This window comes from Lampetra planeri, chromosome 13 (genome assembly GCF_965212315.1).
Source record: "Lampetra planeri chromosome 13, kcLamPlan1.2.h2, whole genome shotgun sequence".
NCBI lineage: Eukaryota > Metazoa > Chordata > Hyperoartia > Petromyzontiformes > Petromyzontidae > Lampetra > Lampetra planeri.
Window position 1 is genome coordinate 11678332 of NC_136119.1, and position 218920 is coordinate 11897251.

Here is a 218920-nt window from a genome sequence, read left to right on the forward strand (position 1 = left end):
ACGCGCTGTGGCGCTAAAAGCACCGCGCACAATACAAAAGAAAAGTCACGTGGTGGTGGTGGTCATCGCGCACGCCACGGTGACGAGCGAGCGCTTCAGAAGGTGAACACCACGAGGGTGCCGTCCACGCTGGTACAGAGGGCTTTTCCGGCTCCCCAGCGTTCGAAGAAGACGTGCACATCACCGACATGTGTGTGGTACGCGTGCTCCAGCCGGAGCCGCGCCTTAAGCAGGCCTCTGAGAGAGAGAGACAGAGCGATGAGATTAACTCCCGTCCTAGAGTCAAATGGATTGTGACCCATCCCTTCAACTGTAAAATCCCCCTTGAATTCGCGTCGCGCTTTTCTATTGTCCAGCGATACCTTTGTATTTTTGTTCAAAGTAAAACTAAAATATATTGCAATATAGTGCAATATGTATTACAATATTTATAGGTACCACTGAATCTGTCTTTGATATTTATCTATCGACGATATTGAATACCTAATCATTAAAAAACCCACATCTATCAAGTTACCACTTGCAGACATTGTACAATGTTGTAATTTGACAGCCAGTATGTACATGTGTACATAGGGAGTTGGTAAAGGATTATATTTCCTTGCTTAAATAAATGAAGCGGCATAATGTTGTTTGTGTTTTTCTTAGTATTGACACAATCCCTTAAGGAGGTACAATCTCTATTTAGCAGTATCTGATGTTCATCTCAGCTAATCTGTATTAAAAACCTTTTTTTTTACTGCTGGTTTGCCTTGCACAGCCTTTTTCCCCACAGCCCTTTAACAATCAATTGAAACCTGCATAATGTCCCAGCAAATGAATACCTCTGAGATCCTAGATGCTCTGCCGCATGTAACATAAGCAGCTGAAACTAACATGGGCAGTGAGCGAGGTGGGAATTGCGCACACGTTCACGTGAAATTTGTCGCCCGTGTCATTCGCAAATTCTTTGATCACCTCTTGTGAATGCACTTTGTTTTTAAAGAGATATATATATAAGTAAGGAACAAAAACCTCCACTGGAGAAAATATTACAAAAATAAATTAGCAATAAAGTGGCTCTGTGACTTGGAGGGGGGTACTCATGTTCGTATCGGGTCACCGAGCCAACAGCACCGCTGATGTGACGGATTCAAACTCCGAGGTCTCCGCATTGAGCGATTCTATAAGTAAGGAAGGAAACGGGAGGACTACTCCACAAATCCGGCTGTCGCCTGATGAAGCTAGTTGTAATTAGTGGCGAAACGTCGTACGTACTCAGTTTGTAAATGTTGTGGCTTTGCTTTCCAACACACCAATTGGCACGTTCTGTTTACGTGACAACCCTTACTCGTTGGCTGTGTCGGGTGGTGGTGGGTTTAACGACACAATTATATTTATGCCATCTAACCCATAAAAAACATATATGGATGATCTTGGTCGCGAAAGCCTTCGTGTTAAATTGAGCGATTCTGTTTGCTGAGTGGGGTTGTGTCGATTTGTTCTGCCAGGTAGAATGTTGTTAGAGAGGAGGGGGGGGGGGAATCTCGCCATCGGAAGGTTGCAAAGTTCTAATTGCAGTCGATGATTGACTCGAAATTTTATTCCTGGGGGCCAAAAAAATTAACACCGCTTTGTGGGAAGTCATCACTGGTTGTCTCTTGTTTGAACTTCCCCCTGCCGTGGAAATGTGGAATGTTCACGCCTGGTTGCGGGTGACGTGAGCCATGCTCAGGGAATTGAACTCAGATGACCAGATTCATAGGGCAACATTTAAACCCAGTGGTTCTTGAACTCTACTACAGCATTGCACTCCCTTTGGTTCTCAATTGGAAATGTTTTTTATAATGCTAATACATAGATAGGTTTGATGAAACAAAGTAGTTGTCCTTCGGTGCCTGTGCTTAATTTGGGTTTCGATGATTTACCTTGTGAAAAAATCTGGCCGTGTCTGGCACCCCCAGAAAGGGCATCTCGCACCCCCAGATAACGACGAACCACTGATCTGACCACTCAACTGCCACTTTCCTTCTTTCCTTATCTCAAAAACTGAAAAGCGAATTTTGGGTGCTGAAAAAAATGCGTACAAATGTTATTCGTATCCACAACCCAGTATATATACATTTCAGCTATTTGCAAATAACGGCCATCACCGGTGAAGCAATGAAAGACACACGAATGACGCGACTCGCACTGTGTGCACACAATATACTCACTGATCCTAGGTTTTACTGGTAGGAACCTCCTGGTTACACCAGCCCACAGGGGATTATTGTGTCCGTCCGTCCGTCCGTCGTGAATCCAAAAATGGGAGGGGTGGGGCTGGGTGGAGAGGGGAGGGTGGGGAGGGGCTGGGTGGGGAAGGAGGGGCTGGGTGGGGAGGGGCTGGGTGGAGAGGGTGGGGCTGGGTGGGGAGTGGAGGGTGGGGAGGGGCTGGGTGGGGCTGGGTGCGGGGTGGGAGGGGTGTGGGGCTGGGTGGGGATGGGCTGGTCACCCCGTTGTGCCCTTATAAAACTCAACGTTTAACCTACTCACGCCGGCTTGTGCCCTCCCTCACAGTCGGGCATATTTGCGGAATACACCACGCCGCCGTTGACCCTGGCCATTGACCGAGCAACACAACGTTCCTACCAGCTCCCTCCGCAGGAATGTTTTCTTGTTCAGTAAAAAAAAAGTTTGGAGAGAGTCGAATTATACACACCAGTCCAAAAGCTCATGCAAAACAAAATCTTAGTGACAATATCAACATCGTAAAAAAAAATGCCACACTATCACCACACTGTCCTTCTCCATCTTTTCAACATTGTGTCTTCTGTGATAGTCCAGGCTGGAGTTTTTTTTAACGAGACACCATGTCTTATACGCGCCCACCTGCAGAGCTGGGTGGCCATTGTAAGTGAGTACTGTACAGAAGTCAAGTTCCACAGATAACTTTGTGTACGTGCACGTCGTCCGGTTAAAGTGGGGGGCGGTGGTGTAGCGGTTAGCGCGCTGCGCTAACGATTGTCTGAACCGGTCTTGGGCCTCCCCTAGGTCGACTCGGCCTCAAATTAGTATCTGGTGCGATGTGTAAACATCGCCACTAGGGAGACAAAAGCGGCTCAGAGGTATTGGCCACCTACCCCCTCGTGTGTCGTGCCGGCCTTAATAGGTGTTTGCTAACAGCACTTGCCCCTATAGTCTGTTAAGGCTATATGGGGAATCTTTATATTTGTAGTTATGTTATACCCTCCTCGTGTGTGGATTTTCTCCACGGGTGGATTTATTTCTTAACTGCGAAAAAAAAAACGAATGTCGTAAGCAATTGGGTCAAACGTTTCCAATTTTTCGTATCCATCATCATGACAATTAAATCTTGAGACCGTGTGATACTTTCCTGCAATAATAAAAGGACATTTATATTACTCTGTTGGGTCGAGCACCACTTGGCTCGCAAACAGAAGTCTAAGAGGTCAAATAGTTTGGTCAATGCTCAAACTCAGTCCATCATCCCTCCGGGTTTGAACAAAGAAAACAACAACTGCCACTTTAGGATGACAACATCGCTAGTGTATCCATAATAGAGGCTGTTTTTGGGTTAGATCGCATAAATATAAATATACAATTCTGGCTGTTGCCTGATGAGGCTGGTTGCAATTACCGGCGAAACATCGTACTCAAATTGTAAATGTTGTGAGTTTACTCTCCAACACAACCGGTGTGCTGAAGTAGTAACGAATTGACACGTTTTGTTTACGTGAGAAACTCTTACGAATTGGCTGTGTCGGGTGGTGGCAGGGTTTAACGACACATTTATATTTACTCGCTCTAACCCAATAAACCTCTATGATGGACGATATTGGTCGCGAAAACCTACTACTACTGCTACGTGTTAAATTGCTCATTTAGCTCTCCCGTGCGTTTTCGGGTTGTACCGCGTGCTGTCGGGCACGATGTCCGACGTTTCTCTCCACGTGCTAGGTAGGAGCATCTTCGTGAAAACCATTCTTGGATTGTTAAAGTGTGGAGCGAGACGTCAGACGTGTATATTGGGCATCGTGCCCCAGCAGCACGACTCGTCAGCTCCTCAAGAAGCTCCCAAGCAAGCGGAGTGAACCGTCGGACATCGTACCAAGGAACAAATGGTACAACGCGAAAATGCATGTGAGAAACGTACGGCAAAATTGTGAAGACATAAGTAGCAGAATGCCTGTATGCATGTTGGACTTGTTTCGCCAGCGTACGTAGCCAACCGCGCTAATCGGAGGTGTGGGGGAAGGACAACGAACTCAACACAAAAAGCAATTCTAAAGAAACGAGTTTTCAATCTAGATGATGATATAGAAGTGCATAACTCCAGTTGCTTCCTAATATCGGAAAGGAAAAGCGTTCCAGATGGTGGAGGAAGCGCATTCGAAAGCGCTTGCGATTCCGGTGACCGTCTTTTATTCGATGGCGAGCCAGAAGCCGCCACTGCTGCGAGGATGAGTTCAAGAATGACATTGGTTGCCTTGCAAAAGAGACTGTCCCCAATCGTTGGAAAGAAGATGAACGCGGCCCAATGCCCGCTTGAGTGTGAGCGATCTAACATTTGTTTACACCTGACGAGAATTCAAAGACAAAGCAAAAGGTGGACTAAATTCATCGAACACTATGACCAGAATGTCCAGGAAATGTACGCTATAGACTCTGTTGTCAGCTATTTAACGACAACAACAAAATGGAGGCTACTTCAGAGAGATTATCGGAGAGGAAATATTGCCATGGAAACGTCCATTGGTTCATAGTGAGCATCAATTATATCGTGTATACGATGTGAGTGCTTATAATCCGGCGCGGCGTATGGACCGGGAACGTGGCCTCTGAGAAGGAACACAAAGAGGAGAAAGTGCGCCAAGAGAGGATGGATACTGAGATGCACGCTGGGATTTCCACTCGGAGACAGAGAGAGAGAAACACGCACGAGTGCAAGAGAACAAACGTGATTACGAGACACCACGTGAACTATCATCCTCAATTCACCAGCCCTCGCTCGCCAGCGTGGCGAGGTATGGTCAAATAACTCCCATGGCCAACATATGGCATTGGGAGGACATCATCCAGCAGTTGGGATGACAAAAGCTCTTTGAATAATTGTTATTAGAGCCGTGAGTTATGACTCACGAGTACAGCTGAGTTTTTAGTTGTACCAGTTATATTATTTGTTCATTTATAGAGATACCAATGAGCGAATGCAATCAATTAGTTGACGCGACAAAGTAACTTTTGGGGAATTGTGCAGAGAAAATAGGAAGGAAATTGCGTAAATTTACTTGATGTGTACATTTCGGCTATATTTCTGTGGGGTGTACAGCGCATTTAAGTAAGTAAACTATCACTGCGTAGACTGAGGGAGCAGTGATTTGAGCAGCAAAAGCAGCAAGCAGCAAAGCCTTCACTGAGCCACCTTTGTCTCCCCGGTGCGGATGCATACACACCGTTTTATGGCTGAGTCAACCTTAGGGAAGGCCAAGCCCAAAGGAGAACTTCCGACAACAACTGACCACTTGATGTGGTGCATGCCCAGGATTGTGGTGTGGTTTGTTATTACCCTTCGCACCACTGCTCCCGATAAAGACAAAGATCCCCCGTACAGCCTGACCAGACTGTAGGGGCAAGTGCTGTTAGCGAGCACCAATGAAGGCCAGCACGGCACACGAGGGGGTGGGTGGCCAGCACCACGCCCGACCGCCTTTGTCTCCCAAGTGGCGATATTTACACACCACACCCGCTACTCATTTGAGACTGAGTCGACCTCGGGGAGGCCGGTTCAGACAATCGTCACTGGCTGTTGGTGACCGTAAGCAGGAATAAACCCGATGCACCACCGCCCCTTGTCCACATGCAGACACTCACGCACACAGACACGCGCAGCTGTATGCTCAGCGTCAATATTACAATAACACGTGTAACTTTTAAAAGTTGAACTTTTCCAACGAGGGACTAGACTGATTGTGTTTCTAGCTGTGCGCCGCAATCCTGCCAATGTCTCTCCTCGTTGTTTGGGGGTGGTTAGAGGGGGGGGGCCCAGAATAAGATTTATTGTAACAAATACAATGATTTACGATGGATTATGTTGAACCGTAAAGAGCCCGGCACTAAGCTAAAGTAAATCACTCCGCATGCTGCACTGAGGACGTTTCCCTCCCCCCCTTTGCTTGTGTTCTCAGCTGCTCCGAGCGACCCTTCCATAATAGTTGGGTTTTATTTTCTTAACTTTTAAAGAGGCTACAGTTTCCTGGGGTGTGTGACTCACAACATCACCCCCCGCCCGTCCGGCTCCTTCCACCACCCCCCGCATGAGTCTTCAAGCTCCTCCTCTTATGTCTTTGAGTGAAATTCTCTCTCTCCACAACGCGACTCTGCGAAGACTTTAAAAAAAATTGTATCAGCTTCTTGGCTCTTCCGGAAAACTGGAAGGAAATGCCTCAATCTCCGAAAGATGGTTTTAAAACACACATGCTCTGGCTGGGTGCCTCTATTTGTTATATATTTTTTCTCACTTTTGTGATTTTTTTTTCTCTCTCTCCTCCCAACCCCTCCCCACATTGGCTCCATCATTCCGAGCGTTGTTGGCCGATGAAGTCTGGGATTTGTTCTCATTTCTACAACAGAGCTATGGCAGGAGGTGGCCTCGGCCAGTCCAATACAAGTCAGAGCTGCAAGCTTTTTTTGAGAATCCGGTGGTAATGTGTGCGTGTGTGTGAACGTGTGAACGTGTGTCTGTGTGTGTGGGGAGCGGTGGTGCATCGGTTAGCACGCTGCTCTACGAACTCGGCTACCCGAGTTCGATTCCCGCTCATGGCCAACACCAGTAACAATTATTTTAACCAGTCCTGGGCCTCCCCTAGGTCGACTCAGCCTCAAATGAGTACCTGGTGTGGTGTGTACACATCGCCAACGAGGGAGACAAAGGCGGCCGGGCGTGGTGTTGGCCACCCACCCCCTCGTGTGTTGTGCCGGTCTTGCTCGCTAACAGCATTTTCCACATCAGTCTATTAAAGGCTATACGGGTGATCTTTATATGTAGCTTTATGTGTGTGTGTGTACAGGTGTACAGGTGTGCGGGCTGGGCGCAGTTTATTGGGTAGCGTCAGACCTTGAGCTTGAGTTTACCTTGGGTGTGACGTCACGAAACCTGATCACGTGAATCAGCTGCAATCAACACACACTGGGAACTCTAAACAATGCGGCCGATATCCCCAATCTCTCTCACAATCATTTCTCGACTGCGTGTGTGCAAAACCCCAAGATCACAGTGACGGTAATGTAACTAACACAGCTGCATACCTGCTAATACTGCCAACTCATTGTGTATGTATGTTGAACTTATTTCGCACCTGTCTTTTCTTGGATTTTCTGTTTGCACTTAGTCACATATTCACTTTAAGATGTTTTTTGTTCATGTTTTTGTTTTTTGTTTGTTGCGGTTGCACCCGATTCAAGAGCTGAATGGCTCACAGGGCTATACCTAATAAATGAACTTGAACTTGAACCTATCAGGTAGGTAAGTGTGGAGATGGGCCACAGTGGGTTTCGCACGGGCCAAGCTACCTGCTCCTTAAAAAAATACTTGATAAGCCACAAAATAACATTGTTTAGAAAATAAGGTCTCGTTGAGAGGGTGGATTAAGTAATCCGAGTGAGTGAATTATTAAGTCCATTGTGTCGCCATCTGTGGACAGACAATACGAAATCTAGGTGGGTTATTAAGTGTGTCCTGGACACCACAATTGCAGATGAAGCAGTGCTATTTTGGGCCAAGTGTGCTCTAATCCTACCAACAGATAACAGATAGCACAGGTTTTTTTTATCTATTTCGCAATCTAAAACGTCTCATGCAGCAGATGTGCAGCCTGGTGATGAATATCCATCCCTGTGCATTATGTTAGCTGCTCACTCGCTCCCTTTAGCTGAAAATCACCAGCACCTTTCAATAAAAAAAATAGGTCACATGCTGTACTGGAATGTAGATGAATTGGTAGTGGCAAGCCCTCGATCATAAGTTCATACTTGACATCCCAGCCATGTTTTTTTAACTTAAATTTTACTTTTTTTACCAAGTAAAACCCACTGAGCTAAATATCTCTTTTTCATAAGCGACCTGGCCATAAATGATAGCTCAACGAAGTGGCTTATCACGTGGCGAGGTAGTTAACATCTCGTCACCGCGGCGCCCACACAGCCCCTATCAGCAATGCCAAGCTGTCATCATTCATCTCTTATTGATAAAGTTAACAAAATCTGGTGTGTGTTGAACCGACTTCTTTGCGATTAAATATTGTCCAAGAGTAGGAAACCCCAACAAAGTTCAGCAAAAATTAAGAGAAGTAACAAATATTTGCTTGTTATATTATGAGAACTATTTTTTTTCTACAAACTTCAAAGCACTTGTCACGTGACAATGGAGCCTATCAAAGTGTATTTTGGTTTCAATGGAAAACGTCATCTCTTAGCAAACACGGAACATTTTAAAAACAAATTGCGGCATCAGACGATGGCACTTCAAAGTGATGGAAATGTATCGGTTTTAAAAAAATGTACCAAAAGCGCGTTGATTACAATATTTGTTTTTACCCTTTTTCGTCTTGGAAAAAATGTCTTACTCCTTACTTTACTTAACGTTTAAATGTTCGTTTTTTCCCTATCATACAATTGTGCACATTTGATTTTCGAATGTTCACCGTGTATAACTTTACAGCCATCTATTTAATATCTTTTTTCCACGTGTTTTTTTATCACCTTGACTGTAGCGTTGCTCTTGATGCGAGCATACAAAGCGGTGACTTTGCACCACTGGGTTGCAACATCTTGAGGCTAACAAGCCGGGCGTATGAAGATCAACCTCGCTCCTCGAATAGAATTGCCTGAAATTTCACCGGCCAGACTGATCGTATGGCCATTGCGCGTCATCTCTATCAGCAGTGCCCAGCCATAACAACGTGAGCTCAATTTGCCGTGACATTTCCATTGTTTATGAACTGCAAAAGTGTCCCGTCGTGACGGGTTAATTGAAGTGGCCACGTTATTTTTGCCAAGATTAATGCTGCACGCATCTCTCTCTCTCTACCACGGAGAAAAGGGCATCGGGAATGTGCACATCACAAGCAGACAGTACAGTCTAGCATAATTGTACAAATGAAGGCGGTGACTTCACTTAATACTGATGGAATATCCCGTAGACGTGCCCCCGATTGAATCGATGTTCGCACGTAACATTCGGTATCGAGAATGCAAACCCTTGGCAGTTATCAGGAGCTAGTTGTCTACAGATAATTAGCAGATGGTAAATGGGGGTGGGGGTTCGTTTATTCACAATGTAATGCTATACCTGCAGTGGAGTGTAAGGATAAGCGTCTTTAATTTGTGTTGTGGCCATACGCGCGCGTGTATATATCTCGAGAGAGAGATGTCAGTGTGCACTTCAAACAGCTCTCCATTCGTGCTACACGATTCTTTGATGCTGCTGTCACCGTTGAGAACGTGGAGTTTTTTTTTGTTCATGATTATTATTTAGACGCTGCGATGTGTCATTTATGCCGCAGAACCTATTTGACGCATGGCTTCACGTTGCGTTATTATTTGGATCCAAGGAAAAGGCCACAGCGCAAAATGTAATAACCTATACAAAACGCGGGCTCCGCTGTTGTCATTGCTCACACCTGTGAGCCATGTCCTGGCTTTTATAGAATCATTCATAGAGCCGGAGTAGGTGTTCCAGCACATTTTAATTAATACTCTATTCCCCAGCATCTGGAAAAACAATTCTGGGTATTGGTGCAACATTAGAGACTTGCCACGACATCGGTTACAACATAATTTTCATGCACTGCCGTACTTTGTTTCTTTTTTTGGCTGATCGTGTCATCCGCTATTGACATTGTGATCATTTATGACCATGAACATTTTTGGTATTTTGAAGAGGCCCTGGTTTAGCTGTTATAGGCGGAGCTCTTTAGTTAAATTCCAGTGAGCGCAAATTTAAATGAGCGCGTTTGTAATCACGAATGTAAAAAAATAACCGGGACGCATCATGGATACAATTTGAATTTCTCACAATACCAGTAAAGGAGACGGCTACGTGGCAATGTATTTATCTTGAGCGGTTTATCATCATCATCATTATTATTAATTAAGAAACAAATTGTGACTTTAATGTTCTCCGAATGCTTAACAGATTTTGCCGAGACAGACGCTACTTCAGAAAGGAGGCATGCTGGAACAACCAGGATAGGTGGCAACCCTAGACGAGCAATATAAGAGGAGGAGAGAAGGTTGTCACTTTTGGGGTCCTGAATTTGTTCTGTCAAAAAGACGTTCTTTGTATGATCATTGTACTTGATACGCTACGTTGGATTCGTTATAGAATGCTAAACTTGAAAGGATCAAAAGTTGATCGTGCTTATGTTTCATCTCTGCTGTGTACAGTATTTAAATTTCTATTGACTTAATAAATGCATACGTACAATTACCCAGAAAAAAGTATAAGAATATGTACCTTGTAGTTTGCCATAATAATGGTACAGGCTTGGAAGCAGGCCTGAGCATACAGTTTGTGTTATTGTGCTGCTCGAGTGTAAGTGATCTGTTTGTGTTATGATTAAGCTGTTAGCTCAGTATGTTCATCGTTGTTTTTGCAGTTTATTAATTTAAGCAGTTCAACGTGTTCATAGTTTAATTCTGGCTTTAAACCAACATAACTGAGACATTTTACACGTGCAAAATATATACTACGAACCCAGTCAATTTGAGCAAGTACATACAGACGTCAAAAGGCGAACAGTACACATTCCAACGGAGGGAGCTGGTAGGAACGTTGGGTTGCTCGGTCAATGGCAGTGTCAACGGCGGCGTGGTGTATTCCGCAAATATGCCCAACTGTGAGGGCGGGCACAAACCGGCGTGGCTAGGTTAAACGTTGAGTTTTATAAGGGCACCACGGAGTGACCAGCCCCTCCACACCCAGCCCCACCCCTTCCACCCCCCACCCAGCCCCAACCTCCCCACCCTCCCCACCCAGCCCCTCCCTGCACGACGGACGGACACAATAATCCCCTGTGGGCTGGTGGAACCAGTCGGTTTCTCCCAGTAAAACTGGTCCCATGATGTAGCTGCTCAACCCGAGCTCTCAATGTCCTGAGAGTGGCATTGTTTTTGTGCTGTTCGCCTTTTGGCGTCCTCTGGTCTAACAGCGTTTGAGAATGGGCTCTGAAGAAAGCTGTCTCTGGTGTGGACCAATCCGTTTCAAATACAATGCATCATATACTGTCAGAGCCTGTATTTTTTGTTTGCATGTTCACCACAAATATACGTGGTTAATGCAGACATGGTTCCTTGCAAAAGGTTTCAGTTTGGTGTTTTAACATCTTAACACCTGTTTTATTGCCAAAAAGGGTAAAACCTATTTTATAAGTACATACTTAATTAGAAATCATTACTGCACTTTTCTACATCACGTCTCCGGGCATTTTGCATACTTAAACCGGTATATGATTTTAAATTGGACATTGCAATTTGAAAAATGAAGATCATACTGAACGCGATACACCCGAGTTGGTGTGCACGCATTCATTTCTGAATTTCACCAGCAGAGTTCGATGTCCTTTCCGCGTCGGATGCAAGAGAAGCACGGGACATCATGGGGCTCGGCGACTCCCCCGGGGATCCGCCAAGCGTGAAGATACAGCTGCGGGCAATTAGGACGTGCGTCTTCAAAGAACCGCCTTGTGTGCAAACACTTTACTCTTTGATTACTGTGTTTGGGACGATGCTACCGTCCACTTTTTGATTACTTACAGATTACTAATTGGCGCATTCTTTTTGGCAGTTGTTTGGCTGGGTTCGCCTTTTTGCGCCGTTTATTGTGTAAACAATTAGGCACAGCGAGGGCGGCGTGGCTGCACGTGTCTTGATTTGGGAACGAGGCCTTTTTGAAATGCGGTATGTGGGAGAGATTCAAAACTCAGCGAAAGTTGGCGGTGGTAGATAGCAGAGGTGGGACAAAGTCATTGTTATGCAAGTCCAAGTCGAGTCGCAAGTCATCAAATTCATGACTCGAGTCTGACTCGAGTCCAAGTCACATGACTCGAGTCCACACCTCTGGTAGCTAGCGCGTGGCGCGGCGTTTGTGCAAGACGCCTCCGTGTAGGATAACGATCACAACGAGGTGACCGCCGTGAGAGTCGGTGCGACAAATCGGAGGGCCACGACCTATTCATGAGTTTAAGTGTTTTCTTCATTAGTGACTCTGCCGCAGGAGGGTGGTGGCGCAGTGGTGAACGCACTCCGTTGTACAGGATGATCTGAATGTCTTGTGACCCCCAATTAATTGACCACAAACATGTTTTTTGTTCCTTCGCACATATATTTACGTATTAAATAAACCTTACTTACAAAATATTAAGCTTTAGAGAATTAGACGGGGGTGGGTCACAAGACATCTGAACCACCCTGTATAAATCCTAACAATCAGTGGCAAGTGATATCCTAACCGAACCTGATTCCCAAGTCCTTCACGAACCCCCACTGACCCGCAGTGCCGGATTGTCCTATTAGCAAAAGTAGCTACATATGCTACGGGCCTCGTACTTTCAAAGGCCCATCGCGAAACGCTTTCAAGCTATCAATTCCGGTTCAGTGATTCTGCACTTGCTCTATTACTATAGTACTATACTGCCATCAACTTTTATGAACGACTAGGTGTTTAAGATTAGCGATTGGTCGTACTATCTGGCTGTATAGCAAATGAAAAAATACAATTACTTTACTATGCAAGTTAAACATTTGTGTTTTAATATTTACGTGTTTTTTTATATTAGGGCCCCTTTAGAACATATGCTACAGGCCCCGCACTAGCTGAATCCGGCACTGCTGACCAGCATGGTGAAGTATGGTGAAACAACCCCCAACGATTGCCATGGGGTGCGGAAGCCTTTCATCCAAAAGTGGACTGACAAAGCGCTCTAAATCATTGCCAAGAGAGATGTAAACATTATCCACAAGATTGCGTCTGGAATCGAAATGTTTCATTTTTACCGCTTAATTGCAAGTTGTTGCAATAATATGTGCGTGTGTGTGTTTCTTTATTAGATTGGTATAATTATTTTTTTCATCCCTCCAACATGGTGAATCATATATTTACCCATTAATATTTAAACATATAAGTAGCTCTTCTGTATCTAGATTGTATTATATTCTTGTAACTTAATGGTACACAAACCGTCTTAATCGTTGGATGATCTTTTTACAAAATGTCTTTCACGTTCATACACGAACCTTTTAGGTACAATAGCAACAGATTCCTTGAAAAAAACATTCATCCTGTATTTAAAATAGGCTACATATTTGCTTTTTTTTAATACGTAATGTCCTATCGGTATGTTGCGTGATCACTGCCAAACGCGCAGATGCCATGAATTGACGGGGAAATCTCCTCGTGCCATCAGGAAAGACAATGACTGGGAAAGGGTCTCTTAGCACTTCTCAACCCACTAGCCAAAAACATCATGAGACTAATGCCAATACAACCTTCTCAAAGTTATCCAGAATAGAAGGTTTTTCTTTTGGGTTAGATTGCATAAATATGTCGTTAAATCCACCACCTGACACAGCCAATTATTAAGGTTAGTCACGTAAACAGCACTCCAGTGTGTTGGAGAGTAAACCTACAATATAGACTCCAAATATAATGAGCCAAGAATGTCTGTGTGTCCCGCGCGTGACGTCACTCCACATGGGGCAACCCCCCTCATTAATAATCATGAGCTGAACAATTTTTCTATTTAATATTTCAGATTTACTGCAATATACACCCGTCCTTGGACGGACAAACAAGCTCGTTTACAATAAAATTGAAATTGTAAATGTAGTGGGTATACTCTCCTTATGTTTACATGATAAACCTTACTAATTGGCTGTGTCGGGAGGTGACAGGTTTAACGACACATTCATATTTACGCGATGGAACCGACAAAAAAATGCTTGTGGATAATATTGGGAGCGAAAACTTTCTACGTGTTAAACTTTCTCAAGTCATGCCCCCCCAAATGTTTGCAGACTACAGCTAGAAATAAGCCACGTTTCTGACATTTTCCACGTTCTTCATTGACAAAGGCACGGGACTCCTGCTGAGCACGTGGAATTCACTCGGAGGAACATCGCAGCAGCAGCCGCCTTGCTGTTACACCTTTGGTGATAAGGGCTCTTTGTAAGGATTACCACGTTTGATAAAGTGTTGAGAACAGATCCAGACCCAGACTGCTACCAAGAGGTCAAGCGCTTAGGCCATCTGGCTTGATTGACACTGAAATGTTGCAAAGGTTAGGCAAACATGGTTTGGGCATTGCGCGTGCCGCTGGGAATGCACTGTGGGGAGCGGTGGTGTAGCGGTTAGCGCGCTGCGCTACGAACCCGGTGACCCGAGTTCGATTCCTGCTCACGGCTAACACCAGTGACGATTATCTGAATTGGTCCTGGGCCTCCTCTAGGTCGACTCAGTCTCGAATGAGTACCTGGTGCAGTGTGTAGTAAACATCGCCACGAGGGAGACAAAGGCGGCCGGGCGTGGTGCTGGCCACCCACCCCCTCGTGTACCACAGTGCCAGCCTTCATGGGTGCTCGCCAACAGCACTTGCCCCAACAGTCTGTTTAGGCTATACGGGGGACAACCCATCAATGGGTACACATAAAAAATATTCTAGAGCCTTGTAATAATGATCGATGGTTTCCTTTGATAGAGCGGGTTTGCGTGTGCCTTTTGGAACATGACCCTTAACAAATTAACGCCAACTGCTTACGAGCGAGGGCAAAGCATCGTAATGCCACATGCAGTAGATAAACTTGTGCTCAAAATGTTATTCACCCGAAAAAAAATCGCCACGCGCTTTTTCACCATCAGTGCCAATTGCGTGACTGTGGAATGGAGCCATTCTTGCGAAGCATTCGGGGTTTTTTTTTCTTAAAGAAAGTGTTCTTTCTAGAGCTCATCGGATATCTCATCGGATTCATGCAGTATAAATACAGATTTTAATTTTTTATTCTGATTAACTCAAGGAAGCACTCTGCCTTACCATAATTACTTGTTAGTGGCTTAATGAATGCCAGTCGCATTGGGTTGCGTATCAGCAATTGAGTTTCACAGGTCATCAAGTCGGGACGCTAACAGCAGGTGAGTGAATGCCTCCGCGTTGCCTGCTGCACTTGCGGCGTGCATAACAACAACAACAAACAAACAACACCGCCGCGCCTTCAATTCACACCGCTCGTGATGCACTCGGAGAGACCTCGTCTCGTGCGCGCGCTCCGACAATTTGGTGACAATTAGACCTTGTGGGTTCAGTGTTTGCTCATCCGTGGTTTAAGTTATCTTTTACTCAATGTATAAGGGGGTGGGGGTGGGGGTGGGGGCATCCTGTGGTGAATTAAGTGTGTTGGGTTTTGTTGTTGTTGTTGTTGTGGTGCCCATGATGCAATGCCTACTCAGTGTCTTGACTTGGCAGCTGTTCAACACAGAAACTGCTTCATCCCTAACGAGATAGCCGCTCACACTCGACAATCATCTGAGTCTGCAACTGCGGCACTTCTTCTCAAAACACGTGGTTTTTGTGTGTGTGTGTGTTCCACCCGTTGTACACGCCCTGTGCATACATTAACACGACTCGTTAAATGCCCCTTGAGAATTAACATCTTACGTAAGGATTGCTTTGTTAAAACTAAAAAATAAAAGTTGTGAAAACGCAGTTGCGTGGAGACGAACTGAATGTGTCGATTCGTCCGTTCGTTTCTCAGCCCGCTGGTGTCCTAGCGAGGATCTCTGCGGCAGCAGCAGCAGCAGCGTGTGGAGTAGTAGCGGTTCACAACCTCGCTGGCCACTGACACTTTTGCTCTTCCTGGGGAATTCCCGGCCGTTCCCAGGCCAGACGAGCGACGTGGTCCTGGGGCCGGCCCCGATGTCTTTGCCCAGTGGCACGTTGCTATCCCCAGGGGGAGTCTACCGTGGGGGGCATCCTTATCAGGTGCTCGATACCACCTCGACTGGCTCTTCTCGAATGCGTATATAAGATCGTTTAAAATACAAAAATAAGCATAATTTACAAATTCGTCTGATGAACTTCAACGTGTAAACAAACTATGCACGTGATGCTTAATCGCTACAGAGTCAGAGCGTCTCCTTGTTAGAGAGCATCTGCGGGTTGGTGTTCATGACTTCTGCCAGTCTCGAACCAGTAATGCAACACCCACGCGCTTATGGTACGTCGGGTAACATGGAACAAACTGGGAGGTTACCACCTGCCCTGGTTTTCCCAGGACGTCCTCTTGGTGAGGTGGCTGCTGTCCTGTGTTCCTGCCCTACTCTTAGGTTTTTTTCGGTAAAGTCACGTAGGTAAAAATAAATAATAAAAATAGTATTCTTTTATTTATATTATTATTTATATTATTTTTATTTTATTTTTATTTATTTTTTACCTACGTGACTTTACCGAAAAAACCCAAGAGTATGAATCCTTGCAGTCACGAAAGCTTCAAATCTAGAATTCCTGCCCCTACTTGGACATCTGTGGTGAAGAAAAAAAAAGCTTTATAGCTCATCAAAATCCTCCAGCAAAAATACATATTCCGATTGAAAGTCCCGTTTGGTTTGTCAGTTTCAAAAATGACAACAACAGCGAGAACAACGCACCACTCGAGCCGATGATGGATCGTCGCCACGTGGAGCATCGCACTTCTTCGTCCGCTCCCGTGAGATATTATTATTCTGCGCGTTGTGCATCTCAGAGGTGGGAGCCCGAACGATTGGCCGGCGTCTCTCCCCCGTCGGACGCTCCACCGCGGACGGCTTTTGGGTTTCCCTGAAGCTGCCACGGTCCCCACGGGGCTGAGCTCACGATGGCTGAGATTGTGCGGATGCGTACGTACAAAAAAAAATGCATCTTCTTGGTTCTTTCGGTAAAGTCAAGTAGAAGGGAAATAATAAAATATTTAAAATAAAGCATAATAAAATACAATTCTCACGACGTTTCGGCCACAACGCAAGCATCCGTCCTCAGGTGAAGGACAGGGCTGTTTTTCCGACAGCCCTGTTATTATTTCCCTTCTACGTGACTTTACCGAAGGAACCAGGAAGATGAATCCCTGCAGTCACGAAAGCTTTAAATCGAAAAAAAAATACATGTTCGATGAATGGCTGAGCCTTACAAAACTATATATATATTTGTTGTTGCTCAAAGCCACGCACACACACACGTATTTTCTTTCTTGGCATCGGATCGTAGATTATTCGTAACATTCTTCAATGGATATTTATTCCGATACGCAAAAGTCGCACGCGTCCAAGTATGAAAATGTACACGTGCACACACACACCTCTGTGTGTATGGGAGCTTGCATGTGCTTCTGTTAACGTCTGTGTGTACGTGCGTTTCTGTGTGTGTAGGTGCGTTTGTGTGTGTGTCGACATGTGTACGTGCGTTTGTGTATGTGCGTGTGTATTGCGTTTCTATGTGTGTGTGTATGTGCGTTTCTGTGTGTGTGTAGGTGCGTTTGTGTGTGTGTCGACATGTGTACGTGCGTTTGTGTATGTGCGTGTGTATTGCGTTTCTATGTGTGTGTGTATGTGCGTTTCTGTGTGTGTGTGTAGGTGCGTTTCTGTGTGTCTACATGTGTACGTGCGTTTCTGTGTGTGCGTGTGTACTGCATTGTATGTGTGTGCGTGTGTACGTGCGTTTGTGTGTGTACATGTGTACGTGTGTGTGTGCGTGTGTGTACGTGTGTGTGTGTACGTGAGTTTGTGTGTGTGTGTACATGTGTGTGTGTATGTGTGTACGTGAGTTTGTGCGTACGTGTGTGTGTACGTGAGTTTGTGTGTGTGTCTACGTGAGTTTGTGTGTGTGTGTATGTGTGTGCGTTTGTGTGTGTGTACGTGTGTGTGTGTACATGTGTGTACGTGCGTTTGCGTGTGTGCCGTCACGAAGTTCCATGCACTGTGTGTGCGTCGACGCATCGAGTTCGATTCCCGCTCACGGCCAACACCAGTGACAATTATCTTGAACCGGGCCTTGGCCCTCCTCTACATCGACTTAGCCTAAAATGAGTACCCGGTGCGATGCGTTAACATTGCCACCAGGGAGACAAAGGCGGCCGGGCGTGGTTCTGGTCACCCACCGCCTTGTGCGCCGTTGCCGGCCTTTATAGGTGCTCGCAAACAGTAGTTGCCATTGATGATCTGTGGGAGGGTTTCAATGCGTGTGCGCCACAATGTAAAGATGTTAACTACCTCCTGGTATACAGGAGGTCGTGGGTTCGATCCCGACCTCGAATCCCCCTGGTCGCGTGTTTTTTCTTTCTCTCAGGGCTCCTCCGGTTTGTCCCTCCACTTTTAGAATGAACATGCGATTTGAGAATTTGGCCGCTATAAATGTCCACACTACATTGACCTATGATAAGCCACTTCCATGATAAGCCACTTTCGTTGAGACATCGTTTGTGATAGCAAGGTCGCTCCTGAAAAAGATCTGTATAGCTCAGTGGTTCTTTACCTGCCCAAAAAAGACAAATATATAATATATATAATAATATATAATATAATAAAGAGATTTGACTTACCTGTGATCTCAATCACCTCGTTCTGCCTCCCGGCCGCGTCAATCCGCTAGGCGGCGCTGTCAGAATCGAGGCATTTTTGGTCCACGGAGTCAAAAGTCTCATTTTGTGCAACCCCCAAGCCTCGTGGCTTGAGAATAACTAGAGCGTCTACTCACTAACTAGTGAGTCTACTCACTAGTTAGAGAGTCACTAACTAGTGGAGGGAGGGGGGGTTGGAGGGGGGGGTTGGAGGGGGGGATTGGAGGAGGGGGTGGGAGGGGGGGGGTTGGAGGGGGGGGGTTGGAGGGGGGGTTTGGAGGGGGGGGGGGTTGGAGGGAGGGGTTTGGGGGGGTGAGGCTGTGATGGCGCCAAAATAATAAATAACAACAACGCATAAATTTCGATTTAAAGCTTTCGTGACTGCAGGGATTTATATTCTTGGTTCTTTCGGTAAAGTCACGTAGAAGGGAAATAATAAAATAATAAGAATATCAAACGTCGTGAGAATTTTTTTTGTTTAATATTTGTATTATTTCATTATTTCCCTTCTACATGCCTTTACCGAAAGAACCAAGAATGAGTTTGTGTTCATTGTGTTTGGCTTTCGCGACCAATATTGTTCATAATCAACGATTTTTGGGTTTAGATCGCGTTATTTATAAATGTGTCGTAACCCTCCACCACCCGACACGGCCAATCAGTAAAAAAAGGTGTCACGTTGACAAAAGACAAATAGTTCACTGCTTTAGCCCACCGGTGTGTTGAAGCGTGAAACCACAACATTTACAATTTGAGTACGACGTTTCGCTGGTAATTGCATCCAGCATCATCGGGCAATTCGCCAGAATGGTGAGGCTCTGCTGTGTCTCCCGTTCTTATATAGAGCAGCAGCAGGGTGACGTCATCATTAACTCATTAACTCATCAGGTGCAAAGATTTGAGGGGGGGGGGGTTATTGTAATTATATACTTGATTAGTAATAAGGCTATTGTTACGATGCGAGTTGTAGATTAGTAATCATTTGCATTACAATTCCTTATAAGGGAAACAAGCACTAACTGATTATTAATGTAGCATAATCACAATAGTACACATTCCAAATGATTACTAATCTACAACTCGCATCGTAACAATAGCCTTATTACTAATCAAGTATATAATTACAATAACCCCCCCCCTCAAATCTTTGCACCTGATGAGTTAATGAGTTAATGATGACGTCACCCTGCTGCTGCTCTATATAAGAACGGGAGACACAGCAGAGCCTCACCATTCTGGCGAATTGCCCGATGATGCTGGATGCAATTACCAGCGAAACGTCGTACTCAAATTGTAAATGTTGTGGTTTCACGCTTCAACACACCGGTGGGCTAAAGCAGTGAACTATTTGTCTTTTGTCAACGTGACACCTTTTTTTTACTGATTGGCCGTGTCGGGTGGTGGAGGGTTACGACACATTTATAAATAACGCGATCTAAACCCAAAAATCGTTGATTATTTCATTGTGTTTGTCCACCGCTGCTGTACGTGTGTTGATCCTGCTTACGCAGGATCGAAAGGCAATGTCGATCACTGCTGTAAAATCAACGTCTTGTTGACATCATGTGCTGGGGATGAATGTCTTTACATCCGGCGAGGCGTGCAATGAAGACTGTATCTCGTTTGCAAGTGAGACATCAACGACAAGATGGGTGTGATGTGACGTCCATTGTGACTTTTCTACAACATTAATAGTTTCTACTCGTCCATACTTCACCACAATGGTCAGTGCGAATTGGTGAATGGAAGAGAGGGGAGTAGCGGGGCAGGACCAATTGAGATGCCACTCGATGTTGATGATGCAGTGTGCTAACCACTGCGCCACCGCTCCGCCACAATACAATGTGTACACGGCTCTTATCCGGCTGGGGGGCGATATTGGCAAAGGTCGTGAGTTCGCAGCGGTGTCTCTATCGATAAACTTGCACCCCCCGTCATGGTAATGTGGAATTTACACAACGTGAAATGAGCGTCTTCCCAATGGTGGTTGTTTTGAGACCACGAGTTTTGGTTCAATTGACGCAAACACAAATATCCCTAGTCTAGCCTTAACAGACTGTTGGGGCAAGTGCTGTAAGCGAGTAACACCTATGAAGGCCGGCACGGCACACGAGGGGGTGGGTGGCCAACACCACGCCCGGCCGCCTTTGTCTCCCTAGTGGCGATGCTCACACATCGCACCAAGTACTCATTTTAGGCTAAGTCGACCTAGGGGAGGCCCAGGACCGGTTCAGATAATCGTCACCGGTGTTGGCCAGCGCGCTAACCGCTACACCACCGCTCCCCACAATGTATACACAGTTGACGAGACGCATTGAGAGCCACATACATGTTAAAGCGATTGACATTGATATTGACTTACTGGAATCAGCGGCCCCAGTGAACTGAGTGCCATGCCGTGTTCCCATTGGCAGAAACGGATTACGTTTGACGGTGACCTGGGGCTGTTGAAGTTGGGTGGAGGGGGGTGTGGGTTCGGCTTTGTGTCTTACATTCACTGCTTTACCGTCGCCACCCCATGCCCCCGGCCAAACACACACCAAACACACACACGTAAAGATGTTAACCACCTCACCTGTATACAAGTGGTCGTGGGTTCGATCCCGACCTGACTTTGGAGTTTGCGTGCCGTCGGGGTTTTCCCTCCGCGTTTAGAATCAACGTGCGTTTTAGATAATTTGGCTTCTATAAATGTCCACATGATGATAATCCACTTAGTTGAGCATTCATTTGTGGCCTGGTCGCTTCTGAAAAAGAGCCATAGAGCTCAAACGGCCTTGCCTAGTAAAATAAAAAGTTTATAGTTTAGTTTTATTCAACTCGGTTATTTCAGTTCACGACACACATTGCAAAGCTACATCAACATCTTCTTAGGTTTTTTTTCGGTAAAGTCACGTAGAAAGTAAAATAAAATAAAAACAAAAATCACGACGTTTCGGAGGCAACACAAGTCTCCGTCATCAGGTGGGACCGTCACAGCCAGATTAGCTGTATCAATACCCTAACCCTAACCCTTTTTTTTTTCTCGTGTTTATTATTATCAATACAGCTAATCTGGCTGTGACGGTCCCACCTGATGATGGAGACTTGTGTTGCCTCCGAAACGTCGTGATTTTTGTTTTTATTTTATTTTACTTTCTACGTGACTTTACCGAAAAAACCTAAGAAGATGATTCCTTGCAGTCACGAAAGCTTCAAATCTAGAACTACATCAACATTGCAAGAAAACACTATTTTAATCTTTGCATATAACTGGTTAGTAATATGCATACTGATGATATGCATGGAATTACCAAATTGCCTACATGATTTATCACATGATGGCAACAGTACTGTGTAGAATTTCAATCATTATACAGCAGGATATAGACTTTTGTTTGGGGGGAGGGGGGTCAAAATCCGAGACACCATTCGACAACCCCTCCTATATACCTCTGCGTTAAATGTCAACCCTTAACTCTATGGGTGGAAGACATGCGACCATACTTCACCACGCCAGTCAACGCGGCTTTGCGAAAAGATACTCAGCTGATCCGGGCGATGCAACCGATCACTTTGAGGTGACCACCGGCACGCTTGGGAGTTGACCAGACGGACGCTAATAACACAGCCAGGCGCATGCAGCTCAAGCGAATGTGTTGTGAGACGGCTTGGGAAGGTCCTTCATCCAACTGTTGATTGGTCACGGCTGATGTCGATGATGACAGATTCATTGGGTCGGATACTTCACTAACTATCGTAGCACTATACGGTTTTATAATTAATCATGTTTAACCAGGTGTGAACTCGCGATATAAGTATAAGTGCAATTTTCAAGAATGAACCTGGGTCATCTCAACGACAAAAGGAAAACATAGCAAAAGGAAAGTATTGCAATAAAGCAAATATAAATCAGTACAAAAACAACTGTGTCACGCGAGAAATGGAAAATACACGGCAGTGACTCCATACGAATTTGTTTCATCTCAGTATTAACTTTTACTGTAATGAAAGCGTTACCTGCGTTCATACAGTACCTGTATATACATATCCATCATTTTTAGTATAATTACATTTTACAAGTTTTAAAGCGTGCAGTCAGTCACGGTGCCCTGTACGCCGGCATATTACATCTGTCAACGCTGCCATATTCCCGTAACAATAACTCGTTGTTGTGCAAACATTACGGATTACTTTTCTTGTTATTCGTGGATCGTGGTGCGGACACTCCGCGCATTTCGTCTCGCGTCAAACGTTTACATCGTCTCTGTATCATTTGTGAGCGAATTCCATAGAGAATACCCCCCCCCATCCCTTCACCACCACCACAAAAGACAAAGATCCCCCGTGTAACCTAAACAGGCTGATGGGGCAAGTGTGCGGTTGGTGAGCGACAGGGCTCATGTGGGTTGTGTGGCCGGAAAACATGCGCACAGTCGCCTTTGTCTCTCCAGCGCTGACGTTTAATTACACCACCGCACCAGTTACTCATTTGAGGCTGAGGCGACCTAGGGGAGGCCCAGGACCGGTTCAGATAATCGTGACCGCTGTTGTCGGTGGCCGTGGGCGGGAAGTGAACTCGCCTCACCGGGTTCGTAGCGCAGCGCGCGAACCACTGCGCCACCGCTCCCCAGACGACCGCAATACACCAACACACATCAACACACACCAACAAAAAACAAAGACCCCCCGTGTAGCCTTAACAGACTGTGGGGGCAAGTGCTGTTAGCGAGCACCTATGAAAGCCGGAACGGCACACGAGGGGGTGGGTGGCCAGCACCACATCCGACCGCCTTTGTCTCCCGAGTGGTGATGTTTACACAAACGCTGCAGGTACTCATTTGAGGCTGAGTCGACCTAGGGGAGACCCAGGTACCGGTTCAGATAATCGTCACTGGTGTTAGCCGTGAGCGGGAATCGACCTCGGGTACCGGGTTCGTAGCGCAACGCGCTAGCCGATGCACGACCGCTCCCCACAATGCCCATACACACGCGCGCACACACACGCACACCAACACAGGCACACACACACTAACACAGGCACACACACACACTAACACACACACACCAACACAGGCACACACATCAAAACACACACCAACACACACACCAACACAGGCACACACACACACCAACACACACACCAACACACACACACACTAACACACACACACCAACACAGGCACACACACCAACACACACACACTAACACACACACACCAACACACACACACTAACACAGACACACACACACCAACACAGACACACACACATTACCACAGGCACACACACACACCAACACAGGCACACACACCAACACAGGCACACACACACCAACACAGGCACACACACACCAACACAGACACACATACACCAACACAGACACACACACCACATGCAGCGCCTAGAGCCGTGAGTGAGTGCGTACCCATGCACACGCGCACACGCGCACCGCGTTTCAATGCGCGCTAATTCACTCCGCAGGAATTCGCTTGTGGAGGATGCGTGTGACCCCAACGTTAGCGTGCGAGTATTCTTCACACTATCAGGAGGGGGGAGCTGTAGAGGAGGAGGAGGGGGGGGTGTTCACTTTCACATACGCACCTCGCTCGCACGCAAATCCGCTCTTGTGGTTGTTTCCACGTGAATGCGACATTGCACGTAACGACGTCAAAAAAAGCGCATTACATCTTCGTCGCACGCGTAGGGATTAACTCGCCTTATATGTGTACAATATATATATCAATAAAGCCCCCCCCCCACCCCCACTTGCTTTAGCCACTCGCGCACATTGTAAGGCACGCAAAATTACCAAGTACACATTCGCAGACATATCCATCACATCCGCGAACACGTGCAATGTGTTTATCCTCTGCGCGTGTACAGGCGAGTACGGAGATGTGTAAATGACTTATACTGTGTAAGAGGAGAACATATAGACTGCACAGATGGACGTTTATAAAACATGCGTGAGCGTATTCAGGTCATGAGCAATTATTATATCGGCCGGGTTATGAATGTTTTGAATGACGTGTGACGGAACGTTTTGCCTGTCGCGTCTCCCGCGTGTAATTGTAAACTGCTTAACCCGTCTTTAGCATGCACTTGAATATTACCTTGGTGGTGGTGGTGATTTTAAGTCAGAGAGCATAGAGGCCGATAGTTTGTTCAACAGCGCAGGACGACGGCAATGCTGGTGATGGTGGCGCGCTTTCAAATGCGCTTCTGGGGCCGTCTGGAACGCTCTTCCGTCCGCATTGAGGAACCCACTGGGAGCTGTTCGCTTTTACTGGTAGGAACCTCCTGGTTACACCAGCCCACAGGGGATTATTGTGTCAGTCCGTCTGTCCGTCGTGCAGGGAGGGGCTGGGTGGGGAGGGAGGGGCTGGGTGGGGAGGGGAGGGTGGGGGGGGGGGCTGGGTGGGTGGGGAGGGTGGGGAGGGGCTGGGTGGGGAGGGGAGGATGGGGAGGGGCTGGGTGGGGAGGGTGGGGAGGGGCTGGGTGGGGAGGGGAGGGTTGGGAGGGGCTGGGTGGGGAGGGTGGGGAGAGGCTGGGTGGGGAGGGGAGGGTGGGGAGGGTGGGGAGGGGATGGGTGGGGAGGGGATGGTGGGGAGGGGCTGGGTGGGGAGGGTGGGGCTGGGTGGGGGGTGGGAGGGGTGGGGCTGGGTGGGGAGGGGCTGGTCACCCCGTGGTGCCCTTATAAAACTCAACGTTTAACCTACTCACGCCGGCTTGTGCCCGCCCTCACAGTCGGGCATATTTGCGGAATACACCACGCCGCCGTTGAGCCTGGCCATTGACCGAGCAACCCAACGTTCCTACCAGCTCCATCCGCAGGAATGTGTTAAATCATCGAGATTGAAAACTTTTTTTTTGTAGAACTGCCTTTTGTGTTTAGTTCGTTGTCCTTAACCCCGCACCTCCGATTAGCACGGCGGACTACGTACGGTGCGAACAAATGCAACATACGGTACATACGGTACATACACACATAATACACACGTGTGTATAAAAAGGGTGGTTGGCTTTGCCACCTTAGAATCGCACTCGAGCACCGCGGGCCAAGAGACTGAGCCGAGATTTTGGCTGCGGTTGAAAGGCTCTTTTGCCAAAACGTCAATTCAATAAACTAATTTGCATAATAAGACCGCTACAATGTAGTTATCAAGCATGTTTAAAAAATAAAAAAAGCGCCGGTTAGTTTTTATAGCCTGTTCAGTGGCTGCGATGGGATTTAGTCTAATTTTGGAGCAAGTACCATATTCTCTGGATTGTAAGACGCACGGTTTCCCCTTTATTATCAAAGGTTGGGGGTAACGTCTTATAATGCGGTGTGTGTATGTGACCAGATTTGTTTAATTTTCTTGACAACAGGCATTAATCTTACTTTGCGGAGCGCCTTATAATCCGGTTAATAATAATAATTTACTCACAATATAATATACACATACAATTGAAATATACGCTCCAAGCTTGGTGGTGTTTCATTCTTCACCTGAGGACGGCTGCTTGCGTTGTGGCCGAAACGTCGTGAGAATTATTTTATTATGTTTTATTTTTATTATTTATTACTTCCCTTCTACGTGACTTTACCGAAATAACCAAGAAGATGAAATATAGTGCTTTTTTAACATACGGTGTTCCTTTTCCTGCACTGCATTAAACACACCCTTCATACTTAGGCATTTGAAAGCTCATCGATATGCATTCATTATTTTGGCGAGAGAGAGATATGGTCAAGTTTTTAGTTATGCAAGGAATCCAATGCACGTTTGGAACTTTCACCACACCGATGTGTTGTTGACATATCGCATTTACATATACAGAACTGTAAGTATATCTCAAGCCACTCCCGATATGATGATGATAATGATGGTGCGGAGCTATAGACTGCACCAACGAAATAACATCACAAATGTAGACTAAAAGCGAGATACACATTGCTTCCTTTATTAGGCAAAAGTCCGTCACAACAAAACGTTTATTTTGCAATACAGCAATAGGGAAAGGCAATATATATAGCGAGAAACCCACGGGGTTTGCTGCATTCCATTCTAAGTGTAAACAAGCAGTGGATGTACAACATATGTTGGATTATCATTTGTAGGACAGATATACGTCTCTGCAGTACCGGATTATCCTAGTAGCAAAAGTCGCCTATGCCTCCGCACTTTCAAGGGCCTCGCGCTAAATGCTTTCAAGCTATCAATTCCGGTTCAGTGATTCTGCACTTGCGCCATTACTATAGTACTATACTGCCTTCAACTTTTATGAACGACTGGGTGTTTAAGGTTCACGATTTGTCGTATTATCTGGCTGTATAGCAAATGCAAAAATACAATTACTTTACTATGCAAGTAAAACATTGTGTTTTAATATTTACGTGTTTTTTATGGCCCCTTTATAACATATGCTACAGTCCCCGCACTAGCTTAATCCGGCACTGCGTGTCTGTGTAGTATGTACTGTCACACACACACACATCAAGTGATACGTAAATTAATTGATGTTGGCCTTCTGGAGAAAGATAACGCCGTGAGTAAATTTTCACCCTCTAAGGCCAACAACGAACCGGCCATCCCTCGGGCATAATTCTCGTTGGTGGTCTGCCTACCACGTGTGTAGACTTTGACGACCTTTAGATTATAAACATATCTCTCCCTCGCCTTCATCAATATCAAACTCTCGCCAGCAGTGAGATCACCAGCGAGAAGAATGCCAAGTCACGTGTGCTTGAAGCAAGTTTCCGTTCAAAAACACCAGTTAACTAACGATTGAACTAACCATTGTGTGTTTTTTTTATTTTACCAGGTAAGGCCCACTGAGCTATGTAGCTCTTTTTCAGAAGCGACCTGGCCACAAATGATGTCTCAACAAAGTGGCTTATCATGTGGACATTTATAGCAGCGACATACTCTAAACGCATGTTTTTTAAATGTGGAGGGAAAACCCGGAGGACCCGGAGAAAAATCCACGTGACCAGGGGGAGAGAGACATTCAAACTCCAAATATACAGGCGTTAGGGTTGGGGATCGAACCCACTAACTCCTTACATACCAGGAGAGGTAGTTAACATCTCGCCACCGCGGCACCCATACATAACCATGAACACGTGCACATGTGTCCATCCACATAAACGCTTAGTTCCTTCAAGGGTGTTGGTGGTGGTGGTGTTGGTGGCGGTGTTGGTGGTGTTGGTGGTGACGGTGGTGGTGGTGGCGGTATTGGTGGCGGTGGTGCTCTCTCAGCACTTGCACCCCCCCCCCCCAACAGCCTGTTAAAGGCGAGACGGGGTTGCGGTGTGCAGCGGGGAAGAAGGGGAGAGTGCCTGTCGGTGTTGGTGTCGGTGTTCGGGCTGTCGTTGTCTGCCGCGCCGGGGCGACACGTGGAGCCGCGTCCGCCCCGGGGATGAGGACCTGAGGCGGCTCCCACGGGGAGAGCACCCCCAGCCCCTCGGCACGGCCGATATGAGACGATGGGAGGTGAGTGTGTGTGCGTGAGTGAGTGAGTGCGTGTGTGCGTGAGTGTGTGTGTGTCCGTGTGTGAGTGTGTGCGTGTGTGAGTGTATGCGTGTGAGTGTGTGCGTCTGTGTGAGTGTGCGCGTGTGTGAGTGTGCGCGTGTGTGCGAGTGTGTGAGTGTGTGTGTGCGTCTGTGTGAGTGTGTGAGTGTATGAGTGTGTATGAGTGTGTGTGCGAGTGTGTGAGTGTGCGTTTGTGAGTGTGCGTGAGTGTGATGCGGTGTACGACTGCTTACTTCACTGAGAGCTATCGTGGGTAGTTAACTTTGAGCTTCTTTCGCACCGTACTAGCCATCCGTGCTAAGGGAGCGGTGGGGTTGGGGGGGGAGTTTGGGAATGTTGCGTGGAGAGGGATGCGTGAGATCATATTTGCATTAAAATCGGTGGCAGGGGGAGGATGGAAGAGGTACACGACGTGGCTGTTGTTGTTGTTGTTGACACTGATAAGGGTTGCATCTATTTATTTTGTTGGGAGAAGTCTAAATGGTTTTACAAGCAAGGAGAGCAAAACAATACGTGACCTATGCCGCGATTCCGTTGTGCGCGGTCGTCCAGAGCGACTTTGCCGGGGGATGGTTTTGAAATGTGTGGCGCCTAAGGTTGTCCAAGCAGGGAAGCCTTGGAAGCTCTTACGTGAGGGTCCTGCCGGAAACGATTGGCCCAGTGCGTCTTGACTTCTTCCCCGTGGAAGTCGGAGTATCAAGAGAACACCAGGCATACGAGGATTTAACAAACTCGATAGCGTTCAGCTATAGCAACTGAGTTTTTGTTTTTACTTTGTGTGGAAAGGCTTTTACAAACAAACTCGTGTGTGTATCTACGCAAGCGAATGTCCTTAAGTTTGGAACGTTGTCCCTTAATGAGCTTTGTTTATTATTATTATCAGATATGAGAATTCTGTCAACATTCAAATGAATTGAAATTTCCAGTGGCAATTAGGGTGTTATTGACATCAGAACTACTCATAATTATAGTGAGCCCTGCTTTGCAACTTTAAGTTGTTCAATTATTTTTTGGGAGTTAATTTCCTTTGGTTGTTATAATGATTATGTCATCGGCAAAATACTTTTTGAACAAAAGTCACGGAGAACAAGTTCACTACACAACTGAAGATATCTGTTGGAGTCACACAGCTGGAAAATAAAACACATTCCTGCGGAGGGAGCTGGTAGGAACGTTGGGTTGCTCGGTCAATGGCCAGGGTCAACGGCAGCGTGGTGTATTCCGCAAATATGCCCGACTGTGAGGGCGGGCACAAGCCGGCCTGAGTAGGTTAAACGTTGAGTTTTATAAGGGCACCACGGGGTGACCAGCCCCTCCCCACCCAGCCCCACCCCTCCCACCCAGCCCCTCCCCACCCCTCCCCACCCAGCCCCTCCCCACCCTCCAGACCCAGCCCCTCCGCACCCTCCCCTCTCCACCCAGCCCCACCCCTCCCCACCAAGCTCCTCCCTGCACGACGGACACAATAATCCCCTGTGGGCTGGTGTAACCAGGAGGTTCCTACCAGTATCAGATATATGAGCACCTAAGGCAGGATGAACCAGGATGAAAGTGTTGGGATAAGATTCAAACTAGAAAAAGTTGGGGTGTTTTGTAAAAGTTAATTTATTAATGCAAAGCAACATACCGCTGTGGATGAACAATTAAGTATTTCATGAGGGTATATACACTTGACCAGAAACTCAATGACGAAAAAACTGAAATGAAAACTGAAAAGTGTAATGCTTATAATGACACTGAGAGGTGGAAGCTCCAGTGGCGCAATCGGTTAGCACGCGGTCCTTATAGAATTACAGAGAGATAAAAATAGGAACACGTGGTTTAAAGAACATACACAGGTTAAAGTCATTCATTGGCTGTGTAGAAGATCAAGTGGTTTGGGCATGACACGTCGCTGGAAGGAATATTGGATGGTGGTCGAGACAACGATGGAATGGCAGCCAAAGGTGGGAAACGCTTCAGAGGATTGTGGCGGTGAGATAGTTTGTGGCATTGTGAGTCCATGCGCGATAGAGACAGGTAGATCGTGGCTACTGATGATGATGACGGTGATCGGGACGGCAGGAAACAACAAGTGTTCATCATCATTAGTTAACCACAACAAAATAAACCATCACACTACTAAAATGCAGATCACTGTGAAAATGATCTGCTTATTATTATCATCAGATACACGTACATACATCTTACTTATAACCATGTAAGATGCCACTAAGACAAACGTATAATTTGCAAGGGAGACCTGGGATATACTAAAAATTACAAAATGTTCGTGCACGAATAAATCTGCTTCAGAGAGCGGGCAGCATCACATATTTTTTTGCGTAAAGAAAATAACAGTTCGGTTGACATTCCTGCAAGGTCAGAGCATAACAGCCATGGGCCAGCTTTGTGCTTTGAGCACTAAGAAGCAAACAACTAAATTGTCCCTGCCACCCTGGAGGAAAGTAAAACGCCGGAGGAAACATTCAATTTTAGATCTCATACTAGGAATGACGTACATTTTTTTTAAATACATGTTTTTTATTTGAAACATAAAAAACGAATTATCCCCACCCCCCTCTCAGTATTTTTCAATGATCATCACCATTGTTGCCTTCATCCACTGATGGAAAATATAAATCGAAAACTACTATGAGAGGATGACACGCTATGTACAAAAACACAGGCTACATGTAACGTAAAGTTAAATGGCAGCTCTACAGATAATGCTTAAACCGTTTCCATCGTTCACTTTTTTGGGCAAATATTGTACAATTAAATGTTGATTGGCTCAAACGGGCCAAAAGTAATAATAATAAAAATATATTGCATTTTCCTGCAGGAAATTTGTAATTACATGCGATATTATTGTTTCAATTTGCCAACGTGTGTGGTTGCCCACATCGGTGCCATGTAAGTGTGTATCACTTATTGCCTGCTCCAATTCCTACCAGGGCAACTAATTGCCATATTGCTCAGTCATACAGCGAAATAAACATTAGGGTTATGACATTGTTAAAAAAAATCACATAAAACATCTATGCATCGTACTTTAAAAAGTACCGTAGATTAATTTAAGAGTTTAGGGTTGAAAAAATATATATATATACTGTATATCGTGAGAAGTTGCTGCTATGGACAATGTGAGGATTGAATTCCTACTTTTAAAATGTAGAGATTTTCGTTAGTTGGATATAGATGCCAACTACCTAAACTTGGCATTTGGTTTCATCCGCCATGCAACTTTGTGCTACAATTTAAACCACCTTGTAACGTACTTATGACCTATTGGGTGTTGAGATAGGTGTCTCTATTGCAAACAAGATACATAGCAAGCAAGATGATTGCATGAAATGTACATTTTGGCCAGGGTAATGTACCATTGAAAGATCTGAACGGGTTAAAGTGCTATTATGCACTTGATGACATTTTTAAAAACGCGATAAGTCTTGAGATACATCTAAACATTTATTGACTTTCAATAAACACTTTGAACAGTCTTGAAATTACATTGTATTTCTTATTGTAATCACCTTTGCAATTCCTCTTAGTGATATTAAGGATTGTCTGCCTTAATTATATCGAGTAATAATTATTTCATGTAAACGTAACAATAACAATTAATATTTTGGTATGCACGACATAAAACATTTAGTTTCAGGATAATGGATTTTTCTGCAAAACAATAGCGATCTTCTCTGCAGCGTGAAACGCATTTTGGTACGTGTATCATAACATCGTTTGTGGCCGGTACAATGTTGAAATCACCATTGCATTTCCTTTATAATAACTAAAAAGCTAAGAGTGCAAACGTTCAGTTGATACGAAACATTTCCGTGGAATAAGAAAATATTACAAATACATGTGGCAGTATTCTCACTCATGGAACTTTTGCAAGATACAATAACAGCTTTGCAAAATAATTCAACGTTAACGTCTTTATATAAACAGTTAAGGACGTTGGGAAGCCAAACTCGTGTAGATAACACAAAATAATCATGAGTGTAGTTAGTGAATATAAGAGAACAAAACGCATGGCAAACAATAAGGCTCCTTCACATCTGTTCCTCCACATAAAAACACCAGTCTTTTTTTTACACATCCCATCAGTAACGGGGCCTTATACGAGTGTATAACTTTAACAGCATTGGATCAACACAAGCAAACTCTCTAACCCAAAAACCTCAGCGCCCATTTCGACATTCAGTGCCTCATCGGCAGCCAGGCTTGCTTGAACCAACAACCGTGGTGAGCTGCCAGAGATAAGATTGTGCCACTGGTTGGTTTTGTTTAAATACATGTTTGTAGCGTCGTTCGTGAGAGAACGAGGGCTTTATAGCTCTGATAATGCGCTCCATCATATCGCTCTTGACGTCAATGCTACGAGGGCAGAGAGAACGTCGCAAAGGCGCGTGTGACTATCTTTTTGAGTGTTTTTTTTCTTCTCGTCGTCGAAGCTGTAAGTTTCGTTTGTGTGACTTATTGTATTCTTGGGCTGCGTTTCCATTTAAAAGGTCGATTCACAAGAACGCAGAATGCGTTGGGCTTCGTCTCAAACACGGCGTGTGTAGAAACGAGCAGGTATGTCGAACTTTTTCCGCACCATACGTGGCCACGTGGATCACAGCATTGAAATTTACGAGGCCACATTCCCCTTCAACAATCCTGCCACGTGTTTTCAAACGTTATTCTTAATAGACCACGCCATGATAATGCAAGTGCAAGCAATCGCCAACTCTTATCCGCTCCTTCTCATCTGGGTAATTAATCGCCGAATAGCGCGCACGAGTATTTACAAAAAGATGTAAGATTGTCCAATAGCAGTTGTAACACGTGCGGGCTTGGAGCAACATTGTGACAGGTCAGCTGGAGGGGTGGTGGCCATGTTACCTGGGGGTGGGTGGGGGGGTGTAAGGGGCCCGACACCGACGTCATCACCCCTCATCATCAAAAAACCCTACCTAACATGGCGTCGTTTCTTTAATTTCGGTCGCACAATCCGTGACGTCACAACCAAAGAGATGTGGCCGAGGACCAATGGGAGGCGAGCAACGGCGTCGGTGGTGGTAGGGGGACCCGCGTTTAAATTTAATAAAATGGATAAGCGAGGCGACCACCGATTGGTCGAGCTGTCGGCGCACGTGATCTGCCGAGGCTCGGCGAGGGGAGGTTCTCATTGGACGCTGGCGATTCTCAATGCGCGTGCGGGGTACGAAATGTAATTTGGTTCGCGCGGGCTCGGCCCCCCCCCTGCACCCTTCCCCCACATCCCTGCCCCGCCCCCCATCACCCCCCCCTGCACCCTCCCCCACACCTCTGCCCCTCCCCCATCACCCCCCCTGCACCCTCCCCCACTCCTCTGCCCCTCCCCCATCACCCCCCCCTGCACCCTCCCCCATCACCCCCCCTGCACCCTCCCTTCCCCCACACCTCTGCCCCGCCCCCCATCACCCCCCCCTGCACCCTTCCCTCCCCCACATCCCCGCCCCTCCTCCCACCCACCCCTCCCACCCCTCCCCCCACCCAGACAACTCAGTTACAGTCAAAAACACAAAAAGAGAACAAGAAAGAGAGGAGGTAAAAGAAAATAGTGCGCACGAACAAAACACTTTGCGCCCACCTAACAGAGGCAAACGCGACCAACAACAATGGCACATTAACCGGCGACTCGATGTGGAAGCGACTTATTCGCTTTATTATACATTAGTGACGGATTATTATAAGACGCTACGGAAAGTAAGACCCCCCCCCGCCCCCCACAAGGATTGTGCTTTGGTTGGGGTCAATAAAGTTATACAAAGATGTTCTCTCTCACACACACCAACTAGAACTCTGTTAGTGTATCTCCACATGTTGGTGTTGTTGTGTACTCCGTGTTGTAAATCCACACGTGAAAAGAGATATAAAGACGCGCGTGTGTCTGATGGAGTTCAGAATTGAGTCTTGGGACGTCTCATAGGACGCCCCTCCAGGATTAAAATAAATATTTTGACTATTACATTTTGCTGAAGGTATAAGACGCTGCTCTTCCCGGGTGATAAGACGCAACTTTTGCTGTAAAACTGGGGAAAGATGCGTCTTATAATCTGGATATTACCGAATGTTTAAGTTTAACTGGGAGGGGGGGGGGAGTGCTGGCAATGTCAATAAAGTTATAGAAAGACAAAGCTCCCCCGTATAGCCTGCATCAGACTTGAGGGGCAAGGGCGGTTGTCGAACAGCAGCCCCCCCCCCCACCCAGCACGGCAACACGAGGAGGGTGGCCTGCAGCACCACGCCCGGCCGCCTTTGTCTCCCTCGTGATACAAACAAAGATCCCCCCAACCCCGTATAGCCTTAGCAGATTGTTGGGGCAAGTGCTCTTCGGGAGTAGCAGCTAAGAATGCCGGCACGTTCACACTGGGGGGGTGGATGGGTGACCACGCCCGGCCGCCTTTGTCTCCCTCGTGATACAAACAAAGACAAAGATCCCCCCTATAGCCTTAGCAGATTGTAGGGGCAAGTGCTGTTCGCGAGTAGCAGCTAAGAAGGCCGGCACGTTCACACCAGGGGGGTGCATGGGTGACCACGCCCGGCCGCCTTTGTCTCTAAACCTTCAGGGTAGACAAGTCCGTCTTCTGTATGTGTGGGTTTTAACTACGGGCTCCATCACCCACGTGCTGAGAGGAGAATACGAAGATGATGGTGCCACTTTTCTAGATGATGATGATGGCCATCTGTAGAAAAATAACTTAATAGCCCATCGGATTCCTCCAGTCTAAATAAAGATTCGGATTCCTCAAACTGCTTTAAACAAAAACAATATACTACTGTAAAAGGGAGGCAAATTCCCGATAGTAAAGTGACATGTGCGCTTGTGTGTGTGTGTCGTTGCAGCCTCCTCCACCCGACGGCAGACAAATAACGTCACGTAAACAAACGCGAAAATTATTTAAAATTCCAACAATCACCTAACGATGCTGGTTGTAACCACGAGCATAACAACAACAAAAAACCCAAAGTGTTAATTGTTGTTTGTGTGTGTGGGTTGCTCTTCAACGACAACGCGTTTGCGCACGTGGTTGGTGGAGGGTTGCACGACACACAGTGGCATTTTAACTCACGCGATACGAACCAGGAATCAATAACGAATCGTGATGTGTGTGTGTTCTTAAATCCTGGCGGTCAATGGAAAGACGACGACGATGATGCTGATTTCTTCGCATTCATTGATATTTAGCAGAGAGAATACATTCAATGTGTTTGTATTACTGTAGGACCCTATTTAAATCCCTTGACATTTCGTACTTTGGGACCGCCACACAAACCTTACCCCCCACCCCCCTTACCTTGGCAAAGTTTCTACAGCTAACCCATCCAACTTTATAGATTTACATTCGAGGATGGACGATGGGTCGTTGGCGGGAGGGGGACATGCGATTTGGCAGGAATAACTGCGTCTTATAATCCGGCATGCGTTGTAAACGTTGTGAGTTTAACTCCCCAACACTGAAGCAGTAACTAATTGCCAAGTTTTGTTTACGTGAGGACACCCTTACTAATTTGCTGTGTCGGGTGGTGGCGGGGTTTAACGCCACATTTATATTTACGTGATCTAACCCAATTGTTTTACTGCGTTGTAAACTACTGGGACATCTTGTGTAAGAAGAAGCAAGAGCTTCGTAGGTTATCGGATTTCTCCAGGATAAATACATACCTCTCATTTATTTAGCGAATTATTGTTACGCGGGGCTTTTACAAAACACGGTTAGAGCACCAGTACACCAGAAAGCAAGTAATTAAATATCTATATATATAAGTGTGTAATATCGGTGTTGTGTGAGTGAACGTAAATATGCTGATACACTGTGGGGGGGTATGGGGGTGTGTGTGGGGGGGGGGGGTGTGGAGGGTGTGTGGGGGGGTGTGTGGGGTGGTGTGTATGGGGGTGTGTGGGGGGTATGGGGTGTGTGTGGGTGTGTGGGGGGGTGGTGTGGGGTGTATGGGGAGGGTGTGTATAGGGGTGTGTGTGTATATGGCGGGGGGGGGGGGTGTATGGGGGTGTGTGGAGGGGTGTATGGTGGGATTGTGGGGTGATGTGAGTGTGGGGTGTGGGTGTGGGGGTGTGCGTGGGGGAGTGTAGGGTGGTGTCTATAGGGGTGTGTGGGGTGTGGGTATGGGGGTGTTTTCGGGAGTGTATGGGGAGGGTGTGTATGGGGGTGTGTGTGTGGGGGGGTATGGGTATAGGGGTGTGTATGGGGATGTGTGTATGTGCGTGTGTCGGTCTGTGTGTGTGTGACCGCATCACGCCCGTGCTTGAGCGACTATGAGACGACGCCGGGGTGGGAGGGGGAGGGGCTGCTGCTGCTGCTGCGCACGCGCGGAGGGATACCGCGCGGCTGCCAACGGACGCGGCGCGCGCCGCCCCAAACCAAGATGGCGGCCCCGCGTGAGCTGCCGCTGCCGCCGCCGCCGAACGCTTAGCAGCAGCAGCGAAGCCGCCTCAGCACTCCCCGCTTACCGGAGCGTCTCTGTGGAGCTTTTAGTTGTGTTTATTATAGCGGACAGAGTAGGAGAAGGAGGGGGAAAGAGATTTGTAAAGAGTTGTTCGTAAGAGAGTGGTTGCGCGTCGTATTAGTTTAGTTGTTTTTGGTGGTGGTGGTGGTTGGGGGGGGGGTAGAGGTTGTTGGGTTGTTGCGCTTAAAGTTTTTTTTTTAACAAACAAATTTTCTTTTTTTACTGTTGGAAGGGGCATCTCGCAGTCATCGCAGTTTTGTTGATGTTGTTTAAGTAATAGTGGGTAGTAGCGGAAAGTAACAGTCTTATGTGCAGTGTTGGTAACGACGGCGCTGTGTGAACTCGGCGTTGAATCGGCGGCGGCCAAGGGGCCAGGGGCCCCGAACTCGCTCCATCGATTCCTTCATTATTTTTTATTCGATTCGTTTAAAATACTCGGCGGGATTTACATAATCGATAGTTGTTTTTTTCGTTATTATTATTTTTTTTTTCAAAAATTTTTTCAGTTCATGGTCCGTGTTGGGATAGTCAAAGAAACTTAAAAGGTAACAATATGATCGCTACCCCCTCCTCCTCCTCTTCTGTCCCCATCATCATCATCCTCCCTTCTCTCTCTCCCGTCCCCGCTTGTTTTACTTAATGGATACAAAGTTACGAGTTAATCCTCTTAACAATTCTTGTAGCTTGATCTTATTGTTTGTTCTACGATGATAATGTTATTGTGCATAGGCGGCCTTTGGGTGTCGCATGCTTTGTTAAAGTCTTTAACTCATGCGTGGTTGTTGTGGTGGTGTTCTATGCACGTGTTGCCTTTATACAACTAACAGCTCGCATATACATCTTAGTCACGTTTTGGTCTGTTGGATCAATGTATAGTTGGATCAATGTATATGAGAACTCGTTTACTGCATGTTATAGTATTGTGTGTAGCACTATGCAGTAGTTTCAACGTGTATTGTGTACCGTGATATTTCAGAGTAATTAAGTATACAATAACTTATCTTTCCACGTAATGTGTGTTCTGTAGAATCGGCTTAGTGTAATGCACAATAATCGAGTAGTGTAATGCACAATACTACGTTTACAAACTTCCACGTGTGTGTGTGTACAGTGCGTGGAGTAGTACCGCGTGTTCTATTGTGTGCTACGTTTCATAATGTGACGTGTGAATACAGTACTAGTAATACATTACTTATCTCCTACTGCAATGTGTAAAAGCTTTTCAAATACATTCTAATGTTTAACGTGTTTATGCGGTATTGCATAAGCAGTGTTAGAAATGCAAGCGAAAGTGCTTCCGATTGTCTTTGTGCTGCTGCAAAAATTGATGACATTTATAAAGTAGCTAATGTATGCCTCCTTAAGTATCGTATACATCCCGAATCGTTTCCACCTCGTCCTTTTTACACAAGAAGCAAGTACTCCAGTTTCAAAATATGGATCGTGTGTTGTCTTGAGTTGGGGAAGCAGTTCGTGTGCTGTGCACAGCTGTAACCCGTATGGTTGAGTGGCTTTTTAGCTGTCTTGAGCTGTTTGTGTGGTCCAAGTGTTGACACAATTGTGGTATTGTCCTTGACCATGTGTTTATTAATCGGTGTAGATGTCTTAATTGTCACACGACGGCAGTAATACTACTACATGTGTCTGCTCATCACTGCGGGGTCTTTAGTTAACGGGTCTTCATAGACTGGCATCAACATGGTTGGTATTGTCTGGTCGTGTAAAGGGTCCCGTGTTGTGTTTTAGCGTTGTGTGTGCATTGTTTATTTACCTTTCTGTAGAGCCTATTTTTCAGAGTGTGTGAGTACAGCGTGGGTGTTGTTCATACTTTGTGTGTATTCAGCCGTGTTCTGTTGGTTTTGTATGCCCCCAGTACAGTAAATACATGTTCCACCTCGCGAAAATACGACTTCGTCTCGTGAAGCCCCCGTAATTATTTCGTTTTGCTTATATATAATGTTATGTAATTGTGTACGTGTGTGCTTCTATGTATATATGTGTATATAATGCTGTCTGGTTTACATGTATTGCGGGATGAGCCCGGACCGATTAGGATATTACACTTTGTAAAATTTGGTTAAGTCACAAATTGCTCGAATGTCAACGGTGGCTTGTTAATAATAGCGATGTTATTGTGCGGGTGTGGAAAGTTGTTTGTAGCTTTGTCAGTGGAGGATGTGTGGCGAGCGGTACAAATAACTTTTACTACTTTTACCGTGTGAACAAATGTGTAACTTGTGAGTGCTGCTGCTGTGGAGTCTTGCGAGCCCTTTAAAAGCCACAACTTAAGCGTAAAATCAGCTGCTGTGAACGTAACCATACTCACACACACGCACCATTGCGCCTTTCGTGTCGAGTCAAATGTTGTGAATTGTAACGTTTCATGCATGGATTGTGAGCGGACGTGACAACGGGTGGGTATAGTTTTGCGACTGTCGGACCGGGGAGAGGAAAGAATGAGGTGTGACAAAAAAAATCGTCTCTTGCGAATTGAATCGCAGTTTTCCCCGCTGCCATAACTTAACACGGCATCGGCAGCGTGCGTAAAACGCGCCAATGCGAAGTGGCCATCGGCTTCACCGCATGGCTGGAATAGAGCCTATCGTGATGATTACACGAGCGGTCCCCCCATCCCACTAGATTCATTCTTATTTGCTCTGTACGTGGATTTAAAGCAGAACTGGTCTTTCTGTCCGTTATGTCTGTTCTAGGGGGTCGCGTATAATTGTTAAACATGAATCAACCGGCACAGCGAATGGCCGCCATAGGGACGGATAAGGAGCTGAATGACCTGCTGGATTTCAGCGCGGTAAGGAAGGGCGGCTCTCACCCCCCTTTTAAGTCTCGAGAAACAAACAATTGATTTGCTCCGGGCGATGCCTACCACCATTGTGTTAATTTAATTTTAAAATGTAATGAAATTAACGGGTATAATAAGCTCATTGTAGCGCAAACCCGATTGCTCGGATTGTGACGTTATTAAAAGAAAGTCGTTTTTGTTCGTAAACTTGCCACGCCACTGTCGGTCATACTTGTGTGCATAGTGTCAGATGGGAGAGTTTTTATAGCCCTTTTGTCAATCCACTGATAAATAATGAAGGCATCCTGGACCACGCCGTGTCGGTCATGGGGCTTGTTTGACCATACTTCACCATGCTGGTTCGTGTAGACTCATAAACCGGTTCATCCATCGATTTTCACTCGCGTTCCGAAGAGGAGGAATTTACACATTTTTAATGACGGAAGATTGCTTTGTTGTGATTTTTTGCCAAGAAACACTACGGCAGTTAAAAAGTGGGAATGTTAGTTGATACCGCTGGCTCATGGCTTGGGCATGTCGCTTTTTAAGGGAAACTGATAACGAATGAGCGAGCATGCATTGCAAGTAGTCTTCCCGATACCGCCAAAGTTGTTCGTGTCGGAATGGGACGCATAGGCATCGATGCATTTCATTGCAGCAACTCGTTGAAGGCGATATTGTAGCGTGCAACGTGTTGTGAAAAACAAGTAGTTTTTTTTTAAAAGCCAGCATTTTCCTCTGATATTTAGAGACAAAAAAAAATTATCATCTTGTAAAATTCTCGTGGGTCTTGTTTTCAAAGCAGGTTCGTAAAACTGTCGGTGATGCGTGTATCAGTATACATGCATTGTGTAATATGGAACATTGTTAACCGAGGCTTTCTACGAAATAAGCCACCAGCTACGCATACAAACACGTACCGATTTAGATTCGTGTAGGTGAAGGGAGTCTTAGAAATAATCATATGAGCAATCGCTCATTTACTTTAAATAGAAACATGTGTACTCACGGACCCAGTGGTGTTGCATCTGTGCTCCCCGTTTGTAAGAGTGAGCCTTGCGCATGGCAGCATGGTGGCTGAAATGCTCAGAGTAGTTCAGGCGTGTTTGGGACGTGGGCAATGTGATTTGTAAGGAAAGGGGAGGCCAACATGGGATTGCATGTCAGACGTGAGTGCAAGAGTGGCCATCCCGATGTGACTAAACTGCGGTAGGGCATCGGCAGCATCATGGACGCGCCATCAGATCTCTCGGATAAAGTTTTGTCTTTGGAAGTTGGCGAGAGTAGCGCTGAGAAAGCGTTCATTTTTGTCTGATTTAATGTTTAAGTACCATGTGGTGACTGGTCGTCACGTGCAGTGTTTTTTTTTACCTCCACCTATTGCTTTTCTTTCGCATTTCCATGTAAGTTGTCTTAGAGATGTAACGCCAACCAACAGGAATGAATAGCTCTATAATTCATTGCATACAAACATCCGGTATATATTATAATTATGTATACTGTGAATATACACGCACAATACGTGTGGGCACGATACAATATCACGTAATGAATGTGTTGCATATGTGTTAATGTGTTGTATTTGTAGACGATCTTTACACAGTATACGTTGTATATATTTGGTTTGCACGTGGCATACAATGTAAGCTGCATGCAATTCTTCCATATACAGAGTAGGTTTTCAAAAACTTCACATACACTGCATGCAGGGCATTTAAAGATTTGCCGTTGTTAGCATGTGCTGTCAGACCACTTGAGCAGAGGGGGCTTGGCATTGGCCGACTTTTATTTTCATTTGTGCCATTGCATAAAAATGAGGGAACATTTTTTTTCATTGAAATCCTCCAGAGTATTAACTTTAATGCTTTAATTGACGGTTTTCAACCCGAGCCAAATATATGCCGCCATCTTGGAAATACGCATATATGTGCATGTTTATGCTTCATGTACCGTGAGTGGTAAATATTTGTCGGTGTTGTATTTGTAAAATAGACGTGAATGGGGCTATAGCTTTTTGCGCTAGTTTTGTTCGTTAAGAAGGGCCCCGCCGTGGCACATTTGTGTTGGATTTCTCAAGGTGGTGATGCATATACAGTTGTTTCAATATCAGTTGGCAGTGCGCTGTTTTGTATCGACATTTCGATTTCAATGGCTTATGACTGCGGCATTGGCACGGAAGCCCCGATCTCTTCATCTGCACAAGCTTTCATTTGCATATGTAAATTGGGCCCATTTTAATTGACATTTAACAAACAACATCAATAGAGCTGATGAATTGTCTTGATATTTAAAAAACCATTAGAACCACCAGCACTTCTGTTGTGATTTTGAATCATTTGCATATTTAAATGAGATTTTAATTTGCTGATACATATTTTTTATGCAAGACTTGCTTCTAGATTGCTGCATGCTTAATGCTTTCCCACGCTTAATATGAAAGCTGCTCGCAAATATTCTTTTGATTGTTTCTGTAGACAGTGACATCGTTTTCTTTTTTCCAAAGTGACCAATTTGAAATGCATTAAGTGTAAGTGTTGGACAAGTTTTAATAGTTATGCTCTTTTATTAAATGTAAAATACAAAGCCTTTCCTGGTTTGTATAAAATACATCCTTCTAACAGGTGTCCTCTAATTTTAACTTTACGGTAAAATTATATAAAAATATATTGACCGTCAACATTTGTTGGGAAGGAGTTAAATAAAATGAATAAGTATAAATGTAAGAAATTAACATGTGGCGATAAGTCTACAAAAAGTTATTTCATGAATGCCATTTTCTTTGCTATTGCTCAAATTGCCCGTTGTCCGGGTTTTTTGCGCTGTGCCTACAGATGTTCTCTCCTCCGGTGAACAGTGGGAAAAGTGGACCAACCACCCTGGCGAGTAGCCAGTTTGGCGGACCAGGTATGTACATGCGGCCATCACAGGAAAGACACATTCCACCGGTGCTTTTATATCAGTGCAGGCATGTGGATAACACTGCGTGGTCGTGTGGACAAACTGCGTGAGCTGCACACCTGATTTCCACAAGCTACGTTGTGGGTTGTGCCATTTGCGGCCAGATATGAATGCATTATTGCCTGTTAATTTAGATATTTTTGTTGTTGCGTGATTGTGCAGGGATGCATCATTTCTTTATATTATTTGTCCAGCTACGTGTAGGAATGATGGGAATTTAAGTAATTGAAACAGATTCGTAATGCACTATCACTGAATTGCATGGAAAAAAATATCTGGGCATGGGCAAAAGCATCCAATTCTCAGTTGATAATTATGTTAACTTTGTATGTAGGTAACGTCTGCCATGGAGAGTTATAGAAAATCCAAGATTAAATTTTTTTATGAAATTTGTTTTTTTTTGTCGTAAAATTCATAACGGACAAGCCACTCTAAAAGATAACAATACAAAAATGATTTCCTGATTCCTTTGGTGATATACAATAAACATATTTTAACTATTGTAACACATCTTCATAAATAAATATAAAGCCAATTATCTTGTACAGTGGCAATCTTGCAGTTATAATCAAAACAAATTCCAGTCGTTTTTAATGCCAAAGCTAATAATTAGTAGCAAAACGAAATGTCCAAGAAACATTTTCATAGCATAATAGTTGAAATAATTTGTTTCTATTTTATTTTGAATTATAGTGGACAAATTCCACGGATTTTTTGTCCATTCTTTGCTGAAAGTGCAGTTCCGTTGGATGATGCGCAGCATGCACGTCTAAGCTTGAGCAATCATGATCCGAGATCAGTCTCGCACGCACATAGCAGGATTAGCGTAAAAGCGTACACGAAACAAGTGTGGGAGAATATTTTTTAGATGAATTTGTGAATGTAAAAATAGTTATATTACTGTACGAATATATTTTTCTAACATTCAACTCGCACAGATGATTTTGATGGTGTGATGTATGAAAGATTGGTTGCTACCTTTGAGAAATACATGTTTCTTTATGGCAACCAATTTATCTAGCAAATACTGGACAGCAAGAGACGATATAGCAGAATAGTGTGCTCTTTAAGTTTCCGATTTTTATTGTTGGTCAAGCCAATTGGGATCTCAATTTATATTGTATTATCTGCGCCTCCATATTTATATACCTATGTATTTAGGCATATTGCTTTGGAAAAAAAACATGTGCTTTAAAAAATTATGAAATTACCCACGTTGCTTGTCACCAATTTTTGTGTGCCAGACTCGAGCATTTTCAAATTATTTTAAATAAACCTTACAATAGTACATGGTTCAACATTTTTCTGATAATCTCCAAACTTAATTTGTAATATATAGGATGAAGATATAATTACGGTGTGCTTTGAAAATATTACATTGGGAAACTTGCATTGTGCTGGTTTATACATTCTTGAATAATTATGTATATAAATACATTTACTTATATAACAAAGACCTTTTTTAATTTATAAAAGCTAATTATAAATATGTACATTTTTTTTGTAGGAAACTGGGCTGCAGACACGGTTGAAAATTGATAAGCACTGTTTTATTTTGAAAGGCAAAAAACTAAATACAGTGTAGCCTTTAACCCGCTGCCATCACAAAATAATAATAAAAGTATTACATTCTTTGTTGCTGTGTTAGCTTGAAGTTAGGCTGTGTAGTGTGCCAAATCTGGGCGCGCGATAAACAGGCATTAGTCATCCTCGTGGGCTGACCGGCGGACTCCACAATTGTAAATTGGCCTGGAGGCAGAGACGTCTCTTCAAATCTGTTGGCAGCTCCATTGGTCATCTTGTCAGTCCTCGTCGCTGTGCTCGGGCATGACATGAAATTTTCTATATTTGCTCTTACACCCTGTGGGACACTCTAATATGTAGACATGGCCATAGGGGGCGGGGGATTGTAATGAAGAGCCTTGCAGGAAATCATTAAAAGGCACAAAAAATCAGGTGTTTTGTTTTCAGAAAGTGAAGTACGAAAGATAGACTCAGATGTATTTATACTAGAGGAATCCGATTAGCTAAAAAGCTCTTTCACATATGAACCTTATGGCGGTACTCGCATAATGTTCGTGATGCAGTAATTTTTAGTCTGTTGATGGTCGGCGGTGTGGCAATCGACTCATCTCGACGAGCTGTACACGATGCACTACGGTGCATACGAGCATTCAGGGTTTCAGCGCAATCGTCCTCGCTGCGTTTTGACATCGCGGAGTAGCACTGATTTCGGATTGATTGGTTGCCCAGTCGCGGAGTTAAGTACACCCCTGGAAAAAAATAGTGTCCCAGAAATAAATATTTCATTTCCTCAGCCATTTTGTATTATTTGCTACCCCGGGGTACCGCCATAAGGATCATATGTCCAGTAGAAGTCTGAATAGCCACAAGGACTTCATACTAAATAATAACAATCTTTTTATTAAATGCTTTGGTAATGTACGTAAATATCAGTATCCATTGTGGAAGGATTCAAATTGTTTAACATACACAAAACTGCCTTAGAAGTAAGAGCTAATGAGCATGATGTCTGCCGGATGTGGAATGAGTTGTACGTGTGCGTACACGTAAGTCTTGACACCAAAATGCCCCAAAAAATTTCTGTGAAACAAATTGTTACTCCAAAACAAACACATTTCCCTGCACCACTCAATGTTTGATTTGGATGATGATGTATTTCGACTTGAGGGGTGAAAACATCAACTTGTCATCTTTCATATACAACATGAAGTAAAAAAAATAATGTATCATTCAAAAAGTCATACCAGGATGACTGATGTTTACAGGGTAAAGGTCATCTTTTTTTAGTCTCAGGTGGACACTTTGTATATTTAAACCACTATCTATTACAAAAGTCATCTGCACGAATCCCCCCCCCCAATAACCCTCAGCCAGAGGGTATACAACTGCCATATTAAATTACATATCAGCTGCCAAGCTTAGGAGTAAATTACAGATTTAAGAATCGCCACCAATGGATATTTATATCCAGCACCTTTGCTTGCAGATTTACTTGGAAATTGTCTTAGTTCCGTTGAAGTATTTGTTTATTTACAACAATAGTTTTTGTTGACAATTGTCTGCCATCATCGGAGTCCAGATCACACATTTCTATATCGTCAAAAACTACAAAATGTTTTTTTATTTTGGGTAATGATGGTGTTTATTGTACATTTACTCCTATAATGACCAATAATGTCTGTGTCCTGCTCGTGACGTCACTCCACGTCGACCAGCCCCCCTCTTTAATAATCATGAACGGGTTACGTCCTCCACATGTACCCCCCCTCATTAATAATAATTAGCGGGTGACGTCACTCCACATGGGAGGGAGAGGCACCTCCTCCCCCCTACTCAGCATCAACTTACAACCCTCGCTACAAAGGCAGAACCCTCACGTCACGTGATCTCCGTCACGCTATTGAGACATAGAAGTAAAAAGGACGTCATGATGAACAAGGGATTATAACCTTGAAATGAAATAAGTCTGTGTCACCGCGGCCTTACAAATTGCACACGAATGGATGCAATGAATATCACGTCGTGGTCTGCTTTTCGCTTGCAAGTTTCAGATTTACTGCAATACACCCGTCCTTGGACGTGCAAAAGGCTAGTTTAGAATGTTTATACATATGGATGTATACACATAACTCTGCCAAAACCAGATGTTAACAATATAATATTTGTACTTTGTTTTTCATACACTGATGTTCACAAACAAGTAAAATAAATGTATATGTCAATTTTAGTTACCACCTTACCATTCATTCATATTCCACTGATGCATTGGCATGTATGCACGTAAGTGATTGTGAAATAATAAGAAAAGTTATTTGTGTGACTGGTAAGTCTTTATTTGTAGGTGAATGTGTAATTTCATTTTTACCGTTTTAAGTAAAAACACGCTAAATATATGCAGTTTTCTGAAGTATCTTAATTTCCTAGATGAAATTAAAATGTCTGAACATTTCTAAACACCTACCAAAGACTTTCACAGTGTTGTCATAATAAATAGGTTAAAATATTGTAAATGTTTTAATTATTTGTATACTTTATTTATCAACATCTAGCCTGCTAAATGCAGGTAACTCGCCACAATATACGCCCAGCATGATGCAGTTATGACATGTTATGATGGTGATAAAGATGATGTCGTCAATCCCGATGCACCCCGACTGCATGTCTGGCGCCATACGGTCCAGTGCCATTAAACTATATATTTACACTTTAACATTTCCAATTTAGTAATACCGAAACACGCTTGTAAAATTTGATATGAGGCACTATCACCATGAAGTAAAGGTGGAAGGATGGAAAGATTATCTGATGGACTTGAAGAATTTTATTTTTATAATGTAATAATTAAAAGACGCAAGCGAGCGCGCACTGAGAGCATGTGGATGATCAGGTGCATCGAATTGCATTTAACAGATCGGTATGTAGCTTTAAAACAGCTGTGCTGAACTCCACCATTTGTACGTATTTATTACAAGGTTCAGGGATAGCGTACATTATTCCTGAAAGTTTGAGTTTACTGGTTTGTGAATGTTTACATTGGGCAAATTATTATTTTATGTTGTGTTACCACGTGGTAGACTGATGCATGTGAAATGACTGCATGTTGACGTAACCTACTGCTTGCAGCTTAATTAGCGCTCAAACTGTGTTCTGGCTGGAGTTATGTTTTTAACAATGAATTAAGTTGGAAACCGTGCCTTCCTGAATTCCATCATACTCAAGTTTGACTTATTGAGGTTTTACTGTACTTAATATGATTTTATAAGAATTTTTGTTCAATGTAATGGGAAATCATAATCAAAATATGAGCTTAATGTCCTGGCAGAGCTTTTGACAGCTTAAATCTTGACTTAAAGCGTTCGTGACTGCAGGAATTCATATTCTTTGGGTCTTTCGGTAAAGTCACGTAGATAGGTTGAAAGAAAATAAAAAACTACGACGATTCGATCACAACACAAGCGATGGTCATCTCCTCCTGATGACGATCGCTTGTGTTGTGATCGAAACATCGTAGTTTGTTAATTTTTTGTTATTTTCTTTCAACCTATCTACGTGACTTTACCAAAAGACCCAAAGAATATTTTGACAGCTTATTTTAGCTGTGTTAATTTATGCAGAATTAGCTTTTTTTTGTGTTGTCCTTACGTGCGCTGTCAAACAAGAGATCCCATTTCTTGACCATGTGTTTTCACTGGATATTGATGTTTGCACAATGACCCATTCATCTGGTATTCTATTTCATATATTTGGACTTTGCTCACATCATTAATCTTAGCCTGCTTTCCTGCATTTAAAGACGTATCTTTCTAGTCTGTAATGTTACTGATAAACAGTAGTATATAATTTTAATTCATGTAGCATCAAACATAGAAGCATTTCCAGATGTTGTATGACCACTAGCATAACACTAAAATGTAATGAAAATATATAGATGAAAATAAATAAACGTACCAAAAATAATTAAACCTAAATAAGGCAGAATAATCAGTGGTGTGAGACTGCACACACGCCGTCACATACACTGCAACCTCTATTGTAGCGAACATAATGTACTATATCATTTTCGAGTAATGTAACATCTATAAGTTTTGTGTGAAGTGGGATGTATACCAACATTATAGGAAAAGAGGGTGGGTGACTGGATGGATGTGGATGGTTGGAGAGAGGGGATATTATGAGGGTCTTATTAAGTGAGTAACTAGACGACAGAGAAGGAAGGACTTGAGTCAGGATTTGTGGATGACCAAGGGGGAGGGAATTCTAGACATGGAAGGACCACCCTCCACAGCTGAGATTAATATTGGATTTTGCCAAGAGGCCTTGTCTGCTAGAGCAGTGTATGAACAAGTGAGGTAGTGCGTTGTGATAGGTAGGCAGAGATGGGGCAAACCCATTTAGGATGTTAAATCTAGTCGGCGAGATCTTGTGATTGATTCTACACCATATTGGTAGCCAGTGAAGGGATTTTAGAATTAGCTTTTTTCGCTTGCAAATTTGAGTTTGAATACTGGTGGCAGCTTTTTGGATCACGTGGAGTTTTGCGGTCAGGGGTTTGAGGAGGACGTAGGAGTTACAGTAGTTAGTACGAGAAGTGGCGAGCATCTATTAGGTTTTCATCAGCAGATGGCGAAAGGAAATGTGTTAATTTAACACTCAATTTTATTGGTGTCTTCTAGCTCCTTGAAGAATCTAGTGACATTGTTTGATATTAAGCTGTGTGTTTTCTTTTGATATTTGTATATATGTATATTAAAGGCGTGATACGATATTTCTGTATCTTTGTAAAATGATATATGGATCTGCTATTTTTTTAAATCTGCTGTTCAAACTTTATAGAGGGGAAGGTATTGCAAGACAAGACGAACGATAGTGACTTGCCGGTGGTGAATTAGCAAATTAAAAACGTGAACCTTTTCATGAAAGCCCTTAGTGTTGGGGAAGGCAGGGTTGGTGTTTAGGGTGAGCTTTGTTTGGGTTAGAAGAGAAATTCATCATGCTACCCCTTAGCATCATTACCAAAGGAGGCCATGAGATCATACAGGGTCAGACTACTGTGGCTAAACAAAAAAAACGTATTTTGTAGTTGTGCCCAAATGTGTTTATACGATGTGCTTATGCAACAGTTTGCTATATGCCACGTATCAACCGTTACATAAACATCTTCTGGAGATTATCCATCCGGGTAGGTGGAAATTACGCACGTAATTTTTTGTGTACATGTTAATACGGGAATACAAAATTAAACTAATAATTTTCAGCCGTTTGTCAGTCCATTTCTGGATCGAGGCTTCCTTCCCCATGCCTGGTCAGTCATAGGGATTGTTTGACCGTATCTCACCATGCTGGTCAGTGCGAGTTGGTGAAGTGAGATGGCCCAGGATTGGTTCAAGTGTCTGCTGATGGTAGCCTTTGGCTGTCGTCAAGCAGTGCACTTAGACACTATCCACCCCACCCATTCATACAATATTAAATATACAATCACACAGGTTATGAATCATTCACTATGTGAAAGATCTTAGATATGCAATAGTTTTTCTTAAATGTGCCATTACTTGTAGCTCATCACATATATATCCAGCTTTAAAAAAACGTATTTCCATGTATTGCTTGTACTTTCCCAAACATATTTGTCCAGCAACATAGTTAATTATCTAAAATGTCAGCGCTTGGGAGAGGGAAAGTATGGTGCAGTGAGCTCAGCAGATGGTCACAACTGTGGTATGTGAGGTGTCGGATATCCACTGGCCAAGCAGCCTCTGGGCTGCGATGGGGAGTGGAATGGGAACTGAGTCGGGGGTGGTTCGGGCGGCCTGGGGAGGTGGTGGTGGTGGGGGGGGGAGGAGGCTGTTTTTGTGGAGGAAGAGAAGAGGGACAGGCGATCTCTGCTCTCGTAATCCATGCCTTTGTGCAGTCTGTTGAGGGTTTTTGTTTCTTGCCGAGGTGACTTCCTATCCCAGCCGTTCTCCATCCCCTTGCCACACCCTCCCTGGGGCCAAGGGAAAGGGGGAATGTGTCTAGAAGGTGTGACTTCCCCACAGTTGCAGCTGCTCTGCAGGTCTTTTATGTATCTTCCAGCTTCCAATGTGGTCTCTCCTCCCACCTTCGCACTTTGAAATTGCACATGCAGTTACCCAAATCGCGAATGCGCATACGGGTTAGTTGACGGTTGGAAGGAGATGCAAGGTGAATCCCATTGCTTGGGAAATTGTTTTGCGTTTGCGTGTGTACGTGTGTACGTGTGCGAAATAGTTTTGAGAAGTAGAACTGTCAGTGTTTTTCTTTGAAGATGTTCCAAAGAGCAACACTGTGCACATGAATGAGTGGCCTATGTACATATTTAAAATATTTTTTGTCGGCTTGCAACGTTTCGTATTTTGGCTGCAACGGGAAAGGAATTCTCTAATGGCAATCGTCATTAGTCACCATTCATCATCGTCGGGTATAAAGTATCCATCCAAAGCCCCTTTGAAGTATATGTTAACTTGATGGTAATTTCTTTACTATGTATATGTATATTGTAGCATCAGAGATGAAACAACTTTCTGCAGTTTGAGAGGTGTAGGTTGAAACGCTAAAAACAAGACGTGAGTTGTCTTTTGTTTTTTTATATTTACTCAAACACAATCTTTATTCTCATGCCAGGTTTGTGATATCTCATTAAATAGGTTTTAAACAGGTCGCCCATGAGGCTGGACAGCCCTTTGGCTTGCATTTTTAACATTGGTATTGATATCAAATCGGTGTTTAAGATCTTGTGATAACAATCATGAGTCTACCAATATGATCTTACATCCCATTTGCAACATTATTCAAACACGTCAAAAAATCATGATTATGGTTCTCTTCGTGTATAGTGGCCGAATTGCAGATATTTTTTCGTCTAAAAATGAAAAAAGCCAAGCCCAGCTGGATTTCTCAGAGTAATTCAGATGCAACTTTGTTTTATCTCGTCACTGAATGTCCAAAACAATTCCAATTTTCTTTTATAACTTCATTTCGTGACTTAAGCTGTTGAAGGTACATTTTCTTTTGAAAATGAAATAGCAAAATGAAAATGTTACAAGCATTTTAAATATTTTAGTACCAAAGTCGTGCAATAGGTAGGTTGCCAAGTTTCCACAAGGTCAAGTCTAGTCTCCAAAGGCCATTTAAAAATGTAATTGGTACAATCTGTACTGAGCTTTGTGTAGATGTTTATGCAACGACTGTCATATTTAGGACATTGATTGCTATCTTATTCATTGTATTGGATTGACTGACGCATGTTGGGGGGCTGCTTTTGAAATGTTTAGAAGAAAATGGCAGATAATTACATTTCCTGTACTGAAAAACGCCTCCTGATGGGGCATCAGCGTGGGAATGAATAAAGCTCTTTGTGCACGGTCAGGAAAAGGCCGGGTTGTGTTAATTACGTGCGCTTTCTTCTTCCCGTGCACATTTAAGTAAGATGATCTCTCAAAAGAATTCTGAAGGAAGGGATTCCTGATGGAGTATACAGGGATACAATAGCTCGGAGTATTATATATGTTTTCTATAGCTGTATAATGCATCATGGGTGCTTTCATTTTACATCATGTGGTATACCAGTATCTTCTGCGACACATTGTTACATTTCGGCATTCCCGTAAATGCGCCTCTCGCTTCATAATGATTGCCATGAATAGAAAATAAAAACAGTCCCTCTGATGAAACATTGCACAAAATGTGGAATTATACACAGTGAGCACTATATCTTAACATGTAATTAGTATATCGACATGCATCATATTAATCTTGCTATATTTGAGAGAGGGTGGGATGAAGGCATTCAGCCACCATTCCCTTTACACAGGCATTTGGTAAGATGCCATATTTAATCAATCAGGAAGGGGATTACAATCTGGATTGGGCAAGTAGTGAGAGAGAATGGCTTGCTGAAGCAGGCGACCGAGGGACGATGTTTTGGGGAAAATGCCAAGGGGAAGGAAAAGAATGGCAATTCTAGACAATGTTTAAAAATGAAAGATGTACGGACAGATGAAGAGATCGGTGGAATGACAGCAACATGGAGGAGATAATTGTGCCTTTGACCCATCTTCCCACACCTCCGTTGAGCAACGGTTGGCTACGTACGGTGCGAAATAAGTTCAACACACAAGTCTACGAATGGAACACTTTATAATGATGGGCAGGATGTGGAAGCAGTATTTCATTCAGAGATGCTTTTACATCGATATCCACAATGCATAGATATAGTATTGCTATCCCAGTGATCTCACGAGGAGACCGTGATGCAGAGGTTGGCTCTCGGCTTTGCACCCGGTAAAAAGAAATATATCCCATTGGAAAAATTAGTCTGCGTAATCTTAACAATGTCCTAATCAACGTAATAATCTAGCTGCATCCTGTGTTACCAGGATTCAGGGTAATTCCATATGGGATACATTTTACGATCCTAGCCCAGTGTTCTGAAACCTGATGTGCATGCCATTATTACATTTATGACTTCTTTGCTTTTGCGTTGGGAAAGCAACAGAGAAACAGGCCTTGCCCTCAGTTTTTATTGGTACGGCTTACAAAACCATGGGTGAAGTACTTGCTTTGGACAGAGTGGTGCAGAAACATGCACACTTGGTCGATTGACAAGAATGCAAATGGCCCATTTAAAAGTAGTTCCCACGGAACATTTGTTCCCGATATCCATAACACGTTCCTTCGGAGTGGGCAGATAGGAACTTGGTTGGACAGCGCATTCCTGCACGACAGAAAGCTCGCGGTCACGTGACGCATTTCAACAAATCCGGGAGCGTACATTTTTGGGAGGGGCTATGCACGACAGACAAATAATCCCTGGTGGGCAGTGTGGAAATGTTGTTCCTACCTGTATAATTTTTGTGGGAATACTCACTGGGCACAGGCAGAGATATTGAAAATTGAGGTTAGGCATTTGAGCACATTGCTGTGGTGCAAGCGGAGAAACTTGGCTCGGTATAGTTATACCAACCATGCTTCTTGCCAAAATTCACCCCATAATCTCGGCAGTGTCTTTTCAAGACTCTGATTGACATTGAAATGTTGAATACTGCATCTATAGCAGTATTTTGTGTGCTGCTTGCATTTTATTATTTAGAGCACTGGTGTTTTATATGCTTTTAAAAATAAGCAGTTCATGAAACAGGTGTTGAATAATGTAAGAATGGGGCATAAAGTAATTGCTGTACTTTACAAATGAATACGGCAAAGAATGCAGTTGTTCCATCATATGTTGCCTTTTGACCACTTGCAACCGTCAGGAGAAATATGCGACAGATAGGGTGTGCAATGATGTATGAGTGTTTGCCCTGTGCGGTTAACATACTGAACTGAGTCATTCTATTGTTTGTGGCTGTTGTCCAGTTGTGCAATCGGGGGGAGGCAAAGGCAAGTATTGTCTTAGATTTGTTTTCACAGCTCTGGACAAATGTTGGGTATTGTAGTGCGGCACCCTAAGCTATGGATCGAAGCTGTCTGTAATATTGATAATGCTGAAGAAGTATTGACTCTAATTTGAAACACATCAATGTTGTAGTGTGTCACAATTGATCAGCTTGACAGCAATTTACATCTGTTCTTTTTACATACAGCCTGTCGTGTTGTGAAGGAGAGTGTCAGTTCTCAGTTGGGTGGGTTTTTATATTACTGTACCATTCGGTATGGTGGTAATCATATGTATAAGATACTAAATATTGTTTTTGCGATTGCAGTGACGTCGTTTTGTGGCCCCCCTACTTTAAGAAGTTGAATTTTAAGCCATTTTACGTCGTGTTTTGGAGTTCATAGTCATATTGCAGTGGGAGAAGTGACATGGCTCCTGCAAGCACTGCAATGCGGTCTGGCAGTGCTGTGGTGAGGGTAGATGCTATCTTATCAAAACTGTTAATGAGCACTTAGTGACCACACTCGGGGTCAAATTCAGAATCGTGGCTCCCCCAGCCTCGTGGTTCTTCCTACTGTGCCCGCTTCAAATATCCACACTGGAATGATTACATTTGTATAAATGTGAAAGTAATCTGCATACACCAGTCTGTAAAAGAATGCGTTAACGTTATCTCCATTTTCTGTCTTCTGTTTGTCTGACTGCTAAAAGTATTATGATAGGGGTTTCCCCTTTCTGGCAATAAAACAGGTGTTAAGATGTTAAAACACCAAACTGAAACCTTTGCAAGGAATCATGTCTGCATTCACCACATATACTTGTGGTGAACATGCAAAAAAAAACATGCTCTGACAGTATGTGCATTCTCTTTGGTTCTTTCGGTAAAGTCACATAGGTAGAAAAATACAATCTAAAATAATATATCACGATGTTTCGATGGCAACACAAGCGGTCGTCCTCAGGTGGAAAAAATAATCCAGCAGTGGAACTGCTGAACCAGGAGGAACACAGCGAGAGAGCTGTTACAACAAGAGGTTATATATGTTGGAGGAGAAGTGACAGCAGCAGATGCGAGTGTAAATGCGATCGGTATTACCTTGTTGTCGCGACATCTCTTGAGAAAGGTGAGCGACTCAATCAGGTGAGCCTTCTTGTCTCGCAGTTTGTTACGTGCACTGTCTTGGAAACTGATTGGTCCACACCAGAGACATCTTTCTTTAGAGCCTAGTCTCAAACAGTGTTAGACCAGAGGACGCCAAAAGTATCTTTCATGGGATACCTGTGCCATGAAAGGCAAGAGTACAGATTGATACAAAAAAAAATCGGTAAAAACATCATGCGTGCTGGAAAGTATTGCACATTACAGCAAATGTACAATAATCTCTTTTGTTTACATTTAATACAAGCATTCCTTGAACTACTAAATGAAAAGTATGCAATAGACATAAACTTTTTAGCAGAATTTTTGAATAGTTTTTGTTACATCAAATGTATGAAATGTTGCAGTAGGTTTTCAATGAACTGATGAATGAATGTATGGAACTTTGCCTTGAATATGTGGCATTCAGGGCAGGTTTAGTTTGGTAAAAGCTATGCAATGGGTTATGACGCAGAGGATGAGAAATATAGCACGGAAACTAAATTTAGCTGTAAAGAATGTTTTCTGCATCTCTGTGCTGGGGCCTAATAAGATTCATGAATTATGGCTGCATGAAAATTTGTCTCGTTTTAAATAACCATTCTTATCGCCAGTCATGTACAAATTCAGGGTTTTTTAGAGGTCCAGCGAAGGGATTAGGTTACATGAAAATTGCATGCCTCTTTCTGTAGAAATGCTTTTGTGTGTACCAATCGCGTAATAATATTATTAATCTTTGGAAGCCAAGCATACCTGGACCTGCTATAAACATGTAACATTTTTTTTTCTTATCCCAATTGCAAAATAACAAGCCTTTTTTAGTGTTTCATTTGAGCGATTTTTAATGACGTTTTTTCAGGTTTACTTTGTTGGCTGAAATGTAACCCCTGCAGTTATCTTGAATTTGCAGATCGCATTATTTATATATTTCACAATTTAACATTGCGGGGTTAGCATGTTTATGTGACCACCGGGTATCATGCGGCAGGGTCAGACATGGTAACAGCCTCTGGTTGCTCAGGCGCTGGGATTGGTGGGTTGCTTAAAGGTGGATGCTCTTTTCCAATCCTGACTTGGAGCTACAGTACGTGTATGCCTCAACAACTGCGCATTGAGTGAACAAGCTTCGTTATAAGACTGGCCAACTCCAAGTCCTTTGGATGAGTGAATCCAATGCTTTTTCTTTGCCTGTGCATACATACATACATAGCTTTAGAACTATGGAGATGCGGTTAACGATTTTAAAAATGAAATTTTTATTTGCCATATGACCATGTATACGTTCATCTGCAGCCTTTTTACATGCATATAAAGATGAGCAGTTGGCTGGTTGCCAATGATGTCACCGCCTGTAAGAAGTGAATCTTACACTAGCACCTACTTGTATGCGGTCATCTAAGGATGTTCATGCGTTTGTGTGCTTTGTATATTTGTGAGGGGAGTGAAAGTTGAATGCTTGCAAGGTGCTTTAGTATGATCCAAAAGACATACATTTCTAGCCAAGCACAATAGCAATTATTACGTGAATTTGGTCTGGACTTCCCTTCGGTTGATTCATCTTTTTTATATTGGTGTCAATGTTTGGGCTGTCCAGATTTATTACTGTTCACATATTCGCCCCCAGCACCAACTCCTGCTGCAGAGTAGAATCCTCTGAAACGGAAAGATCTCTTTTGGAATATGTAAACCTGTCACGTGATCATCCAGCAACCTCACTTTTCACCACGAGCCGTGAAGCAGAAGAGCATTTCTTCGTAGCTAGATTATTTTTATGTCCAGTTATTATGTTAGAAATCTTGAAATGTATCTTTTTCTCAATTTGCACCGTTTAATGGTTGATACACTACCTACTGCCTTGCATGCTGTACTGTTCTTGACAGCTGTTCACTCAGTACTCCAAGTAAAGTGGTGGTACAACGGTATAATGCGCACTACTATGAACTCGGTGATCTGAATTTGATTCTTACCCATGGCTAACATCAGTGGCGAGTGATATGTGTAGGCCCTCCTATCATCATCCTGAACTGACCAGCTTGGTAAAACATTATCAAAATCTCATTACCGACACTCTGGTGATGTCTTCCTCTCATTTAAAAAGAAAATGCTTGTTTGCGAGGGATTCTGCATGCATTAATCGCAACGCATATGTGGAACAATTGCATATTCCCCCCCCACTTATCAGCAGAGAGAATGTAAAGAAAAATGTGCCATGGCTTGGCTTTAAATTTCATCACCTACAATCTCGCCAAAGATACAGCATTGTTTTGGAGAATACAAATCATGCTTGCCGCACACAAGCAGTTTTTGGCAATGCTTTGAATTTCATTTTTTTTACAATGCAACTCTTCATCTGTTTCATACACATTCCATGCACTTTTATGCTGGAAGTACATTTATGTGTTCCAGAGAGATGGCAAAGGTATTTCATTGAACTTCTATATAGGCTGGTCTGATGTACAATTGGATTTGTTATGTTCCAATTATTAAATTGAGCACTCAAATAAATATTTTACCAGTTTTGTGGACTAGAGGTTTTAATCCGTTGCCAGAAGCTATGCAGGGTATTATATAAACACAGTATAGCAAAATTGAGACTCATCTGAAGCCGCAGATGGTTATCCTTTTAGTATAAATCTGTCACTGGGCAAAATTAACTGTAAGTGAATGTCAACCCGATTTTATACCTGAAACTGAAATCTGATGCTGATAACAGCTGATTGTTTGGGCCAATTAATTTGTTGTTGCACGTAAAACTAGGTCCGTCGGCCGGGTTGCTGCTCCCTAAAGATAAAGATTATTACGGTGGTGCTCTTCCTTTCTCACCCCCGTTCAACCCTCCCCTCCGCAATGCCACGCTACCGCAAATGCTTGCGCGCGCGTGTGTGTGCGCTGTTTGACGGATATGGCACGTGTGCGCTCGTGCTGCCTATCTGACAAGGCCGCGATGAGAACAAATAACGTGTCGCGACACCGGTCCCTGTTGCGTGAGCGAAACTACCTGTCAGCAACAGGCCGCAAAGCCTATAAATCCTGTGCGGCTTTGCGTCATGGCACGAAGCGGAGCACTCCAAGTTAGCGGTAAAAATAGTGCAGCTGGGTCAGTGGAAAACCAAACCGTGGCTTGGCACATGTGACCGGCCGTTTTAACGTTGGGCTACATGAGAAATGCATTGCTGCTGCTTTTCCACCTTGATGTGTGCCTGCTTGCTTACTGCCACCGGCTATTCAGCTTAGCTCATTGTTGCTTCAAAGGGGATGGACCTTGGTTCGCAAGATTTCGGAGTAATGATGAAACGCATGCACAAAGGTTGTTTGAGGAGTTTTGGCAGGATGACAAAACATAGAACGTTTCTTCAGGAACAAGAACATTTTCGGTATAGTTCTAGTATCGTTCTAATAATGACAAGTTTTTTCTCACAATAACTGTATCAGTTGATTTGTATACCTTACTATTTGGTTTTATGAAGAAGAAAAAAACGAGATATAACCTCATCTCAAGGAGCTGTACTGAGAAATTCTCAGAAGGTATTTATGTCAGTGATTGCGAAAAATTCATTGACTCAATAAAAACTACTACGGTATGTTAAATGCATCCATTTTCAATGACAGTTTACTTCCTACCATCGTATTTGCCTTGTCCAAATCTCAGCCAAATACATCTGACACAACGAAATGTCTATATAAAACACCCTTATCGGTGCAACTTGGTGGTCTTGCCCTTAACATCTCTTTATTATTCTCTGCGATAAATACATTCGAAAGCATTTTTTTATGCACTATCCTTCGTCATGGGATATATCTTAATTAATAAATGCACACATTTTAAGCGATATTACTATGAGCCTTTTCGCGTCCCATGTAAGGTTGCCTTGAACGGGTTTCATTTATACCTAAATATGTTTAGTAGGAGTCGAGGGATCCGATTGTATAATAGGTCGAGATTTTCTTGGTGGAAAATGTATAAACATTCACGAGTGATATATATATATTTTTAAAATCTTATAAAAACGTGTTTTGGAAATTCTGTCTTTCCTGGTTTAAGATGTGACTTCAATGTTACACATTTTATCTCGGTTATTGCCGCGTTTTTTTACACGAATGTGTGTCTGAAAACATGCCCATACTGCTTGTGGTCGCAAGAATTACAGATATATCCCAAGGCATGCATATATTTGCAGCTAAATGTTAACAATTCCCAGAATAAATTGTTAGAGCTGTTTGCATGTGGAGGCTTATCCCAAGCTTGGAGAATAATTTGACTAAATGTGAAATCAGCGTCTATTTTACATGGTAATTAGATTGTATTCATTTGTGTTTGAAGTTACATCTGATTGTGAGCACTGCACATTAGCTAATTTTCAAGAAGCTCCTAATAAAGTCCTTGAGCAAGGATGTTATGGGAAGCCTACTTTTTTATTTTTTATCTTGATCGCCGTACCACTACTGCAATAATATAGACGTCGATTTTAATGAACCCTGCTGGATTGTAATCAATGAAGATGTCTCCCATGACTGCGGGTTAGCCACGGTTACGGGACCAATGATCATATGCATGCACGTTTCTAAGACTGATGCCCCCACGCTTGCACCTCCATGGCATCCGGATGGCCCAATTGAGCCCTTTTGCAGGGCCATTGCTTTCCTTTCCAGTGGTGCATGTCGGGAGCTGGATATATAACCACGTGGGACATGACCGTAGCATGCGCGCACGCACCTGAGCGCACTGTCCATTAACCACGTGCTCGATAGCCCGATTCATTTTTGGACATTGAAAGAATAACACCTGCAACGCTTCACGGCGTATTAACCAGCTGTCGTCAATATGCCGTGGCTCTGACGGGAGACGAATCGCACCTCGACGACTGGCGCATCGGCCAAATGTACGGCGGCTAATGCCGTTTCCTGAACCACATGAGTGTGCCCCTAAATCAAATCTGTCTTGCACATCACTACGGAATGGTTGTGAGGAATTTTTGTAGTTCATTCTTGGTGTTTATGATACTGGTCGTGCATGAAACAACGACGGTACAAAAACAAATCTGGTGAGGGTAGTAAATATATGGGGGAATATACATTTGCTGAGGAAATTATACCTTCTATGCATTATTTAGGCCTGTGAAATATATACCGAATTTGGCTTCCCCCATCATTGTCATCAGGTTGGCCGGCACATTTTGCAGGTTCAGGTTTAGGCCACCACCTGTGGTTATGAATCCATATTAGAGCGTCAGAAAAAGCAGTGGTTTATCTGTCGGCAGCCTTCCATAAGAAGAGTCTAGACTGATTTTTATCGAGCATGCCACATATATAGCAGACGAGAGATTTGCCTCCGTCACTTTCATGACTTTGAAGGCATATTCTTCATCAGGGGTTGGGAAATTAAATATGGTCCATGACATGCAAATGACAACCCTTGAGTCTGAAAAGTTAAAAGCACAGACGAAATTTAGCTTACGGTAATGTGGAATTAACGAGCCCTTTTGAAATGTGTTTGAAGTAGATATTACAATATTTTTATGGGGTGTCATATAAATAGAAAATGCAAACAAAAGCACTTGGCAGGGTTCCATTTCCTGTTGCATTGTTCCACTTGGGGACTTGCGTTTCACAGGTTTTTTTTTAGGTGTTTAGGGGCTTTTAAAAGTTTAATTATTAAGTTGTGCTTTTTCGGAGTGGTGGTTGGAAGGTTTAGCCACACAAATCCTGTTAACTGGGAAGGCTGGGCTTGCTTCAGCTTGCAGCATTTTATCTAAAAAACGCCCCTACAACTGCCTCTCTTTCCTGTCCTTTTTTATTTTTTTAGGGAGAAGCTTTTAAAAACCTTTGATCAGTTGAGCTGCGTTGGGCCCTTGCTTAGGGCGTGGCTTCAAGGAATGACGTCTGGTGAAGCGGATTCTCCATGGAGTTGGATTTATTATTTCGTAATTCGCAACACGATGGCTTTTCAACACCAACATATAATAACATTCTTAATTCTTAATAGTTTGTGTTATTACTTGTGAATGTGGGCTTATAGCTGTTATGTTTGAAAGCGGTGTATTTTAAAGTTTATTTTAACTATTTAGATGTCTTTGTTTTGTTTGACATGAAAACTATGGATTAGTTAACTTGGAATGTGTGTAGGCATGCAGAGACTTGACAATTATGCCTGAGATACAAGAAAGAAGTAACCACCACCTAATGAAGTCAAACAATAAACCAAAGGGTTTTTGTAATTTATTCAATTGTGTAAGATTGTTCTGTACCATGAAACTCCTTTATACTTTATGGAATATAAACTATAGCTATTTCTACAGCCTTGTATAAAATCTCAAGGAATTAATGATGATAGATTTTGATGGTACATCTGTAAAAATATATTCTGTGACAATGTAATGTGTGATGGGGGGGGGGCTTCTGTTGGCCAGTCTGCCATGTCTGCACATAATCTGGTAATATTGCCCGTTCATACAAATTCCCTTAATCGCCACTTACACACACACACACGGATGCATCTTGGTGTTTGTCCTTTTGCGGGACCTCCTTTCGTCTATTCTGGTGGCATACATTTGTAAATATACAATGTTTAGTGTAAACATATTTTCAACTATTGTGATGCTTGGCCAGGTGGATCCAGTGTGGATTCTATTTTTGATTCACAGACTCCGGTTCGAACATTGTGGACACTTCAAGATAGATCCCTCCATCAGATGGCCCCCTCTCCTTTCACCGCTACACCTCACGATGCCTGTGCTCTCGTATGGGAAACCATTGATCCCAGGTGGAGGAATGTCCTGTACAAAATTTAGTAATGGGAAGCTCCGTTATTGAGAAGTTAAAATAATGACGAAAACACTCCAATTCTTTAAGCCAGTACTGTTTGTTAGCTTTGGTCACTTTGGAAATTCTTTAGGAAATGAAAAATGTAATTAAAGCCACACCAATCTAGTTGAGAAATTCGAGATGTGTTTGCAAGTAACATTTTTTAATGTTCTTTCATAGAAATGCCATTCTTCCAGTGTGGATAAAATGAATATTTAATATAATGTTATTTTTTCTCTGCAATTGTTTTCTTGGTTTGGGTAATTGCTAGAGAATAAAATTCGGGGCTTAAAAATGTTACAAATAAGAGAATGTATTTTTTAATCAGAAGGATCCGTGTGTTTACAGCAGACATAATGCTGAACACCGCCGATGCCACTATTTGCATGTAAATTAACTCCACGGTTATCAATGCAGTAATCCTTGAACAAGTCATAACTGCTGTCCCCCATTGCAATTCTCACTTTGTCGGACTTTGGTGTGGGAAAACTTCCAATGTCTTGGGTCACAGCCCAGTGGTAATGAAAACATTGATCAAATCCCACATTTTGCGAGACCAGTTTGAAGTTACAAACAACGACTCCCATGCCCAGCACATTGAAAGTAAACGGAATGTTTAACTGTAGCTGGCAGTGCACGTCACATGATCCACATGATCCGTAGTTGTACTGGTGATTCTGTTTGTGGTTTCAAGGCGTTGCTGATTACACCAAATACGGGTTGAACATTTTCCAGTCTCTCTCTCCTGTGTCAAACTTTGCTCATCCTGTAGCAACTTCTGTTTTCCATCTTTTTAGTTAGCCAGCAAAAAAGGGGTTCTTTGTATTTTGAGGTTCCTTTATTTTACTCCCCCTGGCGTGGCCATTATGCCACTCAATGAAACTCGTTTCCCCGTTTTGGGGATTGGATAGTATTTACTCATCACGACATTGAGGTTTTGAAGGCAATGGTAAGGCAGCCGTTCGATGTTTCACTTCTGCGGTGTTGTTAATCTCTCTGAAACAGACCGCTTCATGCCATGTGTTTGCATCTTTGTTTATCGATCTTTTTGCATGTTCTATCTCACGGGTTACACAGAAATACACAGCGATGTGTAACGAATTGCAGAAATTTCATGAAACGTATTTAAAGGTCTGTAACAACAGAATGTAGCCAATTGCATTTTGGATCAAGTACATTCAAATTGCGCTAATACAATTTGGTTTCGTATCACTAATTCCATTGGCAACTGTGGGCAATGACTTGAGTTTTTGGAGATTGCTTAGTAACAGGTTGTACATTGTCAATTAAAATGTGTTGATCATGCTTTTAGTTTGGCAGATACCACCGTGTTCAAATGTTTTGCAATATATGAATGAGCCTTTATAAAACAACTGATTCAGAAAATGTGAAGCTCTATGTATTCAAGAAGGAATACGTTCCGTCGTAAAACAAAGATTACCCCACAGTGTGTCGATGCTCTAAATTTTGTGGCAGGATTTTATGAATATGCACGGCCACAAAAATACCAAATTAACAAATTCATCTCCTATGAATGCTCTGACGTCTTATACTTTGACGTTTCATAACACATCAAATACCGTTTAACTGGCTGCAAATTCATGCAGAATTGCATAATGATCCTTGGGCCTCCAGTGTTCCCTCTGTAGTCGCTAAAGATGTAATTACAATACGTAGTGGTACCAAAGTGGACCGCATAATGGCTGACTTGTTTGGAGAAGTAGATTTATTCGCTTATGCAAAGTTGCTTCTCTTATCTGACATGCAGCATTATAGTTTCACAACTACAGTACTTGAGGAAGGAAAACTAAAAATAAAAACATTGAGAGTCCACGTCAATTGGGCATTAAATTAGTTGTTCAATATATTGGCATGCTGTTTGGATTCCAAAAGGTTTTAAGACTGTATGGAACTTTTTCGCTACCACTCGGTGACATTGTAGGGCACAATAAAAACATTTCCCTCTGCAAAGTGAATAGTAAAGACCCTGTATTGTCAAGTGCATTAAAGGATCATTGTCCAGTTGGACCAATGGTAGGCAATGACTCGTAAGTCAAATTGGGCCCCCTCCCATCTTCTCAAACAAGCAGTGGGTCCTCGATGTACGCCACTGGTTGCCCTGAGCCACTGATGTGTGTACACATTCCACATTGCCATTTTAGTAGTCTTTTTTATGACCATGGATGAATATTGGGTTGAGCTGGCATCCAACCGGGATTTGTGCATGCAACATTTAACAAAACATTTTTAGGCGAATTTTTTTAAGTACTAAGTTTGGAGGATCTTTTTAGGCGCATTGGGATCTACGGATGAAATTGGCCTCATAGATTAAAATAATTGTTCATCTTTGACAAGATGGTCTGTTATAAATTGTCGTGCATAACGTTCACGGAAGATGATTCGGAATATTTTCTACATTTTAAGAAGCACTGGGCTTTCATTTGAGCGAAGTGGAATAGATATTGCACACAGCTTTAAAGCGCTGTTTTTCATCATCATCATCATAAGAGGTTGAATCAGCCAGTGCCTGAGACTGCAAGGTTATTTTGGGCAACTGTTTCGGCATCACTAAAGTGTCCTGTTTAATCAATCAATATAACAATGTTTTACTGTTGCTTTGCAAAACTGTAAGCCATTAAAACTTCAGATATGACAAGAGTAATTCTTTTCTTGGGCTTCTGAGATAAAATCGCATTCAGTGTGATGTATCGGCTTTAGCCAGTGTTTCAAATGTCTTGAGTACTTTGCTATGTTAAATGTTAATTTTGCTTATCAGATTTTAAGGAGAAAATGAATGACTTGTAACACCTACTTAAACATACAATTTGTCTTAGCTTCGTTAGGTAATATGGTTGAAACAGTTTAACAGAAACATGTTACATTGGTTGAATTTTATTCATGCCAGTTGGTCGCTGACACTGACTATACAAACGAACACATCTCTGTACCGGGAGCAGAATGGGCCTAGCAACAGGAACAGATGTCCTTTCATGCTGTGAAAACATTACGATGGTCGGAATGGTGAACAAGCAGGAGTCACCATGGTTTAACTTGCTGATGCAGGAATCGGTACCGCCTGTTAACGTGGGTGGAGGAGAATCGGGTGCGCTCTTACTGGCTGGGCATCTTGCGGGGGTAGACGGCCAGCAAGTGGATTGAATGAGCCGTGGGTGATTTGACCCTGGCGAGTAGGCCCATCTGCAAGAAGTGTAAATTGGTTCACCTCAAATGAGAACAGCAAGCTAACGAGCAATTTGAATTTAGACCCATTTGTTCACAAAACGAGCAAAATGTTTGCTTATCGAGCGGGAACCAATAGATATGCGCCCCGTGGCGGCATGGGTCGCACGGTGGCCTGCAGCTGTTTGTTTACCAGCTGTCTTGTGCTCTGCCTGCGTGTTTGGCCATGTGGGGGAAGGGGGCCCTGTGGTTGCATTGTAATGGGTGGGTGTGGGGAGCGACGGGATAACGGTTAGCACGCGGCGCTTCGAACTCGGCGACCCGAGTTCGATTCTAGCTCGTGAAGATACCTTTTATTATTTGTCTATTGCTTGTGAAGTAATTATGCCCGATGTTTTTTGTGCTCTTATCAGTTAGAGAATATTTTGTAATTTGACAGAAGACTAAAAAAACACCCTGATATAGCCAGTAACCTATATATTGTCATGGTCGTTCTGAAAATCCATCCCTTTTTTTTGCACAGACCCCCAGGAACAACAGTTTTTTTTTTTAAATGCTAACCATTGTCGACTGAAATCATATTTTTTAAGGAAGAAGAAAGGGAAAGCACACACACAAAATGTGCATAGACACATGAGGCTTTTTCTTACCTCCCATTCAGAAGGGAATAAAGGCAAAACCCCTGTCCAATTTTCGCTTTTTGTGGGATATGGGTTCCCTGCTGCTCTGTGGGTAGAGGGTGTGACGTATGCATTTTCCTCCTGCAAACTCGTCTTTCTGGACATGAAAAGCGTGGAATGGCTGTAGTGTTGGTGCAGACTCGAAGGTGCAAGTACATGCTGAGCTGTCTCTTGGGAAAGTGATACTGGATATTTTTGAACCTGAAACCATCTCAACGTGCAGGCAATAACCAGTAAAGGAAAATTATTTTCTTTGTACAGTAGTGTTTAGAATATTAGCTTACAATATTATAACATGTTCATGATTCATCTTGGTTCTTTCGGTAAAGTCACGTAGAAGGGAAATAATAAAATAATAACAATAAAACATAATAAAATAATGTTCATGATTATTTTAATTATTACAAGTTGATATAACAAAGCAGCTTGTTTATTGCAAACTCTATCGTTATCAAAGAATACACATTTAATATTCCACTGTTCATCAGAGAGTCAATAAATGGACAATTGCACAAAGAGTTGATAAATAGTTGTGAGTAAAATAAATAAAAAATCTGTCAAATAGTGCATTGACAATAGAGTCATTGACAAAATGTATCATCCTCTCATCAAACTGAATATTTGAAATGGGCCAATGTACACTTCATCAACATGAAAACTGTAATATTATATAGTTTGTGCAGCCATTCTCTTAACAAATGGGACACTGCTCTTTGAGATTTCTGAGTGGATTTTTTGTCTCCTAATGTGATGCCGATAGCACCATTGGAATTATAAAATGCACATACTATTTCAATAAACCCCCAGTAATGTTAATCACCATGTAGTCATTTCACCCTTGGTTTTGTTTTTTTCTCTGAATTGTGCTAAATTAGTTGTACCTCATGAAAGAAACGACACTGTTTCAATCCAAGAGTTGTCTTGGTGGCAGCTTTCTTAAAAATGTATTTGAAAAAGAAATGTCAACTTGGCTCTCGGTTCCTGGTCAAGGATGCGTAAAATGGAGCAAATGTCCATGCTGTTACTGTTGTAACTTGGCTATGCCAAACATGTTTCAATTATTAAAGTTCAAAAACCCACCTGTGTGTATGTACGTACACAGGTATGTGTGCACTTGCCTATGTGGTCATGTATTCGTGCACACCGACTTGTAAAATAAACTATATCTTGTTTGCACAATATTTCAGCTCGCAAAAATATGCACCCTGACACATATCTACATCACGTAGGTATTAAAATAAAAGGGGGAACCTGAAATTGACGGTTACTCGGCATTGGCTATGGATAAAATAATTTTTTGGGACAACCATTTCCACGGCTTGATTATAATTCCGAAAGTGTAGCTGAAATTCCAAATTGAAAAGAATCTTTGCGCTGCGTGAACCGGCGCAGGACACTTAGATGCATGTGCTGTGACTAAAATAGTGTTGTGGTGCGGTTGCAAAATGCAAGCAGTGGGGTGGAGTGCAGCAGGGGTCTGGCTGGTAAGGATTGGTGGTGCTGCGGAGAAGATAAGTGTGTACGGGGCTGGGTGTGTGTGGTGAGAACCTCGTGGGGAGCAATAGTGTAGCGTTTGGCGCGCTGCGCTACGAACCTAGTGACCCGAGTTGGATTCCCGCTGACGGCCAACACCAAGTGAATACCCAGTGCTGTGTGTAAACATTGCCTCTAAGGAGACAAAGGTGGCCAGGTATGGTTGTTGGCCATACACTCCCTTCGTGTGCCGTGCCAGCCTTCTTAGTTGCTCACTAACGGCACTTTCCCCAACAGTCTGTTAAGGCTATACTGGGGATCTTTGTGAGAACCTATCGTTTTCTGTATCCATTCCTGACTGAGTAAAAATTCTGTACAATGATAATTTAAATTTCTAACTTTTATTTCTCTTTATAAATTCATCATGTCCGTGTAGTTTGTTGGATTGGTGAATTGCTTGTGTGTGTATGCGTATTCTAATTGAACATGTGCTTGAATTGTTACCAACTTGGGCTGTTATTTGCATCAATACAAATATGATGTATATGCATGGTTCTTCAGTGTTAGACATGCGAAAAAGGCCTGTTGACCATTTGTTCCATGCCTTCCACCACAGGATAGGAATAGGTTCCTGCCTTTTACCAGATTAAATGATTCTTTGACAGTGAAGATATTCAGTAAGGACAGTTTATCTAAGGAGGATATTGCTCAGCACAAGAAAATTAATATGAAAAGCGAGATGCTCTCCCAGGAAAGTCCATGAAAGTAAAGGATACATTTCTGGAATTTGGTTCTTCTTCAGATGCAAATGAAACATGAGAGATGGAAACCGTGGTTGTATTTTCAGTGTACAGCTACCTGGGAAAGTGATTATGATCTGAAAAGTTTTGCGATGACAGCTGTAGTCTTGACGTGTGAATAAAATACTCGTTAAGGCTTGGAGTAAAAAAAACGGGTAATTTTTTTCTTCCACAATGTAGCCAAATTGAAGCTGTGACTTAACTAAGACCATTAATTGTGTGTTTTTTGTTGATTCGATTTGCTGCCAGTTGTATTGGAATCCTGACCAAAATTACTTGTGAGAAGGTGACATACTAACCGTTTACAAAGAGGATGGTCATACAGGACATTGCATGACATTGCAGAACAGTTTTTCTAAAATTAGTTTTAACGGTCCATGCGATTTGCAGGATTCTGTGGAAATGCTCAGCCCAGCAGTGTTGCTGGATCAAGATGGAATGACGGTATATTACTACGATTCCTGGCGGTGATGACACATTGTGTGATACCAACCAGCAGAAACTATTGATTTGTGTCACTTACGGCCTGAAGTGGCATAATTTTCAGGGTCTGCTAGTAAATAATAAAAAGGAAAACCTCGCTGTACGCAGCTTAATAGAACGCATTTTTCGGCTATACACGGTTTGATTAATGAGGGCTATTTTCCGGAGCACGGAGGGGCGAGTGATGTTTTGGGTATGCGCGGTTTGACGCTGCTGAGATTGTTATCTCCGCATGTGCGCAGTCCTCTTGTACTATACTGTATATGCCGCGAGGTCAGCTTGTACGTTTTAATGTGGATATTTTGTGATATGCCTATATTTTCTAATAGGCATTAATCGACCAAACAGGCTTCCCCATGGGTGCTTTTTTTTTCAGAGCCTCTTAAGTGGAAAATAATGGACTCGGCAATGGCCAGGATATGTGCGTTGGTCCAATGAATTGGCAGCTGTTTCAGGAAGCACGGGCAATGTCCATTGACATGTCGGCACATTGGCGGAGGAAATGCGTGTGTTGGTTAGCATGCAGGCTGCTGGCGGGGAAACGTGATGAAGGGAACACCTCACCTGCGGGATAGCAGCACTGTGTTGATGAAGTATCTTCACTTCCCCAGCTGTTGTTTCAAAAGTGTGACATTTTTTCAGTGGCTGAGAAGGAAAAGGTGTAAGAACCGGCAGCCTTTTTTCCCCTTCCCCCCCCCCCTCGATGTTTTGGGGTGTTGCCAAATTGATTGAAAATAAATAAATTTAAATATAGTTCACCCACAGCGTGATCACAGCATTTAGCGGGAATAAACTTTAATTTGAACATTGAAGCACATTGTTTTTGCATATATTTCATAAATTGTACGAATATTTTTTTCGTAAACAAATTGGCACTTGCTACTCATGTTTCGTTAATTTTGTTTTCAGCGTGCCTTGGAATTTTCTTTTGAACATGGCTTTCCACAGCAGTGTTATCGTCGTAGGTTGCGTTTAAAAAGCATATGTCAGTACAGTGTCAAGTTTTCTCTCTGGAAACTGATGTCACAGCCGAGCATAAGCTTTAGTGTTATTAATCTGGTAATTTTGTCCATTTGTATGCATTGCGAAATGCATGCAATGATATTGTTGCAATAAGAAAGGCTGCATGGAAATTTTTTGCCTGAAAGCCTTCATCATTCCGCTTCAGTGAGCATTGTACATGGTGAAACAATAATTGTAACTTTCTGAAATTGCGTTTTGGGAATTAAGTTTTAAACTGATGCACTTGGACGTGGAAGCGTGGAATCAGATTTGCAAATCCGTATTTACGTGGAGGGGGATAATCGTGCTTTTTTGCCGTAGAACTCTGGCGTTGTGGCTTCAAACGGAACGTGCGGGTAAATTAGTGCACGTGACTTGCTCTTTACTGTATATGCTACATCCTCGGGCAAATGTTTGCAGTAGGAAAAAAAAAATCGGTGTTTAAGACCGGCGTAATGTTTGCGTTAGTGTATGGGTCAGAAAGTAGAAAAGAAGCTTTGAGCCTTTAAAGTACTTGTGGAGCATGCCAGTAATTGCGATCCACAACTTAAGAATAGAATATCACCGTAAGAATGTGCAGATGCTCTCGAAAAAAAGGTTGCAATGGGTGAAACGCATCAATAGGATGTAGGGTATATGTTGAACTTTTTTCACACCGTACGTAGCCAACCGTGCTTATTGGATGGCAGGTTACTGAGACGGGCATTGTCGTGGGCAACTGGAGAGTGATGACCAAGGGAAATAGCTCGCCAGATGGTGGGGAAACTCTTAAAAGTGGACCTTGAAGTTGGATGTCAACTTAACAACTACAGATCTCGCAGAAGTAAGTTATGGTGAGGTGCGGTGGCATTAATGGCATCGGCAATGGTGACCTGTTGACCTTGACGTGGAATAGATGAGATTATTGTGTTAATACTTTAGAAAGACACTGAGAATAAAATAAGCAATATTTTTTTTCTCTCTCAGAGATGAAGTTATGAATGATTGGTTATTTTATGTTTGTTTGTTTTATTCCATGCATAGTGTGGTTTTGTTCCATAAGAAAACGAGGATTTGGCAAATCGTCAATAATTCGGTTGATCCTGTTGCTTGACGAGTTCAGGGCACAGCGTGCACATGTGTACACGTGCTGACAATTGGCAGTGAGAATTACGCGCAACACGAGGCGGGGGGGGGGCAATGTCGGCGCAACTTCCCGCCGTAAAGGTGCCATGAAACTCTTGCTTTTTAATGGCCGTGTCCACTTTGATGTGTGCTGTCATGGGCCGCTCGTGCTGACGTGCCCGTTGGCCGGCGTGAAGCAGCAAGCGCAGCAAGCGCAGCAAGCGCAGCAAGCGCAGCAAGCGCAGCAAGCGCAGCAAGCGCAGCAAGCGCAGCAAGCGCAGCAAGCGCAGCAAGCGCAGCAAGCGCAGCAAGCGCAGCAAGCGCAGCAAGCGCAGCAAGCGCAGCAAGCGCAGCAAGCGCAGCAAGCGCAGCAAGCGCAGCAAGCGCAGCAAGCGCAGCAAGCGCAGCAAGCGCAGCAAGCGCAGCAAGCGCAGCAAGCGCAGCAAGCGCAGCAAGCGCAGCAAGCGCAGCAAGCGCAGCAAGCGCAGCAAGCGCAGCAAGCGCAGCAAGCGCAGCAAGCGCAGCAAGCGGCCTCGGCTGTAAAAACAGCCTTTACAGGGTCATCTTAAAATTTAGCTTCCCCACGGAGTCAAAATATTGCAGCGCTAAAATCAGAACTGCTCCACAGGCCCTTGCGCACTGCCTGCTCCCATGCTGTGCCGCTATTGTCGGCAAGGGGTTACAACTGGAACGAGTAGCTTAGATCATAAGGTGTTTAATATAGCGGTGAATCATGTAAGTGCCAGCATAGCACATGTGCACAGTTTTGATACACAAAGGAATCTTTTATAGGAACACTGTCACTTGGTATCTTGGCACATGAGAGGTCAATGAAATCTCTGGTGTGGTGCAATATGCACTACCGGGTTAATTCTACAGAAAATGTATTGTCTTGTGCTTGCTGGGTTTTTTTTTTGCAAAAAAGACTTGTACACTTGCCTGTGGCAGTTCACAGCATAGCATTCTTTAAAGTATGCACTAAATATTTTGGTCGATACATAGTTGGCCTTTTGTGCTAACTTTGTTTCACGCCAATTAGAGTGGTGGCAAATGGCTGTAACCCAGAGCAGAGATCACCCAGTGAAAAGCGCAGAGATCATCACATGTGGGACACATCCACCTGCACAATACGGTGACTTCTTGACATAACTGCTTCTCATGTTGTCAGTTGTATCCAGATAAAGTTGTGGTATCGCATACACAAGAATTCCCTAAATATTCCAAGCAGTACACTCCTGAAAAAGTATTGCCGCACTAGTTTTCTATGGATAATAAGGATTATTCGATATTCATAATTTAGAGGTATTGTTCTTTGTAATTTGATTTCATAGCAGTATATTATTAGTCAGATGCATTCACATATATTTTAAACATGTTTAACACATTTGAAAAACAAATCAAGCTTCAGGGTTAACACATATATACTAAACGGAAAGGGTTTCCGCTGTGACCCATGTCCAGAACCTTGAATTAATTTAACATCTTACGAATAACAATGGTCTTATTTACAAATGTGAAGTGAGGAAATTGAGTCGGGGTTGAAATGTCCAACAAAAGGCAGATTGTGCATTAGTGTCAGTGTGCGCATGTTTTACTTGGCTTCTGCATCCCAGGCTGGGTGGGCTTTGTTACCCAATTCAGGACGTGACTCAGATGTGGCGCAAGTGTAGGAAAGTTGATGCATTCAGGCATGACAATGATGATGACCAATGTCGTCATTGTATTTTCAGAGCATTCAAATGTACAGACAGACCTTCCTCAAAAGGCTTCTGTCTGAAATCCAGCTAGAGACTGTTCTAGCTCCTTTGTATCATAATGCCCTGGAATGAAAGTAAGATTAGCCTTGTTACAAATGGAACAAAATGCATTTTTGCACAATAACAATAGTGAAAAGTGAAGCTTATAGAAGGAGTGTAATGTCAAATTGTTACGACTTAAAATGTATCATCATGATTGCCATTTTTTCCATTCCAATTATAAAACAGAGATAAAGATTTACCGTCATGTATCGACACCTCTGTCAGTCTTAAAACATGTTGATACAATCAGCACAACACGTTGGCAAAGCGGAGACGTGAAATAAAAAGGAAAGCACCACTGAACCAGAATGTGGTCACAAGCTTAAAATGTATACAATCGGCACATCAGTAACATGTAACGAAGAGAAATAGATCGATGCAGTTGTCTTCCATTCACTATTTTGTGTGTGCCCGTTGGTTTGTGTCCAGTAAAGTGATATCCAAGTGTGAATGTCTGCATGCGGAGACGATGCAAATGCCACATCCCTGTTGCGTCAGAAAATTACTTCATTTCCCCTGCGACTTCCAATGCTTGTTTGGTCCTCAATGCTGAACAAATCAAGGGTCAGCAACCACGGCTACTTATTCATTTGCTTTTTGAACTAAATTTGTGCTGCTGAGCTGATCCCATTACTGCTGTGAATTAAACATTCTCGTGATGTTATATAAATGCAAACTATAGCCTAAGTATCTTAATACAAGTATCATATGCCCCCCCCCCCTTTAATATTACTTTTCTATTTCCAGAGATTAGCAAAAGAGAATTACAGCTCTAAACTGGCCACTTAATTCTTGTATTTCTAACCATGGCCAATTAGGTTTACCACGGGGTTTCTATTGCTGTACCGTTTTTCTTTAGTTAAGTGTTTCATTAAATACACTTGACATACAACAATCGCCTTTCGCCACTAAATGACAGTGACATCACAGCGCTTGTGTCAGGCTAGGTACACTAAGGCCCATTGGCATTGTCGAATATTCACTTGCAAGGAGGTCACGGGACCGACCCAGGCGTTGAGGGGGTTCACTCGGTTGACCGACAGATGCATCACCTCCGTTCCCCACTCTAAACTGTTGGCACTATATACACAAACACGCAGTGCTTTATATTGACAGCATGGAATCGGAAAATAGCCTAAATTAGTGAATCATGATTCGACTATATACATCTATCTTCTTGGTTCTTTCGGTAAAGTCACGTAGAAGGGAAGTAATAAAATAATAAAAATAAAACATAATAAAACAATTCTCACGACGTTTCGGCCACAACGCAAGCAGCCGACCAGGTCTGTCGGGGAGACAGCGTCAGATGCTGTCTCCCCGACAGACCTGGTCTTCACCTGAGGACGGCTGCTTGCGTTGTGGCCGAAACGTCGTGACAATTATTTTATTATGTTTTATTTTTATTATTTTATTACTTCCCTTCTACGTGACTTTACCGAAAGAACCAAGAAGATGAATCCCTGCAGTCACGAAAGCTTTAAATCGAAATTTATAAACATCTACTTTGCAGCAGATGGCATGCTTAGACAACTCGCTGTAGAAATTATCAGTTGTTGGGAGGAGCTGAACCGTCGAATCTGGGAATACTGGCTCTGTGGCAAGTATCTTGATAACTCGGTGCTGATAGAAATGGATCATTATTATCTTTCTATTGCAGTTAATACCACAGCAGTGGTTTCCTTTGTTGATCTTTCTCTTCTGGTCGGGTTGTGAGATGTTGCGATTTGACAGTGGATCCAAGAGTGGGGTGATATGGGGGCAGATGGGAAACCCTACGTCATTGGTGGCTTATAAATTGCAGATGTTGAGCTTTGAATATTCTTTGATGGTGGCTAGGTTTTAGGGGTTACAAATAATGTTTATGACCAGGAGTTATATTGGCTGCCTGAGAATTGCTTTTTCTTCCCCCAAAAATGAAGTCGTTGGCCTTTAGTAGGAGATCTGAGATCATGTAGGTTTCCATGGAAACGGTGTGCTTAGATGAAGGTTTTTTTTCTCCTTTAAATGCTTAAAATATGCTTTAGCTGGCAGGTGGGGGGGGGGGTGTACGTGCTATGGAGGCCGACTGGGGAAGGAAGGCCAAACAGAACCCATTGGGGTGGGAACCGAGTCTGTACCATCAGCTTGGAGGGATGATTGCTTTGGCCATCTCAAACTGTGCTGTGAGTGTATAAACACGTCCTGCAAAACAAACATCAAGCCTGCTGCCTCAGCCTTTGTTGTACTTCATCTATTGTTTTTGTGAAGCCTGCCGCGTACGCTGCAGCAGCAGAGCTTGGACCACCGGACGAGCGAGCAAGGCTTGTTTTGGCCACTGGGAGGGCGCACACACAGCTCAGGCTGCAGGAGAAGCGGCTATGGATTTGCTGGGGAGGCTCTCGCCACTCTTTACCGCCATGCGCGCGTGACTCATTAAACGGTCACCCCACCCACCGAGTACCCCCCCCCCCCTGCTATGACAGTCACGAGTGGTTTTCAGTTGACTGATTTTGCACAACACCTTTTGCTGTTGATTTATTATCGGCTATTTGAAATCGGTTGTCATTTTACATCTCTAGTTACCATACGTTATCAACAGCCCAGGTGTGGTGGTACGGTGATGGTAATCCTTGCAGAGTTGAATCCTGTATGAGAAACACACCTGCAGGGTGTCCTAGGTAGGATACTAACCCGTCCATTTAGAATTTTGTCCACTGGCATTGTTTTTTTTACCAGGCACACTAACACACTTGTATAAATGGCCAAGGATATATTTGTTTGTGGGATTTGCCATATATAGACTCTTAAAGGGGTGCAGGGCTTCACGGATGTTCAGACAAGAGTATAAGGAATAAAACATAATCTTGTGGATGATGACATTGACTCAAAGCAAGTTTTTTCCCAGGTACAAAACCTAATTTAAATATGTTTTAATGGCCATTCTTGTTGATAATGGGTGGGTGGTATAAATCCTAATGCTACTATTGACCCTTATATCCCTATGCCCGCTGATATTTCCAGAATCATCATTTAAAAGTAATTATCATAGCATTGGTCTTTCTAGATTGGTAAAGGGCATGGTCCTTGCCAATTCCAATGCCTGGCCAGGATGAATGGAGCAGAGACTTTTATTGTCTGAATTCTTGCCAAGATGGTGCCAGTGGATTTCAATTGTGATCTTTGCCACTTGAAATTGGCCAAATTGTCATTCTGGCTGTCTGATATTGGCAATATTTTTTTAAACAAGTTTATCTTATTGATATTTAAATAACATATGGTGAAAAACAAAACTATAGAGTACACGTTGTGGCCGAAACGTCGTGAGAATTGTATTATTTTATTATGTTTTATTTTTATTATTTTATTATCTTCCTTCTGCGTGACTTTACCGAAAGAACCAAGAAGAAGATATAGAGTACACTATCCAGAGAACCGGGATAATATATATGAAGCCATAGGTGCCCTGAGCTGTCAAGCCTAGCTAAGCTGCTGAACCAACTGCGTCCACCATGGAGGATATAGCAACCACTTACGAGAAACTGCAGGGAACTGGATTTGTAGCGATGATTGTATTTCTAAATGAGCTGTTTGCATACTGATCCTGTAGATGTCATTGTGGCCGCCACAGTGGCGAGATGATAACTACCTTGCCTGATGTGCAGGATGTCGTGGGTTCGATCCCGATTCTGTAGCCTGTATATTTGGAGTTTGCATGTCTACCCGTGGTCACGTGGATTTTTCTTTACGTCCTCCAGTTTTTCCCTCCACGTGATAAGCCTGCTTTCTTGAGCCATCATTTGTGGTCAGGGCGCTTATGAAAAAGAGCTATATAGCTCGGTGGGCCTAACCTGGTAAAATAAAAAATAATCTATTCAGATGACTATATTATTGTGGTCAGTGTGGTCTCAAGTCCTTGACAGCCATAAACTAAATTAACCACATTTAACATCATTTACTATCGGTAATTTTCCATATTTTTTGCAAGAGTCAATATATCTAAGCTGGTTCTGTATTTGATTAAACTCTTTTAAAAAAACAACAACAACAACAACCCAGAAAGCAGACAAGTGTCGTACATCCTTTACCAGACAGCTATCATGCGTGACGTGTCATTGAAAAAACAATAAAGGTTAGAATTGGATGACCTTGAAATACTGACAAGTTCACGATCATCCTAAACTGTTTGCATTACTGTATTACATCTTACATAACACGAAATATTCAGAGCTGTTATGGAGAATGAATGTCAAAAACAGACAAGCAGACGATTCGTCTATTTTATATACATGCCCTACCACAAAATAATTTATAAAAGTATCTTACACAGCCCGTTGGCGCAGTGTTTTTGTTATAGAGTGCATCATTTTAGCATAATTGATTCAGTACAAGCAAACTGGACAGGTTTAGACATACAGCATCTCATCAGCAGTCAGGCTTTCTTGAATTGTTAGTATAATTATTTTCCTCCATTGATTTCAATGCCATGGTGTCGTCAGCGCATCGAAGTGTAAACCAATATTAACATAATTTTGACTTCTTTGGCCTTTCGGTAAAGTCGCATAGATAGGTTCAAGGAAAATAACAAAAAATAACAAAAAACTACGACGTTTCGATTTCCTGTAGTCACTAAAGCTTTAAGTCATCATTTTGACTGTTTCAAATAGATTCTGCACATGTCAGAAATGTTAGTTACGCAAGTGCTTATAAGCACGTACGCTGCATGGAAGGTGCATTATTTTGTTAACTGCATTTAAACATTTGCCTTCCCAATTAAATGCTTTCATTACAAAGGCAAAAGTAGGAGACGTCAACATTTATTTAAGAACATTGACACTGCTAAAATAATGTAAATCATTAGTGTTTTTCAATGAGTATACTTGTATAACGTAATTGTGGCTTAGCCAAGTTAACTATTCTTTGATTTGTCAAGTATTACAACCATTTCCATAACTACTGTTTATGAAAAAATATGTTTACTCGAAGAAGTTCCACAAATACAAATTCTGCCTGCCTTTTAAATTTAACCACCCGATTTGTTTTCAATTGCACAAATATTTTCCGTTACCATTGTCTCATGCAGTTATTTTAGTGTACTCAATCATTATTTCAGTGTTCAATGCCTTCAAAGGAAGGGAGTGGTGTTGCAATGGATAGCAACTTCCTTATGAATCCAGTGACCAAAGTTATATTCCTGGCCATGGCTAACATAAGTTGAGTGATAGCTTAACTGCTGCTACTGGGCTTCCTCTTTCAAACCCACACTGACTCTTATGAGTGACAGGGTGTGGGGAAGCCTTGAAACAGCAGTGAATTGACAAATGGCAGAAATGATTATCACACTTTACAATCCTAGGTTAAATATTGTTTATGTGAGGAGACAGAAATAGTTGTGTATTCAGACAACGCGATCATTTCTTTGATCGCAAAAACTCCGCCAAGTATTTTTAAAATACCAACAACCTTTATCACTAAAAGTTAGGACATTTGATGACACCTTATTTAGCCTTCCCATATTCTGAGGTTGTAAAGTTAGTATTTTTAGACCTGTTGCTTTTGTCTCTTTGCAGCGTAAGGGAGCACCATCTAGTGGTTGTAGTAAAATGGTTAGTTCAACAGTCATTCAAGGTATCTTATTCATCATCGTCTATGGACGTTCTTGAATGTGATTCAATATTTTCACGTTCTCGTGCATTCCCGGAATCAACTTATCACGTGACTATAAAAATAACTGTTGATACATTTGGAAATGAAAACAGGAATGGACAATTGGAAAAATTAATCTGTGGATAGTTCTATGAACTTTTTCGAAGACATTGTTGAGTAAAAATGCATAATTGTTTTTATAATCCCAACTATAAAGTGGTTAATGTTATACATCTACATCTTGTGTGGTTGAGATGATGCCAACTACATACACTCTTGACAGTCGAAGGGAAATATTATTCTCGTGAATCTAATGTATTGTCTTCTCTTGCGGTTGTCTTTTGCAGGTATGGATGAGAGAACAGCTCCAGGGTCGTGGGCTGCAGGCAGCCAGACAAGCCCTTCCTACGACTCTGCCAGGGTCAGTGGTTACAGCACACCCCAGCACATGGGCTGAGTGTTGTTATATTGTGCACATTAACCAAACAACAGATGCTTCTTTATGAACAAATCCTTTGATGGTGATTTAAAAAATAGGTACTATGGTTTGTTTTATTTGCACCATTTACACCTGTTTTATTTCTGGTCTCCAAAAAGAAAGGTATTACTAGATCTTGTATATCATTAGCGTTCGTTCAAGAATGAACAGATATGATGAATTGATGTAAAGTAAGCATCCAGAACAGTTAAGGAACGTGAGATTTAAAAGTAATGCATAATTAAAAAGTAATGCATATTTTCTTAAAAAATATCACCACAAATGTATGAACAGAATTTAAGCAGATCGAAAGAACCAAAGAGTAAGAAATGCACACTTTAGCTCCCAAATCCTGGCTCCTGTATATCATATGGTGTGCCACCACGATGTTTGTGTCTTGCATTGCCATGTCCCACGTGAGGCTGTCACTTTGTGTCAGTGGAATGGAAAAGAGCGAGTCGAGGGATTTTCTATCATGGGTCTGCGCAAATTCTTAGGTTGCAATGTTGCCTTATAATAATTCTGACTATTGCCTGATGGTGGTTGTAATCACCCGCGAAACGTCATACTGTAATTGTAAATGTTGTGAGTTTACTCTCCAACACACTGGTGTGCTGAACTAGGAACGAATTGGCATGTTTTGTTTTTGACAAACCTTACTAACTGGCTGTGTTGGGTGGTGGCGGGTTTAATGACATTTATATTTTTACACGATGCAACCCAAAAAACCTTTATGGATAATATAGGTCGTAAAAGCCTACGTGTTCAAAGCTTGCCTTTACTTAACAGCTGCGTAGCAGAGACGATTGCAGTAACCGAGCATGTGCGAACGTTTTGACAAAGGCATGGTGTTGCCCGATTCCACGTGGCACGTTCCCTGCCTCATTTGCCGGCTTCACGTAGCAGCTTCACTACCTTTGTGACGTCATGGCAAATTCAACACAGTTGCGCACTTGAACTTTGGGATTAATTTAAATGCACTCTTCAGAGTAATGAAATGTCTATCTCGTGTTGAGCCGAGCAGACCATGCACTATTAACTATGCTTTTATGAAATAACACCCATTATTTTTTTGCACCTTCAGAAAAACATTCGTATGCTTTGTGTGAAGGATAATGGGCCTGGTTTTGTATATTTGGACATCTGTGAAAAAGGGCTTTATAGCTCATTAGATTTCTGCGGTATAAATACATATTCTGATTCTAATATTTTAGGCAGGAACGTTTTTTTAAGACGGCTCTTCAGGAAATGGGCACATTCCATACATCTTTAATATGAAAAGAAATAGCTTTCCACACTTCTACTTAAAAATAGAAAACCAACTGGTGCTTTTAGTATCAGTGGTCAACTCTCGTGCTTCGATATAATATGAATAATTTAAGCTTAGCAACTTTTGAGTTTCTAGTAAACGTCTTGTGCAGCAGCCTGCAGTTAATATGGATTAAGGCACTAAGACTGTCAGAGATGGCAATGACATAGCTTTCATCCAGCAGAGGATATACCACGGCTGATATTAACATATGATTGTACATTTAGTCTGAAGATTGTTGGAGAAAGTGCTGTTTAGTGAACACTATTGTGGTTAGTACAGAGTACCAAGTGGTGGGTAGTTGAGGCCAGCATGAGCTACAGCCATATTAGTCTCGCCAGTGCTACCGTTTATGTCAATGAGAATGTGCACGTACGGCACAATAACATTTCGCCATACAAATGTGTCGTGCTGTCGATGGTGCATAAAAAAAATCTTACACATTTAAGGTCGATTTAACATCATCGATACAATCACACGGTGGACCTTACCTTTCGCGTGATCTAACAAAAAGAACTTGCGCAAACCATATATGCATGCATGCATGCATGTGGCCCAAAGCAGCAAGCATCTCGGGGCACACTTTGAGATATGCCACTAAAGGGCACGCAAAGCGATGAGTTGCCAAGAGGGGAACTTTGGACCCAGCCAAGCGCTCACGCTACCTTTGTCGCTGCATGAAAAGCGGGGCAAGTACACGTCAAACATGAGGATAAGGCTTTCCCTGCTTGGGTCAACAGCATACGTGTGGCACGCAAACACTTGGGCACCTCTATTGGCTTGATTGCTCCATACAAGGACTTATACACCGGCTATGTCAACAGCCATAAAGCAAAGTTTGACATTCCTATTTTTTTTACTTACATCAATTTGCCCGTTATCGTCTACAGTGATGAATAAACAGTCCTTTTTAGTGGTTGCACAAGCATGTTTTTTGAGGTAGTTAAAAGCCACATACAAAGAATACAAATGGGGAAAATAGATTAAGATAGAAATTTATCAACATGAGAGTGCTTAGGGGTACTATGAAAACCTGTAATTGTGGATTTATAATGTCAGTCAATACTAGAAACGGTCTTAGAGTTGAAATAAAATTCAGAGTTTGTACAGTTCATGAACTTAAACATGGCCGTGACTTTTAATATCTTATCGCCCTCTGTAGGTGTCACCTTCTTTGGCTGCCACACTGTCGTTAGTCTCGACCATCCCTTCTAGCGATTTGTCCTTCCCGAAACCACCGATATTCCTTAACAGTCAATGTCAAGTCTCTCATTTGCATGTCTACTCTCATCTTCGTCTGTGTACCTCTTCCTGTCTTTGGTGTAATTCCACGCATCCGTGTATCTCCACGCTTCGTGATATACTTTTCAGCTGTCTATCCGTTTTTCGTATCCGAATGTTGTAGGAATAAACTCTGATTGTAAATATTTATTCAGGCACAGAATGCAGATGTTCGTTATCAAATTCAGTTTTCCAAAAGCATTTCATCCTGCTGTTTTTCTCCTTATTTCATTATTTTAATCCTGATCCGCCTGTAATAATTTCCTGAGGTACACTTATTTACAGCATTATGTTGTGTTGTCTGGCAATATCTACGTGCTGTGATATTATTTGTTTGCATGTACGCTGTTATTATTATCTTTATGTATAAGCATATATACATCTTAAGCAATCCTCACGTTTACCATGCAATTATCCATTCTGGGAAGTGGATATTTTACGGAATGTTTAACTTGTCGATTGAAGGACATTTATTTTGAGTTAAATTACAGTGCCGTTGAAGTTTTCGCTTACAAGCCGTTTTGAATAAGATGAGTGTGTAAGACTGAATATCTGTGTTACTGCTTTAATTTAAATGAACATCTGTTCATTATCATGGTGTGGGGCATGTACTCAATTTTATAACCATATGTTTCCATATCTTATAAAAGTAATTGCAGCCATGTTTTTAGATGTAGTTTTGGAAATAAGTGCAGTAATGTAAGCCTTCAAGCTACATAAAATGTGATGTCTTGTAAGTGGCATTTAAATAAATCCTAGTTAAATATGCCTGACAGCTGATTTAATTTATATTTGTATAGCTATTAAAAATACAAATGTTATAATTATTCCTATTATTGTGCATGGTAAGGATTGTTTACAAATTATTTGTAAAAGTTGCAACACATCACAGAAAATTCGATTTTATGGCTGAGCTTCATATGTATGAGGATTTATTTTTACATAAGCTTAATAAGTATAGATGAGGTCAATCAATGTGTATTTCATTGACCACACAATCGTTTGTTGTGGAAATAATGCCTCAAAGCCCATATTTGCAAAGTAGTGATTTATGTGTTAATTCATTTAAGGTATATAATGCTAATAAGCTCAGGATCATTTGTTTAGTGATGATGAAGCAGAATTGTTATTGGTCCATTGCGTGTGCATTTAGCCATGCTCGCGGCTTGCTGTGTTGTGTCCCATCTGTCTTCTTATCGACTGGTTTACTATCCTGGTGAGCTACTTTCTTTTAGTTTATCGGTATAGCGAAATGGGGGAGCGGAGCAGAAGGACGTCTCTGCAGACAAGGGGTAGTATGACCTTTTTTGGCCTGGTATTCCAACGTAAACGATTTTAGACACCTGTGCAGTTATGTTAATTACCATCGTACCAAGCGTTGCTCGTCCGTCTGATTTCAAGGTGGCACATGATGCAAAACAAATGTATGGAAACCTTACATTTAGACATATGCTACATATAAGAAGCACGCGCAAAATTTGCTAGATTATAATTTTCAAACTGTCACGGTGAATAGAGCAGCATTTACATACAAACAATGTAATTGATTTAAGTGCAAATAAGTGGTATTGCCATTTCAAAATACTAATCATATGCATGTGTATTAAACCAGTCCCTTGTACAATTGGCTGATTGTGACAGTGCAGCCAAGTATAACCCACTCGGGATAAACAAACAGGTTCAGCCCACTATGCATACAACTTGGCAGAAAATGCATTGCACACACGGACACACAACAAACACCGCAAGTGGTTTGATTCACTGCTAAACGGTGATGCCACCACCGTGGTGTTTGTGCCAAGCTAGGTGCACTTTAAGATGGGAGGTGACAACACGGACCCATTTATTATGGGTCGTCAGGGTAGAATGACTGGCAGGCCCAGTGGGTTGCACTCCCCGCTGTGCCGAACACGCATACGCACGCAACATGTGTCGCGAAGCAATGCGGAGATTAAAAGGCCACAGTTAACAGAATGTGTCAGTGCCTATGGATCCAGACCAGATTTTGCGATGGTCCGGTGTGTATTTGGTTGAGACTGAAACATTATTTTTCAAGCCGCAAGATTTTTTTCAGAAGGCCACACCTGATCCTGGGACTGCACAAAATGCAATTTAGGTTGTTGAGCAGGTGAACGCAAAGTTAATTGTGGCCCCTGGGTGTGACCCAATTTCCTTTTTTCTGCATTTCACTGCAATTGTTGTGATTTATTTTAAAATGATTATTGTTTCAATTCAATTTACTGCCGAAATCATTTGTCATGCTGTTGAGGCTGGAGGTGGCTTTTAAGATCAGGATTCTCAGCTTAGACTTTGCCACATTCCAATTCTCCACATCCCTGTTACGCTGCAGTTGCATTGTCGAACCAACTTTGTCAGCTATTCAATGATGTGCTTGTTTCTTGTCTTTATCAACGTCTGTTTAATCTTTCCATAACCATGTTGGTGCTGTTTCCATAGACTGTAGAGTTTGTTGTGCTTTGCAGTTTTTGTGAAGTTGCAACTGTACAACTAGACCTTTGCATAAATGTCTAAAGCACTGCATGTGTTTTTTAAGACGTTAAAGCCAATGTTATACATACCTGCACATTCATAATACAGGTTTTTATGGGTTAGATCACGTAAGTATGTGCTCTAAACCAAAACACCTGTATTATAGATGATATTGGCCGTGAAAGTCTGTGTTAAACTATACCTGGACATTGTTTTATATTTAACAATCCATCTTGTTTTCTGTTGAACAATGCATTTTGGGATTTGGAGTGCACCCCGTAGCTAATAATGATAAAAAAACAAGTTTATTTGTTGCCAGTGCGATGCTTTGATGATGTGTACTGATGGACGTGTGATGGGATCTTGTTGTTTACAGGGATATAACCACAGCCCTCAATACAATGACCACATGGGCGACAGAGGAATGGGCTCTCACGACGGCATGCCTTCAGCGTTTCTCAACTCCAGTTTAATGAGTGGGTATTGTCACATGCTGCATGTACCATTACCTACATGTGATTCCTCGGCTTTGAAGCACGCACACACACTTGTCACATAGCCCAGCTTGTCTTTTGGAAAACAAGTTAATTCTGGTCATCACGCAAAGATTGTGACATTTTTGCATTATTTTGTTTAAAGGTAAGATGCATCATTTTTCTTGTTTATGTTGTGCTTTTTTCTAAACACGTAAATATGTGGCATTACAAATGTGTGTATTGTATAAAGCAGGTTAACCTATTCACAGATTGTTAAATATTCATATAAAGCAAACCTGCAATTTAGATTTTAAACATTCAGTTGTATGAATTTTCTTTTAGGATAATGATGGATGGTTCAAAGATTTTTTTTTAACTGTGCTGGTGTTCTTCATGGTCAAGGTGTCTTCTCTAAAATGACTGCATATATTTCCTAAACAGAATAATACCTCAATTTTAACAAACAAAAACTCTTTAGAAGTAAGTGACCCTTAATTCTCTATGACACAAGACAATTTAACTGAATTTAACAATCACCTTGCCTTCATTTATCCATCACAATTATTTCACAGAAACAATTTGTGTAAGTGAAGAATTGGCCAGGTTCACTGGCTAAATTGGCAGCATTCTTGAGAAATAAAAAGTACTTGTTTTAAAAAAAACATTGTAATGGCTCATGGTACTTTTAATATTATTGGCCCAAGCATATGAGCCTACTTAAACTTGGCACTTAGCCAACCTTATTCAATCCATCTTTACTTTAATCTTTTTTTGTAATTGCCCTGGGTACTCTCCTTGCTGTACATGTAAGACACAACTCTTACCACCGTCCTTGCGGATTTGTTTGAAGCACAAGTAGCATGCTGTGTAATGAGAGGTTACAAGAGAGTGAGCCTGTGATCGCTGCACCACAGCAGTCCTACATACGGTGATTTGCACTGTGCCCTTCTCTCTGTATCCAGTCCCCCGACCATGGCCTGGTAGTAGTACTCACACTGCCCTAAAATCCTCATGACCCAAATCCAGTTGACGACCACATGTGCATTACTGGCCATGTGTATCCGGTCCTTTGGCAGGTCTTTGTCTAGGTTGGCTGCCTAAAGCAATTACCTGGTGTGATCTGGTCGATCACCACACAGACAAGGGAGTCCTCTGTGGCACTGGCATCAGCTTGGTCATATCAACCTGAATATGTATTTGTTAGCAGGACTTGCTCCAATAGCAATAGGTTAACATGGTACTCTAGAAGACCTATATAAGCAGGTAATTTCCAGTGTATGCATAAAGTTAGAAACAATATTGTAATGGTTAGGATGAATGATTTTGGTTGAAAACTAAACACCAATAATGCCCTGCAGTACAACTTTGTAGCATATTGGTAAAATTTGGGGGGGAAAAAAAACAAATCAAAACTACCCCTTTTTTAGTTGTGCTCGCAGTTCAAAATATACAACTTACTGAACCCTGCTTGCAAATTTTGAATTGAGAATCTGGTTCCAAGAGAGTGAATGCAATCTTTTCCATTTTTATTCCATGCCTATCATTGTCCCTTCACTGCACTCAAGGGGCCAAACACGGCATCAAAATACAGCCCCTCTGCTTTTCCGCCACCCCTACGTTATGCAGAAGTGGCCGAGTCGCAATGCATTTTATATTCTTTTCTTTGCCGCACAAGGCGTCCTGTTGCTTTCCCAATATAGAACCGATGCTTGTAAAAATACACGCCTTTCCATATATATCAAAATCGTAGCCTCGGGTTCAATATACAGAAAGTAGTAACTATGAATAAATAATGAAAGAATATATGTTGTAGCCGGCCTGAATGTTGCTCGAATTAGCTTGTTTGCGCCAGTGGATGATTTACGAGCAGATGGGTGGCCTAAAGGTGCGGTGGCCGAGTGCAATAGAACGGTTCGATCCCTGCTTTTTCAGCTCTCATTCCAACATCCCTGAGCACAAATATGAATTTTAAAAATCGCCAAGGAAATTAACAAACCTCTAAATCGGGGTAAAACACGACAACATCGCGTATGTGTGTATATTGAACTTCTTTCGCGCACCATACATAGCCAACCGTGCTAATGGGTGGATTATTGAAAGGTATGTAAAAAGAGCACATGAGAAGATTATTTGGTGTGTTATAGCGAGGTGAGAGAATTTGCAAGCTCGTAGCTAGAATAGGTACGGAGATGATGATCGCCTTAAAAATAGAAAGTATTGGAAATAGACGAGGAATGCAAATTATGACTTAAACATTTGTATTGTAATGGATTCATATTTCCACGCAGAATATTCACACAGGAGAAGCTATCCCAGGGGATGCGAGTTGCACTTCAACATTAGTATACAAAGGGGCCAAGTGGGGGCTAGGGTTGGTCACGTGGTTAGCATCCAGATCCTTCCCGAGGATTCTGTGACGTCACTCCACATGAGGCCCACCCCCCTCATTAATATTCATGAGTGGGTGGATTTTTACACGAACGCAGAGGAAGGTAGAGCCGAATATAAATGATTACGCAAAGTCGCTTAAAATATGACGTTTCTTTACAGGAAGTGACGGTAGAAAATAAAGCTACGCAGCACAGTGCGGCAGCACAGTGCTACATCCGTGCGTGACGTCACTGCAGAAGAGGGCCCCCCCTTTATTAATATTCATACCGTACAAGAAGGTCGCGCACTCCACATGCCGCACCCCTCCCCAATAACCGTTAGCAAGTGACGTCACTCCACACGCAGGCAACCTCCCCCTCAATAATCATGAGCTGAACAATTTTTCTATTGAAAATTTCAGATTTACTGCAATATACACCCGTCCTTGGACAGGCAACAAAGCTAGTTGTTTTTAATCAACATAAGCCAAGGTTATTTTATCCTCCGCGTGTTTTATTCGTAGAGGTACATGTTTAGCCAAAACAACGTTATTTTTTATTCCACCTTAATCATTTGTCTTTTGTCACACGGCGTTAGCTAAGCACCACAAAATGGCACAAACGTTATTTTCCGATTATATAATGGCAGCGATATTTACAGGGTGTCATCACAATTATTAGACCTTTCCGTTTGTTGCTATAAATAATGTACAAATGTATAATGCTGTATTACTATTCAATTGCACTTTACAAGTCAACTTTATTAATAACACATTTTTTGTTATTTGTCTGTTTTGTGATTTGCCATGCATATAATAAGCCTGAAAAAGCCCCCTTAATATTTAATACAACTTTCCTGCCTTAGCTGAAGAGTTGATGTGCATTATTTATGGTGTCAGGTATGTTTATTTTAATCGCTTTCACTACAAGAGTTTTGCATAATTGGTTTTTAAAATGAGAGGGGAGGAAAGACAGAATTGGGTATCACTGCCTCTCAAATACCATTTTTCTGATTTCGAACACTGAAAACTTGATAACATTTCCAAAACATCACTTAAATTATTCCTTAAACTATTCCGGTTCATCATGGTGTATTACATAAAATTACATTCTGAACGGTAATGTCACATTCAAGCAAAGCTCTCCTTAATCACACAGCTACAGCTCTGTTAGTTTTGTTAAATAAATTTTGCACATTTAAAGATTTGTAGTAGTAAATTACCTTCAATATAACCAGTGTTCCCATTATGAATGAAAGCAACTAGCTTTTATACAATAGTTAATTCACAAAATGTAAATTGTCCTAAGTGTTTGTGAAAGTGGGGGAGGGTGGGGTAAATACCTTTGCAGAAAAACACGTTTTTGATATTCAAGTCAAATGTGAAAATTACTCATCTGAAATGAGCATTTGGGACATTGCTTTCCTTCATTGGTGACTCTCAACCAGCTGTGGAAATTCAAAGTTCCCTTAGAGAGAGTCTTCCTATAGGATGACAGATGTTCACTTCTCGGAGTATTGCTCGTGTTATCAACCCTAGAGGGGGGGGGGGGGGGTGACAGGCGATGTAAATCCACAACCGGGATTGGACTTTGGTGACCTTTTGATTGTCAGTTAAGCAATTTAACAATAGAGTATGTATAGGTACTGGATATATGAGATACCATTATTGTTAATCTGATTTAATTTATTGAATGATGGAATTTACAATTCGAGCCAGATATTATGAGAATGGTTTCAAGCACCGAAAATTCAGCTTGACGTTAAAACGAATACAATAGATGTGCACACATAATTGGTGGCCTCATCCTTTCCTATACAATTTCAAAATTATCATGAGCGTCGAGTTAGCATTGTGGCATTTTGCGTTGAACTCGGACGCGTATCGTAAGTAATGTCTTTGCCTGTAAGATCGGCAGTTCGGTGCCATTGCTTCAAGCAAGTCTGACCGCTGATGGGGACACTTGAACCCCTCCAGTTTGCTTAGCTTGAATGAATGTTGCTGAAATTATCCATTGCCAGAAGGCTGTGCGGCTGATGGGTTGTTAATTTTTTTTAATGGGGAGAGATGGATGGATGAAAGAGGCATTTCGATTTAAAGCTTTCGTGACTGCAGGGATTCATATTCTCGGTCCTTTCGGTAAAGTCACGTAGAAGGGAAATAAAAATAAAAAAATAATAGAATTCTCACGACGTTTCGGCCACAACGCAAACAGCCGTCCTCAGGTGAAGAACAGAGCTGTCGGAAAGACAGCTGAGGACTGCTGCTTGCGTTGTGGCCTTAACGTCGTGAGAATTTAATTATGTTTTATTTTTAATTATTTTATTATTTCCCTTCTACGTCACTTTACCGAAAGAACCAATAATATGAAAGAGACATTGTCTGCTTATTTATGGCTGTGTGAATTATTGTATTCATATTGCCATGAAGTCCCTACTTTCTTTGTTTTACTTGTTCTAAGTTTATAATTTCACAGCCAAACCATTTTTCCGGTCTCGAATGAAGCGCAAATCTCATCGTATCCTTAACCTTTCTCCCCTTCTAAAAACGTCATTTGTTTATTTAAAAAAAATCCCTCCCCCTCGTGTGAATCGTATTAGCTCGTGGGTTAATGTTTTCTGAATGTGGCCAAAGTGGAGACACGACTACTGTGCAGGTTTCAACCAACGGCTGTTTTTTTTAAACATTTTTGCTCCGAAGCGCGTCTGACCCCGAGGCTGCCAAGCCCCTTTCATTCAAATCCATGCTGATCCCGCAGGGCGAGTAGAGGCAAGTCCATCACTGGGTCCCCTGTGCCTCGGTGTGTGTGTGTGCGCCAGTCACTTCCCCGTCCGACCTCTGTTCTATCCTCCTCACCCCTTCTTGCGAGCTGACTTCGCGCACACCTGCCGTGCAGCTTGCCGGCCATGTGTGAGAGGGTTGGCTGCGGTGCAGCTGGAGAAAGTTGGGGTAGCGGACCGACGACTCGGGCTTTTCCTTTTGGCCTCCCAAAACCCACGTGAGTGTAACTGTGCACACGTGTGTAGCTGGACTCTTGGGTTAGCTAAAGTATTTCCAGAACTAGGTTTATCCAATTAATGCCAGTAATCCGTTTGAAAGTGCCATAAAACTGGTACAATAATAGTAATGGTGTAAATTTCTTCATCCGCAGCAGCAACTACTACGTCAATATGGCAGTGTTATACTAATGGGGTGCCCAAATAATGCATATTAAAAGCAATGGTTGTTTTAAACGGTAAAGCAGTAGTGTAGTTTCAATTTCCTCTTGGCATCACGGTTGTTTTCACAGGATAGTTTCGGGGTGGGCGGGGGTGGGGTAGTTTGTTTGAATAGCTTTGTTTTGTCTTGTTTGCAACGGTTATCTTTGCAGAGATGTCTGTCAAGTGTGTGGTGTGCATCAGTGGGAGCAGCAAGGGGGTTGCTTGCCATTTTTTAAATTATATTCTCCCAGCTGTTTTGCTAGAGAACAAAGGAACGTGTAAACCAGATGTTTTCACAAGCCAGGCGTTAGGTCCACAACGTAATATCTCAGTTTCAGGTGAAGAAAATGCATCTGAAAATTCACCCCAACGCAAAATCCGAGGATGTAACGTTTAGGTCAGCAGGGTGGTCCTCGTGGGAGTTGCAGACTTTTTTTTGTTTGTAGTAATAATAGCTTGGAAAGCGCAGTGATGAATTTCTCAGGTTGCCGTGTACATGGTAGTGTGTGTAGTGATGCTCGGTAGCGTATGGACATAACATGTCATTGAGATATGAACTAGGAATACACAAACTGGCTTTTCTGTAAACCAAGTGTTAGCTTTGTGTGAAAAAGGAGTTACTGTTAAGCAGGTGTGTGAGGGAGTTTTGGGAAGAAGGCCAGCAGATGGTTTGAAATGTTTGTACTAAGACTGTAAAAATAATTGGGCTAAAAAAATCCCTTAGCCTTGAAAAGAATGCCAATTGCATATTATTTGCCACTGCTAAATTGGATAAAGTAGGCAGAAACAGCAGGTGATGATTGAACTGCAAAAAAAAGTCCACTGTAGTAAACCCTCGTTAACTTTTATTTAGTTAAGAGTGTTTCTGCAAGCATATCTTAGAATTGACGTGCCTACGGTTGTCTGAAATATTCCAGAAAATGTGCTGCGTTACCAAGAAAATCAGGATTTGAGAAAGCGTGGACGGAAATCCGTCACGGTCGATGCAAACCAACTATTGCGAATCTGCATCGAGCCTCCTGCAGATTTCCGCTGAGAAATATCCCGAGGACTTGCACCTGACACCCGCAGCTGGGGAACAATCTGATTAAAATAACAACAACCTAAAAAAATGTAAAAGAAAAAAAGTTGTGTTTGGTTAAAGCTGGATCTGGGTAGTGGCTGCCAGGGGCGTGTGTTTGCCAGCTGAGGCCTGTTCGGTACCCTGAGCGCTGCTGCGAACAAGGCAGCAGCGTTGTCTGTCCGCGAGCTTGTGTTAAGGCCTAGCGGGTGTTGCAAAGGGGGGGGGGGGGGGAAAGTGAGCAGTGAATGAGAGTGGAGCATGGTGCTGCTGGGGTTAGCAGAATCTGACAGTTTAAATGAATTTCTTTATAATTTAATATTCGGGGCAGGTTTTCTCAAAAAGTAATTTGGATAGCGTCTGTTTGGGGAACCTGGCAGAATTAATCCTCTTCCTCCTATAGGACTGCTTTCACCTCCAAGGTGAGGGTCAGCAAATCAAAACGATCGGAAAAAGCTGCCTGCTCTCTAACAACAGGAGGCTTCAGGCGACCAAATTTTGATGGTTATCTGAACAATGATGCACTGGATGAAACTTGGGGTTAACAATACTCGTTTCCAGGATTTTGCCTGCACTGATTTTAATATATAGCCAATGTCATTTTCTGCCAATGTAAAATGCACACTTGTAGCATGTAGTATTTCACTTGGTATTGTCACTCGTTTGAATGTTGTTTACAACTTCGAAACCTGCATCCTATTTTCATGTTTTCTTAATTGTTGGGATCAAATTAGTGGTTATTAAAAGTGGTAGCCACGAATAATGTTCCTCGGGGTGGTAGCATTATGACAACATGCTTAAGTTCAGGAAGCACATGATCACCATTGGGTAAGTTACAAATTAGAATCAGCTTATTGCAGTACTGGTTTCACTGTAATATACTCTTCCGTAGTAGATGGGAAAAAGGTATTGTAGGAAGTCACATACGTTCAAAGCAAAGATCAATTGCATTCATACTGTGTTGAGCCGTAGATATTATGTACTTGTGATGTTACAAGGTTTCGGTTTTTCTGGCTGTCATTTAAAGCTATGTCTCATAGGCAGCATAATAGCTACGGCTTCCTAGGCAAAGATCACTGCTGACACACTCAAAACATTTGAACACAAATGTACGCAGAGTCAGTCCATGGAGATATTCGGTCTCATTTTCAGTGCAGTCCAGCCTCCGTAGTGGATTGTCTTTTTGTAGCATATTTAATTAATGTAAAAGTTTTTAATTGTCTATCCCTGACACTGGCACACATTGGCTTGCTTTAACAATTAATCCAACGGGGTGGTATAAGAAATAATCTTGAAATTTGCCACTTTTATATGTGGGGTTGCATGTTATACACGTAACATGCTATGTAAATATATAAATGTGTCGTTAAACTGCGACAACCTGACACAGCCAATTTTTTTAGGTTTGTCACGTAAACAGAACGTGGCCAATTCGTTACTAGTACAGCACACCGGTGGGTTGGAGAGCAAATCCACAACATTTACAATCTGAGTCCGACGTTTCGCCAGTAAGTACAACTAGCTTCATCAGGCGACAGCCAGATCTAACCCAAAAAAACATGTATTATGGATGATATTGGCCGCGAAAGCCTACGTATTTAAATCTTACACATTGTTTAATGCACTCGGGCGAAGAATAATATTATACTTGTATACATTCACGCCAACTGTGTTGATCTTTAAACCTGATTGGAAGTTGTCGTCCGTGCCAAGGAAAGTACCATGGTGCCAGTTTTCTTCATGGTCAGACCTGCGGGGTTGGGGGGGGGGGCTCGGGGGGGGGGTGTTTTGCGCCACACTCGTCCTTCTGCCCGTTACTTTCCGTTTCTCGTCGGGCGCTCGCTCGCTCGCTTTCCGGGGCGAAAGCTTAGTCCCGAGAGCGAGTGGCGACGGTCAGAACGACCACACAAAGCATTTCGGGTCAAAGAGGCTAACGTGGGGGCGGGGGAGGCACTCCCTCGCCTCTCCCAAGCGATAGTGGGAGGGCAGGCGCACGGGGAAGCTGCTGCTGCGGTGCTCTCGTGGGTTGCTGGTGCTGCTCTCAGAAGGCGGAGCCAAATCTGTGCTTGGCACATTTATTTTCCCAGTGTCACATTAGCTTATGAAAGTCGCTTAATTGTAGTTGATGTACAGTGTTGACATCTACGTCTGTGCGCATTGCTCAATACATTTTTTTCACGCTATTATATTATGGACATGTACTCCCTATATTGAACTACAAACAAAGATCCACCGTATAGCCTTAACAGACTGTTGGGGCAAGTGCTGTTTGCAAGCATCTATGAAGGCCGACACGGCACACGAGGGGGTGAGTGACCAGCACCACGCCTGGCCGCCTTTGTCCCCTAACTGGTGGTATTTACACACCGCACCAGGTATTCATTTGAGGCCAAGTCGATCGAGGGGAAGCCCAGTACTAGGTTCACATAATTAATAGTCACTGGTGTTGGCCGGGAGTGGGAATCGAACCCGGCTCGCCAGGTTCGTAGCGCCCTGCTCGATATGTTTTGGCGCAAACACTTGATTCGTAATTGAAGTTTGTAAATTATAGCTTGAGTCGATGCATCCCATTGATCCTCTGAGCAATAAAATGAGATCCACTTTGGGTGAGAAGTAGACGGTGGTGGGGTCGTCTTATGTGACGTGGCCTCCACCATGGAAATGTGAAATTTCTACCTCTGGCTTGCGGCCAGCAACTCGGACGCCGTGAGCCTCAGACCTCACTTGTGCAGATACACTTTGACCAATGGGGGTTTGACGAATGTGTAAATCTAAAGCTTCAAGAGTTACTCTAATTGGTTGAGACAGCTGTAGTTCAGTTTTTACCTTAGTTTTTGTCTTGCGTTGTGGCGCCAGAAGAACGTGCAGCCGAAGTTCATGACTTTGATAAGCGCGTGGCAATTAGTAGTTACCTTGTACTCTGGTTTTCTTTCATGTGGTTGGTGGACACGCTTATTTTATTCCCAACGAGGGTAGTTACCTCAGACAGAAGTGGAACTTGTTTATGTTGGCTTGTCTATATATGAACTTGTTTATTTTTTATAAAGGCTTTAAATTACAAGTTTAGTCTGCCTGCTCCGCACAGGTATTTTTGCATGTTGTCTCCGTCACAAAATCAGCATCATAAATACCTCGTGGTGTGTGTCTGTGTGTAACACAGGGATGGCTGTCACTAAGGGGATTGTTTAAAGGGATGCGATTTACAATTGTTGCACGCTTGTGCGCCGCTCTCGTCACGTGAACACATGCATTAGTCTTCCACCCCTCTTACTGGCTGCATTGTACACGTCCCAGCGTATAAGCACTTTGGCAATTGGCACGCGGCACACATGCGGTGTGTGTACAGAAGCATACAAATGATGCTTACATGCCATTTAGGCGCTCTGTTTTATATGTAAAGACGCCCACGACCGTAACATTTTCTTCGTTGGAAATGCGAAACGCACGCAACGATCTCATTTGGTTGTACTTTGTGTGACATGTTGGCCTGAAATTTTGTGTGTATACACCTAAATGCGTGGGTATATTCTTTATGCCTTAAAATACTTACCTTGAAGGTGTGGAGGAAAAATTGTTGCAATGTGACCAACCCAAAAAGAGTACAGTTATAGAGTTAAATTGAAAGAAAATGTATAGATGTGAAACCAAAATTGCTATCACCAAGTATGTCACAACCTTAAAAAAATTATAACCTATTTAGATAAAATGTGTGAATACTGTGTAAAGGTGCGAAAGGATATTGCTACATTTCACCATATTGTTTAGTAGTTCAACGGGCTCTGGGGTATTGCAACAATATTTGCTAATGATGCACACCTGCAATGGGCAAGGCTTCAATCGTGGGATAATTACTTCCTAATCAGCACTGGTTGGTTGTTTTTGGATGTCCCACCATCAGCCAACCTTCCAAAGGCTTCCCCAATGCTAGTCGATATGTGCAAGTAAACATGCCTTGCTGACGGACCTTGAGAATTTTGTGTGGGTCAGAATGTTAAAAACAAAAAGCAACCTCGAAGCAGATAAGTTAACCGACTTGGCCAGATATGGCCAATGTGAGCCACACAATTCATTTGAAAAGGGAAAAAAATTCAGCACCCTTAATCCCTTGGGCAATTTCGGATCCATCAAGCACAGCCGCTGAATCTAAAACTCTGCGTTCAATAATAAAACAAATGACGGAACGAATAATGCATTATTTAGGGACTCCTTTTGTCTGATGTAAATGGAGTCTCATGGTTCTATTAACCCGTGAAATGACTGTTATGACTTTTCAGCAGACCTCTTCGCTGAGCAATGCCTTGTGCATCTGTTCCTGTGAAAGCCAATAACCGCGCTCGCATGATTCTTTACATCTCAAAGCCCTGCGGGGCTCGCTCCTGCTTCCTGCCTATTATAGCTTGCATATGTTATCTTCATGTTGCGTGGCTGGGCCTCCCAATTGGGCCTGTTAATGAGAATGACGTGCCCAGGCGCTGGAGCGTATTAGTGTTTTGCGTGTCTCACGTTGTAATGTGCATAATTTAATGGTGAATTAGCAGCTGTATTCCATAAAAAGGCCACCATACCGTTAAATGTTTTGAATGTGTCGGCTACGTAAAAATGTTGTGGCCCTTTTTTTTCTTCACACCGTTAGAAATTGTATTATATTTTTGTGTTAAATTTCTGGAAAGTGACTTAACATAGCTAAAATGAACAGGTATGAATTTTGTGATTTGCACTCCTGCAGCACGAGGATTGGGATATTTTTTTTTACGTATAACACTTGGTTTATATATACACTGAAATGGAAAGCCGCAATTATATCGAGCAGAATGTTTATATTTTACCTTGGATCACATATAGTGTACACTTTGGCTGGGAATTGCACTTGTGGAATGCATTGACTTTCTGTTCTGCATGGCTATGCTTAACACGATTATGTGCATATATCCTTTTTGGGAAATGGTACTTTCATCAAGACACCCTTGTTACCTGTCGAGAGATTGATCTGAACGCAAGCGGGGCGATTCATTGCGCTCGCTACAGGCCCTGGCGCAAATTGGAGGCAACATAGTACCAGACCTTACGGAATTGAGACTCTTACATTATTTGTATTGTAAAATAGCGTGCTATAAGTGGCACATCTTTTTTAAAACAAATGCCTGCTGTAGGGAAAGAAAAAACCCAAGAGAATTCCAAAAAAAGAATCAAAAGTTTAATTCCTATACAAAGCTCCTAATGATGTGAGTTTTGTGTGCGCTTCGTGTGCCATCTGTCTGCACTCATCACAGCAGTGCCTACAAGGCGTTTTCGTTGAAAAACTACGTTTAGCTTTATGGCCATGTGTTGGAAGAGGGACCGGTGACTTTCTACAGGTCCAGACTCCGATGAGTGGTAGTGGGTATGCTTGTCCGTCGAGTTACGTTTGCTCGTGGGTCTACAAGGGAGCCTCGTGGTTTGTTGGTTTAAATGAAACTTTATCTGCATTTCTCAATAATAAATTGAGCAAACATTTGTTATTTCCCGATTTAGGCAAAAGAAAGAATAGGCTTAGGGGACAATTTTAATTATAAAACCAAGGCAGCCTTTGTCGCTTCTCAGTTACTAATATGATACAAACCATGAGTTTGACCAACGTTGGAATAATATGGTTATATTGAGGGTGGATATCCTCAACTTTGCTTGATATTATCAACCTAAAGCAGTTCAGTCGATTGACACTCCTATACATAATACAGTAATTCACTCCAGTCACACTTCGCCTCATTACGGTATTAAAGCTGTTAAGTCCATTGTTCCATTGAACGTCATGCCTCTGCCAATGTCAAGGACTTGTCCTATCAGATTTATAATGTCCTCTCATCCGTACCGTGTTTGGCTACCTTATTGTAAGACCCCACGTGTCATTCTCGTTTCCTCACACTGCTCAAACCTTTGGAACTCCTTCCATTCGTCTGACGGAGCTGATGGAAGCATTGCCTTGTAACCGAGCATGTATGCTTAGTACATTAGAAAACAAACCCGTAATATTAGTGTTAATATGCTATTGAATACTGTGTAACTAACACAAATAGAGTGTATAGAATGTCTGCCACTGAGAGAACAAGTATTATTGGTTTGCTGGTTTGAATGTTGATTTTCCTTGATAATCTAGTGGTCATTACCAAAGCACACAGTTTTAGAGTAGACATTAACTTACTCTTACGTCACGAGTAAAAGTGGAAGTTAGTTTGCCTTTGTCATGACCCAGATTTTATTTTACTGGCCGGATTTAGCAAAATATGAATAGTGGGTCTGAGTGGCTTTCATTAAAGGCTGTTATAGACAATTACAGACAAAACAACAACAACACGTGTAATAAAATATAACAAAATACCAAGTCATTTAGGCAAAAAATAAATCGGCACAATAAATGGTTGCACGTGATCATTTTTGTGAGTCAACCAGTGTGGCTTTTATGCAGTTAGGGCTACATGTATTGATCAATACATTATTTTGAAATATTTTCCTTTTCACGTGCATGCACGCTACTACTAGGATGGAGTCCTAAGCAGGGTCAATGGTGGGTTTTTCTAAAACCTTCGTGGCAGCAAGTCGTGTTTTTTTTATTTGCACGTTTATGTTGTAAAAAAACTGAAAGTACACTGAAAATACCATACCGTTAATTGCATGTGCAGCAAATTGTCAGCCATAAACAATGGAAGTCAATTTGTTTGTATACAAATATTCCGTCTGTCACTTGAGTACTATTTTAGCTCCCTAAGTGGAATAAAATAACATCTTACACTTTTAAGAACAATAAATCAGCATGCTACTCTGCTTTGATTCTGTCAATTTAAATCTGCAAATACGATGGATAATGCTGTGAAAAGTACTCTTTGGTTAATATCTCTGCACCAAATATACAAGCATGAAAATTTTTAAAACTATTTTTTTATAATGGGATTTCCTGAAATTCTACGTGTGCATGCTTCAGTTTTGCATCCATTTGTGGCAGTTGACAAGCTCAATTTGGTCAAATATTGAGACAGGTCACACGCGAGCTGAAATGTAACATCTCATTCCCAGTGTGCTCCTGGATTTGAAGTCAATAATGTTCACAAGACATGGACACATTTCATCAGCTTTGAACACGGGTGCTTAATATAGTATCGACTGCCAAATGTATTGAGTTTTAGTGTGTGTGTGTGCACGCACATAGGGGGAGGAGCGTTGAGAAAGTGATTTGCACACTGACGCTATTCCAGCAACCTGCGTTTGCTTCCATCCCATGAATAAAGTCTGAAAGGCAGCGAAGTATGGTACTGACCACACCTCTACCCCTTCCTGTACCATGCGGCTGGCCTTAATAGGTGTTCGCTAATGACACGTGGGTGTGCGTATGCATGTACACACATCTGTGTTGAATGTTTTAAAGACTCCCTTGCTCACTTCCTTTGGACACTGGTTGTGACAAACTTTCTCCTGTGGCTTTCGGTCATCCACCTTGACCCTGATAGCTGATGTGACATAGCCATCTTGGGGTGCACCTATCTTATATCATGCATTAAACTCTTGCAATACCTAAGTCGCCATGATGCTGCTCAGTTTTTAATGGCGTGTACAAATAAAAGGTAAGCTAGGCTAAAAGAGGCTTGTGAAGGAAGCGAGAGATCTCAACTGCCTATTCTCAGATTTCCAATTCGTTGTTGGAAGAGTCAACATGAGACCAATGTGATTCACGTCGGGAGAGATTTTCTGCCTCTGCAGGACCTATTTTGTGCCAAATAGAAAGCGCTCAGGAGATCACTGTGGAATTTATCCAAGCTCTCCCAAAGGTTCTTTGCAAACCTTGTTTATTATTGTTGTTTGTTATTGGCTGTATGTTGCTCAGTCAGGCTTTGTTATTTAAAATGTTCCCACTTAATACTTAACAGCACATTTCATTAATCATGTAATTTAACACAAAGATGACATTTTCGTTTGATGAAGAGTTTCATGGTCTTTAAATGCAAATTTGATCAACCCTTTGCATCCGACCTTTTTGCAGCATGTTAAATTGTCTTTGGGATGTCAACAAAGCAAGACCACATGGTTCCGTGACATTGGTACAGCCTCATTTTTATATTTTAAGTCAGCCGATAGGCTACTTATTGTGCTGCCCGGGATATATTTCTGTTCGTCCTTCTTTGGACACGTAATGCATTTTCACAAACATAAAATCGCAAAACCAATCTCGAGGAAGCTTTGTGTTTCGCTTAGCAATACCAGTATCCAGATCTGTATAGTTTTGAGAAAAGATTGGGAAAATTTCAAAAAGTGTTTGCTGCACAGGGGAGATCCCACTGCAATAAATAGAGACATGTGCAGTAAGTGTAACAGAGTTCAAGGGCAACTAGCATGCCGACATATGTTTTAGCACACATTCGTGAGCACGCAAGCGTCTGTGTGGAAGTGTTTTATAATGGGTATAGGAAGAGCGGTGGCATAGTGGTCAGCACCTTGCGCTACGAATCCAGCGACCCAAATTCGATTCCTTTTCACGTCCTACACCAGTGACAATTATCTTTACTAGCGCTTCTTCTCCCGAGGTCAACTCAGCCTGAAATGAGTACCTGGTACGATGTGTAAGCATTGCCCCTTGGGAGACATAGGGTATGGTGTTGGCCACGCATCCCCTTGTGTGCCATGCCGGCCTTCGTTAACAGCACTTACCCCAACAGTCTGTTAAAGGCTATACAGGGGGGCTTTGTGTTTGTTATAATATGTGTATTTGTTTGACTGTGCTCTTGCGTGTTTCCACCACGCACATACACATTTCACCGTGCAGTTTAAACTCCGCAAAAAAAATGTAAGCCTTCGTAATGGACTGCTTTGTCAGCCTATTTTGAGGTGGGTTCTGCCGAGAAACACTGCGATGCCTTTATAGTTACAATGCATTTTTGCAAAATCTCAAAACGGCAGAAGTAGCCCCCCCCCCCCCCGCTTTCTATTGCATCCCCAGTTTCCCGCTGTTTTGACTAATGTCACTTACATGAGATGTAATTGCAGCGGACTAGTGGGTAAACAGCTGCTCTTGCCGAGGCCAGCGGAGAGAGGCTGTTTGTGGCGTAACAGTGTGGCGAGCGCTTGCCACACTCGGTGAGAGAGGAACGGGCTGGAGAGATTGGGTTGGTTTCTTTTTTACTTACACGAGTGTGCGCCTCGCCTGCCAGCCCGTGTACTCATTTTCACATGTGACGTTTGCTATTGTCACCGTTTACGTTGTGCACACACACACACACAGGCACACTTTGCGAAAAGTATTTTGATGAAACGCTTAACATTGCAAGTAAATGCCGTTGCAATAAAAGGTTGAATACATCCGTTTAAAAGGAAAATTAAATTTATGCATATTAATGAAACGTATTTGTTTTCATGTTTAATTAAGTTACTCATTCTCTGTTTCATTGTATTTATTCTTGCGGTAATGTTTTTTTTCATGCTGCGGAGACCTTGCAGGGAATTCTTGCCGCTTCTTGAAAGAGGCACAATTAGAACAAACATTTCAGACCAAATTGGATAAAAGCTGACATTAAACCCACCAAAACAAGCACCTCCCAACCCCTCCTTAACCCCCACCCCCCCCCCGTGTGTGTGGTGCTCCACGCTGTCGTGGACATTTCCTATGGGCCATGCCTGCAGGTTCAAGATTATTCATTGCTCAAAAGATGAAAGCTTTATGTCATCGCATTTGAGGCTAAATTAGGAGTTGTCTTAATACCTGATTGTGATGGGGTTTTTTGAGTGGCTCTTCCTGCCTGGAAAAAAAAACCGCTGCTTTTTAGCTCAGAGGGTTATGTACCGCCCACAGTTGGGGCGTGGAAACGCTCATGTACGTCGCATGGCCCGTGCCGTACATGCCAGGCGATGTTCTTTGCTTAAATAGAAAGCTGAGAATTTCGGAGCTTGGATTATCACAAGGGAAAAGTATTCCACCATTGGCCCCGTATCCACTGGTAGGGCATACTGGCAATTTCTGGCCAGCTGGGGTAGCACATACTGAGGCATTTTGGCTGCAGAGCGATATTGCTCGGTGTGCGGATATAGACCTTCAAGGTGCTGAATTGGAGGCCAAGTTGGTCAACTTTTGAGGTTGTGCTGGTTTTCGTGGTAACATAAGTAATCTCGCTTATAGGAGTAATTGAAAAATGTAAATTACTTGATTAGCGGCAGCAACATGAACAGCCACATCAGCGATGGCGTGATCATTGTAGCAGTAGCAGCAGCAGCATCGCCCGATGTGAATTATCGTTGTCAGCATTCTAAATGTTTTTAATGATGGTTCAACGCTGTTGGCGATGACCATAATTTAAACTGCTTGATCTTCCTCTTATCTGTGAGAAAAAACAGATAATGGGATGAAAATAGTGCCAAATATTTTCTTCTTACTTTCTGAATTTCTGTGAGCGAGATAAATATAATGTGCCATAAATACTCCTGCATGACAACCTCCTGTTGTAGCTGCGGGGGCTCACCAACGGGTCAGACAACTATTATTTTCATCCTCATAGATAGGATTCATGTATTGCTCATTGCTACCACTTTCAGAATTCCATTTCCATGTTCTTGGATTGTTTTTTAGTCTCATTTAAACATCTCACATCTTTAAAGCAGACTTTCTCAAACTTAATATCTTACTAAAAACCATGAAAAGTATTAGTGAATGACGATAGGCAGGCTGGAGGAGTTGAAGTATTGTGCCGAATCAAAACATTGCAGTATATTTCTTACCCTTTACTTAATTAACATTTTAACCTTTTACTTTCGTTGACAGTTTTCCCTAGATCAGGTTAGAGCTCGTTTATTCACTATCTTTTTGCAAAAGACACCTGGAAGCTTTTTCATTGGGATAAAAAAAAAGTTCAACTTAAAGCACAGTCAGAGAAGAACCGTACAGGTTCGCTGGATGCCTGAGCACATGGCATGGCGGCATGCTTCCGTTCTGCCTCGCGCACGGAGCCCGTTGCCACTTCCATTGACCGAGTAATGATTTAAGCAGAAATAATCAGTGGGCAAGATTGAACCCAGCGTGCCTCTTGTGTGTGCCGTGTTATTGGACACAGCGTCGCTTTAATTCCTGCAAGTTTTCGCCAACTATTATGGCACCCTTCTCGCCCCCCCCATTGGGAAACTGTGAATGCAGTTGTGCGTTTATTATTGGACACGGCTATTTTACTTTCTGAGTGAAAGTTCTTTAAACCTCCGAAGATGTGTCACTGTAGGTGTGTCACTATTGGAATTTAGTCGTGCAAAATTTCTGATGTAAATGCAAAAGTGTGTGATGAGGCCAAAATAATAACCGGATTTAACCTCTGAAATAACAATATTGCGCATGACATTTTATCGCGATCGTATTTTTGACTTATTTCTGAATTTCTTTTAGAACAAACTTAACCACGTGCTTTGTTTTACTTTAACACATTGACAGGCAAGTGTGTATCCCACATAAAACATTTTGCAAGTGAGTCTAATGATGGCGATTACCTGCCAAAACTGTCTGATGCGGCCTAACTTGCTAAACTAATTACCAGTGAAGCAAGCTGAAGCTTAATTACTTTTTTTGAATAAAATTGTGTAATTTTAATGTAAGTTGCTTGTTATGGTTTGTGTATGCAGCATACACACGTGCAGTGCATTGCATTATATGCAATTTAATGTCTATACTGTACGCTTAAGGGGTTGTTGGATAGCCCAGTACCGTGCAGCCCGTTTGCACAGAATTGTCGGTTTGATTGCTGCAGTGCAATGTCATTGTTAGAGACCTGTGATATTTGTAAAAGGGATACTATTTTATGTTGACATAACTCCACATTAGCTTTTTGTAACCTGGCATTACAACGGATTGTAACCATAGTATTCCACAGTGTTGTGTGTATACCTGTTTGCAGTTACATATGCATCGTATACTTATTGACATGGGTATTGCGTACATTATATTTATAAACTTTGTTTGACAGTAAAAATCTGTTTGACCTTGTAAAAGTATAAGCACTGTAAGCTGTTTAAAATGGGAGCTGAGTAATGGACATCCATTGGAGGCAGAAAAGCGTGGGTATAAATTAGTCAAGCACAAGCATCCGCTGGGGATTGAAGTGGAGGCTAGCCAAGACTTTGTTTTCTGTGTGTAGGTTAGAGATGCGATTTTTGCCTTGCCACTGACATTTAAACAGTAGGCTGCTGTTTAAGCGAAATTACTCTTTTCAAATACCTGCAATCTGCGCATGGGTAGCAATCGGAGCATGGCTTTACAGGCATGGAGAGCCTTGCAAAAATTGCTGCGATTTTATATTTGAAATGAGTTGGAGAGAGCGATAGGGCCCACTCCATTCATCTAAATTCTGTTGTGTGCGTGTGTGTTTATGTCATCAATACGATTTAGTGAGCTTTGACAGTTAGGTAATGTGCTGCAAGATATGGCAACACTGTCATTTGTCTGTATTTTAGTGGCGTAATGAAATTTTGAAAGATGTAAAAAATGGCCACAAAAATGAAATGGATTATTTTTAAAGAAACTTGTACGTTGCATGTACTAATGTGTATATGTTAGCAGATAAATAAGTAAAAAAAGTCAATGTTTAACATAAAAAAATTACACAAGATGACATGTAATACAAAGTAGGTCGTCTCTCGAAGGTGAAATGTAATGAATCATTGGAATAAAGGGGAAAAAAATTGGTTACTATAAAAAATAACGTAATTGAAATGAGTGCTTTCTAAACGCCTTATTAATATTAGAGTAGTTATCTGTTCCTGCCTATTACACTTGAGACTTGCATCTTGTGGGTTTGCCAGTGTCCACAGGCTAACAGATCACGCAATAACAAAATTAGATCTGTCACATGTGGTAATAGCAGCCAAACACATTTCTTCAGTGATTTAGAAATTGGAAAATGTTCATTTATTTAACAATTCATGTCAATGCACTGATGAACTGTGCCAGACTGTGGCTTACAGTGCTCTAGATATTTGCATGGTAATCTCCAGGAAACTTCATTAGCAGGCACATTTCAGCCTTGCCTCTGTCTAGGGTTTTAAACTTGGTTTTTCCCTGCACTTCCTTGCATCTTCCCACCCACCTCCTCCCCTCCAAACTATCCCCATTCGGCCCCATCCCAACCTCCATCCCCCCCTCTTCCCACTCACACCCACAAACACACTCGCAACCCCCGCACCTCCTCCCCATCCTGCCCTCGTATCCTCTTGCGGATTAAATGATGTGTGATTATGAAGTCATCAGGCGTAGACCGGTCAGGCTTGGTGCACGGATGGGGGAAGGAAGGCGGTGATTTTTGGTAGTGGGGTTTGGTGGGGGAGGGGGTGCTGTTGCCGGAAAACAAAGTAAATGCATGTGAAAAAAATTCGTGTAGAACGGGGGGGGGGGGGGTTATTGGATGAGGTGATAAAACACATAGGCGGAAAAGAGTGATGGGGAAAATGGGTCCGGGGAAGGTAGGATGAGGAGAGTTCCACAGGACGCTGGTGGAGGAAGAGTTGTGTGGGCACAAAGTTGTGAACGGGGGGGGGGGGGTAACCCTGCAAAGGGGCCACACAACAAACAATATTCAAGGTGCCAGAAGGAAATGACAAGCGAGCAAAGGGTTCAGGCAGTTATGGATGGCAAGGAAGGCAGGCAACGGTAAGCAAAAAAGAGAATGGCAGAAAGAGGGAAAGAAAGTGAAAAAAAGTACTGTATAAAACCGAATGGGTACAGAGAGGATAGAGGGGGAGTGAGAGGCCCCAGTACAGAGGTCCTCAGGGGGGCCCATTGATTGGCGACCATGTGTTTGTGCCCGATAGACTGTGAAATGGTGTGTTGCTGTGCGGCTGCACTGCACCTGCGGCCCCACCGGCGTGATTGATTGGTTTGGTCATGTGGAATGGTCCCATCTGCTCCCCTAGTAATGTGTGTGATTTTTTTTCAGTCCTTCACCCAACCCCCCTCCTCTCAAGCCCCCCGCCTCTCCTGCCTTTTTCCGCTCCTCTCCCGCTCCCTCCTGCTCCTCCCATAATGCAAAAGCAGCTTCCACGCTGCCCGCTAACAGCTCCTGAGCACGGCGGTGGCAGCGCTGCACTGGATTTTTCAAGCGGCGAGAGATTAAATTACCTGCAATCGTTTTGTTTCTTTGGCCGGGGCTCTTTAAAGTGGGGGGGGGGGGTAGTGTGTGCGAGAATCCGAGTGGCACGGCCTTGCAGTTCATTTGTCGCTGGGATTTTTTTCTCTCTCTCTCTCTCTATGACGTGTCGGCCTGATGCATTTTGGCTGCTAATTGGGCTTTGCGTTAATTGACCTTAAAACTCCGAGGCAACAAATGGAGTGGAATAAGAGATGAGGCCATTTTTTTTAACCAGAGACTGCTGCCAGAGCCCCTTCTGATCCTATTTTCAACCATTATACTACAACAAGAAAGCTGCCATTAGAAATTTAAGTCTTGATACGTTCTGTAATTTTAAACACGTTTAGCCCATCCGCATGTGCACCAGATCCTGTTATTTTAATTTAAAAAAATCTATCGCGTTTCTATTTAAGTGCTTGCAAGGGGGAATCGGAGGGAGGAGGGGAAAAGACGAAAAAAACCCCCCAACAAACTATAATTTCGAGCTTTTAGTTCAGCTGCCTTTTTTGTGTGCGGATTCTGCCACCATTGTGGACTTTCACACTCTGCTTCCAAAATCACTTGGGCTGCCGAGTCCTCCGTCATGACGTTTAATGATCAATGACATTTAAACAAAAGAAAATGTGAATATGCAAATTGTTACTCATTAGCATTTGCATAATTGCTTTTAAACAATAATGTTGCCGACAAGGCTATAATTAAAAGAAATTAATGATTAAAATTCAGTTTCTGGCATTTTCTTTGGCCTCCTTTTCCTAATGAATGGATGCTTGTGAAAATAAAGTGTTTTTTTTTTCCCTGAAAGGAGTGGATTTTAAGCCCAAAATGGAAATGTTGCTATTTTATGGATATTAGCTTGTCGTTGGCGGTGAAAGAGAGAACGCTGATGTGATGTATTCAGGGGAAGCTGATTTATGGCGCCTATAGCAAACTAATGAAACACAAAGTAACGCACATAAGCCTGGCACAGATGGGAACAAATCTGTTTGTGCTGCTAGGGTAATATAAGTTATAGATGGGATCTACAGCTCCTTATATTCATTTAGAATACTGATGTGTACTGCTCATCACAAATAGGTTATCTACACACATTTGCTTTGCTGAGAGTTTGACATTCCTGTAATAAGCCGAGTTCTTAATTTCACGAAGGGCATCCCCCACCCCTACCCCTTCATATTTTGGTCCTCTGAGAGAATAGATTCATGAGTGTTAACTTAACAGCCAAAACGTGTTACCAGTTTATTCTGTTTGTTCTTTAACAATTTTAGCTCCATTATAATGTTGGAAGATGGAGAAGGTCAACATTCACGGAGTTGACTTGCCCTGATGAAAGGTGATTGCTGGCGGAGTACCTGTATGAGCAGACTGCATCGTGAATATGCAGCATCTGCGGCTTTTCGAGCTACAAAATTGCAAATGAGCTTTGCTGACCAAGATATGCCGATTTTAATTGCATTATGTTGAGCATTCGTACACCTGCTATGCATTCCCACAATAGAATCACTATTTTGTGTCCTGTCGCCATGGAAAGAAAAGTTACGTGATGCATGTTTTACTGTGGTGGTCATCTCTTCCATCTGTGCTTTTTGAATCTTGTTTTGTCTGTCTTACCTGTTTGTACTTTAAATTGTGAGACCCATCTCACTTTTCCCAATGATGCCCGTGTGTGTCACAAGTTATGTTTGGAATTTCGATCATGTTTTTTGCATAGTCAATTAATATAAAGCACATTTAGTGCTTGATAGCTCACACACAGAGCAATGTGTGGATGAGGTCAGAACACACAGTGATCATGTTGGTTGTATGATATGGGGGTTTGTGATGGTCAGGACACCACTTGGAGAATTTCTATAACCCTTTCCCATGACAGTTACGCTGGTCAACCCCTATGCCAAACATGCGAATTATTTTTTACCATTAACTAATCCCACAGTGTAAACAATTGCGTGCTTAAGTGTGTAGCATATGAAATAAATGTAGGTGTTTAAATTTTTGATACTGCAAATTGTATAGTGTTTTTTCTCAGCTGTTGAGATATGGGGGAAGGGGGTGAAAGAGACATTCATTTGTTTGAGTAGTTTCCATGACAGGTTATAATAAACAAAGTAAGTAAAAATAAATAGTAACATGTTAAATTTAATGTTTATAGATGAACTTCTCTTCAATTCTGGTGATGCTGTGCATCACCACTTTTTCTCATAACTTTTTTTACGTCAATGCAGTCATGTGGAGTTCCAGATGCGGATAGCCAACATTGGGATAGCAGGTTTCGTGAAGAACGAGGAAATATTGTATTTACCGCTTTTGCAATCAACGTGTCTGCCTTGGTGACCAAGGTATCGGTTACCTGCAGTTTCTCGTAAGCCATTAAGGCCAACCAACCTTCATGAGCACGCAGTCTGTTCAGAGCTCTGTTGCTAAGATTGAGCATATTAAAACAGCAGAGGTGCAATGATGCATTGATTCCTCGATCAGTATCGATTCTTAAACTCCGCAATGCTTGCACCAAATTGCGTGTGACAATCATTTCGCGTGGAGTATGTAGTACTCGGTGGGTGCACGTGACCCCTGAAATCACTGGTGTCCGATGAATTCACGACCGTGTCAAAACATACTCTGTAGTAGTCCTAAATCTAATTGCAAGCCTGAATTTCAACAACTCATCGAATCGCGATGGTAGTGAATTGTTAAACCTTTACCTATTTCTCACCTTGTTCTTCATGCCCCCATCTCCTCTATCCTCATGAATACTTTCCCCTGCAAATTGTAAGATATTTTTTTAATTGCTTGAGGTCCGTGACTCCCTACTTCATGTTACTTTTCGCTGACTTCTTATTAGACTTATCCAGCTTGGCGAATTCATCCAATTCTGTGACACTGTGACACGATACACCGATGTCTAAAACTGGTTATAAAACTTCTGCGCTTAGGAATACTACTGCAGGCCCAAATGTGCTTTCAAAATACCATACTGGCTAAAAGCTTAAGTTGCACAGGTAGAATTGGGAAATGCTTCAGAAGTTTGTCCTGATTGTCTTTCTTCTGCAGTCAATCGTCAGTGGTGTCACTTGGATTGCCCTTCCCGATGTTCTATACACTCCCTCCCTCTGCTCCTCCTCATGTTGTTCTCGTTAACCTCCGAGGCTCATTGTTGCCTTCGACACCGTTGATGTCAGACTTTGATATGATGCTGGTGCCTTTGGTAACCTTATCTTCATAAATCACTTTTCGTGGCAGCATTGTCACCTCATGGTGTAACACAAAACACTTGCTAAATTAATCATTAGCATTGCCTTATATTAGAATGTTTACACTCCTAGGTTGATGTTTTACATGCATTGGCCTTCGGCGGCAGGGAGATAACTTTAAGTTGGAGATAACATTTTACACTTGGGACTTTGAGAAAATTTGGGACATAGGAAAAGTTGACAAACATTTTCAATTTGCCTTGCAGTAGTATTTATTATAAGTAGACATTGAACTTCAAACAAGATGTATTTTAAAAGTGAATGCATTTAAATTGAAAATAAAGGCATTTTAATGTTGAACCTCATTGTGTGAATAATAAGTTACCGTATTATTGCCCATTGCTATTTTGAACGCACTTTTAAATATTGACCTCATGTTTCCCTGCAGATAGTCAGTGTATGCTTGGTCTTACCAGTTTAAGACGTTTGTAAAGGTAGAGGAATTTCAAAAGTTTGTTAACATTTAGCATTATTTTTACATGGCTAATCATTGTACTGTTATATTGTTATGAGAGCAACTGTACTGTGCAACCAATGCATTTCAATGAGCTGCATGCAACGCAAGAAAGAATGGGTTTTGCCTCGTGTTGAATAGCCAATTCATGTGTTTTATATGTAAAAGATTATGCATTCATTTGGCCCTGCTGGAGGAACATTGTGCAATTTGAATATAAGGCGAGTTTCCTTTCATTTTCGAGGTTTAATCCCAACCGGGATTATAATAACAGCATCCTCATTATCAGCTGTGATAAATCCACTACTGGATGAAGACCTCCGCCACCTCGAGGCGTTGCCATGTCTCGGTCCTGCGATGTAACGATCCGTCTTGCACCTGCACACGAGTTTTGGAAGTTGATTGAGGATTATACATTTTTTGGCTAACATTTGACGAGCTGAATGCCAATACAAACTGTGAAACTCTCCCTTGTTATTCTTAAGTTAACCAGTTGACATTGTTGGACATCATCGACTAGCTTTTCAGGATATCTAAAAGCGGGAAAGAAACGTTGTTTTCTTGGCTTTGTTTAAACAAAAATTATATTCTCACTGCACAGGCAGTGGAAACGAAGAAAGTAAGAAAATGTAATTTGTATGCAGGGTGACGTGTAGAGAAAGTATGGGGGTGGGGTGCATCTTGGAAGGCTTGTCAAATCTGATGGCCAAAGAGAAAGGCAGTGTTCTGTTATTTCCTAGCTAAAGTGTATAAATGGATGGGTAGGTATGGGTGTGTTTGAAGGAATCGACCACTTAGAGCAAGAGGCACTACCATCTTGCACATTGTTTTGTCATTCAATGGCTTTTATTGCGGTGCTGTGGTTTGTGCAAAAAAAAAACCTTTTTCTTGCCATCGTTGTGTTTGGTGGTTGGCCTTTTACCACTGATTCGTTCTTAATTCAGCATTGAAAGCCACTTCGATGCTGACTGCTCATCTTTGCTGTCCTTTTGATTCTCCCTTTTTATGACCTCTTGTTGTGTTCATGCTCTTTCTTCCCACAAGCATACACGACCAACTAATGTACAAAGAAACATTTAAATAAATACAACATTATAATAAACATTCGGTATCAATTTGTTTCCTCCATGAATTAATATCTACCTGAGTTTGACGCCTATTACTTGGTAAATCTCACAAGCTGTTTTCGCGTTGCGTACGTTTTGTTTAAACGTTCCTTCTGCAACCTGCAATACCGACGTCGCTTTCTGCGGTCATATATACTGGAAAGTCCATTCCTTTGATTGAAATGCGAGCAGTAGTATTGGCATTATTACTTTAAAAAAACCCTCAAGTAATCAGTCGTTGATTAGATTTTAAATGTAACGCTTGGGTTTGATGTGTAATCTTTGCAGCAGTTTGTAGGGTATAGTTTTGAACAACAATTCATATGGTTTGTTTTTGTACACTGGTAACACAAACTTTGAACATTTGCTAAAGGCATTCAATTTGAGTCAGAAAGCATGGAAAATGCCTGCAGTATAGAGGTTAATGCGCACAAAGATACGGCCCTCACTCAGTTTAAAGGGCCTCTGTGAACATCACGCATGTCAAATTTGCGGCTTTATCATCTTAAGACCGTCATGAGTGAGTGTGAGTTCAAGATTGACCTTTCTTGTCTTAGATGTGATATCTTACTATGTGAACCATACCCTGGCTTATACACATTGAGCTCAACTAAAACTCATTTTTTCCCTTTCAGTAGACTGCACTGATAAGTTATCATTATTCATAATGCTGAATTTGTTCATTATTATATAACCTTATAACCCATGTTACCTTTGGTGGTAATAATTTGAAGGGAAATCTGTGCAAACGTTCTTGCATGTTTTTTCTGCCGACAGGTAAAGGCTTAATATATTGTCTCTCTCGATATACGTTCAGGCAAGAGATGGCACAGTTGTTTGTGCACTGTTCTTTGAACCTGACGCCCGAAGTTACATTTCCAGCCATGGCCAATATAAGTAGTGAGTCATGTGTGGTTAGAGTTCGTTAAAAACAATAGCCATGCTGTGGAGAGGTTTCATCCAGTAGTGGATTCAGAAATGGATGTTAATTAATGCACCGGTATAGGATGGAATTTCACTTGAGCACTCTCTAACACTTGTGCAAGCTGCGCATGGCAATAATGAAACAAAAACAAGCTTTGTTCAATTGTGATTGTTCTTAAAACAGTGTGAATGTATTGACTAACATTGCTATTTTAATTACGGACATCTGGCTCTACCTATAGTACTCGTTGCTGCTGTATATCTCTACCAGAAGCTATGTTACTGATGATGAGTATGCCCAACAAAAATAGGTGCATAATGCTTATTTAAAACAAATTGTGCATAAAAATTAAACTCGGCAGCAGAGGTTGGTAATGAATACACATCTCAGTATCGCGATGCGATTACTAATCGCCATTACGGGTATTGGTTTGATGTCGGGTATCGTCAAGTAAACACTCGCGTAGCCCCCCCCCCCCCCCATATGGCTAAAAAAAAAGAATAAATAATTCCCAAAGTTCTTACGGAATATATTTCAGTGGTGAAATACATTTGCAAGAATAGTTTGTTTCCTGCTCCACCTCGCAGCATGGTTTTTTGCAGAGTTTTTTTTTGGGTGTCACGAGCAGCCTGGAGCCAGTATCACGTTGCAATAATAGTCATTCGCGTATTTGAAAATTATGTTTACGCTGGGCAAACCTTGGTGCACAATGGAAAATACTTGAATAATAGCACTTCCACGATGGCGATTCTGCCCACTGTAGTATCCACAGGTGTCGTATATCTTTCAGTTATCGCGTGTGCACCCCGTTCAGCCAATCGGGTGTGACTGTTGTTTATTGCATTTTGAAAGGCAAATAGTATTGTGTCGCGTAAGACTAAATAATGCATATATTGTTGAGTTTTAGAAAAGAAACCCTTCGTGGTGAAGAATATTGTTGGGAAAGTTGAATGACTGCGAATGGGCCTTGCGGAATTCTGGAGTAAAAGCAACCGTAGTGCACATTTAACTAGATAACAAATAGTCTGCATTCGGGGAATACAAGTGCTTTACATTCACACAAGATGGAATTAGTGGTATTGTTCGCACGAAGTACTCTGCATCAGTATTGTTAATGCATTTTCATTCAGGCAAAAAAAACGAATAATACTTTTCTACAGCAAGACGATCGGCAAAGTACATCTTGGTTTTCTTCACCAGCTAAACGAAAATAACATGAATGTTTTTGTTATCTCAGTAAAGAAAATAGATACTAACATGTAAAAAATCAGCACAAAGCAGGCTAAAATACAGTTTTGTCTTAGCAAAGTGAGAGTGCGTGCGTGTCTGTGTTAGGAATGACATGACATAGATGTTGCTCGTGCGCTCCTGCATGTGAAATGTAAGTTGCCGGTTGAGCAACAGTGCCATATGGCCCAGTACGGCACATTAAACCTGCCAGGGATAATGGATTGCGGGGCCAGGGGCAGAGATTTTGCCCTCCGTCTCACAATCACTCATTGCGGGCGCCTCCTTTGGCGCAGCCCGGGAGAAGAAAAAAACCCCGTTGGGCCAGGCCTTGGTGCTTGGACTGGGGGTGGGGGGCACGTGGAGGGAGTGTCTGGTGTCAAGGGGCAGGGAAGTTGCTTAGTGTCGGCTCATTCTTATTTATTTTTCGTGTAGCTTTCCCCCCCCAGCTTTCAAAAATAAATTATTATTAAATATTGCTGCATATTTAAAATGCCTGTGTTGCTTTTAGAAATCCCCAGTCTACTTTTTGGTAATAGCCATCGTTTTATTTTTCTTCAATTATGCCGGTTCACCAATGGGACTCTTTTTTTTCCCCATTTGCCTTTTTGTTTATTAAATATCTTTTCCTCTTTACAGATTAATTTTTTCGTCAGAGATTTTTGCTCTGTCTTCAGATGAAGTGGGGAAGTAGGTATTTGCTGCATTGCTGCCCATTTTCTTTTTAACTAAGGTTGAAATTATTCCTGCATTAGCTCTTGTTCCAGTCTGTCCATCCGTAAGTATGTATGTAGCAGAGCATCACAGTAATTCTAAAAAGATTATCTATGGTAAATAAAATGTGGTTATAAAGTTGTTGCTATGCGGGACTTACCCTGAAGTCGGGGCAAATGTGAATGAGTTACCCAAAATCCAGCGTGAAAATGAAAATCCTCGCCCAACATTACCATACGACATCTTTACAAGTGTTGCCATCTCACGATATTACGTTCCACGTGTGACATTTTGTGAGCTGCTCGACACCTAACACTTCATCATCGTGAGCCGTGATCAGTCCGCTGCTGGATGAAGGCCCGCCACTGTCTCTCTATGTCCCGCGATGTCACCTTGCACCTGCGCACCAGCTCATTCTCAGCGCCTCCATCTCCATGGATGCCATCTCGGATGTGTTCCCTCCCGTGCTGCCACTTGTCATTGTCTATCGTCGGCCATCATCCTTCCCTGCAACAATGTCCTCCTGCCCTGCCCTGCCCAAGCCCATTTGCGTTTCTTAGCAGTGAAAGCGATTTCTCTAACTGAAGTGTTTTAAAATGATGCTCCTCTTTCCGTCTCTCAGTATAACTCCAAGCACAAACCTAAACATCCTTTATGCACCGTATGGTGTTTGTTTGAATTTATTTATTTTTCCATGCTTACCATCCACGTCATAGCAGGTAGTGTATGCATTAATTTAAACAAATACTTCTGAGGTCAAACATTTTTGGTAAGCATGGATATGTGTGCCTTTTTTCAGTTCATATGTAGATTGACTTACATGTTGCGTTTGCTTTGAAGAGGAATTTTGGTTGTCTGCCCCACAACTCGGTCCCTACTGCCCCCCCCCCCACCAATACTGTCCCTGTCCAACACTACTGTTCATGCAATATTACTGTTCCCCTCCTGCCAATACCGTCCCAACCCACCACTACCGACTATCCCCGCTCACCAATGCCAACTATCCCTGCCCACCGTTATTGTCCCCACCCACCAACTCCTGTCCCTGTTCATCGCTCCCTCCTGTCACCACCCACCATTATTGATCCCGCCCACCACTACAACGACACCTCCCACCACCACCCAAACAAGCCAACCACGGTGGGGAAGGGGTGGGCCCTAAACAAGTGAGAATAGGGCCTTAAATAAGAAGGGGCACAGCCTGAAAAGGAAAATAAGGTGGGGGAGTAGCACTTAGATTAGTACGGGTGTGGGGCCTAAAGAGGAAGGTGTCGGAGCCGAGAGATGTTGAACTTCCCCGTTGATTTAAGGTGATACAGAAGCAATTGGGTGTGCCACGGCAAGATGTTAACAACCTCACCTGGTATACAGGAGGTCGTGGGTTCGATCCCGACCCTGACGCCTCCTGTATATTTGGAGTTTGCTTGTCTCTTTCTCTCTCTCCCTGTGGTTGCGTGGATTTTTCTTTGGGTCTTCCGGTTTTCTCCTCCACGCTTAGAATCAAACAGGCGTTTAGAGTATTTGGCTGCTATAAATGTCCACGTGATAAGCCACTTTGGGCTATCATTTGTGGCCATGTCGCTTCTGAAAAAGAGCTATATAGCTCTGGGCTTTTCCTGGTAAAATTTAAAATAGCTCATTAAATCAAAAGACGTGCAGCAGGCAGAACACCTTTAGTGCTGTAAATGCGGCTGCAGGCCAACTAGCTTTAAGGCATTGTCTTAAAATACGCATACCCTCGCTTGCAATACGTACTTCAACATCGTTTTAAACCCATTGCCAATGTTTCTTTAAAAATAAACTGTTGTCCTTCATAGAAGAGACACTATTTGGTTATTTAATAGTAATATCAATAATTCAATAACAGCACAATTTCAGCTTGCATAGCAAGAAAATATCATATCAAGAAGCCATAGAAAAACGAAATGTACAACTTGTTAAACTCATGCTGGATTAAATGCATTTTAGTCACAGCGGTTGTTTGACCATACTGCCCCATGCTGATCAGTGCAGGTTGGTCAAGAGGATTTTTCAGTATGAAGAACATTGTTTTATAAAATTACTTATGAGATGGTATCTCCGTGGATCAATTCCATGTTGTGGATTTGGGCTCTGCATACCTATCAACCCCTTATCAGTGCCTACCTTATTACAGACCAATTTAGACCTTATTGGTCACCCTGTGCCCTTAAAATTCTCAACTTTCATCCTACAAAGTCCATCACAAGGTAGAAACAAACAAATAGACCAAACATGTTTTTCCCGGTATTGAAACGGCTGTATTCCGTATGGACCTGAACTCAATTTCCCCTGTACACGAATTCGGGTAAACCGTATGGTTTGACAGGTAGGTATGACTGGCATCAGCAATAGCGCAAACTCATGTGCGGGGAGGAGCATTTAAATCAGTCTGCTCATTAAAAATGTGCTGAGCGATGAGAACACTGACCAACCAATTCAATTATAATTAAATGGCTTTCGAGGATAATAGGTATCTAATATACTGGTTTTAATATAAGGCGCAGTCATCATGCATTTAAGCCGCGTGTGTGTCTGACATCTGCCTAGCATGTGGGCACCTGCTGCATGTGTGCATGCGTACCTGCATGCATGTAATAGGCATGTTGAATGTGCTTTTGTGTGTGTAAGCCTTGGGGTTAAAATCGCATGCAAAATAAAACAAGCTTGGCATTTGCCTAGAGACTTGATGGTGGTAACATGGGCTGCTGAAGAGGATATGTGTGGAAATATAATGAGGTACACATGGCGTAAAAATGTCAGTGATAAAATCGTGGTAATTTATTTTAACAAGTCAAAGAGTTTGCCAAAACACTGCTGAGCATGCATACTTTCCAGTGCATGAAAGAAATCTATTCTCCTGTTTTAATTTAACATTTTACCGGTTTGTTTTTCTCTATATTAAATACAACAAGAAAATAATGCAAAAAAATCCAACTTCAGTTTATTAATTACGTTTAAAAAAAACGTTGCCAAGTTTTTTCATGGGCAGTCAAAACATTTTGCAAGTTATATGTATGGAATAAAATGGTAAAACAATATCTCTGGAATGTTCGGATTGTTTCACAGGCTTATTTTTATTTGATAATCATGAGAGAAAATAAGTGCGATCTCGGGGCTCACTATTTTATATAGTTGTGCAGTCACATCGCGGATGTCACTGTAATGCCGGCTCTAGAGAGGCACGGCGTGCGATGGATGTATTGACATCACGTGCACCACGTATATGTGGGTGCAGTACAGGCCCTAGAGGGGTTTGGTGAGCACTGATTAACAGTGCTGGAGGGCACCACGCTCTGCGTGCAGTGCCGACCCCTACAGGATAGGGTGTGAGAGTGCCGGCCATGGAAATGGGGTTGCTCAGGGCCATGGCACTCTGGTTGACCCCGAAGGACACGTGACTAGTAAAGTCGACACAGGGCCCCCAAGTGGGGGCTAGGCGTGGTCACGTGTCAGGGCCCAGATCCTGCTCGAGGGTTCTCGAAGGTGCTCGTGGCTAAGGGTGGAGCCAGCCACTCCACGGAGGATATAAGCCGGGCCCTCGAGAGAGACCGGCTGCTGCTGTTATCCTGAAGAATCTACGTTCGAGAAGAGTCACCAACACGTGGACCTGGACCCAAGCTGGGGGTTCTGTCCGTTGTAGCTACTCCCAGTGTAATTAGTGTCGTTTGCCTGGTGGTCCACCACCACAGGTTGTTATGTGGTGAAGGGGCAGTTACCCCTTTGTGTTGGTATCAATAAATGTGTTGCCTGCAAAGAGTACGTCTGCGACACAGTTGAACTCACTACAGTTGTATACAATGTAAACATGTTTTTGTGTCGTGCAGAGTTATGTACAATTAATATCACTTCTCAAAGCCGCCTTCAATCGCCACATGCGCGTACATTGTTTGTTATGTTGACCACATCCGGCTGTGCTATTAAAGGTCATATTTTGATCTTGGGGAAATGTGTAAAGATACTTTTCCTGGAAAAGTGGACAAGACATCGCTGCATATAATATCTTACGAGCTTATGTTTATATTAGATGTAATAACATACTGCAGAATTGGGGATGAAGAGAATTCAACAATATATTATAAGCTCACAAATAAAAGCCTTGTGCATTGAATTTTGGATGTCTGAGTGCCAGCAATCCGAACGTGTTCACATGTACTTATGTAGCCTACATGTGATTGTGCCAGTGATGATCACAAAGGAACAGCAGGCACGTACCAAATCTAAATTCTTTTGCTCTATATATATGCAAAGTTTTCAAGTGGACCACACCAGACTTGAAACCGGTACACCGCCAAATTTGACAACCTTTATGATTTTCTTTGGTGCATGTCCTGCCTTGTGAATCAAAAATTCGATTTTTTTGTTGTTACACCTTTCCACCTTTACTCAACAAGCATTTTATCGCTACTTGGCGGAGAAAATATAGGAAATGTGGCAAAGCATAACAGGAAGCAGGTGCAATCCTTAGCTGTAGCTCTAGGCTAAAGAAGCTTTTATTTTGGCCGGATGGATTGTATGCAGTCTCAAGGATTTTATGACCCATTCCTTATGTGCACGATAGGTTTGTAAAAAATATAGATTTTTGTTTTGACTTGTAAGAGTTTTGTTCCTGTATATTGTCATAGCATGGAAAGAGTTGCTGTTTTGCTGCTTGGTGTTGTGGAGTTTTTGTTTATAGTGGACAGATGTTTTTGGTTTTCATCACAAACAGTGATGTAGTATTTATTGTCACGTTTGCGATGTGTATGGTACGTAATTTCAGTGAACGTTTTTCTCTCTTGTAACAATGTGCATGCAACGTTATTTTTGAAAGTGGGTTGTAGCTCTCCAAAAATCGGTTAAGGGGTTGCTGGTTAAAAAGAAGAGTCAAATCTCTTGCTTTGTTTTAAATAATGTTAGGTTCTATTCACTTGTATAAGATAAATACGTTTATTAGCATATGTAATTATTGCAGAGTTAAACGGACCTCGAATAAACATTGCTACTCATTAGGCAACATCATTTTCTTTCATTCGAATCTTATTTCTACAGTAACTTATAATTGATCAGTGGCGCTGCCTCCTAAAACGGCATTTTATAGAGCCTAGGCACTTGATGGCAATGACATTTTAAACACATTTGCACACCTCATGAGTAGCATTAGGTTGCATGATCACATTGTTTATATTATGCTAAATATAAATTTACATTACTTTACAAATGTTTGTTGCATAGATTTATTATATTTTCTCCAGAGCAACCATTCTACTATGAAACCCATGCCCGCACACACCACCACGTTTTCAGTTCATAAGGTGTGCTTATTTATTTAGCTGCAGAGGGCAGCGTGAACGAGGAACACGAGATATGTTAGGTGAAGGAATGGCTCATCGTGTGATTCATTTTCCAGGCAGTACCACCGCCTGTAGTTCCCCGTAAATTTTGATGACTGGTTGGAATTAGAATTCTTTAAGTGTGGCTGTTGCCTGGGGGCCGGAAGGTAGCGTTTGGGGCGAAACAGGCTCATATGTTTCCCATTTGCCAAACTGCACTTGTTATTTGACCTATTGCCCATTTTGGCCCCTGTCTGAAATTACCCCTTCTACAGGTGCTTTCGTATTCATCACTCACTTGCAACCGGGAGGCGGGGGGGGATGTTGCTAGCTTGTTTGTTTTAGAATGCAATCCAATGACTTGGGCTTTTGCTTAATTGCTTGTGGGTCAAAATAGGTGCTTTTTAATGACACTTCTCGAACAGTCGAGCCATGCCTCAAAGAGGACGTTTGTTACGATGTATACAGTCGGGCTGCATTTTATTGTGTTTTTTTCAGGGTTGTATTTTTCGTGATCGGACCAGTCTTTGCATAGAATTGGATTTGGTCCGTTGGGGATCAGATCGTATACTCATTGGATGTCGGATTTGTTTGATTAAATAATTGCTGGAATTAAAATACGAGTCAAGGGTGACCTCGGTATATCATTTGTCAGTGGCTGTTAAAATGAGTACCATTGTGGCATCAGCAGTGGTTTTCTATGCATAAACTCCGCCTGCATTGGGAATCGGCAATGTCCACCACAGAGCTCCGTGTAGATAAATGTGGCCGTATATTTTTTTGAACATGGAAACTATTTTCCTTCTATCTAATGAGGAAGAACTTTTAACAATACATTTTGAAGTTATACTTGAAGATGATAACATGATTGATGACATTGAATATACAAATAGTGTTGGTTTTATTGATAGCGCATCTCTACTGTTATTGTTACAGACTAAACCAATTTGCATTTTCCGTGTGGCACTTCCTCCAAACTCCGAGTCCCTGCCCTTGCATCTCATCCCCCCCTCCTCCTGCCTCTCATTTCCTCTTCCCCCCTAGCCCACTAACCTCATCTACACCATCCTCAAACTACATATTCCAAAATGATAACAAATGTAGTTTTGCTCTGTAATTGCAAGTGGGGTGTTTGAAAACAAAAGGTGGGCGATAAAGCATGCCACAAGCACACATTTGATTTGTAATTATTTATTTTGATTGGAACTTTTGCATCGATGTGCGATTTGACACTGGAAAGTCAGGGTTAGCCACACAAGCCCACAGTGGATCAATGTGTTTGTTGTGAATTGGGAGTTTCATTAACTCTTGTTTTCTTCCCCAGTGAGAGAATTTTGTCATGGAATGTGTGCTACATTCATTGATTACACAGATATCGCAGAAATGCAAGCAGCATTTTCTATACAATGCCTGCAGGCACATGCTGCATAGTTGCATAATATTCAATCTGCTGTGTATCGGCTCTTGAGACGGGGCTGTCCGTTCCTTCTCTGCCCTGGCATTGTGAAGTCCATTCTTGCTCATTTCTGGCTGATAACTCAATTTCATCTCAAGGGTCGCGTGCCACTAACTCCGAGGCTTCTGTGTTGTGTTCTATTAGATCTTGCTTTGACATGGAATGAATTCTATTTGTACAAGTGGGAGCACACATGTAAAGAAGAATAGAATATATAATTTAGTGGATGGCCCGAATAAAGGCTTGATTTTCGAAAAGAATGGATTTGTTTTTACACCACTACAGGGCATGGGAGTTGATGTTGAAAACCAGATACACAGGAACCTTCGAATATACCGATACACAATGGATGTGAACAATGACCGTAATTAACATCGGCGTTGTTGAAGGTTAATCTACTGTCTGGTATATGAGATGTTGCACTCAACAGATTTTCAACATGTTGCCTTAGTCAGGTCTAACGTTGATCGCAAAGACTTGATGATGTTTCCATCCCCCACCTCCTCTGATACTCCGAGGTAGTTATATCCGGTTTGCATAGTTATATCCATTGGTAGTAAAATGACCATTTGACCTGGGTTTCAACTCTTTGATCTTGGGAGCAAGGATGAATACTGACTACACCAGTTCAGTCAAGTACAGGTGCATACACGTGTAGGCATAATGATTTCTTGAAATACAAAGCTTGTCTGCTCAGAACATTGGATAAAAGTGGGGTGATCTTGGTTTATGACTTAAAAGCATGCAACCAGCAGGCAATGGTGATTATTCATCTGAGTATTTTCTAGGCCATTTAACATTTTAAAACGAAGACGTATACTTTCTGTTTTTTTGTATTGAAAATCAGTAAACATTAATGTTTTCCTTGTGGTGGAAAATTGACAGCATTTAAGAGCATTGGACTTGAAAGCATGTCGTTGCGTGTTGTTTTTAAGCAAGAGACTCTAAAACGAACCTTTTACAATTTCATAGAATCCTTCCATTTTTATTGTTACATTCACAGTGATGTTTAAATTGTTCCATTATATATAAAAAATATGTATAAACTCCAAAAAGAAACATTGGCAACACATTGGTGACTGCTTATGAACTGTGCAGTGTGTTTGTAAACGTTTATCTTACAGAGAACAGCAGGTGCTATGAGAAAGCTGTTTTTAGTGCTGTATTACCATCAGTGCAATGCAATGCCGAATCTGTATCATAATGACAGATGAGAATGTGAAAGGCAGTGAAGTAAAACTTATACGGCTGACGCGTGTTGTGGGTTTACTCTCCAACACACCGATGTGCTGTACTAGTCACGAATTAGACAAACCTTACTTATTGGCCACGTCGGGTGGTGGCGGATTTAACGACACACATTTACGCGATCTAACCCTCAAAACCTCTTGTGGAAAATATTGGTCGTGAAAGCCGACGTGTTACGCTAACGCGTATGGTATTTGTTTCTCCCTCCCCTTATTTTTGCATCCATAGGTAAGGCATCAGAGCGAGGACATTATTCGTCATACAGCAGAGATCCTTCGATGCCCAGTTGCCATCAGGTACTCTTGAATATGCCTCATTCACTGTCATGAAATCCTGCAATGCTTGTGTTTCCTTTGCTTCACGGTTTAACCGACTGGCATGAAGATAAAACTCTCACAAATCAATACGTTATTTTTTTTTTCAAAGCCATGAGGATTTGTCATCTGGCTGTCTTTGGTGTTACGTGTGCGAATGTATTGCCTTGTCTTCTGTTCTGAATAGATGGCAACCGCTTCAGATTTGTTTTTTACAGAATTCCTGGTTGTGCAATGGGAGATGCCATTGCTCTTTCTCTGGTTATTTACTTTGGTATCGGTCTGCATAACTTAAGATGCACAGCACTGCTGTTATTTGGCCATTTTCCGATTCGAGTTGTGATATAGTTACAGGTGTGTGCATTTTAAACGAGTAGTAAATATTCGTGAGTGAAATACAAACAAGATTTAGCATTTTCACATGTTAGTTAACTTTGCAACAAAAACACGTACAACGTAATTAGTTTTGAATAATGCATCCATCATTAACCACTTCAGCTGACCATTTTGGCAATTTTTGTCTGTCACCTGTTTGAGAGCCTTTTTGTGTGCTGCTGCTGCTGGTGGTGGTGGTGATGATGTGGTGGTGATGTGGTGATGTGGTGGCTTGGGGGTTAGCACAGGGATAACATGGCAGGGAGAAAGGAGAACAACACAGCGGCATAGCCAGCGACTAGCAACGGGGGGTCCCAGCATCAACAATCAACCCTTGGGACATCTGGGGAAGTCGGGACCATCGGACCCATTTCATCAACAAGTCCCACGGGCAGCCACGGCAGAAGCGAGGAGTTCCAGGACAGCCACGGCTACAAACGAGGCCTGGGAGAGAGATTGGCAGCGGTGCCGTTGAGAAGCGAGTAATGTGGGCGCTGAGGTCAGTTATGGGTCAGGAGGTGGTACGGTGATTAGGGTAAGGGAAGAGGGAAAAGAACAAAAACGACATTGTACGGCGAGAAGAAAAATACAACTGGAGCGGCAGGGGAGGCAGAGGCGATGACCAGGCATAGTTTGGGTTGGGTAGCGGCAACTTAATTGCTGCAAAGGTAACTTACATCATCATCGTGCAGGGATGATGATGATGATGATGGTCAAGAATAGTAATGGAGAGGCAGCAAAGGAATTCAACGCATCCCAGGGGTATATCCAACAGGGAGGTGGAATGATGAATCAGGTCCATATGCTTGGTAGATTATTACATCGCAGGGTCATGAGAGATGGCGAGGGCTTGGGAAGGCCTTCATCCATCAGTGCAATTATCATGGTTAATGATAATCTATGTTTATCGATAGATTCATAAGGCACATAATGCATGTGGTTAATATGCCTAAGTTATGCGTAAAAAAATTACGTGCCAAAAAAAAATCTTACGTTGAGAAACAATACATGTAATAGATCACATCTTAATATTTAAAGAATTTAGATTTTTAAACACAATTTCACGTGTATGTGCACGTTGACACTGGAAAACTATTTTCTTAAATGAGTACATAGGTTAAATATATCCAAAATGTGAACTGTCATGTGTGATTTAACTGGACATTTTTTTACAGGCAGTATATGGGTTTCCTTTTATATATCCTTGATAAGTGGTTTTAACATAAAAGCCGTGTCTTCAGAACGAAACCAGCTATTAAAATGTCCTTAAGCATCTTCTCATTTAATTCTGTTTAGCTTCCAGCTGCATACCTTGCAGCCCTTTAAGCCAATCCTCAGACAATTCTCAGAGATGGTGGGGGGGGGGGGTTACGGTTGTGGCTGAAAAATAACGTGTTTGTTTATTATATTTTTTATATGATACTGAATCGTTTGTCAAGGTGACATTATAAGCACGTTTTAGCGTGTTGATATCCTTGCTGTTAAATGGTGGGAACATTTGACACTTAGAATTTTGCTTCTTTGATGTCGAATATCTCTACGAGAAGGATTTGTTAAACATGCAATGGCTGAGCTCAGTAATCTGGCTGGCAAGACTGGAGAGTTTGAGAAAAAAAAAACCAAAGTTGTTCATTTATATCCAGTGTGCCGTGTGATATGAGAATACAAATTAAACACAAAAACATCGAGTGAAGCACCTGCATATGCAATGGTGGCTCAGGCATGCTGAGAAGGCATCGCTATAATGATATTTGGATAATTTGGTGATGTGGAGTTGCTTAATATTCAAATTATCATTGTTTATTTTTTGAAACAGCAAAACGACAGATTGAAAAACAGTCATATTCCCTCTATCTTATACGTTATTTTGCGTGTCGACCGTGGTACACGGGGAATGAATGAAACTCCCCACAATTAGCCAAATGAGCCACCACTGGTATTTTCCAGAGTACACACATCCATTCTGGCCAATGCAGCTAATTGAACGACAACTTTCTGAACAAATTGACTTGAAATGTGCCAACCACAAGTGACCTGGGGCCTTCCTAAAAAAACGTGAAATCGTTTTGTTGCATTAATTTGGGTAGAACAGTGTTCTATTCAGTGAAAGCATACACGTCGATAATTTACTATGTCTCTTACGTCATATTTATTATTTAAGCTTTCATTAGCTTTCTGTTTTAACTCGGGAGTTTCTCAAATTTCAGTTCTCATGACCCACCACCACAGTGTTATTTTTCTTGAATCCATTGCCTCATTGTTGGTCATGAGAACTGGTTTGAAAAGCTGTAGTTTTTACCCATTGCAACCATGGCTTCAGTTAACTGTTTGCAACCCATGATGGCAAACATTTAAACTCATACGCTGTGTCTACAAAAAACAACCCCCCCCCCCCGCATATAGCCTAAATAGACTGTTGGGGCAAGTGCTGTTTGCGAGCAGCACCTATGAAGGCCGGCACAGCACATGAGGGTGGTGGGTGAGCATCACCACCATACCCGGCTGCCTTTGTTACCTTAATGGCGATGTTTACGCACCGCACCAGGTACACATTTGAGGCCGAGTCGACCTTGGGGAGGCCCATGACCGGTTCAAATAATCGTCACTGGTGTTGGCCTCGAGCGAGAATCGAACTCAAGTTGCCGGGTTCGTCGTGTAGTGCACTAACTATTGCGTTACCGCTCCCCATACTAATCACACACACACGTGGTATGCAGATATTTTCTTTAGCTAATTAACTTTCATGATGGTATGGTAATAAAAAAGCAAATCGTTCAATTTTACAAATATTACTTTTAATTTGAAAAACACAATTTTTCATAAATGTTTTGGATAATCAGCGATGTGTAGCAACATTACAAAACGAATAAGATAGCCACGTAAGTTATGAATATTTATGGGGGAGGAAAAAAATATGTAAAACAAGGAAATGTAATGCAGGTAAATCCCGATGTTTGACGAGGACTCCTGCTGCGTCGAGTAAATCCATTACCAAATAATCAACGCGCTCCATTATGCCCTGCTGCATTTTTAAGGCACACACACACACGCAAAATAGCGTGGCATTGGGCCTTATAGCCCAGAGTCTCAGCCGAGCCATTGTGTATCTCGAGTGTTTGTGGCTGTACGGCTTCGAGGGGTTATGGCAATGGCTGAAATAATTAACTTAAAAAAAATTGTGCTACATTCCTTCGTTGTCTCCCTGCTCACGGTCTTCTACTAAGAAGGCCTTAGGGCTGTGTATCGATACACTGGACACCACAGCCTGGTGTCGAACACCTAACATAATCTGTGAGATCACCAGGGAGTGGTTTATTACTGGTGTTGTGTGTGATGTGCACTCCTGAGTGCAGGGTATAATAGCTGTACACCATATCTTTTGTGGGAAATCGAACCGCGCAAATGAAGTAATTAAATGAACAGATACATTCCCAGACTTGACCTCTGGTGTCTGTGATCTTGGTACATGGCCCGGTATCTCTTAAAAGATGAGAAGGCTCTTTAGCTTTGGTGACGGAGTGGGTTGCCCCTTAAATTACCCACCCATTCATCCATCTGCATGGGGGTGTGTGTGTGTGCAGTGGGGAGCGGTAGCGCTGCGCTACCAGTCCGGCAACCCGAGTTCGATTCCCGCTCACGGTCAACATCAGTGACGATTATCTGAACCGGTCATGGGCCTCTTCTAGGTCGACTCAGCCTCAAATTAGTACCTGGTGCGGTGTGGAAACATCACCACTGGGGAGACAAAGGCGGCCGGGCGTGGTGTTGGCCACCCACCCCCTCGTGTGCCGTGCCGACCTTCATAGGTGCTCACACACAGCACTTGCCCCAACAGTCTGTTCAGACTATACGGGGGATCTTTGTCTTTGCTGTACATTTGTGTGGGGTTTCAGCTTCCGCTAGCAACACAATGGCTCCCTTTTTATTTTACGCACGTAGTGGGGAAATGACAGTGCATGCTAGGCATCCCTATGGGGCTGCTAAAAGTGTGGCTTAATTTACGAAGTTCTTATGAGCAGAATATGTGCGTTGTGCTTGTCAATGAACGTATTCCACCTTTGGCTCATGGAAGGGTAGGTTAGTAAGCATTTTTAGCTGCTTAATTGACAGTTTGTCTCAAAAATTGTCATCGCACGTGGGAAATCTGTCTATTTAATTGTTGTAATTGCCACGTGGTTCATTACTGTATTGATCATTAACTGTAGATTGAGCATATAGACATTGGAGTTAATATATTACTAAAGAGCATTTTTGTCTCGCAAAGATGTATTTGAAACTTCAAAGAAGTTTCAAATACATGTGTTCTTAACGAGTATAGTCCTTGCAGGTACTTGCTTGGTGGTGTAGTGATAAAAGTGAGGAGAGAGTTTAAATACTTTTTAGATATGTAAGCGGATGTGATCGTGGCACTGCAGGTTATAGTCAAATTCAAGTCCGAATGGGTTGAAACGTGATGATCAACGCATTTAGAGAACCGCAAATACAATTTTTCCTCAGACTCTAATTGGTTATCCTACAATAGCCTCGGATACCATTTTATAATATAATTTCATAGATGTGGTTTTAACGTAAGGTTAACACAATTATTTTTCATTCTCATCCTTATGTTATGAGACACCCATCATTTGTGTGTTATACATTAATGTGTATAGGTAATGTAATATAATTGAATACCACAGAGGAATTCCTATGATTTTTAGATATGGCATTAATCTCCAGACTTCGAAATGGCACCTTTGCAAAAGTGGTCAATGCAGGAAGAATTTCACATTACATAATCATACTGCAACGCAGAAATAGCATTAGCAAAGCTACGATTTGGCACCATTGCAAACACCCTGCGCTCGTGTGTTCGTGAATGTTGCACTCCACCGTCCAACGTAAGCCCTCATTTTTAGCCCAAAACCCAACTTAGCGCATCACGAAACCAGCACAGCATCATATCTAAGCCAATAAATATGCCGCTGTGTGGCATATGTTACTGGTGTGGACGTCGTGGGCAATTATGGACTCGAAGGAGGGCTTTTTGGCGTCGCAGACCTGATGGCATTGTTTGTCTACAGTATGCCCGCTGCCAGCAGCAGCTGCAGAAATAACATCGCTCGTAATTGCCGCGCACGTTCTCCGTGACCACCGCAGCAATTACGTCGGGAAACTCGCTCTCAAGGTGTTCTGTCACTGCGGGCTTTTTTTGCCGAGCTTCTCAAGATTTAAGGCCTTTAATGCGTCCGTTAATTGACCATTGCTGCCAACGTCCTTGCTCAGTCACCGCGCAGGAAATCTCCCAATTGTGTTTGTTTTGCGTGCGCTTTGGACGTCACCGAGTGGGAAGTGGGGAGGGAGGGAGGGCGCCAAAATGCCTTTGGAAACTGATGCTCTTTCCTGGCTTTCAGGGGTCCCAGACAGAGGGACAACAAATCTGGTCCATGGCAGCTGTTGCTTTGTTTTTGCTTGTTTACTTTTTTTTGCCAAACGAATGCAAATTAGTCTGATAATTTAATACCTTATGATAACACGTTAAATTCCTTATTCAAATTGTCTCTCTTTGGAACACGCAGGGTATAATTCTATTACTTTAGTGAAGTTGACTATTGGACTGTACAGTCTCAAATCGGTTATCACGCTAAAACCCACCAGCCTGTATTTTCTCCTTTTTTTACATTTAAATAAGCCACAAAGATTAACACTGCCAGTAAAAATAGAAAAGTACCATTAAATGATAATGTATAATTAATGTTTGTTACAAAGCAGTTTACGGTACCATGTAACTAATTTTATGGCAGCCACTTTATGGAAATCATCCAAGGCATGCAGGCAATGGGATATGAAAATTCTACATTTATCCAAGCAGGTTTTTAAAAGCATCTTTGCACAGTTTGCCCTAAACCTTCAATAATCCAAGCTTGCACCGTCACTGATTACGAGTGCATAAGGGATTCCCTGTTAGTGTGTGCACATGACTGAAGTATACTCACAGGTGTCACCTGAGCCTCTGCAATCTTAGCCTCTCGACGACTGCATTGGAGATAAATTGGAGGCGCATGTATACACGTGTAAACAGAATGATTCCCTATTAAGCCTGGCAAGGCTGACATGGGGATAGAGGGCGGCTTTCGTGTCGATCAGCGGCACGCAATTTGCATGAGCAGGGCCCTCGTAGGAGCCGTAGACGCTGTTGGGAGAGACCGTGGCTGCCCGGTGAAGGGCCTGCCGGGAGCCCAGGCACATTGCTGACATCATAAATCACCAAAGAGGCGGTGCATGTGACGAACATTCGCAGCACGTCTGCGCGAAGTCGTCGACAAAAATGCTCTGGCTATACGAGAAGCGAGCTCGCAGCCAGAGTATGTGTGCTGATCTGTAATTCAAGCCAGCGATTGATGAGAAAACCGTTATTTGCCTAAAATGGCGCCATTGCTTCATATTCCCCGCTTGGCGGCCATTTCTGGAAGTTTACATCAAGCCGACTGATTAATCGCAGCAGTAAGCACATTTTCTCCATGGTTGCGGTTTGTTGTGGTGTTTGAAGTTTTTTTACTTATTTGTTTTTTTCCCCCTTCATAAAATGCGCCAATGCCTGTTCATTAGCGGGTAGAGCAGATGTCTTTCTTTGTAATGCGGCCAAGTTTCTCCATATTATCGTAGGCACAATTTATAATGTAAGCACTGAAAGTAAAAAAAAACTTTCTTTTCAGCTGTGCATTTTATTTAACTGTTAATCATTTAGTTTTTACACGTGCGGTTAGGTCTGCATTTTGTTATTTAACTTAAAAGAATTAACCCTCCATTGAAAGTGTGCGAGTTACATTTTTTACCTTGTGGAAATATTTGTTTTCAAAAAATGATGATGAGCCTGTTGTTAATTATAAGGACATAGCGTTTGATATGAACGTCCTCATTTTATTGTTAGAAATGTGGTGTAGTTAACAATTTAATGTGGTTTGACATGAAAGCTATCAGGTGCTCGTGACAACCTCTTGAAATAGCAAATGGATGTTTTCTACATTAGCATAATTTGTTGAATCCACACAAGGTACCACATTCAGTTGTCACTTGTCAATTAGTGTATAGTAGTGTATGTACAATACCAATCCTTTCAACAGAAATATTGTCAGGCTTCAGATGTATAAAATCTAAATTTGCTCGAATATCCTTTTCCTACATTCTTTCATTCACATTGCATTATTTATCATTTTTTTCGTTTCATGTTGAAAATTGCTGGCAATATGAAATTGAAATTGGTTGCCATAAATGAGTATTGCATTATATACATAAATATAACTTGTGCATTTAATTGTGCTCTTTTATATAATAAGTGTTAAATTGCACAAGGTGTCACGTGGCTGTATGTCCTAAGAAGATGCATTGGAACCTTAATAAAGATGATACTGCGAGGAAAACTATAAGGGAAGAGGAAGAAAACAGATCAGTTGGTGGAATAATGAGCAGTTACATGTGTAGTGGTGATACGCGCTGGGTGTATATGTCGTGTGCCAGCGCGTATGTACGGGTGTGTGTGTGGTGACGCGCGCTGACGGGGAGGAGCAGGCGTCAGTGCGCGGGTGGGGGTAGTGCTGCTGATTGGCTGTGTGCCGGTGACGCGCCCAGAGGGAGTGATCGGGTAGCAGCGCGGTGTGATTGGTCGGAGAGTGGAAACACGCGCTGAGCGGAACCGGATCGTGGGGATAGCGCGTGGGGATTGGGTAACGGAGGAGCGGTGCCGACGTTGAGGTCCGCATCCGCTCCGTCTCCCGGGAAGAAGGGGTATATAAGGTGATGCACAGAGGAGCAAGGGGCAGAAGTGGAACCATCTAAGAATGAAGACGAAGGTGTAGAGATAGAGCCCGGAGAGGAGAGTAATGGAGAGTAGAAGAGAGTAAGGTATAGTGTGTAGCCAGCGAGAGAGAAAGGTCTACACGAGCTGAGTAATGTGTAGTGTGTAGCCAGCGAGATAGAACGGTCTACACGAGCTGAGTAATGTATAGTGTGTAGCCAGCGAGATAGAACGGTCTACACGAGCTGAGTAATGTGTAGTGTGTAGCCAGAGAGAGAGAACGGTCTGCACGAGCCGAGTATGCATACGGTGTAGCCAGCGAGAGAGAACGGTCTGCACGAGCCGAGTATGCATACGGTGTAGCCAGCGCGAGAGAGGCAAAGTCTACACGAGGCGAGAGAGGAGAGTGTAGCAGAGGCGCAGAGTCTACACGAGGCGAGAGAGGAGTGTAGCCGAGGCGCGGAGTCTACACGAGGCACAGAGAGCCGGCAGCACAGAATCCTGAGTCAAGAGAAGTGCGGTGTGAAGAAGAGAGGCCACGCGTTGTATTGTTACAAGTCAAGATTTAATAAAAGAAGTGTGTTCCCGTCAAGGAGTTTCCTGCCGTCATTTTCCAATACTTCACATGTATGAATGTTGAACTTTTTTCGCACTATACGAAGCCAACCATGTCAATCCGAGGTGCGAATGAGACTCCATGAGACACTAAATAGATAAAATTGCAACCCTTTTATATTTCATCACTCATCACAATACGACTGCAATTCCGCATTAGACCCTGTCATGCACAACAAGAAACGTTTAGATTATTGTACAAACTAAAAATTGCAAATTTATATCACCAACTGAGCCAGGTCCTTGAACACTGCTCATCGCTAAATATTTGTTTGTTGCGATGTTTTTTTTAGCAAGTAGTTGCACAGTGGAAAGGGTCGCCTTCCGCTTTTTTAATTAGCAGGCTCGGACTGAGCGAGTGATGGAATTGACCACACAAGTAAACTCGAACGCAAGCCTTGTGATCGCTGAAAATACCCTCACTTATATGTTTAAACAAAATTAATTTCCGTGTGTCTAGCTCGAGTTTATTTCAGCCGACTGAAAGATGAAGTCCCTGGTGGAGTTTCCAATCGTCAACATTACTTGCGTTGATTCTTAATCCTTGTTTTTTTTAAGTGAGGTTTTATTTTATTGTACACACAGGCACAGTGTCCAATGATGTTGCGCCCCCCCCCCCCCCCTTGAGCAGTGTTGCTGACATTATTGCTAGATTTTTTTTTTGTCTTTCTCCCTCTTTTTCATTCATAAAGAGAAGGAGACTCCTCCTGCCCTATGGTGTTCACTGCCAGTCTTGTGCTCCATGAGGGGATTTAAAACGCAGTCGTCTAATCCCCCCCCCCCACCTCTTGTCTTCATTAAAAAAAGGCCAGGCTACCCATGCCAAATGGTGGCACTCAGCCACCTGCGTCGGTTAGATGACTGCTTGTTTTGCAGTAACTTCCACTTTTTGACTGGGACAAATGGAAAGATTTTTTTTGTCAAAAATAGTTATGTATCTTATCTACCAGCAGCACAGAGGTTACTGAAATAGAAAAGTAAAAATCGCATGGAATTTAACGTGTGATATTTTTTACGCGCTTTTTTCCTCATTTGGTGAGAAAAATACCGTGGTTCTGTGCTGTGTAGCTCTACGGTGTGTTTTGTTTCAGAGGGGAAATGTGGAATATGTCGAACAACAATAACCTGAAAATACATTTGATTAATACGTGTACATATGTACACAGCCATAAACAATGTTTGATTGGTAAAGGTAAAACCGGTCTTGGGTTTGCCTTGTCTAAACAAAATGCCGTTCAAAGACATTGGAAGGCCCGAATGCTACAAATGTAGCAACATTGTTCTTTTGTGCATTGTGTGAACTTTTACTCCTGCAAAAATGATTAAGCTCAGAGCAACTGTTAAGCACCAACCCTATGGTTTGCGAGTCCAAATGGATCAATGGAAACTCCAGTTATCTGCGGGTCGATGCTTCCTCTTCTCTGTGGTATATCCATTAGGATGCGTCACCCGGAAGTGTCGAGCAATTCCGTGTTGGCAATTCTATGGAAATAAGCCGAGATGCGTGGCAATTTCATAATATCTGCCTTTATTACACACTTGTGTTCACCTTGGAGTTGTTTTCCCAACTATTATCATACGACCTACTCTTGTTTATCCATGATTGGCACTCCCAGCACATCAATGAGGAAAATAGGAGTTCCACTTTATTGACACATTTGGTCTCATTACAACCACATTGACCATCTGTGATATTGATTGGTTGTCCTTATACATCCAAGGAATAAAACATGTTTGATAATGTTTAGAAACTTCAAAGATTACAACAAAGCCCCTTTTTTTGCTCTTTAGCACTGCAACCCAAAATCAATCGGTAGATGAACATCTTCTTTATTAACGACTTGGTTTTCATTACAGCGGGATTGTCTGTGCTGTAATTGGCTTCTTGCTAGAAAGTGGTCAAAATTTTTTTTTATCCATATAGAGTATTTCCCAATATCAATTCTACACATTTTGTCTTCAAATAACGAGGATTTTTTGCTAATATTGCATACATTTAACAAGATAAATTATGATGTTTCAATGTTTTACTAAGTGTTTTATATAATGTTAAATTGGTATCTTAAAATTGTCCATTGATTACACTGTGTAACATTTTTTTGTTCATGGGTAGTAAGTGTTATTTCCTAATTGCTTATGCCTAAAAAGTACAGAAAATGCCTCTTATTCCCCACAAACTTTGGTTTTGTGACCAGGACAGTGATATTTTGAAATTTACCTTTTTTCAATGAGAAAACGTGTGCATTTGTGTCATTCCTTCACGTAAAGTCCTGGTCACAAAAGCAAAGTTTGTGGGGAATAATAGGCATTTTCTCTACTTTTTAGGCATGAGCAATTAGGAAATAACACTTACTACCCAGGGACAAAAGTCGTGTTACATCGTGTTTTTTCTGTTCCATTCTGGCTTCAAACTTCTATCACTGTGCTCATAATTTGAATGATGTGTGCGTTTCTTGCACTGGTTTGTATTGAACAGCTTTATGCTTTCTGGTTGTAGATGCTAACATCTTTTCCATTTTTAGTATTTTCCATTTAATTGTGTAAAAAATAACGCATCGGGGAGTCGGCTTGCCACTAATTTTGATGATGAAATCGTTTGCTATTGCGGTACTGTTCTCCTCTTCGTACATTTGCGCAATAGAGAAAGTGAACTTTTGGGTCCCTGTTGTCTTGGAAGTGTATATTTGTAGAAATACATTTATGCAAAGGGTGGGGGGGAGGTCACAGCCGGAACTCCATTCCAATACACAAAAACACACAATAGGCAACAACGTGAATGTCGGCTGCGCAAGGTAAACCGTGTGGAATAAAAATAGACGTGGTACCCAAGTGAACCTAAGTTGGAAGCCCTGCGGGGTGACGTGCGGAAACAGAACGTGTGTATTTTTTTTCCCCCTCGTTTGGTCGAAAGAGTTCACTCCGATGTGATGCCTTCAGCTCCGCTACCGATTTATGCGTAACTGTCGCGACCTGTCTTTTGTGGAGAAAGTGTGCCAGCGACTTGTGAAGGCGTGCAACTTTTGCCAGCTTGTGCAGGGGTGAGAGCCGCAATTGTTTAGGTGTAGGGCTTTAATGCTTCACACTGTGAGCGTTTACCTGGCTAAAGCCATCTTATTTAGAGGTGATACAGTTACGCTTCAGTTGCAGATCAAGAATGGATTTTTTTAGCGAACTGCTTTGCCCAATAAATAAAGTTTGCTTAGGCACGCACACATTTCACAAAAGCCCTTTGCTCATCTCTTTCCACTTCGACTCACAGCCTCAGCAGTTTGTTAACCTCAACCCAAATGCGTTAAAAGTAATTGTGCGGGAATATACGACTCTATTACCATTGCTCTCCATTCTTGTAATGGGATGATATGTTTACATTTCTCACTTTACTCTGATTACTTTATCGATTCGACTCTTATGAAGGGTGCATTTGTGGAACTGCTGGTATTTTGAAGTATGGGGATTGGCTTGGTCTTTAACACAAAATTGTGTACATGGGCTTAGCAATTGTTTGCTTAATTTTCCAGCTGTTTCTAAATGGTTTTTGCGCGTGCATGTGCACTTCTCAGAAATCCTATACAAAAACAAAAAGCCTTGCGTTAGAATATCCCAAAAATAACTTTTACCAGTGACACCTTGATGTACCACTACATGTCAATTACAGAGAATACAGAGAAGACATTTTGAAAAGTAAGCTTTCAATAACTAGATGTTTTACCGTTACATTTTTATTAAACTTTTGAATCTAGAATATTATTCACATGTTATTTGCAGCGGCTTTTTCAGTATTGGTTCCAATTTCTAATTTAAGCCTAAATAAAAAAAATACGCATTAGAATACTTCTTAAACCTAGTGCTAATGTTAACCCCAGCCATGACCTTATAGTCTTAACTTGAACATATCATCGCTGCTGCTGAACCTGTGCAAAAGACAAACGTAGACCGTGAGTTGGAAATGTTGGAGATGACCAGACGGGTTAAGCTGGTGCAGCCAGGGGCATGGATGAATAGGGGAGAGTCCATATAGTGTAGTATTTTTAGTTTGTTGTCCTTCCCACTCCACACCTCCGATTAGCTACGTACAGTGCAAAAGAAGTTCAACGTACACACTTTGTGTAAAGGACAACAACAGACGGGGCAGTTTGACCAAATGGAGAGCGAGTAAAAGAAAGAGAGCGCAGAAGAGTGTTGAGCAGAGAGAGTGCAAACTCTTTGGGTGGCGTAAACTGTGTGTGGGCACGAGTGGGGCAAAGCAGGCCGTCTGAAACACGGGGAAAGGCACGCGTTGGGGGGGGTGGGGCAATGGACTGAGGGAGAGAAGAGGCCCTGGCGTGTTTGCCCAGACCCCGGGTCTGGCGGTGTCGCTTGCCGCTTTGCTGGAGGGGGGGGGTAGCCGACGCGGACGTGATTGTTTGTGACGTGCCTGCAGGGGTTGAAGCGGCCGGCGCAGCTGTTCACTTGACTGCCAGCCATTCTGGAGACGTGACTGGTGTGACGCTCGCATGCGTGTGTGCGTGCGCGCTCGCTCGCTTGCTTCCTTAGCACGCACATGCGTGTGTCTTGCGTGTCTGCTGCTGCGGTGGTGGGTGGAGAAGGGCGTTTCGTTGGCACCGTTTTTCAATTTGTGCTCGGAGGGCCTGTAATGAGGCCGAGGAAAAGTGGCATATTTTGTTTTATTCAGGCAGCCACCTTCGAAAAACGATGTTTGTAAGACGTAACTCAAAATTGACTTGAAGATGTTTGGGAAACACTTCTCAAGCTATTATTTGTTGAGATGGTTATTGTTTTTTTACCGATGATGACTGGCTACAAACATCGTGTGGTGGATTCAGCCTATACATGTGTGTTACTGCTGAGAATTCTGTTCAGAGATTTGTCTTCTAGCAGGATGTTTAAGAATGATATAATTGCAAATATTGCACTGTCCTGATTTTATCCCTGTGATATATGGCATTATCGTGATTCGAAATTTTTATATTGATATGATAGATCACTGTATTGATTGTTTTATATAATACATTTACTGTCATAAGCCGATATACAACCCTTTTGGAGCACCTATGAAGTGAATATAGCTATCTAGCAATCTTTTTAACGCTCATAAATAAGTTAAGCTTATGCGTCAACACTCTTCTTACTATCCCTTTATTTGCGCAGCTATCTTAAACCTGTCAGATCGACTAAAGTGAAAGCGTGCGGACAGACAGCGCCACTAAGTGGCATTTAAGCTTCTAGATACTGCTTGTAGGAGCCGTTGCTGATAATGCACTTGACAGCGATTGTCATGATCACTGTAGCGACGGCGCCGGTGAAGGTTGTCTGTCAGCGGATGTATTGAAGCCGAGCTCGACGCGTCTGCTCGTTGTGTGTCCACGTCTCTCTTTGTAGCCTGGGATGCTGGGGTCGGAGCTGGGCATGACGAGCCCAGGGCCCATGTCTCCGCATGGAAAGCCAGGCTCCCCTTACTACCCGTTTGTCGCCACGAACCCCCGCCGGAGACCTCTGCCCGACTCTCCAGGTATCGGTAAGTACCGCGCGTGTTGCGCTCACTCACTCTGCGCGACGAGCAAGCTGCCGACTGGAAGCTACAAACTCGGGATGCATGCACAGGGCACGCCGAACTCATTACGCACCAAGTGTTGGCCACAAATGAACCACAATACCTTGCTGGTCTCGTCAAGGAGCATAAACCATCACACAAACTCCGGTCATCCTTGCAGCAGCGGCTGCTTTTGGATAAGTATCGAACAAAGACGGTCAACGCATCGTGCGCTTTCAGAAGCGCTTCTGCAGCCGTCTGGAACACCATTCCAATATTGGGAAGCCACTTTTAAATCTAGATATGAAACTCATTTCTTCATAATTGATTTTTGTATTTAGTTTGTCCTTCCCCCACAACTCCAATTAGCACGGTTGGCTATGTACAGTGCAAAAAAAGTTAAACATACATAAAAACACAAAACTAAACTACCACCACTCTGAAGTAGATCTCCTGTTTGGCCTGAACTCTTTTGTGGCTAATACTATTAACAAGCACTTGTTAATGTTGGCATGGCACTTAAGTGAGCAGTGCAGCCAAGACCCATGGCTGGCTGTCTTTTTTTTCCCTCGCCATATTGCAGATGACCAGACCTGTACCAGGTACTTTAAGACCAACTAGTACAGTGAAGTATGATCAAACAGCTCCCCCATGACTGATGTGGCTTTTTGGAGGCCATCATCCAGCAGTGGATTGACAAAGGGATGAATGTTATTATTCTTATGAAAAAAAAATTCTGACTAATAATTATTTCCTCGTGCACAGCTCTACGATTCACGCACGCAGAGGCTTTTGCACACAACCTGTGTGGGGGAGCATATTCTGCCGAGCCAACTCGCACAATGGAAAAGGGCCAAAGTGGATGGGGGGCAGGGGTGGGGGGGGCCACAAGAGCTCAGTAGTTTTTATCCACATGCCGATTCACGGCATTCAGCACCTCGGTGGGTGGGGGTGGGGGCAGGCTCACAATCGTCAGTGGTGAGGGATGGATACGGAGGCCCACTCCACACTCTTCAGAATTTAGAATCAGAATATTGATTCGTACTGGAGGAATCCGATGAACTATATAAAGCTCTTCTGTAGGGGCGGGAAATAACGTTACAACCACAAACAATGTAAGAACATGATAGTCGTCGAAAGTACAAGGAAGGTCAACAAATAACCCAAATACATACAAATCAACTAAACTATCGTCCCAGACAAAGCCCACTGAGGTATTAACTTATTTTTCAGAAGCGACCTGGCCACAAATAATAGCTCGCCAAAGTGGGCCTTCGTTTGGACATTTTTAGCAAGGTATGCAGACTACATTCTTAGCTCCCCCCACACCTCCCCATAAGCCAGTTTATGATCGTGGTTAAAGGTTAAATATCTGGAACATTTATCACAGGTTTCAATAGAACTTGATTTTGTCAAAGCAGTAAAGGATGGGTTTATGAAGCACTAGACTACGTACTTTGCAGGCACGGTCAACTCAAGTGTCAAGAATCAGATGTTTCGGCGAGAGCAATGTGCTTTAGCTTTATGGCCTTTGAGTATGGTACGAATTTCCTGGCAAGATTGGCTCGGTGACTTGAAATGTTGGGATGGATGTGACGACAAGATGGCATTGTAGATGCGCTTAAGATTGGGAGCCTGATGGGTGGCGCACATAAACCGATGGAGGAGAGCAGGCAGCTGAGACGGGCATTGGAATGGCACCAAGAGATTGGCGACAAAGGAAGATAAGAGACCTTCATCCAGATGGTGGGCATGGTGCTATTAGAGCCGTTCAAAGTGGTCAGGTGTTGACTGTACAACAGTTGCTGTATGGTCTGACAGAAGGGAGGAAGTCATGATGAGGTATGTTGGCACCAGCGCTTTCGCTGTGATGTCTTGACCTTGACTTTACAATGCTCTGTATATGGACACAGGTGTTTGTTTATTGAGTTTTTAATCCAGCTGGCCAGGATTGGGCAAGGACATTGTCCACTTTTCGCCTGGGCAACCGGAGGGCACAGACTAGGTGTGTCCGCGTGTATACACGACAGGATGGCGATTGTGCTGCGTTGCCGTGGCTCTCGGCACCCCATTTGCCACTCGCATAGAGGATTGGGCTACGTGTGGAGCAATTTAGCACTTTGCGGGAAAACTCCATGCAATGCAGAATGGCTCTTGAGGTGGTTTTGGCCACTTGCACATACGCATGTGAATAGGTGTGTGTGTCAGGCAAAGCGGAGTCTGGATCAAACAGCACCGTTTTTTGGGGTTGGGGATTATGCCATTATCTTGTGACGCTGGCCTCCTTTCCCTCCCCCCAACCCTACTCTGGGATTGGTTTGCAGAGAGCTCAGCTCGGTATTCATAGTGAAATGGTGCCAAAATTTGCTTGGGAAAAGTGAGAAATGGTCTCTGTGGAAAGTGTCGGACCCTTGATTGTGTCTGAGCAAAGGGATATTTTTTTTCACTCTCTGGTTTTAAATTGCAAAGGTCTCGATAGTATAAGGGAACCACGTATTTCCATTTTAAATGAACGCACACATTTTTTGCCTGCCATTTATTGCCTATGATATAATTATTTCAGTTCAGAGACCTTTATTCTCTTTAGTACCTGTCTATCACTATGCCAGTCTCCTCCTAGTGCTCATCATAACCCACGTGGGCGAATGTTAAATTAGACGGTGGAGTCCCACTCAGTTACGCGACTTGCAAAACAGCCCAGTTTTTCAGAGTCGTGAGCTTGACTTGTGATGCCTCCTTATCGCCATATCACACATCCAGGCTGTTTGTTTAATTCCCCTTCTGACTCGCATGCCTTGCTGAAAGAACCACGCTTGAGCTCAGTGTGCCGAATTTACATGCATAGCACGTGCAAACCATGCCACTTTGATCCCTCCTTTGCATTGACAATAATGCTATCTCTAAATTATCAGTCATGTAAATCCCTTGTTTAAAAATATTTCCAGAGGGCCAGTGTTATAATAGGCATGGTTGAAATTTTAATAGAGGTTGTTGTTTTTTTGTGGGGTGTTTTTTGTTACCCATTATCAGTCCGGCAGCACGGCTGATAATTTGATAAGCATACACATATTATAACGTACCATTTTGAACAACTCTCTACTGTCGTGGCAGAATGCCATTTTTAATAGTGCAGCTGTATTTACTGGGCCCTCAGTCACCGTTGCATGAGATTGGCAAGCCGCTATTGGCCGAGCGGCTTGCCTCTCATTACCGCCCTGTCGGTGTTGCCGCTGACTCATTGATGAGCCTCGGAAATCACTGGATGTGGAGTTTCGGGAAAGTATGGCTTGGACCCATTCCTGCTGGCCCACGACGCCATGCTGGGAGGCCCAATGTCGTGGCACAAGTTAATAACAACTGGCACCCTATTCTTCTACGGCCAAGGGGGACCTGAGACAGAGCCCACCAAACTCTGTCTGGTGGTGCTATTTTCGAACGCCATTGGCCAAGGCCGCACGTATTGCTGCAGAAAGGGCCTTTCAGAGGTGAATACTTGGTTCCTTTTAAAATCATCCATATTGCGTGTCATTGTTTTCAGCGATTGTCTATTTTTGTGCTGTGCTTGCGCGGCTCAGATGTTGAGACCGAAACAGGGAGGATTTTTCCACAATTCTGGCTGTTGCCTGATGAGGCTGGTGGTAATTACCGGCGACGTCGTGTTCAAATTGTCAAGGTTGTGAGTTTTACTCTCCAACACATCGGTATGCTGAACTAGTAACTAATTGGTGTGTATTGTTTATGTGACAAACCTTACTAATTGGTTGTGTCGGGTGGTGGCGGATTTAACGATATATTTAAATTTATGCCATCTAACCCAAAAAAAACCTCTTATGGAGGATATTGGTCAGCGAAAGCCTACGTGTTAAACTGATAGCAGTGTTTATTTTAGGCAGCTACATTGCCTGATTTATGGTGTATATTCTGCTGAGTCATGGTGCACGGTCACTGATTCAAGTAAGTCCACAGCTAGCCATTAATTGATTTGGGGAGTTTAAAAAAGCATCAACCTGCTGTAAAGTAGATATTAAAAGCGCCTATTGCATCATTCACAAGAGTGTGGGCAAATTCTAGTTAATATAGTTCAGAAACGGAAAATTAAAAAGCACAACTGCCCCTGCATATCTTGTTCTCACCATGTTTTCGTTACAAGAGATCATCTGAATGGCCTCATACATTGGAAATAAACTTTGGAATTTAGTGCATTGTTTGAATGGAATTGTTTGCTCTCTGTTGCAGATGTTGCAAGTAAGAAGATCAGGAAGATTCCTCCAGGGTTACCATCCTCTGTAAGTTTTGCTTTTTCTCTTTATTATCACATGTAAAATTGTCTTATTTAAAAACATTTTTGTAAAGGACTTAAAGACGATGCCTTTGTAGGAAGCCGATGGAGCTATGCACGTGTACATCTAGGTTTAAAACGAATTTCTTTGGAACTGCTTTTTGTGTTTAGTTTGTCCTTCCTCCGCACCTCCGATTAGCACGGTTGGCTATGTACTGTGCGAAAGAAGTTCAACATACATGTATATACAAAGACATCCATACAAACTATTCCATGGTAGGTTGTTTGCATTTTGAAAAGCACTCCTTACTGGAGACTGGTCACAGGATGTAAGTGTGCACGCATCATTCAAGTCATGTGTGGATGAGCAGGTCCTCAATCTGTTGAGGCCCGATCCTCCCCAGCCTGTGATCTCCATAAATACTTGGGTCCGCCCATCAACCTCCCGTCGACGAGTCTATGCTGCCGCCGCGATACCGCTGAGTGCACCGAGCCCGTCGCAGATGTTCCGGTGACATCTGCGAGACTTGCTTGATGAATGGAAGCCGCTGCCGCTTACGTGTGAGCGCGCACGTGTATGTGACAGTTTTAATTCTGCATCTCTGGGAGGGTATGAAATGCAAAGCCGGGCGCCACGGTGGCGAGGTGATGCAACTCCTTCGCCTGGTATATAGGAAGTCGTCGGCCGAATCTCGACACTGACGCCTATGGTCGCTTGGATTTTTCTCCGGGTCCTCTGGTTGTTCCCTCCGCGTTTAAAAACATGCGTTTAGAGAATTTTGTCTGCTCTATAAAATTCTACATGATGTTAAGCCACTTGGTTAAGCTATCGTTTATCGCCAGGTCGCTTCTGAAAAAGAGCTCGATAGCTCAGTGTGCCTTACCTGGTAAGATAAAAAAAAACTAGTTTATAGAAGCCGAGAGGGGCATCTGCACTTTGGTGAAGCTGCTCGCCCCTTCTTCTTGCCACGAGCATCGCGAGTACGATGAGGGGGGGGGGGGGTGACAGGCAGTATTGCGCATCACGGTCATGCGGGGGTGGGGGTGGTGCCCGCACCGTGATGTTGCCCCACACCCTCTCGCCGGGGCGCCCCTCTCCAGCCTTTGCTACCGCCACTACCCTGGCATCGACCGGCGGCCTCCTCCCGCGAGGGGATGGGGGCCTGTCAGGCCCAATCTCCTCCTAGGGCCCGCTGTTTGATGTTTAATTAGTTATCATGTCGTGGAACAGGAGGACAGGCAGAGATTAATGGCCCGGAATCTGACGAGATTTACATTAATATTAATAATAATCCCCTGAGTGGGGGCTTGCGCTAGGGCTGCGAGGGGGTGGTGTCAGGATTCGGAATACGTAAGAGGCAGGCCTTAATGGCCTCTGTGGGCCGGTTGGTCCTTTAATATGTATATGAGGCTCCAGGCAGCTGTTACAGCATGGCAACCCGCAGTATTCTAGCACGTGCATACAGTAACAGCCACTAAACCTTGTTTAACCTTTGGTAATAGAGAATTAATTACAAGCGAAATTGCTGGAGGAGAATAATTGTCATGGCTTTGTTATATTAACTAACAGCCGAAATTTATTACCCATGCATGATCTTGGTGAAGATGCAAAGCTGAGCTTTATTAAGGGGTGGTTGGCAGGCAGATTTGTAAAATGTTATTCATTGTTAATGTCGAAACATTTAAATGTATTAATTTCCTTTAAACTACCCCCATCACATACATAGTGTGCACTGCTGTCATACGTTTTGTACGTAGGCAAAAGGTTTTCATGTACCTAAAATAAAATCTGCAAAAAAATTTACTTGGATGAAATCATACATTTCTATTGTACGTTGGTTGGAGCATTGATGCAGTGGTTCGCTTACTGCTACATAAACTCTACAACCAGACTTTGATTCCTGGCCATGGCTAACATTGGTGTTGAGTGAAATCCGAACCATTCCTGGCTCCCCCCCCCCCCCCTTCAATCTGCTTTGACCAACATGGTGAAGTATGGTCATACAAATCCCCAGGATAGACATGTGTTAGTGAACTCTTTATCTAGCAGTGGAATTTTTTTAAAGGCTTTCACGATATACACATTATTTTGTAACTTTAGTCAACGTATAGTTTGTTAAAAAACAACTATGTTTTTATCTTGCATTGTTGATTTAGTGGAGGTGATTTTAAATATAATATGAATTCAAGAAAAATACATGCAAATTAAAATTTTCAGGCCTTCTCAACAATGTCGAAACATATAATTTGTTGACTCTATGCAAACTCGGCAGCACGTATTTCAAGGAAAAATGGTAATGCACTTTATTTAATGTGGCTTTATATTGAGGGAAATGAAACCATCAGCTATTGTTATTGTTAAATGTGCAGCTGCGCTAAACTTTACACAGATCTACAAACCATTGGCTCTGAAAATGAACAAAAATGCATAAAACATTAAATACCTTCTCTCAGGCATGGCACAGTCTTCCCTTCAATCACGCAGTGCGATAAAATATACAAATTAAAAATGGCCACTAAGGAACATTTTCTCATGCACAGAAATAACTTTGTATTTAAATTACACTTTATAGGTTATCTACTTCTTGAACGAAGTTATTAAATATTTAAAATAAAAGTGCTGCCGGGAACCGGTGGAGCGTGCACGCCTGTGTAAATGAGTATCGCTCGCAGATTCTTAGCCGGAGCTTGGCTCGTATTCCCCCGCAAGCATGCGCAGAATGCTCGCGTTGCGGTCGAGTGTCGGAAATCGAACTGCCGCTCTGCGCCTCGGCAAAGCGAGCTGCGGGGCGGAGGGGGTGGCAAGCCCCCGGCATCGTCGCTACACCGAATCGCTGCGAAAGGGTCCTCTGGGCCAGAATCAACGAGCAAGCGCGCACGCGGCTCTGCATCGCCGTGTGGGCCCCGTGCGCCGTTGTTGGCTCGTGAAGCGCGCGCTCGCTCGCATATTTGTTCAAGCATCGCGCAAGACGTTGTTGTTGTTGAGAGAGAGCTCCGGCGGAGATTGTGAGAACCAGCGGAGGGGAGAGTGCGGTTTAGTGTGCGGAGTGCTGTCGTGCCATTCCAAGCATACCCTTCCCAAACCTCAAATGGTGTTTGTTAAATGAGGGGAATTTAGGTTAATGTTTGGAGTATTTTATATATAATGTATGTGGTTTAGCGTGTGCGTGTAATTCCCCGTGCACAAGTGAACTCGACGGCGTGAGCTTGTTTACTTTGGAGCATTCAACTGGAATCTGAAGAAATGTAGGCATATGTAGGTGTACACTGTGCATGCGTAAGTAATCGGGAAAATTTAGATTTTTTTAAAATCTTTAAAATGTCATACATTTTGTTCAGTTTTTCACATTAACATTACTAATATGTTTTAATCTTCAGCAATGTATTTTAATTGTGTAACTGAATTGAACATGATCTACCGATAATATCTGAAATAATTAAAGTGCAGAAATGGGAAAAGTGAATTGTGGCCCGTTCTTGCGAGTGGCAGCAACAAGCACAGCTCCCGTCTCGTATTGTGCTGCTTAATGTCTAAACTCGTTGGCAATTTGTGGGTCATTACCTTTCAAGTTTGTGAGAGAAAAAAAGTGTGGGTTTTTTCCAATGCCCCAAATATTACAATCGGTCTTTTGTTAACATGACCACAAGGAAACTTGACCATGGGCACATCCTATGGACTCTAGCTCCCTCTACTGGTTAATGCCTTAACACAATGTAAGTGCTCAGTGCACGCTCTCGTGGCAGAGTGAAAACAACCAAATATAGAATAAAACTTGATTTGAAGCTTTTGTGACTGCAAGGAATTACTCTTTGGTTCTTTCGGTAAAGTCACGTAGAAAGAGAAAATAGTGACTTTCCCGAAAGAACCAAAGAGTAAATGTATAATAGTTATAAACTTTCCATTTTCGTATTGTAAGTGATGTTGGCCTATATTTTTTGCTGGTTTTCATTGGCCATTGCGAGATGTAAATAGAAGGGTCCTGGTTCACAATCTCTCACTATCCGTTATTTGCACCTCCCACTGCGTCTCATGGTATTATTGTCCGTAGCAGCACACTATCGCCGCATAGAAAACAGCCGAAGCTTTGTGTTGTCATTGCTCGCTGGAGACACCGAAGAAAAAGAAAAAAACATTCTCTGAAGCAAAGACTTTCTTGACAATTCAAATCCATTCCCGTCAGCCGGATAATCCGACGTAGATCTTCCAGCGGGTTGTTTTTTCTTTGCTTTACGTGTCAGGTGTGGCCAGCGAAATGAATTGTAAATTGGCTGGAAAATGGACAGGCGGTAAAAATAATTAACTGTTGGGCGCACGTGATGTGTACACGCTGGGAAAGCTGGACCAGTTCTTATGATTAAGCAGGGTGGCATTCAGGCATTCTCCCCCCCCCCCCCCCGAAAGCAGGTTTCTGTACGCAGGTGCACAGAGTAAAAAAAAGTCGTCCACAAGTGAAATTTAAAAACAAACATCTGTCCTTGTGACTTCATGTGGTTGCGTGCCGATTCATAGCGATGCTGTTTCAAATAGTATATACTATGCATATAGTATGTTAAAATGTTTTGTTGTTGTCAAACCCATATGTTTTTTACGCTCATTGATGTTAACTTTAAAAAAAATGTGCAATCGGTATCATTAATAGTATTAATCCAATATGAACATTTACTAAAAAATAGCATGTTATATGTTTGAAATTGATACTTAATGTTAACATAGTGTGGAATGGTGGTGCAGTGATTATCACACCGCTATTCCTGGCCACGGCAAACATTAATGGCAACCGTTAAATGAACCGTCCTCAACCCCCCCTTCACCAGTGGATCAATATTTATTTAATGTGCCAATACCACCCTCAATAAAGGAGGCCTCAGTGCACATTACAGCAAAACGGGGACGGTGCAGGGGCATAGAGCAGCAACAGGAGTGGGGTGAAATGGAACTCGGCACGACCATCGCGGCTATCGCAGCACTGACCAGCGTGGTAAAGTCTGGTCATACAACCACCATGTTCACCACAGCATTTGGTTGGGGTCTTTCATCCGGCAGTTGATTGACCAAGGGATGAACGTTGTGAATAGCTTTTAATTAAACCACAAATGGAGTTTAGGTGAATATGAAATTAAATGTGCTGAATGAACATTCTGTCCTCGTTCCCTTCACTTTCACTTCTGGCATATTTAGCTCATTCACTCCTCTGTGTCACTCGGATTTAAACAATTCATAATCAGAACGCGTGAAGGGAACATTGTGCACTTGAGCATATTTCACATAAAGAGCTCTATACGAGTGAAAGCGGATGATCATGGTTGTGTAAACTATGGCCTCTAAAACCCGAGAACACCATCAACCACCACGGTGATTATAACATTGTACATTTTGGCAAAAAAAGCAAGCAATCAAGCTAAATTGTTTTATCCATTTCAATTCACCGCAGAGCCTTACCCAAAAAAAAATGTTGAACTGTTGAGCGGCCAACTGGCACCGGGGGGGGGGGGGGGTGCTAAAATGCTTTGTGCATTTGTATCAAATGTTTACATGTAACATATACATGGGGGTTTGACCTTGCAGGGGCTGGGGGGGGCAGTGGGGAAATGGAGTGACTGGGGGGGGAGGGGTGTCCCGTCGGTCCCAATTTTGAGTGACAGTAGCCGTGTGTCGAGACTGAGTCACTGACCTCTCTCTCTCTCTGCCTTCTCAATGGGCTTCCTCACAAAGACTGCTTTGTACCGAGTCATCCCTCCACCCTCCCTGGGGACATGTGCTGGCAGTGCTCTCTCTATGAAGCAGGGTTGGGGTACGGGGTGAGTGGATATGAAGGGGGTGGGGGGGGGCTCTGAGAGATGATGGTGAGGGGTTACGAATTGTAACTTAGAAGCCACGCGAGGGGGAAACGGGTTACGTGAATTGACGGTTGTGTTGTCAAGCGACTGGTTTGTCCGCTCACTGTATGCGTTACGAACGCGGCCAGCAGTGCGGAGCAGCAGTTGCTCATGCGCCGCGGATCTCCCTTGCAAACTCGCCTGTAACTGGCTAAACGGGGCTTTCCATGTAACAAATAAACATTGATTCACCAAATTGGTCGAGGAATGATTGTCTGGTTCAGCCTGTTAATTTGAAGCAACAGATTTACGTCCACCTCGTGTTCACAACAGCAAAAAAGTTAACGGCGAAAGGTTTTTGATCCATGACAGCGCACACTTGGAGGTTGCGCGCGCTCGTTAGTACGTCGCGAGTAATCCAACGAGAGTGCCCGGTGTTCCGCAATGGTGTTCCGCCTTGGTGAAGCCGTCGTGCGTGCTGTGCGCGCGTGCAGCAAGCGCACGTTGTTGACACGACGAGCGAAGTTTCCACTTTCACAGCCAGATTGCCGAGGGGTGCCTTGAGCGCAGCGTTCCCAAAATCGAGAGCGTGTCATCAGTTTAAGCACGTGTTGGGACACTTGCGTGCAGTGTCTCTTTGCCCTGAAGATTCTGCTGGAAGGCAGGCCTTGATATGCTTTGGCTGTCGGCCGCGTGACAGCGTCGTGCCCTATGGCTGCGTTTGACCAATCTGCTCCGATGTGTTTTTTGGTTGTGCCCCATCAACATATTCATTAGATTAGCAAAAAATACACTTTACTTTTATTCTGCTCATATTTACCTTAAGCCTGACTTTAACAGCCCTCATAAATTGGAACAAAGGCAACAGCAAAAAGTGTGCAAAGAAAAATGAAGAGATACTTGGAATTACACTGAGATCCAAAAAGGAGAACGCACAGATCAAGGAACAAACACAAATTCGACTTCATTCTGTACTCGTAAGAGAAGTCGGTAGGACACACCGCTTGAAGGGGATGGTGGCTGATGGACGAGACTGGTGATGGAATGACGGCCAAAGCAGACAACGCCCCCGAGATTACGATTGCCATGGAGATGGGGCGATGAGATCATATTGCGCAGGAGGAGGGGGAGATGCATTGTGGCATCGTGGGGCCATGTGGGATGGGGTAGGAAGGAAGGCCGTCGTATATCAGTGAATAGAACGTGGGCGATGATGATCATGAGTATTTTACTGCAGTATAGGTAATTACAGAAATAAACAACAAAGGTCCATTATCATTGCGTTAACATATTTACATTTAACAATAATGCACGTAAGTAATACTTTTTTTTATTGGTAACTATAATTTCGAAAAATACAAATAAACTCGCAGATATATTTCATCTTTATAATAAGTACCGCATCGGTGAGCCATACCCATTCACTTGTGAAACTGTGAGTAATTTAAAGGACACAGTTTGTTTATTTTGCACTTTTACAATCCTAGGTTACGTTGTCTGTGGTCATTTAGCTAGCCGGGTGGTGTTGGCGCGCGCGCGCCTGTAATCCAGCGCTGTGGAGACAGCGAGGGCTGATGGATCACATGAATGTTGTGAAACTCCCTTCTCGTGGGCGTCGAGGTGCTCATACCCTAGTTTGCCAGGAGGAGACAGTACAGCGAGTGGACTAATCGCCATCTGTTACCATCTGTACAGGGATATATTTGGTGCCCCCTCGCACGCAAGGGGTTTCTTCAGGTGCTCTGGTATCCTCCCACTTGTACAATAAACACTCACTGATTGTCGGAAAACATCGTAAAATAAAAACCCAATGTGGGACCCTCCTTAAAATAGAGCCCCAACAACTGTGTGTGGCTTCCTGGATAAATAGGTAAATTATCATTATTAACGGCATGCTTCCTCAGTCCGCAGAATTGTGCGCATGCAGAGTGGGGTAAGAACAGCGCTTGCGTAATTTCATTTCCCAGGATAGTGCGTGGCCCCAAACGCCTCGGGGGGAGGCTAGACTTTCCACTGAGTTCACTGTTTTGACAATGTATTAGACTGACACGGAGGGCCTGGGCCCATAGCAGCTGTCGCCAAGTCAGCCGTGGAGGGGTGTAACTCTTCGCTGTCTGACTCTTCAACCCGGCCTTACCGATCGGAGTGCCTTTCACCCCGAGGATTTACGTCACCATTAAACAGAACCTTATGGCACAATCACTGAAAATAAAACGATTCTATTCTCTTTAGTTCCTCCTTAATTTAGTTTGCTGTTTTACAAAGCCTTTTAAAGAACTGAATACATATCGCAGGAATTAACCATTTACGATGGACTATGATGTCGCGGTGTTTTTAGCTGCATATTGTTTGCGATGCTGTGGGAATCTACGAGTTGTAAATTTAAATTCAGGTATTTGGCTTCTGAGTTTACAGACAATTTCAAAAAAGCATGTTGAAAAAATGTGCCGTATGCGGAAACTTGATCAAAAGAGAAAAGATCTTTGTTGTGACTTTATTTCCGACCACAGTTTAATTAACTTACAAGGGAGAATAATAGCTGCAAATTAATTACTTCTAAAGCCTTTTAGAGCGACTGCGACTTATCTATAATTATGGTTGTTACAAATTGCTGAGAAATAAGGAAATAAATTAAAAACTTTGGGGAATTAACTAATGTCGTTCACCAGATAAAATATCATTATTACACGCTGAAGATTTATTTTTGTTATCGTGGGACCAATTTATCTGCAATTTTTTGGATGTTTAACATCTGTGTATGCAAGGGTACAAACACACCGGTTATGTCCTTGCTTTATTGTTCATATCGGCACATCAGACACGGCTGAAATAAGTGGTACGAATAAAAATGTTCACCTCGGCATTGGGTGGCAGGAGACAGTTGCCGTTTTCCTTTATCTGCACAATTTCTCACGAAATATTTAAATGAAAATGTCGGTCAGTGTGTGACTTAATTTTTCCGAGATTTTGTGAGCATTGTAATTGTGTGGCTCTGGATAATTGTCACCGCCGTTGTGATTACAATTTGGAGATAATTTATTTTCCGTGCGGCCGAAGCCGAGCCTGGTGATCACTGCTTGTGATAAGCACATTTGTTTCACGCTCACGGAGACGGGAACACACATAGGGGTACATTGTGAGTACGCCTTGAGAGCCTTCATGCGTTCCACATGACTGCATCCTCGCAGTCGCCACTTTTCATGTGGGCATCTAGATTATAAGGCCCGCTGAGTGATAGCAGCACAGATATATTGTAATCAGCCGGGTGAAATGTAGGTTATACGTGTCGAAATGTAATCTCTAAAACTGCGCGTATGTAATCCTCTTGTTTCAATTGTTGGATGCAGTACCAAAGCATAAAGACTTAATTTGTTCGACATTTATTGCTAGTACCGCACATTAGATTTTTTGAGCACGACATTGTCCAGTTATATAACCCCCTTGGTTCGTTTCGTCCAAGGTGTCTTCCATCCTGGACAGGGAAAGACATATGTGCAGGTGCCAAATTTACGAGGTACAAAGAATATGAGATCATCTTTTGAGAATCGGCGAATAGGTCCCGTGACGTTTTTTTTGTTGGTAATACAAGACTGGCGACTTGAATAGCGGGATGCGTTTATTGCGTGTAATCCTATCTGATAATGTAGAGTTGCAAAGTGTTTAAAATGCCCTGTCGAGACACTTTTCCCGGGCCTCCTGAGACATTCTCCATCTCTGACCCCGCCGATGATGTCAGCAGTAAACAAAGCTTGAAATAAACAGCGAAGGGGACAGATGGTGAAGTCATTAGCCCTGCGTCACACTATTTTTCCCTGCCACTAGCTCTTTAATCAAATTAAAGGCAGAAAAAAAGTCAATTAAGCGGATTTGTATGCGCTGCTCGTTCCTCACACCGCCGTCTCCAATGCATCCCAACGCTGCGGGGCGAGCGGGCCCTACCACTCGCGTCGCCAGGTGGGATCCGCAGCAGGGGAGGAGGGGTAATGTCAGCGGCGTTTGTCGGGTTGCCGTTCGAGTTGTGGTGGGTGGCCCAAGACGCGCACGGGGCCGGGTTCGCGAGTAAAACCTGAAAAACTGCCTCTTTCCAGCTGCCCCTGCTGGTGCAGTGTCTCTTTTTTTTTGACGAGGCCCGGACACAGGAACACGCGTTGAAGGGAGGAGTGTTAGATCAGCCGTGGTGGAGGAAGATGTGTGGAGGGGTGGGAGGCGGAGCAGGGTGGGTGGGGGCGTGTGCCAGTGTTTAACTCTCAACACCCCCCCCCCTCTTTTAGCACAGAGTGGCACAGTCCAAAGCTTGCGTAGGCTCCATATGGAGTATGGCCATGTGGAAAGTCGCAGTACTGAAGGAATTAGCTCTGGCTGGGACGACGGCTCGCCGTGTCGTGGTTGAAGGGACTCGCTAAAAAAGTTTACCGTTAGATTCGCGCAGGGACAGCCTCGCAGCCATGTACTGTGCGTACCCCGTGCCAGGAATGGGCAGCAGCTCCTTAATGTACTACTACAATGGCAAAACGGTGAGTACCAAAGTTGATTTTTGTCTAAGTATTCAACCTTTTTTTTTGATTGGGGGTTGGATGTTCCCGTGACTTTTAACTCGGCCGGCACTGCAGTTTATATTGGGGGGGTGAGCAGTGTGTGGACACTGCCGGTCACGGCTGGTTAATGGGGCTCAGGGTCATTTCGCGGCAGCTGAAGGCTGTGTGACCCCCCCCCCCTTTTCTCAGTTGTGATGCCAGGATTCTGGCTGAATGAGAGCCCCCTATCACCCATTGCCCTCCACTGTACACGCCTCCGCAGCTGTTGCTGTGCTGGAATCTTCTCCTGTCTTAAAACTTCATCGTCAAATTTCACACTGGTTTTGGTTTTTTACAAATCGTGATTGATTGATTAGTTTGTGAATATTTATTTTCGTACAGTTTCAGACAGACATTGCACAATTTCATATTTTTCCCACGTGAATTTGGTACGCAAGACTAGTAAGAAGTTTGTTTTTTCTCAAACGATGGGTTTCTGGCCTAATTATATTGAAAACAAAAAGTTTCTTACACATTTTTATAATTGTTTTTGTCTTAAGTTTCTTAATAAAAGAGAACCCGAGCACTAAAATGATTACAACTTTAGCTGCGTGATGCTGAACATCGATGTTGAATGGTGCACAGTGAAAACGAAGTCTCGTACGCATGCGTTGCTGAATGTATGACATTGCAAACATTTTTAGTGTCCTACTTAAAGCGTTTAAGTGTGTGTATAGTTTCCACTAAAATGTTGTGGTGTTTACGAAGTTAAGGTGCCAACGCGTGCTTTGGTGTATTGATATAACTGTCATGTATTAAAATAAATAACGTAAAATATCTTACATTTTCATGAAAAAATATAAAACTGTGCGAATATGTATATTATTATTGGTGGGTAATAATGGTCAACACAAGAGTAAGTTAGGATCTATTTGCACTTTTGTGGTAACGCTTTTAATAAACACACCTTTAATGGGCAAATGGACAAGGAGCAGGGGGGGGGGCTGTCTTTTACCTGCAAATGCTCAAATGAATGAAACCTGCTGTGGGATGGGAAAAGCTTCGAGTATTTTTTGCGCTGTTGAGTCTACTCCTCAGCGTGCGTGCGTTTCGTCTGGCCGCGTGTGAAAGCTCTGTTTGTGATCTCCAGCAGACGGAAGTGAAATCGCAAAACCACATGGCCCACGTTTATTTGCCTTGGCAAAGGCGGGTATGCCCAGGAAAAGATGAAAGCAAGGCAGGTTTCATTCACTTGTAAGGAAGGGGGATAGCGAGCGGAATGGATTCTTTGAGCATTGAATGCCGATGGCGGATTGAAGGAGTTCTCGATTTAAGCGAGTTTTGGGGGCTCTTGATTTGCTTCCTGTTTAGAAGCTGCTTTGGGGGGTTGTGGGGGAGGGAGGGGCTTTAACGGCTTGCTTTACTGAAGCTCCATCTGTTTCTAATCAAAAGAGCATTCCGATCGCTGCAGGGAACCTAAAAAGTGCCCTTCTGTCCCCGCTCCCATCCACAATCCCACCAGCCCAAATCACCACTGTCCATATTGATTTTATAAAGCTTTCATAGAAGTCTAATCAGCGGCTTAATCACCAGTAACTTTATCTATGCTTTTCCGATTATGGGTAGGATGTTGGTTATTAAATTATTTACGTTGCTAATTTATTTATTTTCGTGGTAGGGGGTTCCCTTTTTTTAAATGTCATGCTTTCCTAATTTTTGACGAGATTTTTACATTAGATTATATGATTGTCTAATGTACAACTTGTTAGGATTTGATTCGGGCACACTTAAAACATTACATCAATGAGTTGCAGACTTCCCACATTTGAGTCGCAAGTCGAATTAAAAAATATATTAATATGTCCGAAGCCGTGAAATTATTGCAGGCTCTTTCTTAACGTTCCCATGAACAAAGAAGGCATACACTCTAATATTATTGTGTAGCCATGTTATTGGATAAAGCTGATGAAAAAAAAAACTTTTGTATTTTTTATCTCAAAAGCAACCTTTTGCAGTGATATTTTGAAGCTCCTCAATGCCGAAGTGATCTAAGAAACTAGTTGCATTACAGAGATTTGCTTATCAACATGATAATTTAGCCATTCGGTCAACATAACATACTTTTCTAATGTATGCATAATTTCATAAATATGCGCCCGTAATAAAAGGGCAAAAGTGTGCACGAAAAAGCATGAATCCCTGCAGTCACGAAAGCTTTAAATCGAAATTATTAATCGAATTTAAACTATTTTTTATTTCCCCAGCTAAGGCCCACTGAGATATTAGCCCTTTTTCAGAAGTGACCAAGACACAAATGGTAGCCACAAGTTGATAGCTCTAAATGTAAAACTTATCTCTTTAGAACAGCTTTTTGTCTTCATTTTGTTGTCCTTCCCCCACACCTCCGATGAGCATGTTTGGCTACATAGGGTGCAAAAGAAGTTCAACATAGATGCATACAATGAAGTGGCTTATGTGAAAAATGAAAGCAGCCAAATACTCTTAATCTATTACCAAGAGCTTGTACTCGATGAACTTTTGGTTTTCATTATGTAAAAATAAAACACGTTTTATGCTGTATTGAGCGTATTATTTTTTTTCGTTCATGGTAGAAGATAATGTTAATTCCGGATAATTTTGATTGTTAGATCGGAAAATAGTTGTGCACAGTTAAGTAATAGGTTAATTTTAACATTCACATTTTTTTCCACTGCTCATCGAGTAAATGTGATAATTTTAAATAAAAGTACCTATTGTGAGTATACATTTTAAAAAAATATATATATTATGATGGTAAAACCTGTTGCACGTGGGAATCGAGCTGCGCTTTTTTATTGTGTGTGATAAGTTTTTAGTTTGATATGAGGATAAGTCAGCTTATTAGACTCAAACATTATTCGTGGAAAAATACTGGTGTTGTGGTGAATTCATCGTGATTCACGTTGCAGTATGTTCCTGATTTTTATAGAATCGTTCAACAGTACATTATTTCGAAAATGTTATTCACTGCATCCAACATTTACAATTATTTTAGAGGACATACATTTATACCCATTTGGATTTCCCAACTATTTTTTGTTGATTGATTGAGTCTTTGAAAATTGTGGTAATTTTCCGTGCCCATGAAATATAGTCTTTAAGAGGCAGTAAACTTATGGCAAATAATATCTGTGTGTTTGAATAATTTATGAACACGGGTTTACTAGATCAATCGATCTGAGAACACGATATTGTGATCCTGCTAGAAGTTCGGCCAATACATACCCCAATGGGATTGTGTCTTAAAGTTTCTTATCGCAGCGTTTTCATCAGCTTGTGAATAGCCTCCATGTGCATGCGGACTGATGCAAGTACAATCATTTCGACCCCCGTACGCCTACTCGGACCCAGACTGACACAGGCAAAACTGGCGTGTGGGGCGTGAGCCAGCGTGCACGCGCGCTTGTCCCAAAAATGCACGCGTGCACTAATAAACAAATACTTTGCACGGGCCAGTGCGCAAGACGCTCAGCCTCGTGGGCAATAAAACCCATAGTGCGGACGCGTATGTACGTACAGACGGAATGCTGCACTTGAATCGTGTGTGTGCCTGTGCACGTGTGCGCAAGGTCGTATGTTTACGAGTTAACTGGACTACCGTTGCACAAACAAAACGGGCGGTATCGCTGCACGCGTCCAGCCAAACGGATGACCCTCGGCCTCCATCCATCTTTTATGTGCTGCTCCCGGTGCACAGTGGCACGCTCAATCGGCCACTTCGGAGCCCCCCCCCCCGCATTGCGAGCATTAAACAAAACAAAATAATCAACGCTGGACACCACCGGAGCTGTGTTGTGGCATCCCTGTTGAGGCTTTAGCCTGCCTGCTGGTGTTTCAACGGGCGTGTTAGGGAAGTAGGTTATAGAATACACCTGTGTGTAGGATCCCACGACGCTTTACACGATGTCATTCAAAGGTGCAATGCACGTGACATTCATTATTCTCACTCAGAACATGGGTAGCCGTTAAATATAACATTTTCTAAGTTGTCTATGGTGTAATGTCCTGAGAAAATGAAATAAAAGTCCAGTATTTTGGTTAGCATTTTTTTTTCGTAGCAGATGTTTAAGATCTTCTTTGAGTTGTGAATTGTTGTGAATTGTTCCTGAAGTTGAAGTATATAATAATTGTTGTAATACAGCGCAAGTGTAGCATTGGTGGTTTCTGCAGGCGGTAGCGTGCACATCCCTGCGGCCGCTGTAGCTAGCGATGAGCCAGGGCGATCCGCAGGAGGGCCTTCTCTGCTTTGCTGCCTGCCGCTTGCCGCATTGACATGAACCTGCAATGTCCAAATAATGTCCCAGCCATTACCTTTGCAAAATAATATATAACCATTGTTCATGAATATCCAATAGGCACCAAACTTTGGTTTTGGTAGTAATTTACTAATTCTGCAATTCACAGCAACCATTTGTAATTGAACTGTTTTGTAATGCAAACCCTTCAGTTGCTTGGAGAAAATTAAATAAAACGTTAAATTTAGCGCAGCGTTAACGGCTAATGTTCCCTTACGGGCGCACTTGAGGTACGCTTTAAACGTAGAGAAGATTTGGTTGCCAAGATTGTGACATACAGCGGAACGCATTTGATATTGCGGTTATGCTAATGAGGCCTTTAATGTGAACCTATGTGCTGCGGCTGCCTCGAGGCCCCAATATTGATAACAGATGTCCATCAGAGGCCACTAGAGCAGGCCAATAGGCACGTAGCCCACAAGCTCACATCATAAATCATTCCTTTTAGCATAAAAAAACACAGGTTTAAAAAATGTTTCAAAGTTCCTCAATGTGGCAGTATCGTGGAATGAAGGCGTCAGCGGTTGAGACATGAATGCATTTTTGTGGCTTTATGTGTTTTAAATCGATAGTACAGTATATTAGTACTGTTTGTACAGTATGGAATTTTAATATACGCCTGTATACAGAATGGAGATTGTTATTAATACACTATCCCAGCATGGCCATAATTTGTGAGGGGTGAGTATGGATGATGTTTGCGTTAAGTTGAAAATAATAATTTAGGGTCCCTTTTAAATGCATTGCTGAATGAATGCACCCACACACGGTGTCAGTCATGGGAGTTGGTTGACCTTACTTCACTATGCGGGTTGGTAAAGGGCCCCGTTCAGATATCACTCGTCACTGGTGTTAGCCGTGGCCGGGAATCAAATTGAGTTTGTGGGATGTATGTGTTTATGTTGAACGGCTTTCGCACCATGCACAGCCAACCTTGCCGAATCATAGCAGTGCGGATTCATAGAGTAGTGCGTTTAGCCACTGCACCACCGCTCAAACCATTACTTCTGCGATCATTTAATGTACAGTATTATGTTATTCTTGTGTCCGTTACAATTAATGTTTTCCAAGTACTTTATATTTTCGTGGTATTTTATGAAAATAACCATCATGTCGCTGTGCATTTCAGAATGCGCTGTTTCCTTTCGTTTCCAGGTCAAAGCACTGCTTGAATTGGATCTTTTTCAGAATTGTAGAGGTGGAGGGTGTATTTTAAGTAAAACAGTCCCACTGACAATCGCTTTTTTGTTTGCAGTACACAGTGAAATGAAATCAGTCTAGCACCTATAGACCTGCTGATAAACGTTTGGCCAACCTTAGTTTTTAGCAGAGGACTGTTTGCCCAGGTGTGCAGTTCATAAAGTTAATGCAGTAATACCCACTCATTAAAGTATTTTGTTAAGTCGCAGGTAAAATAAAATTAGCATTGACTTTAAGGTGATATTTTTACTGATGTTTAATGGTAAAAATAATTGTGTTCAATGCATTTTTCCACTGATTTTCAAGTGCATTATCTGGAAATCGTTGAATGTTGTAATCCAAATCTACTGTATACATCCCTGAAAATACCACCTCGGAGCTTTGTTAAACATTAATACTGTTTTGTATTTTATAGAATGAATAACTTATAAAGGTGCATAAATAACAGTGATACAAGATGTAATGTGGTGGAATTTTTATACAAAGGTACAGTTTATATCACTGGATGTCAGTTTTCTCTGACACTTTGTACATGGAGTATTTGCTGAAGAGGGCTCTCAAGGTGCCATAACTATCCTGATGCGTAATAAGGTTATTAAACTCAATGGACTGCGTGTTTGTCACGTCTGCAGTTCTTCAGGTTGATAACTACAATCCCCCCACCACATTTAGTGCCAATAAGAAATAATTAGAAATGAGGGAAATTGAGTGGTGCTGCAGCAAGCTGTTAACCTTGGTACACATGAAAGCATTATTGGCTACGTTGTACCACTTCAATCGTGGATCCCACGAATTAAAGTTTGTCGCAGAGCATGTGTTTTAGTTGCCGGCATTTGTTTTCGATCATTTGCAGCCTCGCCCTTTTGTCTTGCGGGAGTAACGGTGTGCACTGGTGAGTGTTTCTGGCTGTGCGAAAGAGGATTGTTTTACTCGTGGACTCGAGCACAGCAGTGCTGTTATGGAGCAAAAAAAAAATGCACCCTGTTCTGTTCCCTCTCTCAATGACATTTAAAATTCTATAGAATAGTGTACCTCCTTCATAAACCTGCAGTGGCCAGTGTGCTCAAGTATGGTTTCACAACCTCCACGCCCCCAAAGGCAGTCTTTGCTAAATTGATGTACTTAAAACAAATCATGGAGAGCATGTCACTAGAGTTATGCATAAGATGTACTGACTAGTCATAATTATATGCAACTAATGATTCTTGAAATATGTTGAGGATGTGGTGGTAAATAGTTTTAACAGCGTTTATTTTAATATATATACTTTTGTATTCATATACAGTTTCTCTAGTTACATTCTCAGGGTTTTAAAATGTAAAATAGACATTACAATGGTCTGCCTTTTATTATTTTGTTCTGAAAACCTGACCCCTCATGGTATTTGCATACAGCGGTGAGGGTCGGTATTGATTATACTGGGGTCAAATGGGATTTTTCACTTCCACTGAGAGGCCTGCCTTCGCCAGATTAATTAGCTTGCCTTTTTGTTTAAAAATTGTCACGGTGTCGCATCTTCTCCCCAACCCTCATTTATCAACAACGCTAGCTGGGCATGTTGGAGCCATGAACGGTGTTTGTGCTCTCCGCTGTTGTGTTGAGTGTTACCTGCTGACCTCACAGCTGGCCTGGGCAGTGTCATGCCAACAGACAGCGCAGGGGTCACAGGAGTTACAAAGAACCCTGGTTGGCTGGTCCCCGCCCCTGTGCGCTGGGCAACAAGGGAAGGTCCCTGCCAAGAGAGAGATGTTTGCCGATGGCGACACCTTCGGGCAATCGGGATGTGGCCATCTTTTAGTGTTTTCTGGCAGCCCAGTGGCAAGTTGAAGGCAGCGTGTGATGTATCTCGGCGCCTCTAAGGCTGTAGGATAAAGCCTTTGTTATGGAAACAGGTGTTTTAATTTGGAATTGGCGGATAAAATGCTGGTGCGTGTGGATTTGGAAAGGAAAGGGAATTCATATAAGTAATTGTGATTTAGTTATTTTTACAGCACCATATTACCATATACATTTTCCCAAAAAATAGAGTGAAAGAACTTCCGGTGTTGGCATCGCGGAAAGGCGGAAAAATGTATCATCATTATTGCGTTAAACATTTCGTACAAAGCGCCCTATCTTTGTCTAATGCAATTTATCGCGAATGCGTGCCAAGGGAAGCATGCCAGCAAAAACAAGATGGCAGCTTTGCCAAGATGGCAGGCCCTCAGGCTGTGTAAAAAAAAATATTAATAAAATGCGTGTGTTCCAGTGAACTCTGCGCTATTGAATGGGAGAGAATTTGGAACAAATGTTAAGTTTTGGGCCTTTTTCTTTCAAACTTTGCCAACTTTTTTTTATATAGCGTCAGGCCCACCTACACAGGGGTACAGGGATATCAGTACAGTATGCACTGTGTGGTACTTATGCATCGAGTTCCCTTTCTTCTCTCACATGAAAGCCGCTCCCATCACTTGCGATTATGGATGATGTGAGTCAGGCAAGGAAATAGATCCAAGCTGTTTGCCCAATAGTGCTTCAAGGGCATGCATATCTCTAGCTGGTTTCGGATCACAGCGCTCGTTTTAAAGCGACGGATTCGGTCTGCTACGAAGCAGTTTCAGTGCTGCGTTTCACATTGCTTCCTGTGTTTTATCCCTAGATTTCATTTCACTGCAAAATAAACAGTCCTTACAGGAGTAAAATCAGCAGGGCGAACTCACAAAGTAATGCATGTTTTGGGAGCATGTAGGTCAGTCTGCACTTGCTTTCGTCTTCTGCGGGCATCTGGGGCTCATTATAGTGGTTTCCTAAAGATCAGGTGCTTCTTATTTAAAATTAACTCGGGGATAAGTCTTTGCAGATTTCCATTGTCACGAAAAGTCCTTTGTTGCTATTACTGTAGTGGCTGGTTTCTGAATTTTTATGTTTTTATGGTCTCTTTTGATCTGCAGCGGGCCTCTTTTATGGTTTCATTTTAAAATTTTCTAAAGCACCCCTTACTTTATGATGCATATTTAAGTTATATTCTATTTCCACAGATCTTTTTCTTTCCGAATAATCGTGGATATAAAGCCCTATGTTGATTTTGAATGGGGAAGTAGCATTTGGATATTTTTGTAGGCTTTGGCAGTATCAACAATTCAGCTCGCGAAAATTAAAGTTTATTGTTAGGCCGGTTTTCGTCATTTGCAAAGTATAGTTTGTATAATTACTGGGCTAGCAAAGTTACCTAAAAACATGTGTTGCTCAAGTAATAATGTGCGCAATGTATAGTCTAGGCATCAGCTGAGCTGCCATGCCTTGCAAGGATTGCATTCAGCGCCATATGATTTTGGATTTGCACAGTTTTCGTCTTGTACAATTTGATTTTGCAACTCGGGGAGAAAAAAGCATTTGAAACGCTGCAAATTAATTCTGGGGTAAAATGGTCTCAATATGTGATGCAGCATGCAAGTACAGTAACATCCCACAAGACACCATGGACGGATGGTTCCATCCGGTTGGGTGTGCTTTCACCCAACGAGTACTTTCACGTGCCCCCAAGTATATTACAGGGCAGGAACATGATTTAAATGTTTTCACACTGATACCAAAATATAACCACCTATCACATTTACACAGATTGTTCGTTTAGTAAACGATTAAACATACGACATTTTGAAATGATTACTTTTCCCCATTACAAGACCTATTGTGAAATGATATTCAAAGTAAAGTAATATATTTTACAGGAAGTAAACTAAAGCAAAACAGATGTACTATTTTGATGTGTATATGCATGTGCACACACCTCATGTCAACCTCATTCCTTACACAATTACATGCTTTAACATGGTGTAACATGCACATAATATAATGTATATATACCACATAGGAAATGGCAAAAGGCAGATAAAAGTAAGACTTTATCAAATACCAAAACGCATGAATGAAATGGACAATTTTCCAAATTCATTTATTTTTAGCCACAATAAATGCCCAGCTCTGTTGATTGAGGGTGGAGCAGTGGCGCAGTCGGGCAGGACTTGGCAGAGCTTTTGTTCTTGCCATCTGCTTTTAATAAACCTCTGACTGTGCGCAGGGTTGTGTTGAGGCAGAGGGGATTGTAGTGGTGGTGTGGTGGTGGTGGAGGGGGGGGAGACGTACAATGTGAAATGAACACACAGTACTGGCTGCTCAGCTCTCGTGTACTGCCCTAACCCCGTAATCATGGTCCACTGCTTTGACCCGAATGGTCCTGTGTTGCGCAATATCTCAAAACTATGACATACTGGCGGCTTCAATGAAAGTCTTATTGAACCAATTTGCCCAGCACTGGTCTTCGAGGCCATGACCAACTAAACAACAGCAGGTCTGCAATGTACTTCAGTGTTGCTAAATACATGTGAGAACATCATGGGACCTCCTTTGCCAGTACCAAAATATGACAATAAGTTTTCCCCTTTTTTTTTCTGGCAACAAACAGGTGTTAAGATTGTCTCAATACGGTCTCACACCGTTTAGGCTCAAAAGAAAGCTGTCTCTGGTGTGGACCAATCCGTTTGAAAGACAATGCATATATTAGAGTGTTTTTTTGTGGTCAGATTGCAAACAAAGTATCGTGGTTAATGCAGACATGATTCCTTGTAAAAGGTTTCAATTTTGTGTTTTAACATCTTAACACCTGTTTTGTTGCGAGAGAAAAGGGGGAAACCGATTCTCACGGTTGAGAACATTCCTGAATTCTCTACCCCTCTGTCTTTTCGGCGGTATATATGGGTCCGCCACAGTTAGTCTATCAAGCAATTGCATGTGGTTGGATAAATTGTGACTAAGCCCACCTCTTCCAAGATGTTTGGCCAGCATGCCATAGTAAGCAAAACTAAACAAACTATGTTTTATTTTACCCGTTAAGGCCCGCTGAGCTTTATAGCTCTTTCACAGAAGCCACCCGGCCACAAATGATAGCTTAACGAAGTAGCTTATCACATGGAATTGTATAGCAGCCAAATACTGTAAAAACGCACGTAGATTTTAAATGTGGAGGGAAAAGCCAGAGGACCCAGAGTAAAATCCACGCGGCCACGGGGAGAGAGACATGCAAACTCCAAATATAAAGGCGTCAGGGTCGCGATCGAATCCACGACCTTCTGTCGACCGTCTTGACACCCACTCGAGCAGCTGCCTTGAGCTCCCTCTCATGGAAGCCCGTCTTTCTGCCAGAAGTTGCGTGAGCAACCTATCTGCAGGACTACCCTTTTGCTTTTTTTGTTGTTAGAGTCTACCATCAGCTGTGGAAATCTTTGCTTTTTGTCACTAATAGATATTCCCATTTTGTTTATAGTTAGTACCTCGCTACACTACATACGCACTCTGCTGGGCTCACAAGGTAATGCTTAGTTTTCTCGTCATGCCATGTGGCATACACATCCATCATCTGAGTTAGTGTTGACATTTATTTTGGCGATTCTTTAATTCTCATCTATACTAATTTCATCAAAAAAACTGTGCACTGTAGCACAGCTGTCAATAAACGTACTCAAACAGTTAATTGTTTACAGAAATACCCTAATAAGCACTTGCAGTCAATTGGCGTAAAAAATGCGTATTTACTGTGTATGTTGTAATTTTAAATGTGAGCACATCAACATGTGAAGGAGTGTGGTGTAGTGGCTTTTCACTATGGAATTCAGCATGAAATGAGTCATTTTAGCAGGTTTGTTCGTCTCTTGAATTTTAACAGACTTTTGCCTGGTGCTTATTTTGGACATCACTATGCCAGAGAATCAATACAATTATTATGTTATTGTATCGTTGGTGTATAGTGGGGGGAGCGATCATGGTACAGTAGTTAATGCACAGCTGTCTGGATCTATGTGGCCTGACTTTGGCTCCAGGCCACGTTTAATATCAATGGTAAGTGATATCTGAACCGGTTCCTGCCCCCCCCATCCTCACCAATCTGCACTGACCAGTGTGGTGAGGTATGGTGAAACAACCCCCATGAGCGATGATGCAGCATTGTGAGGCCTTCGTCTGGAAGTGGATTCTTCTTCTTTGGTATGGCCAGTGTAGATGCAGAGCAACAACTACAATGGCATAAGTGGGTTGATGAAGGGCTTTGCATTTTTATGTATTACAGCCAATATGTGTGTATGGGTGTTGTTGTTATCAAACTCCTAACTTTACACAACAGTAGAATACGATGCTTTGATGGTATTTGTATTATAAGTGCTTTTGACATCCAAACAACAAAGTTCATATGCTGGTAAATTGGTTTATCTGCTGTAAGTGGCACGTGGCCAACTTTACATTTGTAAAGTTTTCATTACAAAGTCATCTCAGAGCCTTTTCCCTGCAGGATTTGCAGATCCGAACGCTTGCAGTGTTAAAACTAAAAAGATGTCTATACGTGTGTTGGTGGAGTTTTGACGCATTGCTTAGTGCATTGATTAGAGCATTGCTTCGTGTATTGCTTAGTGCATTGGTGAGTGCATTGGTTGGAGCATTGCTTAGTGCAATGGTTCGTCCGTTGGTTAGTGCATTGGATAGTGCTCTGTGCTATGAACCTTTCCTGGACATGGCTCACATTGGTGCCAAGTGAATTATGAAGAGGCCATGGGCAGCACCCCTTTAGCACCTGGCAGAGGACCAGTGTGGTGAAGTATGATCAAGCAATCTCCCATGGCTGACACGGTCTGAGGAAGCCTTCATCCATCAATCGATTAACAGTCCTTTGTCATGTCATTGCTTCGTGCGTTAGTGCATTGTCAAAAGGGCTGTGAATTATTGTCATCAACTTTGTATATCTGACAAATTGTTCAATTATGATTGTACAACGCAAAGTTGGTTTATTATTAAGGATGTAAATTATGTTAATATCAGTTATATTATAATACTAACGTAACATTATTCTCGATCTCCTTCACATCAGCCCATTTTCAAGGTTGCTGAAACTTGTTTTTGGTTTTGCTATCAGGAGTGCGGTGTGAATCTGCATTCGTTGCAAAGAGACATTGCAATGCCTAATGTGCACGGCAGTGCTGGGTGGGTTTTTTTCATGTTTGTTTTAACACAATGGCAGTTGAACCCCATATTCATGGTAGTAAACACTTGGAGACAGTTGCTATGGTTATATTTGCAATGAAACTGCTATAGAGAATACCATTTTCAAGTGCTTATTTTATATATACGTGTGCGCACACGTACACACTCGATCGGTTGCTCTCTGTTCTCAAGCATGACAATCGTGGCTTACCAACCAAACCCGTTCGCTCCTTTCCTATTCGTATAACCTTGTTTGTGAATCGTGGGACTTAACAATTTTACCGACTGATTTTTTTTATCTCATTCGAACTATTGTGTTTGTTTTGTACGATATCAACCACTTAGAATTTTCGAGCTTAGCAATTATGACATGTAAAACACCGAATTGGATTTGTCAAAACATTGCAAATTTGTGACAATTGGATTTAATATTGTTCTACAAAAATCGAACCCTGCTGTCGCTGCTAAATTATAAAAAGGCATGCTGATTAACCTGAATAACCAAAAGGTGTGTTACTTAATTGTCCTTAACAACTGAATAAGATGTATGGGTAACAGAAATATAGGGTGGCGGTCTTGGACAGCGTGCTCGGCCATTGGTCCCAACCGTTGTGGAAGTGAGGGGACCCCTCAGGCAACATCCCCCCCCCCCCACTTGCATGTACCCCGACCACTGCGCATGCCCCCTCTGCAATACCACGCGCCCTCTGCAATTACCACGCCCCCTCTGCAAACAGCCTCCTCATAACAGAGTGCAATTTGGCTTTGCCGTCAGTTGACATCAGTAGGTTGGTCAATTTATGGGTGCGGCCGGTGTGTGGATAATGCGAAGAAGACAACTCCATGTTCGCCTTTTGGCGTCCTCTGGTCGAACACTGTTTGAGACTAGGCTCTAAAGATAGCTGTCTCTGGTATGGACCAATCAGTTTCAAAGACTACCAGAGCATGTTTTTTATTTGCATGTTCACAAGTATGTGTGGGTAATGCAGACATGATTTCTTACAAAAGGTTTCATTTTGGTGTTTTCACATCTTCACACCTGTTTTATTGCCAGGAAGGGTAAAACCTATTCTTACAACTCCCATTTCCTTTGTGGATCACAGACCTCTTTGCACTTTTGCATATTCCCCATGGACCCCCTTTTACAACTTGGTGAACTCTCTAAATGATGTCTTGGGCGATCTGCGGCCCTCGGGTTGAGAACCCCCCCCCAGCCCTTTCTTCGGGCTGCCAGTGGGCCCTGCACTTGTGCATCTCTAAGGGTTAATGAGCTCGGGAGGACACACGCGGTGGACAAGCGCGCTCGGCGGTCGCCACGATTGGCGCGCTCATCCGCCGACGCTCACGCGGCTCTGGGATCGAGCGCCCGCCCGCCCCGCTGACAGTGATGGATTACCGCTCGAGTACGACATATGTCGCCGAGCGTTTGTCCGAACGTAGGATTACGTTTATTACCGATGCCTCGTCAGCACCAGCCGCTGCCGGGGGAAGTGTAGCGTGGCGTGAGTGAGTGAGGCTCGCTCCGCGACTTCCCCGCGCCTCTCGCTAGCGCGTGTAAATCTGCACGCTCTGCACATTCGTGCGGGCGCTCGCTTTCTGCCGTGGGAGGCTGAAGTCTTATTGCATCCCCACTCATGCATCTTTTACAAAATGTTTATTCTGTCTGTCCTTGCATTGTAATGCCGTGTATGCCATGAATATGGTCTGTTTGCTTGTTTTCAAGTGATGTGTTTGTCTTGGAATGTTTCTGCTTGCTTGGTTCGTTGCTGGCATCGCTAATTTGCAGAGTTGATGGTATTATGCATGCACTGTGGTCGTTCAGCGTTTAATGTTACATTTGCTGGACCACGTAAATGTCATATTCAGGTAATATTGTTACGAGGTTTATATAGAAGTACTATAATGATAGTACACATTGAAAGGGGAAGTTGTCGCACAGCGAGTGAGATTTCAGTGGAAATGTATTTATTACCGATGTCGCCTTCCCGTCTCGCCTCACCAACCCGCCCAGTGTGGTGAAGTATTCTTTAACAGCCCTCGTGACTTACATGGCATCACGAGGCCTTCCTCCGGTGCTAAATTGACATAGGCTTAAAATGACTATCTTACACATAACAAACCAAGATTTGAGGAGGCGATACAGCAGCATTTGACAGTTTTTTTTATTATTGCCAAATGTCCCTTACAAAATAAGCATAAATTCCATCCATCCTGGGTTTTCCCTCGACTAATTTTACTTGAATACCTTGTAGTTAATTGTGCTACATGTTTTTAACGGAAATCATAATAAAATCAACTTATATTCACCACAAATGTAACCTTTAGTACGCAGTATTGTCCTGTTGGAAAGTGTTTTAAAAACATGGCGTGGTTAAAACAAGCGCGTGTCACGTATACCTAAACCTGACAATATGACAACACCGTTGTTTGTTCACATTCCACCCGTCTCTCACTCTGGGATTTCTGTTATTCTTTGCTAAAAGTGTGCCGTCGCCCCGATCTGAGAGGTGGTTCTAACAGAGGCCGTCTCTCTCTCTCTGCTCGTCCCTCCCGCCTCTTCCCGCCGCAGGTGTACGCACCCTCGGTCGCAGTAGATGAGTTCAACCGCGAGTCGCCCAGCTACTCAGCCAAACCGCCTGGCAGTATGTTCTCCAGCCCCTACTTCATGCAAGGTGAGTGCATGGGACGCTGCTGTTGGGTCCGTTGACACCTGTCCCCTTCCAGCTGGCGCTTACATCGGCTAGCTCGGTTAGGTTTGAAGGGTCTCTGTGTATAAGACAAAGAACCCCTCCTATACAGCCTTAACGGAATGGTTGGAGCAAGTGCTTGCTCGCGAGCACCTTTGAAGGCCGGCATGATGCACGAGGGGGTGGGTGGGTGGGTGGCCAGCACCACGCCCCCCATCCACTTTTGTCTACCCAGTGGCGATGCTTACACACGGCACAAAGGTACTCATTTGAGGCTGAGTCGACGAGAATTTCGTCATGAGGACCATCACACTCACGAATTTGAGTTTACACAATCATTGTTGAGAAAACACATTTTTAATGGAAAAAGTTGTGTCACTGGAAGGAAGGCAGCATCAAATAAATTGACCAAACTGATGAGAAAATGGTTAGTTAGAAACCACAACTCATTGTCCTTGACACAGTTTGTTCTCTTCTTTTATCTTGCTTGATATACTTTGCACTATTTATATTGTGTTCTGTGTATGGATGCGTGGAGTACATTTCTTTTTTTCTTTAATTTGTAATCTCACTTGGACTTGCATTAGGTTTTTGTTATTGCATTTCCTCTATGTTATTTAAAACTATTCAGGGAATCCATATTCTTTGGGTCTTTCGGTAAAGTCACGTAGATAGGTTAAAAGAAAATAACAAAAAACAAGTTATATTCGTAACTACATATACTACATAATGTATGTTCTTCGAAGTGGAGGAAAGAACATGTTTAATTGCTGGCCATACACACAAGTAGCATTTGATATCAGAAACTTGGCACTTGCCTCTTGGTTGACTTGGCCTTAGATGAGCACTTGCTGTGGTGCGTCAGGCAAAAAACACTCGGGAGACAGCGTTGACTGCTCAGATATACTGGCCTCCCCCTTCCCCATCCCCACTCGTGTGCCAGGCCACACTTTAATAGAGGCTCGCTAACAAAACTTGCAGTTTTTTTTCTCTCCAAAATAACAACCACGCCTCGTTTTCTCCGTTATGCCACACTTGCATGCTGTTTATGAATGCGGTGTGCATGCGTGTGTTTATACAACGTACACTGTAGGTGGGGAGCCGATAGTGCAGCGGTTACCGCACTACGAACCCGGCGACCCGAGTTAAATTCCCACTCACGGCCACCAACACCAGTGACGATTATTTTAATTGGTCCTGGGCCCCCTATAGGTCGACTCAGCCTCAAATGAGTACCTGGTGCGATGTGTAAACATCGCCACTAGGGCGACGAAGGCAGCCAGGCGTTGTTGCTGGCCACCCACTGGTGAGCTGTGCCGGCCTTCGTAGGTGCTTGCTCACAGCACTTCCCCCCAACAGTCTGTGAACGCTATACGGGGGGGGGGATCTTTTTCTCCGTGTTTGACTGTACCGCAAGCTGCCGCCGTGCGTATTGTCGGGGTGCCAGCGTGCGGATCGCGTACGCGATGAGTGGTGCATCCTTCCTCACCCCGCCTGCCCACCACCGTTTTTTTTTCTCTCTTTTTTGGGGCAGATGCTGCGCACGGCTCTTCGGACCTCTGGAGTTCATCCAATGGCATGAGTCAGCAGGGTTACAGCAGCATGCTGGGAGCATCGGCTGGTCACATGACGCAGCCGGGAGGCTACAGCAGCCTGCATCCGCATCCACATGAGCGCTTGGTACAGTTGTGCACCACCCATGTCCATTGTGTTTTCCTCGTCCTTGCTTTGTCTGCACATGTCGCCCTATGAATTGGACGCTTTATTTATTTATTCGGTTGGTTGTCTTCCCAATGCCCATAACCAACTACGCTAAACATAGAGCACACACAGTCAGCCAGTTTTACTGTCTCCGTGGTGGTAGACGTGGATTAACAATGCAGGGTCTTGAAATATTAAACATGGGCATACAATGCTGCCTTGTGCACTCGGTATATTTATAAATAGTTTTGTTAGAATGTGAGGTGCATTTTATGCTTTGTTCCTGCCATCTCCATAGTTACCACAAACACACATCTGGTTGCTATTGCTTTTGACAATGTTATCCACGATGATCTTGGTACATTTGCTTGAAATGCCACAGTATTAGCTTTCAATAAAACCTTTGCAGATGCTTTGGTGCACCTGTAAATACATAATATTTGTGTCACTTGATCTTGCTGCATTGTCCAAAATGTAATTATAGCGTACCACTCACATACCTCTGAGTGCATTGCTTCTGATTCTAATGCTATTTTTCATCATGTCTTGAACATTCAATTTAGGGGGGGGGGGTGGGGAACATCATGTAACTATTTAAAAATGCTCAACATTTTTTGTATATTACATTTTTTATTGTTTAGTAGTGGAAAGTGTTACTTCAATAAGTTCATTTACAGATAAGAGTTATGAGGTTGTGTGACTCATGCTCACTCCCAGCATAAACACGGTGATTAGCATCTTGGCAAAATATATCGGCAATGTCTATAAATGCCAGTAAAGCAGAATTTAGACCCCGACTTAACCTAATGAAGCATCGGTGACATTTTTATACCCACTAGATTTGACTTTAAATAACAGCGTTTGATATATCGTTGCTCTTGTGACTAACTTTTTAAATACCAGAATATAGGTTTTCAACTGTTACTGCTCTTAGACGTATAACAATACCAGGATGTTGTTATCTTACTTTGAGTTTTGAATAGCATGTGATTAAAAGCACTGTAGGTGTAGATCTAATCGGTGGAGGAAGTCGAGATTGGTCTGGCGCATGTCTGGGATCTAAGAGTGTATAGGGTTACACTGACAGGCAGCATCAGAGTGGGCACCCAGATGGTGGGAAAGGAAGGGTTGACCGCGGAGGTTGTACGTCGATTAGCACGGTTGGCTACGTATGGCGCAAAAGAAGTTCAGCATACATACAAAAATAGATAAAAAAAACAAGTCATTTGTACATGAGTTACCTGATTAGCGCACGTATGGGGGACTGCTTTTATACTTGACGGTTGACCAACACGTTCCGTTACAGTACAGAATTGCTAGGACATTGACTGAGCTCATACACATTTGTAGCCCGTGCTATAGAATATATTTGAAAATTATTATGAAAGCATTGAATAGCATGTACACAATTTGCGTGCACATTCTTCTGAATAGTATTTGCAGCTTTTATAATAGATGTTTTATTAGAATCATACGAACTTTTAATATATTGAAAGGTAAATTTACATAGAGATGTGCTTCATGTATATCATGCGCACTTAATGTTTTCTTCAAGCTGCAAATTCGTTTGTTACGTGTTAATTTTTACTTCTTAAAGCTTCCACTGTTTTAACACTAATTATGTTACCTATTAACTTTGTGACACTTGAATTTAATAGTTTGATGCAGTCTGCGTCTCTCAAACCAATCCATTAAAAAAACATCCATTAGCTGAACGTTTTGCGGACATATAAATAATGAATGGAAGAATAACTGTTAATTTTGCTCACTCTACCCTTAATGAGGGTTGTGCCTTTGGTTTAACTAAAATTTGCATTCGTGGGTCACTAGAGGCTAGAAGTGAATGTGTTGCTTCATATCTGCATATTGTTATACATCACATGAGAGTGCTTGTGATACAACCTCGTGAAAACTATCGCCATGATTCATTAACTTGCATAAGTATACAACTCCCATTGCATCCTCTCGAATCGGGAAGTCTGCATTCTGCATCTGAAAAATAGCAATATGGGGCAAATCCTATTTCAGTTTTGCACTACCACTGCCTGTTGTTAAAAAAAGTCAAACCTTAATGGCTTGAAGGTGGTTTAATTAAACACAATGGATCTCAGTGGACTGCTATCTTGAAAGTGCTTTTTACGATACTCAACTTTCGCCACCGATCATGCATCTAGTGCTGCCACATCAACAGCGCGTACTCTAGGTGTCACGTGGTGTCCACTTGGTGGATTTTCATGGCTCGGCATCGTCCGTTGTTGCCCCCCCTCCCCCTTAAGAACGAACCCATTGCCTGCGATGTCGTCGCTGCGTCCGACTTTGTCACGCTTTAGCGTACGTGAATTTTCCCTCTCGGCTTGTGTGTCTGCCAACAGAGCTACCCGTCGCACTCCCCCGCGGACCCCAACCTCAGCCTCCCGCCGATGGCCAGCTTCCCGCGCACAACCGGCAGCTCCACCGCATACGTGTCCAACTCCCGCACGCCGCCCGTTAACGGATCCGATTCCATGATGGGTACGCACCACTCTTGTGAGTCAAATCCACCACGACGTGCACACGCGCACCATTTGCCTCCCTTTATTTCTACGGTCGCTGTCGTGTGTTGTGTATCTTTTTTACTTGCGTGCACGCCATTTTTTGCAGCCCTCGTGTCAGTCCTGCAAGTGCCTGGCAACATCGTACGATGTAACTTCACTGGTTATTGGCCAAACGTCCCAGTGCGCGTAGACTTACTCGCAAATTACTCGATTAAGATTGCATTGGAACTTTGCACCCGACTGAAAACTCATCCAAGACCCTCCCGAAAATGAGTCTTGGAACTCGGTGAGGCTTTCCTGGATAAACAGTCAAAAACAAAACCGAGCTCTAAGCTGATACCTAATACAAGCTAATGCCCAACATTGGCAATATGTGGTATAACTAGGCAATGATAATTATTAATTCTACTGCTAAAAGCACTATGATACCAGCATGGCTGATACCAGCATTGCTGATATTAGAAATCCTATTGATATGGGTAATAGTGAATCCGGAGCTTTTTCCAAGCACTGTATTGTGCACACTATTGAGAATAACGTGCATGCTTGCACATTGTGTGTTACGCTTACTACTTTCTGTTTACATACTCTCCAGTATGAATTATAATCGCCATTTAGAGCATACACTTTAACGTGTACAAAATTGAATGGCCAGATTCAGCACTGCTTAATGTTGAAAAGTACACTCAATTTATGCAGCACTATTCGGTGTGATCATAAATGTACCGCCATGTGCTCGTCGTATACCACATACAGCACTACAGTGAGAGCCTGACATAGATTCCCAGTGTGCAGTATCATGCAGACTATTTAGTGTCATCCTTGGCTTACTCACTACATCTCGGCAATGTTCCCCCTATAAACATAGCACTCGTACTCGGCGGATATTCTCATAGGAATACGAACATATGTCCAAGGGCAAGTACACAAATGCTACAAAGAATAGGGCACAGAGAGCGGCTGGGTAGCTGCAGGCAACTGTGATGGCTGTGTCAGGGTACTGAGCCAGAATGTGATCTGTGATCCCGGGTTCGTGCCTCGGTGGACTTATGAAAAAAAGAGGATAATTTTCCCCATGGATACGTGATTGTGTATGGCATATTTATCACACTCGGCCAAGTCAACCCATCGTTTATTCCGGAAAAAAAAGTAGTCGTCGACATCGGCAACTCAAAAAGAAAATTAGTGCTCGCGCTTAATTCGTATACATGCTCTCGTTACGTAACAACAGGAGATAAAAAGGCAGCAAATGCGTCCTATCGTCGTGAGGTGATGTGGAGATTTTCTGCTGAACAAGTCGAGATAAAAGAGTGCATTGATCTGCCACTGGTGGGGTTGGGGAGGAGACGCTTGTGCTGATCTTTTTGTATAGCTTCTACTTGGCCGCAAGCTGCCCGCAGAATTCTTGAGCCGCAAAACATTGGCACCAAGGCGCTTTCGTCATCATTGCGAAAGGAGAGCAAACAACAAATTGAGGCGTGAAATTTGCTACGTTTCCCCTCCAACGTAAACCCACGCATCGCTCGCCCAGAAGCTTTTTATTTTTTTAAACGGTTCAAGACCAGTTCGTAGGCACGCGAACGTACACATGCGCGCACACACGCAGAGGCCCAACGTAGTAAACGCATGTCCTCGCTGGCATGATTGCCATCGTTCTTGAATTCATTATTCAAACGCGTATGATGGTTCACGCGAGCGGTTTGGTTGCGTATGCGGTCGTTTAATTGCTATTGCAAAAGTAATTGCTATATTTCGAGAAGAAAACGCTCATTTTATCTATATTGATTGATTATGTAATCATTAACTTTTTTGAAATTGTCCTAGCTGTCTACATTTTCTAGATTTAGCAGTTGAAGCTCTCTGACCTTTGTTTTCATAATAATTATTCAATCATGTTCAGTTAATATATTAAACTTTTTAGGCGCATGTAATTACGTGTAAATAAAGAAGTCACATTGCATTAATTTCCTTGAGCGAGAAGAACGCGTGTGCAATCGGATTTAATTTTTTTTCCCGCTCCCTTCTACATTGGCACAAGGGCGCTTTCGTCATCGTGCGCCGTGCTCGCGTTTTATTAATTTTTCTTGCCTACCTGGTGCTCTAACTGTGTACGACGGTCACGTGCGTGAAGGCATTCACTCGTAAACAAGACCATGTTAATGGTGTGAGACTGAAGTTGCTAACAGCCGCTCGCTTTGTTTCTTTGTTGTCTAACAGCGAGTAGAGGGAACGCGGCAGGTGGATCTCAAACGGGTGACGCCCTCGGGAAGGCCTTGGCATCTGTAAGTAATCTGTCTCATTTCCTCTTTCCTCCTCCCCCACCTGAAAGTACACGGGGGGTGGGGGGAGGCAGGGGGGGAATCTTGTGAACTGAGCTGATCACCATTTAGCCAGACTCTCCGCCACCTCTTTTTCACCCTTGCCCCAGCCTTTCCGTCCCCATTCCCATAAGTTCCCTAAACACGCGCGAACTCGTGCGCCAGCTTGCTGTGCACGTCCGTGAAAGCAGGGCGCACACGTATCACTCGATTTACGTATGTGTATGTATTTATGTTGAACTTCTTTTGCACCGTACGTAGCCAACTGTATGGTGCAAAGGGAGGTGTGGGGGAAAGATAAATGAAACTTTTCAAACCTTTTAATACAGTCTGCCTCAGCAGCAGACCATGCTTTCCCACCTGATGATGGACGCTTGTGTTGCGCCCGAAACGTCGTAATTTATTTGATTTTATACCTACGTGACTTTACCGAAAGAACCAAAGAGTATGGATTCCTGCAGTCACGAATGCTTCAAATCAAGATTAAATTAAACAAAAAGCAGTTTATGCGGTAGATGCGTTCACAAAAAAGAAAAGGGGCGCACAAAGCGAAATCACATGGCATGGGCAGTGCAGGCACACCCAACCCACAATGCACCACACGATAGACCGCTGCCTGCCTCGTAGTGCATGCAGTGCACAGACAAATAATAATGTCCCACGCCTGGCCGCATATGAGCGAATTCAAAGTGCATCCAGCCAAAATTGCATAAACCGCAAACGCCCATAAAGTGAGGGAAACGTGTCCCTCATTAATAAAAAAAATGTGCGTGGTTTCTGTAACGTTTACGAAACTCTTTGTTGCCATGATAATGTGACCTTCCCAGCTGCACGAAGAGTTGACGTCACGCTTAATGACCACCATCTTGAGATGTCACCCCGAATGGTGGCATTGCCTTGGCCACCAAGATGAATCCTGTTCGCGCTAGTTTTTATCGCCAAGTTTTGATCGCCAAGTTTTGGACAACCCTTTGATCAATTCAGTTTTCTGTAGGTCCCTGAGATCAATTTTTGTGTCATTTGGATCATCTGCACGAGCGTTATTGTAACCCCGCGTTACAGGCGGGCAGATGGACCGAGTTAATGCATTCAAACGTTCAACCGTAATTGTAAAAGCGTTAAAAAGACACGCGTTCACGCATGCACTTACAACTTCGAGAAAACACATGCACAAGCGTACACAAATATCCTCGCACACGAATTCACAGTCGGCGAATGTGTGCCCACCACACACTCGCAAGCACAGAAACATAGCTTGAGGAAAAAAACAACATGCGCACACACTGAGCTTTGGTTGCTGCTAATCCTGTGGTAGCTGAATTGTTTCGTTAGCCATGATGGAAGCTTGCAGGCATTTCCTTTGCATTACGGGGCTTGTGGTTGCACGAGTTTAGTTACAGTGGGGGGTGAGTGTGTGGTCTACATTCTCTGCAACAGGTGTGCATTCCTGGGCTCGTGGGAAGGCTGTTAATTTCATTAAACATTTCAAGTAATTTACACTGTAGAGATAAATTACTACAAATGCAAAGCTCTAATTTTCACTTTGAAATGTAAACAAGTGGTTGCTTTACTGTGTGCATATTTAAATTTTGTGTTTGTTTTATATCTGTAAGGACATTTTTTATGGTACTCTTCTACATTGGCCAGATGCTAGCCCAGCAACAACATTGGGGGATATATATTTGGGCACCGCAAAATCAGGCCTCGAACAAGAATCAAAATCATTCTCTCTAAAATTCACAGTCTCTATGTTAGCCTCTAAACCATTGCATCAACGTGCACATGTTGATTCACAGTGCTGTAGTGGTGTTGGTGTAAGAAGTCTGTACTTCGATTGCTGACCTGGGGAATTTCGGTAATTCGATTGATGACCTGGGCAATCTCGGCATTCGTAGCTATTGGTATACAACTTGCCTGGGCCTAACATTAGTAACAGATATAGTACAGTAGGAAGAGCTGAGTAGACACGTTTGTTAGATATATGACTCACTTATTTTCCTTAAATGCTTGCTTTTGACTTTTCCGTCAGCACTCCAAAGACTAATCTGTGGTGTTGGTCAATATATATATAGAGGTGTGTACACCTTTCTACGGTAAAATTCCAATTTGCCATTCATCGATTAGCCATGAATTTAACGCTTAATTGCAGAAGAGACTCTCGAATTTGTACGAGTGGTCGACAATGGTATGATACATTTCTGCGTTCAAAAATACATGGCATCAGAATGCCTGGAAATGTGTTTTTTTCTGCAACAAAAAAAATATTAAATTGTGTCACCTGTCACAAAAACATAGACGTGTCTTTCTGCCCTTTCACCAGTTATTTGCACGATCGCAAGCCACCCAATGCCGTGTTATCCTGCTGACATAATTTAGTTTAGAATTGTTTTTTCAAAAGGCACTGGTGTTTCTTGACCAACCAAATCAACATCAAATAGGAATTTGCTCACTGAGGTATTGAATTCACCAGTGTCTCGCGCTGTCTGCAACAACTGCTGTAAGCTGTAAACATTGTGAAAGGAATGTTATTAATTTGTTTCTAGTAAGTAGCCTGATGCAAGGTTCCACTAAATATACTGAGGATCCATATCTTAGCAGCCCATGGCATGGCTTAACAGCGTGGTTTTAAACCAGATGCACAATTCGCCATCATACTCCTTTGCCATCCTTCCAAGTACATTTTTGTCATATGATGTGAATTTTTGAAAGTGATTTAAAGCAGATTTGTTTTGGGGCATTAAATGTGAATAGAATGTGGCATTTGCTATAGATTAAAATGGTTTATTGTTGGAAGACCGTGAGCTCTGGCACATGCAGGCATATGCTCGCAAGTGTATGCATGTGTATGCGTGTATGTTGAACTTCTTTTGCACCATACCTAGCTAACCGTGCTAATCGGAGGTGCGCACTGGTGCCCATGTGGGATTGACAATGAACTGCTTATTTGGCCTACGATTGTGGCTGTGATGGCTAGCAATGTGCCTGTACCAATGCTATTAACTTGGATAACTGATGTTGTCATATATACTTGTTGATGTCACCTAATTGTGATCAACATCCCATAGTGTGTAATGCTTTTTGCCCAGTTGAGTTGTGTTCTCTAAAAGCATAAAGGAATGTTTTAGTAATTATTTTACCTTGATTTGATATTGCATGCAATCTCTGAATAAGCTCATGACGAATGCACATCTGTATGTATGCTTACACAGAATGTAGAGGACATAAACATATTGCTATACTGGACAAATTCTTAAATTGCCATTTATCTCAACAGCCTAAAAGGCTAAACATGTGATCTTTTGTACAATTTGGTACAACACTTTTTTCCATTGAATTTTGTTTCACACTTATTCTTGTATTATGCTCACCTTTGGCACAAAAATTTGCACGAATCAATGTGGTGATTGATAAATTTTCTACCATTTCTGGATTATTCCCGTTATCTGCGCCTTTGTTTGACTATAGCTAAAATGAGAGATTAGCATTGATATTAGGAGGATGCAGTTACAGCTAAACTTTGGGGATACTCCCGATCATTTGTTCTCCTAATTGTGCGAGCCGCGACCGCGTGCACATTTTACAGCGAATCGTAGTAAGCGGGTACCGCAGGCACGACCAGCGGCAACGTCTCCTCTGACACGGAGAGATGTGCTCAGAAACACGACGACGCGTGGGCATGATGATGATGAGCTTGTCCACTCTTCTCATCTTCGATAATATAATTGGATAAACTTGTCCCGACTTTCAGGATACTACCCTTATCCATGTGGGTAAAGCAACGACAGAAAAAGTGTGTGGAAAGGGAAGATCTGTGAATGGAATTGGTGCTGTTGGATAATAAGAAGAGCAGGTCGGAGTTTGGCCGTATTTAATAATAGTGCGCGTGTATCTTCAGCATGGCTGGATAAAAGATCCTACACCAGACGTGCACTTGTACATTTAAACTGTACTCTGACCGTACGCATTATCCAATAAGAGTATACATAATGTTAGCTTTCCCTTTACTGACGCAGAATTATATCTAAGTCAAAAAGGTTCTTTGTCAATACATCGCTTTTGGTGCACTGTCATTGTTCTGCCCAAACATACCATGACAATTAAGAGTTCCACTCGTGTTACACTATTCCATAGCAATGTGTAGAAATGCCGTAATAAAACAAATGTGCGTATGGTGCACGACAAGTGCTTGTGTACAAGAGAAGACTGGGTATTTGTTAAAGGAAAGTGGTTTTTATGGGAATTTTCACATGGAAACAGGATGAGGCTGAATTCATTTCCTGCCCTTTTGCTGATGCATACTCTGGATATTAGTGCCAGTTGGCCTGGAAGTTGCCCGAATAACCTGCATAATTGTCATGGAATAATGTTTCAGCACAGCCGTTGGGGGAGGGGGGGGGGCGCTTTGGGGGGGGGGGGTTAGAGGAGAGTTTGTGGTGTTTGTGGACCGAGGAATGTGCAGAGCTGAGAGTTTGAAGAAAAGCAAGCGAACACTTTTAAAATGTGAGCTTCCTGTGACCCATTAGCAGTGAGTTCTGCGTGTTGAGTTAGTTTTTTTGGTGAAGTGTTCACTACAATTAGCGTATTTTGCTGTGAATTTTTTTTGTTTTAAAATCTTTTTAAATTCATAAATGTTTCCAGAAATGTAATTGTATTGATTTAAGTTACTCCTGGTATATTTTTAAATACGAATATATTTCTGTTGACTAATTATTTTGAGAAGTCCACAATAACAAGATTTTTAGACCACTGTTTAATTATTTTGACATTTGTGTCGTATGTATTTCTAATTCTCATTTTGGATGATTACAGACCGATCATTTTGGAAACCATTACAAACGTGTACTTTATGTTGTAATTTGCCGAGGCAATTCCTCAATTGCATACGCCCTACGTCATATCTAAGCTCGTGACAGTTTTTGTTCATAGTTTAACTTAACACAGAAATGTAACATTTTAACTTATTCATGTAAAAGGCTAGGTCTTAAGTCAAAAACTAGAAAGAATGTTTCGCTTTGCTTTTCCGCCTAGGAATGCAATGGATGCTCCACAGCTTTGATCTTTGTAAGCCTTGGTCAAAAAATGAATACAGAGGTCAGGGGTTTTCCGCACAACTGAGTCTCAGAGATTTGCCTATGAAGCCAAAGTGCCTCTGAGGATTTTAAGGTTCCAGGCAACCGCACTCGTCACCTAGCATACATTTCCCACATCACATGAAAGTCTTTGCTTTTCCCTGCCTTACATTGTTTGCTTTTATCTTCTGGTTTCTCCCCCCCCACTGCTGGAAGGGCCAATTTGGTTCTCGAAACAATCCGAAGTTGTGTTGCTGTTTCATTGGCATTGCAATATGTTAATGGATTTCAACGGGAATGGCTTGTGCTCAAGTCAGACTGGAGATCTTCATCAAAGTTTGGATCAGTGAAACACAACCAATAATTTAACAGGTCAAAAAACGTAATTATTGGAGGGATACAACTGGAAAACACTGAGTGCATATCTGGTGTAATTTTTTTAGATCATAATGAAATAGAGGTGATTGAGAGAAAGTTGGAGTGTTTTTGAGCTATTAAATTGAATAATTAAAAGCATAAAATATGCATCAAAAAACAAAGTTTTAAATCGTTGCTAATTACCTCTTAATGTTCTTTGGGTCTTTCGATAAAGCCACGTAGATAGAAAAATAATAATATCACGACGGTTTTTTTTTACACCTGATGACGATTGCTTGTGTTGCTATCGAAACGTCGTGATATTGTTATGATTTTTATTCTTTTTTCTATCTACATGGCTTTACCGAAAGGCCCAAAGACTATGAATTCCTGCAGTCACGAAAGCTTTAAGTCAAGATTTACCTCTTCATGGTTCAAAAACTTGAACACTGACAAAGAAAATGGAATAAACCGAAACATTACGCAATGACGTGTAGAAAAGTGCTTGCTTGGGTTTAAACTGAGTGAGTAAAAGGAACATGGATCAGACAGCTTCATCCAGCCCCAGGTAGAGCATGACAGATGATTACAATTGAAAACGAAGCAGGTCTACTGTGCATTAATTAAGACTAAACGACTATTCTTTATATACACATATTTGGCAGAGTAAACGGGTTGTTTTTTTGTATGTCATTGATGTGGCAGAGCTTATCAGTCAGTGGGTGATAATGGTATTAACCCATTTATTGCTTCAGCTTTGATATGATTAAAAAGTACGGAATTAAATGTATTGTTTCCAAGTTAGATGATTGCTTGCACTTTGTATACATATGTTCATTTTATAATGATTTTAGAATAATATTCCTTGGTTATATTATTTTAGAATGTTGTCTTTGTAGCCATCGGGACATACTATTGAAGACAGAATGGAAAGGTTGCTAATGACCACATGCTGAGAGCCTTCCCAGATTATTCAAATGAAATCTTCAAATGAAAAGTAGCCTATTGGTAGAGAGACGAGGCTGCATTTAGATCACACGTTGCAATTGCACATGAAGAGGTAACGCTCTGACCTCAAGGGTGCTTTAATTGGTGCTTTTATTTTTGTCTGAAGCTCCGGGAACAGAGAGCTCATTTTAAGAGACAGGACTTGCAGTATGGGGGATGCTCTGACTGCATCCAGAATTTTACATCCAATAAATCGTCCATTTTAAAACATTGCGTGCCTCTGCCATGGCCAAAAATCTGGAATATCATCTGCTATCATTAAGTTTGTCCAATTAGGGCAAGGACAGATCTTTCTTGCAAATGAGTTCTTTGCGTGTATTATGATTTACCATTTGTAGCGATAGAAGTTATAGTATTAAAACTGCATTAGGCCGTTGATATTCAATACCAGGTGACAAATAGTGCAGAAGAGCTATTCGTTTGGATGGTTCCATACATTGAAATGCTTTTTCATATATATATCGCAAGAAGGCAAAATGTGCCTTGCTAATGCATTCAATGTTTTGTTTAAAGGTAGGACATTAACCAGCTCACTCGTGAAAATGTGATTGACATCCCATCAATGAATGGAAACCAACAATGGCCGATTGGTCTCAAATAACTCGTGTAATGTGTTGGTCAATTGTCAAAGAACCACCACGCCCAAGAGAGCACAGTGCACAGAATGACCCGCAGACCCAGGTGTCCAGTGGCCTTGTAATGCACACAATTCACCAGTCTCTGGAGCATTGTCACCTTAGAGCTTCATATGCCGAGCAAGAGAGGTGTGTACTCACAGTTCATCATGGGCCAGGTTAAACAGCAAGTCTCCTGGAGCAGTCCGTCCAATAGGATCATCCTCCTGTGCTTTTGTAACACTTCAGTTATCCTCTTCGATTGCAGTTTGCGAATCAATGGCTGCAGCACTACGTTGCCTTCCTGTCTATGTATGTGGGTAATTTTGGCACGGATTGTTTGAGGAAGGTAATTGATCAGATTGGCCATTTGAAAATACTAAATTGACTAAAATATTACATAAAATAATGGTTGCTTAAAATGGCTTTTTGGCAGCTTTTTTTCACGCAGTTTGTTTTGTTTCCATCTCTTCGTTTTGGGGCAGGGGGTTCGCATAGCCTCAGAAATGCCGCATGGCGTTTGAAAAATGTAAAAAAAGACCAGTTAAATTCAACCTAATGAGGATTTTGTTTACGCTACGAATGGGACTTTCTCAATGGAAATGGCATTGCGCAGTTCTGCGTCTGAATTGTTGGACAGTTTTAAGCGGTGGGAGATGTTCTGCAACCTGAAACCCAATTCTGTCAACACACACACATGATCTCATGGCCCTCTGCTCTGTTATTAAAAATGATTGCGTCTGTGGCTGTTTCAAAAGCTGGGAGAGGAGGGAAGTAGAGACATTTACACAATTAATGGTATTAAATCATTTAAACAGGCCAATTAAAATTTAAATGAATAAATCTGTTTTGTTCCGTAGATATAAAGCACAATGGCACGTCGCTGTTCATTCATCATAATGTGAGATTTACCATTACGGCTCATAGTGCCAAGAACTTTGTGCGAATCCAGCTGCAGTTGATTGAAGGCATCAACCAGTTCAAATTTAAGTTAATATGTCCCAGCGCTTTTTGAGTTCAGATAAAACAGCTTCATAATGTAAAGCAGCCTACCCTATCATATTGTTTTGATTATTTGAACATTAGACAAACCTGAAAAGATGTGTGCTGTTGATGTTGAATGCTTGAAGTCTGCCCTTAGAAGTTGTATTTGTGTGAATTACTCTTTCTCTTTAATAAAATAAATGCTCACATTGCACATTGTTATAATATGATACTGTATTTTTTTTACTTAGTATTACGATTACTGGAAAACATTTTCAAGTTTAGTTTAATGAGATTCCTGTCTGGCGCACATGACGAATTTCCTTCAAAGGACACACAGCAGTACGTTTGATGTTCATCTTAAACATTTTATTCGTGTGTGTTTTAGTGTCGTAAAATATTTTCTGACTAGGATTTCCACAGCGATGGCATTTTCTTTAATTTTAGGATCCATAAATGTTTTCCCACATTGGCTGCACATGACGATTGGGGTGTGCCTGAAAGGATCTAAAAAGGAAGGGGTGGGGGCAGTCTGGAGAGGGCGGGGGTGGGGGTTAGTCAGGGGGTGGTGTGGCGGAATATTTACTCAAATGCCTAAATTAAATGTGTTTTGTTGGTTGGCACTAACAAATTTGTTGGATGCACGTTTCCATGGAGGCGCACAGTGGAAGGACTGCAGCGACGTGGCAGGCAGGCTTGTGTGACTGTCGCCAGGTCTGGCGGCGCTTTTTTTTAAGGTAGCCTCATTAATCATCTGTGACGGGGCCTGCAGTGAAGCTCCCCATCTGCTCCCGCAAAAATGTGGGGCGGTGAGTTTTGGGGGGGGGGCGGCGGGGAGGGGTGATGCGCATTATATTGCCCCACCTCCTGCCTCGGCTTGGCGTCTCTTCCCCCCCCCACTTCCTCTTGTCGGAGCCCTTTTGCTCACAACTCCCCTGCTCCTTACACTCCCTTTCCCTTCACCCGTGTCCTTTATATCCTCCCCCACCTCTTCCACCCTTCCGACTGACCCCCCCCCCCACACAAAATTGTCATCGCGTTTCCCCAGCACCGCCGCCCCCCCCCCCCAACTTACAGGCCCCTTGAATTACCGCAGTTAGTGGCTTCCATGCATTTATTTGAAGAAGTACGGGAATTTGAAGGCCCTTTGTTTCTCAACTGAGCATTTCAGTTTGCCGATTATTATTTCAGAGCCCAATGAAAATTATCTGAAGATTTGTTTTTTATATTTAAAAAGAAGCGTATGGCACATGCCTACGCGCTTTGCAGTCAAATTCGCTCGTCTCGACACGTTTATCAACGATTTTAATGTGTATTTTCATTTGTTTTTCTTGTTAAACAACTTTCTGTAAACTTTTAGTTTTTACAAAATGGAGATATTTGTTTACGATATGTACTGTACATTGCTTTTACCTGTTTATTAACCGGGGAGGGGGAACAAGATGAGCGTACTTTTATTTTAAGTTACTGCAGCTCCATTCTTATTGATGTTGAGCCAGATCATGTCACATACGTATCACGTACATTTTGAAATCAAGTTAAAATAAGGTAATGATAGGTTTGTGCTGAACATCAATGAGCAACCCAGGAAAAGGACTGTAATGGTTGTTTTTTAATAACCACAGGTCTGTTAGCTTCATGAATCTGTCCACACCATTACAGATGTTAAATGTCAAGACCTGCATCCAAATTGGGTAAACAGCAGGCCAGTGGAAGTCAACAGGATGACGATTTTTTGTTTATAATTTTTTTAATTCTTTCTTTGTTTTGTCATTGCAAAAGTTCACGATTGCACCAACCATTATAAACGTTGGTGTGCTTTAAAGTTATCGCGTGATTATTTATTTTTTGCCATAAAGTAGTTGACAGCTTTTTTGTGTGAAAAAGCTGTGAATAATGGCCTCTGAAAAAAGTATAACTTGTCTACAACTTTTAAGACCTGTCATCTGAGTTGTTTTAACGTCCAGGTCTCAATTTACATAGCAGGCAGATATCACAGTGGTGGAAGATTGTGGCAGATGGAAAACGTTTCACCAATGGGGTTTTTTTTTCTCTATGCCTGAGCTGTGCGAAAGTGCCTTTCGACACTGCAACATTGGTCGAGTGCAAGTTCATTCATCAAATGCAAGTTAGGTGCGGGGCAGAAATGGTGGCGGCGATTCTGCCAGCATGACTGATGATATTATGGCAGCTTGGATGAGCATGGTTGGCCACGTACGGTGCGAAAGAAGTTCAAAATACATCACGGTGCAATCCCCCCGCTCATGGACAGAGCCGAACAGTCATGCTCCGATCCGTCGGTCACAATTGCTTACACCTGTGTATGTGTCTGCACTAAATCCATTAAGAAGACAACTATCCCACAGACATTGGCTTTGGGGTTTGGACATTGCTGAACCGTCAGCCTTAATAGGAAAGTGTGGCTACCGTCCTGTCTTTTATACAGACACATGGGTATGTATTTCAAATCTTAGGTCAACAGGCCATACGAGCTGCTGCTGTTAATGCTAACACACCTCACCATTGCATCCTTCAGCCAGATTCTGCAACCATAGCACAGCTGGCCTTGTGCTTCTTGCTGCCATAGCACTGCCAGGGTCTATGCCCTGGAAAATTCTCAAAAACGAATATTTGATCGCTCGTGTGTGTTGTCATCTATTGCTATGCTCAGAAACAATGCAGAATGCTGTAATTAGAGGATTTGGTTACAGCCCTTTGTAGAAAATTGTGAAGAATCGAAGTTAAGATCCAATAATTTTCAGTGGTGTCTGTTCTGCAATGGACATGCGGTTGTAGTGTCCACATTGGACTGCCTTGCATATTAGTGTCACCTTCCAATATTTGCCCACAGCACAGTGCACAGTTGGACGTGTGCGCGTGTGTTTGTTATTGGAGAGCGGTGGTATAGTGGTTAGTGCACTGCGCAGCGAACCTGTCGATCCGAGCTTGATTCCCGCTCTCACGGCTAACACCAGTGACAATTATCTTAAGTGGTCTTGGGCCTCCCCTAGGTCGACTCGGCCTCAAATGATTACCTGGTGCGTTGTGTAAACATCGCCATTGGGGAGACAAAGGTGGCCGTGCGTGGTGTTGGCGACCCCACCCCTCTTCGTGTGCCGTGCCGGCCTTCATAAGTGCTGGCTTGCCCCAACAGTCTGTTAAGGCTATACGGGTTATGTTTGTTTTTGTATATCACATTATATGTTCTACCCAGCGTGGCTTCTTCACCCGAGTGTGGGGCTCTGTGTGTGTGCAGCTCTCGTCCCAGCCGCGCGCTCGGGCAGGCATTGATCCGCACACAAACCAGGTCCCTCGCATTAGGCCAAAGTGATGTTTTGTTGCCCGGAGGCATTCTCGTAGTATCATTAAGAGTTCTGCTCCCTCTCATTTCCTTAATGCATTGTCCTAATGCAGGCCTGTAATAGTGTCATTTACTGCCACATTTCAGGGTCATTGGCTCATTTTGCCTAACGGAAACCCGTCACTGCAAGAAGCAATTATCCTTATAGATCAGTTTAGGGGATAATGCGATAAGGTTGCAACATTATTTCTGGATGAGCAAAGGCAGTTATTGCTTCACTTTTGCTTAAAGGGCAGGACAAGGTCATTTCTCTCTGCCTGGTTGATTTATTTTAATAAAGCATGTGCATTTTCATTTGCAGATTTATTCGCCAGATCACACCAGCAACAGCTTTCCATCCAACCCCTCCACACCAGTCGGCTCTCCCCCACCACTCACAGGTAAGATATGGATGTGATGACCCCCATCCAATGCTTTTCATAAAGTGTACCCATTTGGTAATTACATTGTTTGGAGATGAACAAATTCCTTCACTGATGGGTTAAACATTGAATGGGGAGATTTTTATGGTTTCACAGACTAATGAACGATAAAGGGACAGATCTAAATGATAAGTGATGGATGGAAATCGAATTGGCATATTTAAACAAGAGGTAAATAAACATTTGCTTGATACATCTGAAATAGAATGGTGTGCGTGTGAAAACACACCGATTTTCCCGTCAATCCTTCACAATGCCGGTCATGCAAATCTAAACAAACATTAATACAAACAAACCATCTTTAACCTCTTTCTGTTACGCCTGCTCAAAGTGGAAAAATCAAGGTGCACGTTGACAAATTTGCAGTTGTGTGTATAGCTTTTGTATATAGGATTCTTTCTGACATTTTGCAAATGTTTTTATTTCTCAACAATAAGAAAAACAAATTTCCAATTAATAGCTTTCCAATAAATGAGGGTATTATTGAAGCAATGATGATTTACTGTAATTGAGGCTTCTTTTATCGTCTAGAAAAGCCTCGCTTGAGTGTTCAACTCTTCCTGAATCGCCCTGTATTGGGAATGGAATGTTTTTCATGTGGAAGAACACTCAAAGGGCCACACAGGTGGGGTCTTGATCCCACTTGCTGTACCGATATTTCATAGCCGCTTCGTAGTCCAGCAGATTTGGGAGTTTACACATGTACTGGATCCAACAACCCTCGCCCTCCTCAGCACAAGAGTCTAGCAGTGTTGCCACCACAATGAACATTCGCAAAGGTTTTCGGCATGCTGCGTTGTCACCTCAGATATGTGTATGTATGTTGAACTTCTTTCGCACCGTACGTAGCCAACTGTGCTAATCGGAGGTGCATGCTTATTTGTTTGTCAGCGTATTTCTAACATAATTTATTGTAATAAATTATATGCTTTGATATGAAACTTGAGAATTTCCCTCGTGTAAGATTAGTTCATTGTCCCTTTCAACAGTTTTATCTTCATGATAAATATTTTGTCCACCCAAGAAAAAAAAATTGAACACAATCGCTTCGGGGCACTGAGCCCCCCGTCATAGTTAGGAACGGTTGCAATAGGCAGAAGTGATGGGCAGCCTCTTTGCTATTTTCAGTAATTTTTCTGCAAATCATCTGCCGATTTAATTTTAATTTTATTTACAATGGCCGTAAATCTTTGGCTGGAAATTTTCCCGAACCACATTAATTGTAAATTTATCAGCGACGAAATACATTTTCATAGTTTGACAGTTATTTAGCAATAAAGCAAGATTTATTTTGAAACATGCATTATGCATATGTCGTGTAAGTATGTATATATATTTTTTAGCTTTAAAGCTTTCTTCGGGAACAACTTTAGGTACCAGTAAAATACACTACAATAAGGCACTTTTGTAACATCTACTCTGGCCTTTGACTCTGTCGGTCAGCTGTTAGAGAAAGAGGAGTTGTTTTTGCTGAAAGCTCAGACATTATGCAGAGTAAAATGGTTACGCCCCAGGGATTGTTGAAAAATTTTGCCATCATCCAGCTTGGCATGTCTGCCTTTTTGTGATGCTAATGTTTTGGGGGGAGGGTGGGGGGCGGTTTGCTGAATAGAAGAGAAGGATGAGGGCAGGGGGCACGGAGGGTTTGTGTGTGTGGGGGTACAGACGTTTGTTTTATGGAGTCTCCTGTTCGGGCCCAACAAAAGGACGAAGGAGGGCCCTCCATTTGTGGCCCTTGACGAGTGACGGGGCGTCACCCAGACGTGTCACTGGGAAGTAACCCCTGGGCTTCTGAAATGCTGACAAAGCACCATTCGCAGGGCCCAGTGGGTCCTCTGTTAGGCCCCCACTGAGCAGCCGCTCACGGAATACCACATTTGAGCGCTGTTGCTCTCGCGGAGATGTAAGTTTAAATCGTGGAAAGCGTACACTTTCCGTAATTTGCTAATGTTGGCGATCGTCTGAATGAGTAAACGTATCATCGTTGTGCGTGTGTGATCATTTGTTTCGGTGTAAAGTAAAATGCGGTGTATGCGTGAATTCCTAATCTGGTGTGCTTTATTTTCAGTAATTGAATTACTTGCATTATAAAGCCATTTTTTGTCTAGTTAGTACGAATCGCAGGGGAAATTGTAGTGATATCGGAGTGTTCCCACGAATTTGGTGTAATGAGCAATTTTAGGTGTCTGCATTTTACTTTAAAGGCAAGCCATGCTCATATTTATTATAAGTGAATAATAAATGTGTGATCCTGCTCAACATCACCCCCTCCCGATGGCAATTCAATGAATAGTTGCATTTTGATGACATTTTGATTCAGGAATTAATTAACTTTTTTTTATTTTGTACAGGGGTCTTGTGAACCTGTTACCAAAAAACATACGACTCAAAAGTATTAAAATAAGGAATGTAAAGTTTCCACTGTTGTCCCAGGGCTATATATAGATGATGATTGGTACCTCAAACTTGTTTGAGCATGAAAGCACTTTAACATGTACATTTTTAATACAACAAATCAATTTATAAAATGTTGCTCTCATTAGAGTTCAGGGCGTTTGGTTTCAAATATATACTCGGTAAAACATTCAAGCCAATGAGATTTTCTCAGGACATAATAAAACGTGGAAATGTTGAGCCTCTTAGATTCTCCTTGTATTTTCCATTTCACGTTCATAAGGAAGCCGCCTCATTACTGTGCCCTTACTGACTTCTGGACTCGAGTCAGGTGGGAGGCAAAGAGAAAGAGAAGATATTATTATTATCAAGAGCCGTTCATATGCCAAGTACACACACGCTGAAATATTTCTACCGCTGCCTCTCCTTCCAAGTGCTGTAATTTAGTGAATGCCGCACGCACACGCGCGCGCGTGTGTTTATCTGCAACCCCCCTTTGAAGTTTTCTCTAATTGCTGCTTTGGCTTTGCAGGTGCGGCACAGTGGTCACGGACCGCGGCGCAGGCGCCTTCATCTCCCAACTACGAGAGCTCCTTGCACTCGCTGGTGAGGCCACACAGGGCACTGGTTTGACTACGCACATCCACGGACTGTGATCAGCCCACACACACGCGCCCTTGACAATTGACGTAAGATGAGAAAGAAAACTTGAGCCCGATTGCAAAGCATGCAGTTTTTGCTTTGAGGATGCTCCAGAGGCGAATATGTAACTAGTGTTCCATTACTTCTCTAATACATGGTTATTAGCAGCTCAGAGGAAAAGTTGTCAGATGAATCATGTTTTGTAAAAAAAAAAGTTGGTCTGTCCAAGTTTTGCTTTTTCACAAAATATGACCATTGGGTTGTTATTGTGTGTGCAAGCCTTTTGCGTAACTCTCACAGCACGTTCGCGGGGCCGCATGGTCTTAATTCTCTCTGCTTGCTGAAACTCTCGAGTCAGACATTCTTGCTGCCCGTCAGCCCTTCTGGCTTACATCAAATGCTGCTGGTGCTGCCGCCGCCGCCGCTTTGCCGCCTGCTTCACCATCACTGTTTGCACGGCACTAAACCTGACTTGGAGATGAAACCCTTCACAGAGTATCTCCTCGTTGGCCGCTTTTGTCCCATTTTTAGTGTGTGTGCGCGCGTGCTTGCTTGCTTTTGCTTCCACTAATGCCTGCTACCCCGGCCGTCCTCTTATCCCTCTCTGGGCTTTCAGAAAAGTCGCGTGGAGCAGCAACTTCATGAGCACTTGCAGGATGCCATGTCTTTCCTAAAGGATGTCTGCGAGGTACTCACCCTGTCTTCTGCTCTGCACAGGACTTTTGCAACTTAATAATAATAAAAAGTCCCAGGGAGCACGAGAGGGCTCACACTTTTTTTTCCGGTATCGGTTGTTTGAAACCTTATTAACAATATACCGAGAGACGTGATTCGTCAGGCTTTTCTCTATGCTTTGTTTATGCGTTTTGGGAACATTATGTAATGCCGTGGATAATATTTCAGGATTTAATTGTGTTTATCCAGCCAAGGACTGATGTAAAAATATGGCATCTGCAGCGCGATGTTGCCAGTGCAGCTATTAACAGGTTTTAGAAAACATTGTAATACGTCAATTTGGCAGACAGAAGAAATGCCATACATCATTTTGTAGCAAAGCATAAGCATTTAAAGATATTTTATAAAAATAGCCAAATGTAAGACCTATCACTTTATTTCATTCGCTTTGGTTGGTGTGTGCATATCATATCAAACGGCACGTTATTCTGCTCATCGTTTTACCCCATCATGTGCAAAAGCACCATGACCTGAAACGCAGTCTCTTGAAAATAAATTTTGGCTCAATGTACATTTGGCTTCATCCCAGCAAAAATGTTCTGAACTACCTCATGGTGGCCTGTAATAAAACACCCCCTCCTAATACAGCGTGGTATATAGGGGAGGGGGGGGGTAATGGCAGTGCCAGCCTTTGTGAGTTACAAACGGCCCATTGAAAGATGAACTTCTTCATCGACGTGCATTCCCCTTTTTCCGGATAAATTGGTCAGCGTGTCATACTCGCACTTGTTGATTGTTGTGGGGAAATGCCCGCGAGTCCTGGAGGTGGCATTTTTGTTTGTTTAATATAATTCCTAATCCTTGAATGGCTGCATTTTTTTGCCCATTGGTAAATAAATCCATTTGTGGGGACGTCTTATCATTTCAGCTTTGAGCATGAAGGCTTACGCTAGCAAAACTAACCAACGTTGTCGTGACGGCAATTCATTATTTCCTGGTTGTGCCATTTTGAAGGCATAGATAATAGTGCTGATTTTACGCTATTCCATCAGTGGACTGATATGTCTGTTTAATTCGCATAAACACTTTTGTTCTTTCACACTGCAGAATATATAATTTTATTGCTTTTCTTTGCTAAATGTGCAGATTGTATGAATATTGCAACAAATTTGGGATAACATTTTAAATGTGTGTTGGATGGTGCCACATTCTTGGATGCAAATATATGTAATTGTTTTCATTTGTTAATCCTTAAAATAATGGCAACATTGCCCCAACATTTTAAATATCAGTAAGGTTGAACATATGGAAGAGCATAATTTTCCAGATAATAAAATAAATGTTTAACTTTTGTGTGTATTTTTTATTGCTATCTACACTTTGTTTAAACTTCCGATGTGCGATATTTAATTTAATATTGCTTCATATATGTCAATTTTACAATCTGATAAGACATGAACCTTATTCCACATACATCTTGGATCTTTTTCGATGTAACATCTTGATATATTTTTTAATGTCCATATAACATTGGGAAAAAATTTTTTTGTACCTGTGGTTAACTGAGCCACATGGCCACGAACGCTCGCTCTGGAGTTGTGCACCTGGTTTCCAGGATACGTCCTGCGTTGCCAGGTTCACAACAACTGTGGCATCAACTGCGTTGAGCTCAGTCGCGCCATCTGACCAACAGCGTCTTCTGTTTGTATGTACGGCACGTCGAGCTTCGTTCGAAGCGTACGTAGCCAGGCCGCACTAATTGGAGGCGTTTGGGTGTCTTCCGTCGTTTTTTGTTTGCTTGCAACCGGCAGAGTCGGATGGAGGACCGGCTCGACCGACTCGACGACGCCATCCACATCCTGCGGAACCACGCCGTCGGGCCCTCCACAAGCATGCCCGGCGGCCACGGCGGGGACATGCACAGCCTCCTGGGGCCCTCACACAACGGCGCCATCGGGGGCCTCGCTGCCAACTACGGCACGGGTGGCTTGTCCGCAAGTCGGCACTCCGCCATGGTGAGAGCTCCGGGCGTTCGCGTGGCTTCGACGACGACGACGACTGTGAGAAAAGGATTTTTTGTCGTGGCGTTTGCTTGCAAATAAGGTCCAGGAAGTTAAGCTGTTCCGCAATTACACAGCAGGATTAAAGCTCCTCGGGAATCCGCATAGGACATGTATGTTTTCATTATATAACGGAATTGATTTTGCATCCAGCTTTGAAGAAGAGTGTGCACTGCTGCAGACACATCTGCCTTTGGGAAGTGTGGTTGCCACTAAGATTCATGCCATAGTTTCTCTGACACTTGGGGGCACTTCATATCCAAGTGAATTCCAAAATTGTGTTCACAAAGACTTTGGAAGGGAACATCTTTATTTTTTAAACAAGGATGTGTGTGTTTATTTGTCTGTTTAACAATTACAGTACATTTGTTGACAGAGACCCCAAATGTGTACATTTTTAGACCATCAGCCATTTCCGATATATGTGGGTGTATGTGCTTTTTTCTTCACATGCACAATTGTTCAATTATACAAACATCTTTTTTTACCCTGTTAGTTAATAACCTCTGAACACGAGTATTTCCCCAGTCGTTATATTTTACCTTTGTGACCATTCATTGTGCATTCATCGGCAACACGTAGCAGGAGTTGCCAGTTGGGTTTTTCCGTTAAGAAATATACCTCGGGAGGTCTATTCAATTTACTTGATAAGTGAGCATTGACTCGTGTAAGTGATTGGCGCCGTTTCTGTTGAAATGCCAGCATTCACATTAGATGCTAATTGTGTGAGTGCCCCTGAAGCCTGCGGACTGGCAGGGAAAACCGGCGCTGTGCTTTTAAACTCACGCATTCGGGGGGCCCCGAGTGGCAGCAGCAGCAGCCTGGTATCTGGCAGCAGCGGTTACGGCAAGCGAGCTCTCGCATGCGCTCGCACACGCTCTCCGTCCGTCCAACCGTTTGCAGTCTTTGCCCTCCTGTTTGCTTCGCTACACTTTGCTTTCCCTCACCTTCTGGAGAAAATGCCACCGCGGGGGGGGGGGGCGGCGGGGAGCGACAGGCTCAGCCGTAAAGGAGAGCCGCGGCGGCTGCGTTAGGCCCCAGAGTGAGTGCCAGATGTCTGTGTGTGTGTGCGCGCGCCTTCATGGAATGGGAGGAAAGAAAGGAAAGGCAGCGTGCATTCCTCTGCCTTCCCATGGTTTTGGCCTGGTCGCCACTGGAGCACAGCTGGGTTGAATCAGGCTAATGTCGCTTGGCAAAGAGTTGTGGAAACTTGATCGCCAGGGTATGCTATTGGCCAAGGCTATATAACAACGGTCCCTTTCAGACCCCTCCAAGATCATATTCCCAAGGCCTTTTTGGAGTTCAGAATAAAAAAAACCCTGTTAATTTGGCACTGGGTTCAGACAAGAGATAACCAGCACGGCAACAAAATGCGATTGAAAGGCAGCTTTATTTTCCCATCGGTGCCACTTTGATTCGGCAGCAGAGTTGTATTGGTCAAAATAAAGATTTTTGGTTTAGATCGCGTTGTTTTCTGGGTTTTTTTATTTTACCCCCCCACAACCCCCCCCTCGTTTCTGCATTGTAACTTAGTCCCCAAACAGGACTCGAAGGTGAAGAGGTGGTGGGGAGGGGTGGGGCCACCGCAGCAGCCTCTGCACCTGCCACCAAATTCCTGGCAAGGCTGAAACATGACCCAGTGTAGCTGTTTGTCAGATTTCTTAATGATGGCCGTTCCAGCTGTTGAGGTTGGACCAGTGTGCCTCCCACACTGCCTGACCCCCCACCACCACTTGGCTTGTCCCTGTACGATTGTACAGGACGCATAGTAGCCTCATTGAAAAATATGCAATTGAGAGTGGGAAAGAAAAACCTAATGGTAAATGTAATAACGTACATTTCTATTAAACAGTTATAAACTAAATACTGTACGTCGTAAAAAAAGAAACAATACAAACCGCATGCATCATTCTAGTTCTGAACGAGAATAGATATCATCACTGAAGTTTTGCTTGCTTAATATCTGTTATTGACTCTACGTTTCTGCCTTCAGTGCCTATGAATAAGGGCCATTTTACGAAACGTTGGCTATTATATACTTTTTGATGCAGTGTTACAGGCAAATGCGAGTTATTTAAATATGTTTAGTATCAGTAAATGTGACACTTAAAAAACAATTTTACTTTTCTTTTTGAATATTCCACGTTTAATTCCCACCGGCTGCTCACAGTTGTTATTGCTGAGACACGTGCATCTTTGTAGCAAGCATTATTTTGGAGAATACTGATAAGTAAATGGTGATTTCCATTGGGAGAAATTGGTCCCCGTCATAGGTGTAGGTAATTTCCACCAGTCAGCGCTGCCTACGGAGATCTGTATCACATGACATTCATTAGAGCAGCGAAACATTGGTCTTGTCCTAATTTTTCGACGCCACATTAGATAGAATGTCCCGCGTGTGGGAAGCAATCGCTCTTCAAAGAATTGTTAGTTGCCTCCATATTCTATAAATATACTCGATGTATCTACTGGGGGGCATCGATGCCGGCGTCACTCCGCTGCCCTCGAATCCCCTCGCTGGCTGTGGTCTCAGATGTTGCCCATAACCCCCTGGCAGAGCACAGCGGCCGACACAATACCGTTAACCTTCATCTCTCTTGAGCACACTTTTCTGCTGCGTACATCATTGTTTTCGCTTTTGTTTACACGTGTTGTTTATCGGCCTGTTCCACTGTGAATCCCGAGTCTGAGTTTGTTTTTTCAATACCTTTCTGAAGAGTTTTTATCTGTGTGTACTCCTTCAAAATGTGTATGCTTTTTTGACTGTGTACTTATCATTGTTTTGCAGTAACCATGAGCATTCGATACCTCCCTCACGCTATCTTGTTGATTTTTTTTGCGTGCACGCTGGTTGTGCCTGTAATGTTTTATCGTCTGTGGCAGGGCAGTTAGTGAGTTTACAGCTATACCGAGCCCCGCGGTGAATAAAAGTGGGAAAAGGGGGGAACGCAGGCTCGAGCACCGCCCAAATCGGTGGGTGATGATATGGTGAGAGCTTAGTCGTTTTTATTAGTTCCACTTGTAGTAGTCGTATTGAAACTGCACCATGTTCTAATGATGTAGAGGAGTACGCTCAATAATGGCATGACATGTTTTGCTCTCTATGTACTTTCAATATTCACCCTTTGTATAAACGTGTGTATATATATAAATATATGCTTACTATATAATGTATGCAGTCGTGTATGCTTAGCCATATTGCATTTATTGCCGATCGCAAGACGACGAGATGTGCTAATGTTTGCAAAAACGCAACTGCACTTTATTTGAAATCAAATCAACGTTCCAAGTTAATGGACACAAGTTGCCGTGAGATTTTTTTTGTGTGTGCACATAGTGCAGCTTACATTTTTAATCCCTATTCAGCAATTGCCTAAAATAATTTTAAAAGCAGGGGAAACAAAAAAAACTATATATATTCAAAAGGGCAATGCCAAAAGTATTACTCAAAATTCATGATAGAGTGAGCATTAATAGAAGGCTTCTATATGTCTTGATTTCAAATTACTTCCCAAATGCATTATTTTGCATTCAGTTCATTCTGAGTCATTATTTTTAGAAAACCTTTCTCTTTATATTATTGCCTTAAAAAACTGCACACAGAACACAGAAAGGCAAATAAATGCACAGCTAATATTGAAAAGTTAATAAAGCATAATATCAGGAACAAAATGATATTGCTGCATTTGCATTTTGACACCTTTTTGTAGGAATAATAATAATGCAGGAAACAAATAAACAATGTAGAAAAGGAATGCCTTCTGGTGGGGAGCGGAGAATATTCAGTGAGTTTTTAGAAACCAGTGAGATGAACAAATAACTACAACGTTTGGTAGATGGCCAAGTTTATAAGTATTTGACACCCAACATTGAGATTTATTGTCCTTTTTTGTGTTAATACTTGTTTTCCGCACACGATAAACAGAGTGCTCAACTGCATCACCGGCACATAGCATTTATTTAGTGGAAAAACTAATTCTGAAGAATACGTGTAAAATTCCGACGATGTTGCCAACGGGCTTGTGTTAGAACTTTAGTTGTGCCGCACCTTTTTCTTTGATAACTTTTTTTCCCGTGTTTTGTATCTTGGGCAAATGGTACTGTATGGCAATGTGCATGCCTGTGTTAAATTAAACGGGATGAGACGTAAAATAATAGGGAATAATGTAATAATAAATGTAAAGTGTTAAATAAATATTTCTACTTATTCATTGTTTATAATAGCCGGATTTACTGTGGATTTGTTAAACATCAAAATACATTATTTTTTCCATTTTTAGTGTATTTAATTTTTAATTTTAAATGTACAAAACAAGATATGAATTCAAATTTGTTTGCTTTTAGCTTTTATACAATCAAGAAAGTCCCTCTACGATGACTTTCTGTAGCTGCACTTTGGACACAAAGTATCCGAGTCGACTCATCCTGACATAGTCCCCTGTCTCCTGTCCACTCTAAAGCCATCTTTAAAAGTCCCACATTCCTATGAAGGATAACCGGGGTTGTTCACTGGACCAAAGCAATGCGATGCTTTATCTTTCTGTGTTTACAATACAGGCAGTGGTTTTATGTTGTATTACATGTTAATGAACTGGATTTTAATTCCTGCTAAAATGTACAATGCCATGCCCTGGTGTGGTAGATCCTTGTTTGTATAACCGCAGTGTGATTCCATTTGTTTTGCGGCCGGCACATTGTACCGGAAAAAAGTGACAAAATAATACCACGCCCTCCACGCAGACAACGATTTTACACGTTCAGTGTTTTCAAGAATGTCTTGCAACAAACAGCTGATTGTGCGCGTGCTTAAAATTAGCATAGCGTTTAGCACACTTGCACCGGGCTTCCATTAAATAAATGCCAAATTGTAATTTTCCCACTATTACACGCGGCGACACAAAATCAAAGGCCCTGCCCTTGTCCCCTGATACTCTGAGCAATGTTTAACGGCCTGTTCTCAAATACCCAGAAAATTGCACTTTAATCTACTAAAATAGGCTCTCGTGGCCGGAGTGCAGCCGCTTTGACTTGAGTCTTCTTCACAGACCATCAAGCGTATAATTGCTGCCCCCTCCGTCGCTTTGCGCCCTCGCTTTGCGCCCAAATACTCTGCACAGAGGATCATTATGCTGCTCAGTTTTGCCCTTTGTCTTTTCCTTCAGCAGCATTTTTAAAAAGTAAACTAATGGCGTGTGTTATGTATATATACATTCTACGTAAAAACAGCAGAAATGTATAGCGACAACGGGAACATAAGCTTTTCACTGCTATTTGAGAGAAAACAATCATTTTCATGCAATAGAGGAATTAAATATTTTAGTGCCTTTTTGCTCACTTCTGTATTTAGTATTTTTTTAAATGTCCTTGCTTATCGGCATTGCTAATAAAAGGGACGTGCATTTTCACACGAGTGCATGTTTGTGCATTGCTGATAAAACGCCCCCCCGTGCGAGTCCGAGGCTTCGTTATCTGCATCTGCGAGAACACAAGTTGGTGATCCGGGATGGGGAAAAATGCAAGCGGAATTTGGTCAAACCAGCATGATGGCCGCTCGGCATGCCTGTCCCTTACACTCGGTCCGTGTAACCCCAGAGGGGGGTGGGGAGGGCGAGGCAGAGTATCGGTTCAAATGCAAATCTACGAGGCCCTGCACGAAAACACCCGGCGCTTATCCGACCCCTTACTAGGATTCGCTCGCAAGAACGCGCACACCTGTTGTGTTCCGACCCCCATCACTCGAGCTAGAACGGGAGGACAATCCCAGAACATTTTGAAGTGAACGGAGTGCAATGGGTGAAGATAAAAAAAATTCAATTCGGTGTCATTTCAAAGCTATTTGCGTTGATTTTTTTCGTCCTTTTTTTCACCCTGGAAATTTCTGGAACAGTCTATTTTTTTCCTTTCTTATTTGCATAAATTATTGATGCAGCAAATGCTTGCTTCAGGGGGACTTAATTAACGCCCTCATTTGCATGTTTAATTAACGGTTGGAGCTGGGAATTGGTATGCACGGCGCATGTCCTGTGTTGTGCCAGTTTCAGGAAATTGGGGGTGGATGCGCAAAGCTCTGCAGTAGTGGCTATAAATGTTAAAAAAGATGAATGCCAAATCATGTTAGACTTGAATATTAATTGCTGTTAATTAGCTCTTCTCCAAGATTAGACGTTTCTGCAAAGACCAAAAGTTGTGATAAAATTTGCCAAGCCTTGCTTTCATGCTGGCACACATTTAACAAGTAATGCCAATGTTATGCATGCAAAGGTCATCCTAAGTCGCCTTCTAAAGGTCAGCATAAAAACAATAATGCGCTTGTTTTTTTGGCAGATTACAATCTTCGAATCTTTGCACGCAACGCACTTTAATATCCAGATGCACAAATATGTTTCCATGAGAGCTATAACTGAGAATTCTTTTTTTACCACCGTCTGCAAACACATTATTTTCGCTTTGGAATTTGCAATATGGTGGACTTCAGTGAAGTGGAATGCCTGAATTTTGAAGTCGGAAGAGCCAATGTAGCTACAACGCCAGCATGTTGATCTGTCCTGGGCTGTCCCTTACCTCTTAAGGTTGTACAGCGGGTGACTTTGGCCGGTGTACGTCTTGATTTTAAGATGCTATGTATTGCGTGTGCAAGGACGAGTGAGGAGGAGGATTTTGGGCCGCGCGTATGCGAGCTCGTGGCAGAGTGCCACCGCACATTAAAAAGAGATTGGACATTATCTCACTAATGCCTGGTCGCCATGGTGACTTGCCGAAAATCGTCACGGCTGCGGGGGCTTTGTGAGCGCCCAGGGAATTTTGCATCACGGCGTTGATTGCAATTAACAGATGGGTATTAAAATTAACTGTCGCAGCGATCCGGGAAAAATGACAGGAGACAGATGGAGTTGGGACAGGCCTTGGATTTGCAGATCTCTGTGGAGAGCAGAATAAGACAGGGAAGGCAGGTCAGGGGACGGGAGGGTGACAAAACATACTTACCATATTCACTTCTTATTCTGTGCTCTGTCAGCCAGAAAAAGGGGGGGCGCAAGCCAAGGCCTAAAATAGTTTGTCGTGTGCCTCTGCGGCAGTTTAAGGAAATTCACAAAAACTGCTGTTTGACAGCTCCCCCTTGTGGAAATGTCATTGTTTTAATGTTGTACGTGTTGCTGCCATATTTTTTTTAATTCACGTGTTTTTCATCAGTAGATTTGTGGAATCTTATTGTTTTTTTACGTAAATATATTTGATTGACAGCGTGCAAATTTTTTTGACGTTGCCATGCGAGTTGAAGTGCAGAGGTGATCGTTTAGTGGATTACCTTTTGTGAAAGTGCCATTAAAGAGGTTTGCGGAGAACTATATTGTTAGAATATAGAGTCTTCAAGATGCGAGTAAAAACATGTATACATCTCAGCAGGTCGTATTATGCTGTGTGTGGAAATGTTATTATACTTGCTCAATTTATATCCCTGTTCTTCTGGATCTTTCCTGTGAATCCCGACAAAGGTACGACGGCGGGTTGCGTTGTGCTGGCTCTGCAGCCGCTAAAAATTTTTGAAGTTGAAACTCCCATTCTTTGAAGCCCAAAAAGTGTGGGGGGGGCGGGGTGCTGTCCCCATTGTGTAGGGCTGCATGTGTGCAGCGTGCCCTGCGACCGAAATCCTCCGCGTTCAAGAACTCGGCGCGTCGGTTCACCTGCCATGTTTTGTTTTGTTGCGCCAGTGGCCGTAGTTTTCACCGAGAGGGGGGGTGAGGGGGTCACGCACGCCGCCGAGAGTGGCGAGCGTCTGGCCTGGTGTTGGTGCAGGGGTCGTGGCTGCGTGAAGTGTCACTTGCGGATCCGTCGCTTGAAAAGGGCCGATTGTCGGCCGCTGTCAGGCACCGGTGGCACACATGGCCACTTCAGAGTCATCGAGCTGGTATGGGAAAGCGCTCGGCTGAGCCCACGAGGAGAAGCCGGCTCACGAGTGTTTAAATTGCTCACTCTCTCCCCGCAGTCCTCCAAACACTAATGATGTGTAAACTGCAAATGCACAGCGTCTTTTTTCCTGGTGTAGCCTCAACTAATTTTCAATCTTTCAACCATACACAGCTGAAATCTAGCGAGCCTTGTACAGAATTACATTCTTTTTATCACTTGTACAGTATAGTTTTGTCATTTGAAAGCACAGTTTACAGCATTCAATATATTATTGTTTGAAAAAGAGGTACCATAAATGAGGAAGAATATATATTCTATAATGTAGTTTGCCGCACATGTAGAACTTCATATTAATAGCTCTTGTAATTTATAAATGAGCTTTGAAAGTGCACAGTGTTCTGTGGCATAAATTATGCATAATTCTGAAATGTATTAGACGAAGTAAATAAATTAAAAGCAGCCGCCATGTGCGATTTTTTTTTCTCCTCCGAAGCAACCTGCTGTTTTGTTAGCCAACTGCTAGAGGTTGTCAAGAACTTATTGTGTGGCTCTGAGAGCGAGCCTTGGTTTCATCGTGCCATTTAGGGAACTCTCAGCCATGTTCTTTGCGCACCTTTGTGGGCGTGCACAAACATTTCTCCAGAGCGATCTTGGGACTTTCAAATACCATGGCGACCCGTCTGTTTTGCAAGAGCTCGAAGGGTTTTTTTTGCGGACGGGCTGCGGACGGCAGTGCCGCTAAATTCGCAGAAGGCGCAAATGTGCGAGCCCTGCTCGCAATTATGGCCCGGCCTCTGTGGGGCTTCTCGCTTGACGGCAGCCGGTCGTGGACGATGCCCGAGCACTACGGCTACCCATGCTCCTCTGCATCCGCGCCGTATTACTTGGTAATGTGTTTTTTTTTATTAACCAATGTACTCGGGCAGTGGCGGTTACCGCTGTTGGAGTTTTCTTTGGAGGTATTGTAGTTTAGAAGTGGAAGGGAGAAATTGATTTAAGGTGCGTACTGTACGTGTGTAAATGGAGTCCATTCATGGTTGAGCCACATTTTTACGACCAAAAAAGTATTGCGTTATTGTGTGCTTGGGTCTAAGCACAGCATGGTGAATGAGTTTTATGGCCGTTTCATACCATGTTGAGTCGTGAAAATGTTGTACTGTGAAACTGCGCTTCTCAGCACTAACAGCTGTGAGGTGCAGGAAAACCATGTTGTGAGCAAGATGAAAGCTGGACAGAGATCTAAAAATGCTATTTATATAGATATATATGAAACTTTTTTAAATTTAAAATATTTTCCAAACCTCATTTTATTACATTGGATACAGTTGTAAAATGTCCGTTGAGCACCTGTTTTTTTTTTTCATATGAATCACTTCCCCTTAGATCTTTTAATGAAAAAACGTACGTCCTTTTGGCCTAGGCCATTACAAGGGTTGGCTTGTAGTTACCGTCCAGGTGTGCGCCGATGTGCCCCCCTAATGCACCGGCGTGCGATGTGCTGCAGGTGAGCTCTCACCGCGACGATGCCGTGGGGCTGCACTCAAGCTTGTCCAGCGTCATGACGGCCCAGCCCGGGAACGACCTTACCTCCACACAAGACTCCTTCCGAGGTGAATTCCGTAATGAGCAAAGGAGGACGCTCTCGACAAATGTCCATCTGTTGTGGCTTTAGAGGCGAGGACACTAAATGTTGTGATGTCCCTCCGCCTCTCGTCGATAATCGTGAGTAAATGTCATTCATTTACAGCCTTTCATCCACTTTTCAGTAAAATAGGATAACTGGCTCCATTGGGGTATTGCTTTCCCCCACACCTCCAATGAGCGCGGTTGGCTATGTACGGTGCAAAAGAAGTTCAGCGTATATACTTGGTGGGATATTGTGTAAGCGCGAGTCCGTCTGACTTCTTTCAGCCTATGTGGCCATCGCTGCAGAGTGAGGTAAACCATGCGTACCACATATACGTATTAAAGCATACGCTATGAGTTGAAGTCTTTAAATAAAGAATTCCATACACGTGTATGAAACTAAATGAATCTTGTCTCAGCATCGCCGTGGCACAATGCCAAAGTAATTACATGGTGTGCCAGTCCTAGCAACGAGGGTTACGTTTCTGGTGCACAGCGTGCACAGCCACGCCACCTCTTTCTTTCCCATAATGCCCTCATGAGCACGTGCTCGCTGATGACTTAATTTGCCCAACAGTTAACGCAGGTTAAATAGTGTTTTTTCCATTATCGTATGAATGACTTCTGGATCACAAGGAGAAGATGTCAAGGATTCAATCATAAGTCGCCATTTTGATCCACGTATTTGTGATTCGAGGAACTCAATAAATTGGAAATCGAAACTCATTATTGGTAGTTTTGTATGTTACAGATCTTGTGCAATAAATGTGACCCTAAGCTGTGCTGGCAAGATGTGTAAATGTGTCGCTGCCTCCAGCGACTCGATTTGTAGAGTATTTTTGGCCACCATTCCACACAGGAGGGTCCTTTATTTCACTGGAGGCCCTTTTTTGGACAGTATTCAGTCTACAAAGAGGAATGGGTCGAAGTTTAGAGTAGCAAGGGCACAGCAGCTGGGTTGGAACCACACAACTGTGGTAGTTTCAATCGTCCTCTTCCGTACGCATGGGTTAGACTTCTAGAAATGGGGGTACACCGCGGGGAAAAATGTACGCCCGTTCCAAAATAGTCGAAATGGTTCCGCACATTGTTGGAGCCGTTCCAACGCTGTGGTTCGTGTGCCCTCAGCTCCTGGCTGGAAAGTTGTAAGTTAGCAATAGCTTATTGACCTTGATAGCTACACACGTGTGTCTGTGTGTATATGATAATATGCAGCTGTACTCCACTGCTGTGGAATTCCAAACCACTACCACAAAATAGGGATGATGCGACAACAGAGCACCGCACTTTGCCGAATGGCTTCGCAGAGCAAGTGTTATGGCCCCATCCATAGGTGGGGTTTATCATCCCACATCAGTAGATTCTCTGTGCTCCTTTCCTATCATGCGTAGTTTTACACTCAATACATGAATTAGGTCCACGGTTTTCGAATAATATTGTACCGTATTTTTTTCACCTTCATTATTTAAAATTCGACGTAAGTTATTTAAATGTCCATTCTTAACATGTACTCAACTATTTTTTATTTGAAAAAATTCGGACAGTGTACATGTCTACATAAAGTTGTCCTAGCAGTAAGCACAGTACCACATTCCTAAATAGATACTTTCTGAAGTTAATGGATTAAAATCGACTGTTTAATTGTTTGTTGTTCAACACTGGTGGCAATTGTAATTTTAACCTCACGTGAGTTTCCTTTGGGCTAACACAAATAAATGTGGTGCTGACTGTATAATTCCTCTTGCAAGCTGCACCGACATTAAGAGGTGTTCTATAAACGCGGCTTGTCCTATAGCCTGTAAATCTCTTTGAGTTGATGGAAAGGAAATATTGTGAGGAAAATCGGTGAAAACCGCCATCCTGCAACCAATGGGCTTCAGGTCCTTGGTCCATGTAAATCTGTTTGCTTATACACTTGTGAAAGTGTTTTTTGGACAACACCAGCCTGTTTACTTTGTGCTAATTTCAAAAGACCGCTGGGCATAATTTTTGGAGCTTTACTGGCCAGACAATGAATTTATGCTATGCCACGTGTGTGCGCGCGCCCGCTTGTCTTCATTTTCTCATGGCTCTAACCGTTCCTCCCCGTTTTAAGGCCTGGGCGGTGGCCTGACCACCTCTGGTGGGGGGGGGCAGGCGGGCAGCAGCGTGAGTGGCGGTTCGCAGAGCAGTGGCATTGAGGTCAAGTCGGAGGACAAGGAGAAGGACGAGAACGAGGACGGGAAGTCGAGCCGCAACGACCGCGACAAGAACGATGACGACAAAGAAGACATTAAGTCAGTGACACGGGGCAGGTCAAGGTATTAACCTGATTACCTGACTGGGAACTGCCGACACTTTATTTTGTACATTGACACAGCAAGGACTTGGCCGTTTCCACACTTTTAAACAAATTGGCCGAATGACACCTTTTTTTTTTGTAAGTTGGATCTTTTTCCGCTAAATTCTAAATGAAAAAAAAATTCGCCAAATTAAACAAATGTTCATGCCCAGTTTGAATGTGTGTGCCAGTTTTTGCTTTAGATCATAACATTGTTTACATGCGTCAAACTTACACATTTCAGATTGTGAAATATTTATGAAAACGTAAACCTCTGTGGCAATTTGCTGTTGGATAGTATTTATGAATTATGAGCAGTACTATCTAATTATTTTGATGATAGTCTGCATCTTCTAAGACAGTCAAAATTCCACATTGGAACCTAATTGAATGTTTAATACCAATGCATGCGTGCTTGGCCATGTTTAAATAAGGCAAAATTATATCATTGTACACATCTTAACACAGCTAAGTCAAACTTGAAGTTTACCACAAAATGTCTTTAGTACAGGGGACAGTGATGCGTGCATTTGTCATGGTTGCATGATTGCCTTTGCATAAGTTGACTAAGGTTTGCCGATATGGTAAGATATACAATATAACAATGTGATGATTATCGCGATATCAGTTTCCATTTACTTTGTAATTTTATCTCACATTTATTATTGTACAGGTTTGTTTGTGATGGCTGTTCTTCCAGTTTGAATGTGGATGACTTAAAAGTTCTTAAACTGCAGTTCAGTAAACTTAAGTTGGCCATATATACTGTATTGTAATCAATGAAAACTTAAAATATATGAGACTTAAAATGCATATACTATCAGCCGCATAAATAATGTAATAATAATGATGGCATCACAATTGCCCTGCCGCCAATTTGTCTGAAAAGCACTAATTTATGGATAATAGCAAGTTATTTACAACTTTAATAATGAGTTTATTATTCTTTGTGAAAATTATAAAAAGGCATTTATAATCTTGTAATCTTTTTTTAGAAATGCACAGTCCGACTCGTACATGCTATATCGTGTGATCATATGTCGTAGTATCGCCATATCATGGCAACCCTCATGTTGACACATGAATGTTGTCCGTTTAAACACAGTCCATTGTGTTGAAATGCAACATCGAGCGATATCGATAGCGGTATGCTTCGACTTTGTTTTTAATACCTTTTCAGTATTTCCAGTGTCAATGTTTTGTTTGCATTCAAATGCCGATGAACGAGTGCGTGCGTGCATGCGCGTGAAGTATGCACGTGGGATTGAAACCATTCGTCTTGTTGCAGGTTTATGTTGATGGAAGGCAACTTCCATGAGAGCATGCATGTGACATTGTCTTCCCGCAGACGTCTGAGCTTCTGGTCTCCCCACGTGTGTGCGAGTCGGCTTGTGTGTCACTTGTGGTCGTGCAGGATCTACGTGTTGTACGTTTTAGTGTTTCAAGCACTGTGTCAATCGTGTTTCTTCTTTGTGCATTTGAATAGAATGTTTCGCGCGTGTATTACTTACCATCCCGTGCTGCTCAGGTAAATGGTATGCAACCATTGCTGTAAACTGCTTCAAGTCACGATTGCGCTCACATGGCGGTCAATGATGGAAGACCATAGCAGCAGCTCATATGCATGCGTGCATGCGTGAGTGCGAGCTGACCATAGCAGCCACGCGCGGTAACCCCCCGCATGGCCATTTCCCTGAGCAGCACGGAAGACGAGGACCTGACCCCTGAGCAGAAAGCCGAGCGGGAGCGCGAACGGCGGATGGCAAACAATGCCCGCGAGCGTCTGCGTGTGCGCGACATCAACGAGGCCTTCAAGGAGCTGGGCCGCATGGTGCAGCTGCACCTCAAGAGTGACAAGCCGCAGACCAAGCTGCTCATCCTGCACCAGGCCGTGGCCGTCATCCTGAGCCTAGAGCAGCAAGTCCGAGGTCAGTCCGCCCGTTGGGCCACTGTTGCCGCCCGCCATCCGCCGCCATCGCCAGCGCCAACTGCCCTGGGGGCAGGGTGCCAGCTTTAGCCTCTCCCGTACCCTCCCCTGAAAAGCAGCATCACACCCAAAGCATGGGAAGCTCTGTCCGCTCTTAGCTGGCCCAGGCATGCCAGTGACTTCCACACCTATTATTTTTCATTTGCGGAAAAAGGGGGGAAAAACGGCAAAGAGAAATTGAAATCTTAAAAAAAATTGCAGCTGCTTTTATGTTTGATTTTTACACTTTTCTCATTTGAAAAACTTGCTATTTCAATTTTATGAATGTCTCCACATTCAGAGTGTTATCCAGTTTTGTTTTGAGTAATGTATTGCATTTAATCACAGTTTTGGTAAATTTAATCCAATTTGAAAAATGTGTACGAAACTTGGACATTTAACTATATTTTTGAATTTCCCAAACTTTCTAAATTATACTAATCTTTAAAATCATACTTTAAAAAAAAAATGCTTAAATGTACAATTACAGGAAAACACTCCGGACTAATATTTCTTAATTAGAATGTTTTCTGTCCTGCTTTTCAAACCATCTCACCGTATACACTTTCAAAGCAAAGTGTAGAGGTGTGGGTTTAGTAATACCTATTGCATGGCGTCTTTTGCACTAGAGCATTTTAGAGGACGTTACTCTTAATTCCTCATCTCCGAAAAATATTTCCTAAAATAACATCCTTGGATTGTGTCTTACCTCGCAACTGCCAGGTTGCTCCTTTTCCTTCTGCACATTGGGGCTGGTTGTCGGATTTTTATTCAAGTGGGAAACTGTCATCTTTTTCATCTTGCTTCCTCATTCCAATTTTCAAGGGAAACAAAAAATAAACACCAGCAGCTTAGATTGGCTACAATATGATCAGGATTAGCCCACCCTCCCCCTCCACTCCCCTTAGTTCCCTTGGCAAAACGGCATGGCAAGTGACTCCGATGAAGAGACAGGGCCCAAACGGCACACCATCTCGGATTAGCATATGCTGCCTCGGACTTGTTTCTCCGTTGCTGATGACCTAAATTTGGCTTAAATTATCTCCAATTGAGTCTTTTCCTCATTTCAGAGAGCAAATTCCAAATTATTTCCCCCCCCTCTCCTGCGGATATGAAGAAACCTCAACAAACCGGCGGGGAAAAAAAAAGAAGCCAAACGGAATCCTTGGAGGCCTCGTTCATCGCCACGCTGTCGCGCAACTGCTCTTGGGTCAGGTCGCCGTCCGTCTCGTTCCGGTTATTCGACAAAAAAAAAGTCTTCTTTTTGTTTTCTCCTGTTTTGTCAATCGGCTGACGATATATCCTTCCCGTGCTTTTCCATCCAAAAAAAAAAAATCAAAAAACCAAAAAAATTATTCCCCCCCAAAAAAACATTTGTTGCAAAATCAAGAAGTGGCGACGAGGATCTACTGCCGGAGGAGCGCGAGGCCAAGGAGCGCGAGCGGCGGAAGGCGAACAACGTGCGGGAGCGCATCCGCGTGCGTGACATCAATGAGACCTTCAAGGAGCTGGGCCGGCTGTGCCAGACGCACCTCCGGACGGACAGGGCCCCCACCAAGCTGGGAATCCTTCACCAGGCCGTGCAGGTCATCACCAGCCTCGAGCAGCAAGTCCGAGGTAGCCCTGCGCTCGTCCACTGAGGCGGGGACAAAATACAAAACTAAAAACAAAAAAAATGTATATAACGAAAGTTGAATGAACGACTGACCCGCCCCTTGCCAAGCACGTGTAGCCGAGCGCAAGAAAGCTTAAAATTGTAAAGCGACCGCTGCTGCCTAGCAGCCTGCTGTGCTCATAGAGCCCTCTGTGTTTGAACCGTGTCCTTTTTAAGTGCGTAAGGGAATTTTTACGAAGCGGTGTGGGCTCTAACGGGGGCCGGGAGGCGATCTTGTTTGCTTTGGAAGGTAAGTATTGTCTGGGGGCGACAGTTGTGTGCATATGGAAAGGTGGGATGAAGAAGAAATTACGACTCCATTGGAAGCTTTTACAATTATATTTGTTACTAAAATCACGTCGCGTTTACAGTAATGGGAGTGCTCGTTATCATTTTTCGATTTTGTTTTGCCCGTTGATTGTCGTGGAAATATTTTTTGTTCAACGCCCAAGGATGTTAAATAATTTCAAAACGCGCTTTCCCAAACAACAACGAAACACACTGCTTGCTCATTGCGCTGCGATGTCTCTGGCAGAGAGGAACTTGAATCCGAAAGCTGCCTGCCTTAAGCGCAGAGAGGAGGAGAAGGTGTCGGGACTCCCCTCGGAACCAGGCTCGGGACACCCAGGCATGGGCGACACTCCATTGGGACACATGTGAGCAGTGGGTATGTATACTTTGGCTCTCTGTGGGGGTAGTAAGTTCTTTCTGAGTAACAAAAAAAAACGATATTCTTAATTGTGAGTTGAATGCGTACAATCGAATGGAATTGCACTGTTTTATTCGTAATTTTCAGCGACTACCGGTGTGACTTTGTGCACTAAAACGCATCGTCCACCAACGACATTTGCCCGGTGACGGAGCACCTGCGCCCTGATGCCTGGCAACCTGAGTTGAACACGCCTCTTCTCCTTGGCCCATTCCCTCCGTCCTGTCCCTTCCCTTGCACGCCTCTGCCATGTGAATCCACTCTATTTTTGTAACCGCTTTTTAAACGATCTGAAGTGCCTTGAGCTAAGGTGTTCTATAAATATTAAAATAAAATCTAACGTCGGTAGCGAGCGGTATCTGAACCAGTCCTGATTTAGTCCTGTCCCAGCAAAAGACAAAGGTCCCCCGAATAGCCCGAACAGAGTGTTGGGGCAAGTGCTGTTAGCGAGTACCTTTAAAGGCTGGCACGGTACACGAGGGGATGGGTGGCCTGCTCCCTGCCATGTTGAACTGTGGTCAAACAAGGCCCGTTGCAGGATGTGGCGAGACCTTCATGAGGTAGTGGGTTGACAAGGGGGCTACAACTTTTGTAGCTATTTTTAGTTATTTAAAAATAATGTTGGGTATTTGTGTCATTCAGCCGAGTTTTGTTTCGTGACAGATAATGTTTTAAAGATTTGTAAACTTGGACCCAATACATCTAAAGAAAATAATGTATCATGTGGATACATTATTTTATGAGTGTTTACTTGCCTGCACAGTGTGTAAGTGATGCTTTAATACCTTCACTTTAGATGTCAGTCTTATGAGAGTTGAGCTTCACTGCAAACATTGGTATTTAAAATTGTAATTATTTACCCTGGGTTTCCCCTTCATGACCTACATTGTTGGTTAGCTGTGCCGGTTTGTCGCAGTCTGCACGGCATGACATTTTGTAGCATCACAATCGCAGGTAATATCATAGCAACAAAGTGTCTCTAAACAGCCCTTAGCCAGAAAGCATGAAGAGTATTAAGTTGCGCTTATTTTGTAAGGAGGTATCGGAATTTAATAAAGGTTTTTATTGGGTTCAGGGGAGTCGAGATGAGCCAATTAAAATAGTATTTTGTTTCGCTGTCCATGGTTTATAGGAGACTAAGCTTAAATCATCGGCGGCAAACGGCGGTTTTAAGTGATACAGCTCCGAGAAATGTCGCATTGGGAGCTAATAACGCAATGACGTGATGAAGCTACAAACATGTTCACTATCTCACTTGAGAATGGACTCCAATCCTTGGAGAGTTTGGGGTCACATTGATATTCACAATCACACACCCTCGCCATTGCACAGACTTAGAACTGTATCTTCTTATGCTTGTGGTGGCTTGTTTGTAAAACTAATGGAGGGCACAAACCAAGGCACCTTGTCAGGCCAGCATGTGATGGGTTTCTCCCACTGCCTATGACAAGACTAATATTTATGGCGTCAGGTTGTAGTGTAAATGAGGAATGTTAATTAGCATAAGGGGCTATTATCTGTCGCGTGCATGATGTTACATCGTGACGTCCAATGGCCCCACAACTTTGGAACAAAAGAGCTTGCGGGTGGAGTCCAACTGTTTTAACCGGCACGTGCTCACCCCCCGGCCTCCTCGGGCCTGCTTGCTTATGATACAAAATCGATGCCAGTGCATGCTCAACGACTACATGGAATGCATTTATTATTTATACACACCCCCGACTGCTGCTCCTTGAGGACCGTCAAGTAAGATGAATAGACCTCCTTAATATTACGGGCGTTTTTTTTTCACGTAAACTGCGCAAGTATAAAAAGTAAGGAATCCTCGGTCGGTCCGTGGAAAAAAGCACCAATATTTGGTTACAAGAACATTCGTGCGGAGCCTTTCGACGTGAAGATGCATGCAGAAGGTTACATATGACCAAATAAAACGAATATTATTTTCGTGGAGGAACAAAATGTAGCAGTGGATGGATTGACCTTTTGCGGCTACAGTGGTGACGGGAACGCATTACGTGTACAAATGAAAAATATTCTTCGGCACATAATATAAATGTGTTTATGAGCACATGCAGCATGTGCAGGTCTGAATCAGAGACGGAACAATCTAATCCAGGTTTTTTTTAAACAACTCATTTTAATTTTTCAGGTGCATTTGCTTGATGACGTATCTTTACGTTTTGCAAACATCTGCGGGTTTTATAGGAAATGTTTTTGCATGTGTAGTCATGCAGCTCCTTTAAACTGAAATTAAAGTAGTGTCGTAAAAAAAACTCAACACATTCGGTGTCACTAGATTGAAATTGAATTTACATAATGCTAATGCTGTAACGTATGTCACGTTGCTACTATCTTGTCTCTTGCAAAAGCCGGGTGCGTCATGGTGTGAGTTGTAATGGCCACCTGTTGATAAAAAAAACTTTGGCTGCAACTACTGAAAAATCTTTAAATATGAAACTCTTAATTTGACAACTTGATACATGAGCAAGTAAACTTAATTACAGTGTTGACTAGTTTAGAAGATGCATTAATTGGATTGGCTCGAATTCAAGAGCCTGCAAGCAAAGACAAAAGTGTATAGGAGCAGATATAAGTACGATTTATTTGGAATATCTACTTCATAATGAGATAATATTTAACGTATACTTTTTTTTATTTAAAACCCATTGTCAAATGACAGCTGAATGATGAAGGCTTCCCATGTGAAGTCGTTGGGGATTGTGTAACCATACTTCACCGTGTTTAGTGCTGGTGCAGACATCACTCGCCACTGATGGCGGCCTTGGCCATTGCTGAAATAATTAGTGCAAAGAATGTTTATTTTCTATCGCGAATACATTACTCGTAATGTTGGTCAAATGGTATATGAGCCACAGCCACAAGACCAAATGTTATAACATCTATAAATCTAACCAAAGCTGTAAAGGCCAGGTAGAAATATTCCATTGATTAGCACACTTGGCTATCTGCGATGCCAAAGAAGTTGAACAACATACTGAACAGTTTGCGAACTATTGTAATTTTGAGTCGTTTTATTCAAACAACTTTTTTTTGTTCAAATTTACAGTGTGCTCAAATATTACACGCAAGTAGTCATTCACAAATTCTGACTACATGTGAGGATCGCGAAACCACAACACGGCCACCGATGTCATGGCGGCTACGTTGGTCAGTACCGCAGTGTGGGTTTACAAGCATTGATTTTAAGCGACAAATATGCTTAGACTCCTGAACTTGGCATCAGATAACACTTCACTGTACACGCATGATTTGATGGATAGGTCAATAGTAGTTCGGGAACTTTTAATAAAAGAAGTTGGAAGGGATGGAAGTACTCCTTAATCTTTAGAAGCACTAATCCGTGTGTAGAGTGTCAGTCTCGACTTACGTAGCCTTGACGGACACTGATCAGTGGTGATACAATGAATCCATACAAACCGGTGGCGGGGGGGGGGACCCCTTTTGGAATGATTTGGTACAACGTTCATCATAACATTTTTTACAAGCCATGCTTGTTATGCTTCTGTTAATGAAGGGGATAACCTCATGCGTTATTTTAAAGGGCGTCATGATCCAAATTATGAATTTAAATACACTATCATTTGAAACAGAATGTAAATTATCACATTTGTTTAATCGAGGCAGGGACGTAGCAAATTTTAGCCTGTCCATGATGAACGTGGACTACTTCACTAATACATAAAAGGTGACCAACTGTTTATAAATGTATACAAATTCAGAAAAAATGTTGAGCATTTAGAACCTGTACATATATTACGAAAATGATCTGCAAATTTCATTTTGAAAAACATACTGCATGTAAATACCTGCTTATATTAATGTGTTAGTGTTGTGTCGGTGAATATTTCTCTATTTTCATTGTTGATGTTAAAGTAAGAGGTTGGTGTAAATCCCAGCAGGACCGGGACATGCCTTTTATGATTTGTGCTTTTTTGTCTTATAAACTCGAAGTCACGTATTTGGTTAACAGATAAACACATTACATTTTGATTTAAAGCTTTCGTGACTGCAGGGATTCATATTCTTGGTCCTTTCGGTAAAGTTACGTAGAAGGGAAATAATAAAATATTTTTATTACTTTATTATTTCCCTTCTACATGACATCTGTAAATCTAACCAAAGCTGTAAAGGCCAGGTAGATAAAAAAAAGTATTTTATTATTTCCCTTCTACGTGACTTTACCGAAAGAACCAAGAATATAGATAAATACATTGTTTTGCGCAATTGTCAAAAAGGAAAAAATGCATCGGAACAATTTGCAAACGTGAAGCGATGTCGTTGGTGTTCTCCCCATCCCTGCGGCATGAGGCCTCCCCCTCAATTCAAGCGTGCTCGCACATAATACTCTTGGTGCTTTGTGACAACAGCTCACACATACTTACGGGGGCTGGGGGGCGGAGTTTATGTGCACTGGTATATTTCTGTACCCGGCATTCGGGCATACCAAAGTAGTAGGAGTAGGAAGTAAAGCAAAAAATAATGACTCAATCTCCCACGTTCTCAGAAATATTCTCAAGCCGAACTTATTAGCAACACAGGTGGGGCTTACTTGATGATGAACATAAAATTGCAAAACGTCTCGTAAATATTTTATTGCCTTGCTTGCCACGGGGCAACTTGCGCATTAAGGGATGTGTAATAGCAGTTAAATATGTTAAGCTGTATGTTTTTCCTCATTTAAAATGTTTTTTCTTTTGACTCTTAAATATTTTCTGAACGTGTATCTGTTTGCGAGGACAGCATGCACTCACTCCACATGGATAGCAAACAGCATTTTTATTAAACATGGAATTGTGCTAATTATACGAAGATAAACTTCTCAAAACCTTGCAGCACAATTCGAACATTTGGAGCACTACTGCGCTTTGCTGCTTTAATTATAATACCGTAATATTACGTGGTCCGATGTGTTAACCAAAGGCACATTTTAAAAGGGATGTCAAACCTCTTAGCCATACAGCCTGTAAAAGTGTCGTACATATGTTCACGATTATAATGAGATGTGAATTGAGGCCTGTTTGAGAGGCTTGCTTTTTTTCCTCCTCAAATGCATGTGACTCGGTTGCTCTCTCGCCTCTTTTTCAGGTTCTCAGTGGATAGTGTTGGCCATTTCTGAATTCTCCGACGCTGCAAAGCTGTAAAAGCTGTCCATATGTGCACGAACTCGCACACACACACACACACTTACACGGACACACGTACGTACTACAACACTCGAGCAAGCTGCTGCTGATGTTGCTGCTGCTGCTGCTGCGTGTGGTCTTCAGCTGCCCACCCAACCTGCCCAAGAAGACGAGCAGAGGACAAACTCCCCTGCACCTCCCCGTCTCTCCCCCACTGCCCCAACCCACCTGGAGTCCTCAAACCCAATTCATCACCTCCCTCCCTACGCCCCAAGAATGTGTGTTGACCCACAACGAATGTTGACATATCCAGTAACTTCTGTTGCCAGCGAAGATTGCAGCCTGCCAGAAGTTTGGCAGCCAATTCTCCCCCACATGTTGTGCGGGAGAGTTTCATTGTGCCTAAAAAAATTAAAGTCTGACTTAAAATGCACAGTAGTCGTAATAAATGTATTTATTACAAACATTTTGATTTTTTTAGAACATGGGGCGGAAAAAAATATGCTTTTGAAAGGGATGTCTGTGTTGAGTTTTTATGAATTATCGTGCTCGTTCACCTAGTGTGTTAGGAAACCTGCTGGCAAAGAGAGGCTTGTGCCAGTGGTGTTTTACAAAAATGAGAAAAAGTATACAAAAAGCCGAAAAAAAGAAAAAAATATAAAAAAACAAATTGACCCCAGCATTCCCTAAATCTTGACCTGTTGTCTTAAACTAAAAAAGGGAGAACATTTATTTTGTACTGTCCATTCCATTTGACCAGAGTAACAAACTTTGTGTGAAATGGTGTAAAACTCAATCAGCTTATGACATTCATTTACACATCTTCACATTATGAATAAAAAAAGTTACTAAATGTGACACCAGCCAATAGCAGACATGATGATGAGCTCCATACAGATATGGTATAGCATTGTATTTCTTACAAATAATTGTGGTTCTGTTCGACGATTGTTGCATCGTCATTTTTTTGCGGTTTGATTTCTATGAAAATGTTTTCTATCTTTGTGCTACACTATTTTCTTTATTACGGTTTTCTAGACGTATACAGTGCATTTGTAAAAAAAAAAGGGAGTCGTTTTTTCCGATCCCCTGTGAAATTTTTATTGCAGAGTGTAATTATATGCCATTCGTGTCGTTACCTTGTTTTATTAAGCACATCATATCCAGCACCCAACTTAATGGAAATATCTGCGAACAAAGCACAAACAACAACAAAAAGGGAAGAAAATTAAAATGTATAAGCTTGACAAATGTCTTTCAGTGGATAAAACATACCTATTTTACTGTTCATGTTCCTTTTAAAAATATATATAATTGTGTTAAACATTTTATGGTGGATGTCATTTTTTCTGCTGCCATCCACCAGCAGCTACAGTTAAAACAAATAACTTCGCAAACTCGGCAGTTTCAGATTTTACATTTCAGCAACCTATCGCCATTGCGCCCGTAGTGCAGAAAACTTTTATATTGTATCATACCGTAATTAGTTTTGCCAACTACCATACTTAACCGTCTTCCAGTCTTGTTCATACATACGTTAACGTGTTAATCAGCGAGGGAGAAACATCACCATCTTGCCGTGCCCCCCTGCCCTTCCAACTTCATCGGTGGCTGTTCAATCGGGACGTTAAACTTCACCTCGCCGAGTGGAGTGTGTGGTGCTACTTAGCAGCGCCCCGATTTGCTTTTGCGTAGGCATGGATCATCTAGCGCGGCCGGAGCGCCCGTGACGGCACAAAGTGTTGTGTGTTTTGCGTTTTAGAACGCAAGCGACGAGACGTAGCCCATTACCACGACGGCCAACGGAGAAATGTTGAAATCCTCCCAAAGACTGGACAATGAATCGCACAAAACCCAAGACTGCGTCAACAACAACGTTTTGGGGGGGGGGGGGGTTGTGTCTACCTTTATCACTAAAAAGCCCTGTCATTTGTTTTTTATTACACGTTAAAACAATTAAGGAGGTTATGCTTTGGCTTGTTTACTAGATGTCGTAAGGAGCAGTTGATATCAACATCATGAGTAGCTTGACGGGAGAACAAAAATTAACACGGGGAATCAGGCTGACCGCACGCGCAAAAAAAAATCACCCTTTCCGTATGGTTGTGTGCTGACTTTGTGCCGTGCATTAATTATATTTTTTATTATTTCGTTCGTACACTTCAGAAAGCATTTAGTGGTGTATGTACTGTACATACTGTAGCTTTTATTGCGAGACATGACTTCAACGTGTGGCCTTGTTCATTTCAGTATTTGGAGGATAAAACAACGGGGCTGGGTGGTTGTTGTGCCATTGCAGAGCCTTGTTTTGCGAAGCGTGTTTGAAGCCGCTATTTTGATTTTGCTATTAACTATATAGACTTTGTGGTATGCGCTGAAAGCAAAGCTGTGCTTAAGGTTAAAGAAAGGTACATTCGGCTTATTTTTCACTGTAGCTAGCCTTTTATACCATAAATCTTGTATGAAATTTCTGGAATGCAGGATATTACTCTTTCTAGATTTTTGAAATCGAAAAAAGTTTGCGTAAAAAATTTAAAAAAGTTTGTTACTTTATTTTACTACTGTAGGTAGCAAAGCTAGTTATTTTGCCATAAATTGTTAATGATATTGCCAGGCGTACGGTAGTAAGTAAAGTAAAAATTAAAAAATACGCAGTGTAGTTTATCGCTAGTTTAGTGCCTATAAAATAGCCTGTTTTAATTGTAAAAGTAAGTTGGAATTGGAGAGCTCAGCTGTGTTTGCATTTCCGTCACGTCCAACCTTTCAGATTCATAGCCGAGTGGAAAAAAATGGTTAAATTGCTGGGACCCTACGTGTTTCCGGTCAACAAGTCTGTTTCAACTTTGTTTCTGTCTGTAGTTACTTCAAAACTCCTGTATGTATATAACATTTATGTAGCAATAAATGTGCCATTTTTGTAACAATAAATCACGTTATTGTGTGCCTTATTTACAGGGAAAGTATCTTCCTCGGTGCATCCTCTAATTTCCGTATACCGATGCTCTGTATGTTGAACTTCTTTTGCACCGTACACAGCCAACCGTGCTATTCGGAGTTTGATTCCTGGCCATGGCTAACATGCGCGGTGAGTGATCGGAGCCCGTCCTGGTCCTCCTCTCCCTTGCACCGTTCAGCACTCGTTCGCATGGTAGAGAATTGTCAAACAGCTCCAATGACATTACAATGAAACGTATTGTACGTTACTTATCAACTTGTTATAAGGATGCCTGGCTTGTATTGTATGCTATTAGAACGTACACTCCCAAGTCGTTTATTTTGCGACTGACAAAAGTATTTGACGGACATTTAAACATCTTCCATATGCAGGTACTATATAATTAACGGTTATACATTTGTGCCCAACACCTGTCGAAAGCAAAAGGCACAAACTAAAAACAAAGGGAATGCTAGAACACATTCCTGCGGAGGGAGCTGGTAGGAACGTTGGGTTGCTCGGTCAATGGCCTGCAGGGTCAACGGCGGCGTGGTGTATTCCGCAAATATGCCCGACTGTGAGGGCGGGCACAAGCCGGCGTGAGTAGGTTAAACGTTGAGTTTTATAAGGGCACCACGGGGTGACCAGCCCCTCCCTTCACGACGGACGGACGGACACGATAATCCCCTGTGTGGCTGGTGTAACCAGGAGGTTCCTACCAGTATAAAATATGTCATGCCGTAGCGGTCGGCATTGTTCATATTCTTTGAAAAGCGTCCGATGCCCGACACGAGGTGACACTTTTAACGTAAAATGTCACCGCCTCCGTCGCAGATTTGTCAAAATGCTGGTCGAACCCACATCTGGAGCCTCGGGGTCACCTCTGTTCGGGGGTTACTTGTCTTACATCACCACTGGGAATCCGCGACCGATCCTCCACCAGTGCTTGGATTATCCCTGGTTCCGGGAGTGAGGCCACCAAAAGTAACTCGGGAGGATGTTGTGAGATTATTCCCAGAGTGTTTGCTCTCGGGACTGAAAGTGGAGTTCCCAACACCAAGATGATGAAGACATCTTGGTGTTTCTCTCGGGACGAGTCATTCCCCAAGTCAGCTCTCTCTCTCTCACCCACTCCACCGTGGCCGCTCTTCTGCGTAAAGAGTGGCCAAAACAGAAGAGACAGCTGATTGTTCCCAAGTCCTTTGTCCCCCTCCTCCGGATACCTCCGATTAGCGCGGTTGGCGAAGCACGATGCGAAAGAAGTTCAACAAACACACAAGTCGGTGGGGAACGGTGCTGCGTTCACCAGAGGTTCGCACGGAACAACCAAAAAAAGTCTCAGACCCGTGCCACCAATGCGTCAATCTCCTGTAAGGGGCCGTCCATAAATGACGTCACGCTGCTGGGGGGGGGGTCAGGCATTTGTGACGATGTTTGACGAGAGGGGAGGGGGGGTGGATAAATGTGACGTCACATCAAAATGCGCAACTTTAAATAAATATAGGCAACACGTTCTACTTAATTAAATAGACTTTTTAATACATGTTTTCTCCTACAACAGAGTGCAGCGCTACATTAAATATGCACTACAATGACAATAGTTTAAAGCGATCTGAAGCGTTTTATTTTCAAAATGGAAATGTTTTTTTTGGGGTGGGGGGCAGAGCTTTGTGACGTCATATTTGAGGGGGGGTCTGACGTTTTGTGACGCCGTGTGACAAGGGGGGGGGGGGTAAAAAATCGTCCAAAATCGCGTGACGTCATTTATGGACGGCCCCTAAGGGTCTGGTTACACGTGGCCTGCTTCTCTGAGGATGCTAAATGCTGAATGGAGGGTAACGGAGTCCTGGGCACGGCGTGCAGGAATAGACATTTGGCAGTGTCCGTTCGAGCAGCTTGACATCGCCTCTGGGCACGCAGGTTCCGGTTCTGTCTGGAAAGTGATTAAAACCCACGGACTCTGGCCAGCCGCGATGTTCACGGTCAACACGCTAAACTTACAGTTCAGAGGTCACCGGCTTAAGAAAAAAAATCTATCCAGGCTCAAAATCCCGGCTTAACTTCCGAGATTTGATGAGATTGGGTGCATGCAGGGAAATCTGTGACCAGCCCGTAGAGGCGGGAGGGACTGTAACACGGAGGGTTGAAGGCGATGGTGCCATTAAGGGGATCGGGGGGAGTCACGCAAGTAGCGGTAACAGCAGCGACAGAAACATTTTGTTTTTTTTCGATTTAAAGCTTTCGTGACTGCAGGGATTCATCTTCTTGGTTCTTTCGGTAAAGTCACGTAGAAGGGAAGTAATAAAATAATAAAAATAAAACATAATAAAACAATTCTCACGACGTTTCGGCTACAACGCAAGCAGCCGTCTTCAGGTGAAGAATGAGACACTGCCAAGCTAGGAGCTTATATATAAGCTGAGTTGGAGGTGGAAGAAGAAGAGAGCCTTAACAAAAGAATGTGCATATCAAGAGGAATTTAGCATATTCATGGGAAATGCGTAGGAGGTGGGCGGGGGGGTTTCAAAGTCATATTATGCCCATGCATTATGCAGGATCAGCAGCACCAAAGGGAGGGGGGGGGGATAGCATTAACAAAGGGAGGGCATGTTAATAGTATGTAGAAGCAATGAAACATGTGAATGGAAAAAGATGGCAAGCTACCCTTTTTGGATGTCCTAATTAAAAGGAGACCTGATGGTTCAATGAGCCATTCTGTCTACAGGAAATCCACCCATACGGATGCCTACCTAAAACCGGATTCCCACCACCATCCATCCCAGAAGAACTCCCTCATCAAGACTCTATACCATAGAGCCCAATGCATCTCCGACCAGGAACACATTGCCAGTGAACTCAAACACGTACGCCAAGCTCTTAAGGCTAATGGTTACTCCGACTACACAATCCGCAAGGCCATCACTCCAACCGTCAAGAAGGATCCTGCTGAGGAGCCTTTCAAAACCATCACCTTACCCTACATTGCTGGGGTCACAAAAAAGATCTCCAAAATCCTGATTAAACACAAGATTCAGGTACGATTCAACACAGTACATAAACTCCGTGATCTGGTTCCGTCTGTAAAAGACGTGGTTCCAGACATACAGTACCCTGGCGTCTACAAACTAAGTTGCCTCTGTGGTAGCAGTTACATTGGAGAAACCAAACGACATGTCTTGGACCGCATCCGTGAACATAAAGCTGACCTGAAACACGGTAGGACAAACACCTCAGCCGTGGCAGATCACTGTTACAATTCAGTGGGTTCACATGACATTGACTTCTCCAAGACAGAGGTTCTCTGCAAGTCATCTGGCTACCATGAGAGATTCGTTCATGAGGCGATCCACATATACAAACACAGAGACAATTTCAACCGAGAAGATGGATTCTGGCTCAGCAATCATTGGAAGGACGTAATAAACCACTTCGGATCTTAACTGATTGTTGTTCACGTTTATGGTGACTTTCAGACCGCAGTCCACTCACTGGCATTAACTGTGTATCTTGTGTTCTCCACAAGGAATGCTTTATTTGCTCCGCTGCGGATCTCCTGCCACCGCTCTCCCATTCACATGTGTCATTGCTTCTACATACTATTAACATGCCCTCCCTTTGTTAATGCTATCCCCCCCCCTCCCTTTGGTGCTGCTGATCCTGCATAATGCATGGGCATAATATGACTTTGAAACCCCCCCACCCACCTCCTACGCATTTGCCATGAATATGCTAAATTCCTCTTGATATGCACATTCTTTTGTTAAGGCTCTCTTCTTCTTCCACCTCCAACTCAGCTTATATATAAGCTCCTAGCTTGGCAGTGTCTCATTCTTCACCTGAAGACGGCTGCTTGCGTTGTAGCCGAAACGTCGTGAGAATTGTTTTATTATGTTTTATTTTTATTATTTTATTACTTCCCTTCTACGTGACTTTACCGAAAGAACCAAGAAGAAGAAACATTTTGTTTTCGTTAAAAAAAATGTGCAGCACCCAGATTTTGGATGTGTGTGATCTCAGGGCGTGAGCTCCCATGAGCCAGTTTCGCATTCGCCGTTGTCTTTTCAACTTTAAACGATTTTTTTTATTTTACCAGCTAAGGTCCCACTGAGTTATATCGCTCTATTGAAGAAGCGAGCTTGGCTATCGCAAATGATCGCTCAACCAAGTGGGCTCACCACGTGAAAATTGACAGCAGCAGCAGCCAAATGGTCGAGACGCACGCTGATTGTAAACTCCACGCGACCACGGGGGGAGCGTGCAAACTCCCCGTGGAGAAGCCACGACCTCCTGTACACCAGGCGAGGTGGTTAACATCTCGCCAGCGTACACAACACACAGCAGCGTGCGTTGTAAGCATGCTCAACACGCATGCTTTCGCGACCAATATCCATAATACAGGGGGTTTTTTGGTGGTTAGATCGCGTAAGTATATAAAAGTGTCGTTAAATCCACCACCACCCGACACACAGACAACATATTGGCACGGTCTGTCCACGTGACAAACCTTACTAATTGGCTGTGTCGGGTGGTGGCGGCGGGTTCAACGACACACATTTCAGCGCTCTAACCCAACGAAAAAAAACCCCCCTGCATTATGGATGTATCCACGCTCTTTGTTTGTTAATGGCTCGGTACTCGGGACATTTATAACGCCGTTTCTCGTACGCCGGGCAGAATAACACGCTCCACTGTGCACTGGCACGCACGCTTTTAAAATTAATTACAAAGCAGCTGTAAAGAATCTGCGCGCGTCTACTCGCATCTGGGAGCATTAAACGGACGCGTTTATTTTCATTATTTTATTTTATTTTCATCGCGCGGGCCGCGTCGTTTGAAGTCACGCGGATTCCGCACCTAGCGTCTCGCTGGCGCGGCCTCGACATCGCAACCATTCCCCCACACGCAAGCTGCACTAGCACACACACATACATACACACACATACACACATACATACACACACATACACACATACATACACACACATACACACATACACACATACATACACCCATACACACATACACCCATACACATACATACATACACACATACATACATACACACACACACCCAGACACACATACATACACACATACATACACACACATACACACATACATACATGCACACACACACACATACACACACATACACACACCACACATACACACACACCCAGACACACACACATACATACACACACATATATACACACATACATACATACACACATACACACACACATACATACACACCCCCACACATACACACACACACACCCACATATCCACACATACACACCCACACACACACACAAACACCCATACACACAAACAACCCACACACACACACCCACACACACACACATACAAAGATCCCCCGTATAGCCTTGACAGACTGTAGGGGCAAGTGCTGTTAGCATACACACACACACACCCACACACCCCACCAACACACCCCTCCCACCCCCCACACACCCACACACATACACCCCCCCCACACACGCACACGGGCAGCCTGATGGACGATTTGCCCGTTGCCTCTTCAGCTAAACCAAGTTCGAGCGTTGTGTTTTTTTTTATAAGTGCAGGATATTTGTTACTATGGAGACCTCAATTAGCCAAATTGCCTGCTAATGAACCTCGTGCACTCGTTACAGCGGGGATTTGGAGGGGTTTGTGTGTGTGTGTTGTGCGCAATTGAAATATGGCCCTCATGCCTCATTATTCTTGACGGTAATTAGACTTCTGCTGATTGCAAAGAATATTCGGACAAAAGAGCACAGCGCTGCTCATCAAGCGTCCAAGCGAATGGAGTTGGGAGACTTTTATCCGGTACATTATCTCTTTCGTGGGTCGTTCCGCTTGTGTGTTCATACTTTGGCCGTTTTTTTTGTCGTATTGTTAAGGAAAGTGTTGGTAAGTGTTGGTAAGTGGTGGTAAGTGGTGGTAAGTGGTGGTAAGTGGTGGTAAATCTTGGTAAGCGTTGTTGGTAAATGTTGGTACGTGTTGGTAAGTGCCTAAAGACGGTCACCGTATCGCGCGCTTTCAGATGTGCTTCTGCGGCCGTCTGGAACGCTCTCGCTTCCGATATTTGGAAGCCACTGGAGCTGTACACTTTTAAATCGAAAGTAAAAACAAATTTCTGTATAACTGTTTTTGTGTGTTTACTTTGTTGTCCCTCCCCGCTCTGCACACCTCCGATTGGCTACGCACGGTGCAAAAGAAGTTCAACATACA

General features: G+C 42.8%; 1 protein-coding gene and 1 long non-coding RNA gene across 10 annotated transcripts; both read left to right on the forward strand.

Moving 5' to 3' along the window:
- Positions 1-7149: 7149 nt before the first annotated feature.
- LOC144722166 (uncharacterized) lies at positions 7150-14254 on the forward strand. Its single transcript, XR_013586019.1, has 3 exons — positions 7150-7261; positions 8751-8939; positions 11589-14254. It is a non-coding gene; the product is annotated as an uncharacterized LOC144722166 (long non-coding RNA).
- Positions 14255-36488: 22234 nt separating this feature from the next.
- On the forward strand, positions 36489-212673 carry LOC144722068 (transcription factor 12-like). Of its 9 annotated transcripts, none has more exons than XM_078600174.1 (20): positions 36489-37138; positions 42225-42297; positions 77699-77772; positions 83286-83385; positions 120064-120131; positions 134293-134428; positions 138680-138729; positions 164162-164264; positions 165814-165959; positions 168353-168506; positions 170732-170796; positions 182527-182605; positions 185574-185647; positions 186300-186371; positions 188170-188373; positions 197831-197936; positions 200048-200228; positions 203629-203855; positions 204428-204548; positions 209708-212673. In XM_078600174.1, exons 2-20 carry the CDS (start codon positions 42225-42227, stop codon positions 209736-209738), a joined length of 2064 nt encoding a protein of 687 aa, XP_078456300.1. In that variant the 5' UTR covers positions 36489-37138; the 3' UTR covers positions 209739-212673. The 9 variants fall into 9 exon arrangements, with proteins under 9 accessions (XP_078456300.1, XP_078456298.1, XP_078456294.1 ...); XM_078600172.1 differs by lacking the exons at positions 36489-37138; positions 203629-203855 and adding exons at positions 39313-39402; positions 201974-202200 and having other exon boundaries at positions 204428-204559; XM_078600168.1 differs by lacking the exons at positions 36489-37138; positions 203629-203855 and adding exons at positions 39313-39402; positions 201974-202200.
- The last annotated feature ends 6247 nt before the right edge of the window (positions 212674-218920 follow it).

Excerpts from the sequence above, each read along its gene's own strand:
- LOC144722068 (XM_078600168.1), top strand. The coding sequence starts at position 39,328 with ATGAATCAACCGGCACAGCGAATGGCCGCCATAGGGACGGATAAGGAG. Across the intron at positions 138,730-164,161 it reads CTCCAGGGTTACCATCCTCT|GTGTACGCACCCTCGGTCGC; the intron begins GTAAGTTTTGCT and ends TTCCCGCCGCAG. Across the intron at positions 185,648-186,299 it reads AGAGCTCCTTGCACTCGCTG|AAAAGTCGCGTGGAGCAGCA; the intron begins GTGAGGCCACAC and ends CTGGGCTTTCAG.